At 52.3% G+C, this 266780-nt stretch overlaps 3 protein-coding genes and 1 pseudogene across 5 annotated transcripts; 3 read left to right on the plus strand and 1 right to left on the minus strand.

The window, feature by feature from the left end:
- The first annotated feature begins 5486 nt into the window (after nt 1-5486).
- GNG7 (G protein subunit gamma 7) lies at nt 5487-212684 on the plus strand. 2 transcript variants are annotated; one of them, XM_033198287.1, is made up of 7 exons: nt 5487-5592; nt 60761-60822; nt 99806-99821; nt 106600-106608; nt 167361-167404; nt 203305-203422; nt 208690-212684. In XM_033198287.1, the coding sequence occupies exons 6-7, from the start codon at nt 203342-203344 to the stop codon at nt 208813-208815; spliced, it is 207 nt and encodes a 68-aa protein (XP_033054178.1). In that variant the 5' UTR covers nt 5487-5592; nt 60761-60822; nt 99806-99821; nt 106600-106608; nt 167361-167404; nt 203305-203341; the 3' UTR covers nt 208816-212684. The 2 variants fall into 2 exon arrangements, with proteins under 2 accessions (XP_033054178.1, XP_033054177.1); XM_033198286.1 differs by lacking the exons at nt 99806-99821; nt 106600-106608 and having other exon boundaries at nt 60761-60817; nt 167365-167404.
- LOC117075702 (ATP synthase F(0) complex subunit C1, mitochondrial-like) lies at nt 139312-141555 on the plus strand. Its single transcript, XM_033198288.1, has 2 exons — nt 139312-139623; nt 139753-141555. The coding sequence occupies exons 1-2, from the start codon at nt 139550-139552 to the stop codon at nt 140096-140098; spliced, it is 420 nt and encodes a 139-aa protein (XP_033054179.1). The 5' UTR covers nt 139312-139549; the 3' UTR covers nt 140099-141555.
- Nucleotides 209033-212684, plus strand: LOC117074198 (annotated as a pseudogene). The gene is made up of 3 exons (XR_004433525.1): nt 209033-209090; nt 210334-210494; nt 211597-212684. The product of XR_004433525.1 is annotated as an uncharacterized LOC117074198 (transcript).
- Nucleotides 212685-252495: 39811 nt separating this feature from the next.
- Nucleotides 252496-255291, minus strand: GADD45B (growth arrest and DNA damage inducible beta). Its single transcript, XM_033198290.1, has 4 exons — nt 254349-255291; nt 254121-254222; nt 253500-253722; nt 252496-253263 (listed from the first exon to the last, which is right to left on the minus strand). Exons 1-4 carry the CDS (start codon nt 254390-254392, stop codon nt 253150-253152), a joined length of 483 nt encoding a protein of 160 aa, XP_033054181.1. The 5' UTR covers nt 254393-255291; the 3' UTR covers nt 252496-253149.
- Nucleotides 255292-266780: the final 11489 nt, after the last annotated feature.

The raw sequence follows: 266780 nt of genomic DNA on the forward strand, positions 1-266780 counted from the left end.
TATGCATTTTTAGTGGTTGATTTTTTTTCCAGAAGTAGATTTTGAAAATATGACTGATGATTTAGTAGAATTTGCTTCTACTAAAACTAGGACAGTAAAATTATAATAAAGTCTATTTGGACATAAAGAAACTTAATAATAACATTATAAAAAGATACATGCCATTGTGAGTTTGAATACAACATCTTTTCAATCCTTGAATACTTTCAACTGCTTTAATGTTCCGGAAAAAAATTAAAAAATACAGGCTCATGCCTGTAATCCCAGTACTTTGGCAGGCTGAGGGAGGAGGATCACTTGAGCTCAGGAGTTCAAAATCAGCCTGGGCAACCTGGTAAGACCCCATCTCAAAAGAAAACATTAAAAAATTCGTAACTGTCTGGAAGAATATTTGGCAGTTTCTTAAAGAACAAAGCATGCAGCTACCATATGACATAGCAACTGTGGTCCTGGTCATATATCTCAGAGAAATGATTTATGTGGATACACAAACCCTTACAGGAATGTTAATGGCAGCTTTATTAGTAAGAGCCAAACACTGGTCTTCAGTGGGCAGATGGTTGAACAAATTGTGCCCCATCCTCATTGTGGAATATTACTCAGCAATCAAAAGGAACAAAATAGTAAGAAAAGCAACCACCTAGATGAATCAGATCATTATAAAAAGTGAAAAAAGTTGGTCAGATGAGGTGGCTCACACCTGTAATCCCAGCACTTTGGGAGGCCAAGGCCAGCAGATCACCTGAGGTCAGGAGTTCGAGACCAGCCTGGGCAACATGGCGAAACCCTGCCTCTACTAAAGACAAAAATTAGTCAGACGTGGTGGCAGGTGCCTGTAATCCCAGCTACTCAGGATGCTGAGGCAGGAAAATCGCTGGAACCTGTGAGGTGTTGCAGTGAGCCGAGATCATGCCACTGTACTCCAGCCTGAGCAACAGAGTGAGATTCTGTCTTAAACAAATCAAATCAAAACAAGACAACGTAGGTGATGGGTAGATAGGTGCAGCAAACCACCATGGCACACGTTTACCTATGTAACAAGCCTGCACATCCTGCACATTTATCCCGGAACTTAAAATAAAATAAAAATACAAAATAACTAGCCAGGCATGGTGGTGCACACCTATAGTCCCAGCTACTTGGGAGGCTGAGGCAGGAGGATGGCTTGAGCCCAGGATTTTTAGGCTGCAAGTGAGCTATGAATGTGCCAATGCACCCAAGCCTGGGAGACAGAGCAAGACCTTGTCTCAAAAAAAAAAAAAAAAAAAAAAAAAGCCGGGCACGGTGGCTCAAGCCTGTAATCCCAGCACTTTGGGAGGCCGAGACGGGCAGATCACTAGGTCGGGAGATCGAGACCATCCTGGCTAACATGGTGAAACCCCGTCTCTACTAAAAAAATACAGAAAACTAGCCGGGCGAGGTGGCAGGCGCCTGTAGTCCCAGCTACTCGGGAGGCTGAGGCAGGAGAATGGCGTAAACCCAGGAGGCGGAGCTTGCAGTGAGCTGAGATCCGGCCACTGCACTCCAGCCTGGGCGACACAGCGAGACTCTGTCTCAAAAAGAAAAAAAAAGGTGGGCGGGGGGTGCTGAGCACAGTGGCTCACTCCTGTAATCCCAGCACTTTGGGAGGCTGAGGCGGGTGGAGCACCTGAGGTCAGGAGTTTGAGACCAGGCTGGCCAACATGGTGAAACTCCATCTCAATTAAAAATACAAAAGTTAGCCGGGCACGGTGGTGGGCGCCTGTAAGCCCAGCTACTCTGGAGGCTGAGGCAGGAGAACAGCTTGAACCTGGGACGTGGAGTTTGCAGGGAGCCGAGATCACATCACTGCACTGCAGCCTGGGTGACAAGAGTGAGACTCCGTCTCAAAACAAACAAAAAACAAACACATAAACAACAAATAAAACAAACAAAAAAACCAAAGGAAATTGATGAGAAAAGATATGTGAAAATATGTCTATTTTGGGATATGCTGCCTTTTCCATTTGTCTTAGGCTCCAACATGGTTTCACATGACACTTTTTCAAAATTGTTACAAATACTTGTATCTATGTATGGGGTACATGTGGTATTTGTTATATGCATGGAATATATAATGATCATATTTAGGTATTTGGGGTGTTCACAACTTAGACTATTTCTCATTTCTATATGTTGGGAACAATTCAAGCAAGGTCTCTCTTCTAGCTGATTTTTTGAGACGGAGTTTCGCTCCTGTTGTCCAGGCTGGAGTGCAGTGGCGCGATCTCGGCTCACCTCAGCCTCCGCCTCCTGGGTTCAAGTGATTCTCCTGCCTCAGCCTCCCGAGTAGCTGGGATTACAGGTGTGCACCACCATGCCCAGCTAATTTTGTATTTTTAGTAGAGACAGGGTTTCTCCATGTTGGTCAAGCTGGTCTCAAACTCCTGACCTCAGGTGATCCGCCCGCCTCGGCCTCCAAAAGTGTTGCAATTACAGGTGTGAGCCACCGCGTCTGGGTGGGTGCCTATCATCCCAGTACTTTGGGAGGCCGAGATGGGTGGATCATGAGGTCCGGAGATTGAGATCATCCTGGCTAACATGGTGAAACCCCGTCTGTACTAAAAAATACAAAAAATTAGCTGAGTGTGGTGGGACGTGCCTGTAGTCCCAGCTCCTCAGGAGGCTGAGGCAGGAGAATCGCTTGAACCCGGGAGGCGGAGGTTGTGGTGAGCTGAGGTCATTTCATTGCACGCCAGCCTGGGCAACAAGAGTGAAACTCCATCTGTCTCTCTCTCTCTCACACACACACACATACACATAAATTTTATTAAATAAAGATGAAGCCTCGCTATGTTGCCCAGGTTGGTCTTGAACTCCTGCCCTCAACGGATTCTCCTGCCTTGGCTTCCCAAAGTGCTGGGATTATATTTTGATTTTGATTTTGATTTTTTGAGACAGAGTCTCGCTCTATCGCCCAGGCTGGAGTGCAGTGGCCGGATCTCAGCTCACTGCAAGCTCCGCCTCCCGGGTTTACGCCATTCTCCTGCCTCAGCCTCCCGAGTAGCTGGGACTACAGGTGCCTGCCACCTCGCCTGGCTAGTTTTTTGTTTTTGTTTTTTTTTTTAGTAGAGACGGGGTTTCACCGTATTAGCCAGGATGGTCTCGATCTCCTGACCTCGTGATCCGCCTGTCTCGGCCTCCCAAAGTGCTGGGATTACAGGCTTGAGCCACCGCGCCCGGCCTATATTTTGAAATATACAATACATTGTTGCTAATTACAGTCACCCTATCCTGCTATCAAACATTAGAATGTATTCCTTCTGTCTAACTGAAAGTTTGTACTCATTAACTTACCTCTTTTCATTTCTCCTCACTCAACCTACACAACCTTCCAGCCTCTGATATTGATCATTCTACTCTCTACCTCCATGAGACCAACTCTCTGGCTCCCACATATCAGTGACAACATGCAGTATTTGTCTTTCTGTGTCTGGTTTATTTCACTTTTTCACTTAATATAATGACCTCTGGTCCCCGCCATTTTGCTGCAAATGACGTTTTATTCTTTGGTATGGCCAAATCATATTCCATTGTGTATGTAACACTTTCTTTCTTTCTTATTCTTCTTTTTTTTAAAGACAGGGTCTCACTCTGTTGCCCAGGCTGGAGTGCAGTGGCATGATCATAGCTCACTGCAGCCTCAACCTCCCAGGCTCAAGCGATCCTCCTGCTTTGGCCTCCGAAGTAGCTGGGACTACGGGTGTGCGCCAGCCAGCCCCGGCTAATATTTTTTTTGTAGAGTTGGGGTCTCACTATGTTGACAGGCTGGTCTTGAACTCCTGGGCTCAAGCGATCTTCCCGCTTCAGCCTCCCAAAGTGCTAGGAATACAGTCGTGAGCTACTGTGCCCTGCTCAAGCTCCTTTATTTAAACAGTCATTCCTCTTGGGGAATGCCAGTGGGGAGAGTCTGGAGGAGGGCACGCAGGGAGATGGAGGTTTCTCTGTGTCCTGCAGGGCAGGCCACTGGAGCCCAGAGGATGAGCAGGGAGGTTCCTGCAGGGATGACTGGAACACTGGGGAAGTTTATCTTGGATTTTGGCCAGCAGCTCCAATCACAATCATAGGGTTAGGGTTAGGGTTAGGGTTAGGGGTTAGGGTTAGGGTTAGGGTCAGGGTCAGGGTCAGGGTTAGGGTCAGGTGGGGCAGTAAGGACACAGTGTCAGCGCTGGACGAAGTCCCTGAGGTCACAGCATATGGTGGCTCCATCTTCCTTCCAGGACTGTGTGCTGCTTTTGGAGAATAACATAGTGTTTCCCAATATCCCCAAGGGAGCTTGTGAAAAATGAAGATTCCAGGCCTGTAATTCCAGCATTTTGGGAGGCAGAGGCAGGAGAATCACTTGAACGCTGGAGTTCAAGACCAGCTTGGGCAACATAGCAAGAACCCATCTCTAACAAAAACGTTAGCCAGGACCAGGCACAGTGGCTCATGCCTGTAATCCAAGCACTTTGGGAGGCCAAGGCAGCTGGATCACCTGAGGTCAGGAGTTCAAGACCAGCCTGGCCAAAATGGTGAAACTCCATCTCTACTAATAATACAAAAATTAGCCGGGCGTGGTGGTGGGCGCCTGTAGTCCCAGCTACTCGGGAAGCTGAGACAGAAGAATCACTTGAACCTGAGAGATGGCGGTTGCAGTGAGCCGAGATCATGCCACTGCACTCTAGCCTGGGCAACAAAGCAAGACTCCATCTCAAAAAAAAAAAAAAAAAAGCCGAGTGTGGTGGTGCCTGCCTGTGGCCCCAGCTACCCGGGAGGCTGAGGTGGAAGGACCACTTGAGCCCAGGACTTCAAAGCTACAGTGAGCTATGACTGCACCACTGCATTCCAGCCAGGGCAATTGAGTGGGACCCTGTCTCAAAAACAAAATGAAAACAAAACAAAAGACAGATTGCAGGGTCCAGTTTCCTACAGGATTCTGGTTCATTCCATCTGGGTTGGGGCCCAGGAATTCGTAGATCCAGGGCCATGTGTTAGGAAACTGAGAAACCTTGGAAATGATGAGACAGGCTTGGGCAAGTGATCTTAGGGGGCAAGTGACCTTAGGTTTCACCTCTCTGAGACCCAGTTTCCTCTTCTGTAAAATGCAGATAGTAGTCTCGCCTTCTGGCCTTCTGCAGCGGGTTCCAAGAAAGGGAGCCTATAAAGTGTTCAAGAAAGTGGCGCAGCAGTTACGATCACTGACATTCTTCCTCCTCAAATGAGCTCCTGGAGCTGGCATGCAGGATTCGAACCCGCTCTCCTAGCGCGGGATTCGAACTCGCGAAACGCCTCGCGCCTTCCTGACGTCACGAAGTCACCCCTGGAAAGCCGCTCCTCGCCCCGCCCCCGGCCCCGCCCGCGCCCGGAGCCCCGCCCCGCTCTCCTGGGCGCAGCCTACCCCGCTGCCTGCCCCGCGCCCCGCCCCCGCTCCGGCCTCCCGCCGCCGGGGCTCGCCATTGGTCGTGCCGGGACGCCAGGGCCCGCCCCCCGAGTGTCGGCCCCGCCCCCGCAGAGGGGAGCGAGCGCTCGCGGGCCGGGGCGGCGGGTTCGGCTGCGCGGAGGGGCTGAGGCGGCCGCGGGGCCCGAGCGCAGGTAAGGGCGCCCGCGTTTCGGGCCAGGGGAAGTGAGGGTGCGGCCGGCGTCCCGGCGAGGGGACTGGGACGGCTCCGAAATGACTGCGGACCGAGTTGGGGGTCGGAGTTGGCTGAGGAGGGGGCTGGGGCTGGGGACCTGGGCTGCAATTGGCGGCTGAGATTGGAATTGGGGATGGGCTGCGCTTGGGGGTCGGAGTTAGCTGGGGAGGGCCTGGGGCTGGAGATTGGGACTGCACTTGGGGCTCAGGGCTAGCTGGGGAGGGGGCGGGAGTTGCAGGTCGAGGTTAACTGGGGACGGGGCAGGAGGTGCAGATGGAGGTTAGCTGGGGAAGGGTTGGATCTGGGCACTGGGACTCCACTGGGGCTCAGGGCGAGCTGGAGAGGAGGCTGGAGTTGCAGGTTCAGGTTCGCTGGGGAGGGTGCTGGAGGTGGGATTGGAGGTCTAAATTAGCTGGGGAGGGGGCTGAGCGTGAGATGGGGGTCTGAGTTAGCTGGGGAGAGAGCCGGAGTTGCAGGTCCCGCTTAGCTGGAGAGGAGGCTGTAAGTGAAATTGGAGGTCTGAGTTAGCTGAGGAGGGGGCTGGGGGTGAGACTGGACATTTGAGTTATCTGGGGAGGGAGCTGGAGTTGCAGTTCGGGGTTAGCTGGGGAGGGGGCCGCTGGAGTCGCAGGTCAAGGTTAGCTGGGGATGGGGCTTGGAGTAGGATTGGAGGTCTGAGTTAGCTGGGGAGGAGTTTGGAGTTGCAGGTCCAGGTTAGCTGGGGAGGGGGCTTGGAGTGGGATTGGAGGTCTGAGTTAGCTGGGGAGGGGTCTGGAGTTGCAGGTCCAGGTTAGCTAGGAAGGGGCTGGTGGTGGAATTGGAGGTCTTGAGTTTGCTGGGGAGGGAGCTGGGGTGGAATTGGAGGTCTTGAGTTTGCTGGGGAGGAGGCTAGACTCACAGGTCGAGGTTAGCCGCGGAGGGGGCTTGGAGTGGGATTGGAGGTCCAAGTTAGCTGGGGAGGGGGCTGGAATTGTAGGTCGAGGTTAGCTGGGGAGGGGCTGGAGGTGGAATTGGAAATCTGAGTTAGTTGGGGAGGGCGCTGGGGAGGTGGCTGGGGGTTGAGATTAGCTGGAGAGGGGAACAGGGGTTGAGTCAAGGGTCAGCTTATTTGAAGAGGGAGTTGGGAGTGCGGTTGAGGTTTGCAGGGAGCTGGGGAGGGGGCTGGGGATGAAGTTTGAAGTGGGGTTCATTGGAGAGGGGGCGGCAGAGGGAATTAGAGGTTGAGGTTGTCTAGGGAGAGGACTGAGGAATGGGGTTGGTGAAGATGGAGGGCGGTGATTGACGGCCCAGGGGTTAGGCTTAGCTGAAAAGGAGCAGAAGAACAAAGTTGGGGTGAGCCAGAGAGTGGCTGGAGCATACAGGTGGGGGCCAGGCTTGTTCCAGAAGGGGTCTGGGGGCTTTCAGGGGAAATGGGGAGCTTGTGAGTGCGTGGGGTGGAGGGGGGTTCAGGGAGAAGGAAGTTAGGGTGAGGTAGTGAGAAGGGAGGTGGGGGTAAGGTCCCAGGCTGGAGATAACCTGGGGGCAGGTGTTTTGCTAGACATTAACTAATTAGGAGGAAAACAGGGTGTGGGGAGGTATCTCAGGTAGGATCCAGTTAAAAGGAATTTGGAGAGGACTCACCCCTCTACTTTTGGGGGAGATGTTAATTGTTTGCTCTAGAACCGGGCACGGAGCAGAACCCCCCTGGGAACAGTGAGCTGAAGGAGACAGGAGTTTGGAATACTTTTTGAGGTTTATTTCTAGGATATAGGGTGCCAAGGAGAACGCTTCAGGAAGGAGAAAGGCTCCTGTCGGTGACTGAATTTTTCAGGAACTAAAGTGGGAGTTTTTGGGACGGTGATATTGAGCGACGTGGGTGGTACTTTATTTTTCCTGGGGAGCGGGGGTTGCTAGGGGCTGGGAGGTGGGCGGTGGAAGACAGGCTTGATGAACAGAGGCAGCGCATCCCCAGCTAAGCGTCTTCACACGGTTGCTAGGTGTCAGCGAGGCAAATGCCAAGTTCACAAACTTGTTCCCATCGTGGGATGCTGCGATCTTGCCCTGAGGGAGAGTCAGGGGCCTCTGGGAGGTGCGCCTGTGTGTTCCCACCCGGCCTCTCGCTGGTGGGCTGTATCATCTTTTGGAGGTGGTGTTGACTCCCCTGCAAAGCGGGAATAATAAAAACGGTAGCATGTGCCTCTCAGGGTCGAATTACGGGATGTATGCGTGGAATATTTCCTAGCATGTAGCCAGGGTACCTGAAGCATGGAGAATAATGTACTCAATCCAGTTTTTTTCTTGGGTGCGTTTGGAGGTAGAGGAGTGGGATGCCTGAGTTGTCACAGAGGAGAGGAAAGGGAGTGACTGGAACTTGACTCTAGTCCTGAAACCTTAGGGGCATACATCAGGGTCACCCCCAGAAGCTTTCAAAAATAATCTGCATGGCTGGTTGTGGTGTCACATACCTGTAATCCCCACGCTTTGGGAGGCTGAGGTGGGTGGATAACCTGAGGTCAGGAGTTCGAGACCAGCCTGGCCAATATAGTGAAAACCTGTCTCTACTAAAAATAGAAAAATTAGCTGGGCATGGTGGTGTTTGCCTGTAATCCCAGCTACTTGGGAGGCTGAAGCAGGAGAATGGCTTGAACCCAGAAGGTGGAGGTTGCAGTGAGCCGAGATTGCGCCACTGCACTCCAGCCTGGGCAACCGAGAGAGACTCTGTCTCAAAAAAAAAAAAAAAAAAAAAATCTCTAACAGCAACAAAAATATGTCTTATTATTTATTACTATTATTTTGAGATGGAGTCTCAAATATGGAGCCTGTCTCCATATTATTAAAAGTGAGTAAAAAACTGAAAAGAAAGAAGACTTTGTCCACACCTGCTGGCAGGAGCTACTCAAGGCTCGTTAAGTAACAAATGCACCTGTTTAAGAGAAGGCTGCCTGGGTCATTCTGATTTAAGGGTGCCCGGTAAGCAACCACATCGAGCTGTGATTATACACTCGAAATGTTGAGTTTACAACTTCAGGGTATGGGGTGCGTTTGGTCTCTCCATCCCAGCGCTGTGGACATTTGGGGTCTGATCGTTCTCTGGGGTGAGGCCTTCTGGGCACTGCAGGGTGCTGAGCAGCGTCTCTGGCCTCCACCCACTCCACACCAGGAGCTCCCTGCATCGTGACAACCACAGATGTCTGCAGACATCACCCAGTGTCCTGTAGGGACAGAGACACCCCAGTGTGGAACCCTTGTTACAGACAAAACTGATTTATTTTCTCCTTTAACGACCTCATCTCCCCTTTGATGGGCATGAAGTGGGGCTATTCAGAAGTGGGGATTGTTTTTAAGTCATTTAGTGCTATCGTTTTGAGAGGGGAGAAGTAAGGTCGCACTGCTTTTAGAAAACACTAGAAATGCCTACTTACAGTCGGGCACGGTGGCTCACACCTGTAATCCCAACACTTTAGGAGACCGAAGTGGGTGGATCACTTAAGGTCAGGAGTTTGAAACCAGTCTGACCAACATGGTGAAACCCCGTCTCTACTAAAAATACAAAAACTTGCCGGGTGTGGTAGCGTGCACCTGTAGTCCCAGCTACTTGGGGGGCTGAGGCAGGAGAATCACTTGAACCCAGGAGGCAGAGGTTGCAGTGAGCTGAGATTGCGCCACTGCACTCCAGCCTAGGCAACAGAGTGAGACTCTGTCTCAAAGAAGAAGAAGAAGAAAAAAGGCTACTCATTTCTAGGTGGGTCTTTTAGGTGGCTTTTGAACACTTAATACTGATTTAGAAGATGGGATGAAGTTGTCAGTTACAGGTATTGGAAGATGACGGTGTTTACAATGTGCTTTCTTGGTTTTAACCTGCAATGTGAAGCTTCCAACGTAGCTTGAATTCTGCAGGTGCATCTTGATCTCACAGAGCTTTATTTAGAAAGCATCCTTTGACTGAGGCTGTTATTTTCTGTTCTTGTTTCATGCTTAATAAACCCTGGGGCCCCACTGCTTGACAGCAAAGAGAACTAAACACAAATTACCCTCACGTGTAGATAATTTAGCTTCATGTTGACTGAATGGAGGCATTTTTCTTGTTCACCGAGTAGTAGTGGAAAACACTCCTTTCTTCATTCAAGGTGTTATTTAGATTTTTTCAGTTGCATCTGGAAGCAGCAATGGTCTTTAAAATCATACCACTGAGTCATTTGCATTTTTGAAGATGCTTCATGGTTTCTTACTAGAAGGTCGTGCCTGGTCTCTAGGGGCTTGGGAGCTGGTGCCTGCCTGCCTGCCTGCCTGCCTTCCTGCCTTCCTTCCTTCCTTCCTTCCTTCCTTCCTTCCTTCCTTCCTTCCTTCTTTCCTTCTTTTTTTTGAGATGCAGTCTTTCTCTGTCACCCAGGATGGAATGTGATGGTGCAGTCTTGGCTCACTGCAACCTCCGCCTCCAGGGCTCAAGCAATTCTCCTGCCTCAGCCTCTTGAGTAGCTGGGACTACAGGTGCACACCACCACACCCAGCTAATTTTTATATTTTTAGTACAGATGGAGTTTCACCATTTTGGCCAGGCTGGTCTGGAACCCCTGACCTCTGGTGATCCGCCCGCCTCGGCCTCCCAAAGTGCTGTGGTTATAAGCGTGAGCCACCACGCCTGGCCTGTCCTTTTTTTTTTGAGATGCGGTCTCGTTCCATTGCCCAGGCTGGAGTGCAGTGGTGCAATCTCGGCTCACTGCAACCTCCTCCTCCTAGGTTCGGGCAATTCTCCTGCCCCAGCCTCCCGAGTAGCTTGCATTACAGGCATGCACCACTACGCCCGGCTAATTTTTGTATTTTTAGTAGATTGGAGGCATCTCACCATGTTGACTAGGCTGGCTTCGAACTCCTGACCTTAGGTCATCCACCCATCTCAGCCTCCCAAAGATGGGATGACAGGCGTGAGCCACTGCGCCCGGCCATTGTGTCCTTTCACAACTGATTTCTGCAATTCGGCGTCCTTGGTGATGTCGGGCGCCTCCCCGCCTCGCAGTGACATTTCTTGACTTCACTTGTCACTGCTTTTTACACATGCCCTCTTTGGCCTGGCCTCTGTCTCTTAAGAGTTAGAGAAAAGTGTTCATGGTTGACGTCACCCAGGAGACCTTACAGATGAGTGTGAGAGCTGAGGAGATGGGTTGACCTCTCCTTAGTCACACAGCAGCCCCCGAGGGGTCACTCCTGTCCTCCTCCTCCTCCCCCGTCCTGTGGCGTGAGTGGGCTGCACTCTGTCTGTGTGGTTCCTCCCCCACATCCGCTCCTGACACGGGTGGGCAAGGGGAGTTTATGGGCAGCTCTGAGACTCTTCCACGAACAGTTACTTGAACCTCGTAAAAGGAAAAGTCTTATTGCTTTTTATGACAAAAATCGAGGTATAATTTACACTTCATAACATTCAGTCCTTTTAAGGATACAATTCCATCTTTTAAATAAGTTTATGAGCTGTGCAAACATCCCTATAAGCCCCTTTCAGAACATTCCTGTGATCCCAGCACTCTGGGAGGCTGAAGGGGGAGAATCACTTGAGGTCAGGAGTTCGAGACCAGCCTGGCCAACATGGCGAAACCCCATCTCTACTAAAAATACAAAAATTAGCTGGCTGTGGTGGCGAGTGCCTGTAATCCCAGCTACTCAGGAGGCTGAGGCAGGAGAATCGCTGGAACCCGGGAGGTGGAGGTTGCAGTGAGCCAAGATCACACCACTGCACTCCAGCCTGGACAACAGAGCAAGACTCTGGCTCAAAAACCAACCAAACAAAAAAAAAATCCATCACCCAGTAAAATCCCTTGTCCCCAAGAGGGGGACTCTCCACCCCATCCCCGGCACCCACGCCTCTCCCTCCTGTCTCTGGACCAGCGTGTCCTAGACATTTCAAAGAAATGGGTCACACACTGTGTGGCCTTTTGTGTCTGGTGTCTCTCACTGCATGTGACATCCTCAAGGTGCATCCATGCTGTGGCCTGCGTCAGAGCCTCGTTCCTTTTCAGGGCTGAGTTGTGTTCCAGTGTGTGGACAGGCAGCGCTGTGCTCATCCACCCATCCAGCAACACACGCCTGGCTGCTTCTGCTTTGGGGCGATGGGGCGAGGTGCTAGGATGTAAATGGCTTTTTCCTGGGCGCAGGCAGCTCACTGTGCTGAAGCTTGGGATGTTTGTTTACGGGTACGTGCTTGCTTTCTTTCCTTTCTTTCTCTCTCTCTCTCTCTTTCTTTCTCTCTTTCTCTTTCTTTCCTTCCCTCCCTCCCTCTTTCCTTCCTTCCCTCTCTCTCTCCTTTCTTTCTTTCTTTCTTTTTTTTAATGGAGTATCACTCTTTTGCTCTGGCTGGCATGCGGTGGTGCAATCTCGGCTCACTGCAACTTCTGCCTCCCGGGTTCCAGTGATTCTCCTGCCTCAGCCTCCCGAGTAGCTGGGATTACAGGTGCCCACCACCACACCCGGATAATTTTTGTATTTTTAGTAGAGACAGGGCTTCACCATGTTGCCCAGGCTGGTCTCGAACCCCTGACCTCAGGTGATCCGCCTGCCTCGGCCTCCCGAAGTGCTAGGATTACAGGCATGAGCCCCCATGCCCAGCGTCTTCTGTCTCCTTTCTTTCCCATCCTAGTGCTCCCTCTTGAGCTGAGAGCCTCATCATCTCTGGCAGGAGCCTCTGAGGTGACACATTGGCCTCTGGTTTCTCTGACTCCAGCAAGACCTTCCTAGTAAGCTTCCTGGGCACTGATCAGACGGTAACTTCCCTGCCCCCTACCAAGTGAGCACCTGCACGATGGCACCGCAGTTCCTCATGGGGTCTTCACGGTCCTGCATGGCCCGGCCCTGCGCTCTGACCCTTCAAGTGCCCCCCACTTGGTTCCATCCACCTCCCCAGTGTCCCTGGGTTTCCTGGACGCTGCCGTTGCTGTCTCCTTTGTCTGAAACGCTCCTTCCTTCCTTCCTGTATCCGACAAAGGCCCGTTGTGTGCCTATTTTAAGCCTCAGAACTGGTGCCAGGCCCTGGGAGCGCCACGTGAATGAGGCATCTGTGTGCTGGTGTCGGGGCCGTGGAGGTGGCAGCCTGGGTCAGAGGGGCCTGAGCCCAGGGTGGCACAGAGGTGGGGGCCTCAGGCCTGCGTGTTCTGGGAGCTGTGTAGGTGCAGGGGTGATAAGAAGTCGTCCAGGGGGGTAGAAAAGGGGCTGAGGAAGGTCCAGACGGGAGGCCACGGGGAAGCTTTGAGTAGAATACTAGTTTGCCAGGGAATGGATTGGTGGAGACTGGCCCATCTTGGTGGGTACATAGAGGGCATTAGGTCTCCCTATGCCACTCCCCACACATTTTCTCAGCCTGGCTCACTGCAGCCTCAAACTCTGGGCTCAAGCAATCCTCCCACCTCAGCCTCCCAGAGTAGCTGGGACTGCAGATGCACGCCACCATGCCCAGCTAATTAAAAATTTTTTGTAAACATGGAGGTCCCCCTGTATTGCCTAGGCTGATCTTGAACTCCTGAGCTCGAGTTCAACCCTACTCTGTGATGGCCTGAGTAGGATCATTCTGTGGGGTGGGGCCGTCCTGGGCACTGCAGGGTGCTGAGCAGCGTCCCAGGCCTCCACCCACTCCTTGCCAGGAGCACCTCCAGTTGTGACCACTACAGATGTCCCCAGACACAGCCCCGTGTCCCTCAGGGAGCAGATCACATCTGGGCTAGGGGGGTTCCATGGACCCCAAGAGACGCTGTGTCCCATGATCCTCTGCCCTGCTGAGGTCCCAGGAGGCTGCACACATTGAAATCCACACCCTGAGTGGGGAGGGAGAGAGGAGGTGAATCCCAGGAGCTGGGGGTCCCCCTGGTTTACACCGTCTGCCCCATCGGGAGTTTATTCTGGTGTTCAATGTGATCAGGAAGCAGACTTGATCTTTTCCCAAATAATGTAGGAGCTCCCTCTTGGCACTGCAGATGGGGGGACCGGATTGTTCTCTGGGGTGGGGCCGTCCTGCACACTGCAGGGTGCTGAGCAGCATCCCTGGCCTCCACCCACTCCACGCCAGGAGCACCCCTGAGTTGTGACAGCCACAGATGTCCCCAGACATTATCCACAGTCATCTGGGGTTGAGAACCACTGCTCTGTATCAGGCTCTGGTAGAACAGATTCTTTAAACTAAAACTGGTTTTTGTTTTTGTTTTTTCCCCCTAAAAACTATAGTTGAACTAGTTCAGTGCGATTCCCTGCCAAAAAAAAAAAAAAGCAACAACAAGAAAAAACTCCCCAAAATGTAGATTCCTGTAAAAATGGTGTCACCCATTCCAAATAGCCTTGACATTTCTGACCCAAGTCCCCTATGCTGACCCCACCTTACAATCTCAAATGTAGCCCAACCCAAGAGAGAGAAGGAAGAGAATTTTATCCTCAAACAACCAAGATTTCTTAGGCATAGAGACATTTCAAGGTCAGAGTCATTTATTTTACAGACATTTATGAACGTTCACAATACAACATTAAGTGTCTGATATTGTGTTGGGTGCTGGGGTTACAAAATGAAGACAGGGACCTCTTGACCTCTGAGAGCCTCCAAGAGGAGGTGGCATTTGATTAGAGACTTGTGGGGGAGTGGGTAGAATGTGAGCATTCATTCTTTAACCCTTGACACATTTATCTGGTGCTGTCTCTGTCTCATGTCTGGCCATGCCCTAAATCAGAGCTTGTCCCTGGGGGCGATTCTGGCCTTCAGGAGACACTGAGTGATCTCTGGGGACATTTGTGGCTGTCACGACTGGGGCTGCACCTGACATGGAGTGGGTGGATGCCAGGGACACTGCTGAGCGCCCTGCAGTGCCCAGGATGGCCGCACCCCAGAGAATGGTCCAGAGCCCCAATGTCCACAGTGCCGAGGGAAGAGACCCTGGTTTGCAGAAATGGCTACCTTTTTGGAATTTCTGTACAGTTACTCTTTGGAGGATGGTAAAGTAGAAAAAGATTACCTTTGATGTACATTAGTTAGTTGAAAGTCTGCTTTTCTTGGCCGGGCTTGGTGGCTCACGCCTGTCATCCCAGCACTTTGGGAGGCCGAGGCAGGTGGATCACGAGGTTAGGAGATCAAGACCATCCTGGCTAACACAGTGAAACCCCGTCTCTACTAAAAGTACAAAAAATGAGCCGGGCATGGTGGCGGGCGCCTGTAGTCCCAGCTACTCGGGAAGCTGAGGCAGGAGAATGGCGTAAACCCAGGAGGCGGAGCTTGGAGCTTGGAGTGAGCCAATATTGCACCACTGCACTCCAGCCTGAACAACAGAAGGAGAGACTCCATCTCAAAAAAAAAAAAAAAAAAAAAAAAAAAAAAAAAAGGTAAAGAAAATCTGCTTTTCTTTTTCTTCTTTTTTCTTTTTTTTTTTTTTGTTTTTTGAGGCAGGGTCTTGCTCTGTCACCCAGCCTGGAATGCAGTGGTGCAATATTGGCTCACTGCAACCTCTGCCTCCCTGGCTCAAGCAATTCTCCCACCTCAATTTCCGGAGTAGCTGGGACTACAGGCACACATCAGTATGCCCAGCTAATTTTCTTTTTTAAAAATTTTTGTAGAGATGGGGTACTGCTATGTTGCCCAGACTGGTCTCAAACTCCTGGGCTCAAGTGATCCTCCCGCCTCAGCCTCCGGAGTAGCTGAGACTACAGGCGCATGTCACTGCATCCGGCTAATTTTTTGTAGAGATGCAGTCTCACTACGTTGCCCAGGCTGGTCTTGAACTCCTAAGCTCAAGTGATCCACCCGCTTTGGACTCCCAAAGTATAGGGATTTCAAACGTGAACCACTGTGCCTGGCTAAATGTCTGCTTTTCTTTTTAATGAGATAGGGGCTTACTCTGTTACCCATGCTGGAGTGCAGGGCACAATTCACAGCTTATTGCAGCCTTAAACTCCTGGGCTCAAGTGATCCTCCTGCCTCAGCCTCCCAGATAGCTGTGACCACAAGCATGTATCACCACACCTGGCTAATTGTTGTATCTTTTGTAGAGATGGGGTCTTGCTATGTTGTCCAGGCTGGTCTTGAACTCCTGGGCTCAAGCGATCCTCCTGCCTCAGCCTCCCAGATAGCTGAGACCACAAGCATGTACCGCCACACCTGGCTAATTGTTGTATCTTTTGTAAAGATGGGGTCTTGCTGTGTTGTCCAGGCTGGTCTTGAACTCCTGGGCTCGAGCAATTTGCCCACCTCAGCCAGCCCAAGTTCTAGAATTACAGGTGTGAGCCACAACGCTGGTTTTCATTGTTCATTTGACCTTTGTTGACAAGGCCAAGACCGCTGCCTCTGGCCTTCTTAAAAAAACTTCCCTAACTTGATGGACAACAAAGCCAGGAGGAATCAAAGAAAAGAGGTGACTGCAGCCAAGTTCAAGTGCGGATGTCCTGGCAGAGTCTGCTGGCACAGAGACGGCTGTGGCTTCAGAGTGGTTGGAAAGTAAGGCCTGGACTTTGCTGGCCTTGCCAGTGCCCAGTTGTAGGAGGAGCCTGGGACCGCCACTGTCATGAATGACCACAGACCGGGTGGCTGAAATAACAGAAGAGTATTGTCTCATGGTTCTGGAGACCAGGAATCTGAAATCACAGTGTCAGCAGGGCTGCACTCCTTCTAGAGGCTCCACGGAAGGAGTCTCCCCACCTCTCCCACTCTCCAGGGGCTCCAGGAGTCCTTGGCTTATGGCTTATTCCAATTTCTGCCTCTGTCATCACAAAAGGCCTTCTCCCTGGGTGTCTGTGGAAATTTCCCTCCTCTTTTTTTTTTTTTTTTTTTTTTGTGAGATGGAATCTTGCTCTGCTGCCCAGGCTGGAGTGCAGTGGCGTGATCTCAGCTTACTGCAACCTCCACCTCCCAGGTTCAAGCAATTCTTCTACCTCCCAAGTAGCTGGAATTACAGGCGTGTGCCACCACACCCAGCTAATTTGGTGTTTTTAGTCGAGACGGGGTTTCACCATGTTGGCCGGGCTGACCTCAGGTGATCCTCCTGCCTTGGCCTCGGAAAGCGCTGGGATTACAGGTGTGAGCCACTGCACCTGGCTGAAATTTCCCTCCTCTTGTAAGGTCAGTCTGGGTCAGCACTTTAGGAGGCCAAGGCAGGTAGATCGCTTGAGCCCAGGAGTTTGAGACCAACCTGGGCAACAGGAAACAATCCCATCGCTACCAAAAAGACATAAATGAGCCGGGCGTGTTGGCATGCGTCTGTGGTCCCAGCCACTCAGGAGGCTGAGGTGGGAGGATCGCTGGAGTCTGGGAAGTCGAGGCTGCAGTGGGCCGTGATTGTGCCACTGCACTCCAGCTTGGGTGACAGAGCAAAAGCCTGTCTCAAAAAAAAAAAAAAAAAGAGGCCATTGGTCGTTGGATTTAGGGTTCATTCTAATCCAGTGTGACTGCATCTAAATTCATGACATCTGCAAAGACTTTGATCCTAAATAAGCTCCCAGTCCCAGGTGTGTGGGGTTGGGTCACGGACCGTTCCTTTGGAGGGGTTCACAGTGTAACCCCCAACGCCTTCGTCCCCTGCGTGCGGTGAGAGTCAGGCTTTTCCCGGGCTGTGTGATCCCAGGTGCTAAATCCCTTCCTGCTTCCCCCTCCTCCCTCCTACCTTTTCCCAACTACAGAAAAATTACACGTGCACCATCCCACAACCAGTGGAGAACTCTGTGCCTGCAGGGGCCCCTGGGAGCGCAGGAGGCTGCAGAACGAAGTGGGAATTTTGAGTTCGTGTCCCTCCCAGAAGCACCCCGGGAGCAGGGAGGCCACAGGTGACCACGCAGCCCCCTGAGAAGTGCCCCGACCACTCCTGGTCTATAAAACGGTGGGAACGCCTGGCCCTGGCCATGTACAGCAGGGATGCACTGGGAATTGTAAAGCACTTTGTAAATGTTAAGTGTATTGTTACTCAAGTGGTGAGGCCTGGATAAAGTAGGATTTCGCCCCTGGGCACTGTGGGCATTGGGGCTGGATCCTTCTCTGGGGTGGGGCCATCTTGGGCATTGCTGGATGCTGAGCAGTGTCTCTGGACTCCACCCACTCCATGCCAGGAGCTCCCCCGTCATATTGCCCAGGGCTCCCCGAAGGCAGAGATGTCCCTAGTTGAGAATCACTGGTCTAAATAATTTCTTTTTCTTTTATTTTGATTTATCTTAATTTTTTTATTTTTTATTTTATTTTATTTTATTTTATTTTGAGACGGAGTCTCCCTCTCTCTCCCAGGCTGGAGTGCAGTGGCGCGATCTCAGCTCACTGCAAGCTCCGCCTCCCTAGTTCACGTCATTCTCCTGCCTCAGTCTCCTGAGTAGCTGGGACTACAGGCGCCTGCCACAATGCCCGGCTAATTTTTTTTTTTTTTTTTTTTGGTATTTTTAGTAGAGAAGGGGTTTCACCGTGTTAGCCAGAATGGTCTTGATCTCCTGACTTCGTGATCCGCCCGCCTTGGCCTCCCAAAGTGCTGGGATTACAGGCGTGAGCCACCACGCCCGGACTGTTTTATCTTAATTTTTTTGAGACAGAGTCTCGCTCTATCGTCCAGGCTGGAATGCAGTGGTGCGATCTTGGCTCACTGCAACCTTCACCTCCCGGGTTCAAGGAATCCGCCTGCCTCATACTCCTGAGTAGCTGGGACTACAGGTGTGCACCACCATGCCTGGCTAATTTTTGTATTTTTAGTAGAGAAGAGGTTTCACCATGTTGGCCAGGCTGGTCTCAAACTCCTGACCTCAAGTGATCCTTCCACCTTGGCCTCCCAACGTGCTGGGATTACGGGCATGAGCCACTGCGCCCGACTCTTTTCCTTTTATTATTTTTTTAAATTTTTATTTTTTTTGAGAAAGAGTCTTGCTCTGTTGCCCAGGCTGGAGTGTAGTGGTGCAATCTTGGTTCACTGCAACCTCTGCCTCCCGGGCTCAAGTGATCCTTCCACCTCAGCCTCCTGAGTAGCTGGGACTATAAGCATGTAACACCACGACTGGCTAAGTTTTCTTTTTTTTTTTTTTTTTTTTTTTTTGAGACGGAGTCTCGCTCTGTCGCCCAGGCTGGAGTGCAGTGGCCGGATCTCAGCTCACTGCCAGCTCTGCCTCCCGGGTTTACGCCATTCTCCTGCCTCAGCCTCCCGAGTAGCTGGGACTACAGGCGCCCGCCACCATGCCCGGCTAGTTTTTTGTATTTTTTAGTAGAGACGGGGTTTCACTGTGTTAGCCAGGATGGTCTCGATCTCCTGACCTCGTGATCCGCCTGTCTCGGCCTCCCAAAGTGCTGGGATTACAGGCTTGAGCCACCGCGCCCGGCCAAGTTTTCCATTTTTAGTAGAGATGGGGTCTCGCCATGTTGCCCAGGTTGGTCTCAAACTGCTGAGCTCAAGCAATCCTCTAGTCCCGTCCTCCCAAAGTGCTGGGATTATGGACATGCGCCACTGAGCCCAGCCTAAACCATTTCTAATAAGATTTTATGATTCTATGATTGCATTAAAGTACAAAGATACGTTTGGGTTTTTAAATAGACTTTATTTTTTTAGAGCTGTTTTAGGTTTACAGCAAAATTGAGCGGTAAGAACAGAAAGTTCCCATACACCCCCCCCACAACCCACACACACAGCCTCCCCTACCACCAGCACCCCGTACCAGAGTGGTGCATTTGTTATCATCACAATGGATGAACCCACGTTGACAGATCATTGTCACCCAGAGTCCCCAGGTTCCATTGGGTTCACTCTTGAAGATTCTACGGGTTTGGAGAAGGGTGTGAGGAAGTGTGTCCACCATTGTGGTATCCTATAGTTTCACTGCCCTGGCCGGGCACGGTGGCTCACACCTGTAATCCCAGCACTTTGGGAGTCTGAGGTGGGAGGATCGCTTGAGGTCAGGAGTTCGAGACTGGCCTGGCCAACATGGTGAAACCCTATCTTTATTAACAATACAAAGCTTAACTGGGCGTGGTGGTGCGTGCCTGTAACCCCAGCTACTCGGGAGGCTGAGGTGGGAGGATCGCTTGAGGTCAGGAGTTTGAGACCAGCCTGGCCAACATGGTGAAAACCCGTCTTTATTAACAACACAAAGCTTAGCTGGGCGTGGTGGTGCGTGCCTGTAACTCCAGCTACTCGGGAGGCTGAGGTGGGAGGATTGCTTGAGTCTGGGAGCTGGAGGCTGCAGTGAGCCGAGATTGTGCCACTCTGCACTCCAGCCCAGGTGACAGAGCAAGACCTTGTCTTGAAAAAAAAAAGAACTGAGCCAACAGGTTGAAACTGAAAACCTCAGGTGGATTTGGAATCAGAGAATCTTAAAAAGGCAGCTGAGGAAGGGGCTTGGAGCACGTCCAGTCCAGGAGTCAGTAACCACTGCCCTTGGGCCACCTCTGGCCCACAGCCTGGTTTTATATATGGCCCATGGACTAAGAATGATGATCTCATTTTTATTTTTATTTTATTTTACTTTTCTGAGACAGAATCTCATTCTGTTGCCTAGGTTGGAGTGCGGTGGCGTGATCTTGGCTCACTGCAAACTCTGCCTCCTGGTTCAAGCCATTCTCCTGCCTCAGCCTCCCGAGTAACTGGGATTACAAGCGCCCGACGCCACATCCAGCTAATTATTGTATTTTTAGTAGAGACGGGGTTTCGCCATGTTGGCCAGGCTGGTCTCAGACTCTCGACCTCAAGTGATCCTCCTGCCTCAGCCTCCCAAAGTGCTGGGATTACAGATGTGAGCCACCGCGCTCGGCCTCCATTTTTAAATGATTAGGGAAAAAAAAGTCAAAGGCAGCCTCCCTTCTATCCGCCACCAAAAAAAGCAAAAAACAAAAGTCGAAAGAAAAGGCCATGACACATGACAATTATATGGCATTCCGATTTTAGCTTCCAGAAATAATGTTTTACTGGCACACAGCTCTGTGCATTCTGCTACCGTGGTGTAGTTAAGTCACTGCCGTAGAGGGTGGCTCCACTGCAAGGCTGAAAACACTGGGTATCTGGACTCTTATCGAAGAAGCATGTTGGCCCTTGAGTTCATCTCGTGTGCTTTACAGTTGGCAAAACTGAGGCCTGGCGGTTTCACGAGTTAGTGGTCATGCTGGGACTTGATCTTGGAACTTTGTACTTTAGCATTTCTCGTGTCATTTCAGCCTCTGTGTTGTCAGAGCTCTAACAGTTAACTTCAGAGAATTGCATCGAGTATATATATATATATATATATATATAATTTTAATTTTTTTAAAAATTAAAATATTGATATATATATTTATATTTTTAATATATTTTCATATTTTTGTATATATTTATATATTTTTTATATATTTAAATATTTTAAAAAATATTTTAAAAATATTTTTAAAAGATATATATACGTATTTTTTTTTTTGAGTTGGAGTCTCACTCCGTAGCCCAGGCTGGAGTGCAATGGCGCCATCTCGGCTCACTGCAACCTCTGCCTCCCAGGTTCAAGTGATCCTCCTGCCTCAGCCTCCTGAGTCGCTGGGATTACAGGCGTCCACCACCACACCGAGCTAATTTTTGTATTTTTAGTAGAGACGGGGGTTTCACCATGATGGCCAGGCTGGTCTCGAACTCCTGACCTCAGGTGATCCACCTGCCTCGGCCTCCCAAAGTTTTGGGAGGCCCACCAAGCCTGGCCCAAATATGGTCTTGTTGGGAGCTTTTATTCCTATAGCCTCCATGACGAGGAGGGCTTAATGATTTGGGAACAATTCTATATAATTATTTTTTTCCCCATAGCCTGGTGCCATGTATAGTATGATGGGCATTTTGTGTTTCTGCATTATTTTTATTTTTGTTTATTTTTTCTCATCTATTTATTTATTTTATGTATTTATTAGGTTGGTGCAAATGTAAATGTGGTGTTTGCCATTAAAACATGTTTTTTAAAATTTAAATTTAATTTTTTTTCGAGACAGAGTCTTACTCTGTCGCCCAGGCTAAGTGCAGCTGCATGATCATGGCTCACTGCAGCCTCCAACTCCCGGGCTCAAGCGAGCCTCCCACCTCAGGCTCCTGAGTAGCTGGGACCAAAGGCGCGCAATACCACGGCTGGATAATTTTTGTTTTGTAGAGATGAGGTCTCACTATTTTGCCCAGGCTGGTCTCGAACTCCTGAACTCAAGCGATCCTCCCACCCCAGACCCCCAAAATGTTAGGAGGACAGGCGTGAGCCACTGCGCCCGGCTAACAGTGGGTTCGTTTCTATTAACTAAACTCCATACTTTATTCAAATGTCATTAAACTTCCCCTAATGTCCTTTCCTGCCCAAGGACCCCATCAAGGATCCCACCTGACATGTAGCTGGCTCGTCTCCGGGACTTTATCCGGGTTGGGATCATGTCTTAGACATTCCTTGCCTCTCATGACCCGGACGGTCTTAGGAGGACTGGCTGGGTAGTGTGCAGACTTACTTCTGATCTAGGTTTGTCAGATATTTCTCTCGTGATCAGACCGGGGTTACGGGTTTTGGGACAGTGAGATGACCTGTTGCTCTCTCCCTCTTGGGGGTCCTTGAGACCCTGGTGACTTCCTACTGGTGCTGTTAACCTGGTTCTCCCAGCCCAGGTGGCCTTAGCCCACCTGCCAGCTACTCTGAGTTCATTCTTGCTGAGGGAACTCCTCACCTCCCCAGAACACTGACACCAACTCCATCCTTCGTCTTGCAAACTTTGCTTTTCATCTTCGCATCATGATTTAAGCTTCTTGGCCGGGCTAGTGGCTCACTCTTGTCATTCCAGCTCTTCTTCTTCTTCTTTCTTCTTCTTCTTTTCTTCTCCTTCTCCTCCTCCTCCTTCCTTCCTTCCTCCTCCTCCTCCTCCCCTCCCTCCCTCCTCCTCCCCTCCTCCCCTCCCTCCCTCCCTCCCTCCCTCCCTCCCTTCCTTTCTTTCTTTCTTTTTTTTTTGAGACAGAGTTTCATTCTTGTTGCCCAGGCTGGAGTGCAATGATGCGATCTCAGCTCACCGCAACCTCCACTTCCCAGGCTCAAGCGATTCTCCTGCCTCAGCCTCCCGAGTAGCTGGGATGACAGGCATGTGCCACCACGCCCAATTTTGTATTTTTAGTAGAGACGGGGTTTCTCCATGTTGGTCAGGCTGGTCTTGAACTCCTGACCTCAGGTGATCCACCTGCCTCGGCCTCCCAAAGTGCTGGGATGACAGGCATGAGCCACCGCGCCTGGCCTAACCCCAGCGCTTTGGAAGGCTAAGATGAGAGGACTGCTTGAGCCCAGGAGCTTGAGACCAGCCTGGGCAACATAGGAAGACCCTATCTCTACAAAAAAGAGGAAAAACTTAGCTGAGTGTAGTGGCACATGCCTGTCATCCCAGCTACTCAGGAGGCCGAGGCAGGAGGATTGCTTGAGCCCAGGAAGTTGAGGCTGCAGTGAGCCAAGATCATGCCCCTATACTCCAGTGTGGGTGACAGAGCCAGACCTTGTCTCAAAAAAAAAAAAAAGTAAACTTCTCTTTTGACCCCACCTCACAAAGGCTCCTCTCCTTGGGATCGTTTCAGGGTGTTGGAAACGCGTCATCTTTCCCATCTTGGCAGCAAACACTGAAGAGAGCTCGGGAGAGACATCTCCCTTCTGACTGGAGACATATGTGTCCTGCCGGTCCCGAATGTGTTGGGGGGATTGGCCGGGATCCCGGTGCTGGAGACTGAAGCAAGCAGGCGCCGGGCCGGGGTGTTGAGCATAGCTTTGCCTGAGATGCGACATTTTTAAAAAGGAGCGGGGAGGCCGGGCGTGGTGGTTCATGCCTGTAACCCCAGCACTTTGGGAGGCCGAGGTGGGTGGATCACTTGAGGCCAGGAGTTCAAGAACAGCCTGGCGAATGTGGTGAAACCCCATCTCTGCTAAAAAATACAAGAATTAGCTGGGCGTGGTGGCAGGTGCCTGTAATCCCAACTACTCGGGAGGCTGAGGCAGGAGAATCGCTTGAACGCGGGAGGCGGAGCTTGCAGTGAGCCGAGATCGCACCATTGCACTCCAGCCTGGGCGACAGAGCAAGACTCTGTCTCAAAAAAAAAAAAAAAAAGGCTGAGACAGAGACCACACACGGCTGGGAAACTGCCTGACCGCCGGCACTTTCCGCCCCCGACCTCTGGGACTGCGGTGACACCCCTGGGTCCATGTTCTCGCGCTGATAAAGTGTCTGGTAAAAGCAGAGGATTGCTGGAAAGCAGGATATCAGTGGGGGCTGAGGTGGGGTTGGAGTGTCCTTGGGAAGCGAAACTGGGCCGGGACAGAAGGGCTCTGGAGAGAAAGAGCTCAGGCCCTCCTCTCTCGGGGACAGTGAATAGGGCCCTTTGTGTGGCCAAGGCCCGTTTCTTAGTGGCCTCTTTTCACCGGGCAAACAACGGCAGGGTGTCGCTGGGTGTTCAAGGCCGCCCCCTGCCCACCAGGCCCTGGTCTCGGGAGGAGGAGACCGGGCGGTCACGGACGTTACTGAGGATCTGACGTTTGGCACACGCTGCATGGGACCTCATTACTTCCCACCCTGTCCCCCGTCTCTGACTCTCGCCCACTTTGTTTTGTGTTGCCTCCCTTGTTTCACTTTGAGACAGGGTGTCCCTCTGTCACCCAGGCTGGAGTTCAGTGGTGCGATCACAGCTCAATGCAGCCTACGCCTCCTGGGTTCCAGCCATCCTCCTGTCTCAGCCTCCCAAGTAGCTGGGACCACAGGTGCATGCCACCACGCCCAGCTGATTTTAAAATTTTTTTTGTAGAGATGGGGTCTTGCTATGTTGCCCAGGCTGGTCTCCAACTCCTGGGCTCAAGCTGTCCTGCAGCCTCGGCCTCCCAAAGTGCTGGGATTACAGGCGTGACCCACTGCACCCAGCCTTCTGTTCGTTTTTCACTGTGGTAAATTACATGTAACATAAAATTTCCCCGTTTAACCATTTTTGGGGTACATTTAACCAACCACTGTCCCCTCCAGAACTTTCTCATCTTCCCAAACTGAAACTCTGTCTGCAGGAAGCACTCACTGCCCAGCCCCCTCCCCAGCCTCTGGCACCCCCATCCTACTTCCTTTTTTTTTTTTTTTTGAGACAAAGTCTCACTCTTGTCACCCAGGCTGGAGTGCAGTGGTGCAGTCTCGGCTCACTGCAACTTCTGCCTCCGGGGTTCAAGCGATTCTCCTGCCTCAGCCTCCCGAGTAGCTGGGATTACAGGTGTGCGCCACCACACCCGTCCAATTTTTGTATTTTTAGTAGAGACGAGGTTTCTCCATGTGGGCCGGGCTGGTCTTGAACTCCTGACCTCCAGTGATCCGCCCGCCTCGGCGAGCTGCCGCGCCCGGCCCCCATCCTGCTTTCCGTCTCTGTGAACCTGAGGACTCTAGGGACCTCTTAGGAGTGGATTGCATAGGATGTGTTCTTCTGTGCCCTGGCTTCTCTCACTGAGACTGAGGTCCTCAAAGTGCATCTGCGCTGAGGCCTGTGTCAGGATATCCTGTTGTTGAAGGCTGGATCGTACTCCAGGGTGTGTGTGGACCACGCTATGTTGATCCACGCTTCTGTCCAGGGCCACTTGTGTTGCTGCCACTTTGGGGTCTCCATTAATAGCAGTGTGTCAACGTTCGCCATCAACAGCACTGGTGCGGGCCGGGTGCAGTGGGTCACGCCTGTCATCCCAGCACTTTGGGAGGCCGAGGCGGGCGGATCACCTGAGGTCAGGAGTTCGAGACCAGCCTGGCCAACATGGTGAAACCCCGTCTCTAGTAAAAATACAAAAATCAGCCGAGCGTGATGGCGGGAGCCTGTAATCCCAGGTACTCACGAGGCTGAGGCAGGAGAATCGCTTGGACCCAGGAGGTGGAGGTTGCAGTGAGCTGAGATCGCATCACTGCACTCCAGCCTGGGAGAGAGAGCGAGACTCCTTCTCAAAAAAAAAAAAAAAAAGGTCAGGCTGGTCTCGAACTCCTGACCTCAAGTGATCCGCCTGGCTTCGGCCCCTCAAAGTGCTGGGATTACAGGCGTGAGCCACCGCGCCCGGCCCCACCATTTATTTTTAAACCCATAGACTTGCTGGTTGTGCTTCTGTGCCCGGTGGGGCTTTGTCCATTTGACACCACTTTTGCAGCTCGGCCCCTTGGGGCTGAGGGAGGATTTGAACTCCTCTGGCCGATGCTGCCCACCAGCTCCCTGGCCAGCCCCTGCAGGAGCTCCTTTCTTGTTTCTGCACGGGCACCTCCCAGCAGCAAGCCCATCCCTGCCCGAGCTGGCCTGTCCCTGCGTAGAGCCGGTCAGCCCCAGGCTGTTTTCTCACAGCTCAGTTCATTCCCCTCCCTTCTCCTCCAGGGTCTCTCTCTTGTTTTCCTCCTCACCTGGAATGCCCTCGGTTCAGGCTTTCACCATCTCCGCCTGCTCCGGCTCTCCCATTTCTTCTCCCTGTCTGATGTCACCTTGTGCTTCAGTGACATCTTGAAGTTTCCGAACTCCCACCTGCCTCCCCTCTGCTAGTCTTTATGGGAGCCGGCACCTTCTTCATCTTTTTTTTTTTGCTTTATCTGTAGAAGAGGCTTCTACCTCAAGAGCAGGTAAGAAGACCACACAAAAGGCGTGGAGAGTATCTAGCAGCTATTCCGGGGGAAAAGGTCTATTTAAAAAAATTAGAGATGGGAGTCTTGGCTGGGCAAGGTGGCCCACGCCTGTAATCCCAGCACTTTGGGAGGCCGAGGCAGGTGCATCACCTGAGGTCAGGAGTTCGAGACCAGCCTGGCCTCCCACCCAGGCTGGCCTGGGACAACATAGTGAGAAACCATCTCTATTATTATTATTATTATTATTTTGAGGCGGAGTCTTGCTCTGTCACCCAGGCTAGAGTGCGGGGGCATGATCTCGGCTCACTGCAACCTCCGCCTCCCGGGTTCAAGCGATTCTCCTGCCTCAGTCTCCCGAGTAACTAGGACTACAGGCACGCACCACCATGGCCAGCTAATTTTTGTATTTTTAGTAGAGACAGGGTTTCACCACGTTGGGCAGGCTGGTCTTGAACTCCTCGCCTCAGGTGATCCACCCACCTAGGCCTCCCCAAATGCTGGGATTACAGGCATGTGCCTCTGCACCTGGTCAGGAGTCCTTATTCGCTGAGCCCAGGATGGAATCTTCTAGAATGCAGTGGACTGTCATTTGAATGCCTCCCTCACTCCCACAGTTGCAGCTGCAGATATCCCATCGCCCCTCACCTCAGGGCCACAATTACCCCCAGAGCAACCCCTGGCAGAGCCCCTGAGGCTCTGTCTTCAGATGAGGAAACCGAGGCTCATGGCACGGAGTGGGAGACTTCACCAGATGGAGTGGGAGTGGGGCAGGGACGACCCCTGCCTCCCTGTAACTCTTTATTTTTTTTTTTTGAGACGAAGTCTCGCTCTGTCGCCCAGGCTGGTGTGCAGGGGCACAATCTCGGCTCACTGCAAGCTCCGCCTCCCGGGTTCACGCCATTCTCCTGCCTCAGCCTCCCGAGTAGCTGGGACTACAGGCGCCCACCACGCGCCCGGCTAATTTTTTTGTGTGTGTGTTTTTAGTAGAGATGGGGTTTCACCGTGTTAGCCAGGATGGTCTTGATCTCCTGACCTTGTGATCCGCCCGCCCCGGCCGCCCAAAGTTCTGGGATTACATGCTTGAGCCACTGTGCCTGGCTTTTTTTTTTTTTTTGAGATTGACTCTCCCTCTGTCGCCCAGGCTGGAGTGCAGTGGTATGATCTCGGCTCACTGCAACCTCCGCCTCCTGGGTTCAAGTGATTCTCCTGCCTCAGCCTCCTGAGTAGCTGGGACAACAGGTGAGCGCCGCCATGCCTGGCCAAGTTTTGTATTTCTAGTAGAGATGGGGTTTCACTATGTTGGCCAGGACCTCGCGATCTGCCCGCCTCGGCCTCCCAAAGTGCTGAGATGGCAGGCGTGAGCCACTGCGCCCGGCTCGCCCTGTAGCTCTTTTATGAGACAGCTCTGTCTGTGTTTTGCACAAATTCTTTTATCTCTGTGATGGCACCAGCCACATTTCCTTGCACGTGCTTCTAGGTGAAACTCGAGCTTCCTTCTGACTGTGGAGTTGATTATACCAGCCCTCCTCATGTTAAAAGTTATCAGCTTCAGGCCAGGCGCGGTGGCTCACGCCTGTCATCCCAGCACTTTCAGAGGCTGAGGTGGGCGGATTACCTGAGGTGAGGAGTTCGAGACCAGCCTGACCAACATAGTGAAGCCCAGTCCCTGCTAAAAATACAAAGTTAGCCAGGCATGGTGATGCACGCCTGTAACCCCAGCCACTCGGGAGGCTGAGGCAGGAGAATCCCTTGAACCCGGGAGGCAGAGGTTGCAGTAAGCCAAGATGGCGCCACTGTACTCCAGCCTGGGCGACAGAGCAAGACTCCATCTCAAACAAAAACAAAGAAACAAAAACTATGGGTTTCACTTGAAAACATGCTCCACGTCAGCCATCAGGGAAATGCAAATCGAAGCCATGGTGAGATACCACTTCATGCCCAGTAGGATGGCTAGAATTAAAAAAAAAAAAAAAAAAAATCAGAAGGGCTCCTGGCGATGTAGAAACGTCGGGACCCCTGTGTGTGGCTGCTGGGAATGTAACGTGGTATAGCTGCTCTGGAAACAGCCTGGCAGTTCCTGAAGGGGTTACATACAGTGTTTCCACTTGGCCCTGTGAGTCCACTCCTAGGTGTACACCTGAGGGGAAGGAAAGCCTACGTCCACACAAACACTGCACAAGAAAGATCTGGCCCAGTGAGGTGGCTCGTGCTAGTGTTCCCAGCACTTTGGGAGGCCGAGACGGGTGGATCATGAGGTCAGGAGATCGAGACCATCCTGGCTAATATGGTGAAACCCCGTCTCTACTAGAAGTACAAAAAATTAGCTGGGCGTGGTGGCGGGCGCCTGTAGTCCCAGCTACTAGGGAGGCTGAGGCAGGAGAATCACTTGAACCTGGGAAGTGGAGCTTGCAGTGAGCTGAGATCACGCCACTGCACTCCAGCCTGGGCAACAGAGCAAGACTCCGTTTCAAAAAAAAAAAAAAAAAATACTTTGGGAGGCCGAGACGGGCGGATCACGAGGTCAGGAGATCGAGACCATCCTGGCTAAGATGGTGAAACCCTGTCTCTACTAAAAATACAAAAAAATTAGCTGGGCATGGTGGTGGGCACCTATAGTCCCAGCTAGTTGGGAGGCTGAGGCAGGAGAATGGCGTGAACCCAGGAGGTGGAGCTTGCAGTGAGCCGAGATCACACCACTGCACTCCAGCCTGGGTGACAGAGCAAGACTCTGTCTCAAAAATATAAATAAATTAATAAAAAAAAAAAAGGTGGAGACCAGCCTGGGCCACATAGTGAGACCCCGTTGCTACAAAAAATAAAAATTAGCCAGGCCTGCTGGGGCACACCTGTAGTCCCAGCTACTCGGGAGGGTTAGACGGGAGGATCATCTGAGCTCGGGAGATGGAGGTTGCAGTGAGCTGTGATCCACCACTGCACTCCAGCCTGGGCAACAGAGCAAGACCTTGTCTCAAAAAAGAAACGAATGAGGTCCAGAGTTCAAGACCAGCCTGACCAACATGTAGAAACCCCATCTCTACCAAAATACAAAATTAGCCAGGTGTGGTGACACATGCCTGTAATCCTAGCTACTTAGGAGGCAGAGGCAGGAGAATCGCTTGAACCTAGCAGGCAGAGGTTGTGGTGGGCTGAGATCTCACTATTGCATTCCAGCCTGGGCAACAAGAAGGAAACTCCATCTCAAAAAATACATATATATATTGCAAATTTTATGTTAAGTGTATTTTACCAAAAAACCCACTGTTGGTCTATATAGTCTCTTTTCAGAGCTTTTAATTCGTTTTTAAATTTTTTAAAAATAGAGACAGGTGGCTGGGCAAGGTGGCTCATGCCTGTAATCCCAGCACTTTGGGAGACCGAGGCAGGTGGATCACCTGAGGTCAGGAGTTTGAGACTAGCCTGGCCAAGCTGGTGAAACCACATTTCTGCTAAAAATACAAAAATTAGCTGGGCATGGTGACAGGTGCCTGTAATCCTAGCTACTTGGGAGGCCAAGGCAGGAGAATCGCTTGAACTCGGAAGGTAGAGGTTGCAGTGAACCGAGATTGCACAACTGCACTCCAGCCTGGGCAACAGAGCGAGACTCTGTCTCAAACAAACAAAAAACCAGAAACAGGGTCTTACTGTGATTCCCAGACTGCTCGAACTCCTGGGCTTAAGCGATCCTCCCTCCTCAGCCTCCCAAGGTGCTGGGCTGGGATTACAGGTGTTAGCTGCCATGGCTGGCTGACAGTCTTAGACTGTGTGAAGACGGTCCTGTTTTTCTCTCTGTGAGTTTCTTATCTTTCTCCACTGGGTCAAGCCTAGTAGAGCTGTGGATACTGACTGGTTCTGTTTTAAGGGACTCTGGCACTGGGGTTTGAGTTCCTTCACATCTGGGACTGCTGAGCAGAGCACGTCTTTGATTTAGTTCTTGCCAACCCCAGGTAATTTAGGAAGGTGCTACCTGGTGCCTGGAGTTAATACAACGAGGAAGGTAAAGATGCAGATGGGAGTGCAATGGGTTGAAAATTCTGTCCTGCTTTGAGGAAGTGGGACCTGAGGGAATAGGATATGTAGGAAGTGAAAGGCAGTGAATCATGGAGGCTTCTGGAATCTTCTGCAACCTTCTAGAAACTCCAAGAACCTTCTAGAGTTTTCTGGAATGTAGGAGTGGTGAGGCATTGGATTTAGAATGCCTACTTAGCCACCATGTGACTTTTTTTTCTGTGTGAACTTTGAACAAAACATGGAATCTTTCTGTTTCCTTGTGTGTCAGACAGGATAGGAATCACTTCCTAGGGTCGTTGAAAAGATTGAGATGGACGAGGCTGTGACCTGGATGGGTGGTGGTCCTGGTTATCACTGTTATTGCTGGAATCACTGCTAATGTTATTCAATATATTATGTATTAATATTAGTATTGGCTGGGTGTGGTGGCTCATGCCTGTAATCCCAGCACTTTGGGAGGCTGAGGTGGGAGGATTGCTTGAGCCCTGGAGTTCGAAACCAGCCTGGGCAACGTAGTGAGACTCTATCTCTACAAAAAATTATTAAAAACTAGCCAGATGTGGTGGTGGACGCCTGTGGTCCCAGCTGCTTGGGAGGCTGAGGCAGGAGGATTGCTTGGAAGCCTAGGTAGCTGAGGCTGCAGTGAGCAATGATTGCACCATTGCATTCCAGCCTGGGCAACAGAGCAAGATCCTGTCTCCAGAAAATTAGCACTATGCTATATGTTATTTATGTTGTTATTTTTCCTCATGGACACCATGGGCATGGACCAGATTGAGGAAATGATGAAGTCTGTTCTTGGGGAGATGGGATAGGAGCCGTAGCTTGGCTGGGCTGGCTTAGGAATCAGGCTTGTCTGGAAATAGGAGGGACCGTCATGGGAAGCTGTTGGTTTCCGATCGTTGAAGACTGTGTGACAGAGGATGGGTGGGCTGGGGCATGGGTCAGGGAAGGGATTCTGTTGCCATGGGGTGTAGACCTGGCTTTGAAGGCCACTCCTAGCTCTGAGAACTGGGACCCTTGAGAGAAGCAGTTACCAGGCTGGGGCTTGGCAGGATCAGGTTGGAGATGATGGTCTTGGAGGGGCTGCCTGCTCCCCCGAGACTGGACACCTCATCTGATTCTCCTCCCTGTGTTGTGGATGGGGAAACTGAACCCGTATGCATTTTTTACCCCTTCCCAGGATTTGGTTCCTCCGCCCGTAATAGGTGACTGAGTTCAAAGAGCCAAGTGTGACCTGTGTACAGTGGCTGCAACCCACCTGCCCACCGTGTGGCAGCCATGTCATCCCTGGAAGTTTGCATTCCGTGGCTGTTCCTCTGTTACTCTTTTGACTCCGTGCCCAAGCCCAGCAGCTTCCGAATCCAAAGCCTTGCTATGCAACAATACTTACGATATTTCAGAAAATTCTGGAAGTTTCCAGAAGCTTCTGGAAGATTCTAGAACATTCTACAAGTCACCTTTCACTTCTTACATATCTTGCTCCCCCAGGTTTTTCTTCCTCAACGTAGCATGTGCCCTGAGATGGAGTGGCCACAGTCACATCCATTCCTGTGTTTCTTGCTGTGACAGTGTTGATGTCGGCCACCGCCACCTACTCTTCCACTCAGGGCCACAATGGAAGGTCTGGATGCCTGGTGTGCTGTTTTCCTAAGGCTGCTGACCCCTAACTAACATCCACACAGAGGCCACTGGTGGTCAGCACAGGTGGCAGAGTTAGAAAGCTTGGGAGACTGGCTTTGTCCTTCAAGTCAGAGTAACAGTCACACGCATGTTTGTGGGACAATATGCATGTGGCTACAGTCAGTCCTATAGCTAATGGCAGTGGTTATCACTCTCTGTCACTGTGGACCTTGGGGCCAGATCGTTCTCTGGGGTGGGGCCGTCCTGGGCACTAGGGGGCTAAGCAGCGTCCCTGGCCTCCACCCACTGTATGCCAGGGACACTCCGAGTTGTGACAGCCAAAGATGTCCCCAGACATTGCCCAGTACCCCATGGGGGGCAGAATCACCCCCAAGTGAGACCCCTGGGGTTGGGGGATTCCACAGACCTCCAAGAAACTCTGCGTCCCATGATCCTCTGTCCTCCTGAGGTACCAGGAGGCTGCACGCATAGTAATCTACACCCTGAGTGGGGAGGGGGAGAGGAGGAGAATCCCAGGAGCTGGGGGTCCCCCTAGTTTCTGCTGTCCACCCCATTGGGAGTTTTTTCTGGTGTCTGGTGTGAACAGGGAGCAGATTCAATCTTTTTCCAAATAATTAAGGTGGAGTCTCTCCTCTTTGGGATTCAGGGCTGGGTCGTTCTCTGGGGTGAGGTTGTCCTGGGCACTGCAAGGTGCTGAGCAGCATCCCTGGCCTCCACTCAGTGCACACCAGGAGCATCCCTGAGTCATAACAGCCACAAATGCCCCCAGACACCACCCAGCATCCCCTGGGGACCAGAAGGATCCCTGCTTGAGAACCATGGTTGTGTAGAAAGGGATTGAAGCAAAACAAACAAACAAACATGGAATTTTCCACTCCCCTGTGGCATCCGTTTGATAGATTAGATTCAGCCCCCATGTTCCAACAACACCGAGCTCAGCACCGCCTGGAAGGCCCTGTCTCCAGAGGACGTTCCCAGATCCTGCTCCCTGGAAGACTTCTTGCGAGCACATATGCAAGTGTAATCAAGCGGCTGTCTTTCCTCTGCGGTGTTGACACAGATTTGGGTCTGTAATAAAGATGTGGAGTCCCTTTAGAGCTGAGAGCCAGATCACGGCCAGGAGAGTGCCTTGCTTTGAGATTCTCTGGGAGTCGGGAGTCCTCCCTGGGTGGAAATCAGCCCCAGACAGGGAGGGAATGTGCAGGTCGGGGCAAGTGCCTCGTTTCTTCCCGGCAACCCCGGAAGCTGTCTGCCTAGCTTCCCTCTGCCCCACGTCTCTTTGAGTCTTGCAACCGCCTAGCTAAAAATTACACCCAACTCCTCCAGCCAAGTCTAAGAAGTGGTGCAAGCTCCTGAACCCCCATCTGCAGAATAACTAACGAGATGTTGCTGACAATCACCAAAGAGGCTGGGCCTGATGCCTCACACCTGTAATCCCAGGACTATGGGAGGCCGAGGCGGGAGGATCACTTGAGTCTAGGAGTTTGACACCAGCTTGGGCAACATGGTGAAACCCCATCTCCACAGAAAACAAAAACAAAAATTAGCCAAGCATGATGGCATGCACCTGTGGCTCCAGTTCCTCGGAAGGCTGAGGTAGGAGGATCGCTTGAGCCAGGCAGTGGAGGTTGCAGTGAGCTGAGATTGTGCCACTGCACTGTAGCCTGGGCGGCAGTGGTATATTGCCGAGGGTTTGATGGACTCTTCTAGATAATCAGTGTCTGTCTGGCTCCTTGGGGCCGTGCATGTCTACGAGGCGGGTGTCTGAACCTGCCAGGATGTGGCTGCCTAGGGGAGGGTCTCTGTGGGGTGAAGTCTGGATATTTGAGGGCTCCCATGGAAAATGACCTCAACCTGCATGGCTCAAAACCACAGAAATGGATTCTCTGGCAGTTCTGGAAGCCAGAAGTCTGAGATGAAGGTGTGGGCAGGGCCGTTCCCAGTCCAGAGAATCCCGAGGAGGATCCTTCCTGCCTCTTCCAGCATCTGGCAAGTGGCCGGCGATTCTTGGCGCCCCTTGGCTGGTGACGTTGCTCCAGTCTCTGCCTCCGTCCTCACACATCCCCCTTCCCTGTGTGGGTCTGTGTCCAAATTTCCCTCGTCTTATAAGGACATCAGTTATTGGATTTAGGGCTCATCTTAATCCAGCACAACCTCATCTTAACGATAAGTCCATCTGCAAAAACCCTGTTTCCAAATAAGGTCCCATTCTGAGGCATCTGGCTCAACATTTCCTTCCAAATAATTAACTTTGAGTCTCTTCGCCCTGGTGCTGTGGACATTCAGGCTGAATCATTCTCTGGGGTGGGGCCATCCTGGACACTGCAGGGTGCTGAGCAGAGTCCCTGGCCTCCACCCACTCCATACCAGGAGCATCCCCCAGTCGTGAAAACCACGGATATCCCCAGAAATCACCCAGTGTCCCCTGGGGGCAGAATCCCCTCCCCTCCCCCGCCCCATTGAGACCCTGGTGTCAGGAATATCTTCTGTTTTCATGGGTTTTTCTTTGCATCTTGTAGGATCCTAGGGAAATGTTTGCTGCACCCGTCCCTCATAGGAGCCAATTTAGGTCATCGCTGTCCTTCAGAACTGTCCTCTGCAGAGGGGCTGTGACATCTGATATTCTCTACCCTTTAACCAGCCTGGTTTGCTAAATAACGCACCCTGCTTCTTTACCACCAAGCGACCTCTCCTGCTCGGCACTGCCGGCATTTCCTGGTCTTTGTGGTTGCAGATTTTTGGTGGATCACACCGGCTTGGTCACGAAGCTGTCCCTTCCCGGTGTTCCCTTGAGCCTGGAGGTTCCATAAAGCCAGATTCCCATTCCCGATCCCTTGCCATTGCTGCTGTTCCTGGCTGGTTCCAGGGTTTAACTAGTCGTCCGCTGCTGCAGAGAGCGAGAGACCCGTTCGTTCTTTCAGGGGCACGACGGGAATTTCTGGCGTGCCTCCGTCTCCGAGAACGTGATCTGTTTGGGTTCATTTGTGAACACGTCCAACTGTTAGGAGTGCTTGGCACCGTTGCGGATTTGTTTGGAGAATCTAAAGCAGTCTGTAACCCTGTCGCGTTTTCCATGTGTTAAAACATTACCAGTCCCGAGTGTGTGAAAATCTGGATTTTTATCTATTCTAGTCTCAGCCAGAGAGGGAGGCGTTATGACGGTTCCGTTTTAGGAAACGTAGTACGGTATGCATTACGAAAGACCATTGTTTTCTAACCGAGTCTGTTTCTGGTGACGTGTGATGGCACCGTTTTCAAACTTGACGACGTAGAAAAGCCGCCCGATGGAGTCGGCGCTGTCGAGGCTGAAAAGGCAAGTTATGACCATCGAATAAGGAGATCTCTGTTTTCTTAAACACTCCCTTACTTTGCATTGGAGCAGGTGTCCTCTGTGTTTTAGAACAGTCACCTTGCAGGCCGGGTGCAGTAGCTCATGCCTGTCATCCCAGCTCTCTGGGAGGCTGAGGCGGGTGGATCATCCGAGGTCAGGAGTTTGAGACCAGCCTGGCCAACATGGTAAAAACCCGTCTGCACTAAAAATACAAAAATCAGCCGGGCATGGTGGTGGGTGCCTGTAATCCCAGTTACTTGGGAGGCTGAGGCAGGAGGATCGCTTGAGCCCGAGAGGCGGAGGTGGCAGTGAGCTGAGATCGTGCCACTGCACTCCAGCCTGGGCAACAGAACGAGACTCTGTCTCAAAAAAACAAAATGAAAACAAAACAAAAAAAATCACCAGTCACTTTTGGAGACCTTGCCCTTTTCCCAGCAGTGTGGCAATTCTGATTCCCTTCACGAGTGGACTGTACTGCTTTTGTATAGTTCAAACATACAATTGTGTGTATATATATATATATTTTTTTTGAGACAGAGTCTCGCTCTGTTGCTCAGGCTAGAGTGCGGTGGGGTGATCTCGGCTCACTGCAACCTCTGGCTCCCAGGTTTAAACAATTCTTGAGCCTCAGCCTCTGGAGTAGCTGGGATTACAAGCATGTGCCACTACACCTGGCTAGTTTTTATATTTTTAGTGGAGACGGGGTTTCACCATGTTGGCCAGGCCGGTCTCAAACTCCTGACCTCAGGGGATCCACCTGCCTCGGCCTCCCAAAGTGCTGGGATTACAGGCGTGAGCCACCGCGCCCAGGCTTTATTTCCATTTTCTTGGTTTTTCTAGGACCCCAAGTGCCATTGACTCCCCACATCTCCTTACACTCTGCTGGAACACTTCTCAGACTCATTGGTTTTGATGACATGGTGGGTTTTTTTTTTTGAGACGGAGACTTGCTCTGTCGCCCAGGCTGGAGTGCAGTGGCGTGATCTTGGCTCACTGCAAGCTCCGCCTCCTGGGTTCACGCTATTCTCCTGCCTCAGCCTCCTGAGTAGCTGGGACTACAGGTGCCCGCCACCACGCCCGGCTAATTTCTTGTATTTTTTAGTGGAGACGGGGTTTCACCATGTTAGCCAGGATGGTCTCCATCCCCCGACCTCGTGATCCGCCCGCCTCGGCCTCCCAGAGTGCTGGGATTACAGGCGTGAACCACCATGCCCGGCTGACCTGGTAGTTTTGAGGAGGACTCGTCAGGAGTTTTGTAAAATGTCCCCTAATGTGAATTTCCATGATGTTTGCTCTTGAATAGTCTGGGGTTCAGGGCTCTGGGGAGAATCAGGGGCACGTAACGTCCACACTAGTGGTGGTGACACTGGTCACCTGGCCAAGGTAGAACCCAGTGGCTTTAAACTTTGAATTATTGCCAGCATTTAAAAATCAGGGGTCACAGGCCAGGCAAGGTGGCTCATGCATGTAATCCAAGCACTTTGGGAGGCTGAGGCAGGCAGATCGCTTGAGGCCAGGAGTTCGAGACCAGCCTGGCCAACATGGTGAAACCCCGACTCTACTAAAAATACAAACATTAGCTGGGTGTGGTGACACACGCTTGTAATCCCAGCTACTTGGGAGGCTGAGGCAGGAGAATTGCTTGAACATGGGAGGTGGAGTTTGCAGTAAGCTAAGATCGTGCCACGGCACTCCAGCCTGGATGACAAAGTGAGACTCCGTCTCAAAAAAAAAAAAAAAAATCGGGCGTCACACCTGTAATCCCAACACTTTGGGAGGCTGAAGCAGGAGGATTGCTTGAGGCTGGGAGTTCTAGACTACCCTGGGCAACACAGTGAGACCCCATCTCTATAAAATATTTTAAAATAGGCCAGGAGTGGTAGTTCACGCCTACAGTCTCAGTGCTTTGGGAGGCCGAGGCAGGAGGATCACTTGAGGTCAGCCTGGCCCACATGGCAAAACCCTGTCTCTACTGAAAATACAACAATTAGCTGGGTGTGGTGGCAGGTGCCTGTGGTCCCAGCTACTCGGGAGGCTGAGGCAGGAGAATTGCTTGAACCTGGCAGGCAGGGGTTGCAGTGATCTGAGACTGCGCCACTGGGTGACAGAGGGAGACTCCATCTTAAAAAAAAAAAAAAGAATAAAATAAAATGAAACTAAAAATCAGGAGATTTTACAATAGAACATCTCCCAGCTTCTCTTAGAGTAGTTGGAAGAGCTGACATTGGGCTTCACACCCACTGGGGTAGGAGCTGGGAGATGTTCTAACCCTGATGCCCTTTGGATGGGCCAGGTGTTGTCTCTCTGAGGCTCCGTGTGCTACCTGTCACCTGCCTGCCTCACGGCCGACCTCAAACTCATGACCCCTGGACGGGCCTTGGAGCTCAGCCAGGGCGAACGTTCCCCTGCCTGGCTCCTTCCCAGCTCCTGGGTCTCGGGGAGGTGACTGTAGCTGGGGGAAGTGCGTGAGGCCGAAGGCAGGCCAGCCAGCGTTGTCGTGAGCCTGTCCACTTTGTTTGTCAGCATTTGGGGGTTGGTCCTTGTGGCTGGTGTGAAGGACGCATTGGCTGGTGCTGGCCAGGCCGAGGCTCAGAGCCACCGGTGTCCAGGGCTATCCGGGGTGCTCCTCGGCCTTCCTGCAACTGCCAGGGTGGTCATCAGAAGGGCTGTAGCTCCTGAGCTGCTGGGAGTTGGTGGAAGGTGGGTTGCTGAGATCAGCCGGAGAGTTTTAAACCTAGATGGGCACAGATTTGTGGTCGTCACAGTAAAGAGAGAGGCAGCTCCTGGCATGGACTGGGTGGAGGCCAGGGACGCTGCTCAGTACCCTGCAGTGCTCCCAGGATGACCACAGAGAACGATTCATCCTTGAATGCCAAGGGGGAGAGACCCTGCTTTAATTATTTGCAAAAGTATGGAGTCTGCTCCCTGCTCACACCAGACACGAGAATAAACTCCCAAAATCAGGGGCACCCCCAGCTCCTAGGATTCACCTCCTCTCTCCCTCCCATCTCAGGATGGGGATTTCAATGTGTGCAGCCTCCTGGGACCTCAGCAGGGCAGAGGATCTTGGGACGCAGAGTCCTTTGCCGGAGTGGGGGTGGGGCATGGAATCCGTAACCTGGGGGTGTCCGTGGTGGGTGATTCTGTCCCCCAGGGGACACCTGGTGAAGTTGGGACTTTGTGGTTGTCACAACTGGGAGGGGTGGCGAGGGCTGCTGGCGTGGAGTGGGTGGAGGTCTGGGACGTTGCTCAGTACCCTGCAGTGCCCAGCACAGCCCCACCCGAGAGAACACTCCAGCCCCAGTGTCTCAGCAGTGCCTAGTGGAGGAGACCCTGGACCAAAGTGACCCTCAGAGACCGGGGTGCTCTGTGAATCTCCACACGTGCCACACAGCCGTGCCCGAGGCAGCTCAGGGTCTGGGAAAATGAGCAGCGTGGACGCAGTGGCCGTCCCAGCTCAGCAAGTCTGACCGTCTGGAGGCTGCAGGGCTGACTTTGTGGAGTCAGGGTGACCTGTGTGCGTGCAGACACTGGCACTGGGAGCGCAAGCCTCAGCTCCATCGAGGTGACAGCACGGCCCACGCAGGGACCTCACGGGCAGGCCAGCTGCCAGTCTCTGCTCCCCCGACAGTGGGGTGGGTCTGCCCCCGCTGGCACTCCTTCCCCTGGAGACGGGCGGAGGGGAGGGTGGGTCTCCGTGGCCAGAACCAGGCTGCCCCAGGCAGAACTCATTCCCCCCCCCCCGTTGACCTGCTGTTTTTGTTCCTCCGAAAGAATATTAACAGAGCACTCAGAGAGAGGGAGTTTGAAGAGAAAAGAGTCAAAGGCCTTGAAGTTGCAGTGTAGCGCTCTGGGGCTCTGTCTTGTGAGGCATCCACACACCTTTTCTTTTTCTTTTTCTTTTCTTTTTTTTTTTTTTGAGACAGAGTCTCACTCTCTCGCCCAGTCTGGAGTGCATTGGTGCAATCTCAGCTCACTACAACCTCTATCTCCCGAGTTCAAGTGATTCTCGTGCTTCAGCCTCCTGAGTAGCTGGGATTACAGGTACTCCCCATCACACCTGGCTAATTTTTGTATTTTTAGTAGAGATGGGGTTTCACCATGTTGGCCAGGCTGATCTTAAACTACTGGCCTCAAGTGATCCTCCCACCTCAGCCTCCCAAAGTGCTGGGATAACAGGCGTGAGCCACTGCACCCAGCCATCAACAGACCTTTTCTGTAAAGAGCCAGAGAGTAAATATTTTCGACGCTGTGAGCCAGGCGCTCTCTGTTGCAGCCACTCAGCCCTGCTGTTGATGTTGGAAGGTGGCCTAGACAGTACATAAATGGGTGTGGCTGTATTTCAATAAAACTTATTGACGAAAACAAGTGGTGGGCTGGATTTGACCCACACTGGTAGTTTTTTGTTTGTTTGTTTTTGTTTTTGTTTGTTTGTTTGTTTTGAGACAGTCTCGCTGTGTCACCCAGGCTGGAGTGCAGTGGCGCGATCCTGATCCCGGCTCACCGCAACCTCCGTCTCTCGGGTTCAAGCAATTCTCCTGCCTCAGCCCCCTGAGTAGCTGGGATTACAGGTACCGCCACCATGCCCGGCTAATTTTTGTATTTTTAGTAGACATGGGGTTTCACCATGTTGGTCAGGCTGGTCTCGAACTCCTGACCTGGTGATCCGCCCGCCTCGGCCTCCCAAAGTGCTGGGACGACAGACCTGAGCCACCGCGCCCGGCCCGCAGCGGTAGTTTTCTGATTCTTGCCATGTGAGACCAGCATTGCCCAGCATAGGGGTCTCTGTTACTAAAGTGACAGTCATCACACACAACCACCCTCTTATTTGAGGCTTCCTCCTAGGTTGGTGACCTTGAGCTGGCTTTACGTCTTCTCAGTGCGTTTCCCCATCTGTGGAAGGAGGATTATGCGTATCCCTTATGGGGTTGTCGGATGGATTAAGCTGGATATTGTGGGGGATCGTGGTTTCTCATCAGGGATGATCCTGCTTCCCAGGGGACACTTGGCAACGTCTGGGGACATTTGTGGTTGAGGGGTGTTCCCAGCATGGAGAGGGTGGAGGCCAGGGATGCTCCTCAGCACCCTGCAGTACTCAGCACAGCACCCTACGACAGTCATTGGCCCCAAATGTCAGCACCGGGTGTGGGTGACCGTACCTGACTGGCTGTGCAAAGATCGGGATGTCACGGCATATTATCAGTTGTCTCGTTTCTTCCTTCAGACCACAGCGTCACGCTTATTTTCTAGAACTTACCATCCATAAAACAGCCCTCCTCCAGCCTAGGCAGCGGCTGCACCCTCAGCAGACATTCATTGAGCGCCGCCTGGATGCCATCGGCCTTGGTAGGGAATACACCATGTTGCCGAAATTGGCCTTGGGTGTTCCGGGGGCTCCCTCCAGCAGCCCCTCCATCCCCCTGGGGTTGGAGTGTTTGGTGGCCGTCCAGAGCCAGGGAAACAGGAGACAAGACCAACCGCCCAGCCACCGGCTCCCCCACCCCTCCCATTCTTTTCATAAGCGCCAACTTCCCCTGCCGATTTGCATATCCCGTTTTTAGCGTCTTTCTTTTCTAGGTTTTACATAATCATCTCATTATTAGATGCTGTCACAGGAACTTAATGTTCCCTCAATCACATTTTACAGCATTTTTTAGCGTAAGTAGCTAATTGCCTGTCATCCTTCTCTTCTCTCTGTTTTTTTTTTTTTTTTTTCTGATAAACTTTTCATTTTAGAAGAGTTTCAGATTTACAGAAAAACTGGGAACGCAGTGCAGGCAGTTTCATCTCCTCGACACCCACTTTTCCTTAGTATTCACATCCAATGGCACGGTGCATTTGTCACAGAGAATAAGCCAGTATTGCTACAGCTTCATTAACCCACGTCCGCACTCTGTTCCGATTTCCCCAGTTTTCCCTAATGTCCTCTCCTGCTCCATGGCCCCATGCAGGATCCCATCTCTGGCCTGTAAAAGTTTCTCAGATTTTCTTTTTGTTTTGTTTTGTTTGTTGTTGTTGTTTTTTGTTGTGGGAGACAGAGTTGCTCTGTCGCCCAGGCTGGAGTGCAGTAGCGCCATCTCGGCTCACTGCAATCTTCGCCTCCTGTGTTCGAGCCATTCTCCTGCCTCAGCCTCCCCAGTAGCTGGGACTACGGGCATCTGCCACCACGCCCAGCTAATTTTTGTATTTTTAGTAGAGACAGAGTTTCACCATGTTGGCCAGGCTGGTCTTGAACTCCTGACCACAGCTGATCTACCTGTCTTGCTTGGCCTCCCAAAGTGCTGGGATGACAGGCATGAGCCATTGCGCTTGGCCTACTTTTAAATTATTTTTGTAGAGATGGGGTCTCACTATGTTGCCCAACTGGTCTTGAACTTGTGGCCTGAAGTGATCCTCCTGCCTCAGCCTCCCAAAGTGCTGGGATGACAGGTGTCAGTCACTGCACCTGGCTCCAAATTAGGTATTCTGAATGTCCTTTGCAGCCAAGGTTTTCTGGCCAGCACATAAAGGTGAGGTATTCACGCACGGAAGATAGATGGTAAGAAAAGAAACAGCCCTTTTCTGCATTTCAAAGAAACAAAATCTTGGGGCTGTGAAAATTTTTGTTGTTGTTTGTTTGTTTGTTTTTTGAGAGGGATTCTCGCTCTGTGGCCCACGCTGGGTTGCAGTGGTGTGATGTCTGCTCACTGCAAACTCCACCTCCCGGGCTCAAGCGATTCTCCTGCCTCAGCCTCCCAAGTGTCTGGGACTACAGGCGCAGCACCTTGCCCGGTTGATTTTTGTATTTTTAGTAGAGACGGGGTTTCACCATGTTGGCCAGGCTGGTCTCGAACTCCTGACCTCAAGTGATCCACCCGCCTCAGCCTCCCAAAGTGCTGGGATGACAGGCATGAGCCACCGCGCCCGGATGAGTGTGTTTTGTGTGAAGGGATGCTCTGTGCTAACTCTGCCGTGTGATGTTGAGGATCAGAGGTGAATCTTTTTTGACAGGATCCTCATCTAATTTCAGGATGAAAGATTGGAACACTGCCTAGATGCGAGTGTTCGGTGGCTGAAATGGGGCTATTTTGTCTTAGACTGTTTCCAAGCAGGGGTCTCAACCAGTGGCCTTGGGGGCACATCCAGGCCACCTGTTATTATAAATAAAGTTTTATTGGCACACGATGGGCCGTGCCCATTTATTTGTGCATAGTCTATGGCTGCTTTCAAGATACAACAGCAGAATTGTGTAGCTGCAACAGAGAACATATGTTCTGTAAGGCAGAAAATAGCTGAAAATATTTACATCCTGCCCTAGACAGGAACACTTTGCTGTGCTCTGGTCTAGTCCAGAAAGGAGGTAATCTGGCCAGGCGAGGTGGCTCACACCTGTAATCCCAGCACTTGAGAAGGCTGATGGGGGAGGATCGCTTGAGTCCAGGAGTTTAAGGCCAGTCGGGGCAACATAGCAAGATCCTGTCTCTATGAAAACTAAAAATTAAAAGAGCGGGCACGGTGGCTCACGCCTGTAATCCCAAGACTTTGGGAGGCCAAGGCAGGTGGATCACCCGAGGTCAGGAGTTTGAGACCAGCCTGGCCAACATGGTGAAACCCCATCTCTACTAAAAATACAACAATTAGCCTGGCGTGTAGGCAGGCGCCTGTAATCCCAGCTACTCAGGAGGCTGAGGCAGGGGAATCCCTTGAACCTGGAAGGCGGAGGTTGCAGTGAGCTGAGATCGTGCCACTGCACTCCAGCCTGGGCGACAAGAGCAAGACTCTGTCTCAAAAATAAATAAATAAATAAATAAATAAATAAAAATAAATAAATACAATAAAAATTAAAACATAAGCCAGGCACAGTGGCACTTTGGGAGGCTGAAGCAGGCGGATCACCTGAGGTCAGGAGTTCAAGACCAGCCTGGCCAACATGGTGAAACTCCGTCTCTACTAAAAATACAAAAATTAGCCAGGTATGGTGGCACGCACCTGTAATACCAGCTACCTGGGAGGCTGAGGCAGGAGAATCACTTGAACCCGAGAGGCAGAGGCAGTGAGCCGAGTTTGCGCCACTGCACTGCAGCCTGGGTGACAGAGCAAGACTCCATCTCAAAAAATAAAATACATAAAATAAATTTTAAAAATGATAAAAGGAGGTAATCCAGATTCTAAATAATAAAGCCAGTATGTGCCTTGACCCATGGCTCAGACACCAGTTTAAACATTTTATAGATACTCATTTATGAAATCCCCAAAACCAGTCTCACAGGGTACGTGCTGCTTCGATGTGCATTTTACAGAGTGGGAAACTGAGGCACAGCGACGTTGTTAAGGGACTGAAGGTCTCCCAGCCAGCGAGTCATGAAGTCAGAATGGAGTAGCCCTTGTTCAGCACACCACTTGGCCATACCAGAGTGAATGTCCCCACCCAATCCTTTCTTGGGACTCAGTGGAGCTGTTTTCATGTCGAGGGGAAATAGAAATCTGTTCGTTCTCATTTTCTTTATTTTTTTGTCCTGCATGGCCCTCTTCCTAAATCCTTGTTGCCCATCTCTCCAGACATTCCAGTTCCAAGAGGTAGGGTGTGGTGAGGACTGTCCGGCACGGCAGGGCAATCCTGCCCCCAGGCAACACTGGGCCATGTCTGGGGACATTTGTGGCTGTCACCACTGAGAAGTGCTCCTGGCATGGAGTGGCTGGAGGTCACGGATGCCGCTTAGCACCCTGCAGTGCTCAGGACAGCCCCAGCCCAGAGAATGGTCCAGCCCCAGTGTCCGCAGTGCCTGGGAGGAGAGACTCAGCATTCATTATTTGGAGAAGAAATGGAGTCTGCTCCCTGCTCACCAGGATAAACTCCTGATGGCGCAGATGGTGTAAACCAGGGGTCCCCAGCTCCTGGGATTCACCTCCTCTCTCCCTCCCCCAAGTCAGGGTGTGGATTTCAATGTGTGCAGCCTCCTGGGACCTCAGCAGGACAGAAGATCAGGGGACAGAGTCCCTTGGGGGTTTGTGGAATCCCCCAACTCAGGGGGTGTCAACTGAGGGTGATTCTGCCCCAGGGGACACTGGGTGTTGTCTGAGAACATTTATGGTTGTCATAACTTGAGGGTGGTCGTGGCGTGGAGTGGGTGGAGGCCAGGGACGCTGCTCAGCACCCTGCAGTGCCCGGGACAGCCGCACCATAGAGAGTGACCCAGCTCTGAATGTCCATGGTTTCCAGGGGAGAGACCTTGCATTAACTGTTTGGCAAAAAAAAAAAAAAAAAAAAAAGCGTTCGTTCCCTACTCACAGTAGACACCAGAATAGATTCCCGATGGGGCAGACAGTGTCAGCTGGGGCCATCCTCCCAGACTGACCTAGAGGACCGGGTGAGGAGGGTCTCTAGAGCACTAAGGGTGCAGGACACAAAATTGACTGTGTCATCATTCCTTCCCCCTCCTTGTCCTCGGCTCCCAGAGACCTTGAACCCTCAGGGTCAAAGCAGGCCTGCCCCTTTGTTCTGTGTGCCCCAGGGTGCAGTGGGGCCTGTTCCAGGGCACACCCGGCCTGGCCGTCATCGGTCTCGTGGCTCTGAAGCAGCCACGTCACTCCCCTGGTCCCGGCACCTCCCCTGCGCCTGCACCTGGGTGAGAACCCGTCCAGGCCTCTCTGCCCCCTTCCTTTGCAATCAGCACTTTGCTGGTGACATATTTAGATGGTTGCTGTGGTGATGAGTGAAGGCTGAGGTTGACAACTTCAGCAATGGCACAAAGGACAGAGCTGTGTTTCTATATCCAGCCTCCAACGAGACAAGACGCCCCTGCCACGTGCTGGCAGAATGTCAGTGTGGGAAGGGAAGGGGGCTCTGACAGCCCATCCCACCCACTCAGTTCCCAGAGGAGGAAGTGCAGCCGGGCCTGGGGGGTGGAGGATAGGCCTGTCATCAAATGTCAAGTCCCTGGCTCTCCTGCCCTTGAGGGACATGCCTTAGATCATTGGGTCTCAACTGGGGGCAAGCCTGCCCCCTGGGGGACACTGGTGATGTCTGGGGATATCTGTGGGTGTCATGATTTGGGGGTACACCTGGCCTGGAGTGGGTGGAGACCAGGGATGCTGCTCAGCACCGTGCAGTGCCCAGAGCGGCCCCACCCCAGAGAATAATCAAGCCCCAATTTAATAGTGTCAAGATCAAGCCACCTTGCTTTAGTAGGAAATAGATAAAAGCCAGTGGATTTGTTCAGTTTTAAAAACTGGTGCTGGCAAGTATATCTTGATAATTTGCAGAATGCCCAAATGAATCATGTTTTTGGCTTGGTCATTCTTCTGATTTTCTCTCACTTATCCAACTGGGTTCTTGCATCTCCCCCAGTTATCAGGGTGATAGATGTTGGAAAAACAAGAAAATGAAAGATCCAGTTGCTGGCTATTAGGAAAAGGTAATGGTTGACTACACATCTGTCTTTGACTGTTTTGTGCTGCTATAATGGAATGCCATAGACTGTATAATTTATAAATAACAGAGATTTGTTTCTTACGGTTCTAGGGGCTGGGAAGTCCAATGTCAGGGTGCCGGCATCTGGCAAGGGCCTTCTTGCTGCATCAGAAGGTGGAAGGGCAAAAGAGCACACATATGAAAGATTGGGGAACTGGGGAAGAAAGGGTGGGGAGAGAGAGAGAGAGAGAGAAAGAGAGATGGCATTAATGAGAGTAGAGCCTTCATAACCTAATCACCTCTTAAAGTTCTCACTTCTCAACATGGTGGCATTGAGAATTAAAGTTTCTACAACATGCTTTTTGGGAGGACACATTCAAGCTATAGCAACATCTGCTTGGAGGAGTCATATGGATCAGCCCTTCCTTCTCTTTGCAAATGTGCCCATTATCTATCACTGTGTAACAAATTACCCCAGTACTTAGCTTAAACAGCAAGCATTTACTATCCTGCAGTTTCTGTGGGTCAGTGGGCTATTATATTACTTACATTTATTATATTATTTGGTCTTTGTCCTGATTTTTTTCTGGTACAGAACTCCTGAAATCCTTGGAATCTGCAAAGTCATGTCGTTTTGTATGATGATAAGTCGACTGATGGCTGGCAGCCCCAAGTTATTTTCAGAATGGGTCTGGCCACCAGAAAGATCAAAGCAGGATGAGAGGGCTGGAACCTTTAGCTGTACCCTCCAGCTTCTGGAGAGGAGAGAAGCGCTGAAGGTTGAGGTGATGACCAGTGGCTAACGATGCAATCAATCATGCCTATGAAGTGAAGCCTCCATAAAACTTCAAAAGGACAGGGTTTGGAGAGCTTTGAGACAGCTGAGCACATGGAGGTTCCTGGAGGGTAGCATGCCAAGGAAGCTTTGCACCTCTTCCTTATACCTCATCCTATGCATCTTTTCGTCTGTATTCTTTGTAATATGCTTTATATTAAATCAGTAAATGTGTTTCCCTGAATTCTTTGAGCTGCTCTAGTAAATTAAACCCAACCCTAACTTGAAGCCGGTCAATTGGAAGTTCTGGAGGCCCAAACTTGCTGCTGGTATCTGAAGAGGTTGGGGACAGTCTCGTGGGGGTTTTAGCCTTCAACCTGTGGGGTCCAAGGCTGTGTCCAGGTAGATAGCATCTGAATTGAATTGAACTGAATTGGATTAGGGGACACCCAGCTGGTGTGTGAGGAAACTCCTCCCACATTTGGTCACAGAAATATTTTGTGTTTTTTTTTTTTTTTTTGAGATGGAGTTTCACTCTTGTCACCCAGGCTGGAGTACAATGGCATGATCTCAGCTCACTGCAACCTCCACCTCCCCGGTTCAAGTGATTCTCCTGCCTCAGCCTCCCTAGTAGCTGGGATTACAGGTGCCCACAACCATGCCTGGCTCATTTTTGTATTTTTGGTAGAGACAGGGTTTCACCATGTTGGTCAGGCTGGTCTCAAACTCCTGACCTCAAGTGATCCTCCCACCTTGGCCTCCGAAAGTGCTGGGATTACAGGCATGAGCCACTGCACCTGGCCATGTTGATTGTTGTTGATATGAGAGCGAGAGGAAAAACAATTTGAGTTTGAGTTTTTTCCACTCTCACTCAGGAGTTTGGAAGCAGCTCCACTGGGTGATTCTGGCAGTGAATGTGCTGGGGCTCTATCATCTGAAGGCTCGATTGGAGCTGGAGGAGCTGCTTCCAAGATGGCGCCCTCATGTGGCTGTTGGTGGAGGCCTCAGCTTCCAACTGGCTTTGACAGGAGGGCAAAATGCCCAAATGAACAAATGAATCCTTCCTTCCCTCCCTCCCTCCCTCCCTTCCTCCCTTTCTTCTTTCCTTTTTTTTTGATGGAATCTCACTTTGTCAGCCAGGCTAGAGTGCAGTGGCGTGATCTTGGCTCACCGCAACCTCCGCCTCTTAGGTTCATGTGATTCTCCTACCTCATCCTCCTGAGTATCTGGGATTACAGGCATAATTACATTAACTAGCTAATTACTGGCTAATTTTTATATATTTTTTAGTAGAGATAGGGTTTCACTGTGTTGGCGAGGCTGGTCTCAAACTTCTGATCTCGAATGACCTGCCCCCACCTCGGCCTCCCAGATTGCTGAGATTACAGGCGTGAACCACCGTGCCCGGCCTGGAGGGCCCATTTCTGCACCACATGGATTTCTCCACAGCACTGCCTGCATTTCCCCACATGGCAGTTGGCTTCCTCCAGAACACGTGACCCAAGAAAGAACAAGCAAAAGTCACTATGTTTTTATTTATTTATTTGAGACAGGGTCTTCTTCCATTGCCCCGGCTAGAGTGAGGTGGTGTGAGCATGGCTTACCATAGTCTCAAACTTCTGGGCTCCAGCGATCCTCCTGCCTCAGCCTTCCAAGTAGCTATAATTACAGGGGCATGCCACCACACATGGCTAATTTTTGCATTTTTTGTACAGGTGGTGGTGGGGTGTTGGTGCGGCGGTCTCACTATGTTTCCCAGGCTGGACTTGAATTCCTAGGCTCAAGCGATCCTCCCATCTCAGCCTCCCAAAGTGCTGGGATCACAGGCATGAGCCACCACACCCAGCCTTGTCTACTTTCTAGCTTGTTCTCTTGTACTTTGAGGGCAGGAACATGGTAAACAGATGAAAAATATACTTCCAGTTTCTTCCTTCTATGTGGTTTTGGAGCAGGAGGATGAAAAGGTCTTACCCACAGCATCAACCCTTCAATGGAAGGAACTGTGTTTCTCCCACAGGGAATCAGGATTGGAAGGGGATGAGGCTCAGGGAGAATTACACAGAGCCTCGTGGGTGTAACGGGGATGAAGACGCGTTATCTCCTGCTTGATGCCATCTTGCAGAAATAAGCTAATCATCTCCAGAATATGCTTTCGTTCGCCAAATGGGATTTGCACATGCATCGTAGGCTAATCTGCCTTCCACGAATGGCAGGTTCTGTGAGTAATCTGACAGAGGCTAATTGGGACGGATTTCATTAGGACTGCTGTGTGATCCTCTCACGGGGCCGCTGTGGCCCCTGAGTAGGGAGGATGGCTCTGCTGTGGGTTAATCCAGGCTTAAGTGGCCAGGAGATTTTGATCCTCACGGTATTACATTGTGGTGATACTGACAGGGGCTCGGGGAAAAGGAGAAAATCCATTTGGCCAAGACTGACCAGGCTTCTCTCTGGGGCTTGTTTAGAACAGCTTGTGGAAGGGATCCGCTCATAAATGTCAGTGCTTAGAGATCATGTTGTCTAAAGTGGGCGCCTCTCCTCCTTTCGTCTTCCTTCCCTCATTTCTCCCTCCGTCCTTCCCCTCCCTCCCTTCCTTCTTTCCTTCCTTCCTTCCTCCGTCCCTCCTTCACTTACACTCATTCCTCTTCCCTTCTTCTGTCCCTCTCTCTCACTCTGTTTTCCTCTCTCTCCCACTCTTTCTCCTTCTACCCCTCCCTCCCTCTCTTTCCTTCCCTCCCTCTTTCCCTCCTCTCCTCTTTTTTTTTTTTGAGATGGAGTCTCACTTTAAAAAAAAAAAAAATCAGGCCGGGCGCAGTGACTCACACCTGTAATCCCAGCACTTTGGGAGGCCGAGGCAGGTGGATCACAAGGTCAGAAGATTGAGACCATCCTGGCTAACACAGTGAAACCCCGTCTCTACTGAAAATACAACAAAAAAATTAGCCGGGCGAGGTGGTGGGCGCCTGTAGTTCCAGCTACTTGGGAGGCTGAGGCAGGAGAATGGCGTGAACCCGGGAGGCGGAGCTTGCAATGAGCAGAGATCGCACCACTGCACTCCAGCCTGGGTGACAGAGCGAGACTCCGTCTCAAAAAAAAGAAAAAGAAAAATCAGAACACTTGGTTCGTGATATAACTCTCACAATTTGTCTTTTCAAGTTCCCCTTTCAATAGACTATTTTTAGAGCAGTTTTGGGCTTACAGAAGAATTGAGTTCCCACCTATCTCCTCTCCCCAAAAGGTACGCATTTCCCCCTACTGTTACCATCTCTCATTAATGTGCTACATTTGTTACAGTAATGAGCCAATATCGATACATGATTATTGACCAACAGCTACAGTTGACATTTGGTGTGGCTCACGCTCTAGGGACCTCCTAAGCATGGAGTTACACAGGATATGTCCTTTTGCATCTGGCTCATTTCACTGGGCACGATGCCCTCGAAGTTCATTCACGCTCTAGCCTGTGTCAAAATTTCTTTCCTTTTTCAGGCTGAATCATATTCCATTGCATGAATGGACGACATTGTGCTTATCCATTCATCTCTTGGTGGCCACCTGTGTGGTCTCTACCTTTGGGGTGCTGTGAATCATGCTGCTGTGAACACGGGTGTACATTTTGACATTTTGGTTTTGGAGGATGTACCACGTTTTGTTTATGCTTGTTTTTTTTTCTTTTTTTTTTTTTTGAGAGGGAGTCTTGCTCTGTCACCCAGGCTGGAGTGCAGTGGCGTGATCTAGGCTCACTGCAAGCTCCGCCTCCCAGGTTCATGCCATTCTCCTGCCTCAACCTCCCGAGTAGCTGGGACTACAGGCACCCGCCACCATACCCAGCTAATTTTTTATATTTTTAGTAGAGACGGGATTTAGACAGGATGGTCTCGATCTCCTGACCTCGTAATCCGCCCTCCTCGGCCTCCCAAAGTGCTGGGATTACAGGCGTGAGCCACCGCGCCCGCCTGACCCATACTTGACTTATTTTTATAAAGCTCAGGGCTAAAAAGCCTTTTCCATTTTAAAAGGATTATAGAAAAACAAATAACAAAGAGGAATATGCAACAGCGACCCTTTAGCATGCAGAGCGTAAAATACTTACTCTTTGTCCCTTTGCAGAAAAAATTTGCAGACACCGGATGTAAGATACTAACACAAGGAGAAGCTGAGTGAGGGGTGTCTGGGAACGCTGTACTAGCTTTGCAACTTTTCTGTAAATCGAAAATTTTTTCCAAAACAAGAACGAAATTTTTAAAAAAGATGGTGTCTCACTATGTTGCCCAGGCTGGTCTCCAGCTCCTGACCGGAAACGATCCTCCTGCCTTGGCCTCTCCAATAGCTGGGATTACAGGCACAGGCCCCTGTGCCTGGCTGAAACAAAAGATTTTTGAAAAGGAGAATTGGGGTTAGAATTCAGAAAGTCCTATAAAGCAAGACGTGAAACCCAGAAGTCAGGAGTTAGGGACTGGTGGAGGACTTTCAGTTTCAGCTGTGAGTGCCTTTATACTGCTTCTCTTTTTAGGATAAATGTTATTAGTCTATCTATCTATCTATAGATAGATAGGTAGATAGATAGATTTTTTTTTTTTGAGACAGGGTCTCGCTTTGTCACCCAGGGTGAAGTGCAGTGGCACCATCTCAGCTCACTGCAGCCTCGAGCTCCTGGGCTCGATGTCCTCCTGCTTCAGCCTCCTGAGTAGCTGGGACTACAGGTGTGCACCACCACGCCTGGCTAATTTTTATATTTTTAGTAGAGACAGGGTTTCGCCATGTTGACCAGGCTGGTCTTGAACTCCTGACCTCGTGATCCGCCTGCCTCGGCCTCCCAAAGTGCTGGGGTGACATGTGTGAGCCACCGCGCCCGGCCTCGCATTTTTTGTATCCATTCATCCAACGATGGACACGTAGGCTGGTTTCCTATCTTGGCTATTGTGAATGAGGCTGACAGATTCTGATTTCATTTCCTTTGGATGTATACCCAGAAGTGGGATTACTGGATCATATGGCGGTTCTATCTTTAATTTTTTGAGGAACTTCCATTCCGTTCTTCAGAATGGCTGTGCTCATTTACATTCCCACCAACAGCACACAGAGTTCCCTTTTCTCCACATCCTTACCAATGTTTTCTTTTTCTTTTCTTTTTTTTTTTGAGACAGAGTCTCACTCTGTCACCCGGGTTGGAGTGCAGTGCTGCGATCTTGGCTCGCTGCAACCTCTGCCTCCCGGTTTCAAGTGATTCTCCTGCCTCAGCCTCCAAGTAGCTGGGATGACAGGTGCCTGCCACCAAGTCTGGCTAATTTTTGTATTTTTAGTAGAGACAGGGTTTCGCCATGTTGACCAGGCTGGTCTTGAACTCCTGACCCCGTGATCCGCCTGCCTCATCCTCCCAAAGTGCTGGGATTACAGACGTGAGCCTCCGCGCCCGGCCATCTTTACCAGTGTTTCTTATCTTTTATCTTTGAATCATAGCCATTCGAACAGGTATCTCATTATGGTTTTAATTTGCTTTTCCCTGATGATGAATGATCTTTAGCATTTTTTCATAATCCTGTTGGCTGCCTGTGTGTCTTTATTTGAGAGGTGTCTAGTCAGGTTATTTAACCCCCTCTTTTTTTTGAGACAGGGTCTCTCTCTCTCTTTTTTTTTTTTTTTCCTGAGACAGAGTCTTGCTCTGTCACCCAGGCTGGAGTGCAGTGGTGTGGTCTCAGCTCACTGTAGCCTCGACCTCCCAGACTCAGCATTCCTCCCATTTCAGCCTCCTGAGTAACTGGGATCACAGGTGCACACCACCACACCTAGCTATGTTTTTAAAATATTTTGTAGAGATGGGGTCTTGCTTTGTGGTCCAGGCTGGTCTTGAACTCCTGAGCTCAATTGATTCTCCTGCCTCTGCCTCCCAGGGGACCCTGGGCAATGTCTGGGGACATCTGTGGTTGTCACAACTGGGGGGTGCTCCTGGCATGGAGTGGGTGGAGGCCAGGGATACTGCTTAGCACCCTGCAGTGCCCAGGACGGCCCCAGCCCAGAGAATGGTCCAGCCCCAATGTCCACAGTGCAGAGGGGAAGAGCTTGCATTCATTATTTCAAAAATAATAATTGAATTGCCTCTCTGCTCACAACAGACACCAGAATAAGCTCCCAATGGGGCAGACAGCATAAACCACAGGACTCCAGTTCCTGGGATTCTCCTCCTCTCTCCCTCCCCCCACTCAGGGTGTGGATTTCAATGTGTGCAGCCTCCTGGGACCTCAGCAGGGCAGAGGATCATGGGACACAGTCTCTTGGGGATCCGTGGAACCCCTAACTGAGGAAGTCTTTCTGGGGATGTTTCTGTTCCCCAGGGGACATCAGGCAATGTCTGGGACATTGGTGGCTGTCATGACTGGGGATGCTCCTGGCATAGAGGGGGTAGAGGCCAGGGATGCTGCCCAGCACCCTGCAGTGCCCAGGATGGCCCCGCCCCAGAGAATGACCCGGCCCTAATGTCCGTAGTACCTGGGGGGTTGAGGGGGGGACCCCAGCTGTTTCAGATCGTGCCAAGAGGCTGCTCTGGGAACCCGGGGAAGGTGGGAGCAGAGCTTGTCATGAAGCGGGAGGGGAGGGTGTGCATCAGAAAAGAAATGACAGGTTTGAAATGTGCAGAAGCTCATCTCCTCTCCCCCTCTCCTCCCCACCCGGCCCCGCCCCCACCTGGCTTCCTAAATAAAGACCTTCCTCTCCATGGAGACTGCCTCACTCAAACTCACCCCCTCCTGCGTGCAGAGTCTCAAAAGACACGGCCCCGCCACCGCCGCAGTGAGGGTCCGAATGGGAGGTTTGGAAATGGGAGAGCATCTGTGTCCCAGACCCGGCGGTGGGGGGCCCAGGGTGCCCGGCACCTCTTCCAGAGCCCAGGCTCGCCGAGGCAGGCGAGAGCTGTCCCCTCGCCTCTGTTGGGGATGCCTGCCAAGGTCAGCCATGGGCGAGGCCAGGGACAGCGCCCAGGTGGTGCCAAGGGGACTGTGAGTCACCTGTGGCCAGGAGGGCTGACTGAGGAGGGGACACGGGCCCTGGGCCTCAAGGGCGCCATCCAAAGATCCCATCAGGATGAGGACAGGGGAGGTCAGAGGGCAGAAATTCAAGGCAACAGAACAGCTCTAGAAGGGGGTGTGCCCCCGGCACGGGGTGGGTGGAGGCCAGGGATGCTGCTCAGCACCCCCTCAGCACCCCGCAGTGCCCAGGACAGCCCCACCCCAGAGAATGATCCGGCCCCAATGTCCAGAGTGCTGACGGGGAGGGGAGACCCTGCATTCATCATTTGGAACAAAATAGACTTTGATCCCTGCTTACTCCGGACATCAGGATAAACTCACGATGGGGCAGACGGTGTAAACCAGGGGGACCCCAGCTCCTGGGATTCTCCTCCTCCCTCCACCCGACTCAGGATGTGGATTTCAGTGTGTGCAGCCTCCTGGGACCTCAGCAGGGCCGAGGATCATGGGACTCAGATCAATCCTTCATCTGCTCTGCCACAGAATTGCCCAGCTCTGTGTTTGCCTGTTGCAAATCCCCAGGTTTGGGAACTGAGGGTCTGGCTGTTTGTATCCTTGGGCACTGCTTGGAGATACTAGGCTATAAAATCTATCAGCCTTTTCAGAATTATGAGCAAAAATAACAACCAGCACCTTAATAACCCTGGAAGATGCATGCCTTCGACACTGTGGGTGAGGCCTGGTTTTTATTTTATTTTTATTTATTTATTTGACTCAGAGTCTTGCTCTGTGGCCCAGGCTGCAGTGCAGTGGTGTGATCTCGGTACCACGGTTCACTGCAGCCTCTGCCTTCTGGGCTCAAGTGATCCCAGGAACCACCATGCCCAGCTAATCTTTACATTTTTTGTAGAGATAGGGTCTTACTATGTTGCCCAGGCTGGTCCCAAACTTCTGGCCTTAAGCAATCCTCCCGCCTCAACCTCCTAAAGTACTGGGATTACAGGCGTGAGCCCCCATGCCCAGCCCATAGTACAATATCTTTAGATGGTCCACAGGCTGCAGTGACATCCCTCAGTCAATGTTTCCAGCACAGCTGAAACTGTGTATCCTCTGACCCCCATCTCCCCCTTCCTTTCCCTCCACCACTAACCACTTTTCTGTTCTTTGTTTCTATGTATTTGGGGGGTTTTGATTGTGTGGTTTTTTTTTTTTTTTGAGGCGGAGTCTCGCTCTGTCACCTGGACTGGAGTGCAGTGGCCGGATCTCAGCTCACTGCCACCTCCGCCTCCCGGGTTCAAGTGATTCTCCTGCCTCAGCCTCCCGAGTAGCTGGGATCACAGGTGCGTGCCACCACGCCCAGCTAATTTTGTATTTTTAGTAGAGACAGAGTTTCGCTCTGTTAGCCAGGCTGATCTCGAACTCCTGACCACAGGTGATCTCCCCACCTTAGCCCCCCAAAGTGCTGGGATTATAGGCATGAGCCACCGCACCCGGCTGTATTTGGGGTTCTTTGTTTTGTTGTTGGACTCCACAATACGTGGGATTACGCAGTCATTTTCTCTCTCAGCGTCTGGCCTATTTCACTGGGCATCATATTCTCCAGGTTCTACAAGGGGGAATTTTATGGCATATAAATATTTTAATTTCTTTTTTTTTTTTTTTTTTTTTGAGACAGTCTCGCTTAGCCGTCCAGGTTGGAGTGCAGTAGTGCAATCTCGGCTCACTGCAACCACTGTCTCCCAGGTTCAAGCGATTCTCCCATCTCAGCCTCCCGAGTAGCTGGGATTACAGGCGTCCACCACCACACCTGGCTAATTTTTGTATTTTAGTAGAGATGGGGTTTCACCATGTTGCCCAGGCTGGTCTTGAATTCCTGACCTCAGGTGATCTGCCTGCCTCGGCCTCCCAAAGTGCTGGGATAACAGGCATGAGCCACTGCACCTGGCCTAATTTAATTTTTTTAAAAAAGAAATTGGTCAGGCATGGTGGCTCATGCCTGTCATCCCAGCACTTTGGGAGGCTGAGGAGGGTGGATTGCCTGAGCCCAGGAATTCGAGACCAGCCTGGCCAATATAACATAACACCATCTCTACAAAAAATACAAAAATTAGCTGGGCGTGGTGATGGGCACCTGTAATCCCAGCTACTTGGGAGGCCGAGGCAGAAGAATCACTTGAACCTGAGAGGTGGAGGTTGCAATGAGCTGAGATTGCGCCACTGCACTCCAGCCTGGGTGACAGAGTGAGACTGTCTTAAAAAAAGAAAAAAGGTGAGAGAGAGAAAAGAAAGAGAAGAAAGAAGGAAAGAAAGAAAAAGAAAAGAGACAAAGGAGGAAGAGAGAAAGAGAAAAAGAGAGGGAGGAAGGAGGGAGGGATGGAGGGAAAGAAGGGAAGGAGGGAGAAAGGAGGGAAGGAGGGAGGGAGGGAAGGAGGGAGAGAGGGAAGGAAAGAAGGAAGGAAGGAAGTCGGACAGAGATCTGGAGAAGCCCTCCAGGACAGGACACAGTGGGGAGGGCTGGGAGGCAGTGGCAGCCCTTCCTACACGAGGTCCCCTGGCCACTACCACCGTCCGTGGCCTCTGTGTCCCCAGGGGGACTGATCTCTCCCTGCTGGCATTCGGCACCTGCTACCTGGAGTGTTTCTTGCCTGTGTCTGAGACTTGCCTGCCTGCTGGGTAGAAGGGCCAGCCGCACATATGCGCCCAGGGCCCTAAGCAGGGTTTAAAGCCGGGTTATTGGCGCCTTGAAATCCATGCTAATTTATGAACAGGAGGTCCCAGCGGTTCGTGTCGCCCCTGGCTGGGCAGTTTCTGAGAGGACTTAACCCCCGCGGGGAGGTCTTGCCTCCTTGGCTCCACTGCTGGCCGCACAGGTCAATTGTGATTCGTCCACACAGAGAACATGAAAACCCAGCGTTTCTGTCGGGCTGAGCGAGCCGCTGAAGGTCGCTGGGGGACAGCCTGGTGCCAGCTGGTGCAGCTCAAGGCCCGAGGACAGAGCGGCTGGGACACGGCTTCACCCACGCTGTGTGCGCCTCTGACCCGAGCTGCTCTGGGGCTGAGCGCAGACCGGGGGTGGGGGGATCTGCTCAGCCCTGCGGTTGCCTCATTGCCGAGTCCAAGGTCTTAAGGACAGCAGCCAGGGGCTGGGATTAAAGGGCTGGAGACAGGGAGGTTTGCAGTGAAGGCAGAGAATGAGAACCCATCTTAAAAATGATTCCTAGGGCTGGGCGTGGTGGCTCACACCTGTAATCCCAGCACTTTGGGAGGCCTAGGCAGGCGGATCACGTTAGGTCAGGAGTTCGAGACCAGCCTGGCCAACATGGGGAAACCCTGTCTCTACTAAGAATACAAAAAAAGCTAGCCAGGCGTGGTAGTGGGTACCTGTAATCCCAAGTACTCGGGAGGCTGAGGCAAGAGAATCTCTTGAACTCGGGAGGTGGAGGTTGCCGTGAGCTGAGATTGCATCACTGCACTCTAGCCTGGAGGATAGAATGAGACTCTGTCTCAAAACAAAATAAAAAAATAAAAAATAAGATTCCTGTGACACAAATATTCACAGCAGCAGATTCACAATCGCCAACAAGTAGGAACAAACCGATGGTGTATCCGCGGGTGAATGGATTTGAGAAACACGTCCCTCCATACTCAGCTATGGAAAGGAGCGAGTCTGATACAGGTCACAGCGTGGATGCACCTTGAGGATCAGTGAGCGACGCTGGATGGTGTGCGACCCCATTTCTATGAAATGTCCGGGACAGGCCCATCCACAGAGACGGGAGGGGACACGTGGGTGCCGGGGCTGGAGACTGGAGGCTTGATGAGGAGGGCGCTTCTTTGTAGGAGAATGTTCTGGAACTACATAAAGGTGGTGGTTGCCCAGTTTTGCAAATATACTGAAAGCACTGAATTATACACTTCAGGTAGGCGAGTTGTATGGTATGGGCATTATTTCACAAGAAGGCTATTGGAAAATAATGATTCCTAGGGGTGAATGTCTACATTGAATGTATCCGCCTCTCTCAGTTTGGTGGTTTTGATAAGATGTGCCCTAGCTGTGTATGGAGTCACTGGCAGGGTAGTGGGTTAAAGGGTGCACAGGACCACCACTTGGAATTCATTCAGTAATTTCAGGTTGTCCAGGTGAAACGGCTGCACCTGAATCCCATCCCTTTCAGAAGACAAGGTGGTGGGAGGATCACTTGAGCCCAGGAGTTCAAGACCAGGCTGGATAACATAGCAATACCCTGTCTCTATTTTAAAAACTTTAAAAATTAGCCCACAAACTAAGGACATTCCTTCGCCTTCCCAGTCCGTAAAAACTACAACAGTGATTCTCACCTGTCGGCCCAGCTCCTCAGGAGGCTGAGGAAGGAGGATCGCTTGAGCCCAGGAGGTGGAGGCTGCAGTGAGCTGTGATTGCATCATTGCACTCCAGCCTGGGCGACAGAGTGAGACCCTGTCTCAAAAAAAAAAAAAAAAAAGAAAAAGAAAAATATATGATTCAAAGTTGAAGGGTTATGTGCATAGCTGCCCTGCAAGGTGCAGGGCAGGAGTCTGGGCCTCCTGCCGCCCCGTGGGCATGCCGCTCTAGCCCTTTCATCGCTCATGCCTGCTGCCCTGAGCTGCTGCTGTTCTGAGTGGCAAGCCCTGGTGTAGCGGATCCTGCAAGATTCCAGCTGCTCCCAGAGCCCAAGGGTGCCAGGGCGTTCCTGTGGCAAGGGCACCACCTGCAGGTGACAGCAGGGATTTCAGCTCCCTATTCCCACCTTTTGTTGATGGTAAATTACCCTGGGCTCATAGAACGGAAACTAGCATTTTAAAGTTTGTGGGTTTTTTTTTTTTTTTTTTTTGAGACAGAGTCTTGCTCTGTCACCCAGGCTGGAGTGCAGTGGCCGGATCTCAGTTCACTGCAAGCTCCGCCTCCCAGGTTTTACGCCATTCTCCTGCCTCAGCCTCCTGAGTAGCTGGGACTACAGGCGCCCGCCACCTTGCCTGGCTAGTTTTTTTTTTTTTTTTGTATTTTTAGTAGAGATGGGGTTTCACCATGTTAGCCAGGATGATCTCGACCTCGTGATCCGCCCATCTCGGCCTCCCAAAGTGCTGGGATTACAGGCTTGAGCCACCGCGCCCGGCCTGTGGTTTTTTTTTAAAATGAACTTTTAATTTTAGATTTTCAGAAGAGTTGCAAAGAAATCCAGAGATCTCGTGTCTATCTCTCACCAGTTTTCCCTTATGTTAGCATCTTATGAAGTTACCAGGCATTTGGGTTTGGTTTGTTTTTGAGACAGTGCCTTGCTCTGTTGCCCAGGCTAGAGTGCAGTGGCACAATCACAGATCACTGCAGCCTCGACTTCCTGGGCTGAAGCGATCCTCCTGCCTCAGCCTCCCAAGTAACTGGGACAACAGGTTTGCACCACCATGCCCAGCTAATTTTTACATTGTTTTTGTAGAGATGGGGTCTTGCTGTGTTGCCCAGGCTGGACCATGTACTTATGACCACCAGGAAGCTCATGTGGGTACATTTCTATGAGTTAAATTTCACTATTTATCCCAGTTTCACAATTTTTTCTTCTAAGGTCCCTTTTCTGTTTTAGGATCCTATCCTGGATCCCAAGTGGCTTTTTTTTTTTTTTTTTTTCAGACTGGGACTCCTTCTGTCACCCAGGCTAGAGTTCAGTGGCATGATCTCAGCTCACTGCAACCTCCGCCTCCCGGGTTTGAACGATTCTCGTGCCTCAGTCTCCCAAGTAGCTGGGATTACAGGCATCCACCACCATGCCTGGCTAATTTTTATATTTTTAGGAGAGACAGGATTTCAACCTGTTGACCAGGCTGGTCTCAAACTCCTGACCTCAAGTGGTCTGCCTGCCTTGGCCTCCCAAAGTGCTGGGATTACAGGTGTGAGCCACCGCGCCTGGCCCCACGTGGCATTTATTTTTATTTTTTCTCAGACAGCATTGCACTCTCTTGCCCAGGCTGGAGTGCAGTAGTGCAATCCTAGCTCACTGCAACCTTGATCTCCCAGAATCAAGCGATCCTCCCATCTCAGCCTCTTGCGTAGCTGGGGTCACAGGCGGGCATCACTACACCCTCCTAATTTTTAAATTTTTTTTGTAAAGATGGGGTAATTTTGTAGAGATGTGGTGACTTGCTGGGGGGACCCCGGACTCCACACAAGGCCTCCTTGCAGCTGTGGTTTCTCCCAGCAAGAGGACATGGAGCATGGAGCAGAGTTCACAAAGGGAAAAGCTCGTGGGGTGGGGTGGGGAGGCCAGGCCTGGCTTCCAGGTCCAGCTTCCAGCCCTCTCCCCATGCGTCACGCGAGACACGCCTCATCCCCAGCAGCAAGCTGGGGCAATAGCCCGAAGCACCGTCACCAGCGAGCCTCCCAGAGACCCAGCGCCCGCGTTCCAATGGGGGCTAGGTCTGCGGCCCCTGCGCCCGCGTTCCTATGGGGGCTAGGTCTGCGGCCCCTGCTGCCTGACCCGTGCCGGGATTCCAGACTCCAGAGGGAGGCAAGGGTCTCATATAAACCACGGTGTTCGCAGGAACAGCTTTGGCCCTGGAGCTCGTCCTGTCAGTGATGGTGGCGGGCTCCCCCGAGGCCCCTGAGATGGGGAGTCCCTGGTCGCAGCCTCAGGCATGTGGTGCCAGCTTGGTTCTGCTCAGAGACTGCCCGTCCCAGCTGAGCTGGGGCTGAGGGATTTCCCAGGATGCAGGACTATCAGGCTAACTCTGGAAAAGTCCTGGGCAGACCTGGATACGTTGGGTGCCTTCTGGGCACCATGGGACTAACTCAGCCTCTTCTTCTTCCTCCCAGGGGGATCACGAGGCTTGGAAGATGTACAGAGTTGTTTGTGATAAATTGTGAAGAGCCATAAAAACATCAATCCTTGCACTCAGTTCAGTCTTCAAACACGTGGAAAATGTATTAGGAATAATGTCATAAATCTCTAATAGTAAATATTTTCAGTAAATTGCCTTCTGCTGCTTTCTTTTTCTTTTTTTTCTTTTTTCTTTTCTCTTTCTTTCTTTCTCTCTCTCTCTCTCTCTCTCTCTCTCTCTCTCTTTCTTTCTTTCTTTCTTTCTTTTCTTTTTTTTTTTTTTTTTTTTTGGCAGAGTCTCACACTGTTGCCCAGACTGGAGTGCAGTGGCTTGATCTCAGCTCACTGCACCCTCCGCCTCCCAGGTTCAAGTGATTCTCCTGCCTCACCCTCCTGAGTAGCTGGCACTACAGGTGCTGCCACCTCATTGGCTAATTTTTGTAATTTTAGTAGAGATGGAGTTTTGCCATGTTGGCCAGTCTGGTCTCGAACTCCTGACCTCAAGACCCTCCCGCCTTGGCCTCCCAAAGTGCTGGGATCACAGGCCTGAGCCACCGCACCTGGTTGCCAAAATGATTTCTGTCCTTGTCCAATCATGAGCGCAAGGCCATTCTCCAGTGCTGACCCCATCAACACGTGCATGGCACCTCCAGCCATGCCAAACTAATTCTTATATGTTTTTTCCAGGGAGCGGAGCTTGGTTTCGGGATCTCGGTGCTGCAGACGGCGAGACCTCCTGCACAGGTCGGTGCTGTGACTCATTTCTTTGCTCTGATTTGAGGCTCGGTTGGCTGTTTTGCACCCTGAATCGAAGACATGGGGTTGCCGTCAAGGTGGTTGTCTTGGCCTTGGCCTGGGTCTGTGGGCTTTTTGTATCCACCAAGTGTGAGTAATGGGGAGCGGGTGCGGGGGAACAGCTGCTAGCCCCTGGCAGAGTTTCCCACCCATGAGGCCGGGAACGTGGCACTCACTGGTCCTACTGGTGCCTGAGCCCCTGGACGGGGTCAGGGTGGGAAGCCCTCGGCGGTGCTGCCTGCCTTTCCGGTGTCTTTGCGCCGTGGTAGGGAGTTTGAAGGAGGGTGCCTCAGCCTTCACCCCATCTCCCGTGCACCTGGAGAATAACCCGTCGCTGGCCCTTTAGCTCTCTCTGTTGGTTTGCTGCTCGTTTTTCTCCCTAAAGAATCATGAGTGACTTTTAAAATGTAGGAAGAGGAAATCATTTAAAACTAAGTAGAAAGGCAGGCAGAAATGTCCAGAAAAGGCAAAGCCGTAGGGACAGAAAGGGACTTGTGGTGGCCGGAGGCTGGGGACGTGCATGTGCGCCAGGGACTTGCCAGGGACATATACATGGACCCAGTGGTCGGGTGGTAGTGGCTGCAAACCTGGTGAACTTACTAAAAAATCTTTTAAAAAAGTTTTAATTTTTTTTTTTTAAGAGTTAGGGTCTTGGCCAGGGATGGTGGCTGTTGCCTATAATCCCAGCACTTTGGGAGGCTGAGGCGGGTGGATCACCTGAGGTCAGGAGTTCCAGACCAGCCTGACCAACATGGTGAAACCCCATCTCTACTAAAAATAGGAAAATTAGCCAGGCGTGGTGGCGCAGGCCTGTAATTCAAGCTACTTGGGAGGCTGAGGCATGAGAATCACTTGAGCCTGGGAGGCGGTGGTTGCAGGGAGCCAAGATCATGCCACTGCATTCCAGCCTGGGCGACAGAGCGAAACTCTTTCTAAAAAAAAAAAAAAAGAGAGAGAGAAAAAAGAGAAAAAGAAAAGAAAGAAAGCAAAAAACAAACAAACAAACAAAAAACCAGAAAGGAGTTAGGGTTTGCTTTGTTGCCCAGACTGGTCTTGAACTCCTTGGCTTAAGTGATCCTCCTACTTTGGCCTCCCAAGGTGCCAGGATTACAGGTGTGAGCCACTGAACCTGGCCCTGAAGTATCTTTGAGCAGTACACTTCACTTGAATTTTATGGCATGTAATGTGCTCCTTAAAAATGCATATTTTAGACAAGCCCAGGATAAATCCTTTTGGTCTTGTCCTTAGTAGACAATGGTCATGAGAGGTAATTCAAAAACAGATGTACTCAAAAGTAAAGAATATGTTCAAATGTAGCAATAAGGCAAAGACTCCAAATGTCCATCAATGGGTGAGTGGATCAGCAGAACATCCTCCATCCACACCATGGAGTATTACTCAGCCATGAAAAGGAATGAGGCTTTGACACAGGCCACAGTGTGGATGTGCCTTGAGGACGTCACACTCAGTAAGAGATGCCAGACACAAAAGGCCACACAACATGTGATGCCATTTCTACGAAATGTTCAGGGCAGGCCAATCCACAAAGGCAGGGAGGGGACGCGTGGATGCCGAGCCTGGGAGAGGCATGGGAAGTGATGGTTGATGTATTTTTTCTTGGCATAATTAGAATGTTCTGGAATTAGATAGCGGTGATGGTTGCAGGACTCTGTGAATGTACTAAATGCCACTGAATTGTGCATTTTCTTTTTATTTTATGATTTTTTTCTTATTTTTGGTCCCGCAGAGAATACCCAGAAAGAATTATGCATTTTTAATGGGTGCACTGTCATATGAATTATATCTCAATAACATGATGCATGTATAGATAGAGCTATTTTATATAAATAGGTGCATTGGCTCACGCCTGTAATCCCAGCACTTTGGGAGGCCAAGGCGGGTGGATCACCCGAGATCAGGAGTTTGAGACCAACCTGGCCAACTTGGCAAAACCCCTTCTCTACTAAAAATACAAAAATTAGCCGGGCATGGTGTCAGGCACCTGTAATCCCAGCTACTTGGGGGGCTGAAGTGGGAGGATTGCTTGAACCCAGGAGAGGGAGGTTGCAGTGAGCTGAGAATGTGCCACTGCACTGCAGCCTGGGCGAGAGAGCGAGACTCCATCTCAGAAATAACAAAATAAAATAAAATGTAGATACAAAAAGTATAGATATAAAATATATGTATAATATTTATTTGTTTATGAAGCCAAACATAAAAATGTAAAAGATTTCATATTGTACAATTCCACTTACAGGAAAATTCTAGAAAAGGTGACAGAGATCAGAGGTGGCCTGGAGGCTGGGGGGTAGGATCGGGGCAGCTCTGGGGGCCGATGACAGCGTCCCATTGAGATTATCCTGATAGTTGCACAGCTGTAGAAATGAATGGCAACCTTTCGAACCATGTGTGCTTAAAGATAAGCGTGTCCTGTGTGCATCTCAGGGTGTGTAACTCACACCCCAGTGAAACTGTGACACCAACAGAAAAGCTCAGCCTGAAAAAGGAGGCGCAGGGTGGGAAGGTGTGCAGAGCCCGGAGAGGTCTCGGACTTTGCATTTCTGGTGCACATGGTACAGGGCGGGAAAGTGTGCAGAGCCTGGAGAGGCTCAGACTTTGCATTTCCGGTGCCGAAGGCGCAGGGCCGGAAGGTGTGTAGAGCCCAGAGAGGTCTCCAACTTTGCATTTCCGGTGCACATGGTGCAGGGCCAGAAGGTGTGCAGAGCCCGGAGAGGTGTCAGAGTTTGCATTTCCGGTGCACATAGTGCAGGGCCGGAAGGTGTGCAAAGCCCGGAGAGGTCTTGGACTTTGCATTTCCGGTGCACATGGTGCAGAGTGGGAAGGTGTTCAGAGCCGGGAGAGGCTCAGACTTTGCATTTCCGGTGCCGACGCGCAGGGCAAGGGCAGGAAGGTGTGCAGAGCCCGGAGAGGGCTCAGACTTTGCATTCCTGGAGCTGGCTGCGACCACCACCGGTTTGGTGTTGGACTTCTTCAAACATTCAGTTCTGGCTGGGCGCCATGGCTCACACCTGTAATCCCAGCACTCTGGGAGGCCAAGGCCGGAGGATGGCTTGAGCCCAGGAGTTTGAGATCAGCCTGGGCAACAGAGCAATATCCTCATCTCTACAGAAAATTAGCCAGGTATGGTGGCACGCACCTGTAGTCCCTGCTACGTGGGAGGCTGAAGTGGGGAGGATCGTTTGAGCCCAAGAGTTTGAGACCAGCCTGGGCAACATGATGAAACCCCATCTCTACAAGAAATATAGAAATTAGCCAGGTGTTGTGGTGCACACCTGAAATCCCAGCTACTTAAGAGGCTGAGGTGGGAGGATCGCTTGAGCCCGGGGGGTTGAGGCTGCAGTGGGCTATGATTGCACCACTGCACTCCAACCTGGGCAACAGAGAGAGACCCTGTCTCTAAAAAAACAGAAACAAATAACCCTATTCATTTCAACAGGGAAATGCTAGCAGCTGCAGAACTAACTGTTTGCAAGCTAGGATATGGCAGTTCTCAGCAAGAAACATTGCAATTTCTGGTCTCCCGTGGGCCCCTTTGGAAAGACTGCCTGTGATGGGGTCATCATTTTCCGTGACCTGTCCCAGCGACACGTGTCCCATGATGGGGGTCTGTGAGAACAGCTCTCTGGCAGGCAGGCTGTAGGCTGGTGGGGCTGCCCACTAAGCCCCCAGGGCCTGGGTGGGAGCAGCTAGATCCTCTTGTTGGGCACTGGTGGATGTAGGCACCTCCTGCAGCGGACGTAAGTGACCACTGGTGTAGAACGGCTTCTCACACACACAGTTATTATCTGACAGCTCTGCAGCTCGGAAGTCTAACATAGGGCCAGGCGCGGTGGCTCACACCTGTAATCCCAGCACTTTGGGAAGTCGAGGCAGGTGGATCACCTGAGGTCAGGAGTTTGAGACCAGCCTGGCTAACATGGTGAAACCCCATCTCTATTAAAAATACAAAAAAACTAGCCAGGTGTGGTGGTGTGCGTCTGTAATCCCAGACACTCAGGAGGCTGAGGCAGGAGACTCGCTTGAGCCTGGGAGGCAGAGGTTGCAGAGCCGAGATCGCACCACTGCACTCCAGCCTGGGCGACAGAGTGAGACTCCATCTCAAAAAAAAAAAAAAAAAAAAAAAGCCTCACATAGTCCTCACTGGGCGAAAATCAAGGAAAATCAAGGTGTGGGCAGGGCCCATCCCTTCTTGGGGCTCCAGGCCAGAATCTGGTTCCCACATTTCCTAGCGTCTAGAGGCACCCACATCCCTTGGCTCGGGGCCCCCTCCTCCCTGTGCACAGCCACAGTGAAACCTCTTCCAGTCTCTGACTCTCACCCTCCTGCCTCCTCTCCTGAGGACCCTATGAGGACACCGGGGCCCCCAGATCACCCCGGATGCTTTCCTGTCTCGCCATCCTTAACTTCATCCCGTCTGCAGTCCCTTTTGATGTGGAGCTGACCTGTCCATGGGTTCTGGGGTTAGGATGGGGCTATCGCTGGGAGCCTGCTGTTCCCTCTGCTGAAATGGGGAAGCAGCTGGAGGGGTGAACGGAGCCAACTTCCTCCCTCGCCGGTCACTCGCGCCCCCATGACCTCAAGGAGAGAGGAAGAGGCTCCCTGCAGGGGTCCGCCGGGTGCGACTCTGGCCATTGCCGGGCTGGGTTCTCGAGGCTGAGAGCCACTGGGGGTCAACTGCGGGACCCGAGTCCCTTCTTCTTGTACCACTTCCGGGGACCACCTGCCAGTTTCTGGGGTGCCTCCCCTTCATTTCATAGACTTAAGTTTCTCTAGCAGGTCATTTTAGGGATGGCAATTTGGCCTGAAGCCCTTTGATCCCTGATTGAGGCCAGAACTTGGTGAGTTGCTGGATGCGGTGGCTTACACCAGTCATCCCAGCACTTTGGGAGGCCAAGGTGGGAGGATCACTTGAGCCCAGGAGTTTGAGACCAGCCTGGGCAGCATAGCAAGACCCCATCTCTACAAAAGAATTTCAAAATTAGCCAGGTGTTATGGTGTGTACCTGTAGTCCCAGCTACACTGGAGGCCAAGGCAGGAGGATCACTTGAGCCCAGGAGGTCAAGGCTGCAGTGAGCTATGATCGCACCACTGCACTCCAGCCTGGGCAACAGGGCAAGACCCTGTCTCCAAAAAATAAACAACAACTAAAAAGGTAAAATGAAGAAAAATACAAAGAAGGCGAAGCCCCTAAGTTCCCCCAGCCCGGCACCAATGGGTGTCGGCATCTTGACAAGCCTGTCCTGGGATTTTTGTGAATTACGTTCGCCTGTAGATTTCACACAAGGAGGGTTCTGTTCTCTCATGTCCTCATTCCCATCACTGGGCGTCCTTCCTCGTCGAGAAACCTTGGCGTCCACCCTCATTCCTGATGCTCGTTAAGGAACTCCCTGTGATAGGGGGTGGTGACTTCCCACTTTAAAAATAATTTTGTAATGTGTTTAACTCGTCCCCCAGCTGGGCTTTTGGGTGTCTCTCTTTTTCTTTACCTGTCTTTCTCTCTTCCTCTCTCTCTCTTTCCTTTGTTCCTCTCTGTCTCTTTCTTTCTTTCCTTCCCCCTCTCTCTATCTTTCGCCTTCCTTCCTGTCCCCCCTTTCTCCTTCCTTCCTATCACTATCTCCCTCTCTCCGCTGCTTCCTTCCCTTCCTCCTCCCTCCCTCCTCCCCTTCCTCCTTCCTTCCCTCTCTCCCTCCTTCCTTCCCTCCCTCCTTCCTTCCTTTCTTCCCTCCCTCCTTCCCTCCTTCTTTCCTTCCTTCCTTCCCTCCCTCTCTTCTTCCTTCCTTCCCCCTCTCCTTCCCTCCCTCCTTCCGTCCCTCCCTCCCTCCTTCCTTCCTTCCCTCCCTCACTCCCTCCTTCCCTCCCTCCCCCCTCCTTCCCCCACTCCCTCCCTCCTTCCTTCCTTCCATCCCTCCCCCACTCCCTCCTTCCCCGCCTCCCTCCCTCCCTCTCTCCTTCCTTCCTGAATCCTTCCCCTTGGATGGTTGAGGTTTCAGTTAAATTCTTGCGAGTGGATTTGCTGCTGAGTTCTGTGCATGTGATCTACATTTGACATCCAGCCACAAGGACCTCCAGTAACGCCCCATTCCTTCCTGAAGTGCTCGTTCCCCACCCTCCCAGCTGCAGCGATGAGATCTTGGCCAAGCTGGCAAGTAGGGGCGCACATCTTTGTTTTGTTTGGGTGTCCTCAGTGGCCGGTGAATCCGACCGTTCTCTGGGCGTTCCTTCTGTGGACTGTCAGGCTGGGCTCTTTGCTGACCTTTCTGTTCCGACGTTTCAGGCGCATTGATTTGTTTGAATAGTTTATAAACGTTGGTTTGAACTCTGGAAATATTTTCCTGAGCGTGTGTTTTGACTTTGCTTATGGTGGGTTTTGCCATAGAGAATTTTTTTTTTTTTTTTGGACAGAGTCTCACTCTGTTGCCCAGGCTGCAGTGCAGTGGCACGATCTCGGCCCACTGCCACCTCCTCCTCCGGGTTCAAGAGATTCTCCCACCTCAGCCTCTCGAGTAGCTGGGATTACAGGTGTGCACCACCACGCCTGGCTAAGTTTTGTATTTTTAGAGACGGGGTTTCACCATGTTGGCCAGGCTGGTCTTGAACCCCTGACCTCAAGTGATCCTCCTGCCTTAGCCTCCCAAAATGCTGGGATTACAGGCATGAGCCACTGCACCTGGCCAGGATTTTACAATGTTTGTTACACATGAGTGTCTCCTTTGTTTTTTTATGGGTTTCTTCAAAATTTTAAGATTATAAAAAATATCACCTGTATTTCGTTCTGATTGCATGTTTCACACTTAAATTCTGAACTATTTGAAATTTAACTATGCTAGTGGGTCTCACGGAGGGAGCAGGGGTGATTCTGACCCAACCCTCACTTCCTCTCCCCAGGGGATGCTGGGAGATGTCTAGGGATGTCTCTGGTTGTCATGACTGGGGGGTGCTCCTGGCATGGAGTGGGTGGAGGTCAGGGACACTGCTCAACACGGCCCCATCCCAGAGCATAATCCAGCCCCAATGTCTACAGTGCCCAGGAAGGAGAGACTTTCTTTCTTTTCCTTTCCTTTCCCTTCTTTTCTCTTCTCTTCTCTTTTGTTTTTTTTTTCTTTTCTTTTCTCTCTGACAGAGTCTCGTTCTGTCACCCAGGCTGGAGTGCAGTGGCACGATCTCAGCTCACTGCAACCTCCGCCTCCTGCGTTCAAGTAATTCTCTGCCTCAGCCTCCCGAGTAGATGGGATTACAGGTGCATGCCACCATGCCCAGCTAATTTTTGTATATTTAGTAGAGACGGGGTTTTACCATGTTGGCCAGGCTGGTCTTGAACTCCTGACCTTGTGATCCACCTGCCTCAGCCTCCCCAAGTGCTGGGGTGACAGGTGTGACCCACCACGCCCACCCCATTCATTATTTCAAAACTGACTTCAGTCCCTAGAGTTTATCTGGACACCAGAATAAACTCCCGATGGGGTAGACGGTGTAAACCAGGGGACCCCCAGCTCCTGGGATTCACCTCCTTTCTCCCTCCCCACTCAGGGTGTGGATTTCAATGTGTGCAGCCTCCTGGGACCTCAGCAGGGCAGAAGATCTTGGGATGCAGAGTTTCTTGGGAGTCCGTGGAATCCCCTAACCCGGGGACTCTCAACCAGGGGTGATTCTGCCCCCAGGGGACATCTGTAACTGTCTTGATGGAGGGGTGCTCCTGGCATGGAGTGGATGGAGGCCAGGGACGCTGCTCAGCCACCTTATGGTTCCCAGGACGGCCCCACCCCGGAGAACCATCAGGCTCTGATGTCCACAGCACCCAAGGGGAGGCCCCAGTAGAGGGGACGGAATTAGTGGTGAGCAGGCGTGGTGCCGGCTGACCTTGAAGGGGTCCTTTGTTACAAAGGATGGCGTGGGATGTGGGTTCTTCCTGATCTTTTAATAATGTTGATATTCATTCATTGAGCACCTCCTGTTTGCTGGGCGCTGGGCTGGGCTGGGCGAGTGCGGCTTTGGTTCCTGGGGGCACAGGGTGGGAAGCTTAAAACTCACCTCCCTACGACAATGGACGAGGACGAGAGCGAGGCTGTGAAGGGTGCAGGAGCCTGCCGGGGTCTCTGACCTCTGGGTGGCAGCCTCTGCAGGAGAGCAGGTGCGCCGCCAAGTGAGGGCCGTGGCTGCCTGTCCTGGTGACAAAACCAGCACCGTGATGCCCTGCTCCTATCTTCTGTAGGCCCCAAGCAGCAAAGACGGCTGGCCGGGGCTCAGGGAGCCTGTTCCTCGGGCCTGGGAAGCTCGGTTTGCAGAGGGCTGTTGTTACCACTGGCGGCCACCAGGGGGCAGAGGAGGCCCATGGAGTCTCCTGGGCCCGGGCCTGGAGCCGAGAGGGGGCTGGAGATGCGGGGGGTGCAGGTGGGTGCAGATGAGGACAAGTGGGAATGGAGGTGCAGGTGGGGACAGAGGTGCAGGTGGGCGCAGGTGGGGATGGAGGTGCAGTTCAGGACGGGGTGCAGGTGGGTACGGGTGGGTGCAGATGAGCACAAGGGGGGATGGGGGTGCAGGTGGGGACGGAGGTGCAGGTGGGGACACAGAAGTGCAGGTGGGAACAGAGGTGCAAGTGGGGACACAGAGGTGCAGGTGGGCGCAGGTGGGGACGGAGGTGCAGGTGGGTACAGATGGTGCAGGTGGGGACGGAGGTGCAGGTGGGTGCAGGTGGTGCAGGTGGTGCAGGTGGGGACGGGGGTGCAGGTGGGGACGGAGGTGCAGGTGGGTGTAGATGGTGCAGGTGGGGACAGAGGTGCAGGTGGGTGTAGATGGTGCAGGTGGGGACGGAGGTGCAGGTGGGTGTAGATGGTGCAGGTGGGGACGGAGGTGCAGGTGGGTGCAGGTGAGGACGGAGGTGCAGGTGGGTGCAGGTGGGGACGGAGGTGCAGGTGGGTGTAGATGGTGCAGGTGGGGACGGAGGTGCAGGTGGGTGCAGGTGGGGATGGAGGTGCAGGTGGGTGCAGGTGAGGACGGAGGTGCAGGTGGGTGCAGGTGGAGACGGAGGTGCAGGTGGGTGTAGATGGTGCAGGTGGGGATGGAGGTGCAGGTGGGTGCAGGTGGGGATGGAGGTGCAGGTGGGGATGGAGGTGCAGGTGGGTGCAGGTGAGGATGGAGGTGCAGGTGGGTGCAGGTGGGGACGGAGGTGCAGGTGGGTGTAGATGGTGCAGGTGGGGATGGAGGTGCAGGTGGGTGCAGGTGAGGATGGAGGTGCAGGTGGGGACGGAGGTGCAGGTGGGTGTAGATGGTGCAGGTGGGGATGGAGGTGCAGGTGGGTGCAGGTGGGGATGGAGGTGCAGGTGGGTGCAGGTGAGGACGGAGGTGCAGGTGGGTGCAGGTGGGGACGGAGGTGCAGGTGGGTGCAGGTGAGGACGGAGGTGCAGGTGGGTGTAGATGGTGCAGGTGGGGACGGAGGTGCAGGTGGGTGCAGGTGGTGCAGGTGGGGACGAAGGTGCAGGCAGTGCATACTGACTGCATCCCAGATGTCTTCAGTCAGTCCCGAGCCCGTCTTTGAGCTCTGTCACTACCCCCACTGCAGTTTGCTTGATACCTTCTTGGTTCAACACTGAGCCCTAGGTCCCAGGCAAACCCAGGTGATTGGCCCCTGCCCTGGGGGCCCCTGTGTGCACACTCGGAGCCTCTCTGCCAAAACCAGAGGCAGTCCCTGGGTGTTGTGCGTGGCAGGAGACGGGAGGCACTGGCTCTGCTCCCAGGAGTGGCCTTAAGGTAGTCAGGGAACGCACCCCACACTCAGGCACGGAGGTGTTGCCAGAGCAGAGCTTGGACCAGAGAATGGAAGGCATAAAGCGTCCCTGGAGGGGTGGGTGGCCCTGGGGGAGTGCAGGTCATCCTGCTATGGGAATCAGACCCTGGCTTGTCCCCACCATCAGGCCCTGGGGTACCTGCCATTCCCCTTCCCGGATGTCACGCTTTTCAGGGTAAGAGCTGGCTGCGGACCTGGGGCTGCCACTCCCTAGCTTTGGGAGGGGTCATTGTCCTGGCGGGCAGAGGGCCTGGATCCTCGCCTGTGAGTTAGAGACTCAGGCACCCCTGCCCTGGGTGGCGGCAGGCGAGAGCTTGTTCAGTTTGGCCAGAGGAGAATTCCATCCACCCCCTGAATGGGAGAGAGAGAGGAGGTGAATCCCAGGAGCTGGGGTCCCCCTGGTTTATGCTGTCTGCCGCATTGGGAGTTTATTCTGGTGTCTGGTGTGAGCAGGAAGCAGACTCTGTTTTTTTCCAAACAGGGTTTCCCCCACTGGCCCCTGTGGACATCGGGGCCACATCGTTCCAGGAGGCTGCACACACTGAAATCCACACTCTGAGTGAGGAGGGAGAGAGGAGGCAAATCCCAGGAGCTAGGGTCCCCCTGACTGACACCATCTGCCCCGTTGGGAGTTTATCATGGCGTCTGATGTGAGGAGGGGACAGACTTGATTCCTTTTTTTTCTCAAATTAAGGCAGGGTCTCTCACGTTCAGCATTGTGGACTTTCTACCCCTTAGGAGACACTGGGGCTGGGGGTAGGTTGGAGATGCAGAGGGTGCAGGTGGAGATGGGTTCACAGGGCACCTGCACCCACCTGTGCCCACCTGCACCTCCGTCCTTACTCATCTGGGGCAATGTCTGGGGACATTTGTGGTTACACGACGGGGACGCGCTCCTGGCATGGAGTGGGTGGAGGCCAGGGACGCTGCTCAGCACCCTGCAGTGCCCAGGACGGCCCCACCCCAGAGAACAATCCGGCGCCAATGTCCACAGTGCCCGGGTGGAAACCCCTGTTCCAGGATAAGCATTTCTTTAGCCTTTTTGCTTCTTGCCTCACTGAGTAAGAAGAACTCTGTGACCTCCAGATCACAGAGTATGTTTTTCTGATAGCTCCTTGTTCTCCCAGGGAGTTTTTTTTTTTTTTTTTTTTTTTTTTTTTGTAACATTTCTGCTGAGAGCTTTGCCGGAGCCTTTTATCTTGAGAAGGGCTCTTGTGTGGTGAGCAAACTCCAGTCCCCGCGGCCAGTCAGAGCGGGTTTACTTCCCCCGGTCGGTCACCAGATTTCAGCGTGTCCTCGTCGTGTTGAAATTCACGTTATTGTCAGTTCTTTTTGCGGACAAGTTGTTCCCCTGAAAGAATTGCCAAGATATCCAGCCAGGACCTGAAAACGCCGTTCTGCCCCCGGAAGGTCACAGCTCGCTGCTGCTACCCTCTCCCGAGAAAACGTGTGCAGCCTGCAAGTAATTACAGGGCGCTGTGCCGAAATCAGGGGCTCTGCCACAGCCCCCAGGGCTCAGAAACATCTCCCTGTACCCGCAGCCTCCATGTCTATAGCCCAGGACAAGGTGGTGCCTCCTGGCTGTCGGCGAGCTTGGACGTGACCCTCTGTAGCAGGGGTCACCTGGGTGATGCCGCCCCCCAACCCCAGGGACATTGAGCAATTTCTGGGACACCTGTCATTTTTGTGACTTGGGGGTGCTCCTGGCATGGAGTGGGTGGAGACCAGGGATGCTGCTTAGCACCCCGCAGTGCCCAGGATGGCCCCACCCCAGAGAACAATCGGGCCTCAAATATCCACAGTGCTGAGTGGGAGAAACTCTGGGTTCATTATGTTGGGGAACAAAAAATCAAGTCATTTTTCTGCTCACAATAGGCACCAGAATAAACTCCCAATGGGGCAGACGGTGTAAATCAGGGGGACCCCCAGCTCCTGGGATTCTCCTCCTCTCTCCCTCCCCACGCAGGGTGTGGATTTCAATGTGCACAGCCTCCTGGGACCTCAGCAGGGCAGAGGATCATGGGACGCAGAGTCTCTTGGGGTCCGTGGAATCCCCTAGCCCAGGGGGTCTCACCTGGGGGCAATTTTGCACCCAGGAGACATCTGTGACTGGCTCGATTGGTGGATGCCATGGGGTGGAGGTCAGGGGTGCCACTGCCGTGCCCGGGGCCGTCCCACCACCAAGAATGATTCCGCCCCAAATGCCCACAGCGCCCGGGGGAGAAGGCCCGGTGCAGAAGAACCTGCCTCCGGCGGGGTTGAGAACAGGCTTCTCTTCTCTTCCTGACAGAATCACCATGGCTCCCACTCAAGTCCCGGTAGACAGACCCCCGTCTTCAAGCCCACCAATGTCCTCTCAATGAACCCCCGTTTCAGAGCTGTTATTGTGACTTCCTGACTCTGCTGATTGAGACTCCATACCCAGAGGGCTCATGTCCACGACCACCCAGCCTGGGGATCCGTGGGGGGGGCGTGGGAATCTGAACACCCCAGCCCAGTGTGCAGCCCACAGCCACCTCTCACGCTCGTGTGTGTGTGTCCGTTGCTAAGCAACCGCTTGCACAGTCAGCCTCCCACAGAGTGAGGGATGAGGCACCAACTCGGTCATCGGCAGATTCATCAAGCCTTGGCCACCTTTGACTCAAAACACACACAGCAGTGATGGTCGCGTATGATGAGATGCCAGGGGGCAGGGGACATGGGGAAGCCGAGCGGAGGCCAGAGAGGATAGTTCTGCCAATCTGTGGCTTGATCTAGACCGTCTATGACCCCCTATAGCAGGGGTCAGAGTCCGTTGGCCAGGACAGCAATGATGTGGCCCGTTGGATGCTCATTTTCCTCCTGTCCGCTTCATCGTTTTAGTGAACCAGCACCCACGTGCAGGGCCCCTGCCAGGCTAACACCCTCGGGTCTGTGCGCAGACACTCCCAGTGCCGCCTGGGGATGCGTGTCCTAGATGGTTAAGGTGCAGCCTGGGAGGCCCCAGGTGGGGTCTACTCAGAAGTTAAGGGCCTGGTAGAGGGGCCCCTTGTCCCACCAGCAGGGTTCAAGGGGCTGAGGGCTCCTAAGCTGATGGAGGCCAGGCAGAGGCCCAGGCAGGTGCCCCAGTGCAGAGCCCGCTGTGGCTGGATGAGCCTTGTAATGACAGCCTCGCAAAAACGTAATGTGAGAGCCTCAGCTTTACTTATTTATTATTTTATTTTATTTATTCTTTTTTTTTTTTTTTTTGAGACAGAGTCTGGCTCTGTCGCCCAGGCTGGAGTGCAGTGGTGCAATCTCCACTCACTGCAAGCTCCGCCTCCCGGGTTCACACCATTCTCCTGCCTCAGCCTCCCGAGTAGCCGGGACTACAGGCGGCCGCCACTGCGCCCAGCTAATTTTTGTATTTTTAGTAGAGATGGGATTTCACCGTGTTAGCTAGGATGGTCTCGATCTCCCGACCTCGTGATCTGCCTGTCTCGGCCTCCCAAAGTGCTGGAATTACAGGCATGAGCCACCGCGCCCGGCCTATTTATTCTTTTAATTTATTATTTTAGAGCCTCAGCTTTACTTATTATTTTTACCAGACATGGATCCAAATTATTATTATTATATTCTTGTTATTATTATTATTATTATTTTAGAGTCAGAGTCTCACTCTGTTGCCCAGGTGGGAGTGCTGTGGTGTGATCATAGCTCAGTGTAACTAAGGGGTGCTCCTGGCAGGGAGTGGGTGGAGGCCAGGGACTCTGCTCAGCACCCTGCAGTGCCCAGGACGGCCTCACCCCAGAGATGGATCCAGTCCCGATGTCCACAGTGCTGAGGGGAGAGTAGAAGGTCTGTGTTTGTCAGCTGTTTTTACAATTCCCAGTCTGTTCTTTGCGTGTGTGTGTGTGTTTCTTTTAGTTTTGTTTATAGCAGGTTGGTTTTTTTTTGTTTTGTTTTGTTTTTCTTTTTGAGACGGAGTTTCACTCTTGTCTCCCAGGCTAAAATGAAATAGCGTAGTCTCAGCTCACTGCAACCTCCACCTCCCGGGCTCAAGCAGTTCCCCTGCCTCAGCCTCCCAAGTAGCTGGGATTACAGGCGCCTGACACCATGCCTGGCTAATTTTTGTATTTTTAGTAGAGACAGATTTCACCATGTTGGTCAGGCTGGTCTTGAACTCCTGACCTCAAGTGATCCACCTGCCTCGGCCTCCCAAAGTGCTGGGATTACAGGTGTGATCTCACACGGTGCCAGGCCAGGTGTCTTACCTTTCTAGGAGGCAGAGTTTATCTGTTCTCTTTGGGGCTCCTTCCTCTAGAGAATGGGGGAGAGGGCAGCACTAGGGTGATGATGTCGCTGCAGAACAAGCCATCGTGGGATTAGCCTAGTCGGTGCTAGTTGTCTTTATTGGAGATCTCAGGGAGAAGCCCTGAAAATGCGGCAGTCTGCCTTGGCTAGTTCAACATCCTTTCACCCCTTTTCTCGCTTCCTCTTTCAGAAATGGCACTTCTAGGGTCAGTTGGCTTCATTTTAGAAGTTAGAAAAGGAAGGAAAAACCTGCTAAACCTGGGGTTGAAAACTGTGGCCCCCCAGGCCAAGTCCTCCCTCTGTTTCCTGTTTTTATAAATAAAGTTTTATTGGCATACAGCCACAGACATACTGTGCCCCCCTCCCCACCCCAGGCCCCGTCTGGCCCTCCACTTCCTGTTTTTATAAATGAAGTTTTATTGGCACACAGCCACAGACATACTGCAGCTCCCTGGGCCAAATTCCCCCTCCACTTCCTGTTTGTATAAATAAAGTTTTATTGACACACAGCCACAGACATAGTGCAGCTCCCTGGGCCAAGTCCTCCCTTCCACTTCCTGTTTTTATAAATAAAGTTTTATTGGCACATGGCCACAGACATTCATTTACCTGTCATCAGTGACTGCTTTCATACTACAAGGACAGAGCTCAGTGGCCCTTTGCAGAAAAGGTTTGCTGATCCTCAGCCTAGAGGCCCTGAATTGTCTGATTTCATCTCATAACCACTCGTGAGGATTCACTGGACAGATAAGGATGCTGAGACCCAGCGAGGTTAAGTGGTTTCATGAGGTGACATAACCAGCAGTTTAGGGCTTGGGCTCCCAACTGTGCCACCTACTGGCTCTGTGGCACTGGGACATCTCTGTGCTTTTCTGAACCTCAATGCCTTTGTTTGTGAAATGGGGGAGAATAGGCAGTGCCTGTCTCTCAAGGGGTTAATGCATGTCAAGCTGTCTAATACTAAATGCACCAGTCTTCCGCTGTTCTTCATGCCTACTGTGCCTCCTCACCCCCACACAGTGTTGTTAAGACAATCAGATAATGTCATGGTCATTAGACCTTTTTGATGATATATTCAGACATACTCAGGAGGAAACTGCTGAGTTGCTTGGCTCATTGTGGAGGGACAGCATGTCCAAGCCCTTGTGTATGGATAAGTATGAAAGCTGACCATAAAATCCCAGAGGGCTCTGGTCTGCAGTACATAAAGAGTGTATTGGCTAGCTATGGCTGTGTAACAACTACCATGAATGCAGTAGCTTAGAGTGACACCCATTTATTAGCTCGTGGTTCCATAGGTCAGAAGTTTGGACGTAGTATGGCTGGGTAAGACCCTGCACAGAGGACCCAGCCACGCTATGTCCAAACTTCTGACCTCAGAGATGTGAGCCAGGGCTGCATTCTCATCTGAAGGTTTGTGTGGTGATGAATCCACTTCTAAGCTCATTTCAAGCTCATTCAGAATTCAGTTCCTTGTCTTTGACAAACTGTTTCTGTTATCTTGTTAGCTGTCAAGAAGGGGCAACTCTCAGCTCTTTGAGGCCACTCTTAGGCCACATGGCCTCCTCCATAGGCCCCTCACACTTCCAGGCACTCACTTCAGGAAGGGCCCAATCCCTTTTAAAGGGTCACTCGATTAGGCCAGGCCCACCTAGGATAATCGCCCTTTCAACGAACTCAAGGTCAACTAATTTAGGACCTTATTCACCTCTTCAAAATCCCTTCTTTCCTGCAAAGTAACCTAATCAGGGGAGTGGTATCTCGTCACGTCCACAGGCCCTGCCCACACTCAGGGGGAAGGGATTCTACGAGACATGCTCTCCAGGGAGTGGGGATCTTGGTGATCTTAGAATCCTCTTGGTGGCAAAGGGGAAGGGGGGCCGGCGTTCGGCCTCAACCAGGACGGAATAAGCAGGACCTTCGCTCCGTTTTTCTGGTGTCCATCCCTTCCTCTCACAGGAGTATTGCCAGGACTTTGGGGAGAGGGTTGGGGTTATTGGGACAAAGGAGGCATTTGGAGAGTAGGTGGCAGGCTGTGACCCAGTTACAACTAAACGTGTCTCCACTTAATTTTTTTTTTTTTTAAACCTTGGCCGGGTGCGGTGGCTCACGCCTGTAATCCCAACACTTTGGGAGGCCGAGGTGGGCAGATCACGAGGCCAGGATATCGAGACCATCCTGGCTAACACGGTGAAACCCCATCTCTACTAAAAATGCAAAAAATTAGCCAGGCGTGATGGTGGGTGCCTGTAGTCCCAGCTACTTGGGAGGCTGAGGCAGGAGAATGGGGTGAACACAGAAGGCAGAGCTTGCAGTGAGCCAAGATTGTGCCACTGCACTTCAGCCTGGGTGACAGAGCAAGACTCTGTCTCAAAAAAAAAAAACAAAACCTTTATTTTGAAATCATCAGATTCAGAGGAAGTTGCAAAAATCACACAGAGCAAAAAACATCACATGTACCTTCACAGTTTCCCCCAGTGGTGACATCTTACGTAACTGTAGTACAAAACCAGGAAATGGACCCTGGCACCATGTATGTGCAAAGCTCTGTGCCTTTTGCACACACGCAGACTCGGCTTCACCTTATTTATGCTTGTGCAGGAACATTAAGTGTCCATAAACGTGGATGGAGCTCCTCTTACTCGTGTGCATGGGGTCAGAGGGAGGCGGGAGTACAACCAAACAAAACCATCTAGACTTTGACCGTTGGTGTGGGTGCCAGGTTCCAATCACTGTGTGCCCCCACGCTGTGTTCAGGGCCACGCTCTTCTGTCTTCTCCCACTAGTCTGTGAGTCTGTGAGGTCTTATCCACTACCTCTCAAGCAGCCAGCCCTTCTGGTGGGCTTTGTCGTGGGGAAGGGGTGGCAGTAGGTTTGTTCTGGGGCTCCTAGCACTAGAAGACTCGGTTCAAATCCAGAAGCGCCTCCTATTCGTGTGGGTGTCCAGGCAACTTACCTGACCCGTCTGTGACTCCATGTCCTTGGGGACGTCCTATTCTAAACACAAGAGCATGGCCCGCTGTCATCGTCACCATCCTGGCATCTGCAGAAGAGCCACCAAGCGCTGCCTCCTGAGAATTTCTGGAAGGAAGAGATGACTGGGAGGGTGGAAAGTTATTGAAAGCGACATTTGGAGTTCTTTCCAAGGGAGATGACCCATCCCCCAATATCCCCTATCCATTTGCTCAACCTACTAGGATATCCGGAAAGACCTAGTAAGATATCCAGTTGTTCACCTCAAGTCTTCAACTTTCCCCAAAGTTCTTTGCTGTTTTCTCTGTGCCTTGTGCAGAGCCTGATGCATGGCATGTGCTCCTTGGGGGCCACTTTGTGTGTGTTTCCTACTGACGGCACCTAAATAGCAATGGCCACCGTGTCTTTTACAGCTACAGTTGTAGGCAGAATTCCAAGATGGCGCCCAAGATCCCCACCCACTAGTGCCCACGTCTCGTCTAATCCCCTGCACTTGAGGATAGGTTGGACCTGCGAGTATGATGGGATGTCACTCCAGTGGTGAGGTTAATGCAGATAGGTTGTGTGTTCAGTAAAGGGATTTTGGAAATGCGATGAAGACTCCTAGTCGGTTGACTTGAGCTCATCAAAAAGGAGACATCCTGGGTGGGCCTGGCCTCATCAGGTGAGCCCATAAACGAGAGCAGAAGCACATCCCGAGTTGTCAAATTCATAGAGACAGAAAGGAGAATGGTGGGTGCTAGGGGCTGGGGGAGGGAAGAGGGGAGCTGTTGTTGAGTGCATACAATGTCTCGGTTGTACAAGATGGAAGGTTCTGGAGAGCCATTGCACAGCAGTGTGAATATACTTAACATCACTGAATCGTACACGTAAACATGGTTAAGATGATGAGTCTTATGTTATATATATGTATATATAAACCACATTTGGAAGAAAGAGAGAAAGGGAATGGGGTGCTTGCTTTAAAGAAAGCAAACAGCCATGTCATGAGCTGCCACTAGAGGGTCCATGTGGCAGAGACCTGAGAGTAGCCCCTTGGGGCTCAGAGCACCCCCATCCAAAAGCTGGTAGGAAAACAGCGACTTCATTCCTAGTGCTGCAAGGAAATGGATTCTGCCAATAACCAAACAAACTCGGGAGAGGACCCCAAGTTCCAAATGATAACTCAGCCCAGCCCATACCTTGATTTCAGGCTTATAACAGTCTGGAGCAGAGGACCCAGTTAAACCAGACTCTTGACACACAGAAATTATGAGATGGCAAATGGTGTTTTTGTTGTTGCTGTTGTTTGTTACGCAGCAGTAGCTGACTCATACACTTGCTGTGTTGAAGTTGAGATCATTATCTCCATTTCACAGAGGAGAAAACAGTAAACAGAAGCGGAGAGGGGCTAACGTGCCCAGGGCCACATGGCAACTGTGTTGTGATCGTCACATCAACTGTGCCTGTCACCCGGGCCAGACCATCACCTCCTTCATTAAGATCAGGGATCTGGTCCAAGCCTTGGCCAGATGTTTACTGAGTGAGTGAAAGAAACAAAGAATGAAGGTGCTGGGACCGGTCCTCACCTGACTCCCGGCACACAGGTGAGTCTGTGTCTGCGACCAGGACCAGTGACACCATGTGACACTGAGCGAAATCTCGAGAACATAGCTGTGAGGCTCAGAAGGAGTAGTTAGCACATGCAGCTCTCCGGGCTGAGTCAGCTGCTGGCACTGAAGTTGGAGCTGATCAGCCTCCTGGAATGTGACATGCTGTTCCCTGACTAATATTCCGGCTGAATCAGAGCTTTGCTCGTAATGAGAGGCAAGTCTCGAGCCAGTCACCCTCTGGCCCATGTGAGACTGGGAATTCAGAATCAGCCGGGAGTGACAGAAAGCCAGGTCTGGCTGGCACGTCTGGGTGGGTGTTTACGGCATGCGGGCTGCCAGCTGTGACCAGCTTTGAAGGGAGCCAGAGCCGGAGGACGCAGGTGCAGAGGACAGGCGCCCAGAGGAAGTGGGAGGAGAGGTGGCCATGGGGCTGGGGCCCCACTCTGGGTGCCCCTGGAGCCATGTAGGGGGTGGGCTCATCCCCTTACCGCCGTGAACATATGAGGCCGATTTTTCTCTGGGGTGGGTCGTCCTGGGCACTGCAGGGTGCTGACAGTGTCCCTGGCCTCCACCCACTCCATGCCAGGAGCACCCCCGGTCGTGACAACCACAGATATCCCCAGACACCACCCAGCTTTCCCTGGGACAGAATCACCTTGGTCGAGACCCTCTGGGATAGAAGATTCCGCAGACCCCCAAGAGATTTTGCGTCCCATGATCCTCTGCCCTGCGGAGGTCCCAGGAGGCTGCGCACATTGAAATCCACACCCTGAGTGGGAAGGGAGAGAGGAGGTGAGTCCCCAGGAGCTGGGGCCCCCTGGTTTATGCCGTCGGCCCCATCTGGAGTTTATTCCAGTGTCTGGGGTGAGCAGGGAGGAGACTCGGTTTATTCCCAAATAATTAAAGCAGGTCTCTGCCCCCGGGCACTGTGGACGCTGACACTGGACTGTTCTCTGGGGTGAGGCCGTCCTGGGCAATGCAGGGTGCTGAGCAGTGTCCCTGGCCTCCATCCACTCCACACCAGGAGCACCCCTCCATCATGACAATTACAGATGTCCCCAGACACCACCCAGTGTCCCTTGAGAGGACAGAATTACCCCAGTTGAGACCCTGATTGAGTGAACCGAGGAAGACAGCACCGCCCAAGAGTGAAAGCAGGTGCCCACACCAGGAGCTTTGTTCAGGAATTCAGGGAGGGCTTCCTGGAGGAAGTGACATGAGTTGAGTGTTGCTAGTGCCCTGAAGGTGACAGGTGGGGTGGGAGATACAGGTGCAGAGACGGTTCCAGGACCTTGAAAAGGGGAGGGAGAGGGAGTGAGGAGGCCGCACGGCAAGGCTGCATTTTATTCTGAGGACCAGAGGGAGCCACAGCGGGTTCCGGCTCCACCCATGACAATCAATTGGTTTGGGTCCAACCTCCCTGTGTGACAGATTAGGAAACTGAGGCACAGAGAGGGTGAGAGATGCCCCAGCCTCCTGTGGGGGGCAGAGGTCCCCATGGGTTTCCACGGTGCTGCCGGTCAGGCTGGTTTGGGGCAGGGGCTGGCTTCAGGCCTGGGGCGGGAGCGGCATCAGCTTCACGTTCCCGCTGGAGACGCGGGGTCAGATGGGCACCTGTGGTTACTCTCTGCTTCTGTTTGGTAAGATGGGGGGTGATCACCACCCCTGCTGCCCAGGGCTGCTGCAGGGAGTAAATGAAATAATCAGGCCAGGCGCAGTAGCTCATACCTCTCATCCCAGCACTTTGGGAGGCCGAGGCGGGCGGATCACCTGAGGTCAGGAGTTCGAGACCATCCTGGCCAACATAGTGAAACCCCGTCTCTACTAAAAATACAAAAATTAGCCGGGCGTGGTGGCAGGTGCCTGTAATCCCAGCTACTTGAGAGGCTGAGGCAGGAGACTCGCTTGAACCCGGGAAGTGGAGGTTGCAGTGAGCAGCAGTGAGCAGTCCAGCCTGGGTGACAGAGTGAGACTCTGCCTCAAAAAAACAAACAAAAAACCCCCAAAATGAAATAATCAGCTCCGAAGTCCTTGTCTTGTGTCCAGCACGGTGAGGGCACTGCTGCTCTGGTCTGTACCAAGAGGCATCCTTCCTCAGAGTGGGCTGGGCCTTCTCACACCCTCATGTCCTCTCTGGCCCAGCTTCCTCCCCCAAAGACTCTGCCCTTCACTGGCTTCCCTGGTAACCATGGAAACACTGGGAGGGGCATGGGTGACCCACGGCCCTTCTACAAGTTGGTGGCTGAACCTTGATTCTCTGCTTCCTGATCCCCGTGACCGAGGAGGAGAAAGAAGTCTGGCTAATCCGGGCGCAGTGGCTCACGCCTGTAATCCCAGCACCTTCAGAGGCCGACATGGGAAGATCGCTTGAGGCCGGGAATTTGAGACTAGCCTGGGCCACAGAGAACCCCCATCTCTGCAAAGGAAAAAAATAAAAACCCTGGCTGGGCACAGTGGCTCACACCTATAATCCCAGTGCTTTGGGGTGCTGAAGTGGGAGAACTGCTTGAGGCCAGGAGTCCAGAACCAGCCTCGGTAAAAGAGTGAGACCCCTATGTCCACAAAAAAATTTTAAAAATTAACTGGGTACAGTGGTGTGCACCTGTGGTCCCAGCTACTCGGGAGGCTGAAGCAGGAAGTCCACTTGAACCCAGGAGGCCGAGGTTGCAGTGAGCCGAGATCGCGCCACTGCACTCCAGCCTGGCAACAGAGCGAGATCTTGTCTCAAAAGAAAGAAAGAAGAAAGGAAGGAAGAGGTCTAGGGACCCCGGTGCATGCACCCTCGGCACAGAGCCCGAGCCCCCAGGGAGGTAAACCACAGGCGTCCACCCCTGCCCGGGGTCCTGGCTCTGCACCCACAAGGAAAGGTGACAGCCGGGCGGTGGCTTCTGTGCCCTGAGCCGACCTTGTCTTCCTGTCTCAGGGCAGGAGTGGCCCAGCCCACAGCATGGAATTCTCCAAGCTCAGTAAACACCCTGGGGCCTGTGGGATGGGTTGGAGGGGCTTGGGCCCCTGTGCCCGCCTGCCTTCTGCCTCGGGGTAATTATCAGAAAGGCTCCCTCCTTCGCTTCTTCCCAGAAGGCGCCGCTGGGCTCAGCCTCCCACAGGTCGGGGCTGGCAACAGGTCATGGTCACCGCTCCGGAGAGGAGAGGCCTGCTATACTGTGGTATCACCAGCAACCAGACAGAGGTGGAGCTCGGCCTGAGAGCCACCGGAGCTCCTTTCTTACTTTTCTGAACTGTGGTAAGATACATGAAACATAATAGTGACCATTTTAGCCATTTCTAAGTGCTCAGTTCACTGGCATTCAGCACATTTGTACGGCGGTGCAGCCGTCACCACTGTCATCTCCAGAACTTTCCATCTTCCCAAATGGAATCTTTGTCCCCGTGGCACACTCGCTCCCATCCCCTCCCCAGCCCCTGGCACCCCCCCAACCTGCTTCCCTTGTACTGTTCGCTCTTGTTCACAGCAGCCAAAAGGTGGAAGCCATCCAAGCGTCCATCAACAGATGGACTGTCTCTGAATCTGACGACTCTAGGGACCTCCTAGGCGTGCAATCACACAAGATTTGTCCTTTTTTTTTTTTTTTTTTTTTCGAGATGCAGCCTCGCTCTGTCGCCCAGGCTGGGGTGCAGTGGTGCGATCTCAGCTCACTGCAACCTCCGCCTTCCGAGTTCAAGCAATGCTTCCGCTTCAGCCTCCTGAGTAGCTGGGACTACAGGTGCCTGCCACAACACCCGGCTGATTTTGTATTTTTAGTAGAGGTGGAGTTTCGCCATGTTGGCCAGGCTGGTCTCGAACTCCTGACCTCAAGGGATCTACCTGCCTTGGCCTCCCAAAGTGCTGGGTTTAAAAGCGTGAGCCATCACACCTGTCTGATTTGTTCTTTTCTGTCTGACTTCTGTCACTGAGCGTGATGTCCTCAAGGTGCATCCATGTTGCAGCCTGTGTTGAGATTCCCTTCCTTTTCATGGCTGAGTAATATTCCATCATACAGCTGCACCGTACTGTGTTTATCCGTCCTTCTGTTGATGGACACTTGGCCTGCTTCCACCTTTTGGCTTCTGTGAACATGAGTGAACAGTACAAGTATCTGTCCGAGCCCCTGCTTGCAATTCCTTTGGGTAAGGAACACCTTGTTTGTTTGTTTTCTTGAGACCTAGTCTTGCTCCGTTGCCCAGGCTGGAGTGCAGTGGCACGATCACAGCTTATTGCAGCCTCAAACGCCAGGGCTCAAGCGACCCTCCCATCTCAGCCTCCAAGTAGCTGGGACTACAGGTGCACCACCACGCCTGGCTAATTATGTTTTGTAGAGATGGGGTCTTGCTATGTTGCCCAGGCTTGGGACACCCCGTTTGTTCTGGTTTTGATACCACAGCCCAACTTGTGGTCACCTTTTTTGCCTCCTGGGACACAGAAGAACCCAGACTGAGCCTGGGTATTGAGGACCTTAGCCCGGAAGTGGCTTCTCCCTCACCTACCCTCACTTGGCCACACCCCCTCAGGAAGAAGGACCAACGTTTTGCATCAGTGGCCGTGCCCGGGGTGTCCAGAGCTCTAGGGGTATAAATGGCACATGGTGAAAGTGAAAACAAAGCCCCCGTCTCTGCCGCGTTACTCTCATTGCGTTCGCCTTCCCAGAAGTAGCTGGTGTTGCCAGTTTCGGGGGCTCTCCCTGGAGATGGGCTGAATCCGCAGCCCTCATTACTGACCATTGACTTCTGCAGGGCTTATCCTGCACCCGTTGCAAGCTTAAAAACCACCAGGAGCCGGGCGCAGTGGCTCACGCTTGTAATCCCAGCACTTTGGGAGGCTGAGGCGGGTGGATCACGAGATCAGGAGTTCGAGACCAGCCTGGCCAACATGGTGAAACCCCATCACTACTACAAATACAAAAATTAGCTGGGCGTGGTGGCGGGCACCTGTAATCCCAGTTACTCAGGAAGCTGAGGTAGGAGAATCGCTTGTACCCGGGAGGTGGAGGTTGTAGTGAGCCGAGATCATGCCACTGCACTCCAGCCTGGGTGACACAGCGAGACTCTCTCAAAATAATAATAATAATAATGATAATAATAATAATTTTTTAAAAAGTAAAAAAAAAAAAAAAAATGACTGGGCGCAGTGGCTCACGCCTCTAATCCTAGCACTTTGGGAGGTTGAGTTGGGCGGATCAGGGGGTCAAGAGATCAAGACCAGCCTGGCCAACATGGTGAAACCCCGTCTCCACTAAAAATACAAAAATTAGCTGGACATGAGGGCGCACGCCTATAATCCCAGCTACTCGGGACGGTGAGGCAGGAGAATCGCTTGAACCCAGGAGGCGGAGCTTGCCGTGAACCGAGATGGTGCCATTGCACTCCAGCCTGGACGACAGCGAGACTCCATCTCACATAAAAAAAAAGTTGTTGGGGGTTTTGGGCAGGCAGAGGGAATTGAACTCACTCCTCCATGGTGATCAGCATGAAGGAAGGGGAGAGGAGATGGGCAGACAAGCCTCTTGTGGCTGCCGTAACAGGTGACCGCAGACCTGGAAGCATCAGTCCGCAGATATGTGTCCTGTCGTGGTTCTGGAGGGCAGAAGAACCACACCAAGGTGTCTGTAGGGCTGTGCTCCCCTGAGGGCTCCAGGAGAGGATCCTTCGGTGTCCTCTGGCTTCTGGGGGCTCTGGCAAACCTTGACTTTTGCTTATTGTCGAATTGCTCCAGTCTCTGCTGCTGTTTTCTGCTCTCTGTCTCTCTGTGTCTCCTTCTTTGTTTTTTTTTTTGTTTGTTTTTTGTTTTTTTTTGAGATGGGGGTCTCGCTCTGTCACCCAGGCTGGAGTGCAGTGGCGAGATCTCAGCTCACGGCAATCTCTACCTCCCAGGTTCAAGCGATTCTCCTGCCTCAGCCTCCCGAGTAGCTGGGATTACAGGTGTGCACTACCACATTCAGATAATTTTGTATTTTTAGTAGAGACGGGGTTTCACCACGTTGGCCAGGCTGGTCTCGAACTCCTGACCTCAGGTGATCCACTCACCTCGGCCTCCCAAAGTGCTGGGATTACAGGTGTGAGCCACCGCGCCCAGTCATTTTTCTTTAATTAATTTTTTGTATCTGGAGTCTTGCTCTGTTACCCAGGCTGGAGTGCAGTGGTGCAGTCTCAGCTCATTGCAACCTCTGCCTCCCAGGTTCAAGCGATTCTCCTGCCTCAGCCTCCCAAGTAGCCGGGATTAACGGCGTGTGCTACCACACCTGGCTAACTTTGTATTTTTAGTAGAGTTGAGATTTCACCATGTTGGTCAGGCTGGTCTCAAACTCCTGACCTCAGGTGATCCACCCACCTTGGCCTCCCAAAGTGCTGGGATTATAGGCGTGAGCCACCGTGTCCAGCCAGGAATTCTTTTTTTATTATTAATTTTTGGTATCCGGAGTCTGGCTACTCTGTTGCCCAGGCTGGAGTGCACCATCATAGCTCACTGCAGCCTTGAAATCCTAGGGCTCAAGCGATCCTCCCGCCTCAGCCTCCCGAGTACCTGGGACCACAGGTGTGGACCACCACATCCAGCTTCAACCTAAGTTTTAAGCAAATGCAATTAGTGTGTAACAGTCATTTTCTGAGGCACCCGGTAGACAAGAATTTTGAGGGGGCCACCACTAAACCCCTTTCAAGGGAAGTGAGCTTCACTCAGGTCTCAGTAAGCCAGGGGGGAGTGCAGGAGGGGGAGACGTCACCCCAGGAGGAAGGCACTGTGCTAAGGAAAGGTGACCGTTGGTGGAGCCACTGTTGGCAGAAACCTGTATGAGTCGCACCACCTCTGTGTAATCTGCGACCTTCAGAGCGCCTGCGGGACGAAGGCCACGTCACCCCTTTTATAAATGAAACTAGAAGCTCAGACTAGGAAACCCAAGGTCACAAAACTCAGCCTCAAAGGGAGCCAGCATTTCTGTCCCAGGAGTCTGTTTTCTGCACAGAGCTGTCTTGCTCTGTCGCCCAGAGCTGGAGTGCAGTGGCACGATTTCAGCTCACTGCAACCTCCAACTCCTGGGTTCGAGCAATTCTCCTGCCTCAGTCTCCCGATTAGCCGGGATTACAGGTGTGAGCCACCACACCCAGCTAACTGGCCGACCCACATCGGCTGGGGGTGCTGGCGTCACGAGCTCACCCCCAGGTCCCTCCATGGTGGCCAACGACGGGACCCTAAGAAACCCACCCCCAGCTGGGATGTTTCGTTGAAAATCTTCTGTTTTGCCTTAAATTGCTTGAAAACCTTGGACTTCTACCCAGGAGCTTTCTAATTGGTTTCGATAGGAAACGATTATGAGGTTTCGCCTTTTTTAATATCCTGTTGGTCTGAGGCTGGAGTGGTCCCTGGGGTGGCAGGTTTTCTGGCTCAAGGGCGCAGCTCTGGGGTGGGGTTGGGGGATCGGGGCAGAGATTTGTAAGGGGGGCAGTGACCTGCCTGCAGAGAGAGGGGGCGGGACGACGTCTTGTAGCCAGAGTGCAGGGGGGCCTGCCTGCCTTTCATTCTACAGGTTTTTGTGTCTTTTCTCTTCTCCTCTCCTCTCCTCTTCTTTTCTCTTTTCTTTTCTTTGTTTTATGAGACCGAGTTTTGCTCGTTGCCCAGGCTGGAGTGCAGTGGCGTGATCTCGGCTCACTGCAACCTCTGCCTCCTGGGTTCAAGCGATTCTCCTGCCTCAGCCTCCCGAGTAATTGGGATTACGGGCACCTGCCACCACGCCCAGCTAATTGTGTATTTTTAGTAGAGACAGGGTTTCTTTATGTTGGTCAGGCTGGTCTTGAACTCCCGACCTCAGGTGATCCACCCCCTGCCCCCCGGCCTCCAAAAGTGCTGGGATTAGCTTTATTGAGATATAATTCACGCACCATAAAATTCACCCTTTAAAAATGTGCAGCTCAGCAGTTTTTACATTCACAGAGTTGTGCAACCATCTCCTTTATCTAATTCTGGAACATGGTGTCACCCCCATAAGAAGCCCTGTCCCCCATGAGCAGTCACATCCCATCTCCCCCTGGCAGCCCTGCCACACACGCATCCCCTCCCTGTCCCTGTGGATGGGCCTGTCCTGGCCATTTCGTAGAAATGGGATCACACACTGCGTGGCCTTCTGTGTCTGGCTCCTTTCATGGAGCCTGATGTCCTCAAGGTCCATCCACACTGTGGCCAGTGTCAGAGCCTCGTTCCTTTTCACGGCTGAGTCCTGCTCCATGGTGGCGTTTGCTGTACAAGGTGGGACAGAATGGACATTTCAATGATCCCCTGATGTCTGACCATGCCCTTCACCCTGATCAGGGCTCAGCCTAATTTTAAGCAAATGCTTGCTATGAACTTGCTATGTGTGAGGTCTGGGGTAGCAAACTTTTCTGCAGAGATCCAGACAGCAAACGTTTTAGCCTTTGCAGGGCCGGACAGTCTCTGCCTGCCGTTGTAGCGGGAAAACCACCACAAGCAATATGTAAACAAATGGGTGTGGCCGCGTGCCAATAAAACTTTATTTACAAAAACACACAGTCAGCTAGATGTGGTCCAGGGGCCGTCGTTTGCTAACCCCTGGCTTAGGACAAAGGTTCTCAAACTCTGTGGTCCTGATGATTATTCCAAAGAGCTTTTGTTTATATGCCTTCTACTTATTGATATTGGTTGAATTTGAAATCAAAACTGAGAACATGTCAAACAGGTATTCATTCATTTTAAAATAGCAATAATAAGCTCTCAGGGTAGCCAGAATGACATTTTTTGTTTTTCTTTTTTTTTTTTTTTGAGACCTAATCTCGCTCTGTCACCCAGGCTGGAGTGCAGTGGCACGATCTCGGCTCACTGCAAGCTCCGCCTCCTGGGTTCACGCCATTCTCCTGCCTCAGCCTCCCGAGTAGCTGGGACTACAGGCGCCCGCCACCTCGCCCGGCTAGTTTTTTGCATTTTTAGTAGAGATGGGGTTTCACCATGTTAGTCAGGATGGTCTCGATCTCCTGACCTCGTGATCCGCCTGCCTCAGCCTCCCAAAGTGCTGGGATTACAAGCGTGAGCCACCGCGCATTTTTTGTTTTTCATGGATAGTAACCGTTTTCCTAAAGAGACAAACAAAAAGATTCATAGAAATACCAAAGAAAGACCAAGAAACCGACAGAGCCCAGAGGAACCCGGGGAGATGGGACAGTCAAATGCCACGTGCGCTCCTGGATGGGGTCATGACGGGGCAGGAAAGGCTGTGAGGGGAAAACTGAGGGAAGCTGAATTGAGTGTGGCATTTGGTTAATAGGAAGGTGCCAGCGTTCCCCAGCTGTGAGCAATGCCCTGTGGTTACAGAGGGCGGCCCCTGAAGAGGAAGCTGGTGAGGCGTGGGCGGGGACTCTCTCTTTGCAGCTTTCCTGTAAATCTAAAATTACTCCAAATAAAATTGTTTATTAAAAAAAAAAAATAGAACAGGCCGGGCATGGTGGCTCACGTCTGTAATCCCAGCACTTTGGGAGGCCGAGGCGGGCAGATCATTTGAGGTCAGGGGTTCAAGACCAGCCTGGCCAACATGGCGAAACCCCCTCTCTACTAAAAATACAAAAATTAGGTGGGTGTGATGGCAGGTGCCTGCAATCCCAGCTACTCAGGAAGCTGAGGCAGGAGAATCGCTTGAACAGAGCGGGTGCAGGTTACAGTGAGCTGAGGTTACACCACTGCACTCCAGCCTGGGCAACAGAGACACACACGCACACACACAGAACAGAAAAAAATGTGTCTGAGAGCTTTGCAAGGGGCACAGGTGAGGAGCAATCTGTACCCTCAGTGCCCTGGGGTTGGCAGGGATTTGGGCAAGATGGAGAAGCTGGTGAGTGGAAGAGTGGATGGGAGGCCAGTCTGTCGGTCAGTCAGCAAACATTGACTCGATACTCGCTGTGTGCCAGGGACAGCCTAGGTGCTGGGGGCCCAGCCTGATACAGGTGGAATCAAGTCCTGTTCTCAGGGAGCATCTGTCACACACAGACAGCACACGCCCAGACACACAGGCAAACCAAACAGAGTGTCTTAGAAGATAAGGAAATGGTCACGCCTGTAATTCCAGCACTTTGGAAGGCTGAGGCGGAAGAATCACTTGAGGCCAGGAGTTTGAGACCAGCCCAGGCAACATAGCAAGATCCCATCTCTACAAAATTAAAAAAAAAAAAATCGGGCATGGTGGTGCACACTTGTAGTTCCAGCTACTCGGGAGGCTGAGGCAGGAGGATCACTTGAGCCCAGGAGGCTGAGGTTGCAGTGAACTGTGATTGCACCACTGCACTCCAGCCTGGGCAGCAGAGCAAGACCTTATCTCAAAAAAAAAAAAAAAAAGGAAAGACAAAGAAAATAGGATGAGGTGGCACCAAGAGGAGAAAGTCTGTGTCACATGGTGTCCAGGAAGGTCTCTAGGGAGGGGACATCCTTGCCGACCCTTGCAGGATGGGGAGGAGCACTGAAGGCAGGAGGAAGGGCATTCCGGAAGGCTCCCTGGAGACAGAGGTCTGGGAGCCACGGGAGGGGGGCCCAGGCCAGGTCTTTGAGGGCTGGAGGTGGAGAGGACCGTCGTGAAGCATCATTGCAGAATGTCCTTGGTCTGAGGTGACCTAGTGTGGCTTCTTGATCAGATTGACGGGGTCCTCAGAGCTCACAGCCCAGGGCAGGGTCAGAGCTGCAGGGCTGGGCCGGGCTCAGTGCCTGGACAACTGCTGAGCTCTGCCTCCCTGAAAGATCCAGTTTCTGGTCCAGGCCAGTGGTTCTCAAGTGGGACAGGTCTGCCTCCAGAGGACTCTGGGTGATGTCTGGGGACGTCTGTGGTTGTCACAACTGGAGATGCTCCTGGCATGGAGTGGGTGGGGGTCAGGGACGCCGCTCAGCACCCTGCAGTGCCCAGGACAGCCCCATCTCAGAGAACGATCCAGCCCCGACCGTCGGAGTCTTTGGGCTAACGGAATGTAATTAGGCTGAAATAAGCTAAAGTTTTTCCGATAGTCACGCGCTGGGCAGCACACTGGTGGAAGGCTGATGCAAAGCTTTGGTGCCAGAACCTTCTGATTCCAAGACGCTTTCACTCACAGTCCCCTGCATGACCAGGGAGGCAGGGCTGCACTATCTCGTGACCCCAGATGAGGAAACAGTCACAGGAAGAGGCGGGCATAACCCAAGCCCCACTGCTCTTAGCAGCTCCTGGAAACATCCTTCCCTAGAGCCCTGGTCGCCAGCCTTGCCCAAGAACCTACCAGCTATGTGTTGTCTGTTTTTTGTTTTGTTTTGTTTTTGTTTGTTTGTTTTGAGACGGTGTTTCGCTCAGGCTGGAGTGCAATGGCACGATCTCGGCTCACTGCAACCTGCAACCTCTGCCTCCTGGGTTCAAGTGATTCTCCTGCCTCAGCCTCCGGAGTAGCTGGGATTACAGGCATGTGCCACCACGCCCGTCTAATTTTGTATTTTTAGTAGAGACGGGGTTTCTCCATATTGGTCAGACTGGTCTCTAACTCCCAAACTCAGGTGATCCACTCGCTTTGGCCTCCAAAGTGCTGGGATTATAGGTGTGAGCCACCGCACCCAGCCTTTCTTTCTTTGTTTTTAAATACAGATGGAGTCTCTAGCCCGGCTAACATGACAAAACCTCATCTCCTGAGGCAGGAGAATTGCTGGAACACGGGAGGAGGCAGAGGTTGCAGTGAGCCGAGATCGTGCCACTGCACTCCAGCCTGCGCAACAGAGCGAGACTCCGGCTCAAAACAATAATAATAAATTAGAGATAGGGTCTCACTATGTTGCCCAGGCTGATTTTGAACTCCTGAGCTCAACAGATCCTCCCACCTCAGCCTCCCAAAGCACTGGGATCACAGGTGTGAGGCGCTGTGCCTGGCCCACACCAGCTGTGTTTAATCAATGCCAGGCAGCCCTGCAGCTTGGTGACATCAGCAGGCCACTGGCTACTGGGTGTTTTTTCCATCCTGCCCTGTTCCCTGCTGGCACCAGGGGAAAAAGGCCCATACAGGAGTCTGTCCCAGGTCACCAGGTCCTGGGGTGGCCTGTAAGGATTTGGAGGGGACAGGAGGTGCCCCTTTGCCAAGGCCCTTCACTCTGCTGGGCACATTGCTGGCTGCCGTGGGTGCATGATCTTAGGGAACCCTCCAGCCTCCTCCGCCTCGCTGCTTCCTTGCAAAGACAATTTCCCACTGCAGGGCAACCCAATTGCTCAGCAGTGGCTCTTTAGAATCTCACAGATGCCATGTTGAGAGCAGACAGTGGCTGCCAAATACTCTGAAAGTGGCCTAGAAAGCTGGGCTGTTCCACACACTTTGCCCAGCCTGGCACTGAAGCCAGAGAAGGAGGGCTTGGGCTGGAGCCACAGCACAAATCAGCTGCAAGTTTTGGCTCTGCCAACGGCTCCAGGGTGGCCTCGAACCATCATCTCCTGCCTCCTGCCTCAGTGCCTTGTTTAAAAGCTGAGGAATGCCTTGGCGTTGAGAATTGATGTGTGATGCAAGATGGGGCAGCCACCGTGGAAACCAGTCTGGCAGTTCCTCAAAAGGCTGAACGCGGAGTCACCACCTGACCCAGCAATTCCACTCCTAGTTATGTGCCCAGAGGAATTGGAAGCAGGTGTTCAAATAGAACCTTGCCACAAATGTTCATATGGTACAATTCACGATGGCTAAAAGGTGGAAAGGACCCAAGTGTCCATTAGTGGGTGAATAGAGCGTGGCCTTCCACAGCGTGGCCTTCCACACCCTGGAATGAGACTCAGCTGTGAACGAGACTCTGACCCAGGCCACGTGCAGTGTGGATGCACCTCGAGGATATCACACTCAGTGAGAGATGCCAGATCCAAAAGGCCACAGTGTGTGATCCTATTTCTATGAAAAGTTCAGGACAGGCCAGTCTAGGGAGGCAGGAAGGGGATGTGTGGGTGCCAGGGGTCGGGGAGGGGGATGGGAAGTGACAGCTGATGGGGATGGGGTATCTTTTTGGGGGGCCGAGAATGTTCTAGAACTAGATAGAGATGATGGCTGCCCGAATGCCACTGAATGTCTGCAAAGGGAGTTTTATTTATTTATTTATTTATTTATTTATTTATTATTTATTTGAGGCGGAGTCTCGCTCTGTCGCCAGGGCTGGAGTGCAGTGGCCAGATCTCAGCTCACTGCAAGCTCTGCCTCCCGGATTACGCCATTCTCTTGCCTCAGCCTCCCGAGTAGCTGGGACTACAGGCGCCCGCCACCTCGCCCGGCTAGTTTTTGTATTTTTAGTAGAGACGAGGTTTCACCATGTTAGCCAGGATGGTCTCGATCTCCTGACCTCGTGATCCGCCCATCTCGGCCTCCCAAAGTGCTGGGATTACAGGCTTGAGCCACCATGCCTGGCCAAAGGGAGTTTTATGTTGTGTACATGTCACCGCACATGTGCCTGAGACCCGACGTGCAGGGCCCCTCTGCGGGTACATGGAAAGCAGGGAGAGAGTGCTAGGGAAAGTCGCCGCACCTGCTTTCTGGCGACCATGCTCAGGCTGCAGCTGGGGGAACTCTCTTCCCGCCCTCCTGGGGCCTCTCGAGCCTTGAGTCTGCTCCCAGCGCCATTCACCGGGTGTTGAGGATGTGGTCTCGCAACAGACACCTGCAAGGGACCCTGTGCGAGGCCGGCCCTCTTTACCCTGGGGGTGGGCACGGGGCCCCAGTTCCCTGGGTGGATTCTGCATTACACTTGTCGGCCTTTAGATGTCGCTGTGACTGTGACCTTCGCTGGTCTTAGGCTGCGAGTTTCTCATTTGCACCTTTTTCATTCAGGATTCACACGCTGCCGCAGTCTGAGTGTATTGGCATAGCCAGGGTCCCTTGATCTTTTTTTTTTTCTTCTTTTTTTCCCCAAGTAATTAAATCAGAATCTCTTCTGCTAGGTACTGTGGACATTTGGGGCTAGCTCCTCTGAGGTCTGGCCATCCTGGGCACTGCAGGGTCCTGAGTGGCGTCGCTGGCCTCCACCCACTCCATGCCGGGAGCACCTCCAGGCATGACAACCACAGATGTCCCCAGACATTGCCCGGTGTCCCCTGGGGGCAGAATCACCCCGATTGAGACCCCCCTCCCCCAGGTTAAGGGAATCCACGGACCCCCAAGAGTCTCTGCATTCCACGACCATCTCTCCTGCTGAGGTCCCAGGAGGCTGCACACATTGAAATCCACACCTTGAGTGGGGAGGCAGAGAGGAGGTGAATCCCAGGAGCTGGGGGTCCCCTTGGTTTATGCTGTCTGCCCCATTGGGAGTTTATTCTGGTGTCCAATGTGAGCAGGGGACAGATTGCATTTTCCCCAAACAATGAACGCAGGATCTCCCCCTCTCCAGGCAGTGTAGACACCTGCTCTTCCAATGAGGCAGTGGCTTGAGACAATGGACCTTAGGTGAGGGGCTGAGAGCCCAAAGTCCTCCAGTGTCAATTCAACACCTAATTCAACGTAATTCAAGCGAAATCACCTAATCCAATGTAGGCGCTAATTCAGCAGGAGACAGCATGTGGCCTGTGGCAGGAAAGTAGGCTGCAGCCACCAGCTGGGTTAACCTCACGTCAGAAATTCTTCGTCTGAATTCCTTTTTCACGTCTCTTAAACACCATCCCTTTCCCTGGCTGGTTCTACCTGCCTGCAGGGCCATGTTGGGATGCTCAGGGCCTGGGGCACATTTGCCCTCCTGGGCCACCTCCGCTCAAAAAACGTCTAAAGTTGGCCAGGCATGGTGGTTCACATCTGTAATCTCAGCACTTTGGGATGCCAAGGCGGATGGATCACCTGAGGTCAGGAGTTCGAGACCATCCTGGCCAACATGGTGAACTCCCATCTCTACTAAAAACACAAAATTAGCCGAGCGTAGTGGTGGTTACCTGTAGTCCCAGCTACTCAGGAGGCTGAGGCAGGAGAATCGCTTGAACTGGGAGGCGGAAGTTGCAGTGAGCCGAGATCGCGCATGGCACTCCAGCCTGGGCGACACAGCGAGACTCTCTCTCTCAAAAAAAAAAAAAAATTCCAAACCTGTATTTTACAATTGTCTCAGCATAAAGACAAACAGAACCCAGGCTGGATTCATGATTATACACTCACAAGTATTTTATTTATCTTTCATCGACTGGATTTTAAAACATCTCCAGGAGCCCTGGACTTGGGGCTTTTGTGCCGTGGCAGCCCGGATCCTGCCTGGGGGGTCCTGGCTTGAGTATTCTCACGGAGGCGCCCTCCCTTTGCCCAGGTTGGGTCACCCCGATGTGAAATGCGCAGCTCCCAGATGCACCTTCTTTGCAGCCTGGGCTGCCCTGGAACTGTTTTTAAGTGGGGGTGATGCTGTCCCTAGGGGGCACTGGGCGATGTCTGGGGACATGTGTGGTTATCACAACTGGGGGTGCTCCTGGCATGGAGTGGGCAGAGGCCAGGGACGCTGCTCAGCACCCTGCAGTGCCCAGGACAGCCCCAACCCAGAGAAGGATGGGGCCCTAGGGGAGACCGTAGACCAAAGTCAATCCAATTATTTAAAAGAAAGAAAGATTTGGCTAGGTGTGCTGGCTCACACCTGTAGTCCCAGCACTTTGGGAGGCCGAGGCAGGCAGATCACAAGGTCGAGAGATTGAGACCATCCTGGCCAACATGGTGAAACCCCTCTACTAAAAATAGAAAAATTAGCTGGGCGTGGTGGCAGGTGCCTGTAGTTCCAGCTACTCAGGAGGCTAAGGCAAGAGAATCACTTGAATCCAGAAGGCAAAGGTTGCAGTGAGCTGAGATCGCACCACTGCACTCCAGCCTGGCGACAGAGTGAGACTCCGTCTAAAAAAAAAGAGAGAGAGAGATTTTTATTTATTTTTACTTTTACTTTTTATTGTTTTAGAGACAGAATCTCACTCTGTCGCACAGGCTGGAGTGCAGTGGCACGATCAAGGCTCAGTGCAGCCTCCACCTCCTGGGTTTGAGCAATTCTCCTGCCTCGGTCTCCTGAGTAGCTGGGATTACAGGTGCCCACCAGCACGCCTGGCTAATCTTTACTCTTTTGTAGAGACCTGATGTTGCTCTGTTGGCCAGGCTGATCTCGACCTTCTGAGCCCAAGCGATCCTCCCACCTTGGTCTCCCTAAGTGCTGGGATGACAGGCGTGAGCAATTGCACCTGGCCTAAGGGAGATTTTTAAATGGTATTATCAAATAAATCATTAAATAGATTCAGGCTATGCACCGTCTTGCCCACCTGCCCTCAAGCCCCACGCAGGACGGGACCCCCTCCTGCCACGGTCCTGGGACGGGGCACCTCGAGCTCACGCAGTAGTGACAGCGAGGCCGCCTGTCGGGGGGGATGACCAGCAGGTGGCAGCACAGCCCAGCTCCCGGGAGACCTGTCCTGGCTCCAGCTCCCAGCGTCCCAGAAACACCGCAGTCTAGACGCTCGCCAGGCGGAATTCCTCGCCCCTGAAGTCAGTCTGCGTGTAGACATTCGCGATACCAGCTCCCAGTCATCACTTCCCACTCTGCGTCTCCCAGGCTGTCTCGCCAGGGCCCTGGATCCCCGGGCTGAGCAGCTTAGGAAGGGTCGGAGTGGCGGGGAAGGAACCCTGGGCTGCAGGGGCCCACTTCCCAGAAAGCAGATCCCGGGAAGCCACCCAAGGCCGGTGCTGGGCGTGGTCATTTCTGAGAACGTTTAGGACGCTTCCCCTGAGCCTGGCACGTGAGCCTGGTCCCTCCCCCCAACCCCCACCTCCCCGCCCCCACTGCCTGATAGGAACCGAGAGTGTCAAGTTTGGTGCCCAGGACACAGGTGTCTGCACGCTCAGGCTGACTGAAACCAAACCTGGCCTGGGAGAAGCGGATCCCAGGGGCCCACCTGGGTCCCTGGGGCCCGTTTGCTTCAAACCTTTTCTGAAACCTGTCAGCATCTTGCAGCAATACAAGAGGGTCTCTTGTGCCTGTAATCCCAGCACTTTGGGAGGCTGAGGCAGGAAGATCGCTTGAGCCCGGAAGTTTGAGTCCAGCCTGGACAAGATAGCAAGACCCTGTCTCTAGTAAAAAATAAAAAAAAAATCAGTGGCTGGGCATGGTAGCTCATGCCTGTAATTCCACCATTTTGGGAGGCAGGCTGATCACCTGAGGTCAGGAGTTTGAGATCAGCCTGGTCAACCTGTTGAAACCCTGTCTCTACTGAAAATACAAAAATTAGCTGAGCCTGGTGGCAGTTGCCTGTAATCCCAGCTACTCAGGAGGCTGAGGCAGGAGAATCACTTGAACCCAGGAGGCGGAGGTTGCCATGAGCCAGGATCACACCAGTACACTCCAGCCTGGGCGACAGAGCAAGACTCTGTCTCAAAAAATAATAATAAATAAAAATTTAAAAAAATAGCCAGGTGTGGCAGTGCACACCTATAGTCCAAGCTGCTCAGGAGGCTGAGGCAAGAGGACTGCTTGAGTCCAGGAGGCTGAGGCTGCAGTGAGCCACGATTGCGCCACTGCACTCCAGTCTGGGCAACAGAGTGAGCGAGACCCTGTCTCAATGATAATAATAATAAAGAATAAAGAAGGTCTTTGTCATGTTACCTGAGGCCACCTGAGCTGTCCCCTGGGGCAAGGCCCTTACCAGAGGTTTCCCCGTGCTGTTATCATCTTGACCCGATAATATTAACTTCTGAGAGTTTAGGGGAGGGAGGGGGCCCTCCGCTTTTGGGAGCACTGGGTGGGGAGCCTGGCAGGTGCTTGGTAGTGGTGACGGACCTTGGCTGTTTAATATGCACGCTCACCTGCTTTTCCTGTACCGTTCAATTTCCTCACTTGTGGTCGAGGAGCTCCAGAAGTGCACTGAGTTCACTGGCTCACCGAGGGTCCCCCAATAGGCCAGAGGCACCCCCAGGTCCCACTGGGTTGTCCTACGCTGGCCTGTCTGCAGCTGTGAGCTCTGGGGACCAGTTCCCTTAATCCAGTGTGATGGTTTGCTGGGGCTCTGTAACCTCAAGCCACAGACTGGAGGGCTTCAGCAACAGAGATTTCTTCTCCCTCTCGGTTCTGGAGGCTGGAAGTCCGAGAAGGTAACAGGTGGGACCCCGTCTGCTCTGGCATTGGGGACTTGGTGCACAAACATCACTGCAGTCCACCCAGCTGTCCTGCACAACGGGATTCCAGAAATGGCCAAAATGAGGCTCACAGGAGAGAGCCTGAGGTCCTCCGGCAAGTGGACGGATCAACTGCAGTTGTTACCCGGACCTGTCAGGTCCCAAATCCCAGGACAGGACCAGGGTCAGGCAAGCAACGAACTCACACTGGGCACAAAATTGAAGGCGGCGTGGAGAAACCTCAGTGACCAAGATGAAATCATACTTTAGTGTAAAACAAAAATTAGCCGGGTGTGGTGGTGCGTGCCTGCAGTCCCAGCTACTCAGGAGGTTGAGGTGGGATCACTTGAGGCCAGGAGTTCCAGACATGCCTGGGCAACATAGCAAGACCCCATCTCTAAAAAAAAAAAAATTCTGGCCAGGTGTTGTGGCTCATGCCTGTAATCCCAGCACTTTGGGAGGCCGAGACAGGTGGATCATGAGGTCAAGAGATCAAGACCATCCTGGCCAACATGGTGAAACCCTGTCTCTACTAAAAATACAAAAAAAATTAACCGGGCGTGGTGGCGGGCACCTGTAATCCCAGCTACTTGGGAGGCTGAGGTGGGAGAATTGCTTGAACCCGGGAGGCGGAGGTTGCTGTGAGTAGAGATCGTGTCAATGCACTCCAGCCTGGGCAACAGAGCGAGACTCTGTCTCGGAAAAAAAATAAATAAATAAATGCAGAAATCCACAATGAAGCCAGAATCGAAATTTTAAATCAAAATGGGGTCAGTAATTCTGATTTTTCCTTTTGCTTCATCAATGTGCCTCTCACAGCACTGTTAATGATCCCGCCTTGATTCTGATAGTTTGATCATCACAGATTTTACAGATTCACTTTGAATTTTTATAATGGTGGATTAAAATATTATTTATATGGATGCTGACTTTTTTGGCCTCCCCTTACATTTTGTGAGTGTTTTGCCCACCTGATCCTGGTCCCAGTCCTGCAAGACCAACCTTCTCCCATTCCCCTTAATCCCTGGCTGTGTGGACACCTGTCAGATAAATGTGCACCTGCCCATTCTGAATAGTAACACTTCCCAAAAGTCAGTGGCAGAGGTGCAATGGAGAGGCCTGGCCTGGGCCATTTCAGGGGTAACCTAGCAATTCCGCCCCGGGGCATGGACCCAAAAGAATGGAAACAAGTCGTCCAACAAATACACGCACGCGAATGTTCACAGCAGCACGGTTTTCACAGCAGACAGAAGGTTACTGCAAGAATCCAAGTGTCTATCAGAGGATAGATGGATCCACACATGGTTCATCCTGACAGTGGAACACGACTCAGCCCCGAAAAGGAGAGAGGCTCTGACACAGGCCACAGCACGTATGCACCTTGAGGACATCATACTGAGCGAGAGATGCCAGACACAAAAGGCCACACAGCATGTGATCCCATTTCTATGAAATATCCGGGACAGGCCCATCCGCAGGGACGTGAAGGGGATGCGTGGGTGCCAGGAGCCGGGGGAGGGGAGGGCGAGTGACAGCTGATGGGGATGAGGTTTCTTTCTAAGGTGAGAATTTGCAAGAAATTGGCCGGGCGCAGTGGCTCACGCCTGTAATCCCAGAACTTTGGGAGGCCGAAGCGGGTGGATCACTTGAGGTCAGGAGTTTGAGACAAGCCTGGCCAACATGGCAAAACCCCATCTCTACTAAAAATACAAAAATTAGCTGGGCATGGTGGTACAGGCCTGTAATCCCAGCTACTTGGGAGGCTAAGGCAGGAGGATTGCTTGAACTTGAGAGGCGGAGGTTGAAGTGAGCTGAGATCACACCACTGCACTACAGTCTGGGAGACAGAGTGAGACCCTCTCTCAAAAAAAAAAAAAAAAAAAGAGAATGTACAAGAACTAGGTAGGAGTGATGCTTGTACAAGGTTGCGAATGTATTGAATATCACTGAATTGTTCATTTTAAAATGCTTAATTTTACATTATGCAAACCTTACCTCAATTTCTTTAAAAAGTGGGTCAGAAGGTGGCTTTGGAGAAGGCACGCCGATTTCAGCTGTGGTCGCAGGCCTGCAGGGGCCTGATGAGGCCCTCAGTGCCAGCAGACGGGGTTACCTGAAAACCAGACGGGGGATCCCGGCAGGCCCTCTGACAGCCTCAGTGCAGGCCCCGGGAGGGTGTCCTCCGTGTGTGCCCCACGCAGGGAAGGCCTTTGAGCCTTTGCCAGCTGCATCCACTGCTGCAGACGGGGAGTTGCCCAGGAGGCACCTGGCACCTTGCCCTGGGGTGTCTGGTGGCATCCAGGGGAGCTCCTCCAGGTTGCTGGTCTTGGACTCTGCAGATGCCTCAAGGGGTGCAGGTGTGCCTGCATCTGGGGACACATGAGCCTGCTCCCCGTCCCTGGGTTACTGACCTGGGGGTGCAGGGGAGCGGCACCGAGGTCGTTGGCGTGCCTGCTGGGTCACCCACCTCCAGAGACGATCTCTCATCCTGTGTGTGTGAAAAGTCCGTCCCTCCAGCCCGCAGGCCTTGCCTTGCAGGGGCTTCAGGGATTTTTTTTATTTTCCCAGGGGCAGATCCCATGTGGGCGGAACCTCTCCACATCAGATATTACTCTTGCGTTTCGGTCCCTCTGCCCCTCAGAACTCCCCCCTCCTTTCCTCCACCCACTCTTCGCCACCTGCAAATCGTTCTGACTTTTAGGTCTGAAACCGATGTGGCCCGCTCTGTGTCATGGGTGGCAGGGCCGCCACCTCAGCCTAACCTTTATTTATTTTTTTCCTCCACCTTCGCACTCACTTGGCTTAACCTTTTTTCTTTTTTCTCAAATACCATCTGATCTTCTGATCTCCCTCAAAGAGCTGTGTCTCAGGTCGCAGGTGAACTTTCTGGATGGCGTGGTCTGTGTGCGTGTGTGCATCTGGCTGCCTGCCAGGAGGGAACCAGTGTTGCTGCCCTGTGTCGCTGTCACCTGAAATTATTGCTGTCCTGGGGGGACTGCTCCCTAGAAATCCTCTGTGCCGTGTGGGGGGTGAGTGCCGGTCCGTGCTGACACCGCAGGCCACTTCCCAGTGCCGACTATGACAGCTCTGCCTCTGAAGTGAGAAGCAGAGACCCCACTGGGAGGGGCGGGGGCGGAGGGCGCCGGGTTCCAGTGCCAGGCTGAGCCTACATGGGAGGGACTCGCAGGCTGGCCCCAAGTGGATTTTCTATGTTGTTAAAATACGTAACAATGTAGTTTAGCTTGCCCCATCCTAATATGTATTTCTTTCTTTCTTTCTTTTTTTTTTTTGAGATGGAGTTTCACTCTTGTTGCTCAGGCTGGAGTGCAGTGGTGCGATCTCGGCTCACTGCAACCTCCGCCTCCCAGGTTCGAGCGATTCTCCTGCCTCAGCCTCCCAAGTAGCTGGGATAACAGGCGCCGGCCATCATGCCTGGCTAATTTTTTGAATTTTTAGTAGAGACTAAAAATGTTAGGGTTTCTCCATGTTGGCCAGGCTGGTCTTGAACTCCTGACCTCAGATGATCCGCCCACCTCGGCCTCCCAAAGTGCTGGGATTACAGGTGTGAGCCACCACACCCAGCCTTCTTCTTCTTCTTTTTTTTTTTTTTAACACAGGGTCTTGCTCTGTCGCCTAGGTGGGAGTGCGGTGGTGCAATCATAGCTCACTGCAGCCTCAACCTCCTGGGCTCAAGTGATCCTCCCACCTCAGCCTCTTGAGTAGCTGGGACTACAGACACACACCACCACGCCCAGGTACTTTTTAAATTTTTTGTAGAGACAGGGTCTCACTCTGTTGTCCAGGCTGGTCTCAAAATCCTGGGCTCAAATGGTCCTCCTGCCTCGGCCTCCTGAGGTGCTGGGATTACAGGCGTGAGCCACGGTGCCCAGCCCTTGTTTACTATTAAAAAGTTTGCAACTCTGTGGCGTTAATTACGTGTACACCGCGTGCAAACACCAGCACTATCTAGTTCCAGAAATTTGTCACTGCCGAGAATGGGAACCTTCCCAGTTTAGTTTTGGAGTGTCTTCCAAAGAGACTGCACCATCCGAGCATGTCGTTGGTCTTCCTTGCCTTGACTGCTTTCCCTGCTCCTGACTTTTTATTTTTGAGACAGAGTCTAACTTTTTTTTAAATTAATTGTTATTATTATTATTTTTTGAGACGGAGTTTCACTCTTGTTGCCCAGGCTGGAGTGCAATGGCACCATGTCGGCTCACCGCAACTTCCACATCCTGGGTTCAAGCAATTCTCCTGCCTCAGTCTCCCGAGTAGCTGGGATTACAAGTGCGCACCACCACACCCAGCTAATTTTTGTATTTTTAGGAGAGACGGGGTTTCTCCATGTTGGTCAGGCTGGTCTCGAACTCCTGACCTCAGGTGATCCGCCTGCCTCGGCCTCCCAAAGTGCTGGGATTACAGGCATGCGCCACCACACCCAGCTAATTTTTGTGTTTTTAGTAGAGATGGGGTTTCTACATGTTGGTCAGGCTGGTCTCGAACTCCGGACCTCAGGTGATCCACCCGCCTTGGCATCCCAAAGTGCTGGGATTACAGGCGTGAACCACTGCGCCCAGCCTTTTTTTTTTTCCCCCCCACATAGCGACTTTCTCTGTCGCTCAGGATGGAGTGCAGTGGTGCGATCACCACCCGCTGGGCTCAAGCCACCCTCCTTCCGCGGCCTCCCAAGTAGCTGGGACTACAGGCACTCACCAACACACCTGGCTATTTTTTGCATTTTTTTGTAGAGACAGGGTTCCCTGTGTTGCCCAGGCTGGTCTTACACTCCTGGCCTCAAGCGATTCTCCTGCCTCAGCCTCCCAAAGTGCTGGGATTACAGGCATGAGCCACTGCACCCGGCCAGCGACAGGATCTAACTTTGTCACGCAGGTTGGAGTGCAATGGTGCAATCTCAGCTCACTGTAGCCTCCAACTCCTGGGCTCAAGTGATCCTCCTACCTCGGTCCCCCAAGGAGCTGGGATTACAGGCGCCCACCACCGTGCCCAGCTAATTTTTGTGTTTTTTGTAGAGACGGGGTCTCACTGTGTTGCCCAGGCTGGTCTCAAACTCCTGGGCTCAAGCAATCCACCCACTTTTCCTTTTACGCGGCCTCCCACAGTGCTGGGATTACAGGCGTGAGCCACCCAGCCTCTTCCTGACTCTTAAAAGCGGCTTGCTTGCTTGGAAGCTTGTCCGGCTGTGGAGCATGGAGGCATTTCCTGTGAGCATCTACGTTTGCCCTGAAAAGAGACTTTGTATGTAGTGTGAGTAATGCCCCCAAAGATATTGGCTCCTAAATCCCTGGAACCTGCGAATTTTCCCTTGTGTGGCAAAGAGGTTGCAGAAGTGATTACATGAAGGATCTTGAGATGGCAGATTATCCTGGGTTCTCCAGGTGGACCCTAAACAATCACAGATGTCCTTATAAGAGTGAGATTTTGGCCGGGCGCGGTGGCTCAAACCTGTAATCCCAGCACTTTGGGAGGCCGAGGCGGGCGGATCATGAGGTTCGGAGATTGAGACCATCCTGGCCAACATGGTGAACATGGTGAAACCCCATCTCTACAAAAATTAGCTGGGCGTGGTAGCATGTGCCTGTAATCCCAGCTACTTGGGAGGCTGGGGCAGGAGAATCACTTGAACCCGGCAGGCGGAGGTTGCCGTGAGATTTGGCTCACACCTGTAATCCCAGCACTTTGGGAGGCTGAGGCAGGAGGATTGCTTGAGGCCATGAGTTTGAGACCAGCCTGGCTGACATAGTGAAACCGTCTCGACTAATAATACAAAAATGTTCTGGGCGTGGTAGCAGGTGCCTGTAGTCCCAGCTACCCAGGAGACTGAGGCAGGAGAATCACTTGAACCCAGGAGGTGGAGGTTGCAGTGAGCCCAGATGGCGTCACTGCACTCCAACTTGGGTGACAGAGAGAGACCCTGTCTCAAAAAAACAAACAAAAAGCAAACAATTGAAAACAAGAGCAAGATTTAACACATGAGGAAGGGCATGGGGAGACAGAGGCAGAGACTGGAGCCACGTGGGCTCAAGCCAGAGGATGCCTGGAGGCCCCAGAAGCTGGAGGAGGCAGGAAGGATCCTCCCTGGAGCCTCCAGAGGGAGCACGGCTCTGCCCACGTCCTGATTTCTGACCTCCAGAGCCATAGAGAATCCATTTCCATTGTTTTAAGCCATCAGATCCGTGTGACTTGTTACAGCAGCTTCAAGCCACTCATACTGACGGCCAGAAGGACTTGGCCTCCGATGACGGAATCTAGTTCATCCCAGGATTTCAGTTGGTTTCTTGGGCCTAATACTTCTAAGAGAGGGGAAGCCACCCCTAGATTTTGTCCTTCGCACCACTGCCTGCTTCTCTGTCTGGGAAAAGCATTCAAACAAACCATACTTTGTTCTTAAACTTGGGGTGGTGTGAAAATCACACCCTAGGGCAGAAAACTTTATCTTTTCCCCTCCCCCCCTCCCTCATTTCCTCCCTCCCTCCCTCCTTTCCTCCCTCCCTCCCTCCCTTTCTTCCATTCATTCTATTTTTTTTTTTTTTGAAGCAGGGTCTTGCTCTATTGCCCAGGCTGGAGTGCAATGGTGCAATCATAGCTCACTGCAGCCTTGAATTCCTGGCTCAAGCAATCCTCCTGCTTCAGCCTCCAGAGTAGCTGGGACTGCAGGCACATGCTGCCACGTCTGGCTAATTTATTTTTATTTTTTTGTAGTGATGGGGTCTTGCTATGTTGCCCAGGCTGGTCTCAAACTCCTGGCCTCAAGCCATCCTCCTGCCTTGGCCTCCCAAAGTGCTGGGAGACAGTCGTATTAGGCTGCACCTGGCTAAGAACACTTTTCAGTGTGTCAAAACAGGCACTTCTCCCTTAAAGGCTTAGTTCCTCCTTCTGTAAAATAAATCTAGGTGACACAAACTCTGAAATCCTTTCCAGCTTGAACACGCTAGGAAAAACTGGGAGATATATGAACAGTGAATAAAAACGAACCGAGATGATCCTCCTAGCTGCAGGGGCTTCTCCTGACGCCTGCATTCTCCAGATGGCTGGTTTCCTAAATTTAGCCGCCGCCCCGCAAGGGTGAGCCCTGCGTATTTTTGGTCGGTCTCCAGTCCAGGCTGTGAATACACAGCCCTGATTTGCATTTCTGAACCCTCGGGGATGGCTGGATTCCTTGGGCTGCTCTGCCTGGAATTTTCAGCCCCAGAGAGCCACGGCGGTCCCACCAGATGCAGGTCCCACCCCATGCCAGAAGCTCTGGGGGTTCCCCCTCCTTCTGGCATCAGCTCCCTCTCTGCAGCCGGTGGAACAGAAAGAACACAGCTTTAGAGCCAGGAGACTCACTGCTGGACCCCAGCACTGCTGTGTGCCACACGACACCGGGTGAAGCATTTAACCACCACTCTTTAAAAATAAGAAAAAGGCAGACAGCTGGGTGCAGTGGCTCAGGCCTGTGATCTCAGCACTTTGGGAGGCCAAGGAGGGAGGATCACTTGAGCCCAGGAGTTCAAGACCAGCCTGGGGGCAACGTGGCAAGACTTTGCCTCTACAGATTAAAAAAAAAAAAAAAATTAGCCCGGCGTGGTGGTGCATGTCTATGGTCCCAGGTACTCGGGAGGCTGAGGCAGGTGGATCCCTTGAGCCCAGGAATTGGAGGCTGCAGTGATCTGTGATTGCGTCACTGCACTCCAGCCTAGGTGACAGAGCCAGATCCTGTCCCAAAATAATAATAATAATTAAGAAGAAGAAAAGGTTGGGCAGCCCAGCATAGTGGCTCACGTCTGTAATCCCAACACTTTGGGAGGCCAAGATGGGAGGACTGCTTGAGCCCAAGAGGTTGAGACCAACCTGGGCAACACAGCAAGACCCCCTCTCTACAAAAATTAAAAAAAAAAGTATGGCCGGCCTTAGTGTCAGGCTTAGTATCTGTTGTCCCAGCTGCTTGGGAGGCAGAGGTAGGAGGATGGCATGAGCCCAAGAGTTCAAGGCTGAAGTGAGCTATGATGGCACCACTGCACTTCAACCTGGGCAACAGAGCAAGACCTTGCCTCCTAAAAGAAAGAAAGAGGCCAGGTGCAGTGGCTTACACCTGTAATCCCAGCACATTGGGAGGCCTAGGCAGCTGGATCACTTGAGGTCAGGCATTAGAGACCAACCTGGCCAAGGTGGTGAAACCCTGTCTCTACTAAAAATACAAAAATTAGCCAGACGTGGTGGTGTGCACCTGTAATCCCAGCTCCTCGGGAGGCTGAGGCAGGAGAATTGCTTGAACCTGGGAGGCGGAGGTTCCAGTGAGGTGAGGCTAAGCCATTGTGCTCCGGCCTGGGCAACAAGAGCAAAACTCTGTCTACAAAAAATAATAATAATAAAAGAAAGAAAGATGGGGGCGGGTGGAGAAAGAGAGAGAAAGAAAGAAAGAAGAAGAAAGGAAGGAAAGAAAGAGAAAAAAAGGAAGGAAAGAAGAAAGAAAGAGGCCGGGCGCGGTGGCTCATGCCTGTAATGCCAGCACTTTGGGAGGCCGAGGCAGGCAGATCATGAGGTCAGGAGATCGAGACCATCCTGGCTAACATGGTGAAACCCCGTCTCTACTAAAAATACAAAAAATGAGCCGAGCGTGGTGGCGGCGCCTGTAGTCCCAGCTACTCGGGAGGCTGAGGCAGGAGAATGGCGTGAACCTGGGAGGCAGAGCTTGCAGTGAGCCGAGATCACGCTACTGCACTCCAGCCTGGGTGACTGAGCGAGACTCCGTCTCAAAAAAAAAAAAAAAAAAAACAGAAGAAAGAAAGAGAAGGGAGGGAGGGAGGGAGGGAAAGAGAAAGAGAGAGAAAGGGGTGGGCAGTGCACCATCCCTCACAGAGCAGTGAGCCTCAGATGCATCTACGTAAGGAAGGGTTTTCCACAATGTCCGACCCGGGCCCACCCTTCCACCCTTGCAGGCCCCTGGGCCTGGCCCCCTCTCTCGGCTTTCCTGACCTGAGCACCTGCCCCAGAGTCCGGAGTTCTGAGCCCAGCTTTCATCTAGCCTCACCTCCTGCACCCTGCATTTCTGGTGCTTCTTCCTCTACGCCTTTGACCCCCTTCCAGCTGTTAACTATCAACCTGCCTATAAAAGGCAATTCTGACTGAAGGAAAAGGGAGGGGTGGTGGTGCGGGGAGGCCGGGTGGTGGTGAGGGGAGGCCGGGTGGCCCTCTGCCCAGCCTGAGATTGGCTTCTGCTTCTGGCTTGCCGTCCAGCGTATGGGATTGATTTAGATTCCCACAACACCACGGAAGGTAGCACAGGCTGTGATGACTGTGTAGTGACTCGTGCTCCGGGGCCCAGCCGGGGATCCCTGCTGCCCGTCTGTCCGCCTGTGCGAGGGAGGCTGAAGATATGCTTGCATTTCCCTGCAGGCTCGGGGTGGCGGGGGGTCCTGCAGAACCCGCTGCTCCTGCGCAGCCCATGCCTGTCTGCTGGCAGCTCCTCCCCACCGCCCTGAAGGAAGTGCTGTATCTGTTTGAAAGCGTGCAGGATGGGGTGGGTACAGGGGAGCCAGGGCCTGCAGAGGACGCAGCCTGCCGCGCAGTCCCGAGTGCTGCTTTTTTTGTTGTTGTTTTGAGACGGAGTCTCGCTGTGTCGCCCAGGCTGGAGTGCAGTGGCACGATCTCCGCTCGCTGCAACCTCTGCCTCCTGGGTTCAAGCGATTCTTCTGTCTCGGCCTCCGGAGTAGCTGGGATTACAGGCCTCCACCACCACGCCTGGCTAATTTTTGCATTTTTAGTAGAGATGGGGTTTCACCATGTTGGTCAGGCTGGTCTTGAACTCCCCACCTCAGGTGATCCGCCCATCTCGGCCTCCCAAACTCCTGGGATTACAGGCGTGAGCCACTGCGCCCGGCTTCTAGTGCTTCTTCTCCAGATCCTAGCAGGCTTTCTTCCCCAGGATGCCTCCAAAGTGCTGCTTCCAGATTCTGGAAAGATCATCTGGGATTCCACTGCTCTCCTCTCCTCTCCGCCCCTCTCCATCTCCTCTCTTCCCCTCTCCTCTCCTTCCCTCCCCTCCCCTGTCCTTTTCTTCTTTTTGAGACAGGGTCTTTCTCTGTGGCCTAGGCTGGGGTGCAGTGATGAAATCATAACTCACTGCAACCTCAGCCTCCTTAAGTGAGCCTCCTGCTCCAGCCTCCCGAGTAGCCGGGACTACAGGCTCACACCACCACTCCTGGCTAATTTTTAAAATTTTTTTTGTAGAGACAGGGTCTCGCCATGTTGCTCGGGCTGGTCTCAAACTCCTGGGCTCAAGGGATCCTCCTGCCACGGCCTCCCAACATGCTTGGGATTACAGACGTGAGCCACCAGGCCCGGCCTTCACTGCTTTTCTTTTCCTCAGTAAAAATCTGACATTGGGGGATTGCATTGCTCTGTTACCCTTTCTGCAGGCACCTCTCTTTTCCTGCTGCCAAACAACGGAGACAGGGAGCCAAAATAGTGCCCAGTCCTTATTCCCAGGAAGGCCGCTGTAGAGCGGGGGAGACAGACACATGTATTGCAAGCATGCACATGTATCTGCGATAGGCATGAGCCGTGCCGTGGCAGGACCGAGTCCACACGGCTAGGGAAACTCACGGCCTGGTAACTTGAGACCAGTCAGATAGTGAATTGAGGAGTTACCTACCCTGGAATTTACCTACTTGTGCCCCATGGTTTTTAGGGACAACAGGCATCCCAGCTGTACCCCAGACCATCTGGATAGAACTAGAATGGATGAAAAGAACACAGCTTTGGAGTCAAGCAAACCTTCCCCGGTTCTATTGTTTAAATAAGGAATTGTTTGCTTTTGGAGATGGTGGGGGGTTCTCTCCTTGTCACCCAGGCTGGAGTGCAGTGGCCCAATCCTAGCTCACTGTAGCCTCAAACTCCTGGGCTCAAGTGATCCTCCCGCCTCAGCCTCCCGAGTAGCCAGGACCACAGGCGCACACCACCACACCTGGTTTATGTTTCGCTTTTTTATTCTCCTTCAGCTGTACTTTTCAGCCTCGAGGACTTGGGCAGGTTTATTACCATCTTGGATCTCATTTTCTCTTCTCTAAAGTGGAGGGAATACATGTGTAGTGGGATTCTCAAAGTGTGGTTCAGGGACATCCAGGGGTTGGTCTCTGAGACCCTTTTGGTGGGAGACCACCAAGTCAAAACTGCTAAGATAGCAGCCGGGCACGGTAGTGCACACCTGTCATCCCAGCACTTTGGGAGGTCAAGGTGGGCGGATCACCTGAGCTCAGGAGTTCGAGACCAGCCTGGCCAACATGGGGAACCCCGTCTCTACTAAAAATAAAAAAAAAAATTAGCCAAGCGTGGTGGCGGGTGCTTGTAATCCCAGCTACTCGGGAGGCTGAGGCAGGAGAATCACTTGAACCCGGGAGGCGGAGGTTGTAGTGAGATTGCGCCACTGCACTCCAGCCTGGGTGACAGAGAGAGACTCCATCTCAAAAAAAAAAAAGAATGCCAAGATACTCTGCGTCTTCTTCCTCTCAGTCTCTCCCACACCGATGGTGGAATTTTCAGAGGTTGCACGACGTTTGATATCACAGTGGATTGAATGCAGCGGCTTATATGAGAATCCAGCTGTCTTCTATTAAGCCAGACATGAAAGAAATTTGCAAAAATGTAAAAACGATGCCACTATTCCCCCTCAGTGTTTTTTTTTTTTTTTTTTTTTTTGAAAAATAGTTACTTTTCACTTAAACATGTTGTCCTCCTAGCATAAAATATATGGTGTAAAAAATATTTAATGGGGCCGGGCACGGTGGCTCAAGCCTGTAATCCCAGCGCTTTGGGAGGCCGAGACGGGCGGATCACAAGGTCAGGAGATCGAGACCATCCTGGCTAACACGGTGAAACCCTGTCTCTACTAAAAAATACAAAAAAAAAAAAAACTAGCCGGGCGAGGTGGCGGCGCCTGTAGTCCCAGCTACTCCGGAGGCTGAGGCAGGAGAATGGTGTGAACCCGGCAGGCAAAGCTTGCAGTGAGCTGAGATCCGGCCACTGCACTTCAGTCTGGGTGACAGAATGGGACTCCGTCTCAAAAAAAAAAAAAAAATTTAATGGGATTATGTTAACCTTTAACAGGAGTATAGCTAAAATCTACATAAACACAGCTGTCTAAGGACCTTAATTTTTTACCACCATGTTTATGTATATATTTGGCATCGTATTTATATATATTTATTTTGTATGACAGCTTTATTAAGATTTTTACATGCCATTTAGTATTCACTTTTTTAAATGCACAATTCAGTGGTTTTTAGAATATCTAGAGTTGTGTAACTGTTACCACGATCTAATTTTTTTTTTTTTTTGAGACGAAGTCTTGCTTTGTCTCCTAGGCTGGAGTGCAGTGGTGCCATCTCGGCTCACTGCAACTTCCGCCTCCAGGGCTCAAGCAATTCTCCTGCCTCAGCCTCCTGAGTAGCTGGGATGACAGGCCGCACCACTACGCCCGGCTAATTTTTATATTTTTAGTAGAGACAGGGTTTCGCGTGTTGCCCAGGCTGCTCTTGAACTCCTGACCTCAGGTGATCCGCCTGCCTTGGCCTCCCAAAGTGCTGGGATTATAGGCCTGCTTAACCCCTGGTTTTCATGCACCGTCTTTGATGTTGCCTTTAGGCTGTGTCTGAACTCTGGTGTCACAAACCACAGCTGGGCTACCACAATAACTTGACAGCTTCATGAAATGCCCCAGCTCCTGTGACATCAGGCAGGAGGGGTGACACGGCTGCACGGCAGGGCTGCCCCAGGGCCCCCGGGGTCCGCACCTCCACCTCCTGGAAAACCACCCAGGTGGGCGGCGCTTCCTCCCTCCGAAGTCCTGGAAATGCTCTTCCCCACCGGCTGGGTTTATTTGGATTCATCCAGCCTGAGCTGGGAGGAGGAAGGGGTGGGCCCTCATAGTAGTTATTCTGCTGGAATGGAAACCTCAGATCTTCGAGATGTTCGAGTAGACAGACATTCACCAAGTCAGCGAGGGGAAAGTGCAGTGTTCTCGGAGGTCAGCCCAGGACAGCAAAGCAGGCAGGCTGGGGCTCTGATCAGCTCACAAAGCACCACGTGGTGTCTGCAGCCAGCCACCAACAGCACACCCCCCCCTTCCGCCCCCACCCCGGGCGTCCCTCCCGCAAGCACATAGCAGAGCCTGGTGACACTGGCTTTTTCCAGCGGAGCCTGGGGCACCCGCTTCCCCTCCTGCCCGCCTCTCTCCCTCTTCATCACCGGCTCTCGGTGGAACTGTGTGCTAGAAACTTCACTTGCCATTTTTGGAGATGCTTCTAGAAACTAGCCTTCTTTCCAGCTTGAGGTCAGCTGGAAGTTAGATCAGTTTCCATTTCTTTCACCTGAAAACGTGATTACAGAAGTCGGTGTTTCGTAAGCTTTCGTTTTCCGTGAGCACCTTATTTTTAGACATCCTTTACCTAATGGCTCCTTAGAAAGGATAACGGTGGCAAGAGATTTTTAGATGCATCCGATGTCTGATTCTTTTGACCAAAGATGCCAAATTAGCATTATTATTATTATTATTATTGTTATTATTGAGGCGGAGTTTTGCTCTTGTCCCCCAGGCTGGAGTGCAGTGGCGTGATCTCAGCTCACTGCAACCTCCACCTCCCGGGTTCAAGTGATTCTCCTGCCTCAGCGTCCTGAGTAGCTGGGATTACAGGTGCACACCACCGTGCCCGGCTAATTTGTGTACTTTTAGTAGAGACGGGGTTTCACCATGTTGGTCAGGCTGGTCTCGAACTCCTGACCTCAGGCAATCCGCCCACCTTGGCCTCCCACAGTGTTGGGATGACAGGCGTGAGCCACTGCGCCCAGCACCAAGTAGCATTATTATATGATGGAGTTTTTGTTTGTTTTTATCTTAGAGACAGGATCTTCTTGCTCTGTCACTCAAGCTGGAGTTCAGTAGCCATCGCAGCTCCCTGCAGCTTCCAACTCCCAGGCCCAAGCAATCCTCCTGCCTCAGCCACCAAAGCTGGGACTACAGGTGCACGCCACCATGCCTGGATAATTTTTAAATTTTTATTCTTTCTAGAGATTGGGTCTTGCTATGTTGTCCAGGCTGATCTTGCACTCCTGACCTCAAGTGATCTTCCCACCTCTGCCTCTGAAAGTGCTGGGATTACAGGTGTGAGCTACTGAGCCCGGCCTATACCCGTGAAATTTCAATATCATGGATATACTGTGTATCTGTTTATGTTCTCTTTTCTGGGCTTAATGCATAAAAAAGTAAAATTTGTTTTCACCTCCCCAAGAATTGATTTTCGCCTTGTTGAGAATGTGTTTATAAAGAAGTCTCGTACCACAGGAGTGAGAATGGAGAAATCTTCATCACAAATCTCATTCCCCAGAATTAACCACTCTTAACAGTGTGGGGTGGGTGGGAACCGACCATCAGTGCAGAACGTGAAAGGAGAACAACTGGGGTGGATATTTGGCCACTTCTTTTTTTTTCTTTTTTTTTGAGACAGGGTCTCACTTTGTCACCCAGGCTGGAGTGCAGGGGCATAATCGTGGCTCACTACAGCCTCAACCTCCTGTACTCAAGCCATCCTCCCACCTCAGCCTCCTGCATAGCTGGGACTACAGGTGGATACCACCACACTTGCCTAGTTTTTGTTTAATTTTAGTAGAGATGGGGTCTCACTATGTTGCCCAGGCTGGTCTGAAACTCCTGACCTCAAGTGATCTTCCCACCTCTGCCTCCGAAAGTGCTGGGATTGCAGGTGTGAGCCCTGCGCTGGGCCTGCCCACTATTTTTTTATTTTTTGAGACAGACTCTCACTCTGTCGCCCAGGCTGGAGTGCAGTGGCATGATCTCAGCTCAGTGCAACCTCCGCCTCCTGGGGTCAAGCGATTCTCCTGCCTCAGCCTCCTGAGTAGCTGGGATTACAGGCATGTGCCACCGCACCCGGCTAATTTTTGTATTTTTAGTAGAGATGGAGTTTCTCCATGTTGGTCAGGTTCGTCTCAAACTCCTGGTCAGGCTGGTCTCAAACTCCTGAACTCAGGTATCCGCCCGCCTCGGCCTCCCAAAGTACTGGGATTACAGACAGGAGCCACTGCGCCCGGCCGCTCACTAGTTTTGATTGTGAGTTCTTGAGCAAGTTCCTTGGTTTTCGTAAGTGTTACTCTCTCCTTTGTAGTGGAGTAACAACCATGTACTGTAGAGTCGCCGTGAGCACGGGATCCGGTCGTTGATGGACAGAGCCGCGTGGAGGGCCTGAGATGACTAAGTACCACACAGGTGCTGCTTAGACAGTTGTCATGGTCATTCCCGTCTAACCACGGAAACTTTCTTTCTAGACATTTCCTGTGCATGCACACTCACATAGATACGTACAGCAATACGGAGTGCATTGTAAATTGGGGGTCCCGAGCTGGTTTTTACCTTTTTACATTAAATTTATTTATTTATTTATTTTTTGAGACAGAGTCTCACTCTGTCGCCCAGGCTGGAGTGCAGTGGTGCGATCTCGGCTCACTGCAACCTCCGCCTCCCGGGTTCACGCCATTCTCCTCCCTCAGTCTCCCTAGTAGCTGGGACTACAGGCGCCCACCACCATGCCTGGCTAATTTTTTATATTTTTACTAGAGATGGAATTTTGCTTTGCTGCCCAGGCTGGTCTCAAACTCCTGAGCTCAGGCAATCCACCCGCCTCGGCCTTCCAAACTGCTAGGATTACAGGCATCAGCCGCCGCACTCGGCCCTTAAATTTAATTTCTTTTCAGCTGGGCGCAGTGGCTCACACCTATAATCCCAGCACTTTGGGAGGCTGAGGTGTGTGGATCAATCACCTGAGGTCAGGAGTTCAAGACCAGCCTGACCAACGTGGTGAAACCCCCTCTCTACTAAAAATACAAAAATTAGCCAGGCATGGTGACAGGCGCCTGTAGTCCCAGCTACTCAGGAGGCTAAGGCAGTAGAATCGCTTGAACCCGGATGGCAGAGCTTGCAGTGAGCCGAGATCGCACCACTGCACTCCAGCCTGGGCGAGTGGTGCCATCGTGGTTCACTGCAACCTTGATCACCTGGGCCCAAGCGATCCTCACACCTCATCCTCTCAAATAACTGGGACTACAGGCATGTGCCACCATGCCCAGCTAATTTTTTTGTATTTTTTTTTGGTAGAGGTGAGGTCTTGGTATGTCGCCCAGGCTGACCTCAAACTCCTGTCCTGAAGCAGTCAGCTCACCTCAACCTCCCAAAGGGCTGGGATGACAAACATGAGCCACCACACCGGGCCATAAAAGGACATTTGTGAGATGGTCACAGACAACGGGTCACAGCCTGGTTATTGGTAACAGGAAATTATTGGTGATAATCATGTAGCAAGATGATAACAACACATTGTTAATTTGATTGGATGGTTCTGTGTTGGGAAATGAGAAGGCTTCCGTGATTAGAGAACGTTCTGAAGGGTCTACAGGGAAAGTCATATGATGTCTTGAATTTGTGTGAAATACCCGTGCAAAGCTGGAGAGAGGAAGTGAGAACAGAAGAAGGGCAGAATGTTAATTCCCGTTGCAGGAGGCGTTGGTGCTCAGAGAGACCTCGTCCTGGTCTGGGTACTTCCGGCTGTGTTTGAAATTTTCCACTATATGTAATTTTTTAATTTGCAGTCCTTCCTTCCCTCCCTCCCTCTCTCTCTCTCTCTCTCTCTCTCTCTCTCTCTCTTCTTTCTTTCTTTTTTGTGAGACGGAGTCTCGCTCTGTTGCCCAGGCTGGAGTGCAGTGGCCGGATCTCAGCTCACTGCAAGCTCCGCCTCCCGGTTTGACGCCATTCTCCTGCCTCAGCCTCCCGAGTAGCTGGGACTACAGGCGCCCGCCACCTCGCCCGGCTAGTTTTTTGTGTTTTTTAGTAGAGACGGGGTTTCACCATGTTAGCCAGGATGGTCTCGATCTCCTGACCTCGTGATCCACCCATCTCGGCCTCCCAAAGTGCTGGGATTACAGGCTTGAGCCACCACGCCCGCGTCTTTTTTTTTTTTTTTTTTTTGAAAGGGAGTCTCATTCTCTTGTCTAGGTTGGAGGGCAATGGTGCGATCTGGGCTCACTGCAACCTCTGCCTCCCAGGTTCAAGCAATTCTCCTGCCTCAGCCTCCCTAGTAGCTGGGACTACAGGCGTCTACCACCACGCTCAGCTACGTGTTTTGTATTTTAAGTAGAGATGGGGTTTCTCCGTGTTGGCCAGGCTGGTCCTGAACTCCTGAGCTCAGGTGATCTGCCTGTCTTGGCCTCCCAAAGTGCTGGGATTACAGGCGTGAGCCGCTGTGCCCGACCTTAATTTGCAGTTTCTGTAAACAACTTGCGTAATAGAAAAGCAGAGAAATAAACTGTCCTGCCTTCAGATGTACCACATGTTTGTTTTAAAGTATAGTATTTAGTCCAGATTTGAGAAGTTTGGGGTGAATAAGGTAAGAAACTTTTTTGTTTTTGTTTTTATTTTGCATCAAATCTTTCTGCCTGCCTTTCAGCTTGCTTCAGAAAACTTAAAACATCACAGTAGTAATCAAAACATACATAACATTGAAACAGAAGGAAATGTCATGGACCACGGAACTCCAAGGATTGTTTACAAAAAAAAAAAGAAAAGAAAAAGAAAGTGCTACCCCAGGAAAAGTACTCGCAATGCTATTTTTTTTTTTAGATGGAGTCTTGCTCTGTCCCCCAGGCTGGAGTGCGGTGGCGCGATCTCGGCTCACTGCAACCTCCGTCTCCCAGGTTCAAGCGATTCTCCTGCCTCAGCACCCTTAGTAGCTGGGATTAGAGACAGCTGCCACCACGCCTGGCTAATTTTTGTATTTTTAGTGGAGACAGGGTTTCACCGTGTTGGCCAGGCTGGTCTCGAACTTCTGACCTCAGGTGATCCACCCACCTCAGCCTCCCAAAGTACTGGGATGACAGGAGTGAGTCGCCATGCCCGGTCCTACCCTCAATACTTTTGAAATCTTTAGAGCAGCTTGAAGGCTTCTAAATACATAGAACGAATATTTTAAAAAACAAAAAGAAATTGTTTCAATTGTCTCAATACTATTTCTTTTCAGTTTGAAAATATAAAGCACAAAATGAAGACAAACATTGCAAGTTTAAAAAAAAAAAAAAAAAGGAATTTTCCACTATAAATTTTTAAGAGAGGCAGAGATTAAGAACAAAATCAGGCCGTTAGTGACCAAGACCAGAAGCCCCTACCCTCAACGTGGGTGGCCACAGGCCACTTTCTCTCCACCCAGGGCTCTGTCCTCTTTGAAGGTTTTAGTCTGTGCTGGATTTTCTTACTTTTTTGTGACCTCAGCTGTGGGTTAGAAAGGGTATTCATTTTCTTTTTTTCTTTTTTTTTCTTCCTTCCTTCCTTCCTTTTTTCCTTCCTTTTCTTCTGTCCTTTTTTCTCTCTCCCGTCCTTCTTTCCTTCCTTCCTTCCTTCCTTCCTTCCTCCCTCCCTCCCTCCCTCCCTTCCTCCTTCTTTCTTTCCTTCCTTCCTTTCTTTCTTCCTATATTTCTCTTTCTTTCTTTCTTTCTTTCTTTTTTTTTTTTTGAGACGGAGTCTCGCTCTGTCGCCCGGGCTGGAGTGCAGTGGCCGGATCTCAGCTCACTGCCAGCTCCGCCTCCCGGGTTCACGCCATTCTCCTGCCTCAGCCTCCAGAGTAGCTGGGACTACAGGCGCCCGCCACCTCGCCCGGCTAATTGTTTTTGTATTTTTTTTTTTTTTTTTAGTAGAGACGGGGTTTCACCGTGTTAGCCAGGATGGTCTCGATCTCCTGACCTCGTGATCCGCCCATCTCGGCCTCCCAAAGCGCTGGGATTACAGGCATGAGCCACCGCGCCCGCCCCTTCCTTCCTTCCTTCCTTCCTTCCTTCCTTCCTTCCCTCCCTCCCTCCTTCCTTCCTTTCTTTTTCTTTCTTCCTTCTTTCCCCTCCCCTCTCCTCTCCTCCCCTTTACTCCCCTCCCCTCCCCACTCTTCCCCTCCCCTCTCCTTGTTACTCTGTCACCCAGGCTGGAGTGAAGTGATGTGATCATAGCTCACTGCAGCCTTGACCTCTGGGCTCAAGCAATCCTTCTGCCTCAGCCTCCTCAGTAGCCGGGACTATGGGCACATACCAGCACACCTGGATACTTTTAAAAAATTTTTTGTAGAGATGGGATCTTGCTTTGTTGCCCAGGCTGGTCATGAACTCCTGGGCTCAAGCGATCTTCCTGCCTCAGTCTCCCAAAATGCTGGGATTACAGGCATGAGCCACTGCTCCTGGTCTTTGTTCATTTCTTTCATCCAGTCTTGCCTGGGTTTTATAGGAGGAGAGATTTGAAGTGATGTTTTCTGCCGCATTGCTAGAAATCAAAATGCTCTGATAGAAGGAGCATTTTTTTTTTAAATGTAGCAACTCTACTTTTCAGCCTTTTAAAAATGTTAAGAGTTGTTTTTGATTGCCATTTTTCATCAGTGTGGTTAGTCAGCTTCATTCTTTTTTAGTTAGCGCATTCTTGTGTATGGATATGCCAGAGTGACTTGAAGAACACACTACTGATCTTTACAGTTTTTTTTTTTTTACGTCCAAATAATGTTGCAGCAGAAACATCATGGTATACATAGCTTTTGACCTTGTCTAAATATCTCAGGAGGTAAATTCCTAAAAGCAGAAATGCAGCTTTAGAAGATATTGGCATTTACAATTCTGTTAATCATTGACAAATAACCTTCCACAAAGTTTATAGCAACTTGAACTCCTGTCAACAGTGAGTGAAAATGCCAGTTCCCCCACAACCTTGCCATAATGATTATCAACTAAAATTAAAAGTTTTGCCAGCCAGTTATGTGAAATTAGTGTCTCTTTGATGTTATAATATTCAATTTTTTGGCCCTCAGTGAAATCAGTCACCTATTCCTTTCTTTCCTGATTGTTAGTATCTTTGCACTAAGTACCTCTGTATATCTTCTATTTGGCTATTGAGTTTTTTCTTATTGATTTGTAGGTGCTCTTTACATATGACAAGCACTAACACTTTGTTACATATGCTACATATGACTATTTTCTTATTGATTTGTAGGTGCTCTTTACATATGACAAGCACTATGCTACATATGCTACATATTACTATTTTCTTCCAGTTTGTTGTGTGCCTTTTTATTGGCTTTGTGGCTCTCCTCCATCCTAACACACCCAGTGTAAAAGAGAGCTTCCTTTGGGCTGGAGCCTTGGGATAGACTTTCCCCCAACATTGGTTCTTTGGTTGAACAGCCTCAACAGGGAGTTTGGAAACAGACAAACTCAAGGCCACACACTCAGTCCCCTATAATCTCTCCCTTTAAAAAAAATAACCTTTTATTTTCAAATTACAAAAACAATGATATACTAGAAAATCTTTAAAATACCAGAAGTTTTAAAGAAAGGGACGGAAATAATCCTGCATGCGTTGTTGCCATCTTACAAGAGAGGAAACAGAGAGGAGGCGGAGTAGTATGTTGGCAAATAGTATTGGCAAGTGGGAGTATGCCTTACAAATCTCATAAGGAGGGATGATTATTCTTCCACATCATCGGTTCACACAGCCTTCCAGTGTGGAATGGCTTGTTTGCAAGCCGAACCTTCTGCGCGAGAGGTTCTTCTTGTTCTCTGTGAGGTGCTGAGTTGCTAGGTTACTGAGAGCATCAGGAATCCAAGGAACAACATACTTATATCGTGCTCAACTTTGAAAAACAAAATAGATATTAACATTTAAAAACGAGAAAGAATAATATTTATTGCACCAGGATTTGCAAGTCTTGAACTCTAGTTGCAATTCTACCATTTCTAGTATGTATGTATGTGGATGGATGGATGGATGATGATGGATGGATGGATGGATGGATGGATGAGTAAATAGATGGTTGGATGGATAAGTGGATGGATGGGTGGATGGATGGATGGATGGGTGAATGGATGAGTGGGTGGATGGATGGATAATTGGTTGGGTGGGCAGATGGATGGATGGTTGGTTGGGTGGATGGATAGATGGTTGGTTGGGTGGGTGGGTGGATGGGTGGATGGATGGATGAATGAATGGGTGAATGGATGGATGGGTGGGTAGATGGATGGATGGATGGATAATGGGTGAATGGATGGGTGAGTGGGTGGATGGATGGATGAATGAATGGGTGAATGGATGGGTGGGCAGATGGATGGATGGTTGGTGGGTGGATGGATAGATGGTTGGTTGGGTGGGTGGGTGGATGGGTGGATGGATGGATGGATGAATGAATGGTGAATGGATGGATGGTGGGTAGATGGATGGATGGATGGATAATGGTGAATGGATGGGTGAGTGGGTGGATGGATGGATGAATGAATGGGTGAATGGATGGGTGGGCAGATGGATGGATGGTTGGTTGGGTGGGTGGATGGATGGGTGGATGGATGAATGAGTGGATGGATGGGTGGATGGAGGATGGATGGATGGGTGGATGGACAGACGGGTGGATGTATGGATGGATGAATGAATGGATGGTTGGATGGATGAATGAGCGGATGGATGGATGGATGGATGGATGGACAGATGGGTGGATGTATGGATGGATGAGTGGATGGATGGATGGATGATGGATGGATGGATGGATGGAAGGGTGGATGTATGTATGGATGAGTGAATGGATGGGTGGATGGATGAATGAGCAGATGGATGGATGGATGGATGGATGGACAGATGGGTGGATGTATGGATGGATGAGTGGATGGATGGATGGATGGATGGGTGAATGGATGGGTGGATGGATGAATGAGCGGATGGATGGATGGATGAATGGATGGACAGACGAGTGGATGTATGGATGGATGAGTGAATGGATGGGTAGATGGATAAATAGATGTAGAGACATAGATATACACGATAGCTTTATCAAGATAGAATTCACACAATTCTACCATTTCTAAGCCTCAGTTTTATCTATAAAATATGGAAAATTGTTATGTGCCTGATAGAGAAAAAAGACTGACCCATTTTCTTTACCTGTTCTATTTTTTTCCTTACCTCTTAGAAGTTTTTTTTTTTTTTTTGAGACGGAGTCTCGCTCTGTCACCCAGGCTGGAGTGCAGTGGCACGATCTCCACTCACTGCAAGCTCCGCCTCCCGGGTTCACACCATTCTCCTGCCTCAGCCTCCCATGTAGCTGGGACTACAGGCGCCCGCCACCACACCCGGCTAATTTTTGTATTTTTAGTAGAGACGGGGTTTCACCATGTTCCCCAGGATGGTCTCAATCTCCTGACCTCGTGATCCGCCCCTCTCGGCCTCCCAAAATGCTGGGATTACAGGCATGAGCCACTGCACCCGGCCATAATTTTGTTTTTTAATGGTACTTTTAAAACTGGTTCATTCGAAAAATCCACCTGGATAAAAGGCCCAACCTGTTGGTAATGCTGTTACCTATAGTTTATTTCCTAACAGCTTTATTGAGATAAAATTATATGCTATAAAGGCCGGGCATGGTGGCTCACACACCTCTAATCCCTTTGGGAGGCCAAGGCAGGTGGATCACTTGAGACCAGCCTGGCCAACATGGTGAAACCCTGTCTCTACTACATATACAAAAAGTAGCCAAGTGTGGCGGTGCACGTCTATAATTCAGGCTACTCAGGAGGCTGAGGAGGGAGAATCGCTTGAACCCGAGAGGTGGAGGTTGCAGTGAGCCAAGATCATATCGCTGTACTCCAGGCTGGGCGACAGAGTGAGACTGGCCTGTTCTGAACATTTCATGTCAATGGGATCACACACTGTGTGGCGTTTTGTCTGGCTTCTCTCACTGAGTGTGATTTTTGGGGGTTCATCCATGTTGTAGTGTGTATGCAGTGAGGTTTTAAATGCTCCTAGATTTAGTACAGCCCCCTATGCGCAGGGCCTAAATGAGCTAAATCAAGGCATTATTTCCTTACTGCTCCCATCATCTGACATGGGAGGAGGGGACCAAAGTCAAACAGCAGAGGTGGGAGCGACACAGGAAGATCCCGAGACACGTGAAAGACTCTGAGATCTGCAAGAAATGAGACCTGGGAGGCCAGGCACGTGGCTCATGCCTGTGATCCCAGCACTTAGGGAGGCCGAGGCGGGCAGATCACTTGAGGTCAGGAGTTCAAGACCAGCCTGTTCAACATGGTGAAACACTGTCTCTGCTAAAAAAAAAAAAAAATGCTGGGCGTGGTGTTGTGCACCTGTAATCCCAGCTACTCAGGAGGCTGAGGCAGGAGAATCGCTTGAACCCAGGAAGTAGAGGTTGCAGTGAGCTGAGATCGCACCACTGCACTCCAGCCTGGGCCACAGAGGGAGACTCCATCTTAGAAGAAAGAAAAGAGACGGCCGGGTGTGGTGGCTCATGGCTGGAATCCCAGCACCTTGAGAGGCCGAGGTGGGCGGATCACCTGAGGTCAGGAGTTCGAGACCAGCCTGACCAACATGGAGAAACCCCATCTCTACTAAAAATACAAAATTAGCCGGGCCTGGTGGCACATGCCTGTAGTCCCAGCTACTCGGGAGACTGAGGCAGGAGAATTGCTTGAACCTGGAAGTGGGAGGTTGTGGTGAGCCGAGATTACGCCACTGCACTCCAGCCTGGGCCACAGAGGGAGACTCAAGACCTGGGAGTCAACTAGCACCAGGGCCAGCAAGGGACGGCTGATGTCATCCCTGAGTATCTGGGAAGACAGGTGCCACCACCAAGACAAAGCAAGGGAGTCGGGGAGGAAAGGAAGCCAGAAGGATGGCCACCTGACGGGTCTGCGGTGTGATCAGCAAGCCCGGGTTTGCTGGGTCCAAGGCCTTGGAGCCCTCCCACCAGGGCAACCCCAGGCAACCCAGGTCAGGTTGGTCACCCTGAGTCTGGAGTTCCCACGGAACTGGCCAAGGTTAGATGCGTCAGCAGGCGGTTTGAAATGAAGGTCAGAGGAGGATGGCTAAGAAATATGGCCCCTGACTGACGGGAGAAAGTTCCGCGGGGCCGGCGTCCAGCTGCCGCCGCCCTGGGCTCCTGCTTTTTTCCCAGCCGGGGAAACGGGCCCTTTGACCGCCCTGCCCGGCCCTGTGCGATTCACCAGCTGTTGACTTTTAAAAGAAAAACAAACCTCATGACGTGCGTTAAGGTCTGTTTACTACCTGTCGCTTTGCAGAGAGACGCGTCGTGATGGTTTATCTCAGTGTGACTTTTTAATCCGATGACTTTCAGATTGTCCCCAGGGAGCTGATTAGGATGTAAAGGCCAGTTGCGATTCAGCTGGACTCTCCGAGTGCACAAACAACATTGTCACCAGTCTCCGGCCACCCTCTCACGCCCCCACCGAGCTTAGGAAAATAGTTTGTGCTCAAGAGACTTGCTAGGTTTCTAAGCAGCCTGTGAAGTGCCGTATTTCTGCTGCACAAATTGTACCCGGGGACCTTTTACACCAGAGCAGGCTGTTTGCAGATAGAGAGATGGTTTTTCATCTCCAATCTGGATGCTTTTTCTTTCCTTTTCATGCCCAGCTGCCCTGGCTTGAATTTGCAGTAATGATACTGAATAGAAAGAGTGAGCATGGCCACCTTGTCTTATTCCTCTTTCCTTCCTTCCTTCCTTCCTTCCTTCCTTCCTTCTTTTTCTTTCTTTCTTTTTTCTTTCTTTCTTTCTTCTTTCTTTCTCCTTCCTTCCTTCTTTTTCTTTCTTTCTCCTTCCTTCTTCCTTTCCTTCCCTCTTTCTTTCTTTCTCTTTCTTTCTTTCTTTCTCTTTCTTTCTCCTTTCTTCGTTCCTTCTTTCTTCTTTCTTTTTCTTTCTCTTCCTTCCTTCCTTCCTTCCTTTCTTTTCTTTCTTTCTCTCTCTCTCTTTCTTTCTTTCTTTTCTCTTTCTCTTTCTCCTTCCTTCTTTTCTTTTCTTTCTTCTTTTCTTGAGATGAGAGTCTTGCTGTGTCACCCAGACTGGAGTGCAGTGGCATGATCTCAGCTCACTGCAACCTCTGCCTCCCAGGTTCAAGTGATTCTCCTGCCTCAGCCTCCCGAGTAGCTGTAATTACAGGCGTCTGCCACCATGCCCGACTGATTTTTGTATATTGAGTAGAGATGGGGTTTCACCACGTTGGCCAGGCTGGTCTCGAACTCCTGACCTCAAGTGATCCATCCACCTCAGCCTCCCAAAGTGCTGAGATTACAGGCTTGAGCCACAGCACCCAGCCTTAAATTTTTTTTTTTTTTTTAACAGACAGGCTCTCACTCTGTCACTCAGGCTGGAGTGCAGTGGCACAATCACAGCTCACTGCAGCCTCAAACTCCTAGGCTCAAGTGATCCTTCCACCTCAGCCTCCCAAGCAGCTGGGACTACAGGCATGTACCACTATGCCTGGCTAATTTTTTAACCTTTTGCAGAGATAGGATTTTGAACTCTTAGACTCAAGCAATCCTCCTGCCTTGGGCTCCCAAAGTGCTGGGATGACAGGCATGAGCCACCGAGCCTGGCCCTGACTTATTTTTAATTTTTTGAGGCAGGATCTTGCTCTTTTGCCCAGACTGGACAACTGGAGTGCAGTGGTGTGATCATGGCTCACTACAACCTCAAACTCCCAGGCTCCAGCTATCCTCCTGCCTCAGCCTCCTGAGGAGCTGGGACTACAGGTGAGCACCACCATGCCCGGCTAATTTTTTTTTTTTTGTACAGATGGAGGCTCACCATCTTGCCCAGGCTGATCTTGAACTCCTGGGCTCAAGCCATCCTCCCTCCTTGGCCTCCCAAAGCACTGGGACTACAGGCGTGAGCCATGGCTCCTTGCCTTGTTCTTGGCTTAGGGGAAAAGCACTCAGTTTCTCACCTTTGAGTATCATGGTAGCTGTGGGTGTTTTGTGCATGCCTCTAATTGGGTAGAGGGAATATTCTTGTGTTCCGAATTTGTTGAGTGTTTTTGTCATGAAGGGTGTTGAATTTTGTCTGCATCTATTAAGATGATCATGTGGGCTGAGCGTGGTGGCTCCCATCTGTAATCCCAACTCCCTGTCTCTACAAAAAAATACAAAACACAAAAATTAGCCGGATGTGGTGGCACGTGCCTGTAGTCCCAGCTACTCAGGAGGCTGAAGCAGGAGGATCAATTGAGCCCAGGAGGTTAAGGCTGCAGTGAGCTATGATCGTATCACTGCACTCTAGCCTGGGTAATAGAGTGAGATCTTGTCTTCAAAAAAAAAAAAAAAAAAAGTGAAAATAAGTTCTGCGTTAATTATATCCCAACTCACTTCGTCAACTTCTACACCATCTAAACCTCCTTCTCCATTCTAAAGCCACTTCTTGGTCCTCTCCAGGCTAAATCAAGACTTTCTGTATTTTCCCTTTAAATGGTTTCTAATTCCTCCACCTGGAGGAATTCAAATCCTCCAGCCAGGGCTGGGCACAGGGGCTCACACGTGTAATCCCAGCACTTTGGGAGGCTGAGGCGGGAGGATCGCTTGAGCCCTAGAGTTCAAGCCTGGACCACACAGAGAGACCCCAGCTCTACTAAAAGTACAAAAATTAACCGAGCATGCTGATACATGCCTGTCGTCTCAGCTCCTCGGGAGGCTGAGATGGGAGGAGGCTTGAGCCTGGGAGGTCAAGGCTGCAGTGAACCAAGATCGCACCACTGCATTGCAGCCTGGGTGACAGAGTGAGACCCTGACTCCAAAACAAACAAAAAACAAAATAAACCTTCCTCAACATCTAAGCATCTCTGAATTCTCTGGGAAGAAAAGTGCTCACCCCAGAGAGGAGGCAGCCGGAGCCTGGTCAGATCACCCCTGCTCCCTGGTGCTTTACTGACTAATCATCTTGTATCTGCCTGAGCCCAGAGCCAGGCATCAGCCCTCCCTCCCTCCCTCCCTCCCTCTGCCCAGGGGTCACCAGCCTCCCGCAGCCTCAGCTCCTGCTGTGTCTAACCCTGGCAGCGACCCTTTTCACAGAACATGGTGAGGGTAACGGTCACCTAGCAGTGGTTCTCAGTCAGGTGATCCTGCCCCACGGGACGCTGGGCGATGTCTGGGGACATTTGTAGTTGTCATGACTGGGTGGTGCCCCTGGTGTGGAGTGAGTGGAGGCCGGGGACACTGCCCAGCACCCTGCAGTGCCCACAGCAGCCCCACCCCAGAGGACCATCCAGCCTCAGTGTCCAGAGTGCAGAGAGGGAGAGACCTGTGTTTATTATGGGAAAAATGTTGAATCTGCTCCCTGCTCACACTCGACAACAGAATAAGTTCCCGATGGGGCAGAACGTGTAAACCAGGGGGACCCCCAGCTCCTGGGACTCTCCTCCTCTCTCCCTCCCAACTCAGGTTGTGGATTTCAATGTGTGCAGCCTCCTGGGACCTCAGTGGAGCAGAAGATCATGGGACGCGGAGTCTCTCGGGGGTCCCAGGAATCCCCTAACCCAGGGGGTCTCACCGGGGGACAGATTCTGTCCTCAGGGTACGCTGGGCGACGTCTGGGACATCTGTGGTTGTCATGACTGGGGGTGCCCCTGGCATGGAGAGGGTGGAGACCAGGATTGCTGTTCTCCCAGCAGTGCCCAGCAGTGCCCAGGACGGCCCCACCCGGGAGAAAGGTTGGCCCCGGCGTCCACAGGGCCTCTCCTGAGAAAGCGTCCGTGGGTTACGTGGCAGTCACAGAGGCTACTCCATGTGTTTGGCATCCCGGGGTCATGAACGCTAATCAGATGCCCACCCAGAGCTCCTGGAGGCTGAGACAGCGTCCGCCTCCCTTCCACACTTCCACGGTCGGTGTGATGTTGCCTCGAGTTACAGCTTTTTGCAAACTGCATGAGGCCCGGGTGACTCAGCAGCCCAGGCCTGCCTCCCATTTGCAGCCCGTCTGTGGCCGTTACAAGGTGACCGCCTGCGTACCGACCCCCACACTGTTGTCCTCACTGGCCGGAGCCTCTGCCATCCCAGGCGCTAGATCTCACAGCTCCCTTGGGTCCCCGGAACTTTCCCAGCCCCCTGCAGCTGCCTCTCAGCAGCTGTGATTCTCATCAGAAGACGTTGTGCCCGGGGAGCCCTCTGTCCTTCCGGCCAGGACCTGAGAGCGTGGGTGAGCTTCCCCGGCACAGGAAGCAACACAGGGCACGCAGGTGAGGTCGGAGGGGCAGGAGAGGCCCCTGGGTCTGCATCTGGGAATGGTTCTGTCCAGGCAGAGACCCTGGAGCCAAATGTTCAGGGAGGATCTGGTGATTCCGTGCAGGTCACATCCTCCTGGTGTCTTCTTGCCGCCGCAACTCTCCGTGGGGAAACCTCCAACCCGGGGTCCTCACCTGGGGCTGACCCTGGCCCCTGGGGGACACTGGGTGATGTCTGGGGACATCTGTGGTTGTCACAACTTGGAGGGGAGTACTCCTGTTATGAAGTCTGGGGAGGCCAGGGACGCTGCTCAGCACCCTGCCGTGCCCAGGACAGCCCCACCCCAGAGAACCATCAGCCCCTGGGTCCACACAGCCCAGCGGGGAAAGCCAGGATTATGTCATGGACTTAGGGGGTTAGGCTTATGCATCAGAAAGATGGCAGCCATGTGGTGAGGACATGGAAGGGCCAGATCCAAAACAGGAGAGCCCCTCCTGACACCTAAGGATGCCGGCAAGACAATGCCTGTCGGAGGTGAGGGTGGTAAAGAGAAGTCAATAACTGGCCGCCCTTGTGGAAGCCAGATTGGCAGAATTTTGTGACTGGACGTCTGTGGACAGAGAGGAAGGGGCGAGGGAGGAAGCAGGAAGAAGCTCAGATTGGGATGTCTCAGAAAACTTAAATTCAGGAAAGTCCTAGGACATACATGCGTGAAAATATCTGCATTTGTGTGGAAGATATGTGTGGGAATATATGTGTGTACATGCATGTATGCATAAAGGTGAGTGTGTGTATCTGTAACTATTTCATCTGACATCTACCTTTCTAACTTGTCTGTCTGTAGCCACCCATCCTCCATCCATCCGTCTATCCAGCATTCATCCAGCCATTCACCCAGGCATCCATCCTCTTATCCACCCATCCATCCATCTATCTACCTAACCACCCACCCACCATCCATCCATCCATCCATTCATTCAGCCATCCACCCAGGCATCCATCCACTTATCCATCCATCCATCCATCCGTCCGTCCATTCACCATCCATCCATGCATCTATGCATCCACCATTCATCCAGCCTTCCATGCGATCATCCAACCACCCAGCCATCCACCATCCATACATTCACTCACCCATCAATTACCCATCCATCTATCCATCCATCGTCTATTTGTCCATTCACCCAACCATCTACCCAGACATTCATTTATCCATCCATCCACCCACCTATCCATCCATCCATCCATCTACCTATCCATCCATCCATCCATCCATCCACCTATCCATCTATCCATCCACCTATCCATCCATCCATCCATCCATCCATCCATCCATCCATCCATCTATCCATCCATCCACCGAACCACCAACCCACCTAGTCATCCATCCATCTATCCATCCATCCACCCACCTACCCATCCATCCATCTATCCATCCAGCCAGCCAGCCAGTCAGCCAGCCATACATCCACTCATCCATCCTTCCACCCACCCATCCACCTATCCATCCACCCATTCACCCATCCACCCATAGGCTCATCTACCCATCCATCCACCCACCCATCCGTCTGTCCACCTACCCACCCATCCGTCTGTCCACCTACCCACCCATCCAGCCATCCTAAGAAGTCATTCTGTTTCTCTGGCTCCTCAGGGCTGAGACAGTTTCTCCGGCGTTCTTGTTTCTGATGCCCTGAACAGTCTTGAGGAGGTCTGGTCAGGTGTTTTGTAGGTTGTCCCTCTATTGGATTCGTCCAGTGTTTTTCTCATGGTCAGACTGGAGTGTTGAGTTTTGGGGAGAAAAACCTCAGATGCGAGGGCCTTCTCATCACATCCTATCAAGGGCACACGGTAGCCGCATGACTTACTGCTGAAGAGTTTGATCACCTGGCGTGGTAGTGGATGTCAGGATTCTCCACTTTCATTATGATTTCAAGGTGACTTTTTTTTTTTTTTGAGATGGAGTCTCGCTCTGTCACCCAGGCTGGAGGCTGGAGTACAGTGGCACGATCTCTGCTTACTGCAACCTCTGCCTCCTAGGCTCAAGCGATTCTCCTGCCTCAGCCTCCTGAGTAGCTGGGACTACAGGCACCTGCCACCATGCCTGGCTAATTTTTTGTATTTTTAGTAGAGTCGGGGTTTTGCCATCTTGGCCAGGTTGGTCTCGAACTCCTGACCTCAAGTGATCTGCCCGCCTCGGCCTCCCAAAGTGCTGGGATTACAGGTGTGAGCCACCATGCCTGGCCCAAGGTGACATTCTACTGGATCTACACATGATATTCACTCTGAGTTCCCATTGAGGGATGCCTGTGTGCGTGTATGTGTACATTCTACCTCCTTTTTCACTTGAGCCCTTGCCTGTCAAATGTCAGGGCTGGGATTTGCACTCATTTCCAGAGTCTGCGAGTGTCCTTCCCTCCCTATCCTTCCTTTTCAGCCTCAGCTGAGCTCTTGGGACACCGAGGTCACCAGCAGCTTGTCTGGCCCCACTGGCTCCCAGCTCCCCGAGCCAGACGTGCCATCCCAGGTTCCCCATTTGCGGCCCTTGCTTTGAATTTATGGGCCTGCTGAGCAGAATGGGAAACTCATCAGGGAGTGTGAAAGTCACTCTAGAAGGTGGGAATGCCAGCAGCCGCCAGCCCCCAGCACCTGCACCAACAAGGGGTCTTGCCACACAGCTTGGGCTGGAGTGGGCAAAGCTGGAGGGTGGGACAGTGGAAGGTGGGAGCTCTTAGTCCTCCCCGATCTCACCCCATCATGACGGCTGCAAGGCCGTGCTGAGCTAGCCCTGGTTCCACAGTCTACAGAGCGGGTGAGAGGTTCGTTTTTCATCATCTAAACAGTACAACTTTACGTTTACAAAAGTAACACTGGCTCGTTGCTAAAAAATTTTTTCAGAAAACACACAAAGGTTTAAAGAAAAAGGGATACTGAAAAATCAACGAATTTTGGCTGGGTGCAGTGGTTCACGCCTGTAATCCCAGCACTTTGGGAGGCCAAAGTGGGTGGATCATGAGGTCAGGAGTTCGAGACCAGCCTGGCCAACATGGTGAAACCCCGTCTCTACTAAAAATACAAAAAATAGCTGGGCGTGGTGGCGGGCGCCTGTAATCCCAGCTACTCAGGAGGCTGAGGCAGGAGAATCACTTGAACCCAGGAGGCAGAGGTTGCCGTGAGCCGAGATCGCACCATTACGCTCCAGTCTGGGCGACAGGGCAAGACTCTGTCTCAAAAAATAATAATAAAATTTTTTGAAAACTGAATTTTACACTTTATGAGGGTGAATTTTATGGTATATGAATGATGTCTCCATTTTGTTTTTAAAAGGAAAAGTTCCCCTGGTAATCCCAGTCTGGGGATGAAGACTATTAAAGTCTCTTCCAGGCTGCCTATTTCTAACTGGCTGTTTTCAATATCGTTTCGAACTTACTGAGAAGTTGCAAGAATAGATGCAGTCACTTCATATACTCTTTCTACTCAAATATGCCAACTGTTTACACTTGCCCTATTTTTTATTTTATCGTTCTCTCATTCCATCGTTCACCGTGTGTGTGTATACACATGTATGTGTGTCTATGTATTTATGTATAAATTGCAGGTGGATATGTGTGTGTATATCTATATATACACAGAAAGATAGTTACTTATATGGCATATATACTAGATATATCATTATGCAGTTATATATACACAGAATTATATGCATGTACTTATACATGTATGCATATTAATTTATTTCCAGTCATTTGAAATCAAGCTGGAGACATCATGCCCCGTTAACCCTAAAGATCTTGGTGGACTTTTTCTAAGAACAAGGCCCGCCCTTCCCTCCCTTCCTTCCTTCTTTCCCCTTTCCTTCCATCCCTCTCTCTTATTCTTTATTTGAGGCAGGGTCTGCCCTATTACCCAGGCTGGAATGCAGTGGTGCAATCATGCCTCACTGCAGCCTCAACCTCCTGGGCTCAAGTGATCCTCCCTCCTCCGCCTCCCAAGTAGCTGGACACACCACCATGCCTGGCTAATTTTTTTTTTTTTTTTTTGGAGACAAGGTCTCTTGCCTGTCACCTAGGCTGGAGTACAGTGATGCAATCACAGCTTACTGCAGCCTCAAACTTCTGGTCTCTAGCAATCCTCTCACCTCAGCCTCCCAAGTAGCTGGAACTACAGTCACGTGCCACTGCTATTTTTTTAAATTCTTTTCAGAAATGGGGGTCTCCCTATGTTGCCCAGGCTGGTCTTGAGCTCCTGACCTTAAACCATCCTCCCACTTCAGCCTCCCAAAGCGGTAGGATTATAAGCATGAACCACTGGCACCCAGCCACGCTGGCTCTGTGTCCTTCTGATACATTGCCATAATTCTTTGAGTTTCCTTACTTTCTGGCACAAAAAATATGCTCCAGAGATATAATATTTTTTCTATCCCAATCCTGGAGCCAACTTCTCCAACCTGTCCTGATGACTTTTAGTTCTTCCAAACATGTAGTGTTAAAAAATATGCACTACACCCACACATGTATGGACTTTTCCGAATAATCATAGACTCATACTATTGATACTCTTCTTTAATTTGTTGGGTTTTTTTTAATTTTGCAATATATTATGGGACTCTTTCCACATTTTCAAATACAGATTTGCAACATCCTTTTTAGTGAATGTTAAGTGTTTTATCTTATGGTTGTACCATAGATTACTGAACTAATCTCCTAAATTAAATAGGAGTACAGTACCGCCATCAGGGCTCACTGCAGCCTGGAACTCCTGGGCTCAAGCAAGGCATCTAAGTTGTTTATTATTTGTTTACCTTTATCCATAATAATGCTTCAGGAAAGTGCTTGTGTGTGCACCTCTGCACAATCCTATGAGCATATCCTTAGGACAGTTTTCCAGAGGAAGGCTTGCTTACAATTCCAGTGTCCTCCACCCACTGTGTGCTAGTCCATGATTTATCACACCTTGACCATCCCTGGATATTATCTATTTTAAAAAAATACTTGCCAGTTGGACCAGGTGTAGTGGTTCATGCCTATATTCTCAGCACTTTGGGAGGCTGAGGCAGGAGGATTGCTTGAGCCCAGGAGTTTGAGACCAAACTGGGTGACATAGCAAGACCCCATCTCTACAAAAACATTTAACAATTTGGCTGGGCACGGTGGCTCATGCCTATAATTCCAGCACTTTGGGAGACCGAGGTGGGCAGATCACCTGAGGTCAAGAGATCGAGACCATCCTGGCCAACATGGTGAAACCCCATCTCTACTAAAACTACAAAAAATAGCTGGGCGTGGTGGCTTGCACCTGCAGTCCTAGCTACTCGGGAAGCTGAGGCAGGATAATCACTTGAACTTGGCAGATGGGGGTTGCAGTGAGCCAAGATTACGTCACCGTACCCCAGCCTGGGTGACAGAGCAAGACTCTGTCTCAAAAAAAAAAAAAAATGGCCGGGCGCGGTGGCTCACGCCTGTAATCCCAGCACTTTGGGAGGCCAAGACAGGCAGATCACGAGGTCAGGAGATCGAGACCATCCTGGCTAATACCGTGAAACCCCGTCTCTACTAAAAATACAAAAAATTAGCCAGGTGCGGTGGCGGGCGCCTATAGTCCCAGCTACACAGGAGGCTGAGGCAGGACAATGGCGTGAACCCAGGAGGCGGAGCTTGCAGTGAGCCGAGATTGCGCCACTGCACTCCAGCCTGGGCGGCAGAGCGAGACTCTGTCTCAAAAAAATATATATAATAAATAAAATAAAATAAAATAAATTAACAATTAGCCAGCCATGGTGGCATGCACCTGTAGTCCCAGCTACTTGGAAGGTGGAGGTAGGGGGATCCCTTGACCCCAGGAAGTCAAGGCTACAGTAAGGCATGATTGCACCACTGCACTTCAGCCTGGGCAACAGAGCTAGACCCTGTCTCAAAAAAAAAAAATTGTCATTTAAAGGCTAAAAGTAACATCTGATTGTATGATCTATAATCTTTTTTATTACTGGAGAGCTTGACTTTTTCATAATGAACATTTATAATGCTTTTTGTGGATTATGTTCACTTTTAACAATTTATTTGTTAAATTTTGAGATAATTTGTGAATTACAGTAGAGGTGCAAAAATAGTACAGTGTTCCCTTACACCATTGGCTTCCCATTGGCTGACATCTTCCATAACTACAGAACATTTATCACCACTAAAAAAATCAACCTTGCTACAATATTAAGTACAGGGCTGATTCAAATTTCATCCTTTTTTCCATTTCCCTGTGCTTTTGTGTTCCATGACCTGATCCAGGATCCCACATTTATTAAGCTGGTTTGTTCACCTTTATTGATTTGTTGGAGATCTTTATATATTAAGGACCTCAACTTTTTGTCTCTCGTCCCTTTGGCAAAGTATTTCCATTTTGCTTTTTCACTTTGGCAATGACTTCAAGAGATGGGTGGTAGGTGACATAGGATGATGCTGGCATCCTGGCTTAAAGCGAGGGTGCCGGGCGCGGTGGCTCAAGCCTGTAATCCCAGCACTTTGGGAGGCCGAGACGGGCGGATCACGAGGTCAGGAGATCGAGACCATCCTGGCTAACACGGTGAAACCCCGTCTCTACTAAAAATACAAAAAACTAGCTGGGCGAGGTGGCGGGCGCCTGTAGTCCCAGCTGCTCGGGAGGCTGAGGCAGGAGAATGGCGTGAACCCGGGAGGCGGAGCTTGCAGTGAGCTGAGATCTGGCCACTGCACTCCAGTCCGGGCGACAGAGCGAGACACCGCCTCAAAAAAAAAAAAAAAAAAGCGAGGGTTATAGGGCACAGGCTGCATGCCATACCCTCCACAAACTGTTCTCGCCTCCCCGTCCCGTCCCAGACATTCTCTGTTTCTCTAACACAACTCGAGCAACTGGCCACTTGTCACCTTGTGAAACCTTGATATTTTATTCCACACAGTTGTGCCTACCTTGAGCAGAGCCCACATCTTAGACCATATAATGGTTCATGCATTGTTCTGACACCTGTTGGGTGATGCACAGTGAATGGGGCCTGACCAGGCATCTTGTTGAGGATCATGTCACAGTGTCCCCACCCTCGAGGAGAAGGGGAGGTGTCCCATCCCTGCAGGGTGGGGGGCAAACCCCTGCAGAAGTGGGCATTGGGAGTGCAGCCAGGAGCTTGGCTGCAGGTGTCCTGGCTGCAGACACAGCTTTGCTGCTGTGTTTAGTGAACAACACCAGGGACCAGGGAGGGGCCCCCATGTCCCACCCCACAGCCTCAGACCTGTTCTCACCCCCCTGTGGTTTGGGAACTCAGTATCTCTGCTAACCCCTCCTGGGTAATTTGCAAGTGAAGGAATTGACAGCTGGTGCTCCAGGCCACCCGAGAGACACCTTGTCAGTCTGTCACCCAGGCCACTAGGCACTTTTAGACAAACTGTTGGGGGAAGGGAGAGGTGGAAGCAGAGATTAATCACTTTCAGGCTGGGCCTGCAGTGAAGGCACTTCTGGTGAGGGACGTCCTAGTGCATGTTCCCACAGGGTTCATGTAAGTCTTTCTTGAGGCCTGATACGGGGGGAAGACGAGGGAAGAAGACACCAGTCTCTGCCTCAACAACCAGGCAGAGGCCAGGCACGGTGACCCACGCTTGTAATCCCAGCACTTTGGGAGGCTGAGGTGGGGAAGATCACTTGAGCCCAGGAGTTCAAGACCAGCCTGGGCAACATAGTGAGACTCTGTCTCTTAAAAAATGTAAAAATTGCCGGGCGCAGTGGCTCATGCCTGTAATCCCAGCACTCTGGGAGGCCAAGGCGGATGGGTTGTCTGGGATCAGGAGTTCAAGACCATCCTGGCCAACATGGTGAAACCCCATCTCTACTAAAAATACAAAAATTAGCCAGGCATGGTGGCACGCACCTGTAATCCTAGCTACTCGGGAGGCTGAGGCAGGAGAATCGCTTGAACCCAGGAGGCAGAGGTTGCAGTGAGCCAAGATTGCGCCACTGCACTCCAGCCTGGGAGACAGACTGAGACTCTGTTTCAAAAAAAAAAAAAAGTAAAAATTAACTGGGCTTGATGGCACCTATAGTCCCAGCTACTTGGGAGGCTGAGAGGGGAGGATCCCTTGAGGCCAAGAGTTCAAGGCTGCAGTGAGCTGTGATTGCACCACTGCAGTCCAGCCTGGGTAACAGCAAGACCTTGTCTCTAAAATAAAATAAAACAGAACAGGCAGAGAGCTGGGCATGGTGGTTCACGTCTGCAATCCCAGCACTTTGGGAGGTTGAGGTGGGCAGATCCCCTGAGGTTAGGAGTTCGAGACAAGCCTGGCTAACATGGCAAAACCTTGTCTCTACTAAAAATACAAAAATTAGCCGGGCATGGTGGAGTGCACCTGTAGTCCCAGCTACTTGGGAGGCTGAGGCAGGAGACTCTCTTGAACTCAAGAGGTGGAGGTTGCAGTGAGTGGAGATGGCACCACTGCACTCCAGCCTGGGCAACAGAGTGAGACTCAGTCTCAAAAAAAAAAAAAAAAAAAAAAAAAAAACCAGGCAGAGAGCAGCAGGGCCGCATCCTATCCCTGCTTCTTAGACAGAAAGGTATGAAGGGGTGAGCAGGCCAGGCCGGGACCAATATCAGGGGCCAGGACTGGGGCTGGTGGGGTCGGCAGGACTCACTTAGCTGTGTGTTTAGGCCCTGACCCCTGGACACACCTGCATTCCCCTGCCCCGGAGTTCCTCCAGCATTTATTGAGTGGGTGCTCTGGGATGGGCACTGAGGAGGGTGCAACGGTTTTTTTAAAATTTCCAGTGGAGTCTGGCTGGGTGTCCAGGGAGGAGGACACAAGCCGAGAGATACCTGCACGCCCAGAGCTGGAGGAGGCAGGAAGGGTCCCCTGGAGCCTCTGGAGGGAGCACAGGCTTGCAGACTCCGTGATGTGGGACTTCTGGCCTCCAGAACTGGGAGAGGATCCGTATCTGTGGTTTTAACCCCCCATTTGTGGCACTTGCTTACGGCAGCCCCAGGACACCCATCCACAGAGTTCCTGGGAAATGGGGATGTCAGACCCGTCATCTGCACGTCTGGCAACCAGAAAAGCCCCTGTCCGTGGGGGTGCGTCCCCTGCTCCCTGTATTTCTGCCAAAGCCCCTTCGATCGGCAGCTTGTCCTTGTGTGTCACCGAGGAAGGTGACCAGCAGGTGGAGCTGCTGCCCAGCGGCTGCCGTCCCTGTGCCCTCCTCCCTCCTCGTTACCATAAACACTTGCAGACCTCAGAGGAAAACACTCCAGATTCCCAGCCGACAGGGCTGTGTGCTCAGGGCTTCAGAAGCACACACAGGGAGCGTCCTTTCCTGCACCTGCCCTGTTGACTCTGCCATTTATCTTCCCGGCCGCCTGGCTTCCCGGGACAGCCTGATGGCCAGGGTGCAGTCTGGGTGGGTGCCAGGTGCCTGTCCTCCCGCCCGCCCCGGCCACCCTGAGCTGCAGGACACAGAGACCCGGACCGGAGCCAGCCGCGCTGGGAGTGGCCTCGGCCCTGTTACGCTGGGCAGTGAAATTTCAAAACAAACTGAGCCACATGGTCTGAGTCAGGTGTGTCTGGGTGACCCCTGTGCAGACCTTGGCGAGGTCTGGACCTGCCCGCCCAGTGGCACCCATCCCGCAGATGCTGAGGCGGAGCCCAAAATCATGGGACCCTCTGCTGCAGGCACCGGCGGGGCGGGCTGCCAGGGCCGGAGACGAGCAGTGTGCATTCTTGGGATGTTTTTTCGTTTAACCGTCTCTCCCTCTCCCAGCCATTTCCTGGCCTCTCGCAGACAAGCGACAGACAAGCAGGTCTGGCGCCGCTCCACGCTGGTGGTTTTCCATGCCGGGGGTCAGTCTGGGATCCAAATCCCCACAGCTCGGCCCCTAGGGGGCCAGGAGCCAGGGGTTTGAGGCCCCGATCCACCCCTTCCCAGCTCTGTGACCTTAGCTAAATTCCTTTAGCATGGTTTCCCTACTTGGGCATGTTAACGTTTGGAAGCTGATGATTCTTGGTCTCGGGGTGTTGAGGGGTTCCTGGCAGGGAGTCGGTGGAGGCCAGAGACGCTGCTCAGCACCCTGCGGTGTCCAGGACGGCCCCACCCCAGAGAGAAGGATCCAGCCCCAATGTCCACAGGGCTGAGGGGGAGAAACCCCACTGAACAGGAGCTGCAAACAGGTGCTTTTCTGCCCAGCTTCTCCGGCCTGGTTAGCCATGAAACCTGGGGCTACCGGCCGTTGAGCCTAACCCTGAGCGGACGTTGCTCGTGCATTCCTTCGGCCCTGCAGGACGGGCAGTCTCCCACTCATGGCTGGAGCACCGTTTTCTGTTGATTTATTTATATTCTGCCTCATTCCACAAAGAATCGGAGCCAGCATTCAGGAAGAGATTCAATCAAATAGAAAAATGCAAATCACTTCCTAAAATAGAGTAGTGAGCAGGGCAAGTAAGGAGTCAGCACTAGGCTGCCCTCGGTCCCCTGGGTCCCGTATTGGGTTCTCTGAGGGTCCCCGGCTCTAACGGGGAATTGGTCCCAGTTCTGCCTACGTCTACCTGAGTCTCAGCAAATCTCTGAGCCTCAAAACCCTCAGACCCTCAAAACCTGTAAGAATCAGCACCCTCTATGATGTCCTAATGCTGAATAAGACAAGCGTGAGGCCGGGCGTGGTGGCTCACGGCTGTAATCTCAGCACTTTGGGAGGCCGAGGTGGGAGGATTGCTTGAGCCCAAGAGTTCAAGACCAGCCTGGGCAACAAGGAGACCACCGTCTCTACAAAAAAAATAAAAGAATTTGCCGGGCGTGGTGGTGCGTACCTGTGGCCCCAGCTACTTGACAGGCTGAGGTGGGAGGATCTGGAGCCTGGGAGGTCGAGGCTGCAATGAGCTGTGACCATGCCATAATGCCATAACATTTTATATAGGGGTGTTCTGTGTTTTCTTTTTAGATTTATTCCCTCGCTGTGTCGCCCAGGCTGGAGTGCAGTGGTATGATCTCGGCTCACTGCAACCTCTGCCTCTGGCTTCAAGCAATTCTCCTGCCTCAGACTCCCAAAGTGCTAGGATTACAGGCGTGAGCCACCACACCCAGCCAGAAGACTCTAGCTTAGCAGAGTCATGGGAAGACACTCCCCTGCTGGTTCCTGGTATGAAGAAGTGAGCAGTGCATTGCGAGAAGGCCAAGAAGGGCCTCATAGCTAGGACCCAAGCATGGCCCCTAGGAGCTGGGAGTGTCCCCCAGGCAACAGCCAGCAAGGAAACAGGGACCCCGGTCCTACAACCACAGGGAGGCAAATGGTCCCAGCAGCTTGAGGGAATGCTGAATGAGGAACCTTCCCCAGCCGAGCCTCGGATGAGACACAGCCCCGTCCAACACCCAGACTGCAGCCCTAGGGGGACCCTGAGCAGAGGCCTTGGCTTGGCTGTTCCCAGACTCCTGATCCCCCAAAACTGTGATGTACTAAGTGGATGGTGTTGGAAGCCACCACATGGGTGGTGATTGGTTATGCAACACAGAGACTGAACTTACTGCCCCCACGGCCCCAGCCTGCAAGGTGGACCTTGTCCTGACCCTGCCAACAGGAGTACAAAGACTTACTGGAACTTTGAACACGGGACAGCCCTGGTGACTCATGTAGCGTGAATGAGTTAAGAACAAATTCAGGCCGGGTGCAGAGGCCCACACCTGTAATCCCAGCACTTTGGGAGGCTGAGGTGGGAGGATCACTTGAGCCCAGGAGTTTGAGACAAGCCTGGGCAATATAGCGAGACCCCGTCTTTAGAACAAATTTTAAAAATTAGCCAGGGTGGTGCCGCACTCCTGTAGTCTTAACTACTCAGGAAGCCGAGGCAGGAGGATCGTTTGCGTTTGGGAGTTTGAGACCAGCCTGGGCAATCCAGGGAGACCCCATCTGTAAAAAAAAGTTTTAAAAATTACCCAGATAAGGCCAGGCGTGGTGGCTGAAGCCTGTAATCCCAGCACTTTGGGAGGCCGAGACAGGCAGATCACGAGGTCAGGAGATTGAGACCATCCTGGCTAACACGGTGAAACCCCGTCTCTACTAAAAAATACAAAAAACTAGCCGGGCGAGGTGGTGGGTGCCTGTAGTCCCAGCTACTTGGGAGGCTGAGGCAGGAGAATGGCGTAAACCTGGGAGGCGGAGCTTGCAGTGAGCTGAGATCCGGCCACTGCACTCCAGCCTGGGCGACAGAGCGAGACTCTGTCTCAAAAAAAAAAAAAAAATTACCCAGGTGTGGTGGTGCGCACCTGTAGTCCCAGCTACTCAGGAGGCTGAGGTGGGAGGATCACTTGAGCCCAGGAAGTCGAGGCTGCAGTGAGCTGTGATTGCACCACTGCACTCCAGCCTGCGCAGCGAAGCAACACCCTGTTTCTTAAATTAATTAATTCATTTAAAAGACCAAGTTTCGTTCCCAAGAGTTCCTGTTTCCCAGACGCGTGAGGGCGGCCAGCAGCTGCTGCAGTGCCCATCCCCCACCCGCCGCGGCCCGCCCTGTCCTCCCTGGGGTCAGCAAGCATCCAGGGACCACAGCGAACTCTGGGAGGGAGTGGGACAGCCCCACCCAGGGCAGATTCCCAGCACACAGCGTACAGGCCTGGGTCGAAGGGTTCTGCTGGAATCGACCCGGCGTGTTTGTTTTTGCTGCGGTCCTCTGGGGCCATCCGGGCTGCGTGCCTGCACGTCATCCGAGGCCGCCCCACTGCGGTGGGTTGGGAAACTCATTCTTGGATTCCACCAGCCTCACAACTCCTGCTCTGGGAGCACGTGCCTGTGCTGCATGTGTCTGCGTGTGTGTACATGCGTCTGTGTGTCTGGTTCTGCGTGTGTCTGTGTGTGTCTGCATGTACCTGTGTGTGAGCGTGTGTGTATCTGGTTCTGCGTGTGTCTGCGTGTACCCGTGTGTGAGCGTGTGTCTATGTCTGCCTGTGTGTGCCTGTGTGTGTCTGCATGTACCTGTGTGTGTGTGTCTGCCTGTGTGTGCCTGTGTGTGTCTGCATGTACCTGTGTGTGTGTGTCTGCCTGCGTGTGCCTGTGTGTCTGCGTGTATCTGTGTGTGAGCGTCTCTGTGTCTGCGTGTGCCTGCGTGTCTGCGTGTACCTGTGTGTGAGCATGTCTGTGCCTGCGTGTGTCTGCGTATACCTGCGTGTGAGCGTGTGTGTGAATCTGGTTCTGCATGTGTCTGCGTGTACCCATGTGTGGGCGTGTCTGCGTGTGCCTGCGTGTGTCTGCGTGTACCTGTGGGTGAGCGTGTGTGTGTGCCTGCATGTGCCTGCGTGTGCCTGCGTGTACCTGTGTGTGTGTGTCTGCCTGTGTGTGCCGGCATGTGCCTGTGTGTGTCTGCATGTGTCTGCGTGTCCACACGCCCTGAGGAGGCACCCGTTCTGCTCTGTGCACTTCCCCAAAGCTTTCCAGATCACTCCCAAGGGACACCCAAAAAGACTAGAGCCAGGCGCTGTGTCTCACACCCATAATCCCAGCACTTTGGGAGGCCGAGGCAGGAGGATTGCTTGAACCCAGGAGTTCCTGGTGACAGCAAGGCCCCGTCTCTACAAAAAAAAATGTTTTAATTAGCTGAATAGGGTGTTGCCAACCTGTGGTCCCAGCTACTCTGGAGGCTGAGGTGGGAGGATGGCCTGAGCCCAGGAAGTCCAGGCTGCAGTGAGCTATCATGGTGCCACTGTACTCCAGCCTGGGCAACAGAGCAAGACCCTGTCTAAAAAAAAAGAAACAGGGGGGAGTGCAGGTGACTTGGGGCCGGGAGCCAGCAACAGGCAGGGTTGTGGGCTGGGCAGTGTGGAGGGGTATTTCCCCCCAGTGCTGGGAGAGGTGATGGCAATCTAGATATGGCGTTATCAATTCATGTTAGTTACCAACGACTGAAAAAATGCAGACCACCGGGCCATTGCTCATTTCTCCAGCTCCGATCCGCTGCTGTACCAGGGGGCTAATCAGGCCTGTGTCTGCCTCCTTCTTTTTTTTTTTTGTGAGACGGAGTCTCACTCTGTCGCCCAGGTTGGAGTGCAGTGGCCGTATCTCAGCTCACTGCAAGCTCTGCCTCCTGAGTTTTAGGCCATTCTCCTGTCTCAGCCTCCCATCTGCCTCCTTCTTGAACAGCCCGGTGAATTCATCTCAACAGCCTTCCTACAGCAGCTTCCCACTCCAGGTGGCCAGACGGGAGTTCCAGACCAGTGTTGTCTCCTGGGACATTGACACAGCAGCCAAGTTGATTGGTGCTGGGGCAGCCAGAATTGGTGTGGCAGGTTCAGGGGCTGGCATTGGAACAGTGTTGGGCAACTTGATCATTGGCTATGCCAGGAACCTGTCTCTCAAGCAGCAGCTCTTCTTCTTCTGTGCCATTCTGGACTTTGCCCTGTCTGAGGTCATGGGGCTCTTCCATGTGATGATCGCCTTCCTTATCCTCTTCGCCATGTGAGGCTCCATGGGGGCCACCTGCCTGTTTCTGCTACAGCTCCACGCCATTCCTGGGGCTGGGGTGTGCTAAGCTTTACCATTAAACACAACGTTTCTTTAAAAAAAAAAAAGAAAAGAAAAAGAAAAAGAAAGAGAGAGCTACTCCGTAGGCTGAGGTGGGAGGACGGCTTGAGCCCAGGAGGTCCAGGCTGCAGTGAGCTATCATGGTGCCACTGCACTCCAGCCGGGGCAACAGAGCAAGACCCTGTCTAAAAAGAAAGAAAGAAAAAGAAAAAAGAAAGAGAGACTCCAACCAGCCTTTCTTCCCTGGTTCCCTGACAGCTCAGAGATAACCATTGTGCCTCTAAGGCTAACGGCAGCTGGAGCTGACAGCCTTTCACAGGGCCTGCCAGCAGCCTTGGAGGAATCCCGTGCCTATTTAATAGGACACTGAGGCTCAGATAACAAGTGCGGTTTCGGACAAGAGCAGGAGAGGAGGTGGAGAAACAGACCCTCGTGCGCGGCTGGTGGGGATGGAACAAGGCCCAGCCTGGCGGCTTCTCATATGGGTAAACATGGCGTTACCATAGGGCCCCGCAATCCTACTCCTGGGTATAGATCCCACAGAACCGATGGCAGGGACTCAAAGAGGTGTTTGCACACACATGTGCACAGCAGCACGATTCCCAACAACTCCAGGGTGGAATTCTGCCACCCCAGGCGTCCATCAGTGGATAAACACAGCATGGTCCAACCAGACAGTGGAATATTACTCAGCCATGAAAAGGAAGGGAATCCAGATACAGGCTGCAGCGTGATGAACCTCGAGGACCTCACGCTCAGTGAGAGGAGCCAGACACGAAAGGACGTGTCCTGTGTGATCCCACTTCTGGGAGGCCCCTAGAGTCGTCAGATTCACAGAGACGGGAAGTAGGATGGGGGGTGCCGGGAGGCTGGGGAGGGAGACAAGGACTGAATGTTTCACAGGGACGGAGCTTCAGTTTGGGAAGAGGAGAAAGTTCTGGAGAGGATGGTGGTGATGGTGGCACAACATTGTAGTGAGAAAACAGAGAAGGAGAGGAAGGGCTCAAAGTCAGCCCCAAGCCCCATCTTCAGCGTCACATGGGATGCGTGTTGCTGCAGCCTCACCGTTGAGTTTGAAGGCATGATGTCAGAATGCAGGCCCAGTAGGGGCCCCCCAGGGAGGTGGTGGGGGTGGCTGGCAGGGCGGATTTCACCTGGACTGCACCAGCCCAGGTGTGACGGGCTCTGGGCCAGACCAGGCACCCGAGGTGAGAAGGCAGCATCTCTCGTCTCAGGATACGCAGGCCTCCCCGAGGCGGCAGAACTCTGGCCGTACCTTGCAGCAGCTGGTCCGTGGTGCCCGCGGTATATCCCATTCATGCAGTGCCTTTCCGGCCTCTTCCAGAAAGAATTTAATTCGCCCATTTGCATATGACCATGAGAGGGAAATGCCAGTCCTACTTTTATTGTTTGTTTGTTTGTTTGTTTTTGTTTCAAGACGCAGTCTTGCTCTGTCACCCAGGCTGGAGTGCGGTGGTGTGATCTCGGCTCACTGCAACCTCCGCCTCCCAGGTTCAAGCGATTCTCCTGCCTCAGCCTTCTGAGTAGCTGGGACTACAGGCGCCCGACACCATGCCCAGCTAATTTTTGTATTTTTGGTAGAGACAGGGTTTCGCCATGAACAAGACTCTAAACTCTTTCTCCACGTCGGCCAGGCTGGTCTCGAACTCCTGACCTCAGGTGATCCGCCCACCTCGGCCTCCCGAGCTGCTGGTATTACAGGTGTGAGGCACCGCCCCCAGCTCCAATCCCACTTTTAGATAGTTCTCCACAGACAGCACAGAAGCGACTTGTCCGAGGCCATGCAGCTGTGAGGGGACGGGGCACAGAGAACATCTTAAGTCTTCTAGCTGCTTCCCTCAGACTAGCCCCGCCTCCTCCATCAGTGCAGAAACGTGGTTGGGGAGTGGGCTCAGAGCTGTGGTCCCCTCAACACCTATTTCATGAAGGAAGCCAGGCCAGACGTGGGGGCTCAGGCCTGTAATCCCAGCACTTTGGGAGGCCAAGACAGGCGGATCACCTGAGGTTGGGAGTTCGAGACCAGCCTGGCCAACATGGTGAAACCCCGTCTCTACTAAAAATACAAAAAATTAGCTGGGTGTGGTGGCGCCTGTAGTCCCAGCTACTGAGGAGGCTGAGGCAGGAGAATTGCTTGAACCTAGGAGGCAGAGGTTGCAGTGAGCCAAGATCATGTCCCTGCACTCCAGCCTGGGCCACAGGGCAAGACTCTGTCTCAAAAAAAAGAGAAAAAAAAAAGCAGAAACACACAGAAATGTCCGTAACAGGCAGATCCACAGCGAACATGGACGTGTGGTTGGAGGGACGGGGTGACTGCTAATGCCGACAGGGTTTCCGTTTAAGTTGATGAAACAGTTCTGGAATTCATCCAGCACAGTGGCTCATGCCTGTAATCTCAGCAACTTGGGAGGCTGAGGTGGGAGGATCGCTTGAGACCAGGAGTTCAAGGCTTCAGTGAGAGAAGAAGGTGCCACTGTAGTCTGGTCTGGGTGACAGAAAGTTAACTCTTTTTTTTTTTTTTTTTTTTTTTTTGAGACGGAGTCTCGCTCTGTTGCCCAGGCAGGAGTGCCGTGGCCGTGGCCGGATCTCAGCTCACTGCAAGCTCCGCCTCCCGGGTTTACGCCATTCTCCTGCCTCAGCCTCCCGAGTAGCTGGGACTACAGACGCCCACCACCTCGCCCGGCTAGTTTTTTGTATTTTTTAGTAGACATGGGGTTTCACCGTGTTAGCCAGGATGGTCTTGATCTCCTGACCTCGTGATCCGCCCGTCTCGGCCTCCCAAAGTGCTGGGATTACAGGCTTGAGCCACCGTGCCCGGCCAGAATGTTAGCTCTTAAAAACAAAAAACAAACAAAAAAAGGCCGGGCGTGGTGACTGATGCGTGTAGTCCCAGCTACTCGGGAGGGTAAGGCAGGAGAATCGCTTGAACCTGGGAGACGGAGGTTGCAGTGAGCCGAGATCGCGCCACTGCACCCCAGCCTGGCGACAGAGCGAGACTCCTTCTCAAAAAAAGAAAAGAAAAAGTGTTGGAACGAGATAGTGGTGATGGTCACACAGCTCTGTGAAGGAATTAAAAACTTTCTCAACCAGCCTAGGCAACATAGTGAAACCCGTCTCTACAAAAAATAAATAACTAAGCGGGCATGGTGGCATGCACCTGTAGTCCCAGATACCTGGGAAGCTGAGGCAGGAGGATTGCTTGAGTCCGGGAGTTAAAGAACAGCCTGGACAACACAGCAAGACCCTGTCTCTACAAAAATAAAAAATTAGCCTGGTGTGTTGGTGTGCACCTGTGGTCCCAGCCACTCGGGAGGCTGAGGTGGGAGGATCGCTTGAGCTCAGGAGGTGGAGGCTGCAGTGAGCTGTGGTGGTACCACTGCACTCCAGCCTGGTGGATGGAGTGAGACCTCATCTCAAAAAACAAAACAAAACAAAAACATATGAACAAAAAACAAAGAGGCACAAGGTGGCATTGCCAAAAGAACAAACAGGCCAATGGGACAGGACAGGTAGGTAGTCCGTACTTTATATGACCCATATAAAATGGTCCACTAGCCGGGAGTGGTGGCTCACGCCTGTAATGCCAACACTTTGGGAGGCCGAGGTGGGCAGATCACCTGAGATCAGGAGTTCAAGACCAGCCTGGCCAACATGGTGAAACCCCATCTCTACTAAAAATACAAAAATTAGCCAGGCATGGTGGTGGGTGCTGTAATCCCAGCTGCTTGGAAGGTGAGGCAGGAGGATTGCTTGACCCCAGGAAGCAGAGGTTGCAGTGAGCCGAGATCGCACCTCTGCACTCTAGCCTGGGTGACAGAGCAGGACTCCATCAGAAGGAAGGAAAGAAAGAGAGAGAGACAGAAAGACAGGAAGACGGAAGGAAGGAAGGAGGGAGGGAGGGAGGGAGGGAAGAGAAAGAGAAAGAAAGAAAGAAGGAGAGAGAAAAGAGACCACACATCTGATAACTCTTTCACTTAACATAGCCTGCGGGTGCCCTCCGAGCCACCACTGCACACCACCCATCCTAGAAATGCAACGTGGCCTAACCACACCTCTGTAGGCAGATTTGAGATGGTTCCAGTTTGGAGGCATTCACAGTTCTGCCATCAGAACAAGGATAAGGATATAGGTAGACATCTTTGCCCATGTGTCCAACAAGGTCTTTACAGTAAATTCCTAGGTACAGAATCGTCACATCAGCAGGTAACACCTTCTCGGTTCCGACGATGCCGCCACCTTTTCTTCCCAAAATGTTGACCAGGGACCCTCTATTATCTGTGCCGGAGAGGCCCCCATTCCGCAGATCCTAGAAGACACTGGGCGTCATGAGGCTTCCATCTGTGACAGTCCGAGGGGCCAGGGTGGAATTTTGTTATTGGTGCATTTGTTGCTGTTTGTTAAAGCTGGACAACTCCGCCGGGCACGGTGGTTCACACCTATCATATCAGCACTTTGGAGGCCAAGGTGGGTGGATTGCTTGAGTCTAAGAGTTTGAGACCAGCCTGGACAACATAGTGAGACCCCATCTCTAAAAAAAAATACAAACATTAGCCAGGCATGGTGCCATGCACCTGTAATTCCAGCTACTGGGGAGGCTGAGGCAGGAGGATCAGTTGAGCTCAGGCGGTCAAGGCTGCAGTGAGCTGTGATCATACCACTGTACTCCAGCCTGGGTGACAGAGCGAGACCCTGTCTCAAAAAATTAAAAAGCCAAAGTGAACATCTCTTTTTAGGCTTGGGGGTTTGTTTCCTTGTGTGAATTGTGGGTTCACGTCCTTTACCATCTTTCCACTGTCCGAGGAGGGCTGTCTGCTCCTGGAAAACCTTCCAGTACCTTCTGCTTATGGCTGAGACTTGGCTTCTGGGCTGTCTCCCTGAAGCTCTTCCTAGGGCCCATTGTGGGGCTGCATCCTTAGGGATTTAGCTTCTCCTTTGCTCCCATGATCTCAGCTAAGTGGGTGTGGAGATGCCCATTTTACAGATGGAAGAGCTGAGGTTTGCAGGTGCCACTTCCCCAGTGAACATAGGCCCCATCCACATATGACTAGAAAGGGAAGTTTCCTTCCTGACCTGAGGCCCAGTCAAGCTGTGCGTGTCTCCCCGTGCCTGACTGTCATTGTCCGTTTCGTGTTGCTATAAAGGAATAGAGCGGAGGCTGAGGGATTTATCAAGCAAAGAAGTTTATCTGGTTCACAGTTCTGCAGACCATACAAGCATGCTGCCAGCATCTGCTGGGCTTCTGGTGAGGCCTCAGGAAGCTTCCACTCATAGCAGAAGGTGAAGGGGGAGCAGGCATCTCATATGGCCAGAGAGGGAGCCACAGAAAGGAGGGAGGAGGTGCCAGGCTCTTTTTAACAACCAGGTTGTCCGTGAACTAACAGAGTGGGAACTCATTCATTCCTGAGGGGAGAGCACCAAGCTATTCATGAGGCATCCACCCCCACAACCCAAATGCCGCCCACCCAGCCTCATCTCCAACACTGGGGGTCACATTTCAACGTGAGATCCAGAGGCACCAACATCGGCCCCGTGTCACTGACCTTGCTCAGTGCTGTGCTGCTGGATTCTGGGATTTTGTGGTTATTTTTGTTGCCATTGTTCTAGTGTGGTGGTTCTCAGCTGGGGCTGATCCTGCTCCCCAGGGGACACTGGGAGATGTCTGGTGACATTTGTGGTTTATCATGACTGGGGGATGGATGATGTCTGGGGACATCTGTGGTTATCCTGATGGGGGTGCTGTTGGCATGGAGTGGGTGGAGGCCAGGGATGCTGCTCAGCACCCTGCAGTGCCCAGGACGGTTCCACCCCAGAGAACAGTCTGGCCACAGTGTCCAGTGCTAAGAGGAGAGACCCTACTTAGTATAATAGCAATAAATTACCATTGCTTGCACTTTTTGTTTAAGAATGGGGATGATTGCCCTCTGTTGTGTAGCGGTTGCTGCCCCAGAGTTATGCTGCATCCTTTGTGGAACTGGACCCCAGCAGGTGCCTCATGCTGGGGCCTCTCCCATCGCTGAGTTGTGTGTGTGTGTGTGCACCTGTGTGTATATGCATGTGTGCATTTGTGTTTGTGTGTGCCTGCTTGTGTGTGTGTGCTTCTGTGTATATGTGTGTGCTTCTGTATGTGTGTGAGCTTGTGTGTATATGTGTGTAAATATGTATATGTGTATATGTTTTTGTGCATATATCTGTATGTGTATATTTGTATTTGTATATTTGTAAATGTGTGTATATGGGTATATTGTGGATATATTAGTGCACATGAGTGTGTGTGTGCACTTGTGTGTATATTTGTGTGTATTCGCATATGTGTATATATTTGTGTGTATATGTGTATGTGCATGTATATGTGTATATGTATGTATTTGTGTGTATATGTATGTGTATATGTGTATATATTTATAGGTATATGTGTATGTGTATATATGTGTGTATGTGTATATGTGTGTGTCTATGTGTGTATATGTGCATGTGTATGTGTGTGTGCATGTGTATATGTGTATATGTGCACGTGTGTATGTATGTCTGTGTATGTGTGTGTGCATGTGTGTCTGTGCATGTGTGTGCATGTGTGTATATGTATGACGTGTGTATGTGTATGTGTATATGTGTGTGCATGTGTGTATATGTATGATGTGTGTATGTGTATGTGTGTATATGTGTATGTGTGTGCATGTGTATGTATATGCCTATATATGTGTATATGTGCGTATGTGTACGTGTGTATATGTGTATATGTACATGTGTATGTACGTGTGTATATGTACATGTGTATGTACGTCTGTATATGTATGTATGTGTGTATATGCACGTATGTGTGTGTGTATGTGCATATGTGTGTGCATGTGTATGTGTGCATGTCTATGTGTATGTGCATGTGTACTTATGTGTATGTATATGTTTATGTATGTGTGTATCTGTACGTGTATATGTGTGTATATGTGCACATGTGTGTATGTGGTATATGTGGTATATGTGTGTTTATGTCTATGTGTGTATATGTGTATGTGCATGTGTATATGTATGTATGTCTATAATGGGTGTATGTGCACGTGTATGTATGTATATCTGTATATATGTGTATGTGTATATATGTGTGTGCATGTGTATATGTGTGTATGTCTATATGTGTATGTGTGCATGTGTGTGTGTATATGTGTGTAAGTGTGCATGGGTATATGTGTGTATTATTGTATGTGTGTATATATGTGCATGTGTGTATATGTGCACGTGTATGTGTGTATGTGTAGGTATATGTATATGTGCATGTGTATATGTGTGTGTATATGTGTGTGTATGTGTATATATGTGTGTGTGCATGTGTATATGTGTGTATATGTGCATGTGTGTATGTATATGTGTGTATGTGTGTGTGCGAGTGTATATGTATGTCTCTATGTGTGTGTGCACGTGTGTGTGTATATGTGTGTAAGTGTGCATGGGTATATGTGTGTATTATTGCATGTGTGTATATATGTGCATGTGTGTATATGTGCATGTGTATGTGTGTATGTGTAGGTATATGTATATGTGCATGTGTATATGTGTGTGTGTATATGTGTGTGTATGTGTATATATGTGTGTGTGCATGTGTATATGTGTGTATATGTGCATGTGTGTGTATGTATATGTGTATATGTGTGTGTGCGAGTGTGTATGTATGTCTCTATATGTGTGTGTGCACGTGTGTGTATGTGTGCTCACATGCTTGTGACTGTTTTTGGGTGGCTGGAGTGCCTGGTGAGGTGCATTTTCCAGGAAGGCTTTGTGAACGCCCTACTTCCTGAGTTCCTGCCGCATGGCAACGCCCTTCTCTCCCTTCCATGCCTGAGTGCGTCCCGCCCGGGAACAGATGGGTGACTTCCCCGTTGCCCAGCTGACGTTGCCCTGGCCCCATGGAGTCTAGTGCTCTGAAGAGGAGACTTGTGACCTTTTAGGCCTCATCCTAGACCACAAGGCAGCATGTTTTTCCTGTAAAGGGCCAAAGAGTTGCTGTTTTCGGCCCTGTGGACCAGACCGTCTCTGGCTCCACCACTCAGATCCACATCTGTAGCATACATCAAAGGCAGTGCTTAAGTAGGATACGACAGAGGACACGGCCCGGCACGGTGGCCCACGCCTGCAATCCCAGCACTCTGGGAGGCCGAGGTGGGAGGATCACTTGAGCTCAGGAGTTCAAGACCAGCCTGGGCAAAAATGGCAAAAAAAAAAAAAAAAAAGCAAAAATTAGCCTGTGTGATGGTGTGCACCTGCAGTCCCAGCTACTCAGGAGGCTGAGGCAGGAGGGTCGCTTGAGCCCGGGAGGTGGAGGCTGTGTGAGCTATGATTACACCATGGCACTCCAGCCCGGGTGACAGAGTGAGACCCTCTCTCGCACACACACACACAAAATCGAGGACAACTGAGAAGAAATAAACGTGCTGATGGAGAAGGTGTGTTTTGGAGAAGCATCACTACAGAAATGCTCACGGCCAAACCAGTGACTTAAACTCAAGATGCTTCTAGAGCAGGGGTCAGCCAGCAAGGGCCCATGATGGACAGTGTGGGTTTTTTGTTATTGTTTTTGTGTTTTTGTTTTTATTTTTGAGACCGAGTCCTACTCTGTTGCCCAGGCTGGGGTGCAGTGGCGCAATCTCGGCTCACTGGAATCTCCGCCTCCTGGATTCAAGCGATTCTCCTGCCTCAGCCTCTCGAGTAGCTGAGACTACAGGTGTGCGCCACCACACCTGGCTGTTTTGTAATTTTAGTAGACACGGGGTTTCACCATTGTTGGTCAGGCTGTTCTTGAACTCCTGACCTCAAATGATCCGCCTGCCTCGGCCTCTCGAGTAGCTGGGGTTACAGGTGTGCGCCACCACGCCTGGCTGTTTTGTAATTTTAGTAGACACGGGGTTTCACCATTGTTGGTCAGGCTGTTCTTGAACTCCTGACCTCAAATGATCCGCCTGCCTCGGCCTCTCGAGTAGCTGGGGTTACAGGTGTGCGCCACCACGCCTGGCTGTTTTGTAATTTTAGTAGACACGGGGTTTCACCATTGTTGGTCAGGCTGTTCTTGAACTCCTGACCTCAAATGATCCGCCTGCCTCGGCCTCCCAAAGTGCTGGGATTACAGGCTGGAGCCACCACGCCCAGCAACAGTGTGTTCTTTGTAAATAAAGTTTCATTGGCACCCACCATGCCCACTCATTGAGAAATCGTCCACAACGGCTCTCCTGCCTCTGCGGCTGAGTTGAGCAGTTGCAACAGAGACCATCTGACCCACAAAGCCAGAGAAGTTTGCTCTCTGGCCTTTTATAGGAAAATGTTGCCAACCCCGGCCTCACAACCTCTATCCAGTCCTTTAGTGGTGGGGGTGGAAGGGGAAGGAGGTGTCCCCCGACCATCACCGTGGCCTGCTGTCTCGGACCCTTCCCCCGGAGCCAGGCTGAGCCACCTCTTAGGGCTTTGTGTGAGTTTCGTGGAGCTGCTCTTAACAAGGTTCACAGACCTGGCCGTTTAGACACCGCAGGTGCATTCTCTCTCTGTTCTGGAGGCCGGAAGTCCAAGGCCAAGGTGTAGGCAGGGCTGGGTTCCTCCGAAGCCAGGAGGGAGAACCTGTTCCAGGGCCACTCCCAGCTCCTGGTGGTGGCTGGAGATCCTTGGCCTTCCCTGGCTTGTGGAAGTGACACCCCAATCTCTGCCTTGTCTCCCCAATCTCTTATCTATGCAGCATTCTCTCTCCTGTGTGCATCTGTGTCCAAATATCTCCTTTATTTATTTGATTGATGGATGGATGGATTTGTCGATTGATTTTTGAGACAGAGTCTCGCTCTGTCACCCAGGCTGGAGTGCGGTGGCGCAATCTCGGCTCACTGCAACCTCCGCCTCCCGGGTTCAAGCGATTCTCCTGCCTCAGCCTCTTGAGTAGCTGGGACTACAGGTACGTGCCACCACGCCCGGCTAATTTTTGTTTTTTTAGTAGAGACGGGGTACAGTCTCTCTATGTCACCCAGGCTGGAGTGCAATGGCACAGTCATGGCTCACTGCAGCCTGGACCTCCTAGGGCTGAAGCTGTCCTCCCACTCAGCCTCCCAAGTAGCTCGTTCACAGCCACGTGCCACCACACCCAGCTAATTTTTACATTTTTTTTGCAGAGACGAGATCTTGCTATGTTATCCAGGCTGGTCTCGTGCTCCTAGACCCAAAGGATTCTCCCACCTTGGTCTTCCCAAAGCACTGAGATAACAGGTGTGAGCCACCGTACCCAGCCTCAATTTATTTATTTTACTTATTTATTTCATTTTATTTATTTATTTATTTTTTTTGAGACGGAGTCTCTCTCTGTCGCCCAGGCTGGAGTGCAGTGGTGAGATCTCAGTTCACTGCAACCTTCGCCTCCCAGGCTCACATGATTCTCCTGCCCCAACCTCCCAAGTAGCTGGGATTACAGGTGCCCGCCACCACATCCGGCTAATTTTTGTATTTTTTAGTAGAAACAGGGTTTCGACACGCTGGCCAGGCTGGTCTCGAATTCCTGACCTCAGGTGATCCACCTGCCTTGGTCTCCTGAAGTGCTGGGATTACAGGCGTGAGCCACCACGCCCAGCCTTTAATTTCCTTTAAAGTCAGAAGAATACCATCCACCTGTCTCATATTTATTCTTCTGCCAACATGGTCATAAAGTAGTATTTTCTATGGATGGGGAATGGCAGATGTCATAATGAGACCCTGAAGGCGTCCCCTCCACCCTGAACAGATCCCGCTTACCGCTGAGACTACCTCCGGCCCCAGTAAGGGGCTAAAACTCTCCACAAAGCAGCCAAGGCCTCTTTTTTTTTTTGCTCTGTCACCCAGGCTGGAGGGCAGTGGTGCGATTTTGGCTCAGTGCCACTTCCACATCCTAGGTTCAAGCGATTCTCCTGAATCAGCCTCCTAAGCAGCTGGGATTACAGGTGCACACCACCATGCCCGCCTAATTTTTGTTTTTAGTAGAGTGGGGTTTCACCATGCTGGCCAGGCTGGTCTCGAACTCCTGACCTCGGGTGACCCACCCACCTCGGCCTCCCAAAGTGCTGGGATTACAAGTGTAAGCTACTGCGCCTGGCCTCAAGGCCATCTTTGACTCGACTCTGGCCTGGCTGCGGCCACCGGGCCCCCTGCCCCTGCACTCTTCCACACCCACGTCCCAGCTCTGAACTCAGGGTGGTGCCCCAGCCCAGGCCTCTGCACACAGCCCCCACAGCCTTTCCAACTCCATATCCGCACCCACACCCGCACCACCCCTCTGGGCTAGGACCTTGTCTCTGCCATGACATCTCTCTTTATTCCTTTTTTCCTCCTTAATTGAAATGTAATTCACATACTATAGAACTCGTCCACTGAAGTGATGCAATTTAATGTTTTTTAGTATATTCGCAGGATTGGGCAACCATTACCACTATCAGACCAGGACATTCCTTCCCCTCAAAGGAAACCCCAACCCCATTAGCGGTCACTTTCTATCCCCTGCCCCAGCTACCGGCACCCACGCATCCACTTCCAGCCTCTGTGGTGGGCCTGTCCTGGACATTTCATAGAAATGGAATCACACGGCTGGGCGCGGTGGCTCACGCCTGTAATCCCCGCATTTTGGGAGGCCGAGGCAGGCAGATCACCTGAGGTCAGGAGTTCGAGACCAGCCTGGCCAACATGGTGAAACCCTGTCTCTACTAAAAATACAAAAATTAGCCGGGCATGGTGGCGCACGCCTGTAGTCCCAGCTACTCGGGAGGCTGAGGCAGGAGGATCACTTGAACCTGGGAGGCGGAGCTTGCAGTGAGCTGAGATCCGGCCACTGCACTCCAGCCTGGGTGATTGAGTGAGACTCCGTCTCAAAAAAAAAAGAAATGGGGCCGGGCGCGGTGGCTCAAGCCTGTAATCCCAGCACTTTGGGAGGCCGAGACGGGCGGATCACGAGGTCAGGAGATCGAGACCATCCTGGCTAATACGGTGAAACCCTGTCTCTACTTAAAAATACAAAAAAAAAACTAGCCGGGCGACGAGACGGGCGCCTGTAGTCCCAGCTACTCGGGAGGCTGAGGCAGGAGAATGGCGTAAACCCGGGAGGCGGAGCTTGCAGTGAGCTGAGATCCAGCCACTGCACTCCAGCCTGGGTGGCAGAGCAAGACTCCGTCTCAAAAAAAAAAAAAAAAAAGAAATGGGATCACACACTGCATGGCCTTTTATGTCTGGCTTCTCTCACTGAGCGTGATGTCCTCAAGATGCATCCATGCCGTGGCCTGTGTCCGAGCCTCCTTCCTTTGATGGCTGAATACTGTTCCATTAAACAAATGGACCACATTGTGCTTATCCATTCATCCATTGACGGGCATTTAGGCTGTTTGCAGTTTTGCCTGTTATAACTCATGCATCTGTGAACTTTCCTATACAAGTTTCTGTGTAAACCTAACTTTCTTTTTTTTTTTTTTTTTTGAGGCGGAGTCTCACTCTGTCGCCCGGACTGGAGTGCAGTGGCCGAATCTCAGCTCACTGCAAGCTCCGCCTCCCTGGTTTACGCCATTCTCCTGCCTCAGCCTTCCGAGTAGCTGGGACTACAGGCGCCCGCCACCTCGCCCGGCTAGTTTTTGTATTTTTAGTAGAGACGGGGTTTCACCGTGTTAGCCAGGATGGTCTCGATCTCCTGACCTCGTGATCCGCCCGTCTCGGCCTCCCAAAGTGCTGGGATTACAGGCTTGAGCCACCGCGCCCGGCGTAAACCTAACTTTCATTTCTCTTGGACAGATACTTAGGCCTGGAATTGCTGGGTCACATGAAAACTGTGTTTAACCTTTTGAGGAACTGCCAGTCCTTAACTTCAGAGGCTGTTCATCTCCACAGCTCAGGGTTCTGCAGACACAGCCTGGGCATGTGTCAAATCTGGCCCTCTGCTTGTTTTTACAAATAAAGTTTTATTGGCACATGGCCCCACGCACTCATTTACATATAATCCACAACTGCTTTCTCACTACTTGGACAGAGATAAGCAGTGTCCACAGAGACCTTCTGGCCCCCAGATTCAAAGTGTCTACTCTCTGATTGTTTACAGAAAAGGTGTGCTCATGATCTACCACCTGTGAAATCCAAGGTAATTGGCTATTTGTGGGTCTTAATCCCTCCTTAAAAGTAAAATAAAAATAAATAAATAAAATAAAATGAATGCTTCCTTTCCCCTCACACTCTGCACAGAAAACTCCGTAAGGGTGGAATTTGATCTCTTAATTTTTAAATTGTTGTTTTCTACTATCGTTTATCTATTTATTTTTAATTTTAATTTTTTTTTTTTTTTTTTGCAGCGTCTCACTCTGTTGCTTAGGCTGGAGTGCAGTGGTGCAATCTTGGCTCACTGCAACCTCCGCCTCCCCAGTTCAAGCAATTCTCCTGCCTCACCCTCCCGAGTAGCTGGGATTACAGGTGCCCGCTACCACGCCCAGCTAATTTTTGTATTTTTAGTAGAGACAGGGTTTCGCCATGTTGGCCAGGCTGGTCTCCAACTCCTGACCCCAGATGATCCACCTGCCCCAGCCTCCCAGAGTGCTGGGATTACAGGCGTGAGCCACCACGCCCGGCCTCTATCATAGTGTAAAATGTTTGTACACATCATTCCGCCCATCCCCCACAGAAGCACTGAGGACATTAGACTCCTACGCTTCCTGTAGGACCCAGGGCCGGCCTCACACAGGCTCCACCCTGAGCTGCTGGTAACTGTCACCTGAAGTCTTAAGTGCCCTGTGCCCAGCACACCCCAGACCACTTAATCAGGTTATTCCAGGTGGGACGGGCCTGCCCCAGTGATTGCAGGGTTTAGGAACCCTGGGCGAACTGGTTCCTAATCCTAAATTTCTGCAGTTCTCATGGATTCAGTCCTGGAGGGAAGGAACCAACTGACCCTTCCTTCGACGCAAACAGCTTTGGTTTTTGTTGTTTTTGTTTTTGTTTCTGAGATGGAGTCTCTCTCTATCGCCCAGGCTATGGTGCAATGGCGTGATCTTGGCTCACTGCAACCTCCGCCTCTCGGATTCAAGCGATTCTCTCGCCTCACCCTCCCAAGTAGCTGGAATTACAGGCGCGTGCCACCACGTCCAGCTAATTTTTGTATTTTTTTTAGTAGAGACGGGGTTTCACCATGTGGGCCAGGCTGGTCTCGAGCTCCTGACCTCGTGATCCACCCGCCTCAGCCTCCCACAGCACTGGGATGACAGGCATGAGCCACTGCGCCCAGCCTGATCTTTCAATTTTTAAGTTGTTGTTTTCTACTATCATTTATTTATTTTTTATTTTTTATTTTAACTTTTTGTTTTACACAGAGTCTTACTGTGTCACCCAGGCTGGAGTGCAGTGGTGTGATCTCGGCTCACTACAACCTCCGCCTTCCCGATTCAAGCGATTCTCCTGCCTCAGCCTCCCGAGTAGCTGGGATTATAGGCGTGTGCCACCACGTCCAGCTTTTTGTGTTTTTTTAGTAGAGACCGGGTTTCGCCATGTGGGCCAGGCTGGTTTCGATCTCCTGACCTCGTGATCTACCCGCCTCAGCCTCCCAACATGCTGGAATGACAGGTGTGAGCCACCGTGCCTGGCACAGCTGTGGTTTTTGAGCCCGCAGGGCGCACGCATTGTGTGAGGGTTGTTCGTGTGTTTTCTGCTTTTCCCATGTAGTCTGAGCCCGTGATTCCAACAGGAAGGCATCATCCTCTCCACCTCAGGGTCTTCCGTTGTCACGGCTACAGGGAAACACAGAAGCTCCACTGATATTTTATTGTATTTATTTCATTTCGTTCCATTTCGAGAAAGGGTCTCACTATGTTGACCAGGGTGGTCTCCACCTCCTAGTCTCGAGTGGTCCTCCTGCCTCAGCCTCCCAAAGTGCTGGGATTGCAGGCATGAGCCACTGCATCTGGCCTGATTCTTTTTTTTTTTTTTTTTTAATGACCAATGAATGTATTATTTCCTAGGGTGCCATGCAAATTACTACAGATTGCAGGGCTTTAAATAAAAGACATTTTATAACAGTCTCCTCTCCTAGTTCTGGAGGCCAAAAGTCTGAGATCAAGGTGTCTGCAGGGCTGGGCTCCCTCCAGAGACTCCAGGGGCAGGGTCCTTCCTGCTTCTCCCAGCTTCTGGGGGCTCTTTGGCTTGTGGCCGTGTCACTCCAGTCTCTGCCTCCATCCCCACACAGCCATGTCCTCTCCTCTGTGTCTCTAAATCTCTCTTTCTTGGTGTTTGTTTGTTTGTTTTGAGACAGAGTGGAGCTCTGCCACCCAAGCTGGAGTGCAGTGGCACCATCTTGGCTCACTGCAGCCTCCACCTCTTGGGTTCAAGCAATTCTCATGCCTCAGCCTCCCAAGTAGCTGGGATTACAGGCATACACCACCATACCTGGCTAACTTTTGTATTTTTGGTAGAGATGGGGTTTCACCATGTTGGCCAGGCTGGTCTCAAACTCCTGGCCTGAAGCGATCCTCCTGCCTTGGCCTCCCAGAGTTCTGGGTTTACAGGTGTGAGCCACCGAACTCGGCCTGTGTCTCTCCTTCTTAAAAGGACACCAGTCATTGGATTTAAGGCCCATCGTACAAACAGGATGATGATTTCATGCCAAGATCCCTATCATCTTCCATCTGCAGAGACCCTATCTCTGAGAAGGTTGCACACCGAGCTTCCAGGAGGATGTGAGCTTTTGCTGGACACTATTCAACCCACTGCATTCAATACACATGCTTTTTCTTGAGTTGAAAATTACCTAAACTTAAACAGGGACCCGCCCTTACACACACGAACGCCATTCTCATTTGGCGAACCATCCTTTGATTTTTCCTTGCTGTTTCCCCCACCCTACCCAACCCCCAAATACCGCCTTCACCGTCTCCTCCATCCCCAGATTTGCAGTGCTGCTTGTGTTGTTTATGGATGAGCTTCAGATCCTCTCTGGACCAAGGATGCTTGGGTGGGAAGGTTTAAATAACTAGACAGTTGACACTTAGGCTGGCCGGGCGCGGTGGCTCAAGCCTGTAATCCCAGCACTTTGGGAGGCCGAGACGGGCGGATCACGAGGTCAGGAGATCGAGACCATCCTGGCTAACACGGTGAAACCCCGTCTCTACTAAAAATACAAAAAACTAGCCGGGCGAGGTGGCGGCGCCTGTAATCCCAGCTACTCGGGAGGCTGAGGCAGGAGAATGGCGTAAACCCGGGAGGCGGAGCTTACAGTGAGCTGAGATCTGGCCACTGCACTCCAGCCTGGGTGACAGAGCGAGACTCCGTCTCAAAAAAAAAAAAAAAAAAAAAAACACTTAGGCTAAAAATTCACTTAAAATGAGCCCACTGAAGGGTTCAAAAGTGTGACCTGGGCTGGGCGTGGTGGCTCGTGCCCGTCATCCCAGCACGTTGGGAGGCCGAGGTGGACGGATCACTTGAGGTCAGGAATTCAAGACCAGCCTGACCAACATGGCGAAAGCCCATCTCTACTAAAAATTCCAAAATTAGCCAGGCGTGGTGGTGCACACCTGCAGTTCCAGCTACTATAGGGAGACTGAGGCAGGAGAATCACTTGAACCCAGGAGTCAGAGGTTGCAGTGAGCCAAGATCGTGCCACTGCACTCCAGCCTGGGCGACAGAAATGAAACCTATCTCAAAACAAAACAAAAAAGTGTGACCTCTATAATGCTTGGGAGTGGTTCTCTTGGGATCCTGAGTAGAGTGTGGGGACATTTCTGGTAGTCACAACTACGGGGTGCTCCCAACATGGAGTGGGTGGAGGCCAGGGACACTGCTCAGCACCCTACAGTGCCGAGGACGGCCCCACCCCAGAGAACGATCCAGCCCCAATGTCCAGAATACAGAGTGGGAGAGTCCTGGGTTCATTATTTGAAAAATACTGAATCTGCCCCATGCTCACACTGGACACTGGAAAATAAACTCCGACGGGGCCAATGGTGTAAACCAGGGGGACCCCCAGCTCCTGGGATTCTCTCCTCTCTCTCCCCACTCAGGGTGTGGATTTCAGTGTGTGCAGCCTCCTGGGAATGCAGCAGAGTCTCTTGGGGGTCTGTGGAATCCCCTGAGATTCCAGTGTAGCCTGGGAGTGATTCTGCCCCCACCACCAGGGTACACTCGGTAATGTCTGGGGGCATCTGCTCCTGGCATGGAGTGCGTGGAGGTCAGGGACGCTGCTCAGCACCTTGCAGTGCCCAGGACGGCCCCACCCCAGAGAACGATCCAGCCCCAATGTCCAGAATACAGAGCAGGAGAGACCTGTGTTCATTATTTGAAAAATATTGGGCCGGGCGCGGTGGCTCACACCTGTAATCCCAGAACTTTGGGAGGCCAAGGAGGGCAGATCACGAAGTCAGGAGATCGAGACCATCCTGGCCAACATGGTGAAACCCCGTCTCTACTAAAATACAAAAAATCAGCCGGGCGTGGTGGCGCGTGCCTGTAGTCCCAGCTGCTCGGAAGGCTGAGGCAGGAGAATGGCGTGAACCCGGGAGGCGGAGCTTGCAGTGAGCCGAGATCACGCCACTGCACTCCAGCCTGGGGGACAGAGACTCTGTCTCAAAAAAAAAAAAGAAAGAAAAATATTGAATCTGTCTCTTGCTCACACTGGACACCAGAATAAACTCCCAATGGGGCCAATGGTGAAAACCAGAGGGACCGCAGCTCCTGGGACTCACCTCCTCTCTCTCTCCCCACTCAGGGTGTGGATTTCAATGTGTGCAGCCTCCTGAGAACTCAGCAGGGCAGAGGATCGTGAGACACAGAGTCTCTTGGGGGTCTGTGGAATCCCCTAAGATTCCAGTGTAGCCTGGGAGTGATTCTGCCTCCGCTACCAGGGTACACTCGGTAATGTCTGGGGGCATCTGCTCCTGGCGTGGAGTGCACGGAGGTCAGGGACGCTGCTCAGCACCCTGCAGTGCCCAGGACGGCCCCACCACGGAGAAGGATCTGGCCCCACTGTCCACAGTGCCCAGAGGGAAAATCCCTGTTGTAGGTATTGAAAGAGTGTAGCTTTCAGCTGAACAGAAATCATGAGTGTTAGTCATTTAAAAGACAAGGAAAAGGGGCGGGGCGAGGTGGCTCACGCCTGTAATCCCAGCACTTTGGGAGGCTGAGGCAGGAGAATCGCTTGAACCCGGGAGGCGGAGGCTGCAGTGAGCCGAGATGGCGCCACTGCAATCCAGCCTGGGTGACAGAGCCAGACTCCGTCTCAAAAAAAAAAAGAAAAGTAAAAGGAACCCGCTGTAGATGTGTGTTCCTGGGGCTGAGCAGGTGGGGACCCTGGCAGCTCCCGGGCTACGGTGACTCAGGGCTCTGGCTCCGTGTGAACCTGCAAATCCCAAGGGTGTTACTGCAAACCCCTGAGTGGGTGGAGGGCATGAATGCCTGCCCCCGACCCCGGTTTCTTTCTGAGAAGCAGAATGCAGAGAAACTTCTCAGAGAAATGTCGGAGGAAGGGGATTACCCGCTGGTCTCCCAGAAGAGCCGTCGAAGCTCAGAAACAGGGTTTCCTGTTTCTCGGGTCGACCCGGGGCAGCTGCCTGCGCTGGGCACTTTGCTGTCAGGCGCTTTTCAGAGTGCAAAGAAGAGAAAGAAGCCAGCATCGTTTCTTTTTTTTTTAAACAGAGTTTTGCCCTCGTCGCCCAGGCTGGAGTACATTGGTGCAATCTCGGCTCACTGCAACCTCTGCCTCCCGGGTTCAGGCGATTCTCCTGCCTCAGTCTCCTAAGTAGCTGGGATCACAGGTGCCTGCCGCCATGCCCGGCTAATTTTTTTTTATATATTTTTTTTAGTAGAGATGGGGTTTCACCATGTTGGCCAGACTGGTCTTAAACTCCTGACCTCAGGTGATCCACCCGCCTCAGCCTCCCAAAGTGCTGGGATTATAGGCGTGAGTCACCGCGCCTGGCTAACCAGTGTCATTTGTATCCTCCTGAGAGAGGCTCTTGTGGGGACTGTGTGTCCAAGAGTGCTGAGAGCCGGGAAGGTCAAGGACCCAGGCTGGGGTGCAGAGAGGAAGGGACAGGAGGAGGGCAGGACCCTTCCTGGGCACAGAAGGCCAGTGGTGCCGATGGAACCACAACTGTGACAGGACCTAACCGAGGTCTCCCCAGGGCACCGTGGATATTGGGGCCTGGGGTGGGACCAACCTGGGCACTGCAGGGTGCTGACAGCGTCCCTGGCCTCCACCCACTCCATGCCAGGAGCACCCCCCGTTGTGACAACCACAGATGTCCCGAGACATTGCCCAGTGTCCTCTGGGAGCAGAGTCATCCTGGTTGAGCCCCCTGGGTTATGGGATTCCACAGACCCCCAAGAGACTCTGCGTCCCATGATCCTCTGCCCTGCTGAGGTCCCAGGAGGCTGCACACAATGAAATCCACACCCTGCCGGGAGCGGTGGCTCACGCCTGTAATCCCAGCACTTTGGGAGGCCGAGGCGGGCGGATCACGAGGTCAGGAGATCAAGACTATCCTGGCTAACACGGTGAAACCCCGTCTCTACTAAAAATACAAAAAATTAGCCCGGCATAGTGGCGGGCGCCTGCAGTCCCAGCTACTCGGGAGGCTGAGGCAGGAGAATGGCGTGAACCCAGGAGGTGGAGCTTGCAGTGAGCTGAGATCCGGCCACTGCACTCCAGCCTGGGCGACAGAGCGAGACCCCGTCTCAAAAAAAAAAAAAGAAATCCACACCCTGAGTGGGGAGGGAGAGAGGAGGAGAATCCCAGGAGCTGGGGTCCCCCTGGTTTACACCGTCTGCCCCATTGGGAGCTTATTCTGGTGCCTACTGTGAACAGAAATTGCACTCAATTGTTTTCCCAAATGATTTTTTTTTTTTTTGAGACAGTCTCTCTCTGTCTCCCAGGCTGGAGTACAGTGGTGTGATTTCTGCTCACTGCAACCTCCGCCTCCCAGGTTCAGGCAGTTCTCCTGCCTCAGTCTCCTGAGTACCTGGGATTACAGGCATGCACCACCACGCCTGGCTAATTTTTGTATTTTTAGTAGAGATGGAGTCTCCTCATGTTGGACAGGCTGGTCTCAAACTCCTGACATCAAGTGATCCACCTACCTCGGCCTCCCAAAGTACTGGGATGACAGGTGTGAGCCACCGCGCCCAGCCTTTTCCCAAATAATGAATTCAGGGTCTCCCCTGGGCCTTGTGGACATCAGGGCTGGATCCTTCTCTGGAGTAGGGCCGTCCTGGGCAACACAGCATCTGCCCCCCCATGCCAGGAGCACCCCCAAGTCAGAACAACCACAATGTCCCCAGCCACCACCCAGGGTCCCCTGGGGGCAGGGCCACTCCCAGGTGAGAATCACTGCCTCGAGGGAAGGGCTGGGTGGGACACAGAAATAAGGTGTGGAGCTACGGGGGTCCTGTTTGGGCCCCCTAAGGCAGGTCGGACCTCCTCTCCTGAGAATCAACCCTGGGGGCCGTTGGGAGACACACCTGTGGGATGGGGTGATGTGGGGGTCCAAGGCGGTCCCCTCCTTCCTGCCACCAGCCAGGCGTCGTGGTGGGTGCCCGGCCAGGCCAGGCCCTGAGCACACTGAGGGGGCACAAGGGACAGGCTGGGGTTGTACTGTAACCCCCACCATCGTTCATGGAGTCCGTATTTGCAAATTCACCGGCTTGATGGTGTGTATTTGTGAACCCCAAATCAATGCCTGGGGCACTTTTCCCTCTCATCCTGGGACACGCGCAGAGAGACAGAAATTTGTTGTGGGAGTGCGTTCCCTGAGCGGAGGCCACGCTCCGCCCTCCCATTTCCCCTCCCAGGTGAACGGCGTCCTCATTACTGTCAAGCGAGAGCCTCGGGGTTTGCGTTTTTCTGGGGTTTTTTTGGTGATTTTGCTGTTTGCAGTGGTCCCACGCATCGTGCTGAGGCCCCTTCTCGTCTCCCTCCGGGCCTCGTGCAGGGACCGGTAGGTGAGAGAAGCCTCGCTTGGGCAGGAGAGAGAGCAGCTGCCCCGTTCAACACTCGGGTCATTGACAGGCATTCAGGAAGGCGCCTTTGGGCCGGGCGCGTGGCTCACGCCTGTCATCCCAGCACTTCGGGAGGCTGAGGCAGGCGGATCATCTGAGGTCGGGAGTTCAAGACCAGCCTGGTCAGCATGGCAAAACCCCGTCTCTACTAAAAATACAAAAATCAGCCAGGCGCAGTGGCTCACGCCTGTCATCCCAGCACTTTGGGAGGCTGAGGCAGGCAGATCACAAGGTCAAGAGATTGAGACCAGCCTGGCCAACATGGTGAAACCCCATCTCTACTAAAAATACAAAAATCAGCTGGGCGCGGTGGCTCACACCTGTCATCCCAGCACTTTAGGAGGCCGAGGCGGGCAGATTACCTGAGGTCGGGAGTTCGAGACCAGCCTGGCCAACATGGTGAAACCCCATCTCTACTAAAAATACAAAATTAGCCAGGCGTGGTGGTGCATATTTGTAATCCCAGCTACTCGGGAGGCTGAGGTAGGAGAATAGCTTGAACCCGGGAGGCGGAAGTTGCAGTGAGCTGAGATCATGCCACTGCACTGCACTCCAGCCTGGCGACAGAGTGAGACTCCATCTCAAAAAAAAAAAAAAGAGGCCGGGCGCGGTGGCTCAAGCCTGTAATCCCAGCACTTTGGGAGGCCGAGACGGGCGGATCACGAGGTCAGGAGATCGAGACCATCCTGGCTAACACGGTGAAACCCCGTCTCTACTAAAATATACAAAAAATTAGCCGGGCGAGGTGGCGAGCGCCTGTAGTCCCAGCTACTCGGGAGGCTGAGGCGAGAGAATGGCGTAAACCCGGGAGGCGGAGCTTGCAGTGAGCTGAGATCCGGCCACTGCACTCCAGCCTGGGCGACAGAGCAAGACTCCGTCTCAAAAAAAAAAAAAAAGAAGGCGTCTTTGAAAGGAAACACACAGGCTGGGCGTAGGGGCTCACACCTGGAATCTCAATGCTTTGGGAGGCTGAGACGGGGGAATCCCTTGAGCCCAGAAGTTCAAGACCAGCCTGGACGGGCCATATAGCGAGACCTCATCTCTACAAAAAATACAAAAATTAGCCAGGCGCGGTGGCTCATGCCTATAATCCCAGCACTTTGGGAGGCCGAGGTGGGTGGATCTCGAGGTCAAGAGATCAAGACCAGCCTGACCAACATGGAGAAACCCCATCTCTACTAAAAATACAAAATTAGCTGGGCATGGTGGCGCATGCCTGTAATCCCAGCTACTTGGGAGGCTGAGGCAGGAGAATCACTTGAACCCGGGAGGCAGAGGTTGCCATGAGCTGAGATCTCGTCACTGCACTCCAGTCTGGATGACAGACTGAGGCTCGGTCTCAAAAAAACATATAAATAAATAAATACAAAAATTAGGCCAGGCGCAATGGCTCATGCCTGTAATCCCAGCTACTCGGGAGGCTGAGGCAGGAGAATCTCCTGAACCCGGGAGACAAAGGTTGCAGTGAGCCGAGATCCGCCATTGTACTCCGGACTAGACAACAAGAGTCCAACTCCATCTTGGGGGAAAAAAAAAAATAGCCAGATATGGTGGCAGGTGCCTGTAATCCCAGCTACTCTGGAGGCCAAGGTAGGAGAATCACTTGAGCCCAGAAGACTGACACTGCAGCGAGCTGAGATTGCACCATTGCACTCCAGCCTGGGCAACAGAGTGAGACCCTGTCTCCAAAAAAAAAAAAAAAAAAAAAAAAAATAGAAGCACACACAGAACAAGGTCGTGTATTGATCAGATAAAGCAAAGGAAAGTTTCCTGAAACTCAAAGGAACTAACCCTGCAAAAATATTCTCTAGGAGCAATGATTCGTATTCGCAAACCCAGTTTTTGTGGTGACTTCACAGAACAGAACTACCACAAATACTGAAAATCAAATCAACTGCGTATATATCTGTGTGTGTGTGTGTGTGTGGTGTGTGTGTGTGTGTGTGTGTGTGTGTGTGTGTGTGTGTGTGTATCTTCTTTGTGACTATGAAAGGAATATTACTGGCCGAGCGCGGTGGCTCACACTTGTAATCCCAGCACTTTGGGAGGCCAAGGTGGGGGGATCACTTGAGGTCAGGAGTTTGAGACTAGCCTGACCAACAGGGTGAAACCCCGTCTCTACTAAAAATACAAAAAATAGCCAAGCGTGGTGGTCGGCCGCCTGTAATCCCAGCTACTTGGGAGACTGAGACAGAAGAATTGCTTGAGCCCTGAGGGCAGAGGTTGCAGTGAACTGAGATCGCACCACTGCACTCCAGCCTGGGTGACAAAATGACACCTGTCTCAAAAAATAAAATAAAATAAAAAGGAAAGAAAGAGAGAAAGAGAGAGAAAGAAGAAAGAAAGAGAGAAAGAAAGAAAGAGAAAAAGAAGGAAAGAAAGAAAGAGAAGGAAAGAGAAAGAGAGAGAGAAAGAGAGAGGAAGGAAGAGAAAGTTACATAACTTCATTTTACAGAATCTGAGAATCACATAAGGAGAGGAAAAGCATCCACAATCCCAGTGCTTTATCCTTTCCCCAGACATCTACATACACACTCTTATTTTTAAAAATTGAGGTTCTATACACGGTTTGATCATCTGCCTTTAAAACCTTTTTTGCTGGCCAGGTGCAGTGGCACATACCTGTCATCCCAGCACTTCAGGAGGCCAAGGTGGGAGGATGGCTTGAGCCCAGGAGTTTGAGACCGGCCTGGGCAACATGGCAAAACCCTGTCTCTACAAGAATAAAAATTAGCTGGGTGTGGTGGCATGTGCCTGTAGTCTCAGCTACTCAGGAGGCTAAGGAGGGAGAATCACTTGAGCCCAGGAGGTTGAGGCTGCAGTGAGCTGTGATCATGCCGTTGCACTCCAGCCTGGGTAAGAGACCCTATCTCAAAAAAAAAAAAAAAGGACATGGTGCCCATCAGATCAGTGGCAAGGATAATGAAAATAATACAGTATGCTGATGAAAAGTGATATTTCCAGTCACCTAAAAAGTAAGCCTGAAAGGCTGGGTGCGGTGGCTCACGCCTGTAATCCCAGCTCTTTCGGAGGCCAAGGTGGGCGGATCACAAGGTCAGGAGATAGAGACCATCCTGGCTAACACGGTGAAACCCCGTCTCTACTAAAAATACAAAAAATTACCCAGGCGTGGTGGCCCGTGCCTATAGTCCCAACTACTTGGGAGGCTGAGGCAGGAGAATCGCTTGTACCCAGGAGGCAGAGGTTGCAGTGAGCTGAGATCGCTCTACTGCACTCCAGCCTGGGTGACAGAGCAAGACTCCATCTCAAAGAAAAAAAAGTGAGCCTGAGAGAGAAATGCACCGAGTCACCCATCAGAATGAGGAGCTGTGGTTCCCTGGTCAAGGGCCATGGCCTGGGATGGGGTCAAAGTCCTGTAGGTTCTGAGGCTGCCCCGGGGCTGCAGTGAGGTGGCCCCAGCATCCTCGGTCACTGTCCTGATTTTATGGATCAGGAGCTGAGGTCACACCGGGCTGGCCTGGGCACGTCGCACTTACTCAGAGTTTGTGACGGGTCAGAAGTCTTAATTTCCCGTCTTTCTCTATCACGGTCCTGGAACCGTGCTGCAACTCCATTGGCTGAGCTGGCTGGGTGGGGCCTCTGAGGCTTCTGTGAGTGCAGGCGCCTTTGGGCAGGAGGGAGGAAAGTTCCTGCAGCCCCTCGTTTCTTGAGTTGGTGCATGTTTACTAGCAGGACCTTGCTTTAGATGCCAGACTGGGTGGAGGCTCTTGCTCCTGCGTGCATGTGTGTGTGAACGTGTGTGTCTGTGCACGTGTGTGTCTGTGTGCACTTGTGTGTCTATGTGTGTGCATGTGCGTGTCTGTGTGTGCATGCAAATGTGTGTGCATGTGTGTCTTGTGTGTACACATGTGTGTGCGTGTGTCTGTGCATGTGTCTGTGCGTGTGTACAGTGCACATGTGAGCGTGCGTGTGTGCGTGTGAGAACGTGCGTGTGTGTGTGCATGTCTGTGTGTGAGTGTATGATGTGTGTGCGTGTGTGCATGCAAATGTGTGCATGTGTGTTTTGTGTACACGTGCGTGTCTGTGTGTGCGTGTGTGTACAGTGCACGTGCGTGCACGTGCATGTGTGCGTGTGAGTGTGCATGTGTGCATGTGTGTGCGTGTGTCCGTGTGTGTGCATGTGTGTGAGTATGCATGCGTGTGTGCGTGTGTGTGTCCGTGTGTGCATGTGTGTGAGTATGCATGCGTGTGTGTGCGTGTCTGTGTGTGAGTGTATGATGTGTGTGCGTGTGTGCATGCAAATGTGTGTGCATGTGTTTTGTGTACACGTGCGTGTCTGTGTGTGCGTGTGTGTACAGTGCACGTGCATGTGTGCGTGTGAGTGTGCGTGTGTGCGTGTGTCCGTGTGTGTGCATGTGTGTGAGTATGCATGCGTGTGTGTGTGTGTAGAGGTGGGAGGGGAGGCAGCCCCCTGGATGTCTTTAGGTCACTAAGAGGTCAGGGATCTCACATGGAGTGATTCTGTCCCCCAGGGGACCCTGGGCTGTGTCTGGGGACATTTGTGGCCAACACATCTGTGGGTGCTCCTGGCATGGAGCAGGTGGAGGCCAGGGATGCTGCTCAGCACCCTGCAGAGCCCAGGATGGTCCCGCCCCAGAGAACAATCTGGTGCTGGTGTCGGTAATGCTGGGTGGGGGGAGAGACCCTGGCTTAGGAGAAGGTGACCCCAGCCACCGCCTTCCTGCAGCTGAGACCCGGGAGCCTCCGGAAAAGGCAGGACTCGGCCTCCCCAGCTGGGCTGAAGGTGGGGAGGCTTCCCACCAACCTCAGCTTCCTTGGTCTGGGATGCAGCCCCGGGGCGCAGGGCTGCTGAGAAAGTGTCGTGTGTGCGTGGCCCTGACTCCAGCCCAGGACAGCAGCCGTGTGGCTCTTCTTTGTGTCGATGGAAAAAAACCCATTGGTGTGTGGAAACAGCAAATGTTTCTGAAGGAAGAGGGGCTGGGCCTGCTTCGGAGACCACAGGGGCCCTTCAGGGCAGGAGGGAAACAGCCTCGGCCACGTGAACCCGGCCCAGCCTGGCCTCGAGCAGCTCAGGAGGTTGGGCCTGGGTTGGGCCCGGTGCAGGGGGCGTCTGCTGACCTCGCCGGGCAAGCCCACTGCAGGGTGAGCCTCGCTACTCAGGACGGGGCCTCCCCTATCGCTGACAGTGCTGCAGCTCCTGGCTTCTCCCAGAGGGACCGGCGGCTCAGCAGCAGAGCAGTGGTGGCCTAACCGGGAGACACAGAACCGGGCATCTGGGCTCACTGTGCTCAAGTCCCGGCCCCATGACCTCGGCTGGTGTAGACGCTCAGCAAGGCAGGGGCCTCTGCCTGCCTCGGGCCTCCTTGTCCGCAAAATAGGAGGCTGCCGCGAAGCTGAAGGAGGCAGATCGCTGCCTGCCTCTCCCTCCAGGCCTTAGTGGGAGTCAGGAAAGACCACGGAAGGTGGTCCCCGTGGCCCTGTCACGACCCGTGTGCTCTGCATCAGAGACGGATGCAGGACCCGGCTGTATCCAGGGTCCGTCTTGGAGCAGAGGATTCTGTTCTATGGAAAACCGCAGCTCCAAAGGCCCCAGTCCTCCCCTCGACCCGCCCAACCCCGGAGACCAGTCACGGGGGGCATGGAGCCATCCTTTCCTTCCTATTTGACCTCCTGGCCCTGGGCGGCTCCCATGAGACCCCCGGCCTTCCTGCCCCCTGTATACCTGTCACTTCCTCCATTCGGGGTTAATTGGTTTGTTCCCAGTTTCCACTTTCCACCTCTCCCTTTGCCCGGCACGTGGCTTACATCAAAGTAGAAATCAGAGATGGAAAAACACCAAAGGATGCCATGGGAAGGCTCGTGCCTGGATATTTTGTTTTTCTTGCCCTGGTGTGTCTGATGGACTGGACTCTGAGTGTGAGGTTACGGCTTCCTTGTTCTGAAATGGAGTAACACAAGGTTCTAGAAAGATAATCTACCCAGTTGTCCTGCAAGAGAAACATACAGGTCTTTTCCGTGTGGGTCGGTGGTAAACAATAAAGCTGATTCTGCCCCTGTTTTCTCCGGAGGGCGCGGCCGTTTCGAATCCCCATGCCTCATTTTTGGGGACAGCAATGTTGTCCTCCGATAAAAGCTGGAGGTAGCTCTGTGAGTTCCTTGTAAGTAAAAAATATGTAACCATGCTTTTCTCTTTCTCTATCCTTTTTTAAACAGGGTGTAGAGCAAGCCGTGACTCCTGAGGAAACTAAAAAAGGTATGTGGCGTTTTCTCTTACTTCATGAGCTTGGAATCTCTTGTTTTTTAGAAAAAGGAACAAACAAGCCCTAGTCTTTTATGTGTGCCTGACACACTGGGAGGTTCAGTCATCCCATAAAAGGGCTCTGGGCTTGGAGCCAGGAAACCTGAGTTCAAATCCCAGATCCCCTTTTACCAGCTCTGCCCCATGTGGGTGAGTTCCGGTCAACTGTCTGCGGAGGAGATGACGTTCACCATTTTGCAGGAAGGTTGCAAAGATTAAACAAGGATATAGATACAAAAATATAAAAATGGCCGGGGGCAGTGGCTCACGCCTGTAATCCCAGCACTTTGGGAGGCCAAGGCAGGCGGGTCCCCTGAGGTCGGGCGTTAGAGACCAGCCTGGCCAACATGGCGAAACTCCATCTCTACCAAAAATACAAAAATTAGGTGGGCATGGTGGCGGGTGCCTGTAATCCCAGCTACTCCGGAGGCTGAGGCAGGAGAATCGCTTGAACCCAGCAGACGGAGGTTGCAGTGAGCTGAGATCACGCCGCTGTACACTAGCTTGGGCGATAGAGCGAGACTCTGTCTCAAAAAATGTATATATAACATATATATTTATAACAGTATATATAACATTTATAACATTTATCATATCTATTACCTGTATAACATATATTTTATAACATATATAACATATTTTATAACATTTATAAAATATATATATATATAACATATATATTTTATACACACATACACATATATATATGTATACACAGTGGCGTGCACCTGTAGTCCCAGGAGGCTGAGGCAAGAGGATTGCTTGAACCCAGGAGTTGGAGGTTGCAGTGAGCTATGATCACACCACTGCACTCCAGCTTAGGTGATAGAGCAAGACCCGATCTCTTAAAAATTATATATATGCGTATATATATGTGTATATGTATATATACTTATGTATGTATATATGTATATGTGTATGTATATATACTTATGTACATACATATATTATATATAGTATATATACATGTATATATATATATATACTTGTGTGTATATATGTGTGTGTATATATACGTATATATACATACCCAGTGTGGTGGCTCGTGCGTATAATCCTAGCATTTTGGGAGGCTGAGCCGGAAGGATCACTTGAGCCCAGGAGGTAGAGGCTGCTGTGAGCTGTCACTGAGATTGCACCCTTGGACTCCACACTGGGCAACAGAGTGAGACCAGGTATCTAAAATAAAGAAAAGAAAAAATATATATATATATACACACACATATATAATATGCATATATAATATATGCTCAACACCATGCTGGCATCTAAGTCAGTATCTAAGAGATGTGAGTGGAACCTGAAACCACAGCTGATCTGTTTCATTCGTGTTTTTCTAGGAATTTGTCCGTTTCACGTAGGTGACCTAACTGGGTGTCACACACTGGTTGATAATACCATGGTATTCTCTGATAATGCTTTTTATTTCCATAAAGTTGGTAGTCATGTGTCCCCCTTTCGTTTCATTTCTGTGCGTAGTTATTTGCATCTTATTTCCTTTTTTTTTTTTTGGTTTTGCTTTTGGTCAGCTTCGCTAGAGGTTTGTCAAGAAGCAACTTTTGGTTTCGACAACTCACCAGTTTTTCTCATCTCTGTCTCGTTAATCGCTGCTCTGATCTTTACAATTTCCTTCCTCCTGCTGGCTTGGGGCTGCCTTAGTTCTTCCTTTTCTGGTTCCTCAAGGCAGCAGTCCTCAACCTTTTTGGCACCAGGGAGTGGATTCGTGGAAGACAGTTTCTCCACAGACGCTGGGGGAGCCAGGAGGATGGTTTGGGGGCGATTCAAATGCATTACTTTTATTGTGCACTTTATTTCCGTTATTATTATATTGTAATATATAATAAAATAATTCCACAACTCACCATAATAAGGGATCAGTGGGAGCCCGGAGCTTGTTTCCTACTACTAGATGGTCCCTGGGCTGGGCGCGGTGGCTCACGCCTGTCATCCCAGCACTTTGGGAGGCTGAGGCGGGCGGATCCCTTGAGGTCAGGAGTTCGAGACAAGCCTGGCCAACAATATGAAACCCCATCTCTACTAAAAACACAAAAATTAGCCAGGCGTGGTGGTGGACACCTGTAGTCCCAGCTACTTGGGAGGCTGAGGTAGGAGAATTGCTTGAACCCCGGAGGCGGAGGTTGCAGTGAGCCGAGATCGTGCCATGGCACTCCAGCCGGGGGCAACAGAGTGAGACTCTGTCTCAATAACAAACAAAAACTAGATGGTCCCATCTGGAGGTGATGGGAGATAGTGACAGATCATCAGGCATTAGATTATTTTTGTTTGTTTATTTTGAGACAGAGTCTGTCTCTGTTGCCCATTTTGGAGTGCAGCGGCATGATCTTAGCTCACTGCAACCTCCACCTCCCGGGTTCAAGCGATTTCCGGCTAATTTTTTGTATTTTTTAGTAGAGACGGGGTTTCATTGTGTTGGCCAGTCGAGACCATTAGGCATTAGATTCTCATAAGGACCGTGCAGCCGAGATCCCTCCCATGCACAGTTCACAGTAGGGCTCACTCTTCTGTGAGAATCTGATGCTGCCGCTGATGTGATAGGAGGCGGGGCTCAGGCGGGAATGCAAGCGATGGGGAGCAGCTGTGAATACGGAAGCAGCAGCAGGTGCGGTGGCTCACACCTGTAATCCCAGCCCTTTGGGAGGTCAAGAGGGGAGGATCGCCTGAGGTCAGGAGTTCGAGACCAGACTGGCCAACATGGCAAAACCCTGTCTCTACTAAAAATAAAAAAAGTTAGCCGGGCGTGGTGGCGCATGCCTGTAGTCCCAGCCACTTGGGAGACTGAGGCAGAAGACTTACTTGAACCCGGGAGGCAGAGGTTGCAGTGACCCGAGATCGTGCCATTGCACTCCAGCCTGGGGGGCCAGAGCAAGACTCTGTCTCAAAAAAATATATATATATAATTTAAATATATATTTTATTTATAAATAGATATATTTGTTTATATGTATTTATAAATATATATTTGTTTATATGTATTTATATGTTTTTATAATAGATAAATATATATTTATAAATATATTTTTATATAAATAATAAAAGATGGCATGAAAATATGATTTACCAGCATGGCGGGGCTTTTTGGCATTCCCTAGATTTTGCCCCCAAGGTGGGTGCCTCATGGCCTCACCCTCGTCTCGGCCCCCACACACCTGACACTCAGGATGACGACGAAGACAGTGATGATGTAAAACGTGGCCTATGGTCGAGGGGTCGCACGTGCCCACGGTGTCTGGTCTGAATCCTTTTATGTCCCTCTCCATGAATATATTCTCCACGGAGAAGTCCCTGCCCTCCCTCCTGTTTTCTGACCGGGAGACCAGACCTCCAAAGGAGGTCAGACGGCCAGTGTGAGGTCCCTGGAGCCCGTCCTGAGCCCGGTCCTCTGGGACACGCATGTGCTGGCCAACGGCAGCGCGGCTGGATGGCAGGTGGCATGGAGCTGCCTGGGGAGGGCTCAGGTGTCTCCAGGCCCCAGGCTCAAGCTGCCAGCCACGTGGCCACGTGCCGTGGGGATTAGGTCCCTATGCTGCAGCATCTGCTTGGAGGGATGACAAGAGGCTCCAGCAATGACATCAGGCAGCTCTCGTCAGGCCCTGGCTAAGTCCCCTGGCCCTGTTCCCAGCAGCCTGGCCATCCCCACCACTGACGCCTCCCCAGTCCTCAGCTCCCCTACTCAGTGACTCAGCAGACACCTCTCCCATGCCCCCTGCAGGCCAGGTCCACTGCTGCAATTCCTTCAGTTGTCCTAGGATCCCTGGGGAGCAGGGCTCATTGTCCCCATTTTATAGGTGGGGAAACTGAGGCTTGGCAGCCAAAAGATGCGGCAACACCCAGGGGCTGGTCAGAGGCAGAGCGGGATTGGAGTCACGAGACTCTGGCCACAGAGCAGCTGGTGGTCCCTCAGGCTGTGCGGGCCACCTGCTCATTGGCACAGGCTCCTCAGAACCCAGCAGGGCCACCGACATTCTCCCTGGGGGATAGTCACAGAAGCTGGGGCTTGGTGAGGAGGTGAGCAGAGGTGGTCGGGCGCGGTGGCTCCTGCCTGTAATCCCAGCACTTTGAGAGGCTGAGGTGGGCAGAGATCACTTGAGGTCAGGAGTTCAAGGCCAGCCTGGACAACATGGTGAAACCACGACTCTACCAAAAAATAAAAAAATTAGCCGGGTGTGGTGGTGGGCGCCTGTAATCCCAGCTACTCGGGAGGCTGAGACAGGAGAGTCAGTTGAACCCAGGAGGCAGAGGTTGCAGTGAGCTGAGATCATGCCACGGCACTCCAGCCTGGGCGACAGAGCAAGACTCCGTCTCAAAAAAAGCAAGGAGGGTCACCACGGGGAACTGGATGAGACGGTGCCTCCCAGCAGCTCCTTCTCCTGCATTCTACCCACTTCCTGTGAGCAGGTCTCAACCCACACCCTCTTTCCCCATCCCGCAGGGATTCTGAGAGTCAGGGCACCCCAGCCCCGCGACAGCCACGTTTCCCCTTTCCACTGAGAGCCGCGAGAGGCCTCGGCACTTCCTGGGGCAGCCCAGGACTTGGCTGTGTTTCTGCATCAGCAAGAAAAGGCGTAATGGAATTTGGATAGACAAGAAAATGGGATGTAAGCGTGAGCAAAACCACACACTCCATTTCATTGTTAGAAATTCCATGCGTGTCATCAAAACCTCATCTTGGGACAGAGGCCAAGACGAACTCACTGTCACAAGGCACTTTGTGCACAGCAAGTGTGCCGACGTCCCTGTCACCCCCACCCTCACCCCAGGTCTTCTGGCTGACCCTGGATACAGCAGCCTTGTGGTTCCTCCCTCCTGGTCAGCTGGTGCCTGGTGCCTGGTAGCTGCAGCCGTGGTAGCTGCAGTGGTGCCTCTCCAGAAGGTTCTGGAGGAGAGACTGAAATTCCCTTGCTTAGGCTCACAATGCCCCGTGCGAACCTCCAGATGAAAACGCAGCCCCAGCTGGGTGTGGTGGCTCACACCTGTCATCCCAGCACTTTGGGAGGCCGAGGCAGGTGGATCACAAGGTCAGGAGTTCAAGACCAGCCTGGCCAAGATAGTGAAACCCCATCTCCACTAAAAATACAAAAATTAGCCAGGCGTGGTGGTGGGTGCCTGTAATCCCAGCTACTCCGGAGCCTGAGGCAGGAGAATCGCTTGAACCCAGGAGGCGGAGGTTGCAGTGAGCCGAGATTGCACCACTACACTCCAGCCTGGGCGACAGAGTGAGACTCCATCTCCAAAACAAAACAAAACAAAATGAAAAACAAAAAGTGCAGCCCTGTTGAAGGCCTCCCTCCAGGTCCTCCTCCATCTCTGCCCCTGACCTGGCTGCCATTTTTGCCAAAATGTACATCCTGGACTGAAACTTGCCGACTTGCCCTTTGCTGTGTTTGAGCTTCGAGCATTGAGCCAGACACAGTTGGGTCAGCGCAGGAGCCAGGGTTCTCTCCAGAGGTCCTAACAGTTTGCTGCCAAACCTTCCTGTCCAGACCTAGTGTCCTCCTGGGGGCCCCTCGGGTTTGGAACTGCCTTGGCATTGAGGATTCAAGGTGTGTGGCGGGAACAGGGATCCAGGAAACCCTCTGGTGGCCTCAGCCTGCCCAGCTTCATCACTCGAACCTGTCGGGATGCAAACAACATGCACATTTCACAAGAAAGCCCACTCCTGGCTGGAGCATCCCTTCCACCAGGGTCTCTGGGTCTTAGCGTCACTGACATTAGGGTCAGATTATTCTTGAGATGTTGTCTTTGTTTGTTTGTTTGTTTTGTTTTGTTTTTTGAGGCAGAGTCTTGCTCTGTCACCCACGCTGGAGTGCAGTGGCGTGATCTCGGCTCACTGCCACGTCCGCCTCCTGGGTTCAAGCCATTCTCCTGCCTCAGCCTCCCGAGTAGCTGGGACTACAGGTGCCCGCCACCATGCCCAGAGAATTTCTTTTGTATTTTAGTAGAGACCAGGTTTCACCGTGTTGACCAAGCTGGTCTCAAACTCCTGAGCTCAGGCAATCTGCCCGCCTCGGCCTCCCAAAGTGCTGGGATGACAGGCATGAGCCACCATACCTGGGGTTTTTGTTTTTGTTTTTGTTTTCCTTTATTTATTTATTTTTTTTTGAGACGGAGTCTCGCTCTGTTGCCCAGGCTGGAGTGCAGTGGCCGGATCTCTGCTCACGGCAAGCTCCGCCTCCCGGGTTCACGCCATTCTCCTGCCTTAGCCTCCCGAGTAGCTGGGACTACAGGCGCCCGCCACCTCACCCGGCTAGTTTTTTGTATTTTTTAGTAGAGACGGGGTTTCACTGTGTTAGCCAGGATGGTCTCGATCTCCTGACCTCGTGATCCGCCCGCCTCGGCCTCCCAAAGTGCTGGAATGACAGGCTTGAGCCACCGCGCCCGGCCTTTTCCATGGTTAACATGGAAACATCCCTAATGATTCTTAGCCCTCAGGGAGAACCTCCCTGGGCCTGTGGCTTTCTGGGACTTTCTAACAACGCCAGAGCTGGAGTGGGGTGGCCCTGGAGACGTCACACACACGATGCTGGTGACCTCTAGCCATTCTGATGACGTGACCTGGAGCCCACGGGCCACAGCAGAGAACCACAGACCCGAGGTCCATCCTTGGCCATGTGTGTGCCCGGACGGGCCAGCCCCTGCTGCAGAGCCCAGAGGGGTGGGCGCACCAGGCCACGTGCACGCATGCACAGGAGCAGCACCTGCTACGGATGGAAGTGGGGCAGGCACTCCACGTCCGAGGGCTGCCTGGGCCTGGGAGCCTCCGTCCTGGGAAGGAGATCGGCCCTGGGAACAGAGTGGGTTCCGGAAAGTAACACCCTCCGTGAACTCACTCCACCACGGCCTCCAGCCCCTTCCATCCAAGTGGCGTCTTTAGTACCCAGCGTCTGGGATGTGCCTGGGGTCGGCAGAACAAAGTCCTCAAAGACATCCATGTCCTAATCCCTGGAAGCTGTGGCTGTGTCTCCATTTCAGTAGTCTGAAATTCCAGCTACTCGGGAGGCTGAGGCAGAAGAATCGCTTGAACCCACGAGGCGGAGGTGGCAGTGAGCCGAGATCGGGCCACTGCACTCCAGCCTGGGTGACAGGGACTCTGCAAATGGGATGCAGTGAAGGACACCCCCCCACCGAGTCGCCAGAGCACCACCCTGGATGATCCGGAGGGTGCAGTGACCTCAGGATCCTCATGACAGGAGGCAGGAGGCTGAGAGTCAGAGAGAGACTGGAAGAGGCTGTGCTTGTCTTGTGAAGGGAGAGGAAGGGGCCCGAGCCGAGGGATACCAGAGCCTCTAGAGGAAAGATGGGAAAGGGATTCTGCCCTGGCGCCTCCAGGAGGGACCAGCCCTGCCCGTGCCTTGATTTTAACCCCGTGAGGCCCATGTTGGACTCTGAGCTCAGTGCTGTGAGATGAAAAACATGTCATGTGCAGCAGCCACAATGTCACATTACACAGTGAATGTCCAGGGAGCTGCCAGTGCGCCGAGAAGGGGTTTGGCTGTGCATGGATGGTTGCGATCAGGGGTTTCTCAGAGGGGATGACATTGGTGGGGCTTTGCAGGATGTGTAGGAGTCTGCTGAGGGACCTGGGTGGAGAAAGACCCACCTGTGCCGAGGTGGGAAGGCTTGGTACTGCCCCCTGGACTCTTCCCAACCCTCCTGCCCTTCAGCTCCCGAGCACCACCGTCACGAGGCCGGCGCTGCCCCTTGCCCTGGCCTGGGGCCAGGGTGACAGCATTTCCTCAGCCAGGAAGCCCAGAACTGGAGTGACAGGAGCCACGGGGTTCAGTGTCCTGGCCCGGCCCCAGTTCCCGGGCTTGCAAACTCTCACATGACCGTGGTCATCCCCCACCCCCGCCGACCCCACCGCCGGGTGGACAGAGAGCAGCTTTTCTTTTCTCCTGCTCCCATCACCGCGGAGACCAAACCCACATTGGCGGCACGTCACCCTCTGTCATCGCGGCCTCTTTGTCTGAACAAGCCGGCTCATTCTTAGGCTCCAAGCTCCGGCCAAAGGCAGCGGCGGGACCTGCCCTGCTGGTCTATTTTTCACTTTCTCGTGGGCACCTCATTCATTCCCTCTCTTTAGCCCCTTCTAAATATAGCTGCCCCGGGGACCAATTTAGACTGGGAGCAAAGGGCCCGCGCTGACAGGGACAGTCACAAGGCGCTGTTTTCCAGCCAGGGTGCGGCCCTCCCTTCCGTGTGGCAGAGGCCCCCCCACTGCAGCCCTGGGCCCCACGGCCCTGCCTTGAGGTCACAGAGCCACCAACGGTCAGAGCTGGCACGAAGGCCCCACACACAGCTGCCCTCCCAGGCCATGCTGGGGTGACCTGGCCCTGGAGGGGCTGCAGGTGTGGGGAAGGGCCCATCCTGGGTGCAGGGTCTCTGCATGCAGACCCTGGTTGCTGATGGGGCCCTGAGGTTCTGTGGAGGGGGCAGCAGTTGTAGCCAGTGTCAGACCTGTCTCTTGTATTAAAGTTTCCATGTCAGTCGGGCTCCTCGGGCTCTGCCTGGGTCTGCCTCTTTGACGTCCTGGTGAGAGCATGGCAGGGCGTGGAGGGGTCTGCATCCCACCTGCCAGGGGACATATCAACGCCTGACCCTTGCCCTGTGCCTTCTCACCCTGATGGCCTGTGTCTGCTCTTGAAGCCGTGTGCACCTTTCTTTTTCATTTGTTTGTTTTGTTTTGTTTTGTTTTGTTTTTGAGGCAGAGTCTGTCTCCGTTGCCCAGGCTATAGTGCAGTGGCGCAATTTTGGCTCACTGCAACCTCCACCTCCTGGGTTCAAGCCATTCTCCTGCCTCAGACTCCCGAGTAGCTGGCATTACAGGTGCCCACCACCACTCCTGGCTAATTTTTTTGTATTTTTAGTAGAGAGGGGGTTTCACCATGTTGGCCATGCAGGTCTCAAACTCCTGACCTCAGGTGATCCGCCCGCCTCGGCCTCCCACAACGTTGAGATTACAGGCATGAGTCACTGCACCTGGCCTTTTTTTTTTTTTTTTTTAGACAGTTTCACTCTTGTTGCTTAGGTTGGAGTATAGTGGCGCAATCGTGGCTCACTGCCACCTCGCCTCCCAGGCTCAGGCGATTCTCCTGCCTCAGCCTCCTGAGTAGCTGGGATTACAGGCATGCGCTACCATGCCCAGCTAATTTAGAAATTTTTTTTAGTAGAAACAGGGTTTCACTATGTTGACCAGGTGGGTCTTGAACCTCTGATGTCAAGTGATCCACCCACCTTGGTCTCCCAAAGTGCTGGGAATACAGACATGAGCTACCGCGCCCAGCCTATGGGTGCACCTTTCTGCAGAGTCTAAACCAGGGTCCCCTAGGCCTGTAGACATGGGGGAAAGATTGTTCTCCAAGATGGGGCTGTCCTGGGCACTGCAGGGTGCTGAGCAGCGTCCCTGGACTCCACCCACTCCATGCCAGGGGCACCCCCCAGTTATGACAACCACAGATGTCCCCAGACATCGCCCAGGGGCCCCTGGGGGACAGAATTACCTCTAGGTGAAACCCCCAGAGATAGAGGATTCCACGGACCCTCAAGAGACTTTGCATCCCATGATCCTCTGCCTTGCTGAGGTCCCAGGAGGCTGCACACAAGGAAATCCACACTGAGTGGGGAGGGAGAGAGGAGATAAATCCCAGGAGCTGGAGGTCCCCCTGGTTCACACTGTCTGCCCCATTGGGAGCTTATTCTGGTGTGGGTGGGGATTGAACCCCATTTTCCCTAAATAATTAACTCAGGGTCTCCTCCCTCAGCACTGTGGACAGTGGGGTCAGATCCTTCTCTGGGGTGGGGCTGTCCAGGATGCTGAGCAGCATCCCTGGCCTCCACCCACTCCATGCCAGGCACTCCCCCAACCCTGACAGCCACAGATGTCCCAGGCATCGCCCAGGGTTTCCTGGCGGGGCTGAATCAACCCCCGTCCCCCATTAAGAACCACTGTTGGTCCAGCATGATGGCTCGTGCCTAAAATCCCAGCACTTTGGGAGGCCGAGGCGGGCGGATCACCTGAAGTCAGGAGTTCGAGACCAGCCTGGCCAACATGATGAAAGCCCATCTCTACCAAAAATACAAAACTTAGCTGGACATGGTGGGGGCTGGGGGCGTCTGTAACCCCAGCTACTTGGGAGGCTGAGGCAGGAGAATTGCTTGAACGCAGGAGGCAGAGGTTGCAGTGAGCCGAGATCCCCCCACGGTCCACTGTCCTCAGGGGCTTCTGTGACATGCACTGAGGTCCTCATGGCTCCCGGGGGTGCGCACGGCTGAGGCCCTCGTGCCCACAGCAGGTGTGCAGATATGCACCTTAACACAGGTGCCCGGGGACACAGCTCTCTGCGAACCCAGCTGCCCCAGCCACTGTACGAGGGCAACTTGTTCCTCACAGCCTTCTCTTCTCTCCCAAACTACTGTTCCGTTTTGTTTGGGTTTGGATCTTTTCCTCTCTAAACATAACACCCTGTCTCTTTTGTCTCTGAACACTGTGTGCTCAGAAGCAGTCATCCCTCCGTGGGGAAGGGCTGACGTTTCCACTCCAAGCATTGTTCCCCTCCCGCCAAATCTGGCTGCTGTTTTTGTTGTTTGGGGTTTATTTTTCTTCCCTTTTCCGTGGCAGGCAGAGGTTTGGAGGGGTGAAGGGGGGATTGCCAGGCCCCCAGGAGGAAAGAGTGCAGGAGCTCTGTGAGCTATAAAGCTACTGGTTCTGGAAGTGTTAAAGCCAGATGAAGGCTGCTTCTGTTCTCTCATTGCTGCTGCAGGCCGGCAGCCCCTCCCGCCTTCAAGGCCACCTTCCCGGGGGCCTGACTCACCCGGGCACGGCACGCCGCGCCACACAAGGCTGGGTCTGCTTTGATGAGCAGACTGGAAAAGCGCAGCTGCCTCATTGTGGAACTGCCTGGAAGCCGCCAGAGGCTGCTCCGAGCTGGAATTCTCTGAGCCTGACTTCCTGTGCCGTCAGGAGAGCAAACGCACGCCGGACTTAGGAGCCGGTTTACAGGAAGCAGCAGTGGGGGAACGGTTTGCTCAGCTCATAGAGAAGTCATCCTCTGCACGGGCTTTGTTTTGTTTTGTTTTTTTTTTTGAGACGGAGTCTCGCTCTGTTGCCCAGGCTGGAGTGCAGTGGCGCGATCTGGGCTCACTGCAAGCTCCGCCTCCCGGGTTCATGACATTCTCCTGCCTCAGCCTCCCTAGTGGTTGGGACTACAGGTGCCCGCCACCACGCCCGGCTAATTTTTTGTATTTTTTAATAGAGATGGGGGCGGGGGGTTCACCGTGTTAGCCAGGATGGTCTCCATCTCCTGACCTCGTGATCCACCCGCCTTGGCCTCCCAAAGTGCTAGGATTCCAGGCGTGAGCCGCCGCGCCCGGCACTTTTTTTTTTTGAGACAGAGTCTTGCTGTGTCCCCCAGGCTGGAGTGCAGTGGCACAATCTTCGCTCACTGCAACCTCCACCTCCCAGGTTCAAGTGATTCTCCTGCCTCAGCCTCCCAAGTAGCTGGGATTACAGGCGCATGCCACCATGCTGGGCTAATTTTTGTATTTTTAGTAGAGGTGGGATTTCACCATGTTGGCCGGGCTGGTCTTGAACTCCCAACCTCGTGATCTTCCTGCCTCGGCCTCCCACCATGCTGGGATCACAGGGCTGAGCCACCACCGAGCCCGGCACACTGCAGGGTTTGAATGCTGCACCCTCATCTCAAGGCTGTGAAACTGCAGGCCGGGAGCTTGTGCCCAGATTCACGCCCGGGATCCTAGCACTCTGGGAGGCCGAGGCAGAAGGATCACTTGAGCCCAGCAGTTTGAAACCAGCCTGAGCAATAGAGCGAGGTCCCAGCTCCAAAAGAAAAAAGTATTAAAAATTAGCCAGGCATGGTGGTGCACACTTGTAGTCCCAGCTACTCAGGAGGCTGAGGTGGGAGGATCTCTGGAGGCCAGGAGGTCGAGGCTGCAGTGAGCTGTGATTGCACCGCTGCACTCCAGCCTGGGTGACAGAACAAGACCCTGTCTAAAACAAAACAAAAAAAAAGGAGGCCAGGCACAGCGTCTCATACCTGGAATCCCAGCACTTTGGGCGGCCAAGGCGGGCAGATCACTTGAGGTCAGGAATTCAAGAGCAGCCTGGCCAACATGGGGAAACCCTGTCTCTACAAACAAATAAAAATGAAAAACTAGCGTGGCACGGTGATGGACGCCGGTAATCCCAGCTACTCAGGAGGCTGAGGCAGGAGAATCACTTGAACCCGGGAGGCAGAGGTTGCAGTGAGCCGAGATCATGCCACAGCACTCCAGCCTGGATGACAGAGCGAGACTCTGCCTCAAAAACAAACTAAAAAAAAAAAACACAACAAAAAAGGAAAACAGCAGAGACGATGTGTGCAGCATGCTGTGTCCAGCATCTAACACCCAGCAGCCGTGAAGGGTGAATAAGAGCTGAGGCTGTCCCAGGCTGTCTGACCCATGCCTGCTCACCGGGGGACCCTCCAGCCTGGAGACCCCAACCAGTCCCATCCTGGCCTTGCGTATCAGCTCCTTACACTGCATAACAAACTACTGCACACGTGGTGGCTTAAAGCAACACCCATGCCTGAGCTTACGGTTCTGGAGGTCATGGTGCGATGGGATCCTCTGCCCAGGGTCTCCCAGGCTGAAACTGAAATGTGAGCTACCCACTGTCTGACGCGAAGCTTCCAGTTGTGGTCCCTAGCTCATTCAGGTTCTTCCAGAATTCACTTCCTTACAGTCATAGGACGGGGTCCCCCTTTCCTTGCTGGCTGTCAGTGATTGACATTCAGTGTACAAATCAAAAAACCCAAGGCCGGACACGATGACTCACACCTGTAATCCCAGCGCTTTGGAGGCCGTGGTGGGTGGATTGCTTGAGGCCAGGAGTTCAAGACCAGCCTGGGCAACATGGTGAAACCTCATCTCTACTAAAAAATGCAGAAATGAGCCGGGTGTGGTGGTGGGCGCCTGTAATCACAGCTACTCGGGAGGCTGAGACGGGAGAATCACTTGAACCCAGGAGGCGGAGCGGTGAGCCAAGGTCGCGCCATTGCACTGCAGCCTGGGTGACAGAGCAAGAAAAAAAAGGAACACACAGAGCTGCCTGCCGTGAGCCTAGCCAAGGCTCAGCTGTGCACCTACCACAGGGAGCTCTTTGGAAGGGCCGCCCTGCAGCCGGCCCCAGACAGGAGGCCCAGCAGCACTGGGTACAGAAGCACCATTTCTTCCCAGCTCAGTCCTCAGCCCTGATCAGCCTCTCTTACTTTATTTTTATTTTTATTTTCTTGAGACAGAGTCTCACTTTGTCCCCCAGGCTGGAGTACAGTGGTGCAATCTCGGCTCACTGCAACCTCCACCTCCCAGGTTCTAGTGATTCTCCTGCCTCAGCCTCGTGAGTAGGTAGCTGGGATTACAGGTGCCCACCACCAGGCCAGGGTAATTTTTTTATTTTTTATTTTTTGTATTTTTAGTAGACACAGGGTTTCACCATTTGGCCAGGCTGATCTCGAACTCCTGACCTCATGATCCACCCACCTCAGCCTCCCAAAGTGCTGGGATTACAGGCGTGAGCCGCTGTGCCTGGCCTTAATTTTTTTTTTAACTTAGAGACAGGGTCTTGCTGTGTTGCCCAGGCTGGAGTGCAGTGGTTCCATCCCAGCTCACTCTGCCCTCATTATGTTCTCCTGAAATTCTGCCTCGCTTCCCCAAGAACTTTTATTTTTAATTTTTTTATTTTAGGCCGGGCGCGGTGGCTCAAGCCTGTAATCCCAGCACTCTGGGAGGCCGAGACGGGCGGATCACGAGGTCAGGAGATCGAGACCATCCTGGCTAGCACAGTGAAACCCCGTCTCCACTAAAAAATACAAAAAAATTAGCCTGGCGAGGTGGCGGGCGCCTGTAGTCCCAGCTACTTGGGAGGCTGAGGCAGGAGAATGGCGTGAACCCGGGAGGCGGAGCTTGCAGTGAGCTGAGAGCCGGCCACTGCACTCCAGCCTGGGTGACAGAGCGAGACTCCGTCTCAAAAAAAAAAAAAAAAAAAAAAAAATTTTATTTTAGAGACAGGGTCTCACTGAGTTGCCCAGGCTGGCCTCGAACTCCTGGCCTCAAGCAATTCTCCTGACTGGGTCTCCCAAAGTGCTGGGATTATAAGCATAAGCCACCACACCCAATCTGATCAGCCTCTTTTAACAAGATCTGGGGAATGCAGGAACTTCCCTGCCGGTGGAGGAACCCTCAGTAGCTATTGCTCCCTCGCCTCTCTGGCCGCCAGGCCCTGCAGCCGCTGGGTAAAGTCCCTGTCTCTGCCAGGCCGGGTGCATTCTTCACATTCCTGTCCTTTTACGCAGGCCACCCGGCCAGCTCTCAGAAGCCTCCACCGGCTGCACGCTCTTTCCCTGCTGGTGAGAAGATGGCCCTGGCGGCGGTGGCTCCCGGTCGGTTTATCGAGCCGGGAGTGGCACTTTCCCAACTATGAGAGCTATGTGTGGAATTCAGAGCCACCGCCAGCCTCTCTGGGTCTCGCTGTCACGGCTTCCTGTGCAGCTGGAAAACACCTCCAAGAGGAGCCGTGGCATCACAGGCCTAAAAAAGGAGCTGGGTTTGCCCTGGCAGGTCTCCGCGGGAGGGGGAAAGCCAGTCTGTCCCGCTGCCCAGCCGGCCTCGCTGTCTGCTCGGCAGAGACAGGCCAGGCAGGTGTGGGCTTCTCAGGATGCTCCAGCCTCAGCAACCCCAGGGTCCCCGCGAGGTCTCCAGCCACCCCAGGCCTGCTGTCTGCTTCTTGACTTTACAGCCCAGGATACCTGGATTCAGTCCACCCCCCGCCCCCCGCAGGGTCCCACGCACCCACCCTCTGCACAGGTCATGCCAAGGGTCCCAGCAGGAATCAGTCTCAGAGCACAGGCCAGGTGTGGAGGCTCACGCTTGTAATCCCAGCACTGTGGGAGGCTGAGGCAGGAGGATGACCAGAGGCCAGGAGATCAAGACCAACCTGGACAACATAGTGAGACTCTCTCTCTACAAAAGATAAAAAATAAAAAATTAGCTGGGCATGGTGGCGTGTACCTGTGGTCCCAGCTACTTGGGAAGCTGGGGCAGGAGAATCGCTTGGGCCCAGGAGCTCAAGGCTTCAGTGAGCTGGGATCACACCACTGTACTCTAGCCTCAGCAACAGAGTAAGACCCCTTCTCAGAGAAGAAAAAAAGAAAGAGAGATTGAGGCCGGGCACGGTGGCTCACGCCTGTAATCCCAGCACTTTGGGAGGCCGAGGTGGGTGGATCACGAGGTCAGGAGATCGAGACCACAGGGAAACCCCGTCTCTACTAAAAATACAAAAAATTAGCCGAGCACGGTGGCGGGCGCCTGTAGGCCCAGCTACTCGGGAGGCTGAGGCAGGAGAATGGCGTGAACCCGGGAGGCGGAGCTTGCAGTGAGCCGAGATTGCGCCACTGCACTCCAGCCTGGGCGACAGAGCGAGACTCTGCCTCAAAAAAAAAAAAAACAAAGAGAGATTGAGAAAGGAAGGAAAGAAAGAGAGAAGAAAGAAAGAAAGAGAGAGAGAGAAAAAGAAAGAAAGAAAGAAAGAGAAAAAGAAAGAAAGAGGAAAGAAAGAAAGGGAAAGGAGGGAGGGAGAGGAAGGAAGGGAGAAAGGGAGGAAGGGAGGGAGGGAGGAAGGAAAGAGAGAGAAGGAAGGAAGGAAGAGAGAGAGAAAGAAGAAAGAAAGAGAGGGAGAGAGGAAGGAAGGAAAGGAAGGGGAGGGGAGGGAAGGGAAGGGAAGGGAAAGGAGAGGAAAGGAAAGGAGAGAGAGAGAGCAGAGGTGTGAGTTCCTGGGATGGTGTGTATTTAGAATGCAGAGCTTTAGGCCACTGGATGGGCAAGGCCTCTAGGGTTGTTCTCCCTAAACCCTTTGGCAAATGTGGCAGGGCAGCTGGGGGAGGGACGGCAACCAGCCTCCAGCCCAGAGCTGCATTCAGGGATCCACTGGGACTGTGTGGAGTGGCTGTCCATTCCCCTTTGGATATCGTATGCATCTAAAGTTGAGCTTATGGCCGGGCGCGGTAGCTCCCGCCTGTAATCCCAGCACTTTGGGAGGCTGAGGCGGGCAGATCACCTGAGTTTAGGAGTTCGAGACCAGCCTGGCCAACATGGTAAAACCCTGCCTCTACTAAAAATACAAAAATTAGCCAGGCGTGGTGGCGGGTGCCTGTAATCCCAGCTACTCGGGAGACTGAGACGGGAGAATCCCTTGAACCGGGAGGCAAAGATTGCGGTGAGCCGAGATCACGCCACTGCACTCCAGCCTGGGTGACAAGAGGGAAACTCCATCCAAAAAAAAAAATTGGTATATATGTTTATTTCTCAGTTTGTGAAAATATCCTTAATTTATTGTCATCACAAACAAATTTCAATTCTGATTGCCAAGCAAAAAAAAAAAAAACAGAAGATAATGTGCTTTGCAATGCAGTTTATGGTTCAGTTTTACACAGGAACATACAATATATGAAAAAATTACTAACTCAACTACAAGTATTAAATACGGAAATTAGTTAACAGTTTATTATAATTTACTTTATTTAACAATCTAGGGCTGGGTGCCGTGGCTCACGCCTGTAATCCCAGCACTTCAGGAGGCTGAGGCAGGTGGATCACCTGAGATCAGGCTGGGAGGCTGAGGCAGGTGGATCATCTGAGGTCAGGATCATCTGAGGTCAGCCTGGCCAATATGGTGAAACTCCGTCTGTACTAAAAATACAAAAGTTAGCCAGGCGTGGTGCCTGTAGTCCCAGCTACTAGGGAGGCTGAGGCAGGAGAATCACTTGAACCCGGGAAGCGCAGGTAGCAGTGAGCTGAGATCGCACCATTGCACTCCAGCCTGGGAGACGGAGCAAGACTCCATCTCAAAAAAAACAAAAATAGGCCGGGCGCGGTGGCTCAAGCCTGTAATCCCAGCACTTTGGGAGGCCGAGACGGGTGGATCACGAGGTCAGGAGATCGAGACCATCCTGGCTAACACGGTGAAACCCCGTCTCTACTAAAAACTACAAAAAACTAGCCGGGCGAGGTGGTGGCACCTGTAATCCCAGCTACCCGGGAGGCTGAGGCAGGAGAATGGCATAAACCCAGGAGGCGGAGCTTGCAGTGAGCTGAGATCCGGCCACTGCACTCCAGCCTGGGTGACAGAGCGAGACTCCGTCTCAAAAAAAAAAAAAAAAAAAAAAAAAAAAACCAAAAATAGGCCAGGCGCGGTGGCTCATGCCTGTAATCCCAGCACTTTGAGAGGCCGAGGCGGGCGGATCACGAGGTCAGGAGATCGAGACTTTCCTGGCTAACACAGTGAAACCCCATCTCTATTAAAAATACAAAAAATTAGCCGGGCGTGGTGGCGGGCCCCTGTAGTCTCACCTACTCCGGAGGCTGAGGCAGGAGAATGGCGTGAACCCGGGAGGCGGAGCTTGCAGTAAGCTGAGATCGCGCCACTGCACTCTAGCCTGGGCGACAGAGCGAGACTCCATCTTAAAAAAAATCAATAAATAAAAATAAATAGATAGATAGATAGATAGAGATAGAGATACATCTAGGAAGTCTGAAGCCATCAGCACTTCCAGTGCAATAAGGAATTTAGGAATCTTAGTGGAGTTGTTAGAGTAGTGATCCTTGTAGGTAAAATACATGCATGCCTTTCTATTGTGTTTTTTTAGAGACAGGGTCTTGCTCTGTTGCCCAGGCTGGGGTGCAGTGGTGCAATCATAGCTCACTTGCACTTCCAACTCCTGGGCTCAAGCAGTCTTCCTGCCTCAGCCTCCCGAGTAGCTGGGACTACAGGTGTGCACCACCATGCCAGGCTAATTTTTTTTTTTTTTTTTTTGGTAGAGACGGGGGTCTCAATGTGTTGCCCAGGCTGGTCTCAAACTCCTGGCCTCAAACACTCCTCCTGCCTTGGCTTCCCAAAGTGGTAGGATGACAGGCGTGAGTCGCCCCCACTGCTCATGGCCTGACGCATGCTTTGGAGAGCGTACGTGGAGAGATCTCTCTGAAACTGACCTGATCGGTTTCATTCTCAGCACACTGACCTGGGCCACTCAGCATGGCTTTCCTTGTTCCTGATGTTCATGTATGTTCTGTTTTTACAAGAAAGTCATCATCATCAGAAGATACCAGTTTACCATCTATGGCATCAGGGCCTCCACAGCCACTGCGGCTTTTCTCCTCTCCATTCATTGTGTTTTTGTTTTGTTTTGTTTGAGACAGAGTCTTGCTCTGTCGTCCAGGCTGGAGGGCAGTGGCGCAATCATAGCTCACTGCAGCCTCTGCCTTCTAGGTTCAAGTGATTCTCCCACCTTAGCCTCCCAAGTAGCTGGGACTACAGGTGCGCTCCACCATGCCCGGTTGATGTTTGTATTTTTAGTAGAGACGGGGTTTCACCATGTTGGCCAGGCTGGTCTGGAACTCCTGACCACAGGTGATCCACCTGCCTTGGCCTCCCAAAGTGCATTCATTATGTTCTTTTGAAATTCTGCGTCGCTTCCCTCAAGACCTTTCATAATTTCTCATCAGCCCCGCAGTCACTGTCCCCACCTAACACCACAGCCCCCACTCTAGGGCCAATTTCCTGCCTCTAGCTTCCTGCCCCATCAGAACTGTACACTTTGAGCATGCTCAGTATATTGTATGTTGATCACATTTATATATTATGAAGCTATTCTATATTCTCTACCATATTTATTTTATTATAGGCCAGGAGCCATGGCTCACGCTTGCAGCCCCAGTGATTTGGGAGGCTGAGGCAGGAGGATCGCTTGTGGCCAGGAGTTTGAGGCCAGCCTGGGCAACATAGCTGTAGAGACTTCATCTCTACAAAAAAATAAAAAACTAGCCAGGCCTAGTGGCATGCACCTGTAGTCCCAGCTACTCAGGAGGCCCAGGCAGGAGGATCTCTTGAGCCCAGGGAGTTGGAGGCTACAGTGAGCTATGATTGCACCACTGCACTCCAGCCTGGGCAACAGAGTGAGAACCTGTCTCTAAAAAATGTGTATGTATACATCTTTTATTATCTGTATAATAAAATATACACATACACAATGGAGTCTGAGCAGGAGGCACCGACTGCACCCCAAGGCCAAGAGAGCCCCTCCTGAGAACACGGGTGGCTCAGCCTCCACACAGAACCCGTAGGGTGTCGTGGAGCACAGGGAAACCGCTCTCTAGTTCTGAATTTTACAGCCGAGAAAGCTGAGGCTCAGGGAAGTCCAGGGGACGTGCTCAGAACCAGGTCTCCAGCCCGAGAAAGTCCTCCCTGTCAGGACCTCGCCGCAGGCCTCCTGTGTTCTGTCACACGCACGACCCACACATGCTTCAGGGCTGCGGTGTTCTTGTCTGCAAGCCAGAAACACAGATCTTATATTTCTTGCTCCAAGACAAACAAAACATCGATTGTTTTAATCTTTCACTTTAGTTCTGATTAGGAAAAAAACATGTGGCTTCGGTTTCAAAAACAGCAAGCTGAGGCTCTTTTCTTCTCTTTCTTTTTTTTTTTGAGATGGAGTTTCTCTCATGTTGCCCAGGCTGGAGCGCAATGGCGTGATCTCGGCTCACTGCAACCGCTGCCTCCTGGGTTCAAGCCATTCTCCTGCCTCAGCCTCCTGAGTAGCTGGGATTACAGGTGCCTGCCACCACGCCCAGCTTATGTTTTTGTATTTTTAGTAGAGACGGGGTTTCACCGTGTTGGCCAGGCTGGTCTCAAACTCTTGAACTCATGATCTGTCCACCTCGGCCTCCCAAAGTGCTGGGATTAAACGCGTGAGCCACCGCGCCCAACCTTCTTTTCTTTTTGAGATATGTCTCACTCTGTTGCCCAGACTGAAGTGTAGTGGTGTGGTCATAACTCACCGCAGCCTCCAACTCCTGGGCTCAAGCGATCCTCCTGCCTCAGCCACCCAAGTAGCTGAGACTATAGGCACACCCCACTACACCCAGCTAATTTTCTTATTTTTGTACAGGTAACATTTCACTCTGTTGCTCAGGCCGGTCTCAAACTCCCGGGCTCAAGTGATCCTCCCACCTTGGCCTCGCGAAGCACTGGAATTCCAGGCATGAGCCACATGCCTGACCCAGGATTTCCACATATGAACTCGGTGAGGTCAGAGGAGGACACAAATATTTAGTCTGCAACAAACAGCCCAGGTGACTTTCCGAGTGTACCGTGTTCCAGGAATTCTGAGTCAAGGTCACCTGGCGCTAAAAGCCATTAAAAAGTCTTCCAAAAAGAAATAACATTTGAAGCTCACATCATAAAGAAGGAGCATGTCACAGGGGAAAGTGATCTTCCAGGGTTAAGGTCGACATCTGCAAAGACAGGCATAGCTCCCACTTCAGGCCCCAAGCAAATGTCTCTTGAGCATTTATATATACCAGGTTCTGGGGAGAACAGCTCAGACTTTCTCTTCTTTTTTCTTTTTCTTTTTCTTTTTCTTTTTTTTTTTTTTTTGAGACAGGGTCTTACTCTGTTGCCCAGACTGGAGTGCACTGGCATGATCTCGGCTCACTGCAACCTCCACTTCCTGGGCTCAAGCGATTCTCCCATCTCAGCCTTATGAGTAGCTGGGACTCCAGGTGTGCCCCACCACACCCAACTAGTTTAGTTTTGTTTGTGTTTTTGTTTGTTTTTGTTTTTGTAGAATCAAGGTTTTGCCATGTTGCCCAGGCTGGTCTCAAACTCTTGGGCTCAAGCGATCCTCCTGCCTCAGCCTCCCAGCGCCCAGACCCCAGATCTTTGGCCTCATGAGGCTTACAGTCCAGTAGGGGACAACTGAAATACCACATTATAAGTACTAGAAGAAAAGAAACCGAGCGCCGTGAGAGAATGATGTGGTGGGCTGAATGATTGACTCCAAGGTTGTTGTAACTGTTAATGTTATGTGTTAACTTGACTGGTCCATGGGGTGCCCAGATATCTGCTGAAATGTTATTCTGGGTGTGTCTGTGAGAATTGTTTCTGGATGAAATGAACCACTGGCTGTGTAAAGCCTATTGCTCCCCCTCCCCAATGTAGGGGCCTCGTCTAATCAGTTAAAGCCCTCAATAGAACAAAAATGCTGAGGAAGAGAAAATTCCTCCCGCCTGGCAGCCTTCAAGCTGGCAGATAGGTTTTTCCAGCCTTTGGACTCCAGTCGAAACATCTGCTCTTGGACCTCAAGCCTGCTGGCTTTCAGACAGAAACTGTCAGTTCTCGTGTCTCTCTAACTTGCCAATTGTACATCTTACGACTTCTCAGCCTCCATAATTATGTGAGCCAATTTCTTATAATAAGTATCTTCTAGGCGAGCCATCTACCTTCTCTGGGTCTTAGTTTCGGGGACAACCATCTCCCTCATGGCCCCCTACAGGGTTTCTGAATCAGGAAAATGCTGAGCTCATGAGGCCACAGGGTGAAAAAGGAGATGATCCTGGAGCCATGCATCAGAGAAGGCAGTTCTTTGACAGGATTGGAGCTGGGGGAAGAATTCTTAGGGGTGGGAATTGAACAATAAGCCTTGATTTTTGCACTTGATTTTGGAAGGAATTAGAAGCTGCTGGTGGTTTCTCAGCAGGGGAGAAACAGATTCAACTGCATTTTCGGAAGCACGCTGTAGCTGTTGGGAGGAGATGGAGGGAGTGGGGAGTGGAGCAGAGGCCATTGGTGAAGCACACAGGGATCTGCCTGAGGTTGCAGAGCGTTGCTGAAGTGGACGTCCAGGGAGGGGCTGGCTGGACTGAAGAAAAGTCTCTGGGGGCAGCTGGCATTGAGTCTTATCACTCTGACATTGGACCAGTCACAGCGGATGGGGGATGTGTGTGTGTGTGTGTGTGTGTGTGTATATTCAGATGCTGACTTCATTTTGTGTGCATGTAGAATTGCAAAATCCAATTAATGTATCACTAGTAAACTCCTGAAGTAATATTTGTAACTCCTATCACTGGAATCCAATGACCAAAATAATATAATAACAATCATATAATAAAAATGTGAAGGCAGAAGCACAGAACATCTTCTGTTGTGAGATGGTTGGAGGTGAGGACTGAGCTGAAGGCTGTGATGATCCATGTGTGTGCCAAGTTTTTTACAGAGGTTTTCACTTCCTGTTGATCTTTCCACTGGAACTTTAGAATTATTTTATCAAGTTCTTTCCTGTCTGCAACATTCTTGTTGTTTTTCACTCCTTCCTGCATTTTCTACCTTTACTCTGGAATTATCTTTCTCTAGTTTTACCTTTTAAAAGGCAAGTCTGTTGGTGAGAAAGTCTGGTTTTGTTTATCTGAAAATGCCCTTATTTTCCCCTAATTCTTGAAGGATATTTTCACTGGGTCCACCTAATTGTTGCTGTTTTTTTCCTCTGGCAACTTTTGTTTGTTGATTTTTGTTTGTAATTAACTGATTTTGTCAAAGTGCAATTCAAATGCAGTAAGATGAGCAGATCTTAAAGATACAGTTTGGTGGATTTTAGCAAATGTGTACACCTGTGTATGCCAACAGCTCAACCAACATACAGAACATTTCCATCACCCTAGAAATTTTTTCATGGCCCTTTCTAGCCAACACCCTGGCCAGAGGCAGCAACCTCTGTACCTCCATTTTCATTTCTATCACCATAGTTTTGTCTATTCTTGAACTTTATTTATTTCTTTTTTTCTTTTCTTTTTTTTTTTTGAGATGGAGTCTCGCTCTGTCGCCCAGGCTGGAGTGCAGTGGCCAGATCTTGGCTCACTGCAAGCTCCGCCTCCCGGGTTCACGCCATTCTCCTGCCTCAGCCTCCCCAGTAGCTGGGACTACAGGCGCCCGCCACCTTACCCGGCTAGTTTTTTGTATTTTTTTAGTAGAGACGGGGTTTCATCGTGTTAGCCAGGATGGTCTCAATATCCTGACCTCGTGATCTGCCCGTCTCGGCCTCCCAAAGTGCTGGGATTATAGACTTGAGCTACCGTGCCTGGCCTCTTTTTTTTTTTGAGACAGAGTCTCACTCTGTCACCCAGGCTGGAGTGCAATGGCGCAATCTTGGCTCATTGCAAGCTCCACCTACCCGGTTCACGCCATTCTCCTGCCTCAGCCTCCCAGGTCGGTGGGACGACGGCCGCCCGCCACCACGCCCAGCTAATTTTTTGTATTTTTAGTAGAGACGGGGTTTCATCGTGTTAGCTAGGATAGTCTCAATCTCCTGACCTCGTGATCTGCCCGCTTCGGCCTCCCAAAGTGCTGGGATTACAGACATGAGCCACTGTACCCGGCCTATTCTTGAACTTTATATAAATGGAATTATATAACATGCACCTCTAATATTCAGCTTCTGTTGCTTGACAAAATATTTTTGAAAATCATACACGTTGCTCGATCTCTCAGTAGTTTATTTTTTTATTTATTTATTTATTTTTTTTTTGAGACGGAGTCTCGCTCTGTCGCCCGGGCTGGAGTGCAGTGGCCGGATCTCAGCTCACTGCAAGCTCCGCCTCCCGGGTTCACGCCATTCTCCTGCCTCAGCCTCCCGAGTAGCTGGGACTACAGGCGCCCGCCACCGCGCCCGGCTAGTTTTTTGTATTTTTTAGTAGAGACGAGGTTTCACCGTGTTAGCCAGGATGGTCTCGATCTCCTGACCTCGTGATCCGCCTGTCTCGGCCTCCCAAAGTGCTGGGATTACAGGCGTGAGCCTCCGCGCCCGGCCGGTTTATTCTTTTTGACTGTGCAGGTCGTATTTCATTGTGTGAAATGCCACGGCTTGTTGATTCCCCCGTTCAAAGGCATTTGGGTGGTTTCCAGGTTTTGCCATCATGAGTCAAAGCTTATGAACATCTCGTACAAGTCCTTTTATGGAGACATGTTTTTATTTATCTTGAGTAAACCCCTAGGAGTGGAATTGCTGGGTCATAGGTGAGGTATGCGTTCAGCCTTATAAGAAACTGCTAGGCCGGGCGCGGTGGCTCAAGCCTGTAATCCCAGCACTTTGGGAGGCTGAGACGGGCGGATCACGAGGTCAGGAGATCGAGACCATCCTGGCTAATACAGTGAAACCCCGTCTTTACTTAAAAATACAAAAAAAAACTAGTCGGGCGACGAGGCGGGCGCCTGTAGTCCCAGCTACTCGGGAGGCTGAGGCAGGAGAATGTCATAAACCCGGGAGGCGGAGCTTGCAGTGAGCTGAGATCCGGCCACTGCACTCCAGCCTGGGCGACAGAGCCAGACTCCGTCTCAAAAAAAAAAAAAGAAACTGCTAAACCATTTTCCATGGTGGTTGTACTATTTCACATTCCCATCAGTAATGGATGATGAATCCAGTTCTTCTTCATCCTCCCAAATATTTAGTGTTGTCAGTCTTTTTAATTTTTGCCACTCTAGTGGTTGAAAGGCAGTCTCTCTTTATGGCTTTAATTCATATTTCCCTGATGACTAATCATTAGATACCATTTCATGTGCTTATTGGCCATTTCTCTGCCACTTTTTAGGACATTTCTTTTGCCTGAGGTTCTAGGAATGCTGAAAGCTGTGGCTTGAGGTCTTTTTATCAGTTTTAGAAAGTTACTGGTCATTATCTCTTCAAAGATTGTTCCTGCTTCATTCTCTCTCTCCTCCTTCTGGTGTTCCAATAACATGTACGTTGTACTTCAGTGCATCTTCTGGGTCTTTTGCTCTTTCTTCTGTAGTTTCTTTCCCTTTGTGTCTTCTTGCTTCTTTCTGGATATTTTTCTCTGTTCTGTCTTCCAGGTCACTAATTTTTTATTTCTTCCATTGAGCTCTTACTTTTCAGATATTGTCATTTTCTCCATATCCAGTGGCTCCTTTTTTGCCCTGTCATTCTGATTTGCTGCTAAAATTCCAATCTCATCTTTTTATTTCCTTGAACATAATGAGCACAATTAATTTAAAGTCTCTGTCAATTCCCAGTGTATGGAAACCCTGTGGGTCTGTTTGTAGTGCTGGTTATTTCTGCTGATTTTTGTTTATGTGATCCTGGCTCCTCGTATGTCTAGTTATTTTTGCTTCCATTTCAGACATTGCGTTGTGCATTTGTATGTAGAAATAATCTGAGGACTGGGATGATATTGTTTTCCTCCGGAGAGGATTTATGTTTACTTTTTCCAGACATTTGGGGCCACGAGCAATCTAGAATCACCCTAATCCAGTATCAGAGATTGAGATTATTCAAACTCAGCTACAGTTGCTCTAAGGACCTGTCTGCTTCCTGATGATTACTCTTATTTATTTATTTACTTACTTACTTACTTATTTTTGAGACAGAGTCTCATTCAGCTGCCAAGGCAGGAGTGTAGTGGCGCAGTCTTGGCTCACTGCAACCACTGTCTCCCGGATTCCAGCGATTCTCTCGCCTCAGCCTCCTGACTAGCTGGGATTACAAGCACCCGCCATCATGCCCAGCTAATTTTTGTATTTTAGTAGAGACGGGGTTTCACCATGTTGGCCAGGCTGGTCTCAAACTCCTGACCTCAGGTGATCCGCCTGCCTCAGCCTCCCAAAGTGCTGGGATTCCAGGCGTGAGCCACCACGCCCAGCTGTGATCGTTCCTCTTACAGTGCAACATTAAGTTGTCCCAATTCACCCCAAGGGGGAATTTACCAAGGCTTCTCTCCTCAGGAGACCCTGGACCTCAATTTCTGTACCCTTGGCCTTGTGAAGCTGATAGAAATATCACTCGGCCTCTCAGCAAACCCTCCCCACCCCAGAAAAAGTGACCCCAAACCCAGGCTGTCCTTCGATCCTCCCCTAAATCCTGGCTGGAAATTCTCCATTATCTTAATAAGCCTGCAGGCCCTTGAGCAGACGCTTTGACATTCTGTTGAGCTTTTCTTTCCTTTTTGAGACACGGTCTTGCTCTGTCACCCAGGCTGGAGTGCAATGGTGCAATCTCAGCTCACTGCAACCTCTGCCTCCCAGGTTTAAGCAATTCTTGTGCCTCAACCTCCCGAGTAGCTGGGACTACAGACATGCGCCACCACGCCCAGCTAATTTTTGTATTTTAATAGAGACAGGGTTACACTATGTTGGCCAGGCTGGTCTCAAACTCCCGACCTCAAGTGATCCTCCTACCTCGGCCTCCCAAAGTGCTGGGATTATAGGCATGAGCCACCACACCTGGCCCTGTCCAACTTTTTTTTCTTTTATGAGACAGAGTCTCGCTCTGTCACCTAGGCTGGAATGCAATGGTGCAATCTCAGCTCACTGCAACCTCTGCCTCCCAGGTTTAAGCGATTCTTGTGCCTCACCCTCCCAAGTAGCCGGGACTACAGACACGCGCCACCACGCCCAGCTAATTTTTGTATTTTTAGCAGAGATGGGGTTTCACCATGTTGGCCAGGCTGGTCTCAAACTCCTGACCTCAAGTGATCCACCCACCTCGGCCTCCCACAGTGCTGGGATCACAGGCGTGAGCCACCGTGCCCGGCCCTGTTCAGCTTTTCTAGTTGACCTCAGCAAGAGAGTGGGTTTGTCCTTAGCAGCTAATCCACCATTGTGCAAGCCAAAATCTACCCATAGAGATTTTAGCCAAAGTCCAAGTCGTTTAGAAGGAGGTCTAGATCTTCTTGATCTTAGAGCCACAGGATGACAAATGGGGACCCATCCTCAGCCTTGAGAGGAGCCCTCTTATTTTCCAGTTGAGGAAGCCATGACCCAAACACCAGAAGCAGAGCCAGAATGCGAGCCCGGGTTTTCCACTTCCAGGCATGCACCATGTGGTCCCTCTTCAGGAACAGGTGTCAGCCTTTATCCCTTGAATAAGATCCCTGGCAATGACCTCACCTCTCCCTGAAACCTGAATGTTCTGTCAGTTCAGCAGAGGCTTATGCAACTCACAGTCCCCAGAGGCCCTTTTGTCTCTCATCGAGTCCATAAATGACACGGAAGTGATGCAAGCATGACTGGATCACCCTGGACTTCTGGAACTAATCACGGCGCATACAAGACTCTCCTCTCACCTTTACCCTATGGCTCAAAAGAAGAAGGGATTTGCCCAAGCTCATGCTTTAAGTTCAACAACACAAAAATGGGCCGGGTGCAGTGGCTCATGCCTGTCATCCTAGCACTTTGGGAGGCCAAGGTGGGCGGATCACCTGAGGTCAGGAGTTCGAGACCAGCCTGGCCCACAGGGTGAAACCCCGTCTCTACTAAAAATGCAAAAATTAGCCGGGCGTGGTGGTGTATGCCTGTAATCTCAGCTACTCGGGAGGCTGAGGCAGGAGAATTTCCTGAACCTGGGAGGCGGAGGTTGCAGTGAGCCGAGATCATGCCATTGCACTCCAGCCTGGGCAACAGAGTGAGACTTCATCTCCAGAAACAAAAACAAACAAACAAAAAATCCAACAACACAAAAATAGGTAATTTCAGCACAGCCAGTTTGAGGCTCTATCCCGAATCCGATCCACGCTGATTTTTAATATGATCAGCTTCTAGCTCTGCCCAGGTCTGTCTAGGGCCGGTGGGGCTGTTGCAATTCCCTACTGCAGCCCAGCCTCAGGGCAGGTCAGGGGAGTGGTGACAGGGTGCAAGTCCACGGGGAGGGAGATTTCTCAAGAGCTCCTGGCAAACCGGCCTGTCCACATTCACTGGGTGCAGGATGTTCCAGCCACCTTGTCTTTCCAGCAGCTGTGTTTATATTTGGCAGTTGCCACAGGTCCCTAGAAGAGGGTCCTCTTCTTGCCTGCCAGACTCTGGAACCCCCATTTCCTGGCACAGGAACCTGGGGGCCAGGGCTGGTGCAGAGATGAGAGTGTCCCTCTGAGCATTTCAACAGAGGTCACTGGGGCTCAGAGAGGGAAGGCAATTTTCCCAAGGCCACACAGCTTGGTAGAACCAGGGCAGATTTCTGGCCTTCCAGAGTTCCCTCTTCTGTGGGAGCTGTGGTCTCACTCCCTTCAAATGCCATGGGGCTCACATCTGGGGGAAGGCTCCGGCCCCGTGGGGCATCGCCTAGTCACAAAGCGTTCTGGGATGCTAATAAAAGTCCTTTTGGAAACACTCCTGTGTTTCCTTTTTTTTTTTTTTTAGACAGGGTCTCACTCTGTCACCCAGGCTGGAGTGCAGCGGCACGCTCTTGGCTCACTGCAACCTCCACTTCCTTTGTCCAAGCGATTCTCCTGCCCTCAGCTTCCCGAGTAGCTAGAATTACAGGCATGCATGACCATGCCTGGCTCATTTTTTTGTATTTTTAGCAGACACCGGGTTTCACCCTGTTGGCCGGGCTGTTCTTGAACTCCTGACCTCAAATGACCCACCCGCCTCAACCTCCCCAGTTCTGGGATTACAGGCGTGAGCCACCATGCCCAGCATATTTTCATTCAGTAGCGTTTATTTCTTGGGGCCTTCAGTCAGCTAGGTTCACACTCTTTGCATTTTGGCTAAGGGAACCACTCTGAGCTACAGGATTTCTCCTGATAAGGGAGTTCCATAAAGGCCTAAATTTTTCCCCCAGGGGACACCTGTCCAAGTCTGGGGACATTTGTGCTTGTTGTGACTGTGGGGTGGGGGGAAGGTGCTCCTGGCATGGAGTGGGTGGAGATCAGGGACGCTGCCCAGCACCCTGCAGTGCCCAGGACGGCCCCACCCCAGAGAAGGATCCAGCCAGAGGGAGAGGGCCTGTACTGGAGTGAGTTAAACTTCCAAGTTTAGATCAGGTCTCTAGGATTTTATGAACTTTGGAGTTCAGCCAGCTTTGCAGACTGAGGCCCTCGGCTGTGTCTCTCTTTACTGATAACACTGTCAATTTTGTCGCAGTTTTGGGTCTTTGTCTGCCCAGCCATCTGCTCAGCAAACATTTAGGCCACACCTCCTCTCCTCCACCCAGTGAGGACAGGCCCGCAGGTAGGGGCACAGCTCCAGAGGGGCGATGCCCCCAGAGAGGGACCCAGGCCACCTTCCTGGAGGGATGCGAGATACCAAAACTCCCCCCGCACCCCCAGATGAGCGGCGGGGGTGGGGGGGTGCTGGTGCCGTCTGAGACACAGCATTGGGCTGACCTCAGCATCCCGGTTCCGCTACTATCTCATAGTCACAGATGACATTGCCCCGGAGGGGACCGGGAGAGGGTGCACGGGGCTCCCTGGACTATGTTTGCAACTGCCTGAGTCCTTAATTATTTCAAAATAAAAAAGAGAGGGCCAGGAGCGGTGGGTCACACCTGTAATCCCAGCACTTTGGGAGGCCGAGGCAGGTGGATCACTAGGTCAGGAGTTTGAGACCAGCCTGACCAACATGGTGAAACTCTATCTCTATTAAAAATACAAAAATTAGCCAGGTGTGGTGACGCACACCTGTAGTCCCAGCTACTCAGGAGGCTGAGGCAGGAGAATCGCTTGAACCCAGGAGGCGGAGGTTGCAGTGAGCTGAGATTGCACCACTGCACTCCAGCCTGGGCGACAGAGCAAGACTTCCTCTCAAAAAAAAGTTAAGATAAACAATATTCAATAAACCTATAACAGATGATATAACTATATAATGAATACATATATACAGATATAAAATAGCAATCTAAATATATTATAAATACAAAATCAATAGCAAACGTAAATGTCAAAATAGAAATCAAATTATATAAATGATGAATAAAGATACAAATATGTATGCAATAAGTGTATAATACAAATACTAAATACTAATAAAACTATATATTGGTAATACAAAACTGATATGAATATATCGTGAATGAATCTTCAAGTATGTAATAAATGTGTGATAATGACATATAGAGTATACATATATGAGTAAACATAATATATAACAAAATATATAAATATGTAATAATGTATAATATTATACTGTATTATAATATAGCATAAGTTTATATTATAAACTAATAGTAGACCGGGCGCAGTGGCTCACGCCTATAATCCCAGCACTTTGGGAGGTCGAGGTGGGTGGATCACCTGAGATCAGGAGTTCAAGACCAGCCTGGCCAACGTGGTAAAACCATGTCTCTATTAAAAATACAAAAATTAAATGGGCGTGGTGGCAGGCACCTGTAATCCCAGCCACTCAGGAGGTTGAGGCAGGAGAATCGCTTGAACCCGGGAGGCAGAGGCTGCAGTGAGCCAAGATCCTGCCACTGCACTCCAGCCTGGGCAACAGCGCGAGACTCCGTCTCAAAAAAAAAAAAAAAAATGGAGCACTTGCATTCTAACTTTTCACTCTTACATGTAACACAATTATAAACGCCTTTCTATATGTAGCTTTTTATTTCTTTTCATTTTTTTCCCTCGGGGTAACTGCTGGAGCAAGGGGTTAGAGGTCGGCGGCTCCCCGGGAGGCTCCTGTGCTCCCGCCTCCCTCGCGGCGGGTGCTGCCAGCTCCTCTCCTGCGGTTTTGTTCAGCCCTTGCGTGCACTGGAGCCTCGTGTCTAGTCAGCTCAGGTCTGCTCTCTGTTTAGGGGCTGGTCACCCTTCCTTGAGCGACCACAGATTTCCACTGTGCCCTGGGGTGGGGGGGTACCCTCATCCTTCTTGACTTTCAGGCGCGAGTGGGATTTTTCTGCACGAGGCAGGCTTAGACTCGGGTGTGGCTATGAGCCTTTTGCTAGGAGGCCGGCCCGGGGCCGGGCAGCGTCCCTCTTAAGTTTTATTTTTGGAGAGCCTCACCTGGAGCCTTGCCTGCCTGAAGGGGCCTGTGCACCGAGGCAGAGCCCACCCTGAGGACGGTGCCGTGGGGACTGCGGGGACTGTGTGCAGCTTTGACCACCTGTCCCTGCCCCCGGAGCTGCCTCCTCCCGCCCCTCCCACAGCTTCCCCGGGCGGCAAGCACATTCAGGTCGGGGTGCCAGGCACCCGTGCGCCTCTGCAGGGAGGCAGCTGGGAGGGGCGTTCCTGGCTGACTCAGCGCGTGGCCAGTTCTGCTGCTGTTGGCTTAGTCCTCAGCTGGGGGCATGGCTGCTCCTGAGTCACTGCCGGCTGGTGACACCACCGAGACGGGGACTTGGGGAGGCGACTGCATGGGTGATGCAATCTGTGTCTGAGTCTCGGCATCTCAGCACGAGCATACACATGCACGCCCGTGCACACACACGCACGCATGTACACATGCAGACACGCATGTACACACCCATGCACTCAGATATCCACACACCTACAGTGACATATACACATGCCCACATACGTGCACACACCCATAGTGACATACACTCTCACGTGCATGCTCACGCATATGCAGTGACATGCCCACACACACGTGCACACATAGTGACATGCATGCCCACACACGTGTGCGCACACACATATGCAGTGACATGTCCACACACGTTCACATACACCCGTGCACACTGACATGCATGCCCACACACATGCACGTATGCAAATCCACCTATGCACACATGCAGGTGCACACACACATGTAGATATGTACATGCACTCATAGACACAGATGCTCATGTACACACATGTTCATGTACACACATGCACTGATGCACAGACTCATATGCATGCTGACGTGCACATCCATGCATACGCATGTACACATACACACACATGCAGATATGTGTGCACACACACGCATATATGCACACTCATGCATGCCAGCATACACATGTGCACACATGCACACGCACAGTACACATACATTCATAGGTGCACGCACATTCATACACATGTGTACACTGACATGCACACGCACAGTACACATACATTCATAGGTGCACGCACATTCATACACATGTGTGCACACATGCACACGCACAGTACACATACATTCATAGGTGCACGCACATTCATACACATGTGTACACTGACATGCACACGCACAGTACACATACACTCATAGGTGCACGCACATTCATACACATGTGTACACTGACATGCACACGCACAGTACAATACACTCATAGGTGCACGCACATTCATACACATGTGTACACTGACATGCACACGCACAGTACACATACACTCATAGGCACGCACATTCATACACATGTGTACACTGACATGCACACGCACAGTACACATACACTCATAGGTGCACGCACATTCATACACATGTGTACACTGACATGCACACGCACAGTACACATACACTCATAGGTGCACGCACATTCATACACATGTGTACACTGACATGCACACGCACAGTACACATACATTCATAGGTGCACGCACATTCATACACATGTGTACACTGACATGCACACGCACAGTACACATACATTCATAGGTGCACGCACATTCATACACATGTGTGCACACATGCACACGCACAGTACACATACATTCATAGGTGCACGCACATTCATACACATGTGTACACTGACATGCACACCACGTGAATGCACACACCTCCACACATATGTGTACAGTCACATGCACATAATTGACATGCATGCAAATAAACATAGACACACATGCACATACACACACACAGCACAGCCCTCTCTGGCCTTTCTGGCAGGCCTGAGTTATTACCCAGCCCAAAGGGAGCATCTCCCAGGGAATTTCGCCCAAAACAGAAAAGCCAGCAAGGCTCAGGGCCTGATGCTCACATGGAAATTGGGGGGGTGGCTGCCCAGGGCAGCAGGGGCCCATGGTCTGGGTGGACACTCCTGACTGTGGATGCTAAATAGGACCCCCTGGCCTTCCAAGGAAAACAGGAGGTGGGGCCAGCCCATTTGTTCTCTGTGTGCACGTATTTTTAGCACTGAGTAATGTAGGTATTTTTAAGCCCAACCAAGGGCGGTTTTCCCTGAGTTGGATGTTTTGTGGCTGCTTTGAAGCTCTCTGGAATCAGAACCTTCTGAGCGGCCACACGTGGACCCTGCCTCCAGCGCAGACAGATTGGGCCTTCTCTGCCCCCAAAAAGTGGGGGCGGGAGGTCTGCTGGAAACCAAGGAGGCTGGGTGGTGTCAAAGGGATTTTTTTTTTTTTAATTGATCCTTTTATTGAGATCGCCGTGGAGTCACATCCAGTGCTAACAAAGAATGTACAGGAATTCTGTGTGTCATTCCCCGGCCGTCCCCGGTGGTAACATTTGGTAAAGCTATGGGCAGGATCACAGCTAGACAGTCACACAGCCACCAGCCTCGCTCAGGTTCCGCAGTATTCAGTATTGTACCGGCTGGTGTGTGAGTGTGTGAGGGTGTGAGGTTGACAGCCACCAGCCTCCCTCAGTTCCGTAGTATGCAGTACTGTGCCTGCCGGTGTGTGAGTGTGTGAGGCTCTCTGTGCGTTTATCACTGTATGGGCTTGTGGATTCATCACCGTAGTTGAGGCACTAACAGGGATCATTCATGTTGCCCTTTTATTTACGTATTCATTCAGAGATGGGGTCTCACTAAGTTGCCCAGTCTGGCCTCAACCTCCCAGGCTCAAGAGATCCTCCCACCTCAGCCTCCCAAGTAGCTGGGACCACAGGAGTGTGCCACCTATGCCCAGCTAATTTTTTCATTTTTTGTAGTGAGGGGATCTTGCTATGTTGCCTAGGCTGGCCTCAAACTCCTGGACTCAAGTGATCCTCCCATCTCAGCCTCCCAAAGTGCTGGGATTACAGGCAAGAGCCACCGTGCCTGGCTGTGTTGCCCTTTTATACAGAGACCTATCTCCCTCCCAGCCCCTGTCCCTTCCTGATCCCTGGCAACCATTAATCTGTTCTCCATTTCTAAAATTTTGTCCCTGGACCAGGCATGGTGGCTCATGCCTGTAATCCCAGAACTTTGGGAGGCCGAGACAGGCAGATCACTTGAGGCCGGGAGTTTGAGACCAGCCTGGCCAACATGGTAAAACCCCATCTCTACCAAAACTACAACGATTAGCCAGGCGTGGTGGCACGTGCACCTGGAATCCCAGCTACTCAGGAGGCCGAAGTGGGAGTAGCACTGGAAGGGAGAAGCGGGGGTTGCAGTGAGCTGAGATCGCGCCACTGCACTCCAGCCTGGGCGACAGAGCAAGACTCTGCCTATAGAAAGTCCTCGTAAACACATTATAGAAACAGAACCATGCTACACATCCTAGGCCCTGGAGATTCCCCTGCGGTGTGATATGCACGGATGGTCCTTTCCTTCTTATCACTAAGTAGGCATTTTTGGAAAACTTTGGAATCTGCCTTGGCTTCTCTGCGGCTGCCTGGCTCTGCAAAACAGACAGCAATGCCATGAGTTGTGACGGAAACAGGGCGCGGCTTAATTAACTGCTCACAAACGCCCGGCTGGGACTGCAGCTGCCCAGGACTCTTGAACCTGGCCCCTGCCCCTGCCACTCCCATCAGCACCGACCCCCTCGCTGGGTCCTACTAAGCAGGTTTCTCTAGCCTGGACACTGCTGACACGTGGGGCTCGATCGTTCCCTGGAGTGGGGCCATCCTGGACACTGCAGGGTGCTGAGCAGCATCCCTGGCCTCCAACCATGCCCTGCCAGGAGCACCCCCAAGTCATGACAGCCACAGATGTCCCAGACATCACCCAGTGCTCCATGCAGGGCAGAGTCACCCCCAGATGAGACCTTGGGGGATTCCACGGACCCCCAAAAGACTCTGCATCCCGTGATCATCTGCCCTGTTGAGGTCCTGGGTTGTTCCAGGAGAATTCAAGAAGCAACAGCATGGGCTCCTGACTGGTTCAGTATGAAGGACATGGAGGACAGACCGGGTGAGGTGGCTCACACCTGTAATCCCAGCACGTTGAGAGGCCGAGGAGGGTGGATCACCTGAAGTCAGGAGATCGAGACCAGCCTGGCCAACATGGTGAAACCCTGTCTCTACTAAAAATACAAAAATTAGCCGGGCCTGGTGGCGGGAGCCTGTAATCCCAGCTACTCGGGAGGCTGAGGCAGGAGAATTGCTTGAACCCGGGAGGCAGAGGTTGCAGTGAGCCGAGATCGTGCCACTGCACTCCAGCCTGGGCGACAGAGTAAAACTCCATCTCAAAAAAAAAAACAAAGGACAGTCATCGGGGGTTCTGCTGTGATCCCTGCCCTGACCCGGGGTCTCCCCTGGGTGCTATGGACATCGGGGTCAGATCCTTCCCTGGCATGGGGCCGTCCTGGGCACTGCAGGGAGCTGAGCAATGTCCCTGCCCTCCACCCAACCCACTCCATGCCAGGAGCACCCCCCCCCCACAGCCACAGATATCCCCAGATATCACCCACTGTCCCCACTGTCCCCACTGTCCCTTGGAGGGCAGGAACTCCTGCCACGTGACTGAGGCAGGCCCTTCTCCAGAGGACTATTCCTCCTGACCTATTCCCTTTGCCCTTTCTCTTTTTTTTGTCTTTTTTTTTTTTTTTTAATGGAGTCTTGCTCTGTTGCCCAGGCTGGAGTGCAGTGGCACGATCTCGGCTCACTGCAAGCTCCACCTCCCGGGTTCACACCATTCTCCTGCCTCAGCCTCCTGAGTAGCTGGGACTACAGGCACCCGCCACCACGCCCAGCTAATTTTTTTGTATTTTTTTTTTAGTAGAGATGGTGTTTCACCGTGTTAGCCGGGATGGTCTCGATCTCCTGACCTTGTGATCCGCCCGCCTCGGCCTCCCAGAGTGCTGGGATTACAGGCTTGAGCCACCGTGACTGACCTGCCTTTGCCCTTTTCATTCCCTCCTTCTGCAAACTCTCACAGAGGATTGTCATGGCTGAGCGTGTGCCAGGCTCTATGCTGGAAACCAAGGAGGCTGGGTGGTGTCAAAGGGATTTTTTTTTAATTGATCCTTTTATTGTGTACCTTGTATTGTGTACCCTTTTATTGAGTACCAGCTCTGTGTACACCGAGGCCGCTGGTCCCCACCCAGAGGCCGAGTGGTTGTGCCCAGAGTTGGGAAGGTTGAGCCAAGGCTGGGCGCCCCTGCTGCCACCCAGAGGCCTGACCTGAGCTTTGACCCACACCCCTCTGCTTCCCCTACAGCTCTCTGGACAACGGGGCCCAGAGCTGATGGCAGACAATGTCAGCCACTAACAACATAGCCCAGGCCCGGAAGCTGGTGGAACAGCTACGCATAGAAGCTGGGATTGAGCGTATCAAGGTGAGCCCGGCGGACGCCAGGAAGAGGAGGGGAGAGGCCCGTGGGTACCCCGCAAATGGCGGACAGGAGGCTCGGCAGGAGGGCAGAGGCTTGCCCCACAGCTGTGCCTCTTGCTGTGTGACCTTGGGGCCCTCCCTTAACCTCTCTGAGCCTCCATTTCCTCGGCAGAAAGAGGCAGCTGATCTAACACCTATCTCACGGGTTCCCGCGGCAACGTAACGTGCTTTGTAAACACGCTGGGGCCCCATGGAGACGGTCATCGTGACAGAGCACTTTGCCGTCCTCATGTGCATCGCTCTGTCCAGCTCCGTAGCTGTGACGGATGCAAATTAAACTGAGAGACACAGTCCCGGGCGGGAGGAGAGGGCATGTCCTGTTTACTTTTTTCACTTCTGTGTTGTTTGAAGGATTTGTTTGTTTGTTTGAGACAGAGTCTTGCTCTGTCGTCCAGGCTGGAGTGCAATGGCACGATCTCAGCTCACTGCAACCTCCACCTCCCAGGTTCAAGCGATTCTCTTGTCTCAGCCTCCCAAGCAGCTGGGATTACAGGCATGCACCACCATGCCCGGCTAATTTTTTTTTATTTTTAGTAGAGATGGTGTTTCACTATATTGGCCAGGCTGGTCTCGAACTCCTGACCTAGTTGATGCACCCACCTTGGCCTCCTAAAGTGCTGGGATTCCAGGCGTGAGACACCGTGCCCGGCCCATTTGAGGTTTCTCACAAGGATCACACTTGAGGCTGTGCCCAGTTGAGAGAGATGTATTTTAAGGCAAGTCCTGAAATCTGCAGTGCAGGCCAGCAGGCTGGAGACCCAGGGAAGAGTTGGTGCTGCAGCTGGAACTCCTGGCAAAGTGCCTTCCTCCTGGGAGGACCCCCGGCTTTTTCTCTTAAGTCCTTCAACTGATTAGATGAGGCCCACCTGCATTACAGACAGTCACCTGCTGTGCTTGAAGTCTACAAATTTAAAGGTGAATCACATAAAAAAAAAAAAAAAAAAAAAACACCACCAGACTTTTGCATGCCAGGCGCAGTGGCTCACACCTGTAATCCCAGAACTTTGGGAGGCTAAGGCAGGAGGATCACTTGAGGTCAGGCGTTCAATTCTAGCCTGGGCAACAACATAGCAAAACCCCATCCCTACAAAATAAAAAACAGGCTGAGCGCAGTGGCTCACACTTGTAATCCCAGCACTTTGGGAGGCTGAGGTGGGCAGATCACCTGAGGTCAGGGGTTTGAGACTAGCCGAGCCAACATGGTGAAACCCCATCTCTACTAAAAATACCAAAAAAATTACCGAGGGGTTGTGGTGCGTGCCTGTAATCCCAGCTATTTGGGAGGCTGAGGCAGGAGAATCACTTGGACCTGGGACGTTGCAGTGAGCTGAGATCATGCCATTGCACTCCAGCCTGGGCAACAGAGCAAGATGCAAGATTCTATAAAAAAAAAAAAAAAAAGGAAAGAAAAAACAACCTTCACAGCAACATCTAGAAAAACATTTAATCGGCCGGGCACGGTGACTCACGCCTGTAATCCCAGCACTTTGGGAGGCTGAGGTGGGTAGATCACAAGATCAGGGGTTCGAGACCAGCCTGGCCAATATGGTGAAACACAGTCCCTACTAAAATTGCAAAAAAGTTAACCAGGCGTAGTGGCAGACGCCTGTAGTCCCAGCTACGTGGGAGGCTGAGTCAGGAGAATCGCTTGAACCTGGGAGGCAGAGGTTGCAGTGAGCCAAGATTGCACCACCGCACTCCAGCCTGGGCAACAGGGCGAGACTCCATCTCAAAAATAAAATAAAATAAACGTTTAACCAAAGTCTGGGGCACCATGGCCCACCCTAGTACCCCCATAAAATCAGCCATCACCCCACGTATCCACTCAGAACTCAGTTCTCCGGTACCTGCCACCAGCTTATCATTATTGGCCATGGGAATTTATGAGGAAGGGGTGCCTGGCCCTTGCTTTGCTCCCATTTGGGGGCAGACAGACTCGTCCCTGCTGGCCAGGTGGCACAGGAGTCAGACACGGTTCTGATCAGCCAGTGAGCCTCCCTCCAGCGCAGCTCTGAATCCCCCCCAGACCCCATCACGCCGCCGCCGGCCCAGATCCAGCCAGGAGGGGAGGGGTCTGCCTCCCACGAGGTGTCTGAATGTTCCAGAAATCTGACTGCTGAGGACAGAGCTGAGCATTCAAAGCATTCCTTCAGGCTGAAGAAAGAGAAAGCCCTGGTTGAAGTGGTTTTCCTTTTATGAGTCAGTGCCAGCCCCCAGCCCGGGCGGAGGGCGGTGACTCATCCTGCCCCGTTTGATGTTGAGGAGGGGCCCCCACGGCCCGTTTGAATGTCGGGCCTCGGGGAGCCAGGATTTGACCCGTCCCCGCTCCCAGTCCCGCCTGAGGTTTTATATCCCCAGCTCCAACGCGGCGACCAGAACCACAGAGCCTCAACGGCAACGATCTCAGGGCTCTCCAGCCCAGCGCAGCGGGCATGGGGGGTGGTGCCGAGGGGGCCGCGTGCTGGAGCCACAACGCCAGCTATTTTCAGGGTCTGGAGGCTATTTCTGTCGTCCAGGACAGCCGCTTCCCAAATAGAAGCCTAGAAAGCAGGCCAGGTCCGAGTCATCACAGGCCGTGGCCAGCGGGCTCACTCTGTGGGCATCAATGTTCCCCGGCTGCCCAGCTGGGCCAGACCCCAAAGCTGTCCCACAGGCTCCTGGCCTTTTGAGGGGCCCAGGTCCCAGGTATCCTTGGGGCCCAAAGGAGGACGGAGGATCTGGGATGCAGAGGTCCTGGCCAAGCGAGGTGGCTCATGCCTGTAACCCCAGTGCTTCCAGAGGCCTAGGCGGGAGGATTGCCTGAGCCCAGGAGTTTGAGACCAGCCTGGGCAACATGGTGAGACCCTCATCTGTACAAGAAAATTATTCTAAAAATTATGGCCAGGCCGGGCACGGTGGCTCATGCCTGTAATCCCAGCACTTTGGGAGGCCTAGGTGGGTGGGCCACCTGAGGTCAGGAGTTCGAGACCAGCCTGGCCAACGTGGTAAAACCCCGTCTCTACTAAAAAATACAAAAATTACCGTGGCGTGGTGGTGGGTGTCTGTAGTCCCAGCTACTTGGGAGGCCAAGGTGGGCGAATTGCTTGGACCCGGGGGGCGGAGGTTGCAGTGAGTGGAGATCATGCCACCGCACTCCAGCCTGGCTGACGGAGCGAAACTCTGTCTCAAAAATAAATAAATAAATAAATAAATAAATAAATAAATAAATAATAAAAAATCAGCTGCGCGCGGTGGCTCAAGCCTGTAATCCCAGCACTTTGGGAGGCCGAGACGGGTGGATCACGAGGTCAGGAGATCGAGACCATCCTGGTCTACACGGCGAAACCCCGTCTCTACTAAAAAATACAAAAAACTAGCTGGGCGAGATGGCGGGCGCCTGTAGTCCCAGCTACTCGGGAGGCTGAGGCAGGAGAATGGTGTAAACCCGGGGGGCGGAGCTTGCAGTGAGCCGTGATCGCGCCACTGCACTCCAGCCTGGGCGACAGAGTGAGACTCCGTCTCAAAATAAAAAAATAAAATAAATAAAAATAAAAAATAAAAAGTCATGGCCAGGTGTACTGGCTCACTCCTGTAGTCCCAGCTACTCAGGTACTCCCAGCTGAGGCGGGAGAATCCCTTGAGCCCAGGAGGTGGAGGCTGCAGTGAGCTATGATAGCACCACTGCACTCCAGCCTGGGGGACAGAGCGAGACCCTGTCTCAAAAGCAGACAACAAAGGCCCCTCCGTGAAGCGATGCTGTGATCCTTCTCGGATCATCCCGTCACCCCTGCCACATCTAATCCTCCCCCTGTGATCGCCCTCTCACCTTTCAGGGGAAAAAGAGAGGAGAGAAAGGTCGCTGAGTCCTACAGAGACACAGTTACCGGTTACAGGATGACATCCAGGGCCAGACGGACGTGTCCCCGTTTAGCCTGACCCAGGACACCTGACACCCCAGCTCCAGCCCTGCTGGGGTGAGCTATGCGGGGAGTGGCAGCGGCACCCCCAAAGGCATGGCCAGGAGAGACAGGCGTGTGGCCTGGGGCAGGCTGGCAGCAGGGGGGCAGGGGGTCCCTCTTGTGACCGGAAGCATCTGCCCCTCTGGGGTTCGGAGTCATCAGGGGGTTCAGGCTGCACGAGAAAGATGGAGACAAGCTTATCTCATCCTCACCAGGCACAGCCACCTGGCTGGGTGTCACTGAAACCTCCCTCAAGCTCGTCAAATGTGCAGGCAGCATTTTCCTATCGGGGCCTTCCTTCCTTGGGGTGAGAATGAGGTTTTGGACTCCGAAAGCAGGGTGCCTCTGTCCCTGACCCTTTGTGTTCAAAATCTGGCAACGCTTGCTGAAGGAAGTCCAGCCCTTTCTTTTTTTAAAAAAAAAATCTTTTTTAGGCCAGTCGCTATGGCTCACACCTGTAATCCCAGCACTTTGGGAGGCTGAGGCGGGCGGATTGCGAGGTCAGGAGTTCGAGACCAGGCTGATCAACATGGTGAAACCCCGTCTCTACTAAAAATACAAAAATTAGCCAGGCCTGGTGGTGCGTGCCTGTAATCCCAGCTACTTGGGAGATTGAGGCAGGAGAATCACTTGAACCCACAAGGTGGAGGTTGCAGTGAGCCGAGATTGCACCACTGCACTCCAGCCTGGACGACAAAGAGAGACTCCATCTCAAAAAGAAAGAGGAAGAAAGAAAGAGAGAGAGAGGCCGGGCGCGGTGGCTCAAGCCTGTAATCCCAGCACTTTGGGAGGCCGAGATGGGCGGATCACGAGGTCAGGAGATCGAGACCATCCTGGCGAACACTGTGAAACCCCGTCTCTACTAAAAAATACAAAAAACTAGCCGGGCGAGGTGGCGGGCGCCTGTAATCCCAGCTACTCAGATGGCTGAGGCAGGAGAATGGCATGAACCCGGGAGGCGGAGCTTACAGTGAGCTGAGATCACGCCACTGCACTCCAGCCTGGGCGACAGAGCGAGATTCTGTCTCAAAAAAAAAAAAAAAAGAAAAGAAAAAAAGATGCATCCACATTGTGGCCTATGTCAGAGCCACACTCCTTTTCATGGCTGAGTAATATTCCAGTGTGTGGACGGGCCACACTGTTTGCCCACGCCCCCGTCAATGGGCTCCTGGGCTGTCTCCGCCTGTGGCTGTTGGGAATGGTGCTGCTGTGAACCTGGGTGTGCCAGCCTCTTCTTATATCTCCCTTCTCTCCTCCTTGTGCCCAAACACAGGTCTCCAAAGCGGCGTCTGACCTCATGAGCTACTGTGAACAACACGCTCGGAACGACCCCCTGTTGGTCGGCGTCCCTGCCTCCGAGAACCCCTTTAAGGACAAGAAACCTTGTATCATTTTATAACTGTGTTCTGTATGTGCGCGCTCTCTCTCTCTCGCTCTCTCTCTCTGTGTCTCAGGCAGGACATCATTCAGTAATCAGCTCAAACAAAACATCTCAAGTCCCCAAAACGTTTAATTCCAAAAGAAATCCACCCTTCCCCCCAAAAAAAGGCGTTCCCACTGCCTGGATGGGGTAGAATGTACCTTGTAGGTGTAGATGGGGTTTCGGGTCCGACCCCATGGCCCTCTCAGTTTGGGCAAAGCCGGGATGGAGGCTTTACGGCCACTTCCCGTTCGGTACAACTGAAATCCCCCAGTGACGTGGTAACCATTTGTAAAAATCTCAATGGCCGTTTCGATTGTGGACGCGGCGCCGAGGGGGAAAGGGAGGTGACTCTGCCCGGTGGCAGTAGTTCCGGGAGAACTGACCGTTTGTAAAAAGACTTCATAGGGTCACTGAGATGCTTTGCGTTGTTTTTAAGTAGAGGTAAAATTGAGGTGGGGGGAGGTGACATCGTGAACTTTTTTTGGAAATATCTCTCTGTTTAAAAAATTGTTATTCCATACGGCTAAACTCGGATTGTGATGGTCGAGCCCGTCACTAAACTGTACCATCAGGCAATGAACGCACGATGGACCATGGGGGTCGGGAGGGAGCTTCGTCTATGAATAGTTGCCAAGTGTGACTCCCCTGCATGATTTTTGCCATGGGTCCTTTCTTCAGGGTCCCCTCTGTGCCAGAAACAGGTTTTTGGGACTTGCCCAAGGGGAGCGGTCACCGGCCCAGCCCATCCTGTTTTTGGATTTTTTTTGTTTTTTTGAGATGGAATTTCGCTCTCATTACCCAGGCTGGAGTGCAATGGCACGATCTCGGCCCCCTGCAACCTCTGCCTCCCGGGTTCAAGCGATTCTCCTGCCTCAGCCTCCTGAGTAGCTGAGACTACAGGCACGCGCCACCACGCCCGGCTAATTTTTGTATTTTTAGTAGAGATGGGGTTCCACCATATTGGCCAGGATGGTCTCGAACTCCTGACCTCGTGATTCCCCCACCTCGGCCTCCCAAAGTGCTGGGATTACAGGTGTGAGCCACCGCGCCCGGCGTGTTTTCAGCACGAGGCATCTGTGTGGCCTGGAGAGGCTTTGACCGTCCTTGGCTCTTCCGGCTTGTTCTACCCTCTGACATCCACCATAGACATTTCTCCAACAGAAATGCAGGCTGGGGAGCCGCGGCGGGGCGGGTGGGGCTACCCTGTGCTGCCGTGTATACAAAGTTGTTCCATGATCTTGAAGTGACTTTGAAGGATGCTGGGAGGTGAGACGTTCTCCCGGAGATCGAAACGTCCGCTCAAAACGTTGCCCTGTCGCTCGAACCCAATCTTTTCGCTTTTCTACCCCGTGCGACCCGGGACCGCTGCCTGAGGCCAGGAGATGCGTTAGGCCCAGAACGGGTCACTCCTCCCAGCGGCAAGTGGAAATCGAAGATGCCATGGGGTCTGGGGGAGGCTTCTGAAAGACGACTGTGTCCTCCTCTGCGGCACAGACGGGAGCAGGTGCAGCCACATCCTCCCGGGCCTGCTGGCGTCACCTGGGGCCACACCTGAGCCGGACCCTGAGCCGGACCCTGAGCCGCCGGGACCCCACACAGCCCTGATCGCAGGAGGCCTGGCCGCCCTGACCCCCCTCCACGGGGCTGGCCCAGAAGCAAGTAGTAGAAAAAACAAAAAAAACTAGCCCAGCCCTGTCCCTCCAGTCCCAGTGGAAATGGGCGTCTAAGGACCCGTGCCGAGAGGGTTCCTGGACGGCTGCCCAGGTCCTCTGTGCAGGCCCATGGGGTGGGGATCCTTGCTCAGCTCCCCTCCTGGGGCGACTGCCAGGGTTCCCACCTCACAAGGTTGGAGGGCTCTGTGTGTTGCAGGCGCAGGGAGAGTGACCTTCACTCCTCAGCCTCGGGCGGCTCCCACAGGCAACAGCTGGGCTCCCCACCCCGGCACCCAGCTCTCTACGGCCGGTCCGGGAGGGCTGGGGCTTTGGGGAGCCCTCCCCGCCAAACCTGCTGTTGGCCCAGGAGAGCCCCAGAGGCTACCAGAGACTGCAGCCTCCTGTGGTTGGGCTGGGAGCCGGCGGGGCTTGGGGTGTGGGCGTCCCCACCACCCATCGCAGGAATGGCAGGAAGAGACAAAAGTCTGTTCCAGAAACCCTGGGAGGACCCCAGGCAGGGAGACCCCGCCTGCCCCCACCCTTCCCAACGAGCCATCTTGGTAACTGGGAGCAAACACACCCCAGCCCGTTTTTCCTTAAAAGAGGCCTTAATCCCCAAGCCCCCGCTGCCAGGGCAGAGGGAGGAGGGGGCACAGCTGTGCCAAGCCCAGTCCCACTGGTGTGTCCTAACAATGTGACCCCAGAAATGCCAGTGGGGAATGGAGGCCGCTGCAGAGGCACAGCCCAGGCAGCCGGGCCTCCTAGGCTGCTGGAAATGGTGGGGTTAAATCCCGGCTTCCAGGGACTCTTAGCTGCAAAGGCCCCTAAAGCCACATCCTCCCGCCCCACAGACGGGACCCTGCACAGAAGTCAGAGAGCCTGGGGTCCAAGCATTCTAGGTAAACTGAGGCTCAGGGAGGGGAAGGACAGGCTGGCCTCTCCTTCACTATCCACAGGGCCTTGGGTTCCCTAAGCTATCTGGGCCCCACCGTCTCCCGGACCCCAGGGAGGCGGCCATTGCCAGAAGCCTGTGAGTTTTCTAGCTTGGGGGATAAAAAAAATTCTCCCTTTTTTTTTCTTGTAGAGTAAACCTCAGTGACCACAGTGTGGAAAATACTTTTGCAGACGAGCGCACACACCAAGCACCGCGCGTGCTTTTCTGCCGGGAATCCCTGGGGTGACGCGTGTTTTACGGGCATTTCCAGGAGCGTGCGTGCACCTCCAGATGCGGGGCTGACGGGCGGGGGTGGCAGCAGCAGCTCTAGCCTTGGGGACACCAGCGTCTCTCAGCCACACCAGGGGAAAAGAGAGTTAAGGACACTCACCCCCACCCACGCACACACAAGGCAACGTCCAGTGGGAGCAAGAAGGCCATTTTTCCTTCTGCCGCCTGGGTCTCTGACGGGCCTTCCCCGGTCCTGAGTGAGAAACCAGTTGCCGGGTGAAGGGCCACAGTGGGCCAGGCCCCGACCCTGTCGTGACCCACCTGGGCACCTTCCCGGGCCAGCTCCGCCTACCCTGCCCTCCTCTCTCCAGGAAGGAGCCAGAACACGCACCCCTCTCCCACCCTCCGCAGGGGTCACCCCAGGCCAAGCACAGATAGCTCAGCTGTGACCTCTGGCCTCTGAGGACATAAACAGGGTGGCTGGGCCGGGGCGGAAGGTGCTGCACTTTCCCTCTCTCTGCGTGGTCCCTTTGACGGGCCGGCCACCGTGTCCGGGGTGCAATGCTAGGCCTCCAGGCCACGCATCCATCTCCAAGTTAACAGGCCCTATCCCGCCCAAGCTCTGGGGCAGGTAGGAGGGGCCATGACACACCTGCCCAGGCGTGAGTGACCAGGGAGGGGGCTTCTGGGCGGAGGTGGAGCCACCACGCCCTTCCTCAAGGGGTCACTTATTAAAAGTCCTCGGGCCCTCTGCACAGAAGCCATACGCCGGCCAACCGCGCCTCCTCCTCTGTCCACGGAACCGTTGCCGATCTAATCTTTGTAAGACCTGTCTCCTGTTTCCAGCCGCCACCTGTGGTTCTAGCAGGTTCTATGCCATCTGCATTGGGATGTCTGGTTGTTTTTATTTCTGACTTTTTTAAAATTCCAGGTGTGCCGCACCCACTTTCTCGCAGTGTTTTAATATTATGTGGCGTTGTTGATACAATGTGAATTCATACACAATAAACAGCCTCACTCTCCCTTTTCTCCTGGCTCTGGGCTGTTCCTTCTCTCCCTGGCCCGGGGCTTGCTGGAGAGGGAGCTCTTAGCATGCAAGCAAATGCCCCGGGCTTGGCTCCAGGCGTGGGGACCCAAGGCCCCACACCATGCCGTCCACCCTCCCTTCACTGGCCCAGGGAAGAGGTAACAGGAGGGGACCCCTGGGGGCTGCACCACAAACCAGGAACGCTCAGGCCCCCCGGCTTTAGGATTTGTTCTTAGAAAATCTAGGAGGGACCGGCTGTGGTGGCTTAGGCCTGGAACCCCAGCATTTTGGGAGCCCGAGGCGGGCGGATCACGTGAGGTCAGGAGTTCGAGACCAGCCTGGCCAACACAGTGAAACCATGTCTCTACTAAAACTACAAAAATTAGCCGGGCGTGATGGCACGTGATTATAATCCCAGCTACTCAAGAGGATGAGGCGGGAGAACTGCTTGAATACAAGAGGCAAAGGCTGCAATGAACCAAGATCATGCCACTGCACTCCAGCCTGGGCAACAGATTAAGACTCATCTCAAAAAAAAAAAAAAGCCAGGCACAGTGGCTCACACCTGTAATCCCAGCACTTTGGAAGGCCAAGGAGGGCAGATCATGAGGTCAGGTGTTCGAGACCAGCCTGGCCAACATGGCGAAATCCTGTCTCTACTAAAAATGCAAAAAAAAATAGCTAGGCGTGGTGGTGGGCGCCTGTAGTCCCAGCTACTTGGGAGATTGAGGCAGGATAATCGCTTGAACTTGGGAGGCAAAGGTTGCAGTGAGCCAAGATTGCGCCACTGCACTCCAGCCTGGGAAACAGAGTGAGACTCCGTCTCAAAAAAAAAAAAAAAGAAAGAAAAAGAAAATCTAAAAGGAAGGTCAGGCTCAATGGCTCATGCTTGTAATCCCAGCACTTTGGGAGGCCAAGATGGACAGATCACCTGAGATCAGGAGTTTGAGACCAAACTGGGCAATACAGTGAAACCCTGTCTCTACTAAAAATACAAAAATTAGGCTGGGCGTGGTGGCTCACGCCTGTAATCCCAGCACTTTGGGAGGCCGAGGCGGGCGGATCACGAGGTCAGGAGATCGAGACCATCCTGGCGAACACGGTGAAACCCCTCTCTACTGAAAATACAAAAAAATTAGCCAGGCGTGGTGGTGGGCACCTGTAGTCCCAGCTTCTAGGGAGGATGAGGCAGGAGAATGGCAGGAACCTGGGAGGTGGCAGAGTTTGCAGTGAGCGGAGATCACACCACTGCACTCCAGCCTGGGCGATAGAGCGAGACTCCGTCTCAAAAAAAAAAAAAAATACAAAAATTAGCTGGGTGTGGTGACAGGTGCCTGTAATCCCAACTGCTTGGGAGGCTGAGGCAGGAGAGTTGCTTGAAGCCAGGAGGCGGAGGTTGCAGTGAGCCAAGGTTGCACCACTGCACTCCAGCCTGGGAAACAAGGGCGAGACTCCGTCTCAAAAAAAAAAAAAAGATTAAGAAAAGCTTTTGGGCTCTATGCTGGCAGGAACACAGGAGGATACAAGCTGTCACATGCCGCCAAAGGACCTCTAAGCGGGTACAGCCTTCCTAGAAAGTGCTTTGGTGGGCCGGGCATGGTGGCTCACACCTGTAATCCCAGCACTTTGGGAGGCCAAGGGAGGTGTATCACCTGAGGTCAGGAGTTCGAGACCAGCCTCAATATGGAGAAATCCCATCTCTACTAAAAATACAAAAGTACCGGAGGCTGAGGCAGGAGAATGGCGTAAAACCCGGGAGGCGGAGCTTGCAGTGAGCTGAGATCCGGCCACTGCACTCCAGCCCGGGCGAAAGAGCAAGACTCCATCTCAAAAAAAAAAAAAAAAAATACAAAATTAGTCGGGCTTGGTGGTACATGCCTGTAATCCCAGCTACTTGGAGGCTGAGTCAGGAGAATTGCTTGAACCTGGGAGGCGGAGGTTGTGGTGAGCCAAGATCGCACCATTGCACTCCAGCCTGGGTGACAAGAGTGAAACTCCGTCTCCAAAAAAAGAAAAGAAAAGAAAGTGCTTTGGCGGCTGTGCGTGGTGGCTCATGCCAGCCATCCCAGCACTTTGGGAGGCCAACCAAGGCAGGCGGATCACCTGATGTCAGGAGTTCGAGACCAGCCTGGCCAACATGGTGAAACCCCGTCTCTACTAAAAATACCAAAATTAGCTGGGAGTAAAGGCAGGCACCTGTAATCTCAGCTACTCAGGAGGCTGAGGAACAAGAATCGCTTGAACCTGGGAGGTGGAGGTTGCAGTGAGCCGAGATGGCACCACAGCACTCCAGCCTGGGCCACAGGAGCGAGACTCCATCTAAGAAAGAAGAAAGAAGAGAGAAAGAGAGAAAGAGAGAGAGAGAGAGAGAGAGAGAGAGAGGGAGAGAGGGAGAGAGGGAGAGAGGTAAGGAGAGAGGAGAGCAAGAGAGAGAGAGAGAAAAAGGGAAAAAGAAAGAGAGAAAGAGGAGAGAAAGAGAGAGGGAGAGAGGAGAGAGAAAGAGAGAGAGAGAAAGAGAGAAAGAAGAGGAAAGAGGGGAAGAGAGAAAGAGAGAAAGAGAGAGAGAGAGAGAGAAAGAGAGAAAGAAAGAAAACAAAATGTAAAATGTAGGAGTTGTGGAACCATCAGCTCTATGTAGTTCCAGGACACTATCATCACCCCAAAGATGTCCCATCCGCATCAGCAGTCAGCCTCTGCCCTCCCCAGTCGCAGGCCCCCTCAAATCCCTTTCCTGTCTCTGTGGATGAGCCTGTCCTTTGCATTTCACATAAATGGGATCATGTATTGTGTGGCCTTTTATATCTGGCACGGCTCCCTGGCCATGATGTCCTCAGGGTTCATCCAGGCATGGGCCTGTGTCAGAGCTTTGTTCCTTTTCATGGCTGAGCAATATTCCTTTTTCTGGACAGACCACCTTGTATGTATCCATTATGATTGGTATTTAAGGACATGGAAGATGCTTAAATATTAGGTTGGTGCAAAAGTAATTGCGGTTTCCACCTTTTTAGTGGCAAAATCGCAATTACTTTTGCACCAACCTAATAATATAGTCACTGAAAAACTTACATGCAAAATCGTACACATTACTAGCAACTGGTTTTTTGTTTTGTTTTGTTTTAATGCATAGAAAAAAAGACATGGGAAATAAGCCAAAGGTTTACCACTTCTTTTCCTGGTTCCCAAAAGAAAATATAATCATTATAGAAGTTATATAAATAATACAGGATGAGACGGAAGCCGAAACTTGTTCTCTCCCATCTTGCAAGATGGCGGGTGAAAAAGTTGAGAAGCAGATACTAAAGAGAAGAAACCTGAAGTCAAGAAGGCTGATGCTGGTGGCAAGGTGAAAAAGGGTAACCTCAGGCTAGGAAGCCAAGAAGGGGAAGCCCCATTGCAGCCGCAACCCTGTCCTTGTCAGAGGAATGGCAGGTATTCCCGATCTGCCATGTATTCCAGAAGGCCATGTACAAGAGGAAGTACTCAGCCGCTAAAACAAGGTTGAAAAGAAAAAGAAGGAGAAGGTTCTTGCAACTCTTACAAAAACCAGTTGGTGGTGACAAGAACGGCGGTACCCGGTGGTTAAACTTCGCAAATGCCTAGATATTATCCTACTGAAGATGTGCCTCGAAAGCTGTTGAGCCACGGAAAAAACCCTTCAGTCAGCACGTGAGAAAACTGCGAGCCAGCATTACCCCCGGACCTTCTGATCATCCTCACTGGGCGCCACAGGGGCAAGAGGGGGTTTTCTTGAAGCAGCTGGCTAGTGGCTTGTTACTTGTGACTGGACTCTGGTCCTCAATCGAGTTCCTCTACGAAGAACACACCAGAATTTGTCATTGCCACCTCAACAAAATCGATATCAGCAATGTCAAAATCCAAAACATCTTACTGATGCTTACTTCAAGAAGAAGAAGTTGAGGAAGCCCAGACACCAGGAAGGTGAGATCTTCGACACAGAGAAAGAGAAATACGAGATTACAGAGCAGCGCAAGATTGATCAGAAAGCTGTGGACTCACAAATTCTACCAAAAATCAAAGCTGTCCTCAGCTCCAGGCTACCTGCGATCTGTTTTTGCCCTGACGAATGGAATTTATCCTCACAAATTGGTTCTAAATGTCTTAAGAACCTCATTAAATAGCTAACTAAAAAAAAAAAAAAAAAATACAGGATTTAAAAAGTCATCTTTAGGCCGGGCACAGTGGCTCACGGCCTATAATCCCAGCACTTTGGGAGGCCGAGGCAGGTGGATCACCTGAGGTCAGGAGTTCGAGACCACCTTGACCAACATGGAAAAACGCCGTCTCTACTAAAAATACAAAAATTAGCTGGGCGTGGTGGCACATGCCTGTAAACCCAGCTACTTGGGAGGCTGAGGCAGGAGAATCACTTGAACCAGGGAGGCAGAGGTTGTGGTGAGCTGAGATTGTGCCGTTGCACTCCAGCCTGGGCAACAAGAGTGAAGCTCCAACTAAAAAAAAAAAAAAAAATTTTTTTAAAGTCATCCTTAATTTACCTTTTTTTTTTACTTGCAAGTAAAAAAAAAAAGAAAAGAAAAGAATATATCCAGCCTTGTGTGGTGGCTCATGCCTATAATCCCAGCACATTGGAAGGCCAAGGCAGGTGGATCACTTGAGGTCAGGAGTTCAAGACCAGCCTGGCCAACACGGAGAAACCTTGTCTCTACTAAAAAAAAAAAAAAAAAAATTAGCCGGGCGTGGTGGTGCATACCTATAATCCTAGCTAGTCGGGAGACTGAGGCAGGAGAATCGCTTGAACCCAGGAGGTGGAGGTTGCAGTGAGCTGAGATAACACCACTGCACTCTAGCCTAGGCAACAGAGCGATACTCCATCTCAAAAAAAAAAAAAAAAGAGGCCCGGTGCGGTGGCTCAGGCCTGTAATCCCAGCACTTTGGGAGGCCAAAGCGGGTGAATCACGAGGTCAGGAGATCGAGACCATTCTGGCTAACATGGTGAAACCCCGTCTCTACGAAAAATATAAAAAAATTAGCCGGGCGTGGTGGCGGGAGCCTGTAGTCCCAGCTACTCGGGAGGCTGAGGCAGGAGAATGGCGTGAACCCGGGAGGCAGAGCTTGCAGTGAGCCGAGATTGACCACTGCACTCCAGCCTGGACGACAGAGCGAGACTCTTTCTCAAAGAAAAAAAAAGAAAGAAAGGAAAAAAAGAGAGAGAGAGAAAAGAAGAAAAGAAAGGAGAGAGAGAGAGAGGAAGGGAGGAAGGGAGGAAGGAAGGAAGGAAGGGAAAGAAAGGAAAGAAGAAAAGAAAGCAAGAAGAAAGAAAAAAGAAAGAAGAAAGAAGAAAAAAAGAAAGAAGAAAACAAAGAAGAAAGAAGAAAGAGAAGAAAGAAAAAAGAAGAAGAAAAGAAAAAAACAAAGGAGAAAAAGAAAGAAAAGAAGAAAGAAAGAGAAAGAAAAGAAAAGATCCCTCCATGCCATTCCTCAGACCCATTCTCAGCACCTGTAGCCACCGTTCGTTCACAGCTGAGGCAAATCCTTCAGAATTTTAGGCGTAAGCAAACGTGGGCATCAGAACAAAGTAGTGACAGTAAGTAGCATTAATGGTTCATTTCCTTGGATTGTGTCATCTGATCCTCCCGGAAAGGCCGTGAGGTAAGGGCGATGGTTCTGCGCATTGATGGTGCAGATGAATAAACATGGGCTCAGAGAAGGGAAGCAGCTCCCTTGAGTCCACAGCTAGAAGGTGGTAGGGCCAGGACTGGCCACAGTTTTCAGCCAGGCCGTCAGGCTCCTGCACACGTGCCCAAGACCGTCTTCTGTAATGGAGATCGGCACTGCTTCATACCAACACTTGGTATTTGCCATTTGTTTTTTGTTTGTTTGTTTTTGTTTTTTGTTTTTGAGATGGAGTCTCGCTCTGTCGCCCAGGCTGGAGTGCAGTGGCCGGATCTCAGCTCACTGCAAGCTCCGCCTCCCGGGTTCACGCCATTCTCCTGCCTCAGCCTCCCGAGTAGCTGGGACTACAGGCGCCCGCCACCTCGCCCGGCTCCTTTTTTGTATTTTTTTTTTTTTAGAGACGGGGTTTCACCGTGTTAGCCAGGATGGTCTCGATCTCCTGACCTCGTGATCCACCCGTCTCGGCCTCCCAAAGTGCTGGGATCACAGGCTTGAGCCACCGCACCCGGCCGCCATTTGTTTTTTGAAACTGTACTCACTCAACACAGACTGCTCTGATACTAGCTTAGCTTTTATTTATTTATTTTTTCACTTGAGTTCCTATGACCGACAGCTTGCTAAGTCAGTGCATTTTTATGAAGGAAAACAAAAAAGGTATAAAAAAATAATTTTTAAAGCATCAGTGCATTTTAACAACTCCAGAGTAATTTAATTTACATGCTTAGCTGTACACTATGGCTCACGACTGAAATCCCAGCACTTTAGGAGGCTGAGGCTGGAGGATCACCTGAGGTCAGGAGTTCAAGGCCAGCCTGGCCAAAATGGTGAAACTGTGTCTCTACTAAAAATGCCAAAAAAAAAAAAAAAAAATTAGCCAGCCATGGTGGCAGGCGCCTATAATCCCAGTTACTCAGGAGGCTGAGGCAGGCAAATCACTTGAACCCGGGAGGCAGAGCTTGCAGTGAGCCAAGATCACGCCACTGCACTCCAGCCTGGGCAACAGAGCAAGACTCCATATCAACAACAACAACAACAAAAAATATATATATATATATACTATTGATGAACATTTAGATTATTTCTGAGTTTTGCTACTTTTACACACCATCTTTCATTAAAGTGTCTTACGAACATGTTTCTTTTTTTTTTTTTTTTTTTTTTGAGACAGAGTTTTGCTCTTGCCGCCCAGGCTGGAGTGCAGTAGTGTGTTCTCGGCTCACTGCAACCTCCACCTCCCGGGTTCAAGCAATTCTCCTGCCTCAGCCTCCCGAGTAGCTGGGATTACAGGCGTGCGCCACCACGCCCAGCTAATTTTGTATTTTTAGTAGAGACGGGATTTCGCCATGTTGGTCAGGCCGGTCTTGAACTCCCGACCTCAGGTGATCCATCTGCCTCAGCCTCCCGAAGTGCTGGGATTACAGGCATGAGCCACCGCACCCAACTTACATGTTAATTTCTGTACATACACTTATATGTGCGTGTGCATTCAAGCATACGTGTGTGTATCTGTCCCTAGAATTATAAGACATTCGTTATTTCCTCATATGTAAAATGCCTATTCATACTTTTTGTTTCCTTTTTTTTTTTTTTTTCTCTTGAGACAGGGTCTGCTGGCTCTGTCACCCAGAGGTGGAAAGTTCAGTGGTGCTATCATAGCTCACTGCTGCCTTGGTCTCCCAAATTCAAGCAATCCTCCCACGTCAGCCTCCCAAGTAGCTGGGACTACAGGGAAGCACCACTACGCTCAGCTAATTTTTAAAAAAAATTTTAAAGATGGGTTCTCACGGTGTTGCCCAGGCTGGTCTCCAACTCCTGGGCTCAAGTGATCCTCCTATCTTGGCCTCCTAAAGTGATGGGATTACAGGCATGAACTACTGCACCTGACCTGTTTATTTCCTAATTAAATCACTTGCCTATTTCTTTTGGATTAAAGACACTTTTTACACAGGCTTGTTAATTCTGATCTGTTATAGGTGTTGCAAATATTTTCTCCTAGACTATCATTTAGGTTTTTATCTCTGGCACCCAAAACTGATCAACACGTTCCTTTCTAGATTCTCTAGGTTTTTGTGACATGTTTAGTTAGAAAACTGTTCCACAAACTAAGATTTAAAATGATACATCCTGGCTGGGCAGGGTGGTTCATGCCTGTTCATCCCAGCACTTTGGGAGGCCAAGGCAGGCAGATCATCTGAGGTCAGGATTTCGAGATCAGCCTGGCTAACATGGCAAAACCCTGTCTCTACTAAAAATACAAAAATTAGCTGCACGTGGTGACGCACACCTGTAGTCCCAGCTGCTTGGGAGGCTGAGGCAGGAGAATCACTTGAACCAGGGAGGCAGAGGTTTCAGTTAGTTGAGATCGAGTCACTGCACTCCAGCCTGGGTGACAAAAAAAAAATCCTGTCTCAAAAAAAAAAAAAAAAGTTGGGCGGGGCACAGTGGCTCATGCCTGTAATCCCAGCACTTTGGGAGGCCGAGGAGGGCGGATCACGTGGTCAGGAGATCGAGACCATCCTGGCAAACATGGCGAAACCCTGTCTCTACTGCAAATACAAAAAATTAGCCGGGCGTGGTGGCGGGCGCCTGCAGTCCCAGCTACTCCGGAGGCTGAGGCAGGAGAATGGCATGAACCTGGGAGGCGGAGCTTGCAGTGAGCAGAGATCGAGCCACTGCACTCCAACCTGGGCAACAGAGTGAGACTAGACTATGTCTCAAAAGAAAAAAAGTTGTACATATACAGCATGGAATACTACACAGCCATAAAAAGGAATGAGATCATGTCCTTTGCAGGGACGTGGATGGAGCTGGAAGCGTTATCCTCAGCAAACTAACCCAGGAACAGAAAATCACACACTGCATGTTCTCACTTATAAGTGGAAGCTGAACACAGAGAACACATGGACACAGGGAGGGGAACATCACACATTGGGGCTGTCGGGCAGTGAGGTGAGGTGAGGGGGAGGGAGAGGGAGAGTTCCAAGATGAGGAGCTGGCGCATGTGGGGGCTTTTTGTTTGTTTGAGATGGAGTCTTGCTGTTTCATCCAGGCTGGAGTGCAATGGCGCAATCTCAGCTCACCGCAACTTCCGCCTCCCGGGTTCAAGAGATTCTCCTGCCTCAGCCTCCTGAGTAGCTGGGATTCCAGGCGCCCACCACGCCTGGCTAATTTTTGTATTTTTAGTAGAGATGGGGTTTCACCGTGTGGGTCAGGCTGGTCTCGAACTCCTGACCTCAAGCAAGGCACCCGTCTCGGCCTCCCAAAGTGCTGGGATTACAGGCGTGAGCCACTGCACCCGGCAATACGTGAGGCTTAATACCTAGGTGATGGGTTGATAGGTGCAGCAAACCACCATGGCACATGTTTACCTATGTAACAAATCTGCAGGCTTGTTAATTCTGATCTGTTATAGGTGTTGCAAATATTTTCGCCTAGACTATCATTTAGATCTGCACATGTATCCCAGACTTAAAATTAAGTTATATTAAATTTTTTTAAAAAAAGGGCCAGGCGCGGTGGCTCACGCCTGTAATCCCAGCACTTTGGGAGGTCAAGTCGGGCAGATCGTGAGGTCAGGAGATCGAGAGCATCCTGGCTAACATGATGAAACCCCATCTCTACTAAAAATACAAAAAACTAGCCGGGCGAGGTGGCGGGCGCCTATAGTCCCAGCTACTCGGGAGGCTGAGGCAGGAGAATGGCGTGAACCCGGGAGGCGGAGTTTGCAGTGAGCCGAGATCGCGCCACTGCACTCCAGCCTGGGTGACAGAGCGAGACTCCGTCTCAAAAAAAAAAAAGAATCAAATTCCTCGTCTTTCCCGGCGTGGAGGGGCTCACATCCCTTGGTGCGGGGCCCCTTCCTCCACCTTCATGGCCAGGAGCACAGCCTCTTCCAGTCTCTCTTATGAGGGACCTTGTGAGGACACTGGGTGCCCCAGATCATCCAGGCTGCTCTCCCATCTCAGAGTCCTTCACTCAATCGCACCTGCAGAGTCTCCGTTGCCATGGAAGGTGACACACCCCCGTGTTCTGGGAATTAGAACAAGGACATCTTTGGGGGCCGCTATTCAGCCAACCACAGCTTGGGTTCCCCAGAGGCCAGAGCCTGAGACAGAAAGTTCATGTGCTCTTGTTTGCTGGGGCAGTCCGGTCTGATCCTCCGTAGGAGAGGGTGGGACCAGGATAATGAAGCAGGGAGCGACAGCAGGCCCATACGAGGGTGTGTCACTGCCTCAGCCTTGGGTTAATACAGGCGCCCTTGTTGCCACAAGCTCATGGAGGCGGTGTCTCAGGGCCCACCAGGCGGGAGGAGGTTGACTCGCTGTCTCCTCACTGGCCACAGGCTCACCTCTGCACTGCCTGGTTGTGGCTGCCTGTGTGCAGAGGGGAGCTCAGGTGCAGAGCTCACACCTGAGTGACATCCGTCAACACCTGTCGGGAGCTAGCCCGTGAGTGGGTGAGGTCGAGAGGCTCTGCAGGGGAGCATCAGAGGGTCTCATCCCAGGACCGGCCACAGCATTTGCAGGGCTCAGTAGAAAATGAAACTGCGGGGTCCTTTTTCAAAAGTGTTTAAGAATGTCAAGACAATGACAGCATTAAACCAAGTGTGGGGCCCTTCCGACCACAGGGCCCTTCCGATCATGGGGCCCTGGGTGACTCACAAGTCGCACACCCATGAAGTTGGCCCTGTCTCATACACCCACCAAAATATTTTTCAGATAGTGCAGAAGGGGTTTGCTTAAGCTCTTAGGACAGAAAAAAAAGTCACAACAGATTGAAGTCATTAAACATGTACAGCCTTAACTGGCCAGGTGCTGTGGCTCACTCCTGTAATCCCAGCACTTTGGGAGGCCAAGGTGAGTGGATCACCTGAGGTCAGGAGTTCAAGACCAGCCTGATCAACATGGAGAAACCCTGTCTCTACTAGAAGTACAAAATTAGCCAGATGTGGTGACGCATGCCTGTAATCCCAGCTACTCGGGAGGCAGAAGCGGGAGAATCGCTTGAACACGGGAGGCAGAGATTACAGCGAGCTGAGATCACACCATTGCAACAAGAGAAAAACTCCATCTCAAAAAACCTTCCCCTTATAACGTGCTCACTTCAGCAGCAGGTATTCAAAAAGTTGGAAGGATACAAAGATTACCATTGCCCGTGCGTAAGGATGACATGAAGCATTTCATACTTTTAAAAAATAAATAATAATAATTAAAAAATTTAAAAACTTACCTTATATGAGGTCCCCAGAGTCATCAGAGTCACAGAGACAGAAAGTAAAAGGGCGAGTGCCAGGGGCTGGGAAAGGGGATGGGGAGTGTTTCTGGGGACGGAGTTTTAGTTTGGGAAGAGGAAAAAGTTCTGGAGAATTGGCCAGGTGCGGTGTCTCCGCCTGGAATCCCAGCACTTTGGGAGGCTGAGGCAGGCGGATCGCCTGAGGTTGGGAGTTTGAGACCAGCCTGACCAACATGCAGAAACCCTGTCTCTACTAAAAATATAAAGCCGGGCATGGGGGCGCATGCCTGTAATCTCAGCTACTTGGGAGGCTGAGGCAGGAGAATCACCTGAACGCGGGAGGCAGAGGTTGCCGTGAGCGAGATGGCGCCATTGCACTCCAGCCTGGGCAACAGGAGTGAAACTCCGTCTCCAAAAAACAAAAAAATTAGCTGGACTAGTGGCCGGCACCTTTAGTCCCAGCTGCTCAGGAGGCGGAGGCACGAGAATCACTCGAACGCGCGGGGGCGGGGATCATGGCGGACTGTGGTACAGAGTGTGTACTGAGCCTAGTTTGTGCCACTAGCCTGGGCGACAGAGCGTGACTCCGTCTCCAAAAAAAAAAGACTCTTTTTCTTTTTTTTTTTTTTTTTGGAGACGGAGTCACGCTCTGTCGCCCAGGCTGGAGTGCAGTGGCCGGATCTCAGCTCACTGCAAGCTCCGCCTCCCGGATTTACGCCATTCTCCTGCCTCAGCCTCCCGAGTAGCTGGGACTACAGGCGCCCACCACCTCGCCCGGCTAGTTTTTTTGTATTTTTAGTAGAGACAGGGTTCCACCGTGTTAGCCAGGATGGTCTCGATCTCCTGACCTCGTGATCTGCCCGTCTCAGCCTCCCAAAGTGCTGAGATTACAGGCGTGAGCCACTGCGCCCCAGCCAGAATAGTTTCTAATCCCATCCAGGTTGCTGCGAATGCCATTATTTCATTCCTTTTTACGGCTGGGTTTCTTTATCCATTTGTTGATTGATGGGCATTTACATGGTTAATTTCATACTGTGTGTATTTTACCATAAAACCAAAAACAAAACAAAAAAGCCTCACCCAATATCCACCTGAAGGGCTAAAACTAAAAGACGTGTTGATGAGGATATGGAGCAACCAGAAGTCCCAGAGCTTGTTGGTGCGAGTGTGAGATGGCACCACCACTCTGGAAAACGGTCTTGGTAGTTTCTCTGTAACACTAAACACACCTACTCCATGACCCGGTAATTCCACTCGTTGGTGTTTAACCGAGAGAAATAAAAGCATATGTCTGGGCCGGGCCCGGTGGCTCACGCCTGTAATCCCAGCACTTTGGGAGGTCAAGTCGGGTGGATCGCGAGGTCAGGGGATTGAGACCATCCTGGCTAATATGGGGAAACCCCGTCTCTACTAAAAATACAAAAAATTAGCCGGGCGCAGTGGCAGGCGCCTGTAGTCCCAGCTACTCGGGAGGCTGAGGCAGGAGAATGGCGTGAACTCGGCAGGTGGAGCTTGCAGTGAGCCGAGATCGCACAACTGCACTCCAGCCTGGGCGACAGAGCAAGACTCTGTCTCAAAAAAAAAAAAAAACAGGAAACATCTCAGGCATTCGGCAGCAGGTGAGTAGATAAACAAACTGTGATCCATTCATACCACGGAATAGCACTCAGCGAGAAAAAGGAACAAACTGCTAAGTGCCATCATGGATGACTCACAGGAACTGTAGCCTGAGTGAACTAAGCCTTCCACAAGAGGACAGGTGGTGTGATTCCATTCACGTGAAATCCTAAAACAAGCAAACCTTGTACACAGGCTGTGTGGTCAGAAGAGTAACAGCCCCCAAAGATACCTGTGTCCTAATCCCAGAACCTGTGAATACCTTACACGAGATAAAAGGGACTTGGCAGATGTGACTACATTAAACATCTTGTCTGGATTGGCTGGGCGCGGTGGCTCACACCTGTAATCCCAGCACTTTGGGAGGCCAAGGTGGGTGGATCACCTGAGGTCAGGAGTTTGAGACCAACCTGGCCAACATGGCAAAACCCCGTCTCTACTAAAAATACAAAAATTAGCCGGGCATGGTGGCGCATGCCTGCTGAGGCAGGAAAATCACCTGAACCTGGGAGGCGGAGGTTGCAGTGAGCTGACATCGCGCCACTGCACTCCAGCCTGGGTGACAGAGGAAGACTCCGTCTCAAAAAAAAAAAAAATCTTGCCTGGATTGGCCGGCGCAGTGGCTCAAGCCTGCAATTCCAGCACTTTGGGAGGCCGAGGTGGGTGGATCACCTGAGGTCAGGAGTTTGAGACTAGCCTGACCAACATGGTGAAACCCCATCTCTACTGAAAATACAAAAATGAGCCGGATGTGGTGGCGGGAGCCTGTAATCCCAGTTACTCGAGAGGCTGAGGCAGGAGAATCGCTTGAACCCGGGAGGCAGAGGTTGCAGTGAGCCGAGATGGCGCCACTACACTCCAGACTGGCGACAGAGCGAGACTCTGTCTCAAAAAAAAAAAAAAAAAAAAATCAAAGATCTTGTCTGGATTATCCAGGTAGGCCCAATGTCATCACAGTATCCTTGTTAGAGGGTGGCAGGAAGAAGGTCAGTCAGAGAAGGAGACATAACAACAGAAACAAAAGAGGCTAGAGGGATGCGAAGCAGAGTTGTAAAAGTAGCCCCTGGAAGCTGGAATACACCAGGAAACAAGTGAAACAGCCTCCACACTACAATTCCAACTGGAAAAGATTCCACAAAAGGCAAAGCTATACATGAGTAAAAAGATCAGTGGTGGGCTGGGCGCGGTGGCTCACGCCTGTCATCCCAGCACTTTGGGAGGCCGAGGAGGGCGGATCATCTGAGGTCGGGAGTTCGAGACCAGCCTGACCAACATGGAGAAACCCCGTCTCTACTAAAAATACAGAATTAGCCGGGCGTGATGGTACATGCCTGTAATCCCAACTACTCGGGAGGCTGAGGCAGGAGAATCGCTTGAACCCGGGAGGCAGAGGTTGCAGTGAGCCCAGATGGCACCACTGCACTCCAGCCTGGGTGACAGAACGAGACTCCGTCTAAAAAAAAAAAAAAACCCAGGTTGAAGGAAGTGGGGTTAAGGATGAATAGGTGGAGCACAGAGGATTTGGGGGGCAGTGAAACTACTCTATGTGACACTGTCATGGTGGATATGTAACCTCATGCATTAGGTAAAACCCACAGAACATAGACCTCCAAGAGTGACCTCTAATGTAAACGCTGGACTGGGCTGGGTACAATGCAGAATGCAGACATCCTGCCTCTGCAAAGCAAAGAAGGGTCCACGCCACAGATGCCACAGAGCACAGATTCATAAAGGGAGGGCACGATGGCCTCCCCAACCAGGCCAGACAAGCACAGCCACATTAAGCATACATTGCCTCCCAAATCCAAGGAGATGCATTCGGCGTTGTGCCTTCTCTTTGGTTGTGGGAAGGGCTGGAGGCAATACTTTATCTTTCAGTTGACGTCAAGCAAGGGGATAGTGAGTGCCAGCAGCCAGCCTCCACGTGGCACATATTTTGTTTATAATAATTAGAAAGTTTGTTTTCTTTTTTTTTTTTTTTTTTTTGAGACGGAGTCTCACTCTGTCGCCCAGGCTGGAGTGCAGTGGCCGGAACTCAGCTCACTGCAAGCTCCGCCTCCCGGGTTTACGCCATTCTCCTGCCTCAGCCTCCCGAGTAGCTGGGACTACAGGCACCCGCCACCTCGCCCGGCTAGTTTTTTTGTATTTTTTAGTAGAGACGGGGTTTCACCGTGTTAGCCAGGATGGTCTCGATCTCCTGACCTCGTGATCCGCCCGTCTCGGCCTCCCAAAGTGCTGGGATTACAGGCTTGAGCCACCGCGCCCGGCCGAAAGTTTGTTTTCATACTAAAGGGTAAAAGAGCCATTTAAAGGCATCTTATCTAAACAGAGACTTCTTTTATTATTTTTTATTTTTTTGAGACAGAATCTCACTCGGTTGACTAGGCTGGAGTGCAGTGGTGCAATCTCGCTCACTGCAACCTCTGCCTCCTGGGTTCAAGTGATTCTCCGGCCTCAGCCTCCTGAGTAGCTGGGATTACAGGCGCGCACAACCACCCCTGGCTAATTTTTGTATTTTTAGTAGAGACGGGGTTTCACCATGTTGGCCAGGCTGGTCTCCAACTCCTGACCTCAAAGTGATCCACTCACCTTGGCCTGCCAAAGTGCTAGGCTTACAGGCATGAGCCACTGCGCCCAGCCATAAGCAGAGACTTTAAACCGGTCATCTGGACTTCTGTCTCTGACCCACTCCAGCCTCAAATCCCTCCTGCTGGCGTCTTCCCTCTTTCAGAATCCTTGCCTGCTTTCCAGTTCCCAGCCCTTCTGGCCCGTCCACGTGATTCCCAGAAAGTCCTCCACAAGCAACGGCAGGGCTCTGGAGCCCAGGCAGCCAATGAGGCGGACTCAGGGTTTATTCCACACCCTCCCGCACTCCTCTGACTCCCGCCAGGGATCCAAAGGAAAGAGAAAAAATCCCAGGAGGGACCTGGGAAGGCACAGCAAAGTCCCTGGGCTGGGGCCTCCCCCTGGGTGGCCACATCAGGTTCAACGCTTTCTGCAGTGCACTTGTGGCTGACTCGTAGCAGCCACCAGAGGGTTTACAGTGGAAAGAGTGATGTAGGGCCTCACGGGTGAGCCGGCCCTAAGAATGTGCCACTCTTTCTCGCCAACATTTATCACTCTAGCGAGAACTCCAAGCCAAGGCTGACAAAGAAACGGTTCCAGGCCGGGCGCGGCGGCTCACGCCTGTAATCCCAGCACTTTGGGAGGCCGAGACGGGCGGATCACGAGGTCAGGAGATCCTGGCTAACACGGTGAAACCCCGTCTCTACTAAAAATACAAAAAATTAGCCGGGCGTGCTTGCACGTGCCTGTAATCCCAGCTACTCAGGAGGCTGAGGCAGGAGAATCGCTTGAACCCGGAAGGTGGAGGTTGCAGTGAGCTGAGATCGCGTCACTGCACTCCAGCCTGGGTGACAGAGCGAGACTCTGTCTCGAAAAAAAAAAAAAGAAGAAGAAGAAGAAAGGAGGAATTCTCAGGCCGGAGTCCGAAAGTTTCATGGGACAGACAATCTGGGCAAAACTACAGGGTCAGAGCTGCAGACAGCCATCTAGCAGAAGGCTTGTCACGGGCTGACCTGGGGATAAAAGAAAGCCAAAGTCCCATCCTTGGGTCATGAAGCTGCTCTCCCAGTCACATCCCCACACTGGGAGGAAGTGGTGGAAGCCGCCCTTTTCCGACGCGCTCCTGTTGTCTATCTGGCAGCCTCCTCCCCACCACCTCTGGTGCAGTCATCTGCAGCAGGGGGAGGGAGGAAGTACGGTTCACGTCTGGTCTCTTTCCTGGCCAGCACACTTTTTTTGGGGTTCCCTCTGTGGGCTCTGGGAGGTTCTTTGTTTGCAGAAGACACCTGAGGGTGAGAGAGCTGCACTGAACTCGGACCCAAGATTGTGGAACCCACTGACTTCCCAAGACGGTTACTGGAGGGCCAGGACAAGGGGTGGCTCAGGGTGAGCCTGCGCGGCCCCTGCACGCACTCAAGCAGGAGGCAGCAGCAAGGCGAAATGGAAACAGAACCGGCTAAGTAGCTTCCGCCACCAACTTGGCTGAGTGACTTTCTTTCTTTTTTTTTTGGAGATGGAATATCGCTCTGGTTGCCCAGGCCAGAGTGCAATGGCGAGATCTCGACTCACTGCAACCTCCACCTCCTGGGTTCAAGCAATTCTCCTGCCTCAGCCTCCCCAGTAACTGGGATTACAGGCACGCACCACCACACCCGGCTAATTTTTTGTATTTTTAGTAGAGACGGGGTTTCTCCATGTTGGTCAGGCTGGTCTCGAACTCTCGACTTCAGGTGATCCGCCCGCCTCAGCCTCCCAAAGTGCTGGGATTACAGGCATGAGTCACCGTGCCCAGCCAGGAACTTTCGACAAGTCCTGGCTGGGCGTCAGTTTCCTCGTCTGTAAGGTGAGGATGAATATTAGCATTAAGGTGGCTGTGAGGATATTAAATAGGCATTACGTACTTAATAAGCATCCAATAAATAAAACTGGCTGATGGTCTTAAGATTCTGCAATGTACTTGATATCCAGCTGCCATAAGGGACAGGTCAATGACAGTCGTCTCCTGAATTCCACAAGCATTTCCTGCCAAATGCCTAACCCACATTTACTATCCGTTCACGGGTCTTATCCCAGTCAGGCCATCCGCCCTTGGAGAGAAGCAATATACTCATAGAAAATCAACATGCAGGCCAGGTGCCGTGGCTCACACCTGTAATCCCAGCATTTTGGGAGGCCAAGACATGAGGATCATTTGAGCCCAGGGTTTGGAGACCAGTCTGGGGAACACAGCAAGACCCCCACTCTACAAAAAATAATTTTTTTTTTTTGTTTTTTTTTTTGAGACGGAGTCTCGCTCTGTCGCCCAGGCTGGAGTGCGGTGGCCGGATCTCAGCTCACTGCAAGCTCCGCCTCCCGGGTTTAGGCCATTCTCCTGCCTCAGCCTCCTGAGTAGCTGGGACTACAGGCGCCGCCACCTCGCCTGGCTAGTTTTTTGCATTTTTTAGTAGAGACGGGGTTCCACTGTGTTAGCCAGGATGGTCTCGATCTCCTGACCTCGTGATCCACCCGTCTCAGCCTCCCAAAGTGCTGGGATTACAGGCTTGAGCCACTGCGCTCGGCCACAAAAAATAATTTTAAAAAATTAGCCAGACATGGTGGTGAGTGCCTGTGCTCCCAGCTACTCGGGAGGCTGAGGTGGGAGGATTCCTCCAGCCCAGGAGTTTGCAGCTTCAGTGAGCTATGATTGCATCACTGCACTCCAGCCTGGGCTGTAGAGCAAGACCCTATCTCTTTAAAAAAAAAAAATCAACTTGCATAATGAAAACAATTTTCTTAAAAAAAAAAAAAAAAAAAAAAAACCAGGTGCAGTGGCTCACGCCTGTAATCCCAGCACTTTGGGAGGCCAGGGCAGGCAGATCTCCTGAGATCAGGAGTTCAAGACCAGCCCGGCCAATACAGAGAAACCCCGTCTCTACTAAACATACAAAATTAGCTGGGTGTGGTGGTGCGCGCCTGTAATGCCAGCTACTCAGGAGGTTGAGGCAAGAGAATCACTTGAGCCGGGGAGGCAACGGTTGCAGTGAGCCGAGATGGCGCCATTGCACTCCAGCCTGGGCAAAAAGAGCAAAACTCCACTAAAATAATAATAATAATAAAAAATAAGAGGAGGTGGGGGGTAAGAGTCAGAGACTGGGAGAGGCCACACTGCCAGCCGTGAAGGTGGAGGAAGGGGCACCAAGCTGAGGGAAGCAGGTACCTCTAAATGCTGGGAAAGGGGGAAACCAGGTTCTCTCCTGGATCCTCCAGGAGGGCCCAGCCCTGCCCACAGCTTGATCTGTAGCCCAGTGAGACTGATTTTGGACTCCTGGCCTCCAGGCTTGTCAGATAATAACTCCGCGTTGTTTTCAGACACTGGGTTTGCAGTGATTTGTTACAGCAGTGGGAGGAAACTCATACGGTACTCACAAATGCTTGCTGCATGAGTGAGGGCGCCGGGGAAAGAATGCAGAGCAGCTGTGGAATATGGCCTGGGAGCCAGGGGACTGTGCTGGCCTCCTGTGTGTCACCTGTCATGAGACTCTGGGCCTGGGAAATTATCCCAGGGTTTCAGTTTCCTGATCTGAAACGGGGGTCACTCTCACCAGCCTCACGGACTGGAAGAAGTAAGGGGTGGGTCCTCTCAAAATGTGGAGCCAGGGCTGGGCGCGGTGGCTCATGCCTGTAATCCCAGAACTTTGGGAGGCCAAGGCGGGCAGATCACCTGAGGTCAGGAGTTTGAGACCAGACTGGCCAAAATGGTGAAACCCGTCTGTATGAAAAATACAAAAATTGCCGGGCACGGTGGCTCACACCTGTAATCCCAGCACTTTGGGAGGCCGAGGTGGGCAGATCAAGAGGTCAGGAGATCGAGACCATCCTGGCAAACACAGTGAAACCCCGTCTCTACTAAAAAAAAAAAAAAAAAAAGTTAGCCGGGCATGGTGGCAGGCGCCTGTCGTCCCAGTTACTTGGGAGGCTGAGGCAGGAGAATGGCGTGAACCCGGGAGGCAGAGCTTGCACTGAGCCGAGATTGCGCCCCTGCACTCCAGCCTGGGTGACGGAGCAAGACTCCGCCTCAAAAAAAAAAAAAAAAATGTGGAGCCAGCCAGCACCCGTAATGTTCCTCTCTGCTACAGCCAGGCGTATCCCAATGTCCTTTCGAGGACCCTCAGCTCCATCCTGCCAGGAGCTTGTTCTAAGACCTGTCATATATTCACTTACCTATTTACCATTAGTCCATGTGACTGTCACCCCCTTTCCTGAAAGAGGCAGAGACAGGTGAAGTAATTGCCCCAATGTTGCTTAGCTGTTAAAGGGCAGAATGAGGGCTGGCTCATCATGCCTGGAATCCCAGCACTTTGGGAGGCCAAGGTGGAAGGAACACTTGAGCCCAGGAGTTCAAGTCCAGCCTGGGCAACACAGTGAGACCCCATCTCTTACTAAAAATTTTCAAAAATTAGCCAGTTGTAGTGGTACATGCCTATATAGTCCCCACTACTCAGGAGGCTGAGTTGCAGGGATCGCTTGAGCCCAGGAGGTTGAGGCTGCCATAAGCTATGATGGCACTGCTGCACTCCAGCCTGAGCAACACAGTGAGACCCTGTCTCAAAAAAAAAAAAAAAAAAAAAGCCCAGCACAGTGGCTCACGCATGTAATCCTATCACTCTGGGAGGAGAGGCAGGTGGAGCACCTGAGGTCAGGAGTTCAAGACCAGCCTGGCAACATAATGAAACCCCGTCTCTACTAAAAATACAAAACTTAGCTGGGCATGGTGGCGGGCGCCTGTAATCCCAGCTACTCAGGAGACTGAAGCAGGAGAATTGCCTGAACCTGGTGGGGACGGAGGTTGCAGAGAGCCAAGAACATGCCACTTCACTCCAGCCTGGGCAAAAGAGTGAAATTCTGTCTCAAAAAAAACCCAAACAAAAAAAGCCAGGTACGGGGACTCACGCCTGTAATCCTAGCACTCTGGGAGGCAAGGCAGGTGGATCACCTGAGGTCAGGAGTTCGAGACCGGCCTGTCCAACATACTGAAACCCGTCTGTATTACAAATACAAAAATTAGCTGGGCATAGTGCTGCACGCCTGTAATCTCAGCTACTCATGAGGATGAGGCAGGAGGATTGCTTGAATCCGGGAGGCGGAGGTTGCAGTGAGCTGAGATTGCATCACTGTATACTCCTCCAGCCTGGGCGACAGAGCGAGACTCCGTCTTGTCTTAAAAATAAAAAAATTGCCAGTAATCTTAGCACTTTGGGAGGCCGAGGTGGGCGGATCACGAGGTCAGGAGATCGAGACCATCCTGGCTAATACTGTGAAACCCCGTCTCTACGAAAAATACAAAAAATTAGCTGGGCGAGGTGGCGGGCGCCTGTAGTCCCAGCTACTCTGGAGGCTGAGGCAGGAGAATGGCGTGAACTCGGGAGGCGGAGCTTGCAGTGAGCCTAGATCCCGCCATTGCACTCCAGCCTGGGCGACAGAGCGAGACTCTGTCTCAAAAATAAATAAATAAATGAAATTTAAAATTTTCATTTTTTTTTTTTTTGAGACGGAGTCTCGCTCTGTCGCCCAGGCTGGAGTGCAGTGGCCAGATCTCAGCTCACTGCAAGCTCCGCCTCCCAGGTTCACGCCATTCTCCTGCCTCAGCCTCCCGAGTAGCTGGGACTACAGGCGCCCGCACCTCGCCCAGCTAATTTTTTGTATTTTTTAGTAGAGACGGGGTTTCACCATGTTAGCCAGGATGGTCTCGATCTCCTGACCTCGTGATCCGCCCGTCTCGGCCTCCCAAAGTGCTGGGATTACAGGCTTGAGCCACCGCGCCCGGCCGAAAAATTTTTTAAAAAAATTCAAAAACAAAGGTAGAATGTGGAAGGAAATGAAACCATCAGGGAATGAGCGCAAGATATGTCCCATCCGAACGGCCCCTCTGTGCCTCAGTTTACCCTCATCACACCGATCTTCCTCTTGGGAACGTGGGAGCTCCTAGCCTGAGGATGTGGGAGTCAAGGTCTGTTCTCGGCAGGCCACTCTCGCGTGACAACCCTGAAAGGAGGTGAAAGGTCGGAGGTTCCTGGGTCGCCCCACCCTGCCCTGGAGACAGAATTCAGATACGTGATGTCATGGATTCCTGGAGGTCTGAAAGTCCTGCTCACCTGGAACGTGGGAACGCCCTTCAGAGTTCCCTTCCCTCCCCCAACCAGGTAATATAGGGGTCTCCCCAATCTGGGTCTGGGATACACAGTATCCCTGAATGCCCTCCATGAAGCAGGCCAGCCTTGGGTCAGCGGGGAGGAGGAAGAGGACAAGGAGGAGGAGAAGGAGACGCAGGGCGGCCAGCCTGGGTGGAGGAATCCCCGAACCTGCTAAAAATAGCCAGGGAAATTATTCCAACACCTTCCCAAAATAGAAAGCAGTCTCTCAGCCCAACAGAAGGCCAGGGCGGGTCGGCAGCTAGAGAGGAGGTGGGGTTTAGGAAAGGTGACCTGCGACAACCCCCCCACCCCGCCCTCCCTCTATACCCTTCCTCCCCTGGAGTCTTCCAGGGCCAGCTGTGGGCAGAGGGGCAGGCCCACGCGGGTGTGGGGTCCCTGGAAAGGGGCTCCCCCTCGCCCTCGCCCCTCCCCAAAATCCTGGACCATAGGGCTCCTGACCCGGGAACTGGGAGGGCCCGAGCCACTCGCGCTAAAAATAGCCCTTGTCTCCTCCCAGGCTATATTTAGGTCCCTTCGCCCCGGCGTCAGCAGGAAGGCAGCGGCTGGGCACACCCCACCGGGCAGCCCGGGCGCCCTGGCTCAGGCACCGCCCCTGGCCACCGCAGGGACCAAAGCTGGGCAGAGACCAACTGTGTGGACAGAGCTGGCTGCAGCGCCCAACTTGCTGGGTGGCGCCAGGACACCCGCAGGCCGTCTCTGAGCCGGCTTGTGCAGAAGAGAGAGGGAGACAAGCTGGTAGGAGTCTACACTGCAGAAGGCGCTGGGAAAAGGTTGCTCCCAGCCCCGGGCCCTCACTCTGGGGGCCCGGCGGGGCGGGCAGTGCGCCGGCCTCAGTGTCCCCATCTGTGCAATGGGGACATTAACGGCACTCGCACCACAGCGCTCAGCCCACGGTCGGACACGCACTAAGCTCTCTGCATAGGTTGGCTGTCAACGAAAGTGGGTGTCACTGTTCTTTCTCCAAGTCCCCGTCCCGCCCGGGCCAACTCCAGAAACGCAGGGGCTGATGTCATCCCTAACCCCGAGCCTCCCAGCGCGGCCGACGCAGGCAGGCGCCGCCGTCACGGGCGTTCCTGCGCCAGGGAATCCCGGCCCCCGCGCCGAGGCCCCAGTGGAAACCCGTGACGCCAGCGCCCGCCGCCGTGGGTCTTCCGGGCAGGCGGTAGGGGGGCGGGGCCTTCTCCCGAGCTGCTGACCCCACCCCCGCGCCAGCTCCGGGAACGCGCACGGTCTCTCTCCACCGTCCGCGAGCCCAGTGCGCGTGCGCTTGCCCCGCACTCACCCGCCCCCCACGCGTGCACACTCCACTCACGCGGGATGCGCAGGGCGCCGACAAGCAGGCTTCCACACTGGGTCTGCAGGGATGCGTGGGCAGGCCTGGTGGTTGTAGGTCTGCAGGAGTTCGTGGATATGCGTGTGCACGATCCCGCGTGGAAGGCACGGTGGACATGCGTGTGCACAATCCCGCGTGAAATGCACGGTAGGCATACATGTGCACGATCCCGCGTGGAAGGCACAGTGGGTATGCGTATGCACGATCCCTCGTGGAAGGCGCGATGGGTACCCGTGCACCGCGCTGGCCCTTTGCAGGAGGGTGGGGAGCCCTGGCTGGAGAGTACAGATTCTGGACACACACACACTCACACACATACTCATTCACCCTCTCTCCCGGTGCCCGTGGCCTGTGGGCGTGGAGCCGCGGCGATGACTCTCAGCCTGTTCACCGTCTCCCCACCAGTCTGGGAGCTAATTACTGTCAGGACCAGACGGGGTGGCTGGAAAGATGAACAAATCGCTGTGTGTCTGCAGCCCGTCTGGAGCTGCAGGCCTCATAGGCGTCTGTTCCGGGGGTGTCGGGCGTGACGCGGCCCTGGGTGGAGGGCGGGCAGCCTGGGTGCTGCGTGCGCCATGGGGGAGCCCTGGGTTTCTGCGTGGGTCCTGGAGGGTCTGCAGTGAGTGATGGGTGAGTGATGGATGTCCCTGTCTGCCCTATGTGCCTTTGTGTGAAAGCGAGAGACAGGAGGCTTGGCAGCGTCTATTCTCCGAATCAATAAAGTGCTTGTAAGAATAGTATTTACCCTATAAGGTTACAGGGACCCAGCAACCTCACTTCTCTTGGTGCTATCTGAAAGAAATGAACAACTTAGTACCACATAGAGACCAGGAGGTAAAGGCACACAGCAGCTTTAGTCCTCATCACCAAAAACTGGGAAGAACTCAAATACCCATCCATTCAAAGGGGAACAGGTCAACCGAGGTCCGTTCATAGAATGAAAGTTCAGCAGTCCAGAGGAAGGCACTTGCCTTCAAAACGTGCTCAGTGAGGCCGGGCGCGGTGGCTAGCCTGGAATCCCAGCACTTTGGGAGGCCGAGGTGGGCGGATCACTTGAGGTCAGGTGTTCGAGATAAGCCTGACCAGCCTGGTGAAAACTCGTCTCTACTAAAAATACAAAAAAATTAGCCACACATGTTGGTATGCACCTGTAGTTCCAGCTACTCGGGAGGCTGAAGTAGGAGAATCGCTTGAACCCTGGAGGTGGAGGTTGCAATGAGCTGAGATAGTGCCACTGCACTCCAGCCTGGGTGACAGAACAAGACTCAGTCTCAGAAAATAAAAAATAAAATAAAATAAAAAAAATAAAATATAAAATAAAATAAAATAAAATGCATGTGCACCCAACACACACAAACACACAGGTATGCATACTCATGCCAAAACATATGCAGGAGCCTCAGGAGCCCCCAGAATCCCCATCGGAGGCCGGAGAAGAAGATCTGCAGCAGGAGGGACACAGTGCCTATGGGACCCAGATTGTGTGTCCTGTCACCAGCTGCCAGGGCCCGTGCCTGTCTGAGGAGGTGGGTGTCTCTGGACCGCCCACCTCTGTGTCTGTCTCCAAGACATAGGCTCCTCCTTCCCCCAGGGCCTCACTCCCACCTCCTCCTCCCAGCCGGGTTCCTCACCTTCCTGTTCCCACCCTTGTTGGCAGTGGGAACCTACTGTTTCTGGCTGCAAGAGGAGATGATCGAGGGCACCCAGTCAGGACATCTGTTTCTTATCATCTCTTTCTCTTCTTAGCTCGACAGGAAGACCCTCCCGTCTCTGGGCCTCGGTTTCTCCGGCTGTGAAATGGAAGGATCATTTCTTAGGGTATATGGGCATCACCTCCCCACCTGTGCAGTTCTAATCCCACCAACTCTGGGTGTTTCTGGAGCTTCCTGCAGGCAATGGTCTAAGCCCTAGGAGAACTCAAATGATGGAAAATCACAAGTGGGGTGTAGGACTCCTCACACTCTCGTGAACCCCTTCAGGCATGGAAGGACGGATACCTCAGGAGGGGATGACTGGGGTGGGTAGCACAGGTAGAGGCTTGCAGGGGAAGAGAGGGGAAATCTGTGTGTCCAAAATGCTGGCCAGGGGCAGTGGCTGACGCCTGTTATCCCAGCACTTTGGGAGGCTAAGGTGGGCAGATCACTTGAGGTCAGAAGTTCAAGACCAGCCTGACCAACAAGGTGAAACCCCGTCTCTACTAAAAATACAAAAATTAGCCAGATGTGGTGGTGTGCGCCTGTAATCCCAGCTACTCGGGAGGCTGAGGTGGGAGAATATTTTGAACCTGGAGGCAGAGTTTGCAGTGAACCGAGATCACAGCACTGCATTCCAGCCTGGGCAACAGAGCAAGACTCCATCTCAAAAAAAAAAAAAAAGAAAAAAGAAAAAAAAAAAGAAAAGAGGCCAGACGCAGTGGCTCACGCCTGTAATCCCAGCACTTTGGGAGGCTGAGGCGGGCAGATCACCTGAGGTCGAGAGTTCGAGACCAGCCTGACAAATATGGAGAAACCCCGTCTCTCCTAAAAATACAAAATTAGCTGGGCGTGGTGGCACATGCCTGTAATCCCAGCTACTTGGAAGGCTGAGGCAGGAGAATCGCTTGAATCCAGGAGGCGGAGGTTGAGGTGAGCCAAGATCACGCCATTGCACTCCAACCTGGGCAACAAGAGCGAAACTCCGTCTTAAAAAAAAAGAAAGAAAGAAAAGAAAAAACAAAATGTGTGTCTCTGCATGAGGGCCTGTGTGTGTGCACCGGGCTCTGGCTTCTGGAAGTTAACAAATCAAAGTGGACTCAGGTGTTTCCTGGACATGAGCGTGTACTCGCAGGTGTGTGCAGGTGTGGGCTTACTTCCACCCCTGTGGATGTCTAGAATGTTGGTTCCCAGGATCTTTTTGTTGTTTGAAGATGTGCAAATGCCTGGTATGCAGAATAGAAACATTCAGTACATATTTGCAAAATGATGTGTTCATTTATTCACTCATTTATCCACTCAGCAAATATTTACCGAGTGCCAACCAGCTGTGGGGTGCTGGAGACGCATAGTGAGCAAAGCAGACAAGCATCTCTGTCCTGTGGTCGCTATGAGTGAATTACCCCCCACCCCCCGGGCCATTGCCCGTGCTGCACAATTCACGTGCCAAGGTGACCCTGCACGTGTTCACAAGCACACCCGTTTGCAGGTGGGGTACAGAACTCACATCAGCATGGCCCATGCACGTGTGCACACACATACATGCACACGCGTGTGTGCGCATAGGTTCACCAGGGACGCTTGTGCAGGCTGGGCCTCGCCCCTCCTTGGCATTGTCTGCCTGCCCCGCCCATCTTCCGAAAGTGCCGGGGGCCAGGTGGGGCCAGGCGAGCCCGGAAACCTCTCCCAGCTGCTGTGCCCAGTTTCAGGGAAGCCAAGGTCTGGCGCCCTGCCCATGGAGACTGCCTGCCCTTGCACCTGCCTTCCGGGCTTCCAGGAAGGGCCTGGAGGCCCAGCCCCCAGCCCTGCTAGCCTGAATCCACCACCCAGAGGCACACAGGAGAGAGGGAATGCGGCCCCTTTCCCCCAAAGCCTTGGAGCCCTTCAAAGTCAGAACCGGAAGAGACTCCAGCAGGGCGGAGTCTCTTACCCAGGTGGGGTAAACTGAGGCGCACACAAAGGGCCCAGAGAAAAGGACTGCACACAGATGAGTTCCCTGCACTCTACTCCTACCCCAAATCAGCACGCTCAGGCTTCCGTAGCTCCAGTGCTGGCACCTCATGGATCTCTGCATACCACAGGTATTCGCACACCTGGGATTCTGTGGAGTGAGCATTGGGGCTTAGAAATGTTTGCATTTCCCGGCGGGTGCGGTGCCTCACGCCTGTAATCCCAGCACTTTGGGAGGCCGAGGCAGGGGGATCACGAGGTCAAGAGATTGAGACCATCCTGGCTAACACGGTGAAACCCCGTCTCTACTGAAAATACAAAAAATTAGCCGGACATGGTGGCGGGCGCCTGTAGTCCCAGCTACTCGGGAGACTGAGAAAGGAGAATGGCTGAACCCGGGAGGTGGAGCTTGCAGTGAGCCGAGATCGCACCACTGCACTCTAGCCTGGTGACAGAGCGAGACTCTGTCTCAAAAAAAAGAAAAAAAGAAAGAAATATTTGCATTTCCCTGGTGGCTACACGCAGTGCAGATCAGAGTGCAGGTGTACACAGCAGGGTCTTAGACACATGTGGGTGCTTGTGCTTGCATGGACAAGGCTGTTTGTGCCAGGCACCATGGCTCACATGCCTGTAATCCCAGCACTTTGGGAAGCTGAGACCGGCAGATCACCTGAGGTCAGGAGTTCGAGACCAGCCTGACCAACATGGTGAAACACTGTCTCTACTAGAACTACAAAAATTAGCTGGGCATGGTGTCAGGTGCCTGTAATCCCAGCTACTCAGGAGGCTGAGGCAGAAGAATCTCTTGAACCTTCGAGGTGGAGATTACAGTGAGCCGAGATCGTGCCATTATACTCCAGCCTGGGGGACAAGAGCAAGACTTCATCTCAAAAAAACAAAACAAAACAAAAATTAAGCTGGGCACGGTGGCTCACGCCTGTAATCCCAGCACTTTGGGAGGCTGAGGCAGGTGGATCACCTGAGGTCAGGAGTTCGAGACCAGCCTGGCCAACTTGGTGAAACCCCGTCTCTACTAAAAAATACAAAACATTAGCCTGGTGTGGTGGCGGGCACCTGTGATCCCAGCTACTCGGGAGGCTGAGGCGGAAGAATTGCTTGAACCTGGGAGGGGGCGGATGCAGTGAGTTGAGATCATGCCACTGCACCGCAGCCTGGGCGACAGAGCGAGATTCCACAGCAAAAAAAAAAAAAAAAAGCCAAGGCTGTTTGGAAGTATGGGCGTTCCTCACATGAGTGTTTGTCAGTATGTGCCTGTGCACAGTGGGTGTTTGCAGGAGTGCAGGTGCAGTGTTTGCATGTCGGTGGATGCCTGCACACAACCGGTTTTGTATGTATCTGGGTGTCTTCACACAGCAGGCATTGCGGCCAGGTGGGGCTCTGCACACAGTGGGCTTTGCATGGAAGAGAGGTGCTGCATACAGTCAGCCCAGCACGAAGACAGGGATGTGCACACAGTAGACGTCTGCACACAGGAGAGGGACTGCACCCGGTAGGCCCTGCAGGTAGATAGGGCTCTGCACACAGCAGGCCTTGCATGCAAGAAAGGGGTCACACACAGCAGGCGTTTGCACGCAGGAGACGGGTCGCACACAGTAGGCACTGTAGGCAAGTGGGGTTCTGCACACAGTAGGCTTTGCATGGAAGAGAGGTGCGGCGCACAGTAGGCCATACACGAAGACGGAAATCTGCACACAGCGGGCGTTTGCACGCAAGAGAGGGGCTGCGCACAGTAGGACCGACTGCACGAGGCCAGTGCCTTGCCCAGCGGAGAGTAGCGGCTGCAGCCCCGTGCCGCTGAGCACGCACCCGGTTCCTGCGCCACCGCGACCCCAGGCTCCTCCGCGCCCGGCCGGGCAGGTCAGGCGGCTCCGCCGGGGCGTGGGGCGGGCGGCGGGGCAGGGAGGCTATTCCGGGCGCTGGCGCAGTGCCCGAGCCCTGCGCGCCAGGCCGCCCGGGGAAGGCGCCGCTCACAAAAGGAGGGTCTGTGCAAGCGCCCCGCCCTCGGCCCGGCCGCCCGCCGCCAGGGGCTTGGAGGAGGGAGACGCCGCTGGAGCCGCCGCCAGCGCGGACCCCCCCACCCCTCCTGCCCGGGCTGCCGCAGACACCGCGCCTGGCGGGCAACAGAGGGAGGCTGGCACCGCCGGACTCTGGAGGGGGTCGACGGCCGGCGCTGGGGGCTCCCGAGCGCACAGACTGCGCGCCCAGGGCGCACCAGAGGGAGCGCTGGCGAGGGTCGGGGCCCCCAGTGCGGGGAAACTAGGAGGACAGGCCCCTTGCCTTTCGCCCACTTGGGGATTTCTCCGTCTCGAGCACCCGCCTCTGTCTCCAATTATCCAATTTAAGGAACGGGAAAGCCGGGACTCCTGCCTGCTAGGGAGGGAGGATGGGAGGGGCGCCTGGGGCCTGGGTCAGTGCCCCTCTCCACCCCCAGAGTGTCTGGCAAGAGGGTGGGGTAAAAGGAAGGCGTAATAAGGGTTCTCAAGGCAGCGCGTTTTGCTAAGCGCCTTAGTGCACTGTCTAGTTTCACCTCGACACGTGGGAGGGCGATTCGGCTTTCCCTTTTATGGACGGGGGAAACTGAGTCACGTTTTTGCTGAGCTGCTGGAGCTAGTAAGCCGCGGAGATTCAAACCTAAAGCCAGGCCTCCGCCCCTCTCCTTCCCTCTCTGTAGGGCCTGAACTCTGCCCTCCCTCCCTTCCCTCGCACGGAGCCATTCAAGAGGCGTTTATGGCGTGCCTGCTGTGTACACAGCGGCCCAAACACGTCCCCAAGCGCACGCATGTGAGCTCTGGCCTAAGCTCCCACACTCGTGCGCTCTCCCCACATGCGCAAGAGGGTCTTGGGGCCCGCAGCGCTCTTCACGAGGCCCCTCACTCTATCCCACCCCACCCCACTCCACCCCGGCTCCGGGGCCTGGGAACCGCCGGCGTCCGGGTGGAGGGGGTGGGGTGGGAACTGGGAGCACGAAACGGAACAATGTAGGGAAAGAATAGGGAGGAGCGGCGAGAGGAAACCCCCCACCCCTTCTCCAGATGCGGCTCTGGTGTGGCTGTCCCGTGTGCCTGCGGTCTCCCTAGCCCAGCGACCTGTGGAGGAGGTCCTTGACCTTCGCACTGTGTGGCTATGGAGCGTTCTGGGTCTCTGGGGGGGCCATCCTGGGTCCCTGGGGATCTGTAATGCTGTGGGTCGCGTGACCTACATGTCCGGGGAGCATGCTTCAGGCTCTGGGGTGGGGGCTGGAGAAAGTGACGTGCAACGCCCTGAGCCTCTCTCTGCAGGACTCCGTGACTCTCTGCTTCCTGCAAGGAGAGCCACCCTGGTTCCTCCCTCGCCTCCCCGGAGCCCTGCCTGGGCACTGCCGGGACCACGAGGTGGAGATCACAGGGGCCAAGGCCTCGAGCTGGAAAGCCGCAGGGAGTTCTGGGGCTCTGAGGGCCCGCCTCTCGGCGGTGGTCTGCAGAGAGAAGGGGTCCCTGGAGAAAGTAAGGAAGAGTGATGGCTCAGGAAGCCTCTGCATTCCTTTCGCTGTGTCCCAGAAAAGAGCAGACCCGGTCTAGGGTCCCCTGTCACGACATCCAACCCACTACATTGAAAGTGTGCGCAGGGGCTGGGCATGGTGGCTCACGCCTGTAATCCTAGCATTTTGGGAGGACCAGGCAGGAGGATCCTTTGAGCCCAGGAGTTCCAGACCAGCCTGGGCAACATAGGGAGACCCTGTCTCTACTTTAAAAACAAAAGAGGGGGTACCCAGGGGGTTGCCAATGCACCCTGAAGGCTGAAAACCACTGTTCAAAGTGCACAAAGGGCGTGGCAGATGCTCCTATGTCCCCTTGGCCACCTGGTAGCTGGCTTCCGACAATTTCCTACAGTCCAACAGCTTCCTGTGTCTCTTTGCCTGGGGTCTTTCTCTAAAGGTGTGCAAGCCTGCTGCCCACAGCCCCTCTCCTTCATGCAAACACCTGCTGTGTGCAGCGTCTTTATTGCATGCAAGGCCTACTGTGTGCAGAGCCCCACCTGCGTGCCATGCCTACTGTGTGCAGACACCCAGAGACATGCAGCACCTACTGTGTGCAGGCACCTACCTGCATACAGACACCCACCGAGAACCTCCTCTGGGTAGGCAGGATGTACCAGGGAGTCAACACCCCAGAACACCTCTCAAACAGGGGGGATGCCGTTGGTTAATAAGTAGATGCCAGCTGGATGCAGTGGCTCACACCTGTAATCCCAGCACTTTGGGAGACTGACGCAGGCAGATCACGAGGTCAGGAGTTCAAGACCAGCCTGACCAACATGGTGAAACCCCATCTCTACTAAAAATACAAAAAGTTAGCCAGGTATGATGGTGCGCACCTGTAATCCCAGATATTCGGGGGGCTGAGGCAGAAGAATCGGTTGTAGCCAGGAGGTGGAGGTTCCAGTGAGCTGAGATCGTGCCACTGCACTCCAGCCTGGGCAACAAGGGCGAAACTTTGCCACAAACAGTAAAATAGAATAAGTGGATGCCCCCACTCTCTCTCTTGCCCCATTGTGACCACATCTCTCACAGTTCCCTAAGGGGCTCAGCCCTAGATGCCCACGGCAGGGACCTTTTCAGGGAGGCGCCATCGTCTCTTTCCTGTCTCTGCTCCGGACTGCTTTGTTGCAAATGCACGTTCACCCATGACTAGGGGTGTTGCTATGTAAATGCACACATCTGTGTGTCTGAGATCAGGTGGCCCTGGGTGTGGGCTTTGATTCATTCAGTGTTTTTGGAGACATGCCACCATGCCAGGCGCCTATCTTTTTTTTTTTTTATTTTTTATTTTTTAGATGGAGTCTCGCTCTGTCGACAGGCTGGAGTGCAGTGGCGCGATCTCGACTCACTGCAGCCTCTGCCTCCTGGGTTCACACCATTCTCCTGCCTCAGCCTCTCGAGTATCTGGGACTACAGGTGTACCCCACCGCACTCAGCTAAATTCTGTATTTTTAGTAGAAGCAGGGTTTCACTATGTTGGCCAGGATGGTATCAATCTCTTGACTTCATGATCTGCCCACCTCAGTCTCCCAAAGTGCTGGGATTACAGGTTTGAACCACCGCGCCCGGCCATATCTTTTTTTATTTTTTGTAGAATCAAGGTCTCTCTCTGTTGCCCAGGCTGGTCTCGAACTCCTGGCCTCAAGAGATCCTCCTGCCTTGGCCTCCCAAAGTGTTGAGGTTACAAGCGTGAGGTACCATGCCTAGCCTTCCACATCTTTTGCAGAGGACACAATTCAAACCATAACATCCTCACACAAAAACACCCAACCGTGTCTGTCCAGTCACACATGCAGACACTTGAATGAGAATTCACACTGACATGCAGCAGACACCCACACACCCGTACACACAGATGCCTCTCTTTATCCGGTTCTCTCTTGTTTTTCTAAGGCTAACACAAGCCCTCACACGCAGTAGGGACTCAATAAATATTCAATGAATCAGGCAGGGTGTAGTGGCTCAGGCTTGTAACCCCAGCACTTTGAGAGGCTAGGATGGGGGCATCACCTGAGGCCAAGAGTTCAAGACCAGCCTAGGCAACATCATGAAACCCTGTGTCTACAAAAAATAAAAATAAAAATTAGCCAGTCATGGTGGTACATACCTATAGTTCCCGCTACTTGGGAGGCTGGAAAGACTGAGATGGGAGGATTGCTTGAGTCTGGGAGGTCGAGGCTGCAGTGAACTGTGACGGCACCCCTGCACTCCAGCCTGGGTGACAGAGGGAGACCCCATCTCTTAGGGAAAAAAATTAAAAATGGCAGGGCTCAGTGATTCACGTCTGTAATCCCAGCACTTTAGGAGGCTGAGGCAGGTGGGTCACTTGAGGTCAGGAGTTTGTGACCAGCCTGGCCACCATGGCGAAACCCTGTCTTTACTAAAAATACAAAAATTAGCCAGGCGTGGTGGCAGGCACCTCTAATCCCAGCTGCTTGGGAGGCTGAGGCGGGAGGATTGCTTGAGCCTGGAAGTTCAAGGCTGCAGCGAGCCATGATCATGCCACTGCACTCCAGCCTGGGCAACACAGTGAGACTGTCTCAAAAAATAATAAATAGAGTCCCAAACCAGCAGCCACAGAGGTCGTGCCCTGGGGCCACTCTGGGCAGGAGGTGAGCAGAATCAGCAGCTATGGACTTCCGAGTTGGGGTGATGAGGAAGGTACAATCATGGGTCTCCAATTGGTCAGGAGTTTTGGGTGTCCAGGGCTCACTCCAAGGATGCCAGGAATTGCAGTAGCAGCCACACGTGTACGTATATTGCTGTGTTCCCATGTAGCAGCACAAGTCCTCATGGCCCAACACAGCGCAGCGCACAGCGATTCAGAGACAAATTCCAACCCATATTAACAGACAGCTGTGCAGATATTCGTGTACAGGCAGAAAACACTGTGTGGTAGACAGTTGCATACTAGCTCACACAATAATAGCTCATTTTTCTGCAAGCTTCTCCCGGTTCTAATGCTTTGCATAATGTAATTAATTTAATGTCCACAACAGCCTCGCGAGAGATGGGCAGCACCATTGGCATTCCCATTGCACCAGTAAGAAAACTGGACGCAAAGAGGTGAAGCAGCTTGCCTGAGGCCGCACAGCTGGCCGCCTCCACAGAGCCAGGTTCCGGCCTTCCTGAGCTGAGTGGTGTCACTGTACCTGGCTGGGACCCAGCACTTGGCAGACCAACGTGTGTCCCTCAGGGACGAAACAGTCTGTCCTGGAGCAGGGACACAGAAGGTCAACAGCAGTTCAACCTCTTGTCATACAGACGTGATTGAGTCTTTATGCCACAAGCATTTATGAAGTACCACCGGTGTCCCAGGCTCTGGGCTAGCCACTAGGGATCTGGGGGTGAGAAAAACAGACCTTCTCCCGTCCCTCTGGGAGTCTGCAGCCTCACACAGAAGATAGACAAGAAGCAAATAACAGGGTTATAAATATGTCATTACAAATGGGTGCAGGGGCTGGGCATGGTGGCTCATGCCTGTAATCCCAGCACTTTGGAAGGCTGAGGCAGGTGGATTACCCGAGGTCAGGAGTTCAAGACCAGCCTGGCCAAGATGGTGAAACCCCATCTCCACAAAACTACAAAAATTAGCCGGGTGTGTGTAATCCCACTTACTCAGGAGGCTGAGGTGGGAGAGTCGCTTCGAATCCAGGAGATGGAGGCTGCAGTGAGCCAAGATCATGCCATTGCACTCTGTCCTGGGTGACAGAGCAAGACTCTGTCTCAAAAAAACAAACAAACAAAAAAATGGTGCAAGTACCAAGAAGGGCAGGTGGACAGAGATAGTACAGAGATTATTCCAGGTCTTGTCTGGAGGGCTTCCTGGAGAAGGTGGCATCTGAGATGTGAGCGAAAGATGAGTAGGCGTTATCTAGGGGAAAAGCAGGGAAGAGTGTTTGGGCCAGAGGTATCAGCACAGGCCCTGGCTGGACGTTAGAGAGCCAGGTGTATAAACAACACGTGGGTTGAGGATTTGCGTGTGCAAGGCCCATACATAGTGGCTGGTCACTAAATATGAATTGTGTGTGTGACTCTGAGTGCCTTCCCAGGAATGACCATCCACACGTGAGGGTGCTAGTATACTGCTGGAATTCCCAGGCACATGCTCGGGGGAGCAGAGGCACAGGGCAGGCCACACAAGTTCAAATCTTTTGTGTTTTGAGACAGGGTCTCACTCTGTTGCCCAGGCTGGAGTGTAGTGGTGCGATCACAGCTCACTGCAACTCCAACCTCCCAGGCTTAAGCAATCCTCCCACCTTACCCTCCCCAGTAGCTAAGATTACAGGCATGCACCACCACACCTGGCTTAATTTTTTTTTTTTTTAGACAAGGTCTTGCCATGTTGCCCAGACTGGTCTGGAACTCCTAGGCTCAAGCAATCCTCCTGCCTCAGTCTCCCAAAGTACTGGGATTACAGGCCTGAGCCACTGCATCCAGTATGTTCAAACTTTGATACCAATACATTTAACATCATGGATGAGCCCCCAAAACAGTATGCAAACAAAATAAGCCTACACAAAAGGTTGCACATTTTATGATTTCATTTATATGAAATGTCCAGAAGTGAATTCATGGGAAAAACGTGGAGTAGTGGTTGTCAGGGGCTGGGGGAGAGAGCGTGAGGAGTCACTGCTAATGGTGACAGGGCTTCTTTTGGGGGTGGTGAAAATATTCTGGAATTCAATAGTTGTGATAGTTGCACAACTTTGTGAATATACTAAAAACCACTGAGTTAAACACTTTAAAGGGGTGAATTTTATAGTATATGAACTATTTCTCAATAATATATATCATTATATTTATATACATAGTGTGTATACATACTATATATGTGTGTATATATACAGTATATATACTGTATGTGTGTGCATGTTTGTATATATGTGTGTATGTGTGTGTGTGCATGTGTGTGTATGGAAAAACAGTACTTTGAGCCACACTGACCTTGGTTTGGTTCCTGGCTCTGTCATTGTACCTTTTGACTTTGGGCAAGTCACCGCACCTGTCTGAACTCCATATTCTCTTTCTATAAAAAGCAGACAGTGGCTGGGCATGGTGGCTCCCACCATTTTGGGAGGCCAAGGCAGGATGATCACTTGAGCCCAGCAGGTTGAGGCTGCAGCGAGCTGTGATCACATCACTGCACTTCAGCCTGGATGACAGAGGGAGACTCTGTCTCAAAAAACAACAACAGCTGGGTGTGGTGGCACATGTCTGTAATCTCAGCTACTAAGGAGGCTGAGGAGGGAGGATTGCTTAAGCTGGTGAGGCAGAGGTTGCAGTAAGCCGAGATTGCACCACTGCATTCCAGCCTGGATGACTGACTGAGACCCCATCTCAAAGGAAAAAATTAAAAAAAAAATAAGGCCAGCCGAGCGCGGTGGCTCAAGCCTGTAATCCCAGCACTTTGGGAGGCCAAGGCGGGCGGATCACGAGGTCAGGAGATCGAGACCATCCTGGCTAACACAGTGAAACCCCGTCTCTACTAAAAATACAAAAAACTAGCCGGGCGAGGTGGCGGGCGCCTGTAGTCCCAGCTACTCGGGAGGCTGAGGCACGAGAATGGCGTGAACCCAGGAGGCGGAGCTTGCAGTGAGCTGAGATCCGGCCACTGCACTCCAGCTTGGGCGACAGAGCGAGAATCCGTCTCAAAAAAAAAAAAAAAAAAAAAAAAATTAAAGCCAAGTGCAGTGGCTCACACCTGTAATCCTAGCCCTTTGGGAGCACTTTGGGAGGCTGAGGCAGGTGGGTCATCTGAGAGATGGAGTCTCTCTCTCTCACCCAGGCTGGAGTGGAGTGGCACAATCTCAGCTCACTGCAACCTCCACCCCCTGGGTTCAAGCGATTCTCCAAATAGCTGGGATTTCAGACATGCACTACCATGCCTGGCTAATTTTTTGTATTTTTAGTAGAGATGAGGTTTCACCATGTTGGCCAGGCTGGACTTGAACTCCTGACCTCAGGTGATCCACCCTCCTTGGCCTCCCAAAGTGCTGGGGCTACAGGTGTGAGCCACCACATGCGGCCATGGGAGGCATTTCTATGCATTCATCTGTCCTCTTGCAAGCAACTCTGTGTCCATGGCATGTAGTATGTGTGTGCAAGCGTGTGAACATGTCTCCAGCTGGGACTATAACTGCATAGCAGCGTATGGGCGTGTGTATGCATTTCAGCCTGTGAGTGTAGGTTCAGACACAGGCCATCGTGGGCACCCTGGGATGAGCTCACACCCAACCTCACGAGTCCGATTGGGGAAGCGTGTCTGCCTGCAACCTGCAGTGAGCACTGCCAACTCTTCTGCTCACCGTCGTCCAGGGAATACACACACGTATCCTGGCATCCAGTCCTGAGTGTGGGAGCCCAGAACGGCCTATGCCAGCTGACTGAGCCTTGGCGCCCTGTGACTACTCCCTCCTGACCCAGCATGAACTGGAAGGGGTCTGGGGAGCTGGGGATGTTGCATCCCCCAGTTCCCCCAGCCCAGTTTTCCCCAGGGACTGACCAGCCAGACACCGACAATTCATGACTCCTAGCCAGGCTGTGGCTCTTCCACTCTGAGCCTCAGTCTCTTCTTTGGGAAAATGGGACAACAGCATCTTCCTCACGGGGCCACCATAAGTTTATAGGTGTTTACAGTTGAGTTCCAGAGAAGATTGAATCAATCTACCCAGCTGCTATTATTAATTCAATGAAACAGCAGCCTTTGAAGCCAATTCCTGTACATCCCTGGCTTCGGTTGGGGAGACCGTGGAATACTTTCATCAATGACAACAACAATACCAACAGCAATAGTAATAACAACAGGAGAGGGCCAGGTATGGTGGCTCCTGCCTGCAATCCCAACACTTTGGGAGGCCGAGGCTGGAGGATCACTTAAGGCCAGGAATTTGAGACCAGCCTGGGTAGTATAGTGAGACCCCATTTCTACAAAAAAAAAAAAATGTAACAAATAGCTAGGCATGGTGGTGTGCACCTTTAGTCCCAGCTACTCAGGAGGCTGAGGCTGGAGAATTGCTTGAGCCCAGGAGGTCGAGGCTGCAGTGAGCCATGGTCATGCCACTGCACTCCAGCCTGGGCAAGAGAGCATGACCCCGCTTCTTTTTTGTTCTTTTTATAGATAGATAGATAGATAGATAGATAGATAGATAGATGATAGATAGATAGATAAGTAGATAGATAGATGATAGATAGATAGATAGATAGATAGATAGATAGATAGATAGATAGATAGATAGATAGATAGAGATATATATATAGAGAGAGAGAGAGAGAGAGATGGAGTGTAGTAGCAGGATCTCTGCTCACTGCAACCTCCGCCTCCTGGGTTCAAGCGATTCTCCTGCCTCAGCCTCCTGAGTAGCTGGGACTACAGGTGTGCATCACCACGCCCAGCTAACTTTTGTATTTTTAGTAGAAATAGGGTTTCACCCTCTTGGCCAGGCTGGTCTCGAACTCTTGACCTCAAATGATCCACCTCCCAAAATCCTGGGATTACAGGCATGAGCCACCATGCCCAGCCTTCCACATCTTTTGTGGGGGACACAATTCAAAAGGTAACAGGCATGAGCCACCACACCCGGCTAAATCTAAAATTTTTAAATGAATAATCTTTTAAAAATTGAAAAAACAAACAAACAAAAAGATGATTCTGGAAGTACATTGAAAGAAGCCGGTCAAAGAAGCTATATTTCAGGGTCTGTTTGTTTGTTTGTTTTGAGACAGGGTCTTGCTCTGTCACCCAGGCTAGAGTGCGGTGGTGCGATCACAGCTCACTGCAGCCTCCATCTCCAGGGCTCAAGTGCTCCTCCGGCCTCAGGCTCCCAAGTAGCTGGGACCACAGCCCCACACCACCATGCCCAGCTAATTTTTAAAATTTTTTTGTAGAGACCTGGGTCTCCCTATGTTTATCCATACTGGTCTCGAATTCCTGGGTTCAGGGATTCCTCCCCAGCTCCCCCAAGCCTCCCAAAGTCTTGGGATTACAGAGAGTGAGCCACGGGGCCGGCCTAGGAATCTATATATCATTGAATCTCCTCAACAGTCTATGAGCTAGGTAGCTATTATCCCCATTTTTCAGAGGGAGAAACTGAGGCACAGACAGGTGAAGGTCCTGGCTGAGGGTCCCAACACTGGGGCCCCTCCATGTCCTGTCTCCGCTTGGGGCTCAGGAGCCTGAGATCTGGCTGCACTGTTCCAGAGGCCGAGGAGCAAGAATGGAAGAATCAGGATGGAGACAGACGAGCCCACCCCAGGAGACATAGCCATCCAAGCCGGCCCCGCCTCCCTACCCTAGGAGCTTGACCAGTGGCAGAGACAGAGAACGGGAGCAGTGGCTCAGACCTGTCATCTCAGCACTTTGCAGGCCAAGGTGGGTGGATCACCTGAGGTCAGGAGTTTGAGACCAGCCTGGCCAACATGGTGAAACCCCATCTCTATTAAAAATACAAAAATTAGCTGGGCGTGGTGGCGGGTGCTTGTAGTCCCAGCTACTCAGGAGAATCGCTTGAACCCGGGCAGTGAGGCGAGATCGCGCCCTGCACTCCAGCCTGGGCGATGAAGTGAGACTGTGTCAAAAGAAAGAAAAAGAAAAGCTATAACTTTTCCAGGCTGCCACTAGACCGACCCTTGCCCCACCTGGTCCTTCCCCCCTTGGGTTTTGGCCCCCCCATGTTCTCCCACACCCCAATCCCTCAAGAGCCCCTCGCCCTCTGTACCCCTTCCCAGGCGCCTTCCCCTCTTGGGCGCCATCTCAGGGATCCCTACCCCATCACCCCCTACCCCCTCGGGGCTCCCGCCTCTTCGCCTCCATTCTCCCCTCCTCCAACCCCTTCGGGACTCCTTCTGCCTGCCTACCCCCTCCCGGGGTTTCCCTGTTGGTTCAGGGCTGTGGGAGATTCCCCTTCCCCTTCTTGGGCTCCCCTTTCCCCACTTCAGTTCTCCCCTCCTCCTAGCCCCAGGCGGGATCCCCCCCTTCTCCCTCTGGGACTTCCCCCTCACTCTCTCGCCCTCCCCCGCCGGGGCTCCCCCGATTCCCGTGACTCCCAGGGAGCCGCTGGGGTTTTCCTCATGCGCCCACGTGAGGCTCCGTGGAAAGGTCGCGGCCTGCGGGCAGGACCACCCCACCCCCTCCACACTCCCCGCTAGTTCTCAGGCTTGGGGCTGCATGGCAGAGGGGAGCCAAGGTCGTCCCGGCGCCTGGCCAGGGCGGGCCCACCCTGCAGACCCGGGGCGGGAAGACTGAGGCCGGGCACGGAAGGGCTGGGCCACGCTCCCAGCCTGGGGCAGGGGGAGTCACCACCGCGCCTGCAACTTTGGGAGAAGTAGGAGGTGGCTGGCCAGGGCTCGCAGTTTCGGTTTAGAGGCAAAACGCAGCACTGTGCCAAGGCCAGCTGGCCCGGAGGCCGACTTCCTGGGGTATTTTTCTGCTTGTTGATTTTAGTTTGCGGAAATAAAAAAAAAAAAAAGGTCTTTTCTTTAGTGAAAAAGAGAGGCCTATCCTGGGATGGAGAAGGCTGTGGTGGGTGCGGGGCACTCCCTGCGGAATCCTTCAAAGGAGCTCTTCCTTGCAAGTCCTAAGCTCACCTCGCTGTGTGGTCCCAGGTGCCCCACTGACCGCTCCGGACCTTGGGCTGCGGTGGCCGCCAGGGCGGTCAGGGGCTGCAGCCAGCAACCCCTCCCGCCGAAATGACTCCCTATGTGCCCAGAGCTTAGGGCTGGCTCCTGCACAGCCAGTAACAGCGGTGGCACGGCGGCCAGGTTTCGTAATAAACCGGTCTCTTAATTGCTACAAGGTAGGAGGAGAAGAAAAAAAAAAAAAGAGGCATAGATTTGTTGGAGTCGGTGGAGGCGCCTGCTGCAGAGAGAAGAGGTACTGTTTTTGCACGGGAGCCTGGAGCTGCTAACAGGGGCTTGAGTAACACTTCCTGGTGAGCTGGCAGGGGTTGCGGACGAGAGGTTGGGGGGGTGTGTGTGAAGCGTGTCCCAGGGGAGGGGGCAGGGGTCCCAGTTGTTCTCAGAAGCTGAAAACATACAAGCACCCAGAAGCTTTAGAAATTTATTACAAGGTCATCATAGTAGAAATAAAAATATAGATATCTGTGCTTCCCATCTCGCTCTCAGTGGTTCCAGTAACAAGTGCAAGTAACAAAATAGATTTTCTCTATGATTCGCAAACTGGGAGTTCATGGGTACAGAGCAACTTCGGCCCCAGCTCCCAAGTCCCAAAGTGTGGTCCTGTCGAGGGTGCAGACAAGCACCAACCAAGTTTAACCAGGTCTCTGGTCTGCAGACGCCAGCTCCAGTCTCAAGGAGGGTGGGGGTTACAGTCAGTCTCACTCCACTCTCAAGTGGAGAGTCTGGACCCTCCGTGATAGGGAAGGCGGCAGCGCGCCTCGCCACTCCAGCTTCTGCTCCATCCCAAGGCCTGAGCTCCGGGGTCCTGTCTCCTGCTGGCCTGGGTCCCCACTTCTCCTCCATCGGATCGGCGGCCGCCAGCTCCCCGATCTCCGCCCTGGGGGCGGCCGCTCACTCCCCTTCTCCTCCTCCTCCTCTTCAGTCTCCAACGACTCTGCCCCCGATGGTTTCATGGGTTGGGTTGTTTTGGGGGATTGTGCTGGGGGGGAGGGGGGTTCAAATATTTATTTTATTTTTTGTTTTTGGCAGCAACTCAACAGGTTCTGCTGCTGGGAAGGGCCTCAGCGTTCCTGAAGAGAGATGTAGGGCACCCACTGGTTGTTGCCCCGGCTTTCTTCGCAGTAGCTGGCTACCTCCACCAAGCCATGGCTCTTCCAGGCGTCCGTGTGAGGGTTCTGTGGAGGGAAAAGAAGGGGTTTAGTGGGAGCCTCCCTCTCCCGGGGCCCCATGTGTGGGGAAAACAGGAGGCTCAAAATAGCTCCCTGGGTGAGGAGGCCCCAGCCCGGCTGCCCACGGGACATGCCAAGCATGGTTGAACGCTGAGCTGTGCAGGACCAGTCAGCCCGACTTTGTTGACAAACACCGGCCCAGGTGCCCCGGCGTGGTGGGGCAGGGCAGAGGCCCGACTCACCGTGACCAGGAGACAATGCAGGTCTCGGGCCTCAGTGGTGCCCTGAGTCTCGGCCGGCTCTCCCAGGAGCTGTGCCAGGCGCTGCATGCCCGACACCCGCATGATGTTAATGTCGTTGTCGCAGCAGAAGGACTGGATGAGCGTGAAGTGGATTTGCAGGGCGATGTCATCCTCCTCCTCCTCGTCAATGGCCAAGAGGCAGAGGACCACGCTGTCTGGGTCCCTGAGGGGGCCAAAGGGAAGAGGTGGGTCAGCCAGGGACAGGGGAGAGGCCACCGTGCAGGGGGAGTTTGCAAAAAAAGGAGCGTGCAAGAGCAAAAGAGAAACTGCAGGGGTGCAGGGGATTGCCTCTGCAAGCTGGTGACGGTGGGGGGCGGGGAAGGCACACGGTTCAAAGTGTGGGTGCGGGGAGACAGGCCCACAGCGGGAGGGGCGCGTGCAGACGATGCATCAGGATACAGCAGCCCCCAATCCACAAAACAGCAGAGATGCTCTGCATCCACAGCGGGTGGCACTTGGGGAAGTCCCAGCCCCATGCGAGACAAGCGTGTGGAAAGCGTCCAGAGCGGAGGGGAGGTCCCGTCCCACCCGCGCCCGGCCCGGGGAGGGGGTCTGACTCACACATTCATCAACTTGGCCGACTCGTACACCCCCACTGTGAGGCGATCCTGGCGCTGAGCGGCCACCAGCAGCTCCTCCACCGCGGCGGTCACCGTCTGCATCCTGAGGCCAGGAGAGAGGGATCAGTGACCGGCGGACCACCGGGTGCTACGTTCAGCTCCCGGCCCGGCCCAACCCGTCCCATCCCGTCCCAGCCGACCTCAGACGGCGGCGGCCCCGGCTACTTACTTCTGCGCCGCGTTGTCGCACGCCACGAGTTCTTCCAGCGTCATATTGCAATTATAATCCACAGTGGACGCGGCTCCACGGCAGTCCCCAGAGAGAAATTGCAAAATCCGAGCCAGAGCCCAAAACCTTCCCACGGAGCTGGAGCTCTCGTCCAAGACCTTCGGGAAGCAGCGAAATCCTTCCAGAAAAGGCGGAAAAAAATATTGCAAAGTCCTTGGCGAAAATAATCCGGGAAGTTGCAGAAACCAACGGCAGTCCCAAGCCTCGGCGATCTGACCGGGAGCCTCCGGCACCGACTTTTATAGACTTGAATGCTGGGGCGTGGCCTCAGTGCAGTCATTCACCCCTCCTATTGGTGGAAGGACAACGGCGAGTGCAGACAGCTCTGCGGTTGGCCGACGGCGGGGAGGGGGCGGAGCGCCGTGTGGGGGCGCCCCACGTGGGGGCGAGAACCGGGAGGAGGGCGCGCGGGGGCCGGGTAGGTGACCGCGAATGCCAGAAAAGAAAAAAAAAAGCAGAAGTTTTTTTCTCCTGATTTCCCGGCAGCCGAGCCGCGGTTCGGGGCGCGCGCGGGATTTCCAGCGCGGGAGGCGGCCCGGACTTTCGGGGGGGGGGGCCTGGAATCCCCTCCCGATGCGCGGAGAGTCCCGGACCGCGCCTTTCCCAAGTGCTGCTGGGGGTGGAGGGGCTGCACCGGGAAGGGGCCCCGTTTGCAGCCTGATCTCGCCCAGGTGGTGGTGATGGCCGGAGTCTCTCCTGGCTGCGGCGACCCCAGCCCCTGGGTGATTTCGCTTTTCCCGGCCTCTATATTCCTGTCTGAGTAATGGGGCTGCAGCGCCGGCCTCGCTGGTTTGCAGAGCATGACATAAAATACGGCTGACAGTAAGCGCTCAATACACCTCAGCTGTCACCTGGTGGTCGCAGGAGGCCTCCTCAAAGGTCCCGAAAGTGGGAGGCTGCAAAGCCCGGGGCACTCTGGAGAAGAAAGCGGGCGCCCCCTCGCCGACCCCGTGAGTTTCAGGGTGGAGTGCGCGTGGGAGGTGCAGGTGGCGCGGCCCCGCCTCCGCCGGCTGCCTGGCGTTCCAGCCTTTGCCTGTGTGGAGGCCTCCAGGCCCAGGAGAAAGCTATTGTTGGGGGGAATGGTGCAGGCTGCGGCTGCACGCCGCCACCCCAGGCCCACATGCAAGGATGACGGCCACCTTTATTTCTCACAACGGGGTGGGCGCTGACCTGCACTGAGCGTGGTGCGGACCTGGCACCCTCCACCCCTCCCGATTCATGGATGATTTAATCCAAGACCTGAGAAGCAGGGGGGATGCTTATGTGCATTATGCAAAAGGGTAAACGGAGGCTTGGTGAGGCCACAGGCTAGTTCGTGTTGGAGCCACGCGTGTGCGCCAGGCACGGCCGCCTGCAGGACTCCGCCGCCCCAGGAAGGCTGTTTAGGAACGAGGCGGGCAGGCCCCGCATGACAACGTCTCCCACGGTCGACTGGGGGCTCCCGGGTGACTCACATCTGAGTCCCCTCCCCCGCCAGCCTGGGATCTGGCCTCGGCCGGGCGGCTCGGTTTCCCGGGTTCCTCGGCTCCCCGGCCCGCGAGTCCAGCTGACGCATCCCGCCTCCTCCGCGCCGCCCACCGCTGGGGCACGAAATGTCCCGGGGCTGCGAGGCGCGGCGGCGCCATCTGGTGGCCCCGCAGAGTTTCTGCGCCCTCAGCGCCGGAAGAGAGGGACGGACGGGCGGGGCACTGGGCTGGAGGGGGGGATAAGATAAGGGGACCATGGCAGTTGCAACGTTTTATATAATTTTATATATGCAATGTTTTACGCAGGCAACATATATATTTATATTTTATAATTTCATTTTAAAAATTAAATCGGCCGGGCGCGGTGGATCACGCCTGTAATCCCAGCACTTTGGGAGTCCTAGGCGGGCGGATCAACTGAGGTCAGGAGTTCCAGACCAGCCTGACCAATACGGCCAACATGAGCTGAAGATAGAGAAGGTCAGGGAGGTGAGTGGGATAAGTGCAAAGTCAGATTCTGTCTTTATTTACAATTTTGATATTTTGTTCCCTCATGCTGGGATTACAGGGGTGAGCCACCACGCCCGGCCTGATTTTTATTTTTAAAAAGTATTGCAGGCTGGGTAATCCCAGCACATTAGGAGGCCGAGGAGAGCAGATCATGAGGTCAGGAGTTCGAGACCAGCCTGACCAACATGGTGAAACCCCATCTCTACTAAAAGCACAAAAATTAGCTGGGCATGGTGGCGTGTGCCTGTAATCCCAGCTACGCAGCAGGCTAAGGCAGGAGAATGGATTGAACCCAGGAGGTGGAGGTTGCAGTGAGCTGAGATCATGCCACTATACATGGCATGGTGACAGAGAGAGACTCCATCTCAAAACAAAAGGCCGGGCATGGTGGCTCACGCCTGTAATCCCAGCACTTTGGGAGGCCGAGGTGGGCAGATCACCCCAGGCCAGGAGTTCAAGACCAGCCTGACCAACATGGAGAAACTAAAATACAAAATCAGTCGGGCATGGTGGCGCATGCCTGTAATCCCAGCTACTCTGGGGGCTGAGGCAGGAGAATGGCTTGAACTTGGGAGGCAGAGGTTGCAGTGAGCTGAGATTGCAGTGAGCCGAGATCGTGCCAGAGTGAGACTTTGTCTTAAAAAAAAAAAAAAAAAAGAATGGGGTGTGTTGTGTACACCTGTAATCCCAGCTACTCCGGAGGCCGAGGCAGAAGGACCACTTGAGCCCAGGAGTTCCTGGCTGCAGTGAGCCAGACTTGCACAATTGCATTGCAGCCTGGGCAACAGAGTGAGACCCCATCTCAAATAAATAAATAAAATAAGGGCTGGGCGGCCGGGCGCGGTGGCTCAAGCCTGTAATCCCAGCACTTTGGGAGGCCGAGACGGGCGGATCACAAGGTCAGGAGATCGAGCATCCTGGCTAACCCGGTGAAACCCCGTCTCTACTAAAATATACAAAAAAACTAGCCGGGCGAGGTGGCGGGCGCCTGTAGTCCCAGCTACTCGGGAGGCTGAGGCAGGAGAATGGCGTGAACCTGGGAGGCAGAGCTTGCAGTGAGCCGAGATTGACCACTGCACTCCAGCCTGGGCGACAGAGCGAGACTCCGTCTCAAAAAATAAAAAAAATAAATAAAATAAAAATAAGGGCTGGGTACAGTGGCTCATGCCTGTAATCCCAGCACTTTGGGAGGCTGAGGCACGTGGATCATCTGGGGTCAGGAGTTCAAGACCAACCTGGCCAACACGGTGAAACCCCGTCTCTATTAAAAATACAAAAATTACCAGGGCATAGTGGCACACGCCTGTAATCCCAGCTAATCGGGAGGCTGAGGCAGGAGAATCGCTTGAACCTGGGAGACAGAGGTTGCAGTGAGCTGAGATTGCGCCATGTCACTCCAGCCTGGGAGACAGAGCGAGAATCTGTCTCAAAAATAAAATAAATGAAATAAAATAAGGCGAGCAAAGCAGGGCGTCAGAGAATATGTGTCCAAGTCCTTCCTCTGTGTGTCCCCCATGCCAGCCATAACAACCTCCTCTCCAAGAGGCCGGGCCTTTGTCAGCTTTTTCCTCCACCTGGGATGCTGTCTTCCTATGGTTTTCACCAGGAAAATCCTACTTCTCTGTCAACACTGACTTGGCCTTGTTTTTTCCCAGACCAACTGCCTGGACCTCCATGGTCCCCACCCTACAGCCTTCTCTTTCTAGACCCCAAGCCCTCCTGTGCCTCCCTTTTCCAGTCCTGGCTCCAGGCATCTTGGAATATCTGGAGTATCTTGGAATATCCACAAGAGACTCTGAACTCTGTGCCTTTGAGCTCAGAAAATGAGCTCCAGCCGGCCCAGGCGCAGTGGCTCACGCCTGTAATCCCCAGCACTTTGGGAGGCCAAGGCAGGCGCATCACTTGAGGTCAGGAATTCAAGACCAGCCTGGCCAACATGGTGAAACCCCATCTCTACTAAAAGTATAAAAATTAGTCAGGCGTGGTGGCGCATGCCTGTAGTCCCAGCTACTCAGGAGGCTGAAGCAGGAGAATCACTTGAACTCGGGAGGTGGAGGTTGCAGTGAGCCAAGATCGTGCCATTGCACTCCAGCCTGGGCAACAAAAATGAGACTCGATCTCAAAAAAAAAAAAAGAAAAGAAAATGAGCTCCAGGCCGGGCGCGGTGGCTCAAGCCTGTAATCCCAGCACTTTGGGAGGCCAAGACGGGTGGATCACGAGGTCAGGAGATCGAGACCATCCTGGCTAACACGGTGAAACCCCGTCTCTACTAAAAAAATACAAAAACTAGCCGGGCGAGGTGGCGGCGCCTGTAGTCCCAGCTACTCGGGAGGCTGAGGCAGGAGAATGGCGTAAACCCGGGAGGTGGAGCTTGTAGTGAGCTGAGATCCGGCCACTGCACTCCAGCCTGGGCGACAGAGCCAGACTCCGTCTCAAAAAAAAAAAAAAAGAAAAGAAAATGAGCTCCAGTCTCAGTTTCTTTCTCTGTAAGATGGGAGCAGTCACACTAAGGATTCATCAGAGACATTGAAGGATCAAATTCCCAAAATCAGGTAAGTGCTCAGGAAATGTGCTCTATTATCTTTGGGCCAGGTGCCAGAGATCACCTCTGTAATCCCAGCACTTTGGGAGGCCGAGGCAGGAGGATTGCTTGAGCCCAGGAGTTTAAGACCAACCTGGGTAACATAGGGAGACCCCATCTCTACAAAAATTTTAAAAATTAATGGACCGTGGTGGTGCACACCTGTAGTCCCAGCTACACGAGAGGCTGAGATGGGAGGATCACTTGAGCCCGGGAGTTTGAGGCTGCAGTGAGCTATGATCATGTCACTGCACTCCAGCCTGGGCAACAGAGTGAGATCCTGTGTCTAAAAATAAAATAAAGTAAAAGATGAGATCAATAACAGCGTCACCGAGACCATCTTGGAGCCTGAGGTGAGAGGAATAATTGGTATGCATAATCCTGTCATAATTTTCTTTCTTTCTTTTTTTTTTTTTTTGAGACAGACTCTCGATCTGTCACCCAGGCTAGAGTGCAGTGGCGCGATCTCAGCTCACTGCAACCTCCACCTCCCAGGTTCAAGCGACCCTCCTGCCTTAGCTTCCCAAGTAGCTGGGATTACAGGTGCCCTCCACCACACCTGGCTAATTTTTTGTATTTTTAGTAGAGATGGGGTTTTGCCATGTTGGTCAGGCTGGTCTCCAACTCCTGACCTCAAATGATCTACCTGCCTCAGCCTCCCAAAGTGTTAGAATTACAGGTGTGAGCCACCTCACTAGGCTTTAAACAAAATAAATTTTAAAACATTTATCCAGCATAGATGTTTTTGCATTCATTTAAATTAAGAACAACAACAAAAAACGTGGCCGGGGCCAGGCGCAGTGGCTTACACCTGTAATCCCAGCACTTTGGGAGGCTGAGGTGGGCAGATCACGAGGCCAAGCTATCAATATCCTCTAATGAGATTAGTTTCTTTTTCTTTTTCTTTTTCCTTTTTGAGACAGGGTCTCCCTTTATTGCCCAGGCTGGAGTGCAGTGGTGTGATCATGACTCACTGCAGCCTGTATCTCTAAGGGTAACTCATGCCTGTAATCTCAGCACTTTGGGAGGCCAAGTCGAGAGGATCGCTTGAGCTCAGGAGTTCGAGACCAGCCTGGGCAACCTTGCAAGACTCCCATCTCTACAAATAATTTATTTTTTATTTTTTTGAGACGGAGTCTCTCTCTGTCTCCCAGGCTAGAGTGCAGTGGCACAATCTCAGCTCACTGCAACCTCTGCCTCCCGGGTTCAAGTGATTCTTCTGCCTCAGCCTCCCGAGTAGCTGGGATTACAGGTGCCCGCCACTGCACCTGGCTAATTTTTGTATTTTTAGTAGTGATGGGGTTTCACATCTTGGCCAGGATGGTCTCGAACTCCTCACGATTCAGGTCCTGATCTCATGATCCACCCGCCTCGGCTTCCCAAAGTGCGGGGATTACAGGTGTGAGCTACTGCACCCAGCCATAAATAATTTTTAAAAAATTAGCCAGGTGTAGGGCCGGGCGCAGTGGCTCACGCCTGTAATCCCAGCACTTTGGGAGGCTGAGGTGGGCGGATGATGACATCAGGAGATCGAGATCATCCTGGCTAACACAGTGAAACCCCGTCTCTACTAAAAATACAAAAAATTAGCCGGGCGTAGTGGTGGGTGCCTGTAGTCCCAGCTACTTGGGAGGCTGAGGCAGGAGAATGGCGTGAACCCGGCAGGCAGAGCTTGTACTAAGGCGAGATCACGCCACTGCACTCCAGCCTGGGCGACAGAGTGAGACGCCAACTCAAAGAAAATAAAAATAAAAATAAATAAATAAAAATATTATATTTTTATAATATTTTGCAAAATATTATATTTTTATAATATTTTTATATTTTGTAAAATATATTTTTATAATATTTTTTATAATATTTTTGTAAAATATTATACAGCTGGGACCTGTAGTCCCAGCTATTCAGGAGGCTAAAGCAGGAGGATCACCTGAGCCCAGGAGTTTCAGGCTGCAGTGAGCTATGATTGCACCACTGCACTACAGCCTGGGCAACAAAACATGGCCCTGTCTCAAAAAAAAAAAAAAAAAAGGAGGCAGGGACTGGGTACAGTGGCTCACGCCTGTAATCCCAGCACTTTGGGAGGCCAAGGCGGGCAGATCACTTGAGGTCAGGAGTTCAAGACTAGCCTGGCCAACATGGTGAAACCCCATCTCTACTAAAAATACAAAAAGTTGGCCAGGCGTGGCGGCACATGCCTGTAATCCCAGCTACTCAGGAGGCTGAGGCAGGAGACTCACTTGAGCCTGGGAGGTGGAGATTGTAATGGGTTGAGATCACGCCACTGCACCCCACCTGGGTGACAGAGCGGGACTCTGTCTAAAAAACATAAATAAGTAAAATGGTAAAAAGTCAGGTTCAAGGGGCTCTGGGGGCAGAGGTCCCAGGCAGCAGGCACAGTGCATGAAAAGGCCCTGACACAGGACCTCACCTGGTGCATCTGAGGAATCCCAAGAGGCCTGGGGGTGGACCAGAGTGAGCAAGAGGGAGCGCCGGGAAGATGAGCTCACAGGGCTTTGGGGGCTGCAGGGAGGGGTCTGCGTTTCACTCCGGATGTAGCCAGGAAGTGATTGGCAACAACTGGGCTCTGACATCATGTTTTTCTGCAAAGATGAACAAGACGAACAAGGCATGACTCCTGTCCCCAAGGAGACGTTTCGGGATGGAGCTGAGTCATCATTTGAACTTGCAGACATTTGTAAGACAGGCCTGGGGTGGGAGGAGGTGGGATTGCCAAGCCAGGTGGCAGTGGAGGCTCCAGCGAAGGCTAAGGCACACTGGGGAAATTCTGAGGACAGTAGCAGGGAAGGGGCGCGGGAAATGGTGCACAGCAAGAGGCTGGCAGGTCTGGGACTGTGCCTCGCAGAGGGAGCTCTGTCTGAGGTCACGTTTGCCTGGTTCAAATCCCACCTGTAGCCATCAACAGCTGTGTGTCCTTGGGTTGGTGGCTTAACCTCCCTGAAACTCCCTCTTTTCATGGGAAAGTCAGGTTGTGGAAAGGTTTACCCAAAACAAGGACCTAGAATGGGCTTGGCATAGAAAGTGCTCCGTACACCTCCCCTACTGTAGTGACCTCGAAAGCCACTGGAACCCGGGCACGGTGACTCACGCCTGTAATCCCAGCACTTTGGAAGACCGAGGCGAATGGATCACTTGAGGTCAGGAGTTTGAGACCAGCCTGGCCAACATGGTGAAACCTCTTCTCTCCTAAAAATGCAAAAACTAGCTGGGCATGGTGGAAGGCGCCTGTAATCCCAGCTACTCTGGGAGGCTGAGGCACGAGAATCGCTTGAACCCAGGTGGCGGAGGTTGCAGTGAGCCGAGATCACACCACTGTACTCCGGCCTAGGAGACAGAGCAAGACTCTGTCTCAAAACAAAACAAAACAAAAACAAAAAAACAGAATGGTATACCCATCAGGCAGGACATTCCAGGGGCCTAAAGGTCACCTCTCAGTGACTCAGACAGAAGCCAGACCTCTCTCTAGTCGAGGCAAAATTTCTTGCTACACAATGGACAGGAATCATCGTTCCCTTTGCCCTGAGTATTTTACAATGAACACACTTTGTAAAAGAGCCACCAGCCTCGGCCTCCCAAAGTGTTGGTTTTCACAGACAATGGAACAGCTGGAACCCCTGGCAGCAGACAATGCTGGCACGGTGGGCAGCTTCGGGCCTGGCTCCAGTGATCTCCCACGGTGGTTAACTTTTTTTTTTTTTCTCTTAGAGATGGGTTTTGCTCTGTTGCCTGGGCTGGAATGCAGTGACGCCATCACAGCTCACTGCAGCCTTCAACTCCTGGCTTAAGGAATCCTCCCACCTCAGCCTCCCAAATAGCTAGGATTATAAGCACGGACCACCACACCCAGCTATGCAGGGGTTCTTCCTGCCCACTGCATAAAGAAAGACCAGGTGACTGGGTGCGGTGGCTCACGCCTGTAATCCCAGCACTTTGGGAGGCTGCAGTGGGAGGATTCCTTGAGTCCAGGAGTTTGAGACCAGCCTGGGCAACACAGGGAGACCTCTGTCTAAGAAAGTATTTTACTTGAAAAAAAAAAAGAGGCCAGGCACGGTGGCTCACACCTGTAATCCCAGCACTTTGGGAGGCCAAGGTGGGCAGATCACTTGAGGTCAGGAGTTCGAGACCGGCCTGGCTAACATGGAGAAACCCTGTCTCTACTAAAAATATAAAAGTGGTCAGGCATGGTGGTGGCAGGCACCTGTATTCCCAGCTACTCGGGAGGCTGAGGCAGGAGAATCACTTGAACCCGGGAGGTGGAGGTTACAGTGAGCTGAGATTGCGACACTGCACTCCAGGCTGGGTGACAGGGTGAGACTCCGTCTCAAAAAAAAAAAAAAAAAAAAAAAAGAAACAAAAGAGAAAGAGACCACGGTATTGTAGTAGATAAAGAGTTTAATAGACACGAGCCTGGCCACACCACATGGGAGAGGGAATTCATAACTCAAATCAACTTGTTCAAACCTCATCGTTTAGAGGTTTTTCTTTATTGCGACAACTCTCACTCTGTCAACCCAGGCTGGGGTGCAGTGGCGCCATCTCAGCTCACGGCAATCTCTGCTTCCTGGGTTCAGGCGATTCTCCCGCCTCAGCCTCCTGAGTATCTGGGATTACAGGCACGTGCCACCACGTCCAGCGAATTTTTATGGTTTTTTTTTTTTCTTTGTTTGTTTGTTTTGAGACGGAGTCTCGCTCTGTCGCCCAGGCTGGAGTGCAGTGGCTGGATCTCAGCTCACTGCAAGCTCCGCCTCCCGGGTTCACGCCATTCTCCTGCCTCAGCCTCCGGAGTAGCTGGGACTACAGGTGCCCGCCACCTTGCCCGGCTAGTTTTTTGTATTTTTTTAAGTAGAGACGGGGTTTCACTGTGTTAGCCAGGATGGTCTCGATCTCCTGACCTCGTGATCCGCCCGCCTCGGCCTCCCAAAGTGCTGGGATTACAGGCTTGAGCCACCGCGCCCGGCCCGAATTTTTATGTTTTTATTGTTTGGTAGAGATGGAGTTTCACCATGTTGGCCAGGCTGGCCAGGCAGCTCACTGCAAGCTCCGCCTCCTGGGTTTACACCATTCTCCTGCCTCAGCCTCCCGAGTAGCTGGGACTACAGGTGCCCGCCACCTCGCCTGGCTAGTTTTTTGTATTTTTTAGTAGAGACAGGGTTTCACCATGTTAGCCAGGATGGTCTCGATCTCCTGACCTCATCATCCCAAAGTACTGGGATTACAGGCTTGAGCCACCACGCCCGGCCTGTCTCACCCTTTTCTAAGGGGCCCACCTCTACCCCTACTCCACACATGCCCCAGCATTTACCCCACTTTCTTTCTTCCCCATGCTCACCATCCTCTAGCATGCCATACAATTCACTTATTTATTTATTTATTTTTGAGACAGTCTCACTCCATCACCCAGGCTGGAGTGCAGTGGCACAATCTCGGCGCACTGCAACCTCCGTCTCCCGAGTTCAAGCAATTCTCGTGCCTCAGCCTCCTGAGTAGCTGGAATTACAAGCATGCTCCCTCACACCCGGCTAATTTTTGTATTTTTAATAGAAAGGGGGTTTCATCATGTTGGCTGGGCTAGTCTCAAACTCTTGGCCTCAAGTGATCTGCCCGCCTCGGCCTCCCAAAGTGTTGGGATTACAGGCATGAGCCACCGCGCCCAGCCCTATTTATTTATTTTTGAGACAGGGTCTTACTCTTGTCACCCAGGCTGGAGTGCAGTGACTCAATCTCTGCTCACTGCAGCCTCCACCTTCTGGGGTCAAGTGATCCTCCCACCTGAGCCTCCCAAGTAGCTGGGACTGCAGGCATGAGTCACCACGCCTGGCTAATTTTTGTATATTTTGTAGAGATAGGGTTTCACTATGTTGCCCAGGCTGGTCTCGAACTCCTGGCCTCAAGCAATCCTTCTGCTTCGTCCTCTCTAAATGCTGGGATTGCAGGTGTGAGCCACTGCGCCCCACCTAATTCACTTATTTATAATGTGTACTCGCTTCCCTTCTGTCCCCCGAGTGCCTGCCACAAAGTCGAGCCCCTGCCAATACGTGTTGATTTCACTGCTCCATTCACTCATCTAACAAGCAGCTGCCAGCCACGGCCCCAGAGCTCTGCTGGCCTCCTGGATTTCTGTTGGGATCACAGGGTTCCAACTCTAGGGTCCTGAATTCTGATCTTAGATACTAGGTTTGGCCTCCAAGTTTTGGAATCTATGTTCCAGAATTCGGCTTCCCAAGACCCAGACCCCAGAATCCAGACTCCGGATTTCAGGCTCCCCGAGATCCAGGCTCCGGAATCCGAGCTCCCTCAGAACCAGGCTCCGGAATCCGGGCTCCCTGAGATCCAGGTTCCGGAATCCGGGCTTCCAGAGATCCAGGCTCCGGAATCTGAGCTCCCTCAGAACCAGGCTCCGGAATCCGGGCTCCCAGAGATCCAGGCTCCGGAATCTGAGCTCCCTCAGAACCAGGCTCTGGAATCCGGGCTCCCTGAGATCCAGGTTCCGGAATCCGGGCTCCCCGAGATGCAGGCTCCGGAATCTGGGCTCCTCCAGATCCAGGTTCCGGAATCCAGGCTCCAGGCTCTCATTCTGGGCCGGGAGGCAGCCACAGCCGTTAGGCTGAAATTTTTAAAATCTGGCGCCAAAATCCACTCCCCGGGTGGGAGTGGCGGTGCCGGGTGGAGGTCAGTGGAATGGACGTGTCGGGGCTGGGGGCCTTACGGGCTGCATAGTCCCAGGGTCCGGGATTTCTCTCCCGCGGCCCCTCACCCTCTCCCCAAAAGCAGACAGCAGTTGGTCACTAACTTTCTTTTTTTTTCTTTTTGAGACGGAGTTTCGCTCTTGTAGCCCAGGCTGGAGGGCAATGGCGCGATCTCGGCTCACTGCAACCTCCGCCTCCCAGGTTCAAGCGATTCTTCTGCCTCAGCCTCCCGAGTAGCTGGGATCATAGGCACCTGCCACCAGGCCCGGATAATTTTTTTTTTTTTTTTTTTTTTTAGTGGAGACGGGGTTTCGCCATGGTGGTCAGGCTGGTCTCGAATTCCTGACCTCAGGTGATCCACCCGCCTTGGCCTCCCAAAGTGTTGGGGTTACAGGCGTGAGCCACCGCGCCCGGCCAATTGGTCACTAACTTTCTACCTCCCGAGGGAAAGAGGGTCCCGCGTTCGAATCCTGCCTCCGCTACGCCCCTGGTACGGATCCCCCAACCGGCCCCTAACCCTCCCGTGCCTCAGTTTCCCATCGTGGAAATGGGCCCGGAGCCCTCTGCCGCGTGTCGTGCCTGGGGAGGCCCCTCGGAGCGGACGGGGCAGCTTTGCGGGGTGCCCCAGACCTCGGGCTCCGGGCGCAGCTGCCAGCAGCAGCCTGGGAGTGGGTGTCCCCGGGGGACCACGGTCGCAGCTGTCACCGCCCCTCCCGCTCAGCGCCAAAATTTGAAAATTGCCCAGCGCCTCCCAAACTGCGCGCTGGGAGGGGGAAAGCCCCGGGCCCCACCCACGGGAAGCGCGGGGCTTTCTGGGACTTGGAGTCCAGTCCCTGGGGGGTCCCGCGGGGATGGCTCCGGGCACCCGAAGCCCCTCCTCAGCGCCGAGACAGGAGGGCGGGGGTAGGTTCGAGACCCCGGTTTGCAGAGCGCAAGACTGAGGCCCAGGCCCGCGCTCTCAGGTTGGAAACGGCGCTCCTGGCAGGTGGAACAGCACAGGCAAAGGCTGGGGATGGGGGGCTGAGGGGATGAAAGTGCCCAGAGGGGCAGCGCGATGGGGTTGGGGGCGGGACCCCGCAGGGTCTCCAGTGACGGACGAGTAGGGGGA

The sequence above is a fragment of the Trachypithecus francoisi genome, unplaced genomic scaffold (genome assembly GCF_009764315.1).
Source record: "Trachypithecus francoisi isolate TF-2019V2 unplaced genomic scaffold, Tfra_2.0 Lachesis_group5, whole genome shotgun sequence".
In the NCBI taxonomy this organism is placed as follows: domain Eukaryota; kingdom Metazoa; phylum Chordata; class Mammalia; order Primates; family Cercopithecidae; genus Trachypithecus; species Trachypithecus francoisi.

Coding starts and splice junctions, on each gene's coding strand:
- LOC117075702 (XM_033198288.1), top strand. CDS start 139,550: ATGCAGACCACCGGGCCATTGCTCATTTCTCCAGCTCCGATCCGCTGC. Junction 139,624..139,752: donor AGGGGGCTAATCAGGCCTGT/GTCTGCCTCCTT, acceptor CTCCTGTCTCAG/CCTCCCATCTGCCTCCTTCT.
- GNG7 (XM_033198287.1), top strand. CDS start 203,342: ATGTCAGCCACTAACAACATAGCCCAGGCCCGGAAGCTGGTGGAACAG. Junction 203,423..208,689: donor CTGGGATTGAGCGTATCAAG/GTGAGCCCGGCG, acceptor GCCCAAACACAG/GTCTCCAAAGCGGCGTCTGA.
- GADD45B (XM_033198290.1), bottom strand. CDS start 254,392: ATGACGCTGGAAGAACTCGTGGCGTGCGACAACGCGGCGCAGAA. Junction 254,223..254,348: donor TGCGACAACGCGGCGCAGAA/GTAAGTAGCCGG, acceptor TCCTGGCCTCAG/GATGCAGACGGTGACCGCCG. Junction 253,264..253,499: donor TGCATTGTCTCCTGGTCACG/GTGAGTCGGGCC, acceptor TTCCCTCCACAG/AACCCTCACACGGACGCCTG.